This window comes from Oculina patagonica, chromosome 14, assembly GCF_052425735.1.
Source record: "Oculina patagonica isolate OP01 chromosome 14, crgOcupat, whole genome shotgun sequence".
NCBI lineage: Eukaryota > Metazoa > Cnidaria > Anthozoa > Scleractinia > Oculinidae > Oculina > Oculina patagonica.
The window spans coordinates 1,043,982-1,319,412 of NC_135771.1; the positions used below are offsets into that span (position 1 = coordinate 1,043,982).

At 38.3% G+C, this 275,431-nt stretch overlaps 17 protein-coding genes, 1 non-coding gene and 5 pseudogenes across 26 annotated transcripts in view; 14 read left to right on the plus strand and 9 right to left on the minus strand.

Annotated features, from left to right (window-relative positions):
- Positions 1–2,658, minus strand: part of LOC144639449 (uncharacterized) — a 4,100-nt gene extending 1,442 nt beyond the window's left edge. Inside the window, exons 1-2 of one of the 2 annotated variants that reach the window (XM_078498779.1) lie at positions 2,521–2,658; positions 1–1,339 (exon numbers count right to left, since the gene is read on the minus strand). The exon at positions 1–1,339 is cut by the window's left edge and continues 1,442 nt beyond it. In XM_078498779.1, the coding sequence (XP_078354905.1) occupies positions 1–1,333 (1,333 nt within the window). In that variant the 5' untranslated portion in view covers positions 1,334–1,339; positions 2,521–2,658. The remainder of the gene's footprint in view (positions 1,340–2,520) is intronic. The other variant, XM_078498780.1, reaches the window with a different exon arrangement.
- Positions 2,659–2,730: 72 nt separating this feature from the next.
- Positions 2,731–9,860, plus strand: LOC144639448 (uncharacterized). Its single transcript, XM_078498778.1, has 5 exons — positions 2,731–3,909; positions 4,921–5,018; positions 6,464–6,696; positions 7,670–8,059; positions 8,768–9,860. The coding sequence occupies exons 1-5, from the start codon at positions 2,911–2,913 to the stop codon at positions 8,932–8,934; spliced, it is 1,887 nt and encodes a 628-aa protein (XP_078354904.1). The 5' UTR covers positions 2,731–2,910; the 3' UTR covers positions 8,935–9,860.
- Positions 9,861–14,309: 4,449 nt separating this feature from the next.
- Positions 14,310–47,193, plus strand: LOC144637880 (uncharacterized; annotated as a pseudogene). Its single transcript, XR_013567813.1, has 31 exons — positions 14,310–14,611; positions 14,701–15,130; positions 19,142–19,373; positions 22,998–23,067; positions 27,982–28,111; positions 28,854–28,933; positions 29,363–29,429; positions 29,665–29,729; positions 30,093–30,137; positions 30,740–30,805; positions 30,935–31,015; positions 31,115–31,183; positions 32,185–32,361; positions 33,229–33,419; positions 35,153–35,513; positions 36,142–36,389; positions 36,940–37,063; positions 37,809–37,822; positions 37,952–38,002; positions 38,765–38,851; positions 39,138–39,194; positions 39,270–39,517; positions 39,935–40,022; positions 40,255–40,308; positions 40,512–40,581; positions 41,320–41,362; positions 41,847–41,927; positions 42,080–42,136; positions 42,785–42,854; positions 43,797–43,920; positions 44,478–47,193. The product of XR_013567813.1 is annotated as an uncharacterized LOC144637880 (transcript).
- Positions 47,194–49,072: 1,879 nt separating this feature from the next.
- Positions 49,073–57,176, plus strand: LOC144637883 (uncharacterized; annotated as a pseudogene). The gene is made up of 7 exons (XR_013567815.1): positions 49,073–49,416; positions 49,982–50,366; positions 50,984–51,022; positions 52,496–52,567; positions 53,498–53,588; positions 54,859–55,078; positions 56,069–57,176. The product of XR_013567815.1 is annotated as an uncharacterized LOC144637883 (transcript).
- Positions 57,177–57,366: 190 nt separating this feature from the next.
- Positions 57,367–73,030, plus strand: LOC144637882 (solute carrier family 4 member 11-like). Of its 2 annotated transcripts, XM_078496974.1 has the most exons (20): positions 57,367–57,441; positions 59,322–59,564; positions 59,864–59,919; positions 61,798–62,005; positions 62,313–62,397; positions 62,904–63,027; positions 64,008–64,115; positions 64,491–64,616; positions 65,021–65,105; positions 65,400–65,522; positions 65,887–66,000; positions 66,822–66,954; positions 67,143–67,216; positions 67,451–67,640; positions 68,242–68,348; positions 69,254–69,419; positions 69,842–70,015; positions 70,280–70,475; positions 71,034–71,203; positions 71,839–73,030. In XM_078496974.1, the coding sequence occupies exons 2-20, from the start codon at positions 59,444–59,446 to the stop codon at positions 71,900–71,902; spliced, it is 2,424 nt and encodes an 807-aa protein (XP_078353100.1). In that variant the 5' UTR covers positions 57,367–57,441; positions 59,322–59,443; the 3' UTR covers positions 71,903–73,030. The 2 variants fall into 2 exon arrangements, with proteins under 2 accessions (XP_078353100.1, XP_078353099.1); XM_078496973.1 differs by lacking the exon at positions 57,367–57,441 and having other exon boundaries at positions 59,059–59,564.
- On the minus strand, positions 72,762–77,272 carry LOC144637884 (RING finger protein 11-like). The gene is made up of 3 exons (XM_078496975.1): positions 77,059–77,272; positions 76,834–76,976; positions 72,762–74,780 (listed from the first exon to the last, which is right to left on the minus strand). The coding sequence occupies exons 1-3, from the start codon at positions 77,161–77,163 to the stop codon at positions 74,600–74,602; spliced, it is 429 nt and encodes a 142-aa protein (XP_078353101.1). The 5' UTR covers positions 77,164–77,272; the 3' UTR covers positions 72,762–74,599.
- Positions 77,273–77,457: 185 nt separating this feature from the next.
- Positions 77,458–107,683, plus strand: LOC144637881 (nuclear pore complex protein Nup155-like). The gene is made up of 34 exons (XM_078496972.1): positions 77,458–77,865; positions 78,996–79,133; positions 79,743–79,839; positions 80,181–80,251; positions 80,695–80,787; positions 81,422–81,582; positions 82,336–82,444; positions 83,001–83,074; positions 83,760–83,851; positions 84,531–84,631; positions 85,745–85,897; positions 87,067–87,167; positions 87,804–87,971; positions 88,228–88,338; positions 88,624–88,686; positions 89,327–89,604; positions 90,343–90,409; positions 91,088–91,212; positions 91,570–91,625; positions 92,076–92,215; positions 93,389–93,448; positions 93,884–94,015; positions 94,707–94,784; positions 95,141–95,201; positions 95,324–95,459; positions 96,003–96,153; positions 97,385–97,489; positions 98,166–98,323; positions 98,809–99,058; positions 99,648–99,768; positions 100,581–100,691; positions 101,450–101,586; positions 106,580–106,686; positions 107,199–107,683. Exons 1-34 carry the CDS (start codon positions 77,724–77,726, stop codon positions 107,338–107,340), a joined length of 4,089 nt encoding a protein of 1,362 aa, XP_078353098.1. The 5' UTR covers positions 77,458–77,723; the 3' UTR covers positions 107,341–107,683.
- A 3,049-nt stretch (positions 107,684–110,732) lies between these two features.
- LOC144638453 (uncharacterized) lies at positions 110,733–112,628 on the minus strand (annotated as a pseudogene).
- A 3,397-nt stretch (positions 112,629–116,025) lies between these two features.
- On the minus strand, positions 116,026–130,883 carry LOC144639446 (uncharacterized). Its single transcript, XM_078498774.1, has 11 exons — positions 130,618–130,883; positions 128,786–129,025; positions 127,735–128,115; positions 125,853–126,218; positions 124,882–125,115; positions 123,309–123,689; positions 122,517–122,873; positions 119,677–119,745; positions 118,952–118,978; positions 117,957–117,971; positions 116,026–117,333 (listed from the first exon to the last, which is right to left on the minus strand). The coding sequence occupies exons 1-11, from the start codon at positions 130,685–130,687 to the stop codon at positions 117,077–117,079; spliced, it is 2,397 nt and encodes a 798-aa protein (XP_078354900.1). The 5' UTR covers positions 130,688–130,883; the 3' UTR covers positions 116,026–117,076.
- Positions 130,884–132,506: 1,623 nt separating this feature from the next.
- Positions 132,507–155,801, plus strand: LOC144637731 (F-BAR domain only protein 2-like). Its single transcript, XM_078496804.1, is given in 29 exon segments — positions 132,507–132,667; positions 132,777–132,868; positions 132,964–133,038; positions 135,683–135,824; positions 135,965–136,036; positions 136,865–136,945; positions 138,079–138,103; positions 138,192–138,271; positions 138,409–138,507; positions 138,676–138,772; positions 138,899–138,991; positions 139,142–139,223; positions 139,348–139,378; positions 139,634–139,691; positions 140,003–140,053; positions 140,299–140,423; positions 140,929–140,953; positions 141,049–141,103; positions 141,513–141,724; positions 142,591–142,764; positions 143,819–143,973; positions 144,866–145,324; positions 145,326–145,342; positions 146,132–146,287; positions 147,870–147,999; positions 148,346–148,545; positions 149,229–149,293; positions 152,478–152,636; positions 153,323–155,801. Coding segments are annotated over 29 exon segments (3,060 nt in total). The 5' UTR covers positions 132,507–132,640; the 3' UTR covers positions 153,346–155,801.
- A 2,085-nt stretch (positions 155,802–157,886) lies between these two features.
- On the plus strand, positions 157,887–159,790 carry LOC144639056 (kelch-like protein 7). Its single transcript, XM_078498318.1, has 2 exons — positions 157,887–159,426; positions 159,558–159,790. The coding sequence occupies exons 1-2, from the start codon at positions 157,887–157,889 to the stop codon at positions 159,788–159,790; spliced, it is 1,773 nt and encodes a 590-aa protein (XP_078354444.1).
- A 3,512-nt stretch (positions 159,791–163,302) lies between these two features.
- Positions 163,303–165,109, minus strand: LOC144638483 (zinc finger protein 367-like). The gene has a single exon (XM_078497681.1). It carries the CDS (start codon positions 164,903–164,905, stop codon positions 163,988–163,990), a length of 918 nt encoding a protein of 305 aa, XP_078353807.1. The 5' UTR covers positions 164,906–165,109; the 3' UTR covers positions 163,303–163,987.
- Positions 165,110–167,251: 2,142 nt separating this feature from the next.
- LOC144637664 (uncharacterized) lies at positions 167,252–176,205 on the minus strand (annotated as a pseudogene). Its single transcript, XR_013567751.1, has 6 exons — positions 173,378–176,205; positions 171,390–171,468; positions 170,744–170,808; positions 169,934–170,092; positions 169,455–169,577; positions 167,252–168,475 (listed from the first exon to the last, which is right to left on the minus strand). The product of XR_013567751.1 is annotated as an uncharacterized LOC144637664 (transcript).
- A 47-nt stretch (positions 176,206–176,252) lies between these two features.
- On the plus strand, positions 176,253–180,667 carry LOC144637827 (uncharacterized). 2 transcript variants are annotated; one of them, XM_078496906.1, is made up of 7 exons: positions 176,253–176,385; positions 176,550–176,618; positions 176,984–177,200; positions 177,980–178,066; positions 179,153–179,196; positions 179,651–179,708; positions 180,252–180,667. In XM_078496906.1, the coding sequence occupies exons 1-7, from the start codon at positions 176,364–176,366 to the stop codon at positions 180,358–180,360; spliced, it is 606 nt and encodes a 201-aa protein (XP_078353032.1). In that variant the 5' UTR covers positions 176,253–176,363; the 3' UTR covers positions 180,361–180,667. The 2 variants fall into 2 exon arrangements, with proteins under 2 accessions (XP_078353032.1, XP_078353033.1); XM_078496907.1 differs by having other exon boundaries at positions 177,983–178,066.
- A 448-nt stretch (positions 180,668–181,115) lies between these two features.
- On the minus strand, positions 181,116–188,542 carry LOC144638568 (lipoamide acyltransferase component of branched-chain alpha-keto acid dehydrogenase complex, mitochondrial-like). Its single transcript, XM_078497758.1, has 13 exons — positions 188,453–188,542; positions 188,310–188,381; positions 188,155–188,203; positions 187,663–187,738; positions 187,190–187,253; positions 186,953–187,076; positions 185,894–186,126; positions 185,216–185,315; positions 184,913–185,111; positions 183,730–183,880; positions 182,941–183,132; positions 182,473–182,544; positions 181,116–181,928 (listed from the first exon to the last, which is right to left on the minus strand). The coding sequence occupies exons 1-13, from the start codon at positions 188,519–188,521 to the stop codon at positions 181,761–181,763; spliced, it is 1,569 nt and encodes a 522-aa protein (XP_078353884.1). The 5' UTR covers positions 188,522–188,542; the 3' UTR covers positions 181,116–181,760.
- On the plus strand, positions 188,519–224,985 carry LOC144638569 (spliceosome-associated protein CWC27 homolog). The gene is made up of 15 exons (XM_078497759.1): positions 188,519–188,699; positions 190,314–190,449; positions 191,476–191,517; positions 192,121–192,152; positions 192,874–193,017; positions 193,537–193,635; positions 194,661–194,761; positions 195,128–195,197; positions 196,748–196,837; positions 217,644–217,694; positions 218,840–218,967; positions 220,104–220,222; positions 222,396–222,502; positions 222,842–222,951; positions 224,136–224,985. The coding sequence occupies exons 1-15, from the start codon at positions 188,658–188,660 to the stop codon at positions 224,290–224,292; spliced, it is 1,428 nt and encodes a 475-aa protein (XP_078353885.1). The 5' UTR covers positions 188,519–188,657; the 3' UTR covers positions 224,293–224,985.
- Positions 198,762–201,389, plus strand: LOC144638565 (uncharacterized). Its single transcript, XM_078497757.1, has one exon. The coding sequence runs from the start codon at positions 198,819–198,821 to the stop codon at positions 200,964–200,966; it is 2,148 nt and encodes a 715-aa protein (XP_078353883.1). The 5' UTR covers positions 198,762–198,818; the 3' UTR covers positions 200,967–201,389.
- On the plus strand, positions 204,482–207,113 carry LOC144638564 (uncharacterized). The gene has a single exon (XM_078497756.1). The coding sequence runs from the start codon at positions 204,528–204,530 to the stop codon at positions 206,724–206,726; it is 2,199 nt and encodes a 732-aa protein (XP_078353882.1). The 5' UTR covers positions 204,482–204,527; the 3' UTR covers positions 206,727–207,113.
- LOC144638566 (uncharacterized) lies at positions 212,771–215,528 on the plus strand (annotated as a pseudogene). Its single transcript, XR_013567968.1, has 2 exons — positions 212,771–215,138; positions 215,253–215,528. The product of XR_013567968.1 is annotated as an uncharacterized LOC144638566 (transcript).
- Positions 221,921–221,991, plus strand: Trnag-gcc (transfer RNA glycine (anticodon GCC)). The gene has a single exon. It is a non-coding gene; the product is annotated as a tRNA-Gly (tRNA).
- A 4,864-nt stretch (positions 224,986–229,849) lies between the features above and the next one.
- Positions 229,850–231,050, minus strand: LOC144637893 (uncharacterized). Its single transcript, XM_078496983.1, has one exon. It carries the CDS (start codon positions 230,853–230,855, stop codon positions 230,301–230,303), a length of 555 nt encoding a protein of 184 aa, XP_078353109.1. The 5' UTR covers positions 230,856–231,050; the 3' UTR covers positions 229,850–230,300.
- Positions 231,051–255,373: 24,323 nt separating this feature from the next.
- LOC144638077 (N(6)-adenine-specific methyltransferase METTL4-like) lies at positions 255,374–261,915 on the minus strand. 2 transcript variants are annotated; one of them, XM_078497178.1, is made up of 9 exons: positions 261,698–261,915; positions 261,446–261,511; positions 260,566–260,674; positions 259,994–260,095; positions 259,521–259,685; positions 258,692–258,767; positions 256,991–257,904; positions 256,361–256,452; positions 255,375–255,857 (listed from the first exon to the last, which is right to left on the minus strand). In XM_078497178.1, the coding sequence occupies exons 1-9, from the start codon at positions 261,872–261,874 to the stop codon at positions 255,783–255,785; spliced, it is 1,776 nt and encodes a 591-aa protein (XP_078353304.1). In that variant the 5' UTR covers positions 261,875–261,915; the 3' UTR covers positions 255,375–255,782. The 2 variants fall into 2 exon arrangements, with proteins under 2 accessions (XP_078353305.1, XP_078353304.1); XM_078497179.1 differs by lacking the exon at positions 259,521–259,685 and having other exon boundaries at positions 255,374–255,857.
- A 136-nt stretch (positions 261,916–262,051) lies between these two features.
- On the plus strand, positions 262,052–270,227 carry LOC144638078 (uncharacterized). The gene is made up of 7 exons (XM_078497180.1): positions 262,052–262,156; positions 262,484–262,609; positions 263,061–263,140; positions 263,427–263,476; positions 263,684–263,758; positions 263,928–264,003; positions 270,117–270,227. Exons 1-4 carry the CDS (start codon positions 262,067–262,069, stop codon positions 263,455–263,457), a joined length of 327 nt encoding a protein of 108 aa, XP_078353306.1. The 5' UTR covers positions 262,052–262,066; the 3' UTR covers positions 263,458–263,476; positions 263,684–263,758; positions 263,928–264,003; positions 270,117–270,227.
- The last annotated feature ends 5,204 nt before the right edge of the window (positions 270,228–275,431 follow it).

Sequence of the window (275,431 nt, forward strand, 5' to 3'; positions counted from 1 at the left end):
TATTGGGGCTTGGGACTCCATTTAAATAAATAATGATGTATCCGCCTGTTGAGAACATAGGTGAAAGAATATTCCGGAAATGAACTCCATCCTGGAAAGATGCACGAGGCTTAACGTCTTGTTGAAATGCTAGGTTGCATTTGTTCCAACCCTCTCTGCCTAAAATAATCTTCATAGGGAAATCAGTCTCATTAATGAACTGAACCCAAAATGGTGACTTTAATGATAAGTACAACCATTTAAAGAAACCTCCTGGAGGGACTTGGTGCCCACCTGCCTTCACCTTCACCGACTGACGAGCTACTTTAGCTGCAGCAGCTTCCACTCGGTCCAAACCCTGCATTTCTGGCAAACCTAAGCTGCTTCTGACTGCTTCTACCAGACTTTTACCGCGCATGTTTTTGCTTAAAGCGACAATCTTCGTCAGTTTTCCACCCTCATACGGAAGCATTCCAAGAAATGTCAAGTATTTCTCATCTGACAAGAAAGAAAGTTTCTCTTGTGCATCCTCTCTTTGACAGCTGATCTTCCGATCAACAGCGTTTTCGTCTTCTTTATACGCACTCCCCAGCTCTGCAAACTTTCCTTTAGCAGCTGTGAGAAGAGCCATGAAACAACAATAAGCCTCGCAGTAGGTCACCACAGCTGTCACGAAATCTGCCACGTCAGGATCTTTTGTCAAGTTTGCTTCGTGCTTAAAAGGCAGCGGTGAATCGAATCTGTTGGCCAGCTCACCCATTAATTGAACAAAGTCATTCCATAAGTTGGGATCGTCCAGTTTCTCTCCAGGTTTCATCATCTGCAGCTGGGATTCCTGGTCTGACACACGCCGTTTAAGGCCGTCGTATTTCTGGTCTTGTAACCTTTTGTTGAAGTGAACCAGTTCATCGTGCACAGCTTTTGCCAGCTGGTCCAGCACACTTGGCTGCCTGGGTTTGCTTTTTGTGAGAATCGCACTAATAATGCTAATGAGTGTTCCAATAACAGGGCCATAAGGTTTACCAACCAGGTTTCCTGCACTCGAGATGATGTCTAAAACACCTATTATGATATCCAGGGGATCTCCACTTTCGAACTTTTCTACAGTATTTGTTGTGGCTTTGAGAACTTTGCCAACTTTTTCAACGGGTATTTGATCTGCTTTATCTTTTTCTTTTTTCTTCTGCTCTTTCACCCAGTCATTTATCTCGTCAAGTTTCCTGTCATAATCAGGTTTCTGCGAGGAGTCACGTGCATCACCTAATTTCAAACGTAAGACGTTCACCGTGTGTTCGATTGTGTAGACGTTCACCGTTGGTTCGATTGTGAAAGCATTACTTTGACTTTCAGCCATTTGTATCTAACATGTAAAAAAAGAAAACGATAAAAAAAAATCAGCCACATGAAGTTTACTGCCGGCTTGTTTTCTTTCTTAATAGGGCATTCAGTTTCATGAAATGACCTCCACGAGGCAACGTATTAAAATGATTTTTACTCTGAACTTGAATAATCAATTGAAGAAATTAAATACGCTTTATTCGATGATTTAACATATAATACGCGCAGATATTTTACGAGCAATGAGCTAAATGTCCGCTCGTATTATATGTTAAACCATGGAATAAGGGATTTATTATTCCTCTAATTTTTCCACTTTGTTTGGGCCAGTATTCTGTAAGTTTGTCCGCCCGTACTTTTGCCCTGTTCTACTTTGTAAAAACGTTGCATATTTTGCTCGTTCTTTTGCCCTAATATGGTAAAATGGCGCAATGGTGGAATAATAATGTGGAATATAAACTGAGGTGTAAGGAGTGGATCAGTTTACTTCTCAGGAGGGGGTGGGGGGGGGGGGGTGGGTTTGGGTATTTTTTACCAGTGAAAGAGAAACTGAAACTTTCACTGATTTTATATCATATTATAATTACATTAATACACTACTGCTGGGGTGACATATGTAATTTTCTTCTTTGTTCTTGCGAATTTTTCAACCCTCAATACAGAAAAACTTCATTGCGATTCATTCGACCGAGAAGCTTTGAAGAAATTTTAAACGCTGACGCGACAAAAAGTGTTTTCCGGCCTGCTTATAAATGCACTGAATTTGAAAAATATTTTTAAGTTTCAAACTCATCTACGCCTGATTTTCTGTAAAAGAGCCTTCTTATTGCCATGCCATCATGTTGTCTCATCGCATTTGTTGTACATCGTAAAAATTAAATGTTACTGTTTTCCCGATAATTTTAGATTTCCTTGCCTGAAAGCGAAAGTATAAACTTTTAATCATGTCAATTACTGCCTAGCATAGATATTGATAATAAATAATTCTTAGGCAATACGTTGTCTTCAGTCCAATCCCGATTTCTCAAACATGCAAAGAAAAACAAAAACTGTTTCGAGAAAGGGGGAGGAAGAAAATGGAAACTGACTTGATTCGAGCAGGATCGAGAGCAGGATTTGAGTTACGGGGAGGTAGTGAGGTCTTTGAGAAATTTTCGGGAAACTAATTTGGGATTCCAAGATTTCTTTCAGTTAAATACTTACCTTAGATATGGCAGATCTTATTTTTCGTCTTTAACATATACACTTACAATTCTAGTTAGTACCAGTTCAAATTTTGGAGGCCATGGAAGCCGCCGTTCTGTTTTCACCACAACTTTTACACTTCCGGGTCACTTTCTTCTCGTCCCCAGATTCACTCGAATCTTTCGGCCCGATGCTTGGACTTACACCGTGATGTAAGCAACACTGAAAAGTTCGCTTTTACCTTGGCAACGACGAACTGAACCGTGTTTTACTTCTTTCGGAGAGAACTCTGTGTGTTTCTGTGTTTTCATGTCCTTGTATTTAATAATGGATGAAAATTCAATTATTTTCTCGACTGGGGAGAGATTATTTTTGGGAAATATCCAATATGGATGAAGAAAATCCAACATGGCTGGCCTTGCACCGTTTGGACGAGACGATCAACCTTTGCTTGATGTGAAAATTGTCGGTGGAAAACGAGTTGAAATCGAAGTTGATAAATATGGAAACCCCTTGAATCAGGCAAAGAAAGCTAATGAGCCAGGAACGAACTTTCAGACTCAACAACATGGAGGAAACTCTTCAGTTTTGTCAAGTGTAAGCTCGGCAAAATCTTCTGCGGCTTCTGTTCCTCCGTGGGTAAACAGAGGTGATACACCTCCGAGAAAACTTTTAAAATCGCTGGAAAATCCTGATGATGAAAGTTATAACTCCGCGGAAGGTTTAAGGAGGTTCTCTTCTCCAAGTTCACCTGCAGTTTTGCCTCCTATCAAAAGAACTTCTGGTGTCAATGTTGAAGAAAAGACCAAATCTTTGGCCGTGAGACTAAATGCAGTTCTCTTGGGATTTGACACTTTGAGACTAAAAGATGCTTATATTAGCTTTGCAGGCTACGATTCGACTCTGTCGGGCTTTGTTGCTGCGGAGCAAATTGAGAGAGAATTTTTTAGGCTGCAAATACCAGTAAGAGGCGATCTTTTGAATGAGCTTTTGTCTGTTTTCATGTCAGCTCACAGACCAAACTGGGTGAATTATGAACAACTTTTAAAGTTTCTGAGCAACGCCGTGCAGCCAGTTGCAACAAGAGAATTTCAAATCCCACAGCTTGATTTATCATCCACCCCAGGTGACAGACTTCAGCAGAAATTGTCAAATAAATCCCCCAGGGAACACAACTTGCCATTAAAGCCAAATCAAATATCACCACGAGCTGATGGTTCGCAGAAAGGTCGACAGAGTTCGATAGCAGTGAAAAAAGCTTTTCAGGACAAGCAAGATACTGCAATTTTGTTACAAATGGAAGAAATTCTTAAGGAAGTTGATTACGCTCAGCAACACGTTCACAGTTTAAGAAGAGCTTTAGAGGAACAAGATGTGGCCAAAGCAGAATTTATATCCTCTCAGAAGGTATACAAATTTTAGGATTTTAATTTTTTATAACAAAATTTTATAAACTTTTTGTTATTGTGGTTTTCAGTTAAATGTGAACACTTAAATCTTCAACCAACAGTTTATGCTTTTTGCTGCCGTCAATCATCCTAGCGGACCTCACGGGAAACAGAAGTTCACTTCAATCAGGTCAAAAGGTCAAGTCTATTAGTTGTGATTTTTTTGTTTTTTGTTTTTCATGGTTTGTTGGCTGTTGCCATAATTATGATTGACGGCAGCGAAAACACAATCGTTAGTTGGATTTTGCATTTCAGAGTTCTCATTTCACTGAAACCGCAATAAACCAGGGCAAATCAATCACATCAGCCTGTTTAATCTGGCTTTTTATGTTGTAACGATACTTACATGTACGTCTACTTCCAAGCTCTTATTAGACAGAGCATATATAATAATAATAATAATAATAATAATAATAATAATAATAATAATAATAATAATAAAGATATTTTAGCAGGGAGCCCACGTCACAAAGAGGTGGTTTTCAGGGTGGGGCCCTGAAAACCAAAACCCATGGTAGAAGGGGTGGGGCAATATACACAGGTAACTGATATTTATCAAAAGGGAGGTGCAAGAACCTTTTTTGGGTTTAAAAATTGTGGCTGAGGAATTTATTGGCTGAAACATTTTTGGTGGAGTTATTTTTGACAGGAAGATGTAGCAATGGACTTGTTTTGGAGTTTATAAAAACTGTATCCTTCCACATTGTAATTCATTTCATTAACAAGTTGAAATCAATTCATGCAAATAACATGTCATGGCAACTTAAATGCTTAGAAAAATTGGTCTCTTTTGGGGTTGAGTTTTGGGCCACTATACTTTTTTGGGTTCTTTTCTTAAAACCTTTTGGGTTAATTTTTTTTTTTTGTTCATAAGCACCTCCCTGTCACTGATAAGGCTGAGTACCCCTCTCCCCCCTCACATGTTTCAATACCTGTTAAGGGCTGACAATGTTTCTCTTTCTTTGTTCAGTTAAAGACAATGTGTCTGCGACAACACATTCCATTTAACAACTCCTTGTTGGATATGATTATCAACAGACTTGACAGACATAACTCTGGAAAAGTGAGGTAGGTAGACTAGCAATAGCAGAATCCATTGATGAGGGTAATATTTATTCTGTTTCAAGCGTTCGTTCTGCAGATTTTATTTTTATTGTTTGGGTGGTCACTTAAGTTGCTCCTCAAGCTGAACTAGTAAAGAAAAAAACTTTTGCTCAAACTTTTAATTAGTTCTTATTGTGCTTTTATGTTACTGTATTACATAGACCCATCGACCCTATTTTTAGGTCATTTTCATGGGTTCCTGTGTTATTCAATTTTGATTTTGTCCTTGTAGATTACCTACACTGTAGGTTTAATTTAAATTGCCAGTTTGTTAGGAGTTGAAACAATAGACTTCTTTAGCTACATACAGTGTGTAAATTACCCATTTTAGGTCATGTAATACTCACCAGGGAATTGCTTCTTTGTCTATCTGGTATTTAAATCTTCATTCATTTCCGCATGAATTTGTTTGAATGTTGTTTGAAAGGGAAAGTTCTCAAGGGTAACATCACATGGACTGAAGTGAGACAACTAATAAACAAAGCTCAAGAAGTCTATTGGAACCTTTAATCCTAATGCATTTTTTTAACGACCTTTCTTTTAAAGCAAACAAAAGGAGGGATAATAAAGTATGGAATTTTAGTTTGAAGTCAACGTTTCAATTTTACAATAACAGTCAATTTTTTTGCACACCCACTGGCTAGTTTTTTTCCTTCGATAAAAGTACCTGGAGTGGACACAGATGATACCATCACACATCTGTTGTATGCCATTGCTATCCTTTAGCCTTGCAGATCCATGGCTACTTTGACATATTATGACAAAATTTATCATCAATAATGAGGTGTGCAGTACACACATTTCTCTCTATGTGCTGATTTCTTTTCTATTATACTGGTGATATTTGCCGAAGTAATGCAGTCATGAAACATGTAGTAACCAGGCCTGCAAACGGGGGGGGGGGGTTTTTTTTTTTTTGGTGTGTTGGGGGTGGGGGGGGGGTGTTTTGTTTTTTTTTTTTTTTTTTTAACAGTCCGATGAAATCCGAAGTTGTGGTCGAATTTAATTTTCCCAAAGTGTTGGGTTATTTGCTATAATTAGGGGGGGGGGGCGGGGAAAACCAAAAAAGACATGATGTCCGGACAATTTTTGATCATAAATCATAAGTGATAACTTGTAAGTGGTAAAATTCAACCTTTTGTTTTTGGTGGTGTCCGACCACAATTTTGTTTTGACCGACCAAGATGGTGTCTTAGTAGGGCATATGTCCTTTCAAGTGAAAAAAATTATTGGCAGCCCTAAGTAACCATTCTGACATATTTCTATTTTAGTATTTTTAATGAACTTTAGATTTTAAGAATTTAGTATTTTATCCTATTGTAATTTTAAATATTTTTACTTGTAAGGGCATTGAGATTTTGAATGTAATTCACTAGAAATAAATTATTATTATTATTATTTCTTCTCAGCTGGAAGGAATTCATTTCATTTGTCGAGCGAGCCTTGCCTCTGCCCCCACCAAGTGTTTCTTCAAGTCGTAATTTAAGCAGAGACGGTGGGCATGGTCTAGAAACTCCTCCTTCCAGGCCAGTGTGGGAAACAAGGCAGCCTCTTAAGGGAGTCAGCAGAGAGAAAAGACGTGGGTCCCCAGACAGTACACTGAACCAAAGGGACACATTTGAGGAACAACAAAGATATTTTGGTAAATAGAGTTTTGAATCATTTGTGTCAAAGGATTAATACAGCCATCACTATTTTTAGCTATTAAGCCAGAACTTGACCCTAGGGAGGCATGGTTGCTGGATTCCCTAATGAGTGCTTTGGGTTCATGTCCTGGCCAGGGTCTGTGTTATGTTCTTGGGCAAGGTACTTAACTCTGCATAAATGGATACAGTTTAACTTGATGCTGGCGGTAATCCTGTGACACACTAGCAACCCATCTAGGTAAAGTCTGTCTCTGAGCCATGAGGCCCATACAGCTAGAGCTTATCTCGGTTTCCGTAGCATTAAGCGACTAGGAGTATTGCTACTCCCCCCTGGATGGGATGCTAGTCCATCGCAGGGTTACCCCCCAGCAGTAAATTCGCCGGTACCCATTTATACCCCTTGGTGGAGAGAGGCACTGTGAGAGTAAAGTGTCTTGCCCAAGAACACAAGGCAGCGCCCCGGCCAGGCCTCGAACCCAGGCCGTTCGACTCAGAGTCGAGCGCGCTAACCATTAGGCCACCATGCCTCCCACATGCTGCAAGAACTTGCCCTTACCTTTTTACCCCTTGCTCTGTCTGTGATGAATAGCCAGCTAAAATTCATTTATTTCCCTATAAAGGGGCGATAGTTCCAGCTTCTTACATTGCTCTCTGACAGGTGCTGCCCAAGCACAGCTACAGGCTTCAAATCTTATAATAAGCCCTGCCATGACTTGCTGCTCAGTGCATATTTAAATTTGAATGAACCATCTTAACAAGAATTTAGTAAAAAAAAATGATGTTCTGTAGGACGGTGCAAAAATCATTAATGTGCTATTGGATTACTTTTTGGAGAGGTGGATTTACAGTGACATGCTTGTGTTACTAAGTATAAACAACTGATTCATCATAGATATGATTTTGATCCTGCTGCACTGAATTCATAGAATAAATTTATTTAAATGTTCTGGAATCTTTTCACTTTTGCAGCAAAACATGTGGACGGACAGGAGAGAGGCGATATTCACAATCGACAGCAGAAAGATCCTTATTATGGTCAAAAGTCATTAATTCCAAAACAAATTTCTGATGGGAGGGGTGAGGATGATTATGTCATGTCAAAAGAAGCCATGGAAGAGGCAAGACAACTAAAAGAAAGGCACGAAGAGTTGTTAAGGAGACAATATGAGCTGATTGAGCAAAAACGGAAGATACAGCATGAACAAGAAGAAATCAATCAGTTTATACACAAACAAAAGGAAAAGTTGTACAGCGGAGATAGAGATCACGATCCCCCGCATTACACTGAGCAGGAGAGTAAGGTTGAGAGGTTCATGAAGCTGGCAAATGCTTTGTATCTTTATGACGTGGATGGATCAGGTGGGTAACATTCTAATTGCATGGCAGTTATTTTTAGGCCCTGTCCACACCCCGGGTCCACACTGACCCAGGTAAATTGAAACGCATCTTTTTTTTTGCCTTATAGGCCAATCGCCATGATTTTTGGTCACCGAAAATGATACTTTTTAAACACACTCTCCAAAGTGGGTATCGCTTTTAAAATTTACCTGGGTTAATGTGGAAGGAAAACATTTTACACAACATTTTTAAATTTCTCTGTTTTCAAATTTACGCAGGTCAGTGTGGACGGGCCTTAGATGTCATGAAATCATAAATGTCTCTCCCCACTCCAAACTTAACTATACTTAATACAGGATGATCGAATGAACTTAAACTGAGTTTAAAATAGCATTTCTCCCTGTTATTTCATACAAATTACCGTAAATTCTGAGAAAAGGCCCGAGTCAAGTCTTATCTTTGCTCAGCGTTTTATTTTACTAATAACTGATATAGACTGATTGCATAGATGGTGCCGAATTTGATTGACAATATGTTACAAAACCTTAGCCTGGTGTTTTTGTTTCCAAGCAAAATACTTCTCTAATCAATGCAAGGCCAAGGTTTTGTAACAAATTTGGTACCATTTTTGCTATTGGTTGACAGGGTGCTGGCATCATCCCATCAAACCACAAGTGCTGTAAGCTACCAACAGCCACCTTAACAAATATTATTTGTTTTTATTTACAGGTCTTATAGAGGCTGACAATGTTCGCCGCCTGCTGAATAACTATAACCTGGTCAATCAATTGGACTTCTCAGCAGAGTTGATTGAAAACACTATAAAAAGTTGTTCGACCATAGATAACAAAGTTAGTGTAGATGATGTTATAGATGAACTCAAAGGTCACCTATAGAAAATATTTAGGTTTTGTCTTGGGTGTGGTGTGTTAATAAGAACAGTTTAGTTGTAATTTGTAATCCGAGGGCCGCTGGTTTGTCGGTTTTTACTGTTTGACGTTACCCTCTTTTAATAAAGTTGATTGATGGATGGATTGATTGAGAGGTGGTCACAAAAGTGAAACTATAAACAACCGCTTTATCCTTACAAACATGTATTCACCAGTGTAACATCAAACGATGTAGCTTTTTCAGTTTACTCCAGTTTTATAAAGTCCCCAGTGTCCTTCTGTTCACTGTCACGCAATACTTCCCTAGGAACAACGTTGTGTGATGATCAGTCAACGGTCATAAAATCTTATCAATCAATCAATCAAGCAATCAAAATCAATCAATCAGTCAGAATGCTTTATTCCTGATCCAATATTTCTAAGTATTAAACCTGGTAGAGCTTCTGCAGCCTTTCTCAATCACAAAGTCGTGTAATAGTTCTTTTATAAACTAAGCTTGCTCGGGCCAGTAATGGGAGACTATATTGATGGTGTTTGGACTTGGCTGCGCCCGATCCTCTCGATATCAAGACCTACATGTAGGGTCAACACTCTACCAGTACGGCCCTCGCATTTGGTTAATAAGAAGTATTTATCGCCTTGTCAGATATTTTTTTGGACAACGAATTTCTCAAGATGGACGTTAAATATTGTAGCAAAATCATGTGAATTCCGTTTTAGAGTCCAGAGTTTTAATCTTATTTATTGTAAATAGTTTCACTGTTTAATATCCACTTACGTCTTGTAAATAATGTAACTATCGTGAAACAAACAAAAAAGATGTTGATGTTCGAAACTCTGTAAATACAAATGTATAGCATATGTACCGAGACGAGAGAATTCAATACAATAAAATGTCTGTGAATCTCATATATGTTTTATGATTTCACACAATAAAAGAAAGTTCTTATCTTATCTTTATCTTATGTGATAAGCTTTGGAATATTTGCAAAAGTAGGAAAAGATAATTCCCCTCTTAGCCGCGCCGGAGAAGCCTGTGCACGAGAATTCAAGCGGCTCTGGGACCCATGATGTGATTGCCTGATTTTAAAAAAAGAAACAGCCAATCAAATGAACCGTTTTAAAATCCCTTTGTTATACAAGAGTCTAAAACGGTTGATTTGATTCGCCGGTTAAGAGGGACAAGCGGCTCTTCCTTCCCCTCCTTACTTATATTGTGCTATCTCGTCCTCAGGCGTCTGCCTCGCCCCCAGGTGTCCTCCTCCTTGGTGGTGCGAGGCGCGCTTTTCGTTGTGGGATTAATAGTGCGCGGTTCGCTTAGCGTTGCGTGACTCTGCGCTGCACCCATCCCTGCGCTCCTCGTTTTCTCAGCGACCGGCCGATCGGCGCCTGGGGACGAGGCAGTTCAGGCGTCCCTTCTTGATTTAGAAATGGCGCCACTTCGCGTTTCGCGGCCTAACCATGAAGCAACTGAACCACACTGTTCGTGTGAATTGAAGGTTGCCTGTTGGTAATGAATTATAGTTCTCAATTACCTTCTTCTCTCCAGTCCAGTTCTGTCCAAGGCCGCAACTAGCAAGAGACAAAACGAGGCATTTGCCTCGTCTAAATTTTAACACAAAAATACTTAGTAAAGAGAATAATCCCCAATGGAACAAGATTGATTTTGTTCAAGAAATACCTTATAAAACTGTATAAAAAAGTGTTTCTAGATTTCCAATTTTTCTGTAGGGCATGTCCGCAGAACCTCCTAGCAAGATCTGGATCAATTTAGGTTTCTGGGAAACTGCTCACCTACCCCTCCCCAAACCTAACATTTTGCCCAAAGCGATAAGTAAGGGTTAATGTTAGGTTTGGGGAGGGGTAGGTGAGCAGTTTCCCTCGTCCAAGGTCTGGTTACGGCCCTGCTGTCTTCTCCTCTCCTCTCTTCCCCATTTCTCTCGTTCTACCATGTCAGCAGTGTGCGGCTTAATGTACATTTTTCAGTACACATCATGACACCAATTTTTATCAGGCTTATCTGGCGGATATGAAATCGTGGAATGAAATGTAACTTAATTATCGCTTTATTTGTTTTGGCGCGAAAATAAAACTTTTGACGGTTGTCTGATATTTTTTGTTTATTTAGTCGATTTCTTTTTAGCTGGCAGTCACAACCAGACTTGTGGACGTTTGGTATTCGAGAAATGGATTTTTTTTTCACTTAAATGAAAATAGTTTGAATGTTTTCTTTGTTAACCTTCAATTCATTTGACTTTAATATTTCTGTTCTTTTTATGCAAACATTTAAAATTTGCATAATTTTTAAAACACACAAGAAAACACCAGCCCCCTGTGTACTGACAAAAGGAAGTATTATAAGATAATTATTGGCCCCATGGGACGGGATAAACATGCCGCGATAACACATCAACCGGTATTTCCATGCGCTGTGCAATAAGGCAGCTTATTTACCTACAGGTTATGTCTAGAGTCAAACCCTGGTAAAATAAACAGTTATGACACAAAATCCATTGAACTGGTTTTCAAGTAAACGCCTCAGTGGAAGTTGGAATAAAGTCGGCATGTGGAATGAAGAGCATCTAGCAGTGAACAACGTTCACAGTTTGACGGTAAACAGTGAATTTATAAATCGATCAAAAGTTGTATCACCCGCGAATGAACTGAAGAAGATCGAGCTCAAAAGGAGTCATTCTTGGGCCGCCTCGGTGACTGATCGTATCAGGAGACGCAAGACTCTATTGAATAAGCCAGCTAAAGGTATGTTATGTGCTGTCTTTACTAGGTAAACGTAAATGAAAAATATACAGTTGAACAATTACTGTAGTCAACCGTTCTGAAGTTCAAATCAGGGCTGTGTATTGGTTGATTAACTCATAAGAGGATTTCTCGTAAAGAAACCTCTAAAAGTTATTCAGCGTCCTAGATCTCGCCGGAACTCACCCATTTCCAAAAGTAACATTTTAGCTGACATGCTCTCGCTCAAACGAGAATAGCGGTATGACTCCTCCTCCCCTCTTTCAACAAAGGTTATGTATTGCTTAATTCTCTTTACTAATAACTTTATATTTCTTTTAATGTTAGTTTTGAGAATTTGTTAATACAGTGTAACATGTCGAGGTCTTTTTGCTGCGTTTTTTCTCGTAGCTCTTGTGGTTTTTACAGTGAACTTGACATTGATATTAAGAGAAATAACACGTTGATCAGTCTTGTGCATTTTAAAAGACAATCGACAAAAAGATTTTGCCGTCAAAGATTATTATGTCTCTGTTTCGTGTACTATTCTTTGTCCTGCTAAAGCAACATTATTTAAAAGTGGTAAATTTAAATAAAAACAAACAATATATTTCAGCACTGTACTAAGAAACAAGAGCAAACGTTACTAAACAGCCAATCAATCAATCGATCAATAAAAAAAAACAGTAGTCAATCAGTCAGTCAGTCAATCAATCAAATAGGCATTCGATCGGTCAGTCAGTCAGTCGATCGACCCCCCATCGAATGATTGATAATCTAATCGAAAGCTTTTAATCATGTTTAACACCTTTTAGCAGACGCCACATGAACAGTGCTGGTAAGACGCCATATACAGGAAGTGTGCATTATACAATGCACATACAACTCTATTATTGAACGTTATAAAGTGTGTGCCTCGCGGGATTTCGCGCGAGTGTTTTAATTCCGTCTGTTTCACGCGCGGACTCTTTGTTCGCGGATTAAGCGGATTAAGACCATGTTACTGCAAATCGTAAAGCAAAAATCACAACGAAAAAAACACGGCAAGTTATAGAGTCGGTGTCTTATACGTTCGCAATTTTTCTCCCCGCAATTGGCAGTGCGCCTATGGAAATTAAGTATTATATTTCGATCGAAGGACGCGTTCTGGCGGATTGACTAATTTTAGCAAAATTTACGTTTTTAGTTGCGATTGTCTCACCACACGCAGCAACCAGTCTCGCAACGATGTCTAAAGCAGAAGATAGTTCAACTCGCAACGTAACATTTTCTTGCATTGCAGGATGGAAAAATTTGGGCTACTCATGGACAACGCAACGTTTGTTGCATCGTAGGTTGCAAGGGAAATTGCCTTGCAAAGCACGTAGCTTGGAATGTCAGTAGCTGTCAGTGATTTATACGGGAAATGGAAAAAAAGATTGCAAACTAATAGCTAAAAGCTTGTGGGGTCGAGTGTTTAAATTTAACTCTGCTTAAGATTAAAATTACAATAAAAGTATCTAAAATTACAATTCTTTAAGCTTACCCCGCTTATTTCACTGTATTTAAAACACCCCCGTTTTTTCATGAGAAATACCCCCACTCTAAACACCGGCCCCCCTTAGGCATAAATAACGAACAGTCCCTTAGAAGGTGTAAACACCACAGTTTTTTGCTGTCAAAACAATCAACCCGGCCGCGAAAGTGCACTTCTTTTCATTTTTTTTGAAATGTTTGTTTGTTTTCTTGAGGAACTCGGCAGTTTTTCAGGTTTAATATCTATCAGTTTCCAAAGAAGGTTTAAAAATAGTTTAGTTTTTTAAACAGGTTTAAAAATAACTAAGTTTCTAAACAGATTTAAAAATGGTTTCGAAACAATCGATTTTTTTACGCAGGCATAAAATAGACTATTTTAGTTTTTGTTTTTTTTTTGCCCGGGCCCCAAATAAACTATTTTAATGCAAACATTAAATTTTGTGTCCTAACATACTTGTTTGTAACTTACTTTTTTTTTGTAAATATATATAAAGAAATAATACTAAAAAATGCTTGTTTACAAACAAAGGAATGTTTAAGGTTATTTGCAAATTAAACTAAATATTGGACGAGTTTCTGTCGAGTGATTATTTTTTGCATATTGCACTTTATACAAAGGAAATGCCTTTAATAGTTTAACTTATCAAACTCACAATATCTCCTCGCTTATCAGTACATTTTATGTTTTCACAACGAATATTTCGTCCGATTTGTGGATTTGATGTATTGTTGAAGATTACCTAAACAGGAATTGTTTAAGGAAAGGACGTCTGGTATATTTTAAAGTGTTGCCGTCGTAGAGTCTGACAGAGGCACTATATAAACATTACACAAATATTTCATTCATTTTGAAAGTTTCACCTCACATTTGTAAACGTAAAATGGTTAATTATCAGCTTGAGAGAATTTTATTTCATCATGTTCGTGAATTTATTACTCGATATGAATAAAATTTTTCGTGGTATATAAACTTTGAAACTTGTCTTTTATTTTTGGAAGGAAAACTCCCACTTCCTTTCATGTCTAAAATTTATTTCGGCCATTTACGATAATTTATGCCATTATGACCACGTGACGCAGCTTTGGGTTTCACCGCCGCTGGGCCAGCTGTCAATCAAATCTTAGCGTAATGGCATTCGCCAAACACAAATGAAGGGAAGACATGAAAAGTTTGGATCTTTGACTTATGAAAGTGTTAAATTTTGACCTCATACGGTCTTCTAAGTCCGTCAGCTTGCTTATCTGTACAATGTTACGAAAATGCAAAGTGTGAAAGCGAACGGGGCAGCATTTCTAAGGCTCTAGGATGAGCAACTCGGTAAAAGCAATATTTCCTTCGATCTCCATCAGTAAGAAGAAGGGCAAGACAGCTTCTGGAGCAACGCAGTCTTCAAATGCACAATCACTGCCTTTCCTGCGGCCTCTGACACCGGTTTGTAGCTTTAAATCTCGTGGCTTTTGTATGGTGTGATCTGGGTTATTTCAAACAGGCGATGAATTATTGTTTTTGTTGTTCTCAAGGAATCCCTTCGCAAGCAAACTCCCTCAAGTCCGAGCGAACCACTTCGAAGTTTTCCGGCGCGAGGTGCTTCGCCAGCCCCTTCACCGTCGCTGTCTCGGAGGCAAAATTCCGGCGAAACAAACCTGTCAGCGCTGGAAAATGGTTATCAACTGAGTCAATCAACTCCGGATTTGAGGCTAGGGGTTAGACATGTTCGAAGCACAAGCCAACCCACAAAACCTGTAACTTCCCACAGAGAATCGAGAGAATCGTTTTCTTCGGTGACATTCCCCGATCGCAGCAACTCGGTTAACAGCGACACTAGCTATTACGTTGAAGCAGCAGAAGCTCCAATGATAGTTCAAGAAGATATTATTGCTTTAACGTTCCATGTTCGGACGTTTTCTGAAGCTTTGAGCTCGCTGCGAAACACTTTTATAGAATGTGAAGGTAAGATTGTTTACTAAAGCACCCGTATAGTTGTGTACTTGTATAAAGTCAACTTACTTTTATTCGAATTGTTCAGCGTGTGCGCAAACTGCGAGCAGGAATAATTTTTCATAATCTTGCATGCAGCAGGCTTTGCTGAAATCAAACTTTCTCTCTGATCCAGGAAATATTTCGTGAAATTTAATCTACAATATCGTGTTGGAGCGAATTTGAGACGCAAAGTATCTCGTGCTAATTGAAATAAGGGCTATTTGAGATGATAAAACCTTTGATTGCTTTTAATCACCTTATTGAATCATGTGTGAGCATTTTTCTTTCGAAAATATAAACGCAAAAGGCAATGACAACTTGCAATCTTCATCTTCCGTTATTTCGATTTTAAAGTTGTGTACCATGTAATTAATGTCATGTAAGCTGGAATCTGGCCATTTTTATCAAAAAACTATTTCGTCATTTAAAAACTTTTCGACATCGTCATAAATTTTACTTGGTGTTTATTTCGCCTTGCAGTATGTTTCAGTCACGTTTCTTTTTACATCACGTTAACCATTGTTTCAACTGCGGTTTGTTTTGTGGTTTCTTCGCTAAAATTATAAGCGTTTGGAATCACAAAAACAAATTTAAAGTGTACATACGTTGCCCTATTAAATTCTTGCGTGTTCAGATCATCGAATGTTATTGTCACTTTTGTTGATCGCTTTGAAAATTTCTATACTGTGGTTTTTAATCGAATTCATGCTTAACACATTTTGAAATGTAGGAAGTAGATTATATTGTTTTAAAATGTATTGCATTGTTTTATTGTTCTAAAATGTACGGTTTTTCATTTCTTGTATACAGTTAACCAAATTCAATTGGTATTAATAGCAGCCCCACACACAGAGAAGCTTAAGCTCGCAACTTAAATTTTTGATTGAAATTGTTCAAGTGTCTTATGCGAATTTACGTTAAGTTTACTGATATTGGTCTGTTGTAAATTAATATATCATTTCTTATTCCGAAAAATGTATTCTGACTTTTTTCCTTTGACAGTACAGCTTAGGAATGTTTATTTTGGAGTTGTCTGTCTAAATGGCATTTAATTTGATTTGCAATACTCATTCACAGAACAAACGTGAGGATTCTGTTTTGATTGTTTACTTTTCTGTGAATGCCTCAATTACTAACTTGCCTCTCATACCAACACAAGTGTGCAGGAATTTATTGAGCACTGTTTACGAAACTTTACTGTGATTTCAGTAACATAAATCTTTAAAAATAGCTTTAAGTTTCTTTTCCCTTGAGGCATGCACACCAGGTCAAGAAATGCTCTTTTATCCTTAACCTTGAATTATCGAATAGTGTTCTAGTTCTCTGAGTTAAAAGAAAGAATCTTGATTCAACTGAACTTTAAACAAATTGCCGTGACCTTCGCATTTAATTAAAACATGCTACCAGTCATGCTTGGCATTTCTGCCTCAAATGTTTCTTGCAGCCTTGCTTTCTCTGTTATTGCATCAGCCGTGATTTTGTCTTCGCTGAATGATGTTATGGCTGTTATTACCTGAGATCATTACTTGCTTACACTGTTATGGTAGTTTTATACAACATTTCATTGGTTGTACTTTATTCCCTTAGTGGGAGTTAAGGAAGTCTGTGAGCAGAGAAACAATTTTTTTTTATAACCCCACTAATTAAAACCTTTTAACTTGAGACTGGTATGAAACATACTTGGGTCCATGTGTACTGACGTGACACTTACATTGCAAATCTTAAAATTATTTGAAATTGAGAAACATTTGGTACACATGTGAACGTTAGATAGACATATTCAGTGGAATGTGTTCGACCAGTCTGAAAGGTATTAAAAGTATTTTTCAAATTCTTGTCTTGTGTAAAATCAACCAGTAAAATTAAAAGCATAACACAGAAACTTGCAGCATTTGAAGACATCCAAGATCATGCAATATTTTGGTGACAGAAAATGTATGCACTTGTATATGTTGTGTTCAATTTCACCATTGGTATAAATATTTGGGATTTTGTTTTATATGCATTATCATATAATACCATACATCTCAACTTATAAAAGAAAGTACCAAATAGAGGCAAGGGTAAAATTTAACCACAAACAGAAGGGTGAACTTTGAAGTTGAGCGTTATTTTGTGTGATTATTTTGACTGCGCTCATCCTCTATAAGTCTGTCATAACATTAAGTGTCAATTTTCTATTTCTTTTATAAATATAACATGATCTTATAACCGTGTTTACCTAGCCTCATACAAATCACCTAACTATCCTAGCAGACTGCATAATTATAAAATATTTGAATGTTGATTATTATTACGAAAACGATAGGTGTAAGTTTTCATTAACTTCATGTAAGACAAGTATGCTCAGGCCAAGCAAAATTTGAGAGAGAGCTGAGCTGTTAGTCTAAAGAGAAAGCAGGATTTGAAGTTTCTTTCAAGCCCTGTTTTCAAGGAAGATTAATTATAAGTAACTTTCAAAATAATACTGGTATAAGTAGAAACTCAGCCATGTTCTATTGGAAATCCGCAAATCTGATCCCATTGTACTAAAAATTTTAGGTTTTGGACTGTAATCCTTTAGAGTTTCTACTTAAACGATTTGACTCACCCCTGTCTTCTATGAGCGATAGTCAACTTGACTGCACCTTTTTGACAATTCGCTCACTTGGGCTCGTAGTCCAATTGTTAATTATTATAAGAGGTTGACTAGCAATAGAGTTATTTCAGTAGAGTTATGACTTAGAGTTAGAGTTAACAATTGCCAAAATCCTGAATTCAAGATTTTGGAATTCAGGATTTTTGCTTTCCAAAATCTTGAATTCAGGATTTCGGCATTCCAAAATCTTAATTCAGGATTTTGGCGCTTACAAAATCTTGAATTCAGGATTTTGGCCCTTCCAAAATATTGAATTCAGGATTTTGGCTTTCCAACATATTGAATTCAGGATTTTGGCATTCCAAAATCTTGAATTCAGGATTTTGGCTTAACTCTAACTCCAGGCTATAACTCTATGAAGATAACTCTAACAGTAGCCGTCCCCTTATTATAATAGTACTAGCTGAATAGGTAGTATATAATAACACTATTATCACCATCTCAACTAGTGATAGCTATCTTAGATTCTTGCTTTATACTCTGTCCTCAAGATTGACCAAAATCTAATTTCTCCTCATATTTCAAGACTGTCGAGTTTGCAGGTCACAAGAGTTAAGGAAATGATCACCAATGCAAACTGAGTTGTGATACTAATGCAATTATTTGAACTGCTCTTACTATTTAACAATTAGACTACGAGCCCGAGTTTTCTATAAGCAAATAGTCAACGAGGCGCAGCCGAGTTGACTATCACTCATAGAAAACGAGGACGAGTAGTCTAATTGTTTTAGTAGAAACTCTAAATAATTGCAGTCCAAAACCTACAATATTGTGTACTTTGAAGACAAAAATCAAGAAAATTTACCGCTTAAAGAGCTACTCGGGCACGCGACTGTGTTCTATCGGCGAATAGAAAACAGTGGGAGAACCAATCAGATTCGCGGATTTCCAATAGAACACAGCTGAGTTTCTACTAAAAAATAATATAACAACAACAACAACAACTTTTATTTCGCATGGCCCTAAATTAAATTAAATTTCAATACAATAAGAATAAAAAAACTAAATAAAGTGCATGGCTGCCCAAAATAACCACCATTGGCTAATGAGATTGGGCAGCCATCCTTAGTGTTTAATATAATAATTTTTAAATGGGTCAAATGTACTTAGGATTTAGATAACAAATATAACATGTAGAGATAAGGTACTTAATAACATCAGGATTATTAGTAAGCTTGCTTAAAGAATTAAATTTTAAGCTCTTAATTTTCATTGTTTTGCTACCATATTACTGTTCCTTGCATTCATTTCTCAGACCTTTGTTGCTGGCTGTTTTTCTTTTTTCATTCAGCCTCTCTCCAGAATGTGCTAATAAAATACTTACTCCACCCAACTTTTTTCAGATAACCCTGAGGGTGAACCACCAGAAGTAAAAGCCCATGAGCGTCTTGGTGAGGTGTTGTCTGTTCTTAAGGGAGTCCTCAACAAATACCAGCCGCTGCACTCAACAGACATCCTTGCTTCAGCTGGAACACTTATAAGTAAAGTCAAGAGTCATAACTATGAGGACACGAGTAAAGCGCCTGATGAATTCTACGAGTCTATTGACCAGCTTGCCTTGGCTTTTAGTAGCAGGTGAAGTAACTCTCATAGTGCCTCTTTCCACCCAGGTGTATAAATGGGTACTGGCAAATTAATACTGGGGAGCACCTAACCCTGCAGTGGATTAGCATCCCATCCAGGGGGAGTAGTAATACACCTAGTCGCTTAATGCTACAGAAACTGGGATAAGCTCCGGCTGTATGGGCCACTTGGCTCAGACAAAGACTTTACTTTTTACATAAATTGTAGAGGGTGTGTGTACAGGGGTACACAAATCAACTAATCCGTGCAATTTTTGCCAAATCCATCAATATGCCACTATTTTAATTCAAATCCGAATCCCCATTACTCAAAATCTTTGTCTGTTGTATCTTCACTGCAACGGTAAATATTGCTTTTTTATGCCAATTTTTCAAGAAGTTTTGTTTCATTTCTTTTTTATGCATTTTGCCAATATACAGACAAAGACCACCCAAAGTGATCCTAAGTATCCATGATCCGAATTTCCTGACATGAAGTGCAGAATCTGGCTCAAATCTCTCAGCTTATCTGCAATCTGCTGCATTTTCAAAGTCTGCGAATCCCCTCAATGTATCACAAAAATCCACGATAAATATATTCATGCACTTTTCAAGGTCTAATCGGTTGATCTTGGAACTGATTTACCTCTCTCCTTGTATTGCTGCTTAGGGTTCTCAGTAGAAGGAGGCTTCAGGCAGATTTTCCACTAGGCAAAAGCAGTTGCCTGTTCTGGCAAAATAAAAAATGCACAAGGCTTTGTTTTTACAGCTTGTCTTGTGCAGCGTCTATAATGAATCTTTTAATAGCCACTTCATCATAAAACTACTGAGAACCATGCCAGAGTGTGAGGCAACTTTAGGACAGTATTGCTCCATTTTTAACTAAGAAAAGTTAAACACAGCCTTCCCCTTTTACAGGCATCTGGTTCCACCACTGGCTATTCCCCTTCAGGTTGCAAAGAAAAGGACATAAAACCCCAGGGGGGTACTCCGGCTTGTAAATGAGGGGATGATCGAATAATTTTTTTGGGTTTGAAATTTTCGATTCCGGGATTTTTTTGGGTTAGAAAATTTGGCAAGTATTTTTTTTGGGTGACTTGATTTGAATAGGTGATTTTTTTGGGTATTAAAAACGGACTAAAGTGCCTTGGCGCGGTCTTGGAGTATTTATGGTATGATGAATAAAAAAAAACAGCGAGCGTTCAATTTTTTATGATTTTCTTTGTGTTATATTATTGACCCTCCTGGCAATTTAGGAGTAATTTGACAAGGGATTTTTTGGGGGGTTATATTTTGGTCCAGGGATTTTTTGGGGTAATGTCGGAAGACTTCGGGATTTTTTTGAGTCCTGAGTTTTGCCTCCATTCGATCATCCCCGTCGTTAACAATCCGGAGTAACCCCCCTGGGCATAAAACAGCCCCAAATGTGTCTGTTAGTGGGAGATGCGGTGGCCTAATGGTTAGCACCCCCCTGGCCTCTGGATCAAGCGGCCTGGGTTTGAGCCCCGGGGGGGGGGGTACTTGGGTAAATTTTTGATGGGTACGTGCCGCTGGCCTCTCAGAACCCCTACCCCATTATAGTCATATTCTATGGCCAATTATAGACCCCATCTTAGTCACTTTTGGGTAAATTTAATTTTTACGACCCCAACTTAGTCACTTTCTGGGAGCTGTTTGTCAAATATTGAACAACAGCAATAAATACGGTAACTTTTTTTTCGGCGAATATTTCCGTTCATAAATCACAACTTGCCAGAAATTTCGTACTCACAAAATCTCGGAAAAGTGTGACCCCATTCTAGTCACCCTATAAACGAGTGCTCCAATCGGAGAGTGTAGTGTTTGAAATACATGTAGCAACTAAGATTGACACCTGTATTAAGCCGAAGCAGTTACCTTTTGACCATAAATAAATGCAACACAACATTGTCCTCCCTTGGACACGACGATAAGTTAATTTTACTGGCTTATCGCACTGCATTACTGTTGATGACAATTTAAATCATGTTTTTTTCGCAATGTAGTGATTTCAGTTTAATTTTCGTTATAATCACAATATGCGAAATTTTCGCTTATTTCCCTCCTCCAACCATTTGACTGCTTATTTCTCTGCAGTTGAATAACAATAGTTGACAAACCAGTATAAAGTGGACTTGGAAATTTTCAGCCATTTAAAGGGGCTTTGTCACGGATTTTACCAGATTTTTGAACAGCCAAAATTTATATTTGTGTCGTAGGAAACCTAGAATAATGGTAAAGTTTTATTAAAAGTTGCCATATAAAAGCACTGATACTGTTAACAAGCGTCTTTGGCTGCGGATGGCTTGGATGGAAATGGACTGCAATTTAAAATATTAAGGCTTAATTTTTCAAATTGTTTCTGCGCGTCTCCAAAAACTCAATATTTATAGCCGTAGATTGGTTTCTATCTGAAAATTAAGGTTATATCTTCCTTTAGATGTTCAAAGGTAATGTTTTTATGGGTTAAGTAGCCTACCACTAACTCCAGCACAGTTTAGACTAAAAATCTGCACAATTCCCGTGACGTAGCCCCTTTAACTCTTCCAACTGACGAAGCCAAACCTATATAACCGTTAGTTAGTTCACAGTGAAGCCACAATTTCCACGTTAAAAAACAGAAAACCGCGGTAAACGTTTTCTTTTTTCAACAGATGGAATCAGCAGTGAAAGTATTGTTTTTTGCACTGCGAAGATTTTACACGGCACTCTCTCAACGAAAGTTTCATTCATGGAAGGAAATACTTGGGAGATGTACAATTTGCGTGACAGATTGTTGATGTCCGGAAAAGGTCGCGGCCGGTCATGTTGCTTTAAATATTAATTTGGAAGCATTCACTTTTATGTTTGACAAATCAAAGAAACTTTACTTGCCAACTCGCTTTTTGACATGTTTTTGCTGTTTCTTTTCCGGCAAAAGACAAGAAATTCTTGCAGTTCGTACCTGGAAACGCGAGGATTTAAATCTTGCATATTAATAATTACATACGATCTTTTGAAAGTAGCCTGCGCCGTATATCGAGGATTTGGTGACACGTCCGGCTGCAACATGAACAACGCAGGCTATTTGAAAGCCGATCTTTTGACATGAGTGGAATGCTTGTTCCACTTCAGTGCGCAATTGTTTACAGCTAGCGTTATCTCCGTAGCACTTTTCACCTCACAAACAAACTACAGCATGAGTGTAGTTCAAACACTACACTAAAAATGCTTGAAATGGCAACCCCATTATAGTCAGTCCAGTCGTGAAAATGCGACCCCATCCAGTGGCACATCCCCATTAGCCTATTTATAGGAAGTGCCCCCCCCCCCCCCGGGATTTGAGCCCTGGCCAGGGTACTGTCTTTGTCTTTGGGCAAGACACTTAACTCTTGTATTGCCTCTCACCACCCAGGTGTATAAATGGGTACTGGCAAATTTAATGCTGGGGGTAACCCTACGATTGACTAGCATCCGATCCAGGGGAGGGGGTAGAAATGCTCCTAGTTGCTTCATGCTATAGAAACCGAGATAACCTCCCACTGTATTGGCCACTAGGCTTGACGCAGACTTAACCTAGGCATCTGTTATGGTGGGAGTTGAATGTATGTACTAACATATGTTTCTTTTTCTTTCACAGTGTTTCTGATTTCCTTATGGGGGAGCAGGATGTGCTGTCAGAGTCTATGACGAGTAAACAATATTCGCGGGTAAGAAGGCTATTCTTTGTTTAGTTTCATTTGTAATGATAGTTTTTGCTTCCATTTGGATGCCATACTTATTTGATAAAATTGCTGAGCACTATGTGACAGGACTCCGTTTAGTCAAAGTATTTTTTGTTCATTTTGTCATGACAGTCGCCAGTTAGGATATACTGGTTGCTTAAATACAATAGAGTCCAGGCTATTTCCCTAACCCTTGATTTCTTGAACCTTCAGCTATCGTGCACCAAATGTTGTTTCCTTTCCCTGAGTGGAACACTGTCAGTAATCTTACCCCTGATTTCTCAAACTTCACAATTTCTTGATCCAACTTCCCTTTAAGGTTCAAATTGAGATATCACTGTAGAGTGACTATTCTCCAAGTGATATCCTGACCTTATAACCCACTTATTATTTTTTGCGCGTGTTCATTGGATAAAACGCATCACGTGGTACAAAATCGGATGACGGGTATCAGCGAATATCCCCTGCCGTTTTGATATCCATCGCCCGATTTTGTAGGCAAGCACAAAATAAACGAATGAAGTCGTCTTATTCAATTCTGACTTTTGATGAAAACACGGAATTAAAAAATCAAGTAAACCATCAACTTACACTTTTTTCAACCAAAATTACGCCGGGTTAACTACGTAGGTTTTTTTCCTATAAATTTACTGGCTTTTACACGCATTGTAGAAATTAATCAGAGGGTTATAAAATAAATAAACCCATTTCTGGCTTGCTGGTATATTGGAGTATAATGCTCTTGGCTGAAAGATTGTCCTCAAAATATCACAGTTACCCTTGAAGCTTTGCTTCTCGCCTAACTGTTCATTTTTCGACAATCTGTCAGCCTCGGGCATTATCCTCCAATATACCAGCCGCCTGAAGGGGTTTATTTACTTAATGTACCAAAGTAATTACTGCACAGAGGCCTTCCAAGGGGTATAAGCAACAGGCAACATAACATGACCCTAAATACTGGCAGTTTAGGCCGGCACGGGAGCAGGGGTAAAACCAGACAAGGTTATGTTTGCTGTTCTTTTTGTGGTGATTGTTTTATACCTGACATTTTAGGTCACAAATTCCTTATAACTGCATAATCCTCTCAAGTGAAAGGTTATCCATATTTACCAGAAAATAATCAAAGCTGATTACTGTAATTACATGTACATGTACATGCAGGGATTCTGCTAAGAAAAATGAGCAGTTCATTAACAAGCTCAGCCAGCTTTTCAGGCTTGTGCACCTTCAATTTTTTTTATCCCAGCGATAAACTCTTTTTCAGCTAGAGAAATTACCTTACAACCAGCACTTATAGGTATATTTTAGAAGAAAAAACTACAGTGGTGATTCATGCCACCAGAGGCAGAGAGAGAGACTCTTTTCTTGTATTTTACAGCATTATTTTATTGCTTGTATGTCACACACATTATTTACATGATCTTTATATTTTTGGGGTTGGGTTGAAGTTCACCCTCCCCTGTATATCTTTTGTAATTAGGTCTGAGCTTCTTTAAGTGTCTTACACTTTTGAAATTTTTTAAGACTGAATTTTTCCTGTTGGCCTGAAATAGAGTTTACAGGGAATAAAGTGAACATTCAAAAATAGCTCCAAAATAGGGTACTGTATTAAGATTTTATGCCTGGATATGACACACCCCTGCATAAAATCCCGAGAACTACCCCCCAACTAAAATTTAGAGAGGCGGGGGCCTAGCCAATCTGTCTTGCCCACTAAAATTTTTCTTCGTAAATTGCTTGATTTAAATTATTGTCAAATAATGTTTTTGTGATTTTGTTTCAAACAAAACAACTGTAAACTGTTTTGTTTTGAAAACAAGATTTAGAAGCCATTGAATTTTGTGTGATAAGATTTATCTACAAATCTTATCTCCCAGAGATAGATTACTCTAGGCTTGTCTTTTGCATTCCAGGGAATTAAGAAATGAAATTCTATCTGGCTTTTGGTTAAATATTATTTTTAATCTTTCCTGTAAAAAAAATTGTTTTGAGCAGCTCATTTTGCAGAAATTCTATGTCTTAGTTTAAAAGATATAAAGTCAGATTTCTTTCTGGCTCTGTGATGTGTCATTTGAAAAGGGGAAAGGAACAAAGTAATTACCACATTAAAAAGACATTATATTCTTGACTACATTCTTGTCAAATTCCATTAAGAAGTGTCATACTATTGTGTTGCAAGCTGTTGTCACATATGGCCTTCAACATGACACAGAGATCAACCTCTTGTGTCAGCTGATCACTACTGAAAGGTGTAGAATTTCACGTGGTCTGTTCATAGAATTCACATTTCTTACAACCCACAAAGAATTTGCATATTTCTTGGTATTTGCAATGGCTTCTTTTGGATTATTTTTTGCACATCTGTATGGCTAGCACTGAGATTACAGGTGTGATGTGAACTGGTTAAGTCAGATGCATCAGTTATCTACAAATTGCCAATGAATTCAAGTGGAATAGAGCTGTCCAAATGGTGCTAATTTTGGGAAATTCTTTTGACATTGAGCCACATGATAGAAATACTTTAATGTCATTTCTGAGAAGAAAACCCCGTCTTCAATGTCTTTCACCTAGGACAATAAGCTACATCGTAAGTGAAAAACTTGAATTTTTTTCCTTCTTTGTATGTGGTCCGTACTGTACTCTTGATTTTAATCTTAGGAAACTCTAGAGGACATCTTTCCTTGTTTATGTGGAAACACATGCGATCTGCTGTGTACATCCTGACCTTCCTAGAATATTCCTTATTCATTTAGTTTCCTGTGGAACAAAAGCTAAAAATGGTTCATAAGTGTTAAACATAACCACTGCTTTGTATCTTTGGTGATTTGTGAACACAGAACTGTATATCTATTTTTATTTATTTTTTGTTGAAAATATTTATTGAAATAATGAAAGGTCAGTTGTAAACTTGATTGATTGCCAGCTAGTATTAATAGCTATGTAACTTGACAGAAGATAACTAGGCATAAAAGTTCTTTCAATTTTAGATGGAGATGATGTACATATAGCATGATTTTATTATTATGATATCTGACTCTTTTTTTATCTGCACAGTTTTTCTGTGTAAGGCGTTTGTTGTTGGCAAAAGCTTTCCTCAGTTGGATAGTAAATTTTTATCAAAGTAAAGCTTTATGAATGAAAATGTAGTGTTAAGATTTGCATGCCTCTTACAAGAACTTTCCGGTTAAACTACGAAGCACAGACTGTGCTGCTCATTATTCTGAAAAGGTTTTTTCCGATCTATATATCTGGCTTTATTTGAATGAGTACTACCGCATGCTTATGATCTTTGTTCCAAATTACCTCAAAAATGCACAAGGTTGAACCTACAATGTGAGCAACATTCCACAATCCTGAATCATGAACATTTTCCTAAAAATCCCTAAATGAATTTTTTCCTGAAAAGGCTCTTTTTAGAGTTGTTGCTGAGTTCCTTCTGTTTGTATCCCCTTGGACACAAGCAGTGATGAGTTGTTCTAGAATAAAATGAGGTGAACCAATGTAGTCCTGTATTCTGAAATCGCTAGTCGAGATTAAACAACAAACCTGTTAGCAGCTGTTTTACTTTACTGCATACAACTAGAACCTTGAGATCTTTCATAAAATAGTCTGACCTTGTGTTTTATGACTTTCTTTTACTCGTTCTTACAAAAGTCATGTAAATTTAAATACACACTTGTAGATTGTGTTGACAAAATGATGTCATGTGTGTCTTTCATGTTATGACTAGCGTACATGGCTGTAAAAACATTCTGAGAATCTTTGATTCATTTGATCTTTGCCTCTTGACCTTTTCTGTTCAAAATATGGTATCTATTACTCAATAGCACTTCACACTCAGGAAGCCGCTTTACCATCCAGGCCGAAGTTAGAACGACTTCGTTTTATGTTCCGTTCCTAAGCAGAGCTAAAAAAAGAAATGAATAAGTATTTGTTTATTGGGGATCCATTCAAAGATCCATTCAGGATGGCAAATGCAATTTTGTTATCAGGAATTCAGGTAATGAACGATTTGAACCTAACATTACTAGATGTGCGATAAATTGGCTATTCTTAAGCGACATTATTTTCAACATAGCAGCTGTTTTCTTCCTTCTTATTCTTCAATTTACGCTATATATTTTGTGTAGCTCATATTGATGTGTTCTTGTGGTGTTGTGGAAGGAGATCAGAGCTTGTTATTCAATGCCAAACTGAGTCGGCAATCTTGATAACTTGACAATAGTCAGACTGAATCAACAGTGCATGCGCCTGTGCATGACACATTGGGTGTTTTGACTCTTGAATAGAGTGATGACAAATTATTCAAAACAATTGGGCAGAACTTAAAGCCAGCCAGTTGAGTTATTTGTACATCAAGGACATTTCCCTTGAACAACAAAGTCAATGCTACTGATAATGAGTGAATTGTTAGAACAACAAACAATAAACCTTCACAAGCCATTGGGCATTCTGTAACATAACACAAGTTTAGCTTGTTGGGATCTGGTGCTGTTAATTACTTGCAATTTAATTTTACTCTCACTTTAAATAATTTATTAGATTTTTGTGTTTCAGGTAGACAGTTTTAAAAAAAAAAATTCTTAATTTAAAGACAGTTACATTACATACTTTCGCATCATGTCTCGTAACAGTACATTAAGCTCCAGCCTGGTGGTCCACTAGGCTCGAACATAGACTTTACCTTTTACCTACCCTATACACCAAGGTGGAGAGAGACACTAGAGTTAAGTGTCCTGCCCAAGAACAAAACCCAGCTGGCCTGGGCTTGATTCTAACTGCTTGATGGGAAGCCACCACACTAACCATTTACACACCACATCTCCGACAGGTTTTGGGTTGAGAGGTTATGCCAAATTCTGAGTTATCGTTTATTGTTTGTGTTTATTTTTATCACAGTCACTGGAAGACTTTGGGGATGAAGATGATGAAGATGTGGATGACAGAGGTTATGAGGAAGATATTGAGGATGATCAGGATTATCTTGAAGACAAGGATGACAGGAAGAATCTGGAGAAGAAAGAATCAGGTATACAGTCAACTCTCTCTAAAACGGACACCATTTTAGAGACCGGCTCCAACTGTCCATCTTAGAGAGGTGTCTGTCTTATAGTGAGTTAGTTACAGTAAAATGACTGAAAAGTGGCTAGTGACGCGACCAACACCAGGTGTCTGTCTGAAAGAGGTGTCCGTCTTATGGAGGTGTCCTTTAAGAGAAGGTTGACTGTACTTAAAACCAAAATAACCATTCCTCTATACCTTTGGTTAAAAACCCCCAATCATATTGATAATGAAGAACCCAAAATAAGTCCACATCAGCAGGGAAATGGTCAAAACTATTTTACTCACGCAGTACCCACCACTCTACAAAAAGGCAGGTGGTCTCCATTTACCCCCCACCCCACCCCTTCCCCATCTTTAAAGATGGTGTCTTGTTTGTATAGCTCCCACACTATCAGGAGTAGAAGCTAAGGAACAGATTTAAACCTCCTTGTGCCATTTCTCTAGCAATACACTCTTCATGCAAACCAAATATGAAAGTCTCGACTCAAATTTTGAGGCCAATAAATTGGTGCCAATTTTGTCTGTTTGGCTAATCAGACACTTGCACAACCCCCTACCCTACACAAGGTTGGTCCTTTTCGAGTACACTTGTTATGACTACATCCCTTATAATCATGTCAAAATCATCTTCTGCCTTTTGTACTGGATATTTTGTAAGAGAGTTTTTATTTGGACAACAAGCTAATGTATTTATTTCTGGTTTGCAGTGGACACTTCAGCAGAGAAGGCAGGTGAACTGGATAGAGCGTTAATACACCTTGAACACGGAGTCGACATTGCTATGCAGGTGAGGGGCTCAAGTAAAATACTTAAGTTAGAACCAATCGTTTTTAACATAGCTTTTTCACTCTATGGCAAATTTTTAATATAGTTATAATTATGGATTTTATATGATATATGTTTTTGAGAAACTTTTGTGCACAGATAGTCAAAGTGTGACAATGTCTCACAAACGGGCCCTATTTTGAATGAATGTGGATATATGCAAGGGAGTTTTAAGGTCCACTCCCCAAAGACTATGGCTGGTGTAGTCATCTGTGCCAGCCTCTCGGTGCAGCGTACTAGTTTCAAACAATGGACCTGTTGTCATTATCAGTGTTAAGTTTATTGTTTGATCCAGTTTCCTTTCTCTACGATCCCAACATTTGGTCAACATTGTGTAACACCCAAATTTAAATAAAATGTTGTCAAATGGAACGTTTCATTTTTTCAACAGAGAACTAAGATTTGGGCCAAGTACTCCAAAGACATTGAAACATATGTTGACAAAAGAGCACATTTAGGTGAGGACAATAATTATTTACCTAACTTACTTGAACAGAGTACAACAAATAGATTGTATCAGCAAGTACCAATTTTGGTTATGGAGGTGTTGTTATTTTAATCATAATGACTAGTAGTTATAATCCAATTTAGTCCACTTTCAGGTTGATAGTTAAATTTTGGGGTTGGTCTGCAGGTAATGTCATTTATATCAGTGATTTGTAACTTATATTTCATTTATTGTTTGTTTTCCAGAGTTGGAGTACACTAACAAACTTTCAAAGCTTGCTCAGACAACAAGGGCAGCCATCACAGAAGAGGTATCTGATAGTTAAGCTGTAGGTTTGCCGTGACTGTGCACTAATTGCTAATTAATTAATTTAAGATATTATTGATTGTTATTGTTTTCTCATGTGTTGGAGAATGCACATCTTGATTCAGTCGTATCCATCTTTTTTATTTTCATTTATAGTATTAAAAAAAAAATTCTTTTTTTCTCTTGACAAATTTTTGTTTTGAAGGTTTCCTTCAATTTGAAAGTAGTTTTGTATATTGGGAAAATTGCTTAAAATATCCCTGAACTTAAAATCTCATGTAAATTAAAAAGGTATACAAATTTGTTGAAAACTCGAATTTTCTTCAACAGGGGATAAGTGACTAGAGTTTCTTTCTTTTCTTTTTAGAATTACCTGCCATTCCAGTCAATTTTTGTGACAGCCCTGGATCAGGTAAACATAGCAGTAATTTCTTTCATTTTATTTGGAAATAATGTGTCCTACAAATACGTAAGTGTGCACAACAAAATCCCTATAAAGTATGTGTGCCTTTGCACCCATCAATAATTCTAATTAATACAAAATAACAATTCCTTTAAAGTAAATTTAGTTACTAGAAGTAACGACAACTGCCCATTTACTTGTACCTTAAGAAACAATGACATATATATTGTCCCTCATAACCATTGATTGATTGACCAATGCCCGATTTTCCCTCTATGGCGCGCCTGCAGGGAATCGTGGTAGTTGTATTCATCAAACCATGCCCGATGACTTAGCAAAGATGAATGCAACTACTGTGATTCGCTGCAGGCGCACGCCATAGAGGGAATCGTCCATTGATTTATTGATTAAAATTATGGTGAACCTCCACAATTTTGCCATATCTCGATGGAAACCCTGCCTTAAAAAAAATTACTCTTATGATATGCCTTTTAGATTGCTACTTTAATTTTCACCACATTTCATGCTGGGTATTTCTAATACTGTCAGTTAATTAAAAGTTGTAGTGTAACTTAGAAGTCCTAGGCTTAATGGAAGTGATTCTTTTACAGGATATCGACTATGCTGAGAATGCCAGCAAGACCTACTCAGCCCTGATGTCAAGCAGGTTTATGGAGGTTTGTAACTTAAGCTTTTTTTAGCAACTTGTTCTGGAACATGTCCACGATTTATGAACTTCTCTTTCTTTTAGTGGTATTTTAAGTACAAGCTTCTTGTCACTATAACGAAATTTTGTTTTCTTGTAGCCTTTAACGGCAAGAAGGAACAAGCATGAAAAAATAAGAAAGGACCATAAGGAAGCATGGGCTAAAGCCCTCAAGAAAGTGGTAAGATACTTTAAATAAAACATGATTTTATGGTTTTAAGTATCCATGCTTCCCATACATATGTACTAACAGAAACTATTCTTGTCCTACCTTTTAAAGAATGAAGCGACGACCAACCTAAAGAAGGCAAAAGCTTTGTATATCCAGAAACAGCAAGAACTGGAGAAGGTTTGTAACGAAGTTTTGTTTATTTTTTTGATGCAGTTCCGGTCGGATTGTTTTGACTTGATTGCTGGTCTTCCAGATTCAAATGGTGAATTGAGATAACAAGCCACACGTAGAATAATGGATGGTTTGAGCTTTCTATTTATTATTTCGGCATTGGGGCAAAGATTTTGTATTATAATAGTTGCCATGGTTAAGTAATGGTTAGCAGGGCTCAAGACTATTTTGCTAACTAGCAAGTGGCTAGTGACAGCTTTGATTTCACTAGCCAAAACTTATTTTCTACTAGCCACAATTTTTAAGCGTAGTTCTTCTTTTAAGGGGGGAGGGGAGGGTGAAAACAATGTCCGATAATGTTTAAACCTTTAACCGTAAAATTTTCCTTAAATTCTCACGTTTTTTTCCTTAAAAAAATGGGCTTTGTTCTTCACTATAAGAATTGTAGATGTACATGTGTTTTTGTCAACTAGAATTTTTTTAAAGCTTCACATTCTATAATGTCAACAGTTTACTTGTTAGTTATATCCTCTGAGAGACGATTTTAATAAATGCGGTTTCTTGCCACTAACGCCTGATTTTTTCACTAGCCATTTTGGCTAGTGAAAGACCAAATCCTACTAGCCAAAACTGCATTTTTACTAGCCTTTGGCTAGTTGGCTACCGATAGTCTCAAGCCCTGTGGTAAGTGCAATGTATTCTTGGGCAAGACACTTTACTCTCAAAGTTTCTCTCTCCACCAAGTTGTGTAAATGGGTGCTGGCAAATTTGATGCTGGTGATAGCCTTGTGAAGAACTAGTATCCCACCATGGGGCAGAACTCCAACAGTCACTGGCTTGTTTTGAAAACCCTGAAATACTGCTAGTCGATTCATGCAACCAACACTAGAGATCAGATAGGTACTGACCTGACAAGCCACTAGGCTTGAACAGAGACTTACCTCGCCTGTTAAATAGACACTCTGAGTATGGTTAACATTCTTGTTTCAACTTGTTTGCATTGTTAGGAAGGTGGATCCAAGAAGAAAGAAGGTGATCTTAGAAAAGCTGATGAGGCTGAGGAATACTACAAGTCGTCGGTGGCAGAGGCTAATGCCAGGCAGCAGGAGTTAGAAAAAACAAAGGCTAACATCCTGGTGGAATTACGCCAACTTGTTTACCAGTGTGATCAGACCATGAAGGCGGTAGGTTTTAAAACCTACATAATTTATATAGTAGTAGTAAAAATATCTAACTATGAATATTTATTGTATATTCATAGTAAAAATATCTAACTATGAATATACCAGTTGGGTTGGGGGGGGGGGGAGGTTGGTCTGAACCCCTGCTTCCCATACCTTTTACTCCCAGTTCCCGCCTCTTTCTTTAGTAGTTCTCGCCTCTTTGTGGTATTTCTATTGCAAACTATTACGTAATGTTGCAAAATTTTTCTCAACTTCTCCCAGTTCCGCCACCTTGAGAATTCTGCTTCCCACCTTCTCTTCTTCTGCCTCCTGTACCCCTCCCGCCCACTATCCTCCTGGACTCCTGCCCCCCCCCCCCCCCCCGGCCCTCTCTACTGACCAAACATGAGAGCAAGGAAGTAGTAGAAAGGGGGTGTGTTCTCCTCTTCCTAGGAGAACATAAGCCCAAAAGGGTCTTTACGATGTGATTTGAGCAAAATAGGAAGTCAGTTTGTGATTCACCTCAGAGCAACTGCGTGTGAAATCCGTATTCGTTGACAGAAATAAACTAGTCAATTTGCAACTTGGTAAATTTCCACTTCTAGAAACCTCCACTTTGGTGAATACTGTAGTTGTTATTTATTACAGGACAAAATGATTGAAAATCTAGCCAGTACAGTGGAACCCCGATATAACGATAGGCCAAGAGGGCAGTAAAATTATATCGTTATATCGAGGACGATATCAGGGTTCCGTCCCACAACTATGCCGGGACATAACATATTCATCGTTATATCGGGAATATTGTTATATCGAAGATCGTATATCGGGGTTCTACTGTACTCAGTTGTTAACTTTTTAAATTGTTTTTCTTTTTTGCTTTCTTAGGTCACATGTAACTATTTCCAAATGATGAATGCACTCGCCTCATGTGCCCCTGTTCAGTTCCAGACTCTTGCAGAAAGCAGTCGGAATTATGAGCCTGGAAACCAGTTCTCCGAATTTGTTCGCCTGCAGCAAGCCAACTCGCCTCAAGCTGTTGAACAAGTGTTTTATTTTGAACCTTACTTTGCAGGAAGGTGTGTGTTGTAATGATATAAGTTTGGAAAACCCTGAGTTTTATAGCCTTCTTTTCAACCTTTGCTTTAGTCGAATATGCATTCTTTCCCATGTGAAGATGCCAGAGAATGCCAGTAAAAAGAATAAATGCCAAAAGAATGCCAGTAAAATACCGTATTTATTCGATTAAGAGCCCAACCTTGAATAAGCTCCCACCTCGAATAAGCGCCCACCCTGTAGGTGGGAAAAGTTGATAAGGGCCAAGCCTCGAATAAGCGCCCACCCCCTACCTCCATCATAAAAAAAACCCTGAAGTGTTCAAGAGGAGTATTGATGATTATTGAAATTGCGATTGAAATTGACTTGAGTACTACTATATAAGAGAGTACTGCGAAGGCCGAGTTTTCCTCACTATTTAACATAAACTTTCAATGAACAGTTAAATTTTTGTTTTGGTACATCTTTACGTTTTATTATTATTCATTGTTTTGCTGGAAAAAAAAACTAACTACTTGATAAAAACGGTGAAAATTTAAGTGCCCAGCCTCGAATAAGTGCCCACCTCAAATAAGCGCCCACTCTCAAGGTCCAAAATTTAGTGAGAGCCCAGGGCGCTTAATCGAATAAATGACACCTGGCCAGGATCAAAACCGGGCCACATTGGTGAGAAGCAAGTGCTCTCACCACTGCACCATCCTCGCTCCCCAATAACTAGAGTGCATGATGAATGTAGTTTATAAAACCTTGCTCTACGCTCTTTGGTGCCAAGAAAGGCTGCAATCCTGACCTATGCCAAATCGTTTGTTTCAGTTTTCCAGATCTCGGTTGTTTAATTAAAGTGTCAACATGATTTGAATGGGGAAATTTTACAAATAGGGGGTTTCAAGGAGCATCTAACACTCATCCTCTTCGTGCTCTAGATCTGTGACACATAAATCCTCTACAAGGCCCTACCAAGCCGCTATGTCCACCCGGGGGGGGCACCCGGTACCTTGTTGGGTGGGGGTGTGCCGCTGGGAATTTGAAGCCCTTGCCCTATACCAGACCATGTTCAGCTGATTTTTGCAACCCTATACTAGACTAGACACTGAAAATCCCTACCCTATCCCAGACTTGCATTTTGTTAGAACTGTATCATTATCAGTGTTTTAATGGAAAACCACCTGTGAACAACGATGCCGCGATGATTTTATTTACGTTTAGGAAAGCCTCTTTCTCTTCCGAGTTTCTGGACTATATTCGTCATACCGTCGATCGGTTTCCCGGCAAATGCTACCCTTTTCTAGACCAAAACTCTCTGATTTCTTTACCCTATCCCAGACTAAACTGCTTGAAAACCATACCCTTCACAGCGGCACATACCTATATAGCTCATGTATGGGAGTGCCCCCCCCCCCCCCCGGGTATGTCCATAGCCTCCCATGCAGTTGTTTCTAGGGGCAATCGTGTTTCGTTTTTGCTTTGTTTCTTCACTTCTCGTTTGAGAGAATAGGGTGCAAAAAGAGACTGCTCTTTGACCTGTCACACAACGTTGGACTAGAAGTGTTGTGTGACGACTCTAATGATAATTGTAAACGATGGATTTATTTCTGATTTAATATTGTTGTTGCCGATTGTGGAAACTGAAATAGCCGTTAGCGGATACAAGAATAATTAGAGCTTAAAGAAACCCTTGAAAATGTGGAGAAACCTTTAAAAATGTAGAGAAACGTTACAAATTGGATTTATGTTGTTTTAATAATGATTATTGCAGCTCTGATAAAGGACAACAAACTCCATCACGTCACAACTCTATATTTGATTATCGGAGCGGCAAACCCATATCCCTGTGGAAGAAAATGTGAAAATGTCTCCATTTAACTCTCGCCGTCACAAGAGTCTTCAGTTGCACAATTCACAGAATGTGAACAACTCACAACAACCAATGAATGCATGGAGCCACCTTAAGGAACACAATAGTGATGCAGAGAGCACAACGAGTCGATCGCTTCCTGGATCACCTACAAACAGTCCCGGATCATCCCGCAAGCAAGCTAATATCCCGCGGGCACAGTCCCTTGAGTTGATTTCTTCTGATGATGGAGAAAACAAAGATGATGGGAGGAGTAGAAATGGTGAGATTTCAATGTTAGAAAAAAACACGTTCTTTTGTACTTTTACAGAAAGGTGTACTTTGCCATTGTAACTTGCCGAGGACTATGATTAGTTTTTTGACAGCTTTCTGACATTTACTTGCAATCTATTGTCTCTTCAGTCTTGCCTGCTTTCTATTCTCGGCTTCCAAGGCTGCCTTGGTTTGTTATAGGACAAACTTGGCATGAAAAAATTCTTCAAGTAATCAAACACTTATCTACTCCTATGATGGCTTTCTAATGGTAACAGGTAGCGGCTTTCCTTCATCTCTTTTCCGTTTCCATCTCTTCTCTTCTCTTCTCTTCTCTTTTTTCTCTTCTCTTCTCTTCTCTTCTCTTCTCTTCTCTTCTCTACTCCTCTCTTCTCCTTTCTTCTTTTCGCTTCTCTTCTCTTCTCTTTTTTCTCTTCTCTACTCCTCTCTTCTCCTTACTTCTTTTCTCTTCTCTTCTCTTCTCTTTTCTTCGCTTTTCGTCTCGTCTCGTCTCGTCTCGTCTCGTCTCTTCCCTTCTCTTTTCCTTTCCTTTACTTTCCTTTCCTTGGCTCAGCTTTCCTTTCCCTCTCATTTCACTTCCTCAAGCTAACCAAGTTTCTTGTTTTACTTAAACTAAGGACCCGTCAACACAGCCTCCAGCAGGAGAAAGCGTCCTGCCAAGAACCGATCATCAGCAGGACCTTTCCAGAATACCCGCTTGTCATCATCAGCTCAGACACACACACTGAAGAAACTCCGCTCCGCATCCAGATGTCGTGAATGTGACAGCTACGTGTACTTTAATGGCGCAGAATGTGAAGTCTGTGGTCTGACATGTCACAAGAAGTGCCTAGGACGACTAAATATCAAATGTGGAACATACAATGTAAGAACCGTATAGATCACTTGATTAATATGATTATTAGCACAAGAAATTTGGTTGTCACAGAACGCTTCTCAGCGTGACATAGTCACCTCCGTAGCTGTTATTTGGGTCGTCACGCACTTGGGGAGAAGTGTTGTGTGACTACCCAAGTAACGACTGCGTGGGAGAGTAAGTGTGACAGGCATTGCGTGACACACATTGGTGGTGTTTGTCACATAGTGTTTCTCCTTTAAGAAAGTGGCTTTGGGAATGCTTATTAGAGGAGAAGCGTTGGGTGACAGCCCAGAGGCAATGTGAACAAACAACAGCGTTATTATTAACAGCTGTTAGTAACGCATCGCACGGAAAATCTTTGAATGATAAAAACGTGACACACTTGTTAATCCAAGATCATTGGCATGTTGAACGAAGACTTAAGGTCAATTTGTCAAAATTAGACTGTGCGACAGGAAAGTCTTCTCTTGTAAGCAGTATTTCAGAATCTCCATCGCCAAATCCTTGACGTTAGGAAGGAGCAGTGTTAATCGTTCTTAATATTTTGTATTTGCAGAAGGTTCAGCGGCGCATGACAACGTTCGGTGTGGATTTCAATCGACATCTTCAAGACTTCACCACTGAAGAGGAAAACATTCCACACATCATCTCATCTTGTATTGACGAAATTGACAATCGAGGTATGAAATCAAAGCAACGTAAACCAAATTCATTGAGTAAATTAGATTGTTGCTGTAAACAATAGTGATAAAGTAGTCATTAATGGTGGTTTGCCTAGAAAGGTAGCTACAAGTCTCGATGATTCGATCTTGTGTTTGAAGACTCGAGATGCATTTTGCGGGAAATGAGAAGTGATGCTTGAGCGGTACTGTACAATCTCCTCCCCACCCAGCTACCCTTGAACACTTTTTACCTCTATAAGACTGCGAGCAGTCTCTGTTTTTGGCTTTAAAATCCGTGAAACGAACGCTGCACGCCGCTCAAACTTCGCACTCGATCGCTCGCCATTTTTACGTTCGTTTCACGGATTTTAAAGCAAAAAGAGAAACTGCTCGCAGTCTATACCCGCATTTACTCTTGGGTGCTATAATTTGGTATAATATACGGCAAAGAGATCTACCAAAAATCCTGCGATAACACTCAAAAGGGCGAAAAGAAATAAAATAATAATTTAATTGTAACAAATTTCCGTATGAGCTCGGCCCCTTCTCTTTCCCTCTGGGCCCAGTTGTTCAAAGGGTGGGTAACGCTATCCACCGAATAAATCGCTCAACAAAACATACTACGCTATCCACCAGATAGCGATTTATCCGGTGGATAGCGCTATCCACCCTTGAACAACTGGGGCCTGGTCTGTATTTTTAGAAACTAAGAAATGTTCTTATTTGAAGGAATTAACAAATTGCTCTTTTGTCAATTTTGCAGGTCTTGATGTCAAAGTAAGTACCCACGATCTCTCAGTGTAAAATTTGTGACATCCGTCTTTTTGCATTTTTCGTTTCTTTGTGTTATATTATCAGCGCCTGTAGGTATATTATCAATTGAGACTGTTCTTCTGTGACTTTCAGGGAATTTATCGTGTGTCTGGAGTGAAATCCAGAGTAGAGAAACTATGCCAGGTATGTATTTGTTAGCCTGCGTCGCAGCCGGACGTGCCAGGGTTTAGTTCGTCTGCAACGCAGGCTAGTATTTGTTTAAATCAATTGAAACACCCGTAAAAGTGTTTAGGCAAAGCGAACGAAAAGAAATGTTCCAGAAAAAGTTATCTTGTGAATAGCTTATCCGTTATCCCAACATATAGCATTGTTATATAGGTGAAATTTTTCCCTCATCAGCGCACCCTCTAGTTGGCTACTTCGAAGTCACATGACCTCTAACAATAAAACTGCTTCCCTCCAAAAATCTCTGAGCGTGTAACATCGCAAAATCTATGACGTCAGAGGGTAACAGTGTAATGTTACCCGCGAATGTTGACTGACGACCACCATTCCCCTTAGTCTTCGTTGTGTTTATAACAAATCTTTCCGCCCCGGGAAACATTAAGACTCACGAGAAACAAAATTAACTGTTTCCCTCCGGACCAATCAATATCTTACTTCTCCTTAAAATATCAATATATTGTCTAGCAAATAGGTGATGAGAATAAAGACATTCATCAACTGGAGATATTGTCTTGATGTACCACTAAATTTTCATAAATAACATTAAAAGTTAAATAAGAAGTTAAAGTTTTTTCAGTCGGAGCTTGAGATAAAAAGACTTGACTGTAAATATTGCATGAGAAGAGTCGAAAGGGAACTTTTCCCCTTTCCCCACCCAGATAGAAAAGTCGTTTTGTCAAACCGTCAGTTCATACTGATATAAGTGTTTTATTTCCTCAGTCGTTCGAGAACGGTGTATACCAAGCAGATTTGTCTGACACGCCACCCCATGTCATTGCTGCTGTTCTCAAGCTGTACCTTAGACAGGTGAGCAAGCAAAATCGTCCCTACCCCTCCCCTGTTGTCAGTGCTGGATGTAATGCTGCATCCAATCGACGCGATGTTTACCCCCTACACAGTCGTTGGCTCAAGATTGCGTGACAAGCCAAAAGAACTTCTGCGCAGGAGGCTAACGCGCGGTATTCTCGTTAGAACGCGCGGCGACCGCGAATTGCGTGTGGCGGGAAAGGGCTTCACGCGCGACTCACGCGCTTGTTCAAATTGTGCAAATTTCTCTAACAATATCGTTTCTGTTTCTATTTGTTATTTTTAGCTTCCAGAATCGCTTCTAACTGTCAAATTGTACCCGGAATTCATTAGAATAGCCAAGGTAAGGCCCATCAAATTACCCTTTTCATCTAAATTTTGTTTTTGTTATTCATTGCCTTTGATTAATTCTTTACAGGAGAGCTTCGCTCTTATAGACAACTCCACGACGTGCAAGGACGCTTCTGAAAACGAAGATATCCGAGAAGAGTACGACAAGCTTATCGGCAAACTTCGGGAAGTCATTATGCAGCTTCCGACGGCAAACCGAGTGACAGCGGCGCGTGTGATTGAGCATTTGAGACGAGTTTCAGAACACGATGAGGCGAATGCTATGCCTGGCAGTAATCTGGCGATTGTGTTTGGACCGACATTACTAAGACCAAGGTAAAATACACGTCTTTTTCTTTTGACATAACAGACACTGTAGCGCGTCCATTTCCTTTCCCATGAGAGACGTGTCTGAGATTTATAGGAGCTTTGTCACGGATTTGAACAGATTTTTGAACATTTGTGTCATAAGAAACCTAAAGATAAGAGTCCATTTCTATTAACAATTGCTTTATTAGAGCACTGAAACTGTTGAGCTGTGCATGGCCAGGGGGGGGGGGGGGGACTCTCATATGAAAGTGACGGGGATGCTCGTCTGTTTCATATAGGAGTCCCCTCCCGCAAATTAAGGTTTTATTTTTTTTTCTTTCCTTTCCTTTCCTTTCAACGTCTGTAATCAGCAAATATTTTTACATGATAAATGCTTTGTTTTGTATTTGTTTCAAACATTTGCCCTTCTTTGTCACTCTGCAGTGAAAATGAAGCGACTTCCACCTTGTCTTCTCTTGTGGATATGCCTCACCAAACTCGCTTAGTGGAACTGTTGATCGCTAGTCCCGAGGTAAGAAAAAAACTCAAATGTTTATAGCTGTCGCTAAAAGGTAGCTTTGTTCCCACGACTGAGGGAGCTACTTTAAACTACCTATAGCCTGAAGTAGCTAGAGAGGTATTTTTCTTTTGGCGACAAACTGATTGGTTAATAAGAATTGAAGAAGCTTTCAGTGTTGTACGTAAGTTTCTCAGAAAAAGCATCTGTTTTCTCTCGACTAATAGTCTTTTGTTTCGTTTTACAGGTTTTTGAACTACCGGAAATGAACGAATCAGTGTCGCGGGAAACGCCAGTGGAGGTGAGTGTCACGCAACGCATTCTCGCTTGGTTTCTGTCACGTAATCTCTCCAGAGGACCCACAATCTATCCTCTGTAGAGATTGCGAGCCGAACTTAAACAGGATCATCGTTTGTCTGCGTAGGAGTTTAGTGAATGAGTTTCTTTTATGCACCTGTCTTTGGTTCTGCTGGAACTCATGATCCTTTTATTCTTTTTTGACAGAAATTTACTCCGCCCAAGCCGCGTGACAGAGAAGGCAGTTTAGTGGCGATCCAAAGTATTCGATCTGCTGGTAATTCTTTGATATATTTTAACTAGTTTTAGGCCCAGGCAAAAACGTCGAACTTCACATGAGACGAACTAAATTGCAGTTTTGGTAGACCCAAACAGGTAAAGCTCGAACCCGTCGCACCAAATTCAGAGCAGCAAGAACGAATATTTCGAGGCTAACATACAAATTTAAAAGATCGACGTTTTTCCCACAGTTGACCTTCACACGTTCTATCATTTGAAGCAAACGGATGGAACGTATTGGTCGATCTTAATTCAGTCGGACGAACTCAACTGAGTCAAACGTTGAACTTATCATAAACTTATTTCGCTCAGTTTAGTTTCATGTGAAGTTGGACGTTTGGCCCGGGCCTTAGTGTTTGGGTTTAATTTTTGGGTGGGGTGTGCCTCTGGAAATCTGATACCCTTTCAAACAATCCCTTCCCTATCCCAGGCTCACTATTTTCCAGTAGCTGTATGAAAGATGCTGTTATAGTTGCCATAATGATGTAAGCTCTTTCTACCACTGATCAGTTTTCTGGTAAATTATACCTTGTTCTACCCAAAACTCCGTTATTTCTATATCTTGTCCCAGACTCAACTGCTTGAAAACCTTAGCCTTCACAGGACCACATACCCACATTGCTTGTTAGTTATATATGGGATTCCCTCCTCCTCCTCCTCCTCCTCTACCTCCCTCCCTCCCCTGCAATGATCCATAGAGTGTTTATTAAGCACTTCACGTTTTTTGACTCTGTAGGAAATAACGCAGACGAGAGTTATGAGGCTGGAGATGAGGCCAGGTGAGATATGATTAATGACTGAAAGTGTTTAATTTATCTTGCTTACAAGATCTTGTAAAGAATCTAAAGACTATTAATTAACGGAGAGGACTAATGAAGTGAGCAATGTTAGGAAGAGGTTGATGTGGGTCGCGCGACGAGAGAGAAAGAGTGGAAATGTTTTTAAGGTAGAAATTCCACGCGGGGTTTCGCGGTTTTGTCATGTTTCGTATGATTTTCATTCAGATTTATCTTGCAAACGTACTTGTTAAACCAAAATCAAAGTAACCACTCTGGCCAATCAGAAAGGACGCAGACAATCCAGTGAACCAATCAAAACTCGAAGCAAATTCATGTAGCCAGTACAAAACGCGGTTTTGGTTTTGGTTTTGACCTTTAACCAATCACTTAACTAAGTAATGCAAAACCAAAGCAGACTCTAATTACTTTTAATAATCAAGTTAAAATGGCTCTAATAACTCATACGTTATTTACGTACGTGTAGCCTGATCAACACACCAGACACAAACAGCACACAGCCTTTAGAAGAGTATTCTCCAGTTCCCCGCAGCCCAAGCTCGCCAGCGTAAGTACAATGCATGCGTCACACTCCTACGTAACGCAATCTCTTTTTCCTTGTGAGTGATGTAACGATGTGTTAATGCTTTGCGAAGTTAAGGTTTTCTTAATTGTAATCATTGTTTACTTTGGTCTTAGGGCTATAAACGTTGGTCTTAGGGCTATAAACGTGCCTCAAACAACTCAGACTCTACCAAAGTCACCTTCACTATCAACGTAAGTATCGACGAATAACTAACTTTGTTTGGTAAAAACGAGGTTGAATCGGTCTAACCTATAAATTTACAAAATGTGCGTTGCTAAAAGCATGCCGCCTGTGGTAAGAAACCGTAAATTTGTAAGCTAAACCGAAAAAACTACCTAAAAAAGACAGGTTTTCCACGGGACCATCTCGTGATATGTAGAACGCGTGCGCACTAACAAATTAAGTAACTACATGTATCTTTGATCATGTGTGTAATTTTATCACAAGTTTGCTTAGGGAAAGTGGTCTTTTTCTTTTTAGGGACTCGACTGATAACTCCGTATAGGCTCACCGCTCTTTGCACTGTAAAGCTTCGTGGCAAAACAAGTCAATTTTCAAATCTTTATTTATCACCTTGCACATATACATTGGCGAAGATAGAAGGAAAGTTCAGAAAGTCCAGGAAAAGTTGGCATATACCCCACGAGCTTGTTAGTAGCTCCAACATGTTTATGCACCATCCACTGAGTTTCGTAAAGTAAAACAGTGCTCCGAGCGATGATTTGCACACTTTTATGCTGATGCCTTCTTTAAAATGTCTAATCTAGGTGTCGGAAGGGGAATGGTTCATTGCCTTTTAACTTTTCTCATGAGTAATGCTGTTCTTTTTTTGTCTGTAGGAAAAGCAGCCTTGGTTTTGGATCAGAATTCTTTGAACTGCTCGCTAAGTCAAATAACAGAAGTGGCGAGGTTAGTTAACACATTTCTAGCAGCCGATCCTGTCTGGCTAACTGTAACTACATGTATAACTGTGTAGCATAGTGTTTCTCTATTCCTCCCTAGTGCTATTCCAGCACTAGGGAGCGACATGTAGAAGCATGTAGACACATGTACGCATTGCGTACCTATTGAGTAACCTACAACAGTTACATCACAAGCACAATAAAGTCGGACCTCTTTAATACGGACACCCAAAGGCCAGGGAAAAGTGTTCGTATAACGGAGGTCGAGTTAAAATGAATTTTGGTTTCTTTCGGGCCGAGCTTACTGCCCGTATTGGGGTGGTGTCCGTATTGTAGACGCGTCCGTAAGGAGAGGTTCGACGGTAGAACATCAACTGATTAATGTTTCAGTCGATCCTGTCCAGCCATCTGCTCTAGAGAACTACATGATGAAGAAGCAGTAGACACATGTACACATTGCGTACCTATTTAGTAGTTCTTCTCACAACAGTTACATAACAAGAACAGTAGCGTAGTCACTGATAGGGCGCGATCATTGGACCATTTCGGAAATTCCGGTACAAATCAAATGGAACAGAAGTTTCCGGACCTCGATTTTTCAACTCGAGGTTGTCCCACCGGATCGGACCGATCCTGTTCCACGCCATGCTCGGGCCAGTTTTCCCCCCGAGACCGAGCCTCCAGCTGCCGACACTGATAGTGTCGCGGCAGACAGCTGTGGACCGGGAGCGGAGAGCAACGTGCACACCGTGTCACGAATGGAAGAGACACCACCAAATGTTTCCGAATGTAAGGACATACTCGAGCGGAGCACGTGAGAGGAAGGAAGATGGCCAGACAGAGGGAGCCAGATGGGGGGGGAACGCGAAGGCCGTCGAGGACGTCAACCGAATTGGTCCATGGATCGCGCCCATAGTTTTCCACCCATTTGTTTCTTTTCTGTTTTCAGCAAAGTGATCGATCTCATTACAGCATTCCAGAGTTTTTATTACCTGACTCAACTCATCAAACATGTGACGTCCCTCGGGAAGACAGTGATATGGAGGATGAGTACGAGGACGATACTACCCAAGGTCAGCGGATGTCTGCCTTAATCTTCCTAACCAGCGATCAGGCGTTCTTTTTTTGGCGGCGGGAAAAAAAAGCGCCTGATCGTAGGTTATAATCCTCCAAGACAAAAGCTTATTTTGAAAACTGATTGAGCGTATGATTCTCGTGTGGGAGGTCGCTAATTAAAAAGTAATATCCCCCCCCCCCAAAAAAAAAAAAAAAAAAAAAAAAACCCCAATAGCTGGCTTCCATACGAGTCTTTTATTGAAATCGAAGTGGAATTTGGAAATGGTTGTTTTAACACTTTTCAAGCGGGAAGAGAAAACCGGAGTTCAACCCTCCAAACGAGGAGAAAGACCCAACCACATACTCGACTCACAAACCGTAAAATGTGAGTTCTAGCCTTACGCCACTTATAGGTGGTGACTAATTGGAGGGGGAAGTAGTTGAGAAAACCCCACTCAAATTCGTTAATCTAGTTCCACAGTATTTAGCATGTCATTGCACATATTCTTGCCGTTTCTTTTGTGTGAATTGTTTTATTCAGTTCCTTAAAAATTCCGTTTTTGTGTTGTTTCAGGAACCAGTGGATCTCGCACTCCGGATGACGATCTCGACGCTTCTCATTTTGGAGCACCGCGGCGGATAAATTCTCCACGTTCGTCCAACGAAAACTTGGCAGACGACGATAAAACCAACTTATCTCAGGAAAACTCGTTCTCGGTGATTTCTCGGAGTTCATCGTTGTACTCGTTTGCGCCGAGCTTCAGTTCGGATTTTCCCGACACCGATTCACTGTTGCCCGATCTTTCCGATATCGTTGGTTCGGAAAAGTCTAACACCTCGGTCGTAGGCGTCGGAATTCCCGACATGGAGACGAGGATGTTTGATAATCAGTCCGAGTTGCGGACTCGGTCGTTTTCGGGAAATACTGGGGTACATCATCGTCCTCGAACTTTGGGTTTAGTGAAGAGAAACTCTGATCTTCCTGGTCGAGTTCAGCGTGTTGATGAATTTAATACAGGATTCTATCCCATAGGAATTAAACCTTCAGCAAGTGACACGAACCTTAATAAGGACCCGTATGCTATCGAGGAGGAGGAGGTAGCATTCAGAGCACTTTCTGAAATAGCTAGTTCATCTTCTAACACTGTAACCAGTACTAAAAGCGACGAACTTGAACAAGAATGCCTCATAGAAGCAGACAATCAAACTTCTGTTCTTAGCGAAGCAGCGACTGTAATTAATATAGACACGAATGAAGTCTCCGTCCCCGCAGGGGGTAGGGTCAGTCCGATTCTTGCCTCCAGCGAGGATACAGTCAGCCCTTTACAATCTCCTACTAAAGTAAAAACAGAAGGGAAAGGATTACATTCGCCAAACAGAGAAGAACCACCGCCCGTGTCGAAGAAACCTGGCTAGATCTCCTTCTGTCGAGAAAAAAGACTTTGAATTCTCTGTGACAGCTGCAGCTGACGAACCGCCGCCCGTTCCCGAGATTCCTGTGGAGGCGGGGTCACGTGAGCTTATTATTCCGGTCATGACAGCTTTACAGGAACGGAGATCTTCAACACCAAACTGCTCCACTGCAGACGAGTCCACTGACACTAAATCACAGGAGAGAGTTGAAAGTCCAGTTGAAGTCGTTAGCGAAAAGAAGGATGTTGTTCGATGAGAAAAAATCCGAAACAAAACCGATGACTCGATCGGCTTACACTACAAGAGTATCTGTTAAAGATCGCCTTCAGCAGTACGAGCGGAATCGCTCGTCGAGCGTCGACTCCAATCGGAAAACGTCGTCGGAGTTGTTTAATCCGAGCTCGGTGGCTACTCGGAAGCAAATATTTGAGAAGAAAGAGCGAGGTGTGTACAAGCGCGTGAGTGACATGGGAACGAGTAAGCCAAGAAGTGATTCCGGAAGTGGATCGGGCTCGGCCAGCGGTAGTCCTAAGTTGTCAAGGAAACGGTTGAATGACAGTGAAAGTGGAAAGAATGAAACAGCTGCCGAGAGCCCGGTGCAAAGTAAGGTCGAAAGGAAAAAATCCTCTGAAATTGAAAAACAGGATGAAGTACCACGCCGTCGGAATAAAAAAGATAAGTCGGAAGATACCGAGCGTCCACGAAGTTTGATTCTCGACAGGCTTCGGTTAGAAACTTTGGACTCTTCAAAACCTGATCGGCAGCGAGCCGATTCTCTGAAACTTGACTTACACGACGGAGGAACTTTGTCACCAAGGGAAATCGATATTCCACTCGACAGTGAAGACTTTGATGGTAAGCACAGATCCGAGCGACCACGAAGAAGCCCGACTAATAGTCCGAGGTCTAGTCGGACTAATGTTCGTTCTCCGTTTCCCGAAGACAACAACGAGGAAGATCGTGAGCCCCAGTTTGTATAGTCGATGCTTCATCGGTGTTAAATCGATAAGCCGTCGGTGTGTGTATTTAGTTGGGAGTGGCGTCGAAAGCGTTGACAATAAACTCGATATATATTATAAAATACCTAGTAAATTAATAGAAGTCAAGTACATTTCGCGTCCCTCGCCTTAAAAAGTTACTGAAAGGAGTTTGGTTTGACATAGTAACAGGAGTATGTTTGATATAGTGACACGGCAACAGAATTTGTTTGAAGGATTTGGTTGCAACTGGACATATTTGTTGAATGAGTGCCTTTTAAGAGAGATTGGTGTGTATAAAGACGACTGTTTGAAGAAAGTTTGTATGAACGGTGAAGCCACTTTCACTTGCTTACATCAATCCTAATTTATTTTTTGACGGAATACCCTGAGGGGAAACCAACGACAATTTAACTTCCGTCACTTTTCGCATGGAATTCTTTAAATTGTACAACTATTAATCGAGAACACATTTGACCTATTACTGGAAATTTACATAACCCGCGCTTTTATTTCTTGTAAAGAAATCACGTCTTAAATGCAATCACATAGGTGCATTTCTGATAAGGAAACACCACCTAAATATAGATATATTTTTATACTTGTACATTAAATGTGATAGTTTGATAAATGAATGTTTCGTAGTATTGAATACAAAACTCTTTCTTAGAATGGAAATTTAGTAAATTGTTTTATGTCGATCTGTATATAGAACTGAACTTGAGAACGACATTTGCAGTAGTGTCATAGTCGAGAATGCTGTAATTGAGTAGTTTCCTATAGTGGCGAATTTTACATGGTATCCATAGATATATTTTTAAATGCTACCTTTAACTGTAAGTGACGATCATTCGTGCTTATTAAAGAAACAAATTAAAAGGCGAACACAATTAAATGGTATCGTGTTGGTGAGCTTTTTTTTTTGTTTTCTCCCTAGTATCACTGTAGTATTTGCCTAAAAAATTATTATTAGCTGATGAACAAACATGGAAAATTTGTCTACAGTTTTCTTTCCCCAAAGGAGTGTGGGAGGACAAAATTATTTAAATTTCAAGAGTGATCAGAATTGTTTGTGTTCATCTTTCCAAGTGGTTCTCTTAACAGGATTGATTTTAAATCATGACGCGCTAGAAACAGCTTCATGTCGACTATCGACAACAAATCAGCTGCCTGTCGGTTGTAGTTGGGGTGGTCCTCGCGGGGGTGTGTGTGGGGGGGGGTACAGCCTGTGTGCAGCATCAAATCCTTCTTCCCACTAGCTAGTGCTCGTGCGCTTTTTTTGTGAAGATATATCGTGTAACATTCACAATGATTTTCTCTAACCAAGAAAGCATTAAGAGCCGAACAAAGGTCTATACTAGTCGCTTTCTTGGTTGAAATGCAAGCCATTAGTGTAATCCTCGCGCGGGCGCAACTTTCGCTTGAACTGCAAGAACTTTCGTGCTCTATCGCGCTAGCTATGTTGGCGATAGTTGCACAGTTTTTAGAGCAAAATAAAGACCGCTGGCAGTCTAGCGTAGCAGTGAAACGAGCCAGAAACGTAGCTATTATCGTCTACGGTCGACGTTACGATTGTGTATTCTCGTTGCTTCAAATTGGTCGCTGCAATTGTGTTTGCGCTTATTTTAAAGGGCGGGGCTGGAAAGATCATAAATTTTCGGTCTTTTAGTGGGTATGACCTTCCACCTTACTTTTACAATTACCCACCCCTTTTGTTGAAGGAGAGGGAACCCTCGATCTAGGAATAAAATTTGCCATCGTCAATCATGACCTTCGGTGCGCGCTGAAAGTTTGGGTGGGGTTTGGAGTCCGTTACGTGAAATTATGTTATGTTACCAACCCTGGCATGTTTAAGACCGGACTGCAATTCTCAAGAAAAGAAAAACATAGCAATAATAATGGTTTAAAATCATATCCAATTGCAGATCATTTCACAAACCATTCCCTATTTCAGGTCAAGCGCAAAACTTGAAAGTCAACACCCCCTCCCCCCTCCCTCGAGACCCTAAGAATTAACACCTATATTAGAACCATAGGGGGAGGGGGCGTCGATTATTAGGGCAAGGAGGTGAGAGGGGGAAGTCGATTCTTAGGTCAAGGAGATAAAGAACAGAAACGAGATAAAGTGAGAAGAAAATAAACAATTGAAAGTTATTTCGACATAGAAAAAAACAGTTGAATATACAAACATAACACATTTTATACACGTTATAGTTTTTATTTTATACATTTCGATCATTAAAAAAAATAGAAATTTGCCCGATACTTTCTTTTCGCCATGGAAACCTTCAAATACGCTAACAAACGTCTTGAAACTCGTTTGTGTGGTGTGGAACCCGGGTTTGAAGTCATCGTTGTAACACACATACATTTTTAAATTGAGGTCCTTTTTACAGGGCTTTTCAGCCACAATATATTACAACAAAACAATGTAAAGGTTAAAAAATTTAAACTGAGAAATTGAAATAAGCGTATATACAATCTCTTATGATCTCATTTACCCCTAGCTTCTAGGCTAACAAAACAGCAAATTTCTCCATCATTTATCACCGCTGTTTGTGTTATATTTTTAATCAAATTTCTCCATGTATACAGGTTTAAATTATTAATTTTAAAAAATTTTTTTTTTTTTTTTTTTTTTTTTTTTTTTTTTTTTTTATTTTTTTTTTTTTTTTTTTTTTTTTTTTTTTTTTTTTTTTTTTTTTTTTTTTATTTTTTATATACAGGTTTAACTTTTACCCATAACTCCCTGCGATCTTGACCCGCCAAGTTCCCTCCAAGCATGCATCGCGCGTGCAGCGAAGCTATCGAGGAGCGAAAATTCTGCTGAGTTCCGAAGAGAGAGGTGTTTGCAGCACAATCTTCCATCATCTGTGCTTTTTCCATCGCATCCGTTTACAATGGCGGTGGAATACAGCATAGGAGTGAATAATCGCTTCGGTGCGTTAAATTTGGATGAGGATGATCCCGAAGAGTTCTTGCAAAAGCAGGAGAAAAAGGAGGAGTCGGCCAAGAAAGACAAGGCTAAGAAACAAGACAAGAAAGCTGTGAAGCAGCCTGCCAAAGATACGAAACCAGCCGTTAGCAAGAAGGACAATGTCAACGAGGAGTCGAGGAGGGAAGGTTAGTATAATATTCACGTTGTACGGTCGAATGTACAAGTTGTACTGTGACGCCATCTTCTTGTCAGATCACATGTGGAAGTCTGTCTTCTGTGTTTTCCGACTTAGCAGTTCCATTTTGTTAGTTTTTTGTATCTCGGTTCACCTGCATATAATGTTAAACTTTAGTAAAGATGCTGTGTAATTGATATAACTTTGTTGTATAGTAATTGCCACACCATTTGTCGTATTCCAGGGCGATGAAAATAAGCTTGTAATTTTCACACAGCACGCTCGTGGTACGTAAATTGCGAAATTTGCTGCGGAAAAATTGAATGGGATTTAAAATCCAAAACCACATTTCAAGCATTACTTACATTAGTGTATTTTTTCGGTCAACTGTTAGACAAGAAAATAGTCCCGAAGCGGAAGATATGAGCAACTTGCAGCACGTGTTGTTATGTTAGGCTTGTGTGGGTTCTAAATTTATAAATAATTCTAATGCAGACTTCGATTTTGTCGATTGCAGGAAGCGTTTTCTTCAAATTAAACGGTTTTTAACGCGCAGTGATTGTTTCGTTTTGCAGAGAGAACGGACAGTAGACGTGGCGGTCGCGGGAAAGGCGATGTCAGAAGGGAAAACGAGAAAAACACTCGCCTAGCAAACGGTCCAAGCGAGCGACGAGACCGAGATGAGAACGCTCCAAGGGAAAGGCGAGGTGGTGGCTTTAGAGGCGGATTTAACAGTAGAAGAGAAGGTTCCCAAGGGGACCCTGACTCCCCAGATAAGGAAGTAGGCGACAGGGAGAGAGGAGGCTTCGAAAGAGGAAGAGGGGGACGCGGATCCCGAGGAGGCTTCGGCGGAAGAGGAGGTCGTGGTGGTGGATTTGGCCCGCGTGGTGGCGGCGGTGGTGGTGGCGGAGGCTTCGGAAGGAAGCGAGAATTCGAAAGAAGAAGTGGCAGCGATCGCTCGTAAGTTGTTGTTGTTGTTTTCAGATCACCCTTCATTCTAAACACGCTTATAAATTGCTGGCTTATTTCTTCAAAAGAAGGCTTTCTAGCTGCCTTGCATTCATTTCACCAAGGTGTAAAGTTTGTACTTTAAAACATTTTTAATATTCATTTATTTATCTTGTACAAGATTTGAAACGTTGTTCACTTTTTATGCAGTGTTTTGGGGCTATTATGCTTTGGATATTGTACAAGTTACGTTTTGTAAATTAATCTGTCTACAGAGCTGTTTCTTTTGGTATTTTTACCTAGCAATTTAATTTTCCTATAGCATAATGCGTGCTGTCTGTTAAGCATGTTACAGCTGTTTTGGAAAAAAGCCAGTTTATTTTTGTTTTGATGCTTTTCAAGTTAATATTGGTAAATCTTCTTCTGCTGCAGATTTTATACTAACTTAGTAAAAAAAGATGTTTTACTGCCCATAACCCACCTGTATTAACTAAAGGACTGCACTTCTACATTTCATCTCTCTGACATAAACAATCTAACCCTTAATTGTTTATTTAGCAAAATGTTTTCCTTGATTTTGAAAACATTTCTGTTTTGTAAAAGAAATCTGTCCTCTTCTTGTGGTCTAGGGGCCCCCGACTGGACAATTCAAGTCGCGGGGATAGAAGGTTGGACAAACAATCTAATTTAAATTTCTCTTATCTAATAAATATAAATCCATTTGTGGGAAGTTAGCTTGCACTTAAATTCAAAGTGATAAGGTTGTGCACATACCAGTGGTTCTTTCTCTTCTACACTGATCTGAGATGTTTTCTCTTCTTTCTTTTAACGAAGTAGGAAAAAAAGTCACCATAGCTGTAATGAGAGAGGAAAACTCCTTCAATAATTTCCATATTTAATCCCTTTTTGACGGTGTCAACAACCACCAAGAGAAAGCTGCATGCATAATAGTAGACAGCAAATTGTGTTGACAATATTTAGACTTCAACCACTAGAGTTGTAAAAGTAACAGTAATGTTTTGGCTGTTAGATATTGAAAATTATTACTAGTTCTAAGTTTCCGAAGGGCTAGTTAAACCTTTTATTTAACTGATAGCTCTTGAATGTTACAGTTCATTTTGCTTTTTTCTAGATCTTTGGATAATAACTTGTTATTATTTGCATAATTGTGGAAAAATTGAACAGTATACAATTAATTTCAAAATAATAAAATAAAGAAATGATGGGAAATTCAAAAGACATGTAAAACTTCCCATAACAACCAAATGTGTAATTTGATTACATTAACATTTTATAATTTTTCCAATTTTGTTTACTTGTATTCAAAACTCAAACTTAACAATATACTCATCTGATGAATTACTAATGGTGTGAGATCTTATATTTCCTGATAAAACATACAAAAATTAATTCACATTGTAATTGTGACCAAACCACTGTTTTTTCCCCTAATGGTTATTTATATAATAATCCATTTTAGTTATAGTTACACTGAAATATGAATACTAATAATTTGTATTGTGTTGATTATTGCATGAGAAGCTCACCACTTGTTTCTTTATTATCTTTTGTAATTCATAGTTTTCTCAGGGTGTTTAGCGTTCCCCTTCTCAGATAAACTCACCTAAATATAAAAACTGACATAGCATTTAGGCAAGTAAAACAGATCTATAGGTGATGAAAAAGCTATATTTTATCTTGAGTTGTTTTTCGGAGGTATCTGTTGTAAGGATAGCATCTATGTCCCAAATAATCTTGGACCAAAACTATCGCTATAGCAAAGTACATAAGAAAAAGACTGACATTTGTTTTGAACACATTCTGTTAATCTTCCAGTCAAAATGATCTCATTGCCCATTAATTTGTGTAACACTAAAGCATCCCTTCTAGAAGGTTCCTGTGATATTCGATCACATTCTGATATTTTTCATTGATAGTGAACTTTTTCCTGTTGCTTTGTACTTTACCGTCCGGGACCAGTGCTTTATTTCCCTTTTTGTTATTATTTCCTACAGTGTTTCTTGTAGAAATAACCACTTCCTACTCCAAAAGTTTTGATTCTTAGTGATTAGGAGGAACTACATTGCTTGAGTTACTCAGAATACTCAATTTATGTGGGTTTACTTTTTATTTTCTTGTAGCTCGGTGAAGCCGCAAGACAAGCGTGATGGAGGTGGGCAGTATAACTGGGGAAGTCCAACAGAGGGCGTAGGGTAAGAAACACATGGGTTATACCGTAGAACGCCGGTAATTCGAATTGGATAGCTCGAACAACCTGGGCGCTAACTCGAAATACTTGCACTTCCCTAAGAGTTGGCACTCACTCTTAAGTGGGCGCTTATTTAAGGCTGGGTTAACTCTAACTAGATATCTCGACAATTCCGTTAACAAGTAGTAAGTTTTATTTCCCTTGATCAAGATTTGGGTAAATTTACACCGATAACTGAATTTTGATTCTTGCAACTCACCACAGTTGCCCATTGATTAGAACAACAAAACAGATTCAGTCTATTGGACAGCCTTTTTCCACTCTTATCCTAAGTACTTATGATCGTATTAGAGTTTCTGACGAGATAAGTTTAATTTGCACTGTACTATATACTAAGATGCCTGAAAAATTAGTAAGCCATCAATTATTAAGTTGGGAAATTAAATATTCACTCTACCTCGAGAGCTGGGCCCCGCTAACTCGAACGGTTTTCGGTTCCCTTCAGAGTTCGAGTTACCGGGGTTCTACTGTATTTTTCTTTCATAAAAACAGTGTAGGCCACAGAACAGGCATGGTAGTCCTCGCACTGCCCCACAAAACTGCCTGTTCTGCTTGCTAGAATTATCTGGACCCATCAACTGTCTTGACTTCTCTGTGATCCAGGGCAGTTTTTCCCTATGAATGTACATTGTACAAAAAATATTCAAAGCAACAAATCCTCAAAATTCTGCTAAAGTAACTGTCAAGCATTTCATCTAACTTTTCAGTGGGATGGTAAAAAAAAAAAACATTAAAAGATAGGCATACTGGCAGCCAACATTAAACCGAGGGTTTTGAAAGGATTCTGAATTAGCCTAGCAAAGGCAGCTGATTTGCCCTTTGCCTTGGCTTCATAGCACAAAGTAACAAATCTTGATATTGATTTAATTTTTAGTGAAGACACAGAAGTTTATCCCTCAACCAGAGGTGACAGATTGGGCAGAAGCTTCTCCAGACCCAGATGCTGCTAAGGAAGCCACTGAGGAGTGAGTATGACATGATTACACTCTATTTGATGCTCTCTTCACTAACTTGTATATTTGTACCGGGCTTAGTGATAGTCCTGTCCAGTCATCCACTGGCAAGAACATTTTCATGCTCTTTTGATGGGCAAGGGCTCTAGCAAGTCATTTGCAACCAAAGTTTGAGGGCTGGCTGTCCAAAAGGGCAACCTCAAATTCAATTTTTATTCAAGTCCTGTTATGTGGAGGGAGACAGCGAGGGGGGGGGGGGGGGCTTAACCTCCCACCTCCCTTTCCTTTTACCCCCATTTACCATACCTTTTACTCCCAACTCCTGCCCCTCGCTGCAGCCACTTTCTCCTATTTGTTCCATATCTATTGCAAAATATACTGACTTGTTGCAAGACTTTACTCGTTTCCTCCCGCTTCCTGCCCCTTTTCTCCCGGCTCCCACTTCCTGACACCCCATTGTTATGTTGCTAGTGATAACCAGCTCACTTGCCCCCGCTTAAATATTTCTTGCTGTCACTCAGACTCACAAGACTACTGGGGTTAACTTATAAAACTAATCTTCAAAGAATTGTAATTTTGAAAAACGTGTGTTTGGTGTGAAATTTAGCTTTTTTATTTTTTTTTATTTTTTTTGTTTTTTTTTTTTTAAAAATTTTTTAATTTTTAAAAATTTTTTTTTTTTTTTTTTTTTTTTTTTTTTTTTTTTTTTTTTTTTTTTTTTTTTTTTTTTTTTTTTTTTTTTTTTTTTTTTTTTTTTTTTAAAAAAAAAAAAAAAGAGGCTTATCAAACCTGGGTTTTTTCCTGCCCTGAGTCTATTGCCCTGGATATTGATCAACTTAACCCTAAAATGACGTATAAAATTACATCATTGTATGCCAAGGGCACTATAAGTGATGGTAATGCACTCTTAATGTACTGAAAATGATGAAGATCACTCTGGCCAGAGCTCAATCTCTTAATTTGACATCTCACCATTAGGCTGCCATCACCAGGGCTGCAAATAACAGTCGGTCATCAGACATTGGCCGACCAAATTTGCTCATGTCCGACGAAATCCGAATTTCGGTCGGACATGATGTCGGGACAATTTTTGGTTATAAATCATAAGTAACTTGTACAGAGTGGTCTTTTGTTTTTGGTTGGATGTCCAACCACAATTTTGTTTTATCCGACCAAGATGGTGTCTTAGTAGGACATATGTCCTTTCAAGTGAAAAAAGTTATTTGCAGCCCTGCATCACAAGAGTGTACAATAGCTCACTGCACTTATTTGTCATTTACAGTGCTCCTGGAGAAGATAAAGAAAATGAAGAAACCAAAGAGGAGGAGCCAGCTAAAGAAATGAGTTTAGATGAGTATAAACAGATGCAAGAAAGAGAAAAAGCAAAAGCTTCATTTGAACTTCGCAAACCTGGCGAAGGCGAGAAAAAGGGGATGTGGAAAGATACAAAAGTCCTCAAGAAAACAGAAAGCGAGGAAGATAAACAGTTTGCAGCCAGACAAGTAAGTTGATAACTTTAGTTGTATGGCCCTTGCAGCAGGCTTTTAGCCAGGTGGGAGTCCAGGAGTCCTGTAGACGGCCACTTATCACAGACATTTAATATGAATTACTGTATACAGAGGTTTTTTTCATCAATTTTTGAATTTTTTTAACCCCTTTTCCTCATAACTGCAGAAAAACACCTTGCATGCTCCTCAGGCCCTCCTATGGGGACAAAGTCAGGCCTTATAAAAATTTTGGACTCCCACTTTTTATATCCTGGCTAAAAGCCTGCCATGCAGTTCTATTGTATTCCAGGACATGCTTATTCTGTGGTCAGCACCAGGAGTAACAACCTAGGCCAGTTCCAATTTCAAAGTCTGCAATTTATACTGTTATCATTGTTCTGCACAGGCATTAGAGTTATTCTGCTCAAATCTGATTGGCAGAAAATCGAAATGAGTCTAAACTGCCCTAAGGCTGTTATTCTGACAATAAGAATTGTAACCCTGGAAAGCTACCATAGGTTATTTAAAAGAAATATCAACTGTTGTCGTTATTGTTGCGGGGTGCAGGCCCTCAATAAAACTGTTGCATAAATGAAACTTAGAATTTAGGTAATTAGTTAATGGTAGTTAAATGGTAAAAGCTTCATCACCATGAGTCAAATTTGTATTTTTTTTATTTATTTTGTTATTTCTTGAAAATAGCCCAACTTCAGACTCCAGCCAACCCACACCCCTCTCCTCCCCGCCATGAATAGGGCATGCTCACCAGTCTCCCTCTCGCTTAAGTTTTATGGACCAGCCCTCTAAAAAACCTCATTACTAGCTACACCCATACTTAGACATAGTTGCACTCTTGCTTTGACAAAGTCATTCCTTGTAAAAAGGCAGACATTGTACCTCATATTTCCCTAGCTGAGTGGCTTAAGTACCAGTGATTCCCTTTTTCAATCCGTAAGGGTGAAATTTTACTTCTCTTTATCAACATTGTTACTCGTTCCTTTTCAGATCATTGAAGAAAGAGTCAAGACATCTGGCCGTATCAAGCAAACAATTGATATCCCCGTAGCTTTCAAAGGAAATGCTGACACACGAAGAGGCCGTGGTGGTAATCGTGGTGGAAGAGGCGAAAGAGGAAGCCGTGGCGGTGGCCGAGGTGGCCGTGGTAGAGGAGGCGGCCGTGGATTCGGTGGTGGTCGTGGTGATTCTGATGAAAGTGGTGGAAACTTTGACTTAAATTCTGAGGAATTCCCCACTCTTGGTTAACAGACTTATTGTGGAAAAAAAACCCTGTGTTCCAATAAAGGACTTGAGTGCTGCATATGTTAAAGGAACCAGGGAAATCTTGCGTACATTTTGACAAATAGAGGAGACGATTTTCCATAACTCATTCAATAGTCACATCTGTGTTAACAGAGGACATGAAAAGAAGACAATATTTCTTAATAAATGAACAAGTGCTAATTAAAAAATGCACTTGACCGACAAACAGTACATATTGATGTTGCTCATGTATCATGCCTGTGGTTGCACTTGTGCATGGTACTTGAGCTGCTTATGGAGTTGCTAATTTAACAAGTCAAAAAGAAGGCAATATGATAAAATATTATTGACAAAATCATTCTTTCCCAACAACTGAGGCCATTCAATTCTGTCATGCTCCAATTTTTGTGTACTAAGTGTGAACTTGTATAGCCAGTGCGTATGTTAGTCTTTGTGTGGTGTGACATTGCAAAATTATGCAACTAAGATAAAGAAAAAAATCTTTGCTTCCGTTTCTTGTAATGAACTTCTCAGCCTGTCATATGTCAGGCTTAAAGATTATCTTCATTGCAAGTCTGATCTGTGATGTCGCAGCCAAGTGTTGTTTGCATTCCTAGTTCTTTATTTAATTGCAACTCATTTCCAGTTGTCAATAATGGTGTTTCCGTGTGGTTCTAATTATGCCAAGGTTGAAAGTACAATAATATTTTTCACAAGTTTGTTTTCTGTACAATTTGTAACTTTCCATCTGCAAATCGCAGGCCCCTTTTTATCCTCTTACATTGCTAATAATAATGGTAGAATCTCCTAGTTTGCAACTAGGGAGTAATAAAAACAAAAAAACAGGGAACAACTGCTCAAGCAGGTGTCAATTTATTGACTTTTATATAACGGTCTGACGGAAGTAGGAACGTGACGTTGGGTTTCAAATTTGCTGCAGATGATCTAATAAAGCGTCTTGTTTTCAGGTTATTGTTCCCTTATCCAAACACTCGTAAAACTTTGTTCAATAAAATAGATGAATTATAATAAAACGGGCCTTCAGTTGAGTTCATTTCCTCAATCCTAACACAGAGCGAATTTGTTGAACCGAAGTTGAATTTGAAGAATCACAAACGGTATCCTTTAGTTTTTCACTTAAACTGTTGCCGAAATACGTGAAACATTCGGGACGTTTATTTTTGAAAGGTAGCTTATTTCCCTGACAGGTTGGTTATACGTATTTGTTTAATCTACTATTTAATTGCTCCAAGTCGATCCTTTGCCGAGACGCTAGTTCTGGGATAAAGGTTGGAAAATAATGTCTAGTGTATAGTCGTCCAATTTTCTTCGTGGTACAATTTGGTATTTTACTTTGTTCAGGTCCGAGTCAGGTGTATAACGTAATAATTTGATAATAGAAAGCAAAGCAAAATACTAAATTTTACAAAGGGTAAAATTGAACCATAACATGTATCCGCGCCGCCCGCTCGATTCGAAGCCGTCGGTAGCGGGATGTCTGCCACCCTCGCCCATTTATTTTTTAGGGGAAGGGAGGGGCGCTTGTACCCAGGTTAGGCGCACGGGGGTTGAGGGCAAATGTCTCGCCGTTTTGCCAGGCCTTTAGCAGCTGTTGTTTGGGGTCGTCGCATGGGAAGAAACGTTGCGTTACACCCAAAAAACAGCTGCAAATGGGGTAGAGTAGCGTTTATCCTTTCCAATACTCCTCACGTGGAGGTGGATATAAACAATCACCAAAGCTTTATTATGCAACCCCACGACTGAAGATTCGTTTTCAGCATGACCTATTCCATCCTCGGAGACCCAGGGGCAGTTAGTGGGGGCGGGGAAAAGTCTATACGGGCGAGAAAAAAATCGGCGAAGAACTTGACTTTTCTTCGCCGATTTTTTTTTCTCGCCCGTATAGACTTTTCCCCGCCCCCACTAACTGCCCCTGGGTCTCCGAGGATGGACCTATCCCCACACTACTTCGTAGAAGGGAGGCCAATAGAGCAGCTTCTTTCAAAAGTGATACTGCACACAAAAAAATCCGATTATGGGGAAAAGAAAATACATAGCAAATAACAAAGATGGTATTTTAGCTCGGTGAGGCCCGACGGGACGAACCCAGGCCCCCAGATACCGGGGGCGCCAACCAACTGAGCCGGACGGGGGAGGGGATGGCCCGCCGCATTGTGTAGTTATAATAAAGATGGTAAATTTCAAGCTCGGTGATGGCCTCTCAGATACCCAAGGGAGGCCATGGGTTCGATCTCCGTCGGGGACTCAGAATTTTTCTTTGTCCCGTGCTCATGTCCCTGGGTCATGTTATTGTTAAACAATTTCATCTTCATTTTTACCACCGAGCTTAAAAAAATACCATCTTTATTATTTACTACACACTTGATGAATTCGACATTGCTGATCCTAGCAGTTTGCTGGACGACTCTCGTCGGGTAGCTCAGAGCGCTCAACCGGTATCTGGGAGGCCATAGGCTCGATTCCCGTCGGGGACTCAGAATTTTTTTTTGTCCCATGCTCGTATCATTGTTGAAGAATTTCATCCTTCTTAAGAAAATGCATGTAAAATTGCATATCAAAGGCGAGTACATTTTAACTAAACTGATGGAAATGATTGAAAAAATTGTAGGGAATATAGCACAGAAAATGCCTCCTCCTACCCCTCCCCTCACATCGACGTGATGGACAAATAGCCAATCAGATTGAAGCCGGTTTACAGTCATTTGGCTGTCATTTGATAACTGGCGGCAAAGACGCACGTTGTTTTACACAGTTTGTCTGTCTCGTGTTCTCTTGGGACGCAGGGAGTTAAAGCGCTTTTATTATTCAGATAATCCTTCAAAAAGTTATGAATTAAGTTATGAGACATTCATCCAGCTTTTGGGGTAATCTTCGGCGTTGTACTCGTTTGACGGACAACGTTTCCGCGAGTTTACAGCAAGCTTAGTTACGATCATATTTGCGGAAAATATGGAAGTTTCCTTCACTAAACGTTCAGATGGTGTAAAGAACGGCAAAGTAAGTTCCACGGCGGAGGGCAGTGCTGAAAGCACAGATGTTCCTGATATAAACGAAACGAATTCAAATGAAAATGAAACAGACTTAACGCCGGCAGTCCAAATGCAGATGTTAACAAATTGCGAAGATGAGAATGAGCTAGAGACGGTAGAGATCATTGCGTTGAATTCTAGTGGACAACAGCTGGGCAACGAGACAATGGCTAAATCATATTTAGTTCAAGGTAAGTCGCTTTTTATATGCCTGCAAAGCGAAATAAAAAAACCTTTGACGTATATAGACAAGGATGACCGCTAGAACTTTGTAATTTATACAACGTGGGCAACAAAAATATTTTCCAGGCTGGCTGGTGTTGCCAAGTACATGTATTGCACAATCGTGTTCTGGTAGACAAGAATCGGTACAAAAGGCCAAACAATTCAGCTAAATAATACTTCTGCAAACATGGAAATACAATGGTTGTTAATGGATAAGAAAAAAAATAGTTTTGATTTTAAAGTGAAATTTTATCCCATGATTCAGATTCACTATGTGAAGACGATGGTCCAGACACTTCTCTTATGCTGTCAAGTCACCAGGTAAAAGGAAAGATGTTTTGTATAAAGATATATTTAGATCCATTTTTTTAGATTTAGTGGCTAATTAGTTGATAACTGCAGTATCCAATGATGGTTGTATTTATTCTCCTTACTGCATGATCAACATAGCCGGGCCAAACGAGGATGAGAGTTGATGAGAGTCCAAACTCTCGCTCTCGTTTGGCATGGAACTTTCACGAACTTTCATTGACTCTCATGCGCTCGCATCAACATTGAACGTGTTATAAATTTTTAATGAGAGTCGATGAGAGTTTTCCCTCTGTAATAATGGTTAGACTTGTGTTTCACAATAAATGAAATTTAATAACTCAACGTTTACATGCGTTCATCTCCTCGACTCGACTCATAGATCAGCTTGACAATGAGCAAAGTGTTCCACCATGTTTACCTGAACACTCGACCTCATACTCGACCGTACATACAGACCTTGTGCTACAAAATATCAAAACTCATATAACTGGTTCTAAACGTGCTTACATGAAAGTGAGGCTGTTATGACACCCTCGTTGGCCAGAGTCGATAGTCGATGAGAGTTGACTAAAACTCTCATGAGAGTTAATTCTCATAAACTGTCATCCTCGTTTTGCCAGGGCTTTATAAATATGCTTCTTTTGAGAATTTGGTGAAATACCAAGCAAATATCCCAAGTTGAAAAAAAAAAAAAATTATCAGCAGTCTGCTTGATGTGTTGACAATGTAAGGGAAAATGAGATGATGTTTTGTTACCTAGTAAATAAACTTTTAGAGCATTTACACATGCTGCACAAGTCTACTAGTCAATAACAAGCAAATTTAATATTAAATTTCGCTCTTCATAGTGGGAGGAAATGCGAGGTGGCTGTATTCACAAGCTACAAACCCCTTACAAAGTTGTATAAGCCTAGGGCTCATAACCCAAATTTTATGGTATTTCTTTTATTACCCAGGCAGGCAGGTGAAGCCTGGGTTTAAATTTCGGCTTTATTATTTTTCCGTTTCCACGTTCAGTCACAAATCGCCGTCGGGGCTCTAAAGCGCATGCGTCAAGTCCCAGTCTGCGCACAATACATGAGAAGCTGTCGTTCTTGAAATCAATCAGTGCTATAATTAATAAACTTTCAGCGCTGAAATTACATACAAACGAACATGTTGTTCGCAGTAGACCCACACAAAAAGACGTTGAGCCCTCTCGGTTCTCGGAAGGGGTCGGTCCTCAAGCCTTACGGGAAATTTATTTACGAGGGAACATTTAATTTATGAGTGAACCTATCGATTGAATATCGTGTTATACCAAATGAGCTATCAAAAGCGTCATGGTATTTTTAGATCGTAAAGCAAGTGGAACCCCTGTACGAACTCTAGAATTTGTTTACGAATGTATCAAACATGACTCAACATTCGCTTTCAGCGAGTCTATAATGCGCTTGAATAATTTTAATTTTAATTATATACGTGATTTCACTCGCTCGTAGGCGGACTAATGTCGGATTTTAAGTGTGAAGTAACTGATTTCTCGAAGTGCTTGCATAACTTGAGTGTATTAAACGACGCTTGTCCACCCGAAATTAGGGTCAAGAAAATAGCTAAAGAAATGTTCCAGGTAAATCTAAGTTACATTATTGCCGGATGTTTCTTCTGGTCAGTGTAACGACTAGCTATGACTGCCTGGGTACACGCAGTCAGGCGTCTGGTTAACAATATTGTTCCACTTGATCTTCTGGTGCATGATTATAATAACGCCAGCTCCGCAATACATATCTCACTGGCTATAAGCTCAATGTACCATTCAAAATAAAATAATGATAATAATAATAATTTGCTTATTATTGTGTTGTTGTGCACTGGTAAGTTTATCTCCATTTGTTTTGTTTTTTTCAGAAACTTATTTCAAAGAACTTTAATGGAGAAATCAGAGCAGCCAAAGATGTTGAAACCTTTCTTGAGCGACCAACATTACTTCTTGCTCTACATGAGACCAGCTTACAAGGGATTGTTGATAAAATGCTGGAGAAGCTTATCTCTGTGATTGGTGATGAGGATATTGATTTTGAAGAAGCCAGGATGGCATTTTTTACACATGATTCAGGTTAGGCAAATTTCAAAATTTAAAAGTGACTTTTTATCAATTTAAAAAGTGCTGTGTTGCAGTAGCGCCGGAGCCACCAGCGGCATAGGGCACCAGGACCAGGCGGGAGCCGGCAACCCGACCGACAGGCGCCGAAACCATGAAGAGTCTCAAGCCCCGAGTAGTTACAGCATTATTCTATCTTAAGTCATTTCTTTTCAGGCATTTTGCAATAGGTTTTCTCTCTAATGGCAGCTTAAACCACCAAGGCTGTATGTTAATCAGACTTACAGTACTGATAATAGGCTGTGTTTTATTCTCTGTGTAGTTCACTGTTTGTCACAAATAATCCAAGGAACAGAAATATCTGAAGGAGGTGGCTGGGAAGAAACTCAGAATTGGCTGATTGCATTGTAAGTCCTTTTAGTTTAAACTGCCAAGCTTATAAATATGACCACCTCATTTGGCCCAAAGAAAAGCTCAGTAAAAAGCTTTCTTGATAATTTAAGAATCACTCTGTGTATGACAAATGGAAAATGATCTGAAGCACACACTCTCAGTTATCTTCTTGCTGAATTTAGTGTGGAACAGGTTACGCTGTACTTATATGGTCCTGGACATTTACTGTTAGGGCAAATAGCTGGAAATAATTTGTCATGTAATTGTTTGAAGGAACAAAAGCAAAAACAGTCACACAATCGTTTTGTGCAATCAGATTAATTTTTCAACATGTTAAAGTGACAAATCCACACACACAAAAAAAACATTGAACAGGTTAATTTTTTGGACAAATTTTGTCACAAGTTTAATGTTACCCTGATTAAAAAAAGATCTAATTACCAAGCATTTGCTAATAGACAGCTCTTACATTACAGTCATTTTATTTGATTGACATTTATTTACATTTGACTGCATGTAGAGGAGAGCTACCATCAGTACAGCAGAGCCATGTGGCCATTGCTCAATTGAAACATCCTGTTAACTTGGGAAGGACACTTGAAGAAACTCACTTGGTTGTACTGGTTCTTGCTCCTAGTAAAGCTGTAAGTACACACATCTTTAGGCTTTAGGGCAGGTTTTCATAAGCAACAGTGTTGCAGGGTCAAGCACAAGGGTATAAATATAGTAAGTAAAAGTAAGTAAAGTCTCTTCGGTGTGGCCGGCGGGTGTTTTTGGGGGGGGGGGGGAAAAAAAAACCCCCCCTCCCAAACAGTAGGATAATCATCATGCTCTTCATTGTTGTCATCATCATCATCATCATCATCATCATCATCATCAACAACAACAACAACTTGAATCCAGGGCTGAAAAATAACAGTTGGTCAAAAGACATTGGCCGACAAATTTGCTCATGTCCGACGAAATCCGAATTGTGGTCGGACAAGATGTCTGGACAATTTTTTATCATAACTTGTAAGCACGCCTTTTGTTTTTGGTGATGTCCGACCACAATTGGACCAAGATGGTGTCTTAGTAGGACATATGTCCTTTCAAGTGAAAAAAATTATTTATTTAGCCCTGTAAATCAATACTCAAAACAAAGTTTTATTAATAGGTTAATAACAAAATCAACTAAGCCAACTGCCAAAGGATCATATTTTTATTTAAAGTAACCTAATTATTACATTAGTGTAAATGAAAAAGGACCATTTCAGGTGTTCTGTTTTTAAGTTGAAAGCAATATAATGATCCCTTATGTTCTGATCCATAAGACCTGTGTCCATCCCCAAAATAATTTCCACAAGACACAAGTCCTTCTTCAGCACAGTCAGTGGCTGCTAATAACTTTTATTAGAAGGCACTCAGCCATGCATGTTATATTGGAAGTCTAAAAAATTGATTTGTTCTTCAGTTGTTTTCTATTTGCTGATAGAACACAAACTCACATGTGCATTGCTCTTAAAAGCAAAAATTAGTTTTGATTTTTGGCTTAAAAATACACAAAATTTGTTCTTAATATGTTGATCCAGAACCAACTCTCTCGTAATGAAAGCACTTCTTATTGTCTCTGACTTTCTTGCAGAAAAGTACCAAGAACTCTTTGGAGACAGGCAGAACCTTTGCAACATTGCTGTCAGACATAGAAACAAGACAATTGCTTATTGAAGTGGAAACTGAGGAACAGTTTAAGGTTGGACTGAATAAAATAGAATTACAGTGGAATCTCGATATAACGAAGGGCCAAGGGACTGGCGAAATATGTTCGCAAGAACAAGGTTTCATTATAAAAAGGTTCTTTTCCATATATTTTACTATTACTGGGGCATAGAATATCGTTCGTTATATCGAGGACTTTGCTATATAGAAGTTCGTTTAATCGAGGTTACACTGTATTAACATTGATTATAAATCATGTTATTTACAAGTCAGTGATCTGATCTTGTCATACAATTATATACATTCAAGGACCTTTGCATGAGTTCTGCATGAGCTATTGTTATCTGATGAATGGTTTAGATCAAAAATCAGCATTTTTTATAATGTTGGTGTCTTATTTTGTTCACAGAAAGTGTTGTCCGATCGCAAAGATATGCTCTCCTCCAGATCATTCACAAAAGCAAGGCACAACTCAAACAAGATGTCTTCTCTTCATCCAAGGTCTTCTTTTATCCATGGACCAGAAGATCAAAAGGTATCAGTCTTATCAAATGTTCAAGACTTTGCTTATTATAATTTACTGCACATTATTAAGTATTTCTTTTCCCTACTGTCACATTTTCAAGTTCTTGTTTTAAAAAGTTTGTTCTACTTCCGTAAAATCCTGGTTATAGGCCCCCACCCCACCCCCCACTTATAAGCCCCCTACTGGTTATAGGCCCATCTACCTGGAAACAAAAAAATTTCATCCAGTTATAATCCTCTGGATATACATGTAAGCCCCCCTCTGCTGGATGACAGTTCTAAACAGTGCTAAATGTTGCTTTATCGTGGCTTTTTAACATGAAAACATATTTTGATTAACACTGCCATGCCTCATTTCATAACGTTTTTTTCATTCCACTTATTAATAAGTATGTTTATTATCCATTTTGACAGAAATCAGAGCTCTTTTCATTTGGAAGAGGGCTTATTAGAGACTTCAGAAGAAGATGGCCACATTATTTTTCAGATTTTAAAGATGGTGAGTCGAGACAATATGTGTGCTGTAAGATAAGTCACATGCAGTCTTCACCTTGTATGTAGGGTTAATACCAGATTTATGTTACTTAAATATGCAAAATTAACAGCAAAAGCTCATTGATATAGCAGTGATTGAAAACACTGTTTTGAAAGCAGTTTCTTCAATTACAATTGAGACAAAGGGCGCTTAATGTTTTGACAAAAATGGATGTTCTCTTCACACAAGTGTTGATCATGGGAATGTTTTATAATCCATCTCTTGAATCTGAAATCCCAATGTTTTATTATCAAACAGGAATAAGAGGTCGTCATACTATTTCTAAGTTGGTCTCAACGACACTGTTTTTGTACTTTGCCTGCCTTCTACCATCTATAGCTTTTGGTGTCCTCAATAGCCGTAACACTAAAGGACAGATAGGTAAGTAAGAAAGTCTTTTGGTTTAAATTACAGTACCTAAATAGTAAAGCACAGGCATTTATGTGCTGTGGAGAGCCCGCCCGGGGGGGGGGAGAGTGGGGTAGCTTCAGATGAAAACAGCATTTTATATGCCTGGCCCCATGGCCAGTTGTTCAAAGTTTGGCTTTTTACTGACCAACTTGGATAAATTCCTAAGATTTGGATAGATCTAATGGATAGGGTAGTTTGTGATAATCTAAGCCTAAACTCTTGTCGTTTGCATGTATTTCTAACTACTGGTACAGAACATTGCATAGAACACTTTCTTCAGATCTCACTGCAAATAATATATAAACAAACTGCACTCAACACATTTTTCTTGCAGATGTACAGAAAGTAATTATATCGCAGGCTGTGGGAGGAGGGCTGTTTGCTCTCATTGGAGGACAACCCTTAATTGTCATGCTTACCACAGCTCCACTGGCACTTTATGTAAAAGGTACCTACTGTAGTCAGTGTGTTGGGGTTGTGAAGTGGATTATTTTAAAGTGCACCTAACCCCCCGAAACAATACTTTCAAAATTGATTGTACATGAGTTAGAGAGTTGAATGGTTAAATATTTCTTCATCTCAATGTTGCGTTTTTAAGTTATGAAGGTTTATTTTTCCAATATGTTAATGAGTATGACGTCTACCCAGTCTTCATTCAATATACAGATTTTGACTGGTTCACACAAGCAGTATTTAAAAAGCATTATCAAAATACTCGCAATTTCCACAATTTTTATTGTAAATTTGGTGTCTGGTAATGGCAAGTAAATAATGATATAAGCAAAACAAGTATGCTTAAACGCCTGGGTAGATGTCATACTCATTAACATATTGGAAAAATAAACCTTCATAACTTAAAAACGCAACATTGAGATGAAGAAATATTTAACCATTCAACTCTCTAACTCATGTACAATCAATTTTGAAAGTATTGTTTCAGGGGTTAGGTGCACTTTAAGTAGATATGATGAGGGTAAGCTTGTGAAAACAGATGGATTTGTTTCACGTTGCAGAAACTGACCGACAGAAATCTATTTTGCCTTTGCAAGGATCGGAGGGTTTATGTTCATTAAAATACAATAATACCACTTTTAAACTGATCAAGTTTTAAACTTAAATTGATTTAAAATATATACTTTTACAGGTATATGTAAGTTAAATTAATAGCAGATTTTCTCCCTCCATTTGTAACTGTACATCAATTTACTATCTAGAACATCTTTTTGTCACTGTAATTTAAATCTTTATTTGTTTCTCTTTTTATTTCAGTGATCTACAACATTTCCGTAGACCACGATTTGGATTTCTTTGCATTGTATTCTTGTACTGGCTTGTGGAATTCATTTTTCCTTTTCATTTATTCCACATTTGGGCTTTCCCAGATAATGAAATGGTCAACAAGGTACATAACTCTGCATATATAACTTCAGTTTTTAATAATACTTATAATATTCTGTTAAATTTAAATTTTAGTGAAGAATTGGAAGGGTCATGGTTGCTCACCACCTTTCAAATGGAGAGACAGAAAAATGGAAATTGTAAATCTCATCATATATTATATGAATCATATTAAGTGTTTTTAACTTTTAGGTCAACAGAGGAAATTTTTGCTTTGTTCATCTCTCTTGCATTTACAGTGGATGCAATAAGTAGTATCATCAAAGGTAACTAGTCATTAACGGTTGTGTTATAAGGTTTTGAAATCAAAATGCAATTAAAAAGTCTAAGATCTTAGAGCTGCAAACTTCTTACTTTGTAATATCTCTTTCATGCCATGTATCTGGGCATTCTAAGATGTTCCCATCTCCTTAGCAACTTGAAGTTTTCATTCAAGGGTGTTCTGTTGTGATTATGTGACAGCAACTGGTGTAATTTTATACTTGTCTATTTGATTGCAGAGTATTCAGATCTTCACTGCCCAGTGAGTTCTTGCTGGAATTCTTCATCTTGTGGTGTTGATCCGTCAGCTCTTAACTGCACTCAGGTCACTGATACATCAACGTGTCATAGAGAGGGAGGTCTGTCCTATGCTGTAGTAAGCTTAGGAACAGTTTGGATTGGTTTGGCACTCTACAATTTTCGTAAGAGGTTAGTGCTCCTTTTGTGCCATATTTAACAACTGCTACCTTATCGTTACTTTTTTCGCAGGAACTTAATTTCGCGCAAATTGAACAGGCATATTTCAGTCGCAGGACTTAGTTTTCGTGATTTGGCCAAAAATACGCAATAAACATAAAAAATACAATAAAAAATGTTAAAAATAAATTTTCGCAGGTCTTTAATTGTTAAAAAAAATTGCGAAAAATTAAGACCGGCGAAAATAAGTAACATTAAGGTACTCAAATTAATCAGAAGTTGGATGACTGAATTATCCAGAGGCTCCCAGAAAAAAAAAACAACAGAAGCAAATAGGCCATTTCCGATATATAAATTAAAAATTCTAACTTGGCTCTGAGGCTTGGGGGAATAAAATAAAATATATCACGTCGAGGTTCAGGGATGAATAAATCATTTCTTTTGTTTTATTCCCCCAAGCCTCGTAGCCAAGTTAGAATATTAATATATCGGAAATGGTCTATTGAGAAAGCAATAACAAAATTATACTCAAGTTCCCTGTTTGATTGAGCCTATGCAAAGCTAGAAGAAAAAGGTATTATTGTTGTTAACTAACAGTCATTTTATTTTTCAGTCCATTTCTTGATGCTGGCAAACGAGAAGCATTGGCTGATTATGCACTTGTGGTGGCTGTACTTGTCATGTCTTTTCTTGCTTCATATTTTATGAAAGACATTGAAAGTAAGTGTGGATCGAGAAAAGTGGCTGCAAACACTGTTACAAAATGTTTTTAACTACCACTAATACCGATGGGGCGGAGGCCGGCGAGACGTGTGCGGGAGCGCGTGGTGAGCCCCGGGCAGGGGGGGATCGGGTATTGATGTTATAACTGGTATTTAATATCACTTATAATATAGTGGTAATTGGCCTGAGCCAAGTATACTTAATTTTGTGTTGTGATACAAAATTGTATGATTAGGCCTTGCCAGTGTAAATCCCACAAGCCACATGACCAAAAAAGAAGTGACAGAACCTAAAATAAATTGTGATAAAATGACAAATGATTTGGCACTGTTGAGGCAACTTCCTTGTTCTAACATCAGGCCTGGGTCATCCAAATGATGGATAAAGCTCCTCGCTGGATAAATCACTATCTACTAGATAGCATAGTTTGTTTTGTCAACATTATTTTATCTACTGAATAGTGATTTATCTGGTGTAAAGCATTATCCTCCCTGTGAACTTCTGAGCCATATTGGAAGAGCCATACTGAAAGAATAGATATTTTATTGTTAATTTTATTCTAGCATCTTTTAGCGTGTAGATAAGGTATTACCTTTTTGTAAATTTATTTATTTATTTATTTATTTTTTCCTTCTTCATTTTCTTCTTCACCTCCTGCCTCGAATAGCTAGGCTAATTGCGGGTGGTGAAAAATATTGTAAATAATATTGATTGTTTAAATAAAGTTGTTGTTGTTGTTGTACGTAGCATATGATTAGTCAATTGTTGGATTTTTTATCTTAAAGCGTGTACGACCATATCGCCATGAAGCATGCACTTTAAAAGCTGTTGAATTATTAAAGAAAACTGCTCATTCAATGCATGCACATTAAATTAACTGCTTCGTTCTTACTGATTAACAGGTTACAAGTTTGAAGCAAGCAGTACATTTTCCTTCACTGTTGCACCTTTTCACAAGCTCAGTTGGGGTGCGGTGTTTGCAGGGCTTGGTCTGGGTTTCTCTCTTTCACTGCTATTTTTTATGGATCAGAACATCTCGAGTGCAATGGTTAATAACCCTGGAAACAGGTGAACATAACAAAAGATCATACTATAACAATAAACCATAAGTTATAGCCTCCATTGGTAGCAACTGCATGTAACAATAGTCATTATTTTCAAGACATTGTTGGTTTATAAAAGCTGGAGTTGGAGTTCGAAGTGCAAGGACCAATAGAAACAATTTACACTCCAGACCCAAGGGGGGAGTAGATTAAGAAGTATACTAAGTAAGGTCGTGCCTTTTAAAACAGGGCTGGCCAAATGGGCCACTAAACTTGAAGCCAGACACTACCTTACTGGAACATTTTTTTATATATTATTTTTATATATTATACATGTATTTTTGGTCTTTTAATAAGCCAGATTTATTATTCTGCACATTACTCCCCATCAAATGTCTTCAGGATTTAGCCTTGGTTCTAACTGATGATTGTTTTGAATGCTTTTAGATTAAAAAAAGGCAGTGCATACCACTGGGACTTGCTTGTTGTAGCAGCAGTGAATGCCTTTCTATCCTTGTTTGGCCTGCCTTGGGTACATGCTGCTCTGCCTCATTCACCATTCCATGTCAGGGCACTGGCAGATGTGGAAGAAAGAGTAGATAGAGGGCATGTGTTTGAAATGTAAGTATACAGGAAACTTCAATCTTTAAATAGCCTCCTACGCAGACGTTCTCTTGGCTTGTCACGCAATCTTTCCTCCCCAACGAATGTCATTCAGAAAGATTGCATGACAAACCAAAAGAAAGTCTGCGTAGGAGGAGGAGGATCAGTTGTCAGTATTTTCAGTCATCTCATCTACAACCTGAGTAGACAGGTGTTTGATATTCATCATACATGAAATGGTGAGGTCAAAGAGGAGATTGACAATAAACTTTTCTTTTTTAGCATTGTCAAAGTAAGAGAAACGAGACTGTCTGGCTTAATCTCAAGCATTCTGATTGCCTTGTCCCTGTTGATGTTGCCGACACCACTTACGCTGATTCCGACATCAGTACTTGATGGCTTGTTCCTGTTTATGGCCATGACTGCCTTGGATGGCAACCAGATGTTTGAAAGGGCGCTGTTGTTGCTCACTGAACAGGTCGGAAGTTGCTCATAAATGAACAAACAACACTTTGTTGCAATCTAATGCTGTCATCGGGTCATTTTTATAATTAATGAGGTTAAAATTTAATAGCAAAATGAATTCCAATTGTGAGTCCACTGATGCCTTACAATAGCCGACCAGCGCGGGAACAGGCAAACCATGCGCGAGACTCAGTAACCTGCAGCGGGAGCTGCGCAGGGAGAAACCACCGTGCGGGGGATAGAGGGATCGGGTATACAATATAGGGGATTCCCATTCAAATTAAGGGCTTTTAATTAGGGTCTGGAACTTCTTCTGAATGTCCGAGGGGGGGGGGGGGGGCTAAAGGGGGTATGATAAATACAAAACTGCATCGGAAAACTTAAAAAAAAAATTGCAATACTACATTGTCGTTCACAGTTTTATGCTTTTGTTTTTTTTTTGTTAGCAGTTCTTAAGATAGTTATAGATATTTATAGTTGATGTGATGTCTTAAACGATGTTATCAACTTAATAAATGTAGATGTAGATGTAGATGATAATAATTCCATTTAAAACGATACTGTCTTGCAGGCTGCATACCCTCCCAACCACTACATTCGGCATGTCCCTCAGAGGAAGATGCATTTGTACACTGCTGTACAGTTCCTGCAGCTTGGCGTCTTGTGTGGATTTGGGTTCGCCCCACTGCCATATCTCAAGATGGTGTTTCCTGTTCTGCTTATGTTCATTTTGCCAGTCAGGTAAGAACAAAATGATGTATTTTATTTTTTTCTGCCCCCTGCACCCACCCTCACCCAACTTCCACCGAAAAGGAAAAAAAGTTTGAATGTGCAGTTCCACAAAATAAACATACCCACCCAGAGAAGGGTGTTCTGGCAGGGAGGGGTAGAACCCATTTTATTGCATGTGATTGATGCACAAAAATGGCATAACATTGGATAGAGGTACAGTATGACCAATTTGAAGTTTCAAATTGGATACAGTGTACCTGTATTTGGACACCCACATGATCGTGCCCCAATTACGTGACAAATAGGTGCACACGCAACAGAACTAGATCAAAAATCAAAATTTAGAATTTTGTTATAGATACATTTCACTAATTAAAGTTATAGTCGCTGCTTGTGTGTCTAGTGGACCATATATACATTGTCAATCATCTTTGAAAGTTACATGGAACCAAGGGTTTAGCCTGCGAGAGCAGACGGCGGCTTTTTTTTGCTCGAGTTTCAGCCGAGAAAGCTGTCTTTCTTCGCAGTCTAACTAGGTTTTTACATAAATGGATCTTCTGTTCCTTTGTCCACAATTTTCTTCTTTTTTAATTGGTAATATGTGGATAAGTGTTTTAAGTTGATAATCTTGTGATCTTTTGCAGACATCTTCTGGTTCCCAAACTGATCTCGTCAAAGTACCTAGAGGCTTTAGATGCTCACTTGTAATTGATGGCTTAACATTGAAGGCATATTGCAACAAATACATGATAATAATTCAAGACAAGACAAAAACGAAAACATTCTAGTGTTCTATAACTGCATAGGCATAAAAGCTGCATTGGCATTACAGTGTTAAAGATCTGTTTGTGACAGAGCAGTGGGTGTGATTGATTGTTTGCAGGCTGCCAAAAGCCACAGCATTTTTAAAAGTTGATAAATAATTTGACATTAAACTGACTAAAGGGAATTTATGGGGGTCAGAAGAAAAGAGGTACTATTTAATATACGTAAGATTTTTGTGTGTTGATGAAGAATGACATCTATAAATTTCAAATTTTTACTAAAATTTACTGATCTCCAAGAACCTAAAAGATTGCATCTCAATTTTTATATGCAAATTTTTGTCACACAAAAATTAAGGAACAGGAGTCTTTGATTTTACTTCTATACTCCCTTATAAGAAACAATTAATGTTCCCCTCCTGGGGCATTGAAGGGAAGGCAAAAAAAAATTAATGAACGGAGACTTAGCTTCTTTGTCTGTCATTGTGACAGATATGTACACTGTAAGGCCAAGCCTTTTTTTCTCTCAGCCTACTTAATTTCAGAGCTATTTGAACGACAAGGCAATGTAAGATGATTGCCAAAGTATCTTGTTACGTTTGGTGGCAAATCATTATTTTGTGGATTTTTGATGGTTTTAGACATATGCTGCAGTAGGCTTGCTTGCCAGCCATTTTGAGTCCAGTTTTGACCACATTAGTAACCGACAAATTCTAAGGTGTGCATGGATAGATACCTGGGCACAAAATGGCTGGAAAGTAAGCCTACTGCTATAATTACGTACAAACAAACGACAAACTCTGTCATTATTTCAAATTTATTTACAAGTTTAATGTTGTATTTTACATTTTAAAATATTAACTTATTACAAGAAGTTCTCTATGTACAAAAAAATGTTGATCCTAAAATTAACCATACATGTACATGTTCAGCTATTCTACAGTTATATGCAAATCTATAAAATGTTTGGATATTTAAGTCTCAATGAAAAAGTCACTAAAAGAATTATTTAAAGATCTTGAAATTATTTACCCTTAAAAAATATTTTAGTACAGTTGCCATTAAATAAAAACAGTGAACAAAACAAGTTACATTTTGTTTGACTACAAAATGACAGCCTTTTATAATATTATCAACTTACTATGGTGAGCATTCAAGAAAATTTTTACAAGTTGCTACCAAACTGCTTTGAAAAACCAAACTTTACTGGAAGCACATATACGAGAGGTAAGAAGCACATGCATTTTAGAGAGGAAATTGTCTAGTATCTTAGTTCATAGTGTTCTCCTTATTGACTCCTTACATTAGTTTTAATGGTTTGAGAATTTGATTGACAGTACAACTGTACATCAGGAAATTAAAATATCCATGCTCTTACTGTCTGTCTGCTCAGTTGACATTGTACATTGTAAGGATGTAAATTAATTTTTGTCACACTTGGGACTGCAAGTGTTGGATTTTCAATGTAATTTGGCTTGCAATCATTTTCCTTACAATAACCTCCCTTAACTTAAAAGGTACTGCAAGGTTCTCACCGTTATGTGACAACCCTGGCAGTAACTCTTATCGACTGAGAAATGTCATATACAAACAACTGTCTGTCAAAACAGGATCTTGCACCTGCCTTCGCACAACTGCCCCAATATTAACAAATGAATACTGCAAATTACTTAACTTCAGTAAAAGGAAACCTCTAAAAAGAGGAGGCTTAACAATATTAAGGAAATTTCTGTACGAAAAGAAGTTAATCAAAATGGAGAAGATATAATTCAACTCTGAATTCTTTAAACCTCTCATCTGTCTATTTTAAAAGTTTACCTACATTGTATCATTGCACTGACCAATAGTCTGGCTTAAATATGTGGCCACAAAGAATTTGGCTTTGTCCAAAAAAAATTTCATTATGGCCAAAGTAGTGCAAAAAGTTATTTTGCAAACATTTTAAATATGTATAATCATATTGAACTGTCTTTTCAGGACTAAAACCAACAAAAGTAATGATACATCCGTTATTGTCAGTCACTGACTGAAGCCTCCATTTTGGTGTTCTTTGTTAAACTTGACTAGCAGCTTTGTGCTCAGATACAACATTTAGTATAACCTGCGTGTTAGCAAAAATCCTTACAAATTAAACAAATTTATAAATAAAATTTAATTAGAAACGTTGTTTAGCAAAGTAAATTTTTTTTGAAAAGCTGTAGTTAAGTTCAAGAAACATGATAATTTTGTCAAAAGAAGCGATATAAAGAGGAGTGCTATTCTGCTACTTTGGGACATCGACATGAAAAAAAAGTTTTATTTGCTAGTTACTATACCTTGTGTATTGATTTGTTTGATTTTTGAATTAAGAAGTGTGAAGAAGGAAATTTTTCAGAGCATATTAAAAGACAAAAGCATGAAGACAAAAACTATACAATCACCAACTTATCATCAGAAGGTGATGCTAAAATATACTCTCAAAAATATCAATTAAAACCTTAAATTATTTAAGTACTAGCCAGAATTTGTGTTGTTAAATCCTTCTGGTGGAATCCAGTCTTGTTATGCCATTAAAAGCTGCATAGAAGCCCTTGTAGTGGCCTTCCAATAGGAAAAAAATGTCTTCAATTTACTTTTTTCATATTCCTTAATTATATTGTTGTTATTCAGTTGATGCTTCATAATACGTAGATAGAAGTGCTGCTTCTACAGGCTCCATACAAGATGGACATGTGAACGATCTCACCAACCAGTCTTCAATGCAGTCTTTATGATATATATGCATACAAGGAAGAAATCGAATTGGATCTCCCATGGCAAAGTCTGTCATGCAAATAACGCACCTGTAGGGAAGATTACATTACGCAAAGTTAAAAATAAAATAATTCATGTTTGTTACATTATCAGTGTATTAGCACTACAATGATTAATGTGGAAAATGTTGTACCAAGTCTTGACCATGCCCAAGCAAATAAGTCTAAACATTGCCTCCTTTAGGCACTTCGCATTTTCCGATCTGCAATAACAAAGCGCGAGGGAACGTGGGAAGGGAAAAGAAGAGATGCAAAGCCTTCCTTTTCTCCCTTGCATGTTCATTTCTCCCAAAAGAGAGAGAGAGGTGTCTGGGTACAAGGCAGGACTAAACAAGCAATAGCAGTAACAGAGCTGGTGAACAAAAAATAAAAACTTTGCACCCTCTTTAGTGAATTAGACCTATAATCTTCATGTAGAAAACATGCTTGCTATCAAGCACACTGAGGCAAAATTACTTCTGAACAGGGAAAATAATTATTTTGAGATAACATTCTGTTTAAAGTTAATGTCTTGCATGGAGAGAATGTCTGTTTGCACCCATATGAATGCTCCCCCTCGTCCCCACCTAAAAATAGTAAGCTTCTCCAGCGACTTATTTTGAGCTTTTTTGTTTGTAGCTTCTTAAAAATGTGGTTTAAAGTGGATATTGATAACGGGTTATTAATATAAATCTTGACCACGGCGTTACAAGGATTTGGGGCCTGGCGTCTAACATACGTGTGCTAGTCATATGGGTATGACCTTATAGCTTTAATATGTAGCTGATAGTCACAAGATTCCTACAGCCAATCAGCTAGCTACTATTTGCTTAAAGACTATACAGGCCAATTTCCCGGGACAAATTGCATAGGCATAGCAATACGGGCACATCGTATCTTATAGCATATAGAGCTTTTCAAATCCAATAGTTAGCAATTTTTAAAACAATTTTTAAAACATAATATTGATCATGTTTATTAAACTGTCAGGATGTATCATCTTATGAGCCATTTTTGAAATGAACATTTACAAGTAACAGCATGCAATTAATTCCTTGGACAAGGAAAATTAGAATTACAAAAAAACGAGAAATCTTAATGAATTTCAATTCATATTTCCTTGAAACCCTATACCAATAATTGGTATTTACATTATCTGACATACCAACATGTAGGAAGATACCCAATTTATTAAAACGTCTATATTAGTGATGAATTTAAATGTCTTTTTACCTAAAATTTTATTTCACATAATTTTATGCAAATTGAATTTCAACATGTTGTGCCTAGAACGTCAATATATAGCATAAACAAGAACAACGAGTGAGTCACTTAGCTAACCACTTGAGGTTTCAATGCATTTCTGCCCAATTTTTGTCGCATTTTCCAGTAAAATAAATATAAAACGAATATAAAACTGGTAGCAAATAAGTTTAATACTTGTGGTTCGTAATTTGTTCAAATCCTGTATTTATGAGTTTGGACACCTTCAGGAACGCGTTTAGTCAATTCAAGTAGACTGAATGTTGCCATTATTACAAGGAAATATTTTTTTACCGGAAGTCACGGTTCGATAGCAAAACAATAGCACAAAGTTCTATTATAAAATCGCGTGTTTCTTTATTGCCCGTCTAGTGGAAAAAATGCACGAAATTTGAACAAAAATAAACGCCAGTCCTTCTTTTCACGTTGTCAATAGAATATAACAACAAGGATAATAACACATCTGTCTCAACAGGAGAGTCTAGGAAAAAATTGATGTTAGCCAAAAACGGGAAATCGCTTCCTCTTTTGCAAACAAAAGCGAAAGGAAAGTGACGGTCCGATCCTACAGTTCCGCAATCGATTTATCACAAAAGCATTCCGCTGTATCCAAACCAGTTATAGTTCAAGAATATTTATATATTCACAGCATGTTTTGGGTTGATAACTTGCTCCAACGTCTTGAATAAAATATTCATCGCATTTCATAACTAATTACCTACTTTGTATAATATTTTTTCTTAAACTCTACACCTTTCCTTAAATGGTATTTACAATACGTATCCCTAGGAATATCCAGTGTTGTCGCAAATTATTTGAAAACGTAAGCGCTTTTACATACTCTCTCTTTTTTCCTTTCGATCCATCGTATTTCCCGACGGGAAGATGCTGAATCAGACCTAAACGCTGGGCTAAACGAATCTGTTGTTCTTCCGATAGGAGATGAGGAGCATGTTGACTTTGAATAAAGATTGGCGCTTCCTCCTGCAATACAAAAACGCTATAAGTGACTTGAAATCATCACGAAAGTAATCAAATAAGACAATATGTGTGAAGGTTTCTCGACCTGATATGGCGGCGGTGGTTCGCCAGTTGTCGGTGAATCTGTACTTTCCTCGTCGTGTAAAAGAGAAATATCGTCTTGTCCAGAGCCTTTCAGGCAGTTTCCCATTATGGGAGAGACTGAAGCTCTACAAATCCGACGGACTGAATGCGAACACTTACTTACTCAAACTCCCGGCCAGTACTTTGTCTGAAGAAAATTATTCTCAAAACAACAAATGTCATGCTGTCGTAACGTGACGTCATTTCTACTTCTTTCGTAATCGGAAGTCCTCGGGTCATTTCGGCGTTTTCCGGTAATGAAGAAGACACGTTTCAGATTGTTATGTATTGGGCTGTGATTCAGGCTGTAGAGATATCTTTTTTTAATTTGATTTTTACAAAAATGTACTTCATGGTGCGAGAAATTCGAATTAGAGAAATGCAATCGATTCTACTAGAAGGTCGAAGTCCTCGGTAGACTCGTTTGGTTCGGAGTTTGCCTCGGAACAACTCGGGGCTCAGCTCGGGTCAACCTCGGATTTCGTACCCAGGACTATTTTCGTCGTTCTTCGGAGTATGCGCATTGTTGTGGAGCGCTCACTTCGAAAATGTGCCGCCATGTGTGAGTGTTGAGAATGACAGAAATTTGACTTTAGAGTCTATTTGAATCAGAAATCTGCCTTGAGCATGTCTGTAGCAGTAGCAGCAAGCTCTCTGAGTTTACCTGTGACTCCAGAAGCGCTGGAAAATGCCGCAAAGGAAGTTGATCGGCAACTTGCAGCCGACAGACAGTTTCCTGAGCTCTCAGAACAGATCAACGCCTCACAAAGTAAGAACTTCCTCAACTTCGTTTAATTCTTCCTGTTATGTGGAAGTATTCCTCTGCTCTGAGGTTAAATTTAAGCCCTGTATTTATAAGCTGTATAGTGGCTAGGCTTAAATCCAAGTAGAAGTTGAGTTTAAAATAGTCACTAACTTTATGTGTATTTTGTACATTTGTACTATACAGACTGTAATACTATAGTAATACACTTACTGACTGGTCCTGAGGGAAACAGTTAATTTTGTTTCCTGAGAATCTCAATGTTTCCCGAGGTGGATCCGAGGGAAACATTGTGATTCGAGAGAAACAGAGTTAACTAGTTTCCCGAGGGAGCAGTCGTTAAGTGAATTGTTATAGCACAATTAATAGAAGGATGGCGGTCACCAGTCAACATTTGTGGGTAACAGTGCCATGTTACCCTCTGATGTCATAGATTTTGCAATGTTGCCCGCTAAAAGATTTTTGGTGGGAAACAAAAAGGCATACCGTAGAATTCCGATTATAAGCCCTGGGCTTATACAACTTCGTAAGGGTTTTTGGGTGGGCTTATAAGCGGAGGGGCTTATATTCGGGAGGGCTTATAACCGGAAGGAAAAAAACGTTTCGAAAAGAGCCCAGGAGTATTGATCGAAATACGTTTTTAAGTTAAAACGCACAAAAAAGCAACATTGAGCTCAGTTCAGTACTGTCATCCGGTAGAGGGGGGCTTATATCCGGGGGGGCTTATAACCGGATGTATTTTTTTGTTTCCAGGTTGATGGGCCTATAACCGGGGGGCTTATAAGCGGGGGGGCTTATAACCGGAATTTTACGGTAACAATGAAAAACCTTTCTTCATCGGGGGGAGGGGGGTGGGTTGGTGCAGATTTCAAATGCAATGTGTGGTTCCAGAAAATATCCATACTCCCCCGGCAGAAGGGATTGGAAATTCTGGGGAGGAAGGGGGTCACAAAGACCCAAAAACCACACAATAGCCCATAAATACCAGTATCATGATTTGAACCAACCCTTATTTACCCAGTAAATACTGCCACCCTGTAATAAAACCAACTTTTTAGGCCTCTAAGTTGTTAATGGGTTCCACTGTCCATATTGAAATAAGGTAGTTAAATGGTGCAATGTTGCTCTTTCTGTAGCTCTAACAACCTTCAGTGGAATAAATGACTATGACTATCCGTCACTGTCATCGCCATCTGTTGGATTGGCTGGTATGGAACTTGTCAGTCTCCTCAAAAGGGTTCCTCTTCCTGCGGAGCTGGTGGAACAGTTTAATTGTATCCTTGTGGTTCTGTTGCTGTTTATGAAGTTCAAGTAACATAACATTATTATAATTTTTAATTTACCAGTTATATGTCAATAATGGAAAAAGTTAAAGCTATTCCAAGGCTGTGGTCAAAGAAAAATTACAAGGAGCTCATAGGTTCCAAACTATGAGATCCTGGGTGCCCAGCATAGAGCTTATATGAAAGAAATAAGATTATTTGGTCACCCAAAGACAAAAGTTAGTTGCCTGAGGCATACCCGGCACCCTTAGAGCACAGCCCTGTATTCTTAAAGGTTACATTTGATATTTCAAAATTCCAACCTGAATCTCAGGCTAACAGGGAATTGGTTTAAGTTTCTTTATATCCAAGTTTCTTGTGATTTATTTTAGTGAGAGGTTTGGTAAATAAATGTGCAAGTTTGACCTGCTAGCCCCAGACCCATGTTAAGATAATTCCGAAACATTGAATATCCAAGTCTATTGAAAGTGTCCTGTTTCTAACATAAACCAGTATATTAACAACACAAAAGTTAAATGTTTTTACAAGAATCTTGCAACTGAGTGACATAGGTTTCAGCAAGTTGTTTTCTGCATAATGTCCTTGACCTGTTTAATACAGACATGCAGTGTAACTGTATGATGGGACTTTTCCCTGAGATCAGGAGAGCATGGCTTACTATTGATAGTAATATTTATGTTTGGAATTATGAAGATGGGTAAGTAAAATTATTTTTTGTTCAGCTGAGGCCACTAGCTGTATGAACAGTATTTAACAAATCGATCACACTTTTTTGTGGTCTACATTGTTTTAGTGGAAGTGCAGCTGTGTTCTGTTGGAAATCAGCAAATCTGATTGGTTCCTCGCATAATTTGTTTTCTATTCACTGATAGAACACAATCATGTGCTCATTGCTCTTTAAAAAGGCAATTGCTGTATTCTTGATTATTTTGTGGCTTACAAGTGCATAAAATTGTAAGTTTTGGACTGCAATCCTTTAGAGAATCAAAGACAATAAGGAAAAACTATGAATGATATTATTGATCCTCTGTATTCTAGGAGTGACTCTGCTTATTTTGATGGCTTGGATGAAACCATTCTGTGTGCGGGATTAGTAAAAGCTAAGCCAGGTATGGTATGTCAGTTTCATTGAAGAAGAAGATTCATTATTTGCAGCTGATGTACATATGCGCATGCTCATTAGTTTTTCTAGTTTGAGCACTCTGGCATGGCTTAGATGATACCACAAGTGTGGGATCATTTGGGGAAGCTATACAGCTTAACCTCCATCCTAGCATCAGCACTGCACTGATGAGGCCCAGAAGGCCGAAACAGTACTGTCTGCAGTTATACGTATGTACATGTATTTATCTTTAGTGTGATAACATCTCATAATAGTGCACCAAAAAAAGAGTTCTACAAGGGACTTAAGGTGGAATCATAAATCAGCACGCATGAAAGTGGTGCATAGAAGTAAAGATTGTCCTCGGCACTGTAGATATTTTTTTTGGATGTGGATTGCTATCTGTGCTTGCAGTAACTCATTTTGCTTATTTTTTGTTTTCGTTTTCAGAAATTTTTAAAGATGATGTGAAATACATTTTATGTCTTACCACACCTATTGATATTGTACTGCTGGCTGTAACATTTACATCAAAGAAATTAGGTATGTTTTTCAATGTGATGTTTTACAATGCTCTGATTGAGAAAAAAATTTGTTATAGTGCTCAAAGAAAATTTTCAGGGAGCCCAACCATGCCAGCTAGGGTGCCCAGCTATCCAGGCTGGTTGACAAATAAATAATTATTTGAACAATTTATTAGCTAACAATTAGTTATCGATGAATATAATTAATAAATTAATTATTTGGAACTAATTAATTATAATTAATTCATCTCATGGTTTAATTACTGTAGTTAATAAATAATTAAACCATGAAAATAAATCATACAACAATGGCCGATTCCCTCTATGGCGCGCGCCTGCAGGGGATCACGGTAGTTGTATTCTAAGTCTCACACATGGCTTGATTAATACAACTACCGGTACCATGATTCCCAGCAGGTGTGCGCCAAAGAGGGAATCAGGCATTTAGGAAGCTTTTTGGTGTTGTTATATGGCATACACACTGTTAAACTACTCCTGGCTGCTTTGTGCCAACAAACAAGTTTGACTTTCCCAGAAACAAATCACTATGGTCAGAGTAAAAGCCTTGATCCTGGAACCAGCACCCCAAGCTCTCAACCATACCTCCCTTCCTTGTTGTTCGTATTTTACCATTTTGTTTTCATCTTCTCTAGGAAATCTTGGCCATGATGAGTTTGCAGAGATGCACCTTCATCCCAATCCAGTGTTCTCCATCCCATCTGATAACATTTACATGACTTGTATGACCGGGACACAGTCGGGAAGAATTTTTCTTGGTGGAAAGGATGGCTGTGTGTATGAAGTTGCTTATCAGGTTTGTACACACTAACTTGCCTGGACATTATGCAAAGGAATTTGTTATGATAGGTAGATGTGGAGTGCAAATCTATGTATGGTGTTGTATTTTTGATTGGTTCTTTTTCTTTAGATCTCTGAAGTGCATACAATCAATGTGGAAGTTATAGGCTTGAATCTCGATCTTTAAGTCCTGCCCCCCCCCCCCCCAAAAAAAAAAAAATAATAATAAATAAATAAATAATAATAATAATGTTCTAGGTACAGAGCTTGAAAAAAAAAACTTGAATTCCACCTTGTCCTTTGGAAAAGCAGCTCTCAAATTTACTCGGCTTTCATGAAAACCAGTTGTAATTGATGGAATTCCGAGTTTGAATAAAGTTTCACTTCACTTGCCCAGGACAGTTGCATGCTTGTCTTAGTTTACGTTTTGGCAGAAACTTTCCTGGTTGCTTGCCTATTGCTGGGCAAGTAACTTGCCAGCAGGAAAGTCTAGTTGTTCCAGATGACTGGACAACCTTTTTTTAAGCCACTGAAATATAGGAAAGGGAAAAACTATTAAAGAGGAGCACAAAATAAAGCTTTAACCATAACTTTAAAAACTTGGATTTTCCATGTTGTTTTTTGGCAATGGCTAGTTCACTTCAGTTCACAAATGGATATAAAGGAAATGTTTTCTGACCCTTGCTTCAAATTGAAAACGTAAAAGATGTTGCTTTCCTCTAGCTGAAAAGTATTTATTTTGCTGATTTCACACTTAAAATCTTCACAGTCAGGTGACAGTTGGTTTCCATGGAGAAACTGTCGGAAAGTGAACCATTCGTCAGGAGCTTTATCATTCCTTGTGCCGTCATTTCTGAGTACTACTTTCAGTGGTGAAGGTGAGGAAAATACAAATATTTTTTTTAATTCTGTAATTTGACTATACATGTTCTTGCTTGCTGAAGAACTGAGTTGTATAGTACAGTGCCTGATATTATTTGGTTTCCTGCGAAAAAAGACTCGCAGTCCTCTTTGTTTATTCCTTGCTAGCTGTACACTGTGTGCAGTACTATTTGTAAAGCAGTTTGCAACATTTCCAGCCAACTTGAATGATAATTGCATATTTTTATGATTGTGTTGTTCCAGAAAATATCCATACCCTTCCCACATAAGGTTTTTGGTTTGAATCCCCCCACTCCTGTGGAAATTCCAAATAAGCCCCATACTTGACTTTAAAAATTTTGGCTTGTGAGACCCCCCACCCCCTCGGAATTTCCAATTACCAGTACCTTGCTATTAAAACGTGTAACTGTTAAAAATTTCAGTAATATCAATGATTTTTCAGTGTAAAGGCAAATCTTGACCTAGATAGATACAACTGTAGAACAAATGCCCTTTTAAACCAATTTTTTAGTGATGTGAAAGGGTCAGTTTTGAGTTATTGTTCTGTTGCAGATTCCATAGTTCAGCTGGCAGTTGATAATACAAGAAACACTCTTTATTCTCGCTCTGAAAGAGGAACCATTCAGGTACATTTCTCATTTGTTCTTTGTAAGAAAAGAAAGATAACTACTTAGACTGGATAGTGTACTGATTGAAATAAAACTGTGTATCTACACTGTACAGAGCACGTCTGTCCAGGCAACTGTTAACTCATACATCTCTTGGAACTAACTCATCACTTGGAACAAAAGTCGCCGGCAATGGCGACTAAAATTAAGAAGAAGTATTGAAAGTATGAGCTTAATTTAGCGACTAAAATTTTTCACTGGCGACCAAACTTGAGCAGTCAGTAACTAAAATGGCCGCTAAGGAAAAAAATACACTTGGAGGGTTGCATCCCCATTGAATCTTGTCGTTCTTGAAACATTATATGCAAACTATTAGACAACACTCTTAATTCTTGAAATAGAGAATTGTGTCGAAGTGAAAGATTTCGTGTTTTTTGTAAAAGTAATAGTTCAATCACGTTGTTTGACAGGGTCCATACAACTCACTTATTAGTGTGTGTGTGTCACCCATTCAACTGATGTATCAAACCTCCTGATAACTCAAAGCAATAGTTGTTCCCGTTGGATAGGTTAACCCAGTGGAACACTGCAATTTTACCCCTAATTTTTCAAACTCCTCATTTCTCAAACCAATTTTCATTTCTCTTGTTCGGGTTGGAGGTTTGAGAAATCGATATTCCACTATATTGTTCATTCCTTTCAGGTTTTTGATCTTGGTGTTGATGGAAATGGAATGTCACATGTGGCATCCTTAACTCAGGACAGAATCACACACAAAGCAGAGTCTGTTGCAAGGTATTATGTGTTTACAACTTTGATTTAAATATATAGTTAGACCCCGTTAATTCGACCTCGCTTATTTTGAATTCCTTGTTTCTTCGAACTAAAACCCATTTCCCTTGGATTTGCCCTTCAGTCATTTACTATCGGCTATTTCAAACTCCCGCTTTGTTTCCCTGACAGTTAGAAAGAACGGGGTTGTACCGTGGAAGAAAAACTAAGTGTGCATCAAAATGTTTGGTGTAGCAGTATGTTGAAGCAACTGGGAGTGTCAGAGAACTTATAAGTGCTTCATGCATTTTGTGTTGCAACAATCAAATTATTGCGGCAGTTGCAAACCAATTGTCTAGTTACAGTAGGTATAACAGTCTTAAGTGTGGTGTGCAGGGTACAAAGAAAATGAATTAAAATTCCAGTTTGCCCTTTGAGAAAATTAATTAGAACCATTTTGGGCTAGCCCTAAGGCATTTTTCGGTGGCCTTACTTCATGTAAAAAGTTCAAAAATGTTACTTGCTCATTGGCAAGTGATACCGGTAGATCAAACCCACTAGCCCAACAGAAAAATACACTTGCCCTGGGATATTGAAAAGGACTTCCTTTGCACGCTTGGCCTGTAGGATTTTAAGACAGCATTTTTTTTTTAATGAAACATTAACCACTGGTTACATTTTTAAAATGTATTTTTGTTTTCAGAACAACGATTGATCACAATCAGTTCAAAACTATTGTTCATATTGCACCAATACCAAGACATGAATCAAAAACTGTTCATCTGGTTGCAGTCACTCAGTCTGGTAAGCACCCCTTGTCACATGTTGTTTAGCCTGTCCCAGGGTTGGGAATTAGCGCTTACCCACTCGCCCAGGCGTGTGTGAAAATGGTCGGGCGAGTACAATTCACGGATCACTCGCGCGGTTTGGCAAGTAAGATTTTTTCAGAATATGTCATTCAAAATTGGTGCAACTTTTTACTTTCCACTTTAAAACAATCTACACTGTCCATAAGCAACGTTTTGAAATCTCCAACAAACCTGGTTCGTAAACAGACAGAAATGGCTTCCGCTTGGTTATTGTTACATGACAGATGTACTTGTACAAAGTAATCCCCCTTGTCATAATTACACTGACTCATCCACTGAGCCACGAAACGTGGCAAGATGGCTTATTTCTGCAAATTTTACTGTACAATTTCAATACTTAGCTTGCAAAATACAGGGGCGATTGAGGGGGGGGGGAATTTTCTTTTTTTAATGGAGGAGACTGGGCAAGTGAAAACTGTTCTGGACGAGTGCAGTTTGCCAGTCACTCGCGAGTGCTCCAAAATTTTAGTTTCCAACCCTGCTGTCTTGGTAGACAATCTGTAACATCATCATCATCATTTCTCTGTTCTTCTGGTGGAGAGCTGGGCTGTAGGCCCTCTGCCTCCAGGCTATCCTTTCCTCTGCAGCCAATGCTGCCTCTGCTCAGATTCTTAATCCTTTTTCCTTTAGCCCCCTTTCCACTGTTCTTCTCCAAGTTCCACGTGGTCAATGCAGACATCAAAGATTGTTTGGCTTCAGCTGTGATTTTCTGCAGTTTTAAGGCCCTGCAATCAAGCAAACACTGTTGCAGGAATGTCCCCCTGTTCGCACACACATGAAAGCAAGAATTTTTTTTGGGGGGGGAGTGGACTTTTGACTGGAAAATTTTAAATTGGTCCCTCAAAACCTTGATTTTATCATCACAAATGCTCCCACAGTGCAGGAAATAGCATCTCAGAGAGCCTTTATTTTCAAATTTTCCACTGGGGAGAGGCCACAACTATTCCCCCTAAGTTGCTGCACCATCTAGTTCTGCCCCTGTTTCTACCTTTTCTGTATCCCTATCTGATCACAATATAACTGAAGTCCTTTTTTTATTTGACTTCAGGAGTGCGACTTTACTTCACTACAACAACTGTCAGAGCCCCATTAGACAGACCAAATAAGCTACAGCTGGTTCATGTAAGACTGCCACCAGGGTATGCACCGTCAGCAACGTCACAGAGACCTTCACAAGTACATGCAGCTTTCTACAGACAAGGTAGTTTTAAGGCTAGTTTACTTGAGCAATTTTGATGTGACAATTTTTATTTGCTTGTGTAAACAAGGAAAATTGGCCAATTTTTATGAGACAAATATATTTGATGAGAAGCTGGCGTGTTAGCTTTTATGTAACAAAAAAAAGTTATTATAAACCAAAAATCTTTGTGTAAACCAACTTGTCAGAACTACAGTGTAATATAGGAAATGATGCCAATCAACGACAAGACCAATAATATTTATGTGGCTAAATGTAATTTAGATGTGGCTAAATGTAATTTAGGCTAAGTTAACCTCGAAGCAATGCTCTCCAGCAACCTTAAGATGCACGAAGCCCGCCTGCAACCTTGGCGGTTCGCTGGGGCACTCTGTGATGCATATACGCAGTAGGCCGTTACCGCTGGCCGCTTAGAGTTCAGGGTGGCCCCAGGGCCTTCGCAGGGGCTCTTCATGACCTTTCACGCAGCGTGTTGCTCGCCATCATTCGCAAGCTCATTTCGCTAGCACTTGCTCGCAAGCTTCGCTATTTTTGCCCGGCCCACCCTCCCTCGGGTAGGTCTTAGAGCCTCGTGGTAGGTTGGTAAGTATTCCACTGAGTCCTTCAGTGTGACGGTGCCTAGGTGGGTGGTGGCCGCTTCAGGGTTACCATGGATACCTCCTTCCCTGCTGTGCATCGCCGGGCTCCACCAACCTCCAGGCACCAACGCCCAAGCTCATCTATTGTTGACGAGTTTAATGCATGGTAAATTCTGTGTTCAAGCCTACTGGCCTTTTAAGCCAGAGATTATCCCAGTTTCCATGCAATGGTATCTGCTTGAACAAGATTCCTGTATCCTTTCGGCAAAGTTGCAGCAGTGTGTTGCAGTGCTGGAAATTACTGTCGGTCGTCGGACATTGTCCGGTCAAATATGCCAAAATGTCCGGCCAATTTTGCAATATGTTCGGACATGATGTCCGAGAACTTACGTGACTGTGTCTTGGAAAATTCAATGTGTTTGATTTAAAATGCGAATTGATGTCCGACTAATTTTCTAATATGTCCGTTCAAAATAAAAGTTTTGAAGGACACATCTCCTTTTAAGTAAGAAAAAAAATTTTCAGCACTGTGTTGTGTATGCACATGTCCACTTACTTTGGCTATTCTTTAAATTTTGTGTTTGTGTATCTTAGGCATCATGTTGATGGCTGCATCTCAGACTGAAGAGATTGATGTTCTTTGGGGAGTTAGTCCTGATCCATTTCCATTCCAGTCTCCACTCAAGGAAATGCAGGTAACAACTTTATGTAGCAGTTGAATTTATTGCCAATAAATGAGCAAAGCCTGATTCTAGCAAATGGAAATGTATCCATGGCAACCCTGAGAGCAGCACCCACCAGGCACCATCACACTGATGGAATCAGCGGAAATACTTACTCGAGGCATGTGAGAGCAGAACACTGCATGTGACCAAACTCGAATATGAAGCCAAATAGATCATGATCTATAACTACTAGATTTTGTTAAAACAACTATGTTTGGCCAATTCGGTATATTGATACCTTAAAATAAATGTCATGTACAGTCATTTTATTTCACATACCTATTTGGTTGGAGGATCAGTGGCCTAATGGTTAGTGCACTTCCAGATCGAGCAGTCCAGGTTTGAGCCCTAGCTGGGGTTATTGTGTTGTGTTCTTGGGCAAGATGCTTTACTCTGGCAGTACCTCTCTCCACATAGGTACTGCCAGGTGTATAAATGGGTACAGGCAAATTAACTGCTGGTGGTAAACCTACAGGGACTAGCATCCCGTCCAGGGGGGAGTAGAAATACTCCTAGTCACTTCATTCTTCTGAAACCAGGATAATTTCCGGCCTGATGGGCCACTAAGCTTGAATGCAGACTTTACCTTATTTACCTACCTATTAGGTAACTGTCCCAATGGAAGGAAGAACATGGTCTCTGAGTGAAGTTCCTGAATTTGGGGGCAACATGATCGGCCATTGTCCTATAAACAGTGATCAATGGCTGGAGCCACCAGCAGTCGTCAGACAACATGCTTCCTGTCAGAGATCTTTTGTTGCTCTCAGTTCTCAGGTGAGATTAAGCAATCAGTCAGACAGACAGACAGACAGACAGGCAGGCCCACTGGCAGACAGGAAGGCAGTCAGACAGACAGACAGACAGACAGACAGACAGACAATCAGTCAGACAGGCAGTCAAACAGTCACTCAGACAGTCAGTAATTCAGACAGTCAAAACAAAAACAATCAAGAGAGTTAAGTTTTATTTTGCTTTGACTTCCAATGCCAATCATTTACTATTGTCATGCTGGTCTTTTTCTTATCAACAGGGAAGCTACCTGTTTACAACGTATCGCCCAGTTGAACAGCTTCGTCAGTTGCTAATACAGAGTCAGGGTTTTGATTCGGACCCTGTACAAGCTTTTTTCAAACTTTATAAGGTGAGCAAGGAAGTGCAAATTCTTTGATTAACCACATGGCATGAATTCTTGCTTCATTTACACAAGCACCTACACTTTGTATAGAATACTATGATTAAAGTTTATAATTCGCACAGCTGGTCATTTGTCATAACAATGTCATTCATGCTTTGTTTATATTTTGGTAATTGTAACCTGTCGGCCGACAGTTGACCGACAGTCTGTTAGCGGGAGCTGTTCTTCACAATTACCGATATTTTTGGTACTTTGTTTGATAAGTTATGAATTATTTCACATTTTATACAGGAAGACCAGGCATGTGCAACATGTCTTGTTTTGGCTTGCTCTGTACAGGCATCCCAACATCAGGTAAGTCTTGTGAAAAAATGGATTGGATAGTGTTGAGAGTATGGCTATTTTCAGCAATAAAATGATAAAATTTGTGTAACTTTGTCATGTAGGTTGAGTTTGTTGTGGAATCCTAATTCCTTAAACTGTAAGTTTCCCAAACCTTTCGATATCTGATACCTTGAATTATGATGATGATGATGATAAACAAATTTTTTGACAGAATTAACCTATCAGTACTAAATAGTACTTTTATCAACGTAAGACTAAGTCTGCGTTCAAGCCAAGGGGCCCATACAGCTGGCTAAGGCTCAGTCTGCATTCAAGCCCAGGGGCTCATACAGCTGGAGCTTATCCCAGTTTCTGTAGCATTTAGCAATTCTGTAGCATTAAGCATCCCCCCTGGATGGGATGCTAGTCTATTGCAGGGTTACCCCCAAGGGCTCAAACTCGGGACATTTCACTAAGGGTCAAGCATGCTAAACATTAGACCAACATGCCTCCCACACTGTTATCAAAGGGGTCCTGTAAAAATTGGGAAAAAAATTAACCAATTTGCGTTTCCATTTGAGGTTTGAAAAAATCGGGGTTATAATAGCAAGACTACATGGGTCTGTTTGCTCAGCTACAATTCATAACAAATCTTTTATATATTATTCAGGTTGCTGAGTGGGCCACAAGAGCTTTTTTCAAATATGGAGAGTCTGTGTCCCACCACCCCTCTCCTGCCAGTGTCGGAAGTCACCCTGCAGAGACCAGCGCCACCCTTGGCGGAACCTACTTAGCCTCCCCCGGCAGACCAGGGTATGGGAGTCCTGGGTTTGTGACGTCAACACCTCAGACTGGGGTTGGCATGGGGCAGGCAGTGGTACGGGCTGAGCTAACAAGTAGATCAAGTAAACATGACGGGCTGTGTCTGTACTTTGCAAGAATCCTTGAGTAAGTATTCAATATTGTATCAAATTTGGTTGATAGATATATGTAACTCACATACTGATTGAATGGCTAGGTGTTTGTATCAACACAGTTATGGCATCATGTATCATTTCTGACCTAATTGATTTTACAAAGAAATTGAAAATTGCTTCAGTATTTTTACATAACCTCATGTAATAGACTAATTGAACCTAGAGGCTTGTCAGGCTAGAGCATATCCTGGTTTTCATAGCATAGCATTTATTGCCTAGGAAAATTTCTACTTCCCCTCAGAAGTGTGCTTTAGCAGAGCCTGGGTGCTATAGCTGACTTACTTTTGTCTTTGGGCAACTTGTATAACTTTGTATGAACTCATAAAAGCTGTTAAGAGCTGAGCACCCGAGATTTCTTACATAAGAGCCTTCAGGCACCCTGCAATTGTTCTAAGAGCACAGCTTTACCCCTGGATCAAATGGTAGTCCATTGCAGGGTTACCCCTCAGCATTTATAACACCTGTGTAAGAAATGTACAGTCAGTAAGGAGAAATAATATTGAGATCTTGGGAGTGAAAGGGTTAATGTGAATTTTGGCTTATTTGCTTAGTTCTTTGCCCCTGGGTGGGAGATAGGGCCAGAAATCTGAGTCCTTGTAAAGTCTTGGAAAAAGACCTGGAAAATTGATGTGAAAAAGGTTACAAACCCTGTTTTAAAGTTGTCAGTCTTTTCTCCTTTGTAACATTGATGTTGTCTGCCATTATTCAGAACTATCTGGGATGCAAGACTGGTGTTTGAAGATTTCTTTATACCTCTTCCTCCTGAACCACAACAGGTGAGTCTTGTTATTGGAGAATAGCACTATGAAAGTTAACTGTCTTACCCAAGAACAGAATGCACTATGTTATTGTAATTGGACAGCCTAGCGATGTTTATTATAAGAGGAAGTACATGATTGTGTTTGTGCAGAAATGGTGCATTTTTATTTGTGAATTTGAAAGCATACCCACACAGTACACTGACATTGTAAAATCCATTTCAGTTATGAATGTGCTGTAAATCCTAATTCAGAATAGACTTTCCGTAAGTTTAATACAGAATAGGCATTCTGCAATTTTGAAACAAAATGGAACCAATTGATTACATCAATTTACTGTTTTGTAAAATAACCATACTGGTCAGCCTATTGTGTCGTATCTATTACTTTTAAAACTGCCAAAATACCTCTATTTGATACCAAATAACATTCAGACATCCTTAAGTACCCCAAAACTACCATTTTTAAAAAACAGGTTGAACAAGTACAATGTACCAATTTAATGCTCAGTAAAAAACAACAACAACAACAAAAACAGAAGAAAATTAATGATTTCTACCAAAATACATGTACCATTCCTGACGGAGATCATCTTCCTGCTGCTTTTATCCTTAAGTATTCACCCTCCTTGACATTTAAATAACAATTTGTTTTTGCTAATTTTAATAGTTATTATATTTTTGCTGTTTTGTTTAGCCAACTCCAGTGCTAAGGAGTGTACATAATGTAGCACAGCTTGGATGGATTTTGGAAAAATTACGACAACTTCAAACATGGTTGGAACAAAATCTGCGGTTTATGCTTCCTAACTTGGAAGGAGGGTGAGAATGGTTTTTCTTAAATATACAATGATAAGAGATGTTGTGTGCAGGTCACAAATTTTTCTGAGCATTTTACAAAAATTTCTGAGAAGCACGGAAATTTTTTGAAGACTTCTGAGGAAGATAAGAAGGTGTTTCGACTGTAGACCAACAAATTTAAGTTGATGGGTCAAACGTGGTATCAAACATACATTAAGCTTCAATATCACCACAGTAAAAAAAACCTACCTACTAGAGAGAAGAACCCTTGGAGCAAGCTACCCCTGCTCCTAAATGTTAACATCACAAAATCCAAAAAGCAATTGATAATTAAAATGAGATAAACAAAAAGTATTTTACAATTTTTTCCTTTGGCAGTTTCCCCAGAGTTCCAATGACTGGTGTTCAGACACTTCTTCAACAAACACATCAAGGTTAGTGTTATCAGAGAGTCTGCACTCAGCATAAAAAAGAAAACAAGCTTTGTTTGTATACTTGCCAAAAAAGATCAACCAAAGTGATTCAAACTTCATTTTAGTATCCACAGTCCAACATTCTGACATGAAGAGTCCAGAATCCAGGCCAAAATTCTCAGCTAACCTGTGGTGCACTGTATTTTCAACATCTGCTGATCCACTCCTTGTATTGCAAAAGCCACAATCTGTGCACTTTCTAAGGCCAAATCTGTTGATCCACAAACCTATTCACCCCCTCTAGTAATCTACAGAGTTGTCAGACCTTTAGAGCTAGAACATGAATGTAGATAAACATTGATTTTTCATTTGAAGACAGTCATGTCGCAAAATGCTAACTGTTCTTACTATGTAATTGAATCTTTTTTCTTGTGATCAATTCAGCATTATACCATTCCATTCCTGTTTTAGCATCAGCTGAAGCACTCTATGCAGAAAGAAACTTTGTGATTAATTTCAAGTCACTGATAGACCGGTCTGTTGAGACTCTGTGCTTGTGGCAAGTTCTTAACGAACACAGTATTGAGGATGTTATCCTTCATCTTGACACTGTAAGACATTTATTTTTAACTGTTATAAACCTACAATTTTTGTTCCAGAAATCACGAGTTAAATTGCAGTCCAAGGGAAACAAGTTTTGATTCAAGTTATTGAGAGATTCAAGGAATCAAGGGTTAAAGGAATTGGGATCCCATTTACCTGTACAATCTCATCTGTTAGTGAGTTTACGGGATCTCCAGAGAGAGTAAATTTAGATTGACATATAGTTAAATATGGGTGATAATTAGGTTTTAACATTAAATTTTTAATTACCTAATGAAAGTTTGCACGACAGTGCTGCAGTTTGGTGCCAAAGTATTAGACTTAAGCTAGAACTTTGCCCTGGAGTTAATTTTGTTAGTTTTGCTAGTTAACATTACAGTACGTAAACACATGATCAAAAAGTGTTCATTCCTTTGGTACACATGCATGACTGCTAGCGAAACCGCGAGTGATGTCTTGGAAAAGCTTTCAGTTCATTCCCTTCTCAGCTTTTCGTTACTTTGTTTAGAACGTTATCAACTTAATTGCTACTTTAATTGCGGGCCCAAGAGAGGCCCGCAACCCTAATCTTGACAGTGACCAGCGGATTGCGTTTTACGCGTGCGCGCCACGTTTATAAACCGAATAGAGAAGCGGAAGTTCAAAATTTTTGTTCTTCCACTAAGCACGATCGGAATGCGAAAATGTGTCAATCACGACAGTTTGTCGTTACACCGGAAAAGAAAAATCTGTGCTCCAAGAACGAATGCGAAAAATAAGTTAATCTCTCAACAGCTTGTCACATAAGATCTAAACATTCTGTCACGTGGAAGGCGTTATGTGTTGCTTATTGTCCAGAATTTTGTTATAACACTAACAACATAGCGAGTTTACCAGCTGAGAAAAATTCACATCCCGATCAGTTCACACCGCATGCTCGATTACAATTCCCAAATCGACAATCAAAAGATAACTTTGATCGGTTCGCGGCAATAAGCTTAGAATAATTGTCTTTTGTCCATTTTATCTTTTGCAGTCATTAATTTATCGGCACTGCCTACCAGTACCTTGTCTATGTGCGTCAAGGCCCGCACTTTTTAACCTGTGGTTACCACTAGTTTAGGAATCATATGTATACCTAAATTTTACTTATGGTAGGTATTCAACAGTGTTCTAACGTGATGCTTTGTGTTAAACTTTAGGTGATAAGGGATCGTTTGAGGCACATCAAATTTAGAGATCTAGTCACTACTGGAAAAGAGGTAAAGTCTTTATCCATTCAGTCAGTTCATCTGTACATGTATGCTTTGCCAAGTCTTTTACTACTGCTGCTGTGCATACTCATGGCTTGCATTCTCTTATTGTTAAAGTGCCTGTGAAATAAAAATAGTTCTTAAAATGTAAGTTTGTTTCTTTCCGATCAAAGCCTCAATTGCCACAAGGAACAGTGACAGTTCATCAAACTTAAATCATCTCTTGCAACTGGAAAGTACTTTATAAGCTTTTATATGTATTTATATAATATTTGCATTTTTGTTGTCAAGCTAATAAAAGCTTATGCACATGATCGCAAGCAAGAATAAACAGAATGAAACAGATAGTAAATGTAATGCTAATGAAGGGTGTCACAAGTTTTGCAGTCAAGTGACTTTTTTGTTTTATATATGTTACCAAACTATTTCTTTCCTTTCTTACAGATTTGCAGTGTTCTTATTTCGTCTTTAATGAATTGCTATATGGATGACAGTGCTTCTATTGACGCCATTAGTGAGAGATTGCGGGATGTCTGCCCAAGTTTATTCAGCAACGATGATGCCGTGATGACAAAGGTAAATATGTCATAACTGATCAGGAAACAGAACTTTGAATGAATGATAATGCTTCTTGTAAAGCGCATTTACAAAGCTCATTGTGCTTAACAATTACAGTTACGGAACAAGATTGGAATATGAGGCAACATTGGCAGCCCCTATCTGTCCATGTATATGATCTCGTCCCACCACCCAACCCATGGATACATGTGAATAGGCCAGACCACAACACCCGGAACTCTACCCCTTCTTTCCAGACTGTTCAGAAATGAATTTGTTTGGGTGGCTAAGGGCCCCAGGGGGGTACTCCAGGGTCCAAGTGACAGGGATGTGCGAAGGATTTTTTTGGGGGTCGAAATTTTCGATTCCGGGATTTTTTTGGGTAGGAGAATTTGGCAGGTATTTTTTGGGGTATTAAAATCAAACTAAAGTGCCTTAGCGTGGCCTTGGCAATTTAGGGGTAATTTGAATAGGGATTTTTATGGGCATTTTTTTGTCCAGGGATTTTTTTGGGTAATGTCGGAAGACTTAGGGATTTTTTTGGGTCCTGAGTTTTGCTTCCATTCGATCATCCCCGTCACTTAGATCCCGGAGTACCTCCCCCCCCCCCCCCTGGGCTAAGGGCAGTACTGTTTTAATGTGGTTCTTGAGGTATTTTAACAGCTAAAACCCTGATTTTTCTTTAAATAATTGGCAACTATTTTTGTAGGCAGGTGAACTTCTAATGTTGGCTAAAAGAAGCAGAGACAAAGTTGAACAAGAAAATATTCTCAAAGAAGCACTTCAGGTAAGCTTTGGAGTGACTTTTCCATGTAGTAATGGTAAGAAGATACTGCTATAAATGATTAAATTTTATACTTTTACTGTAACACACTTTTGATATTTGAATGGAAAAGCATGTTTAAAAGTTAGATTTTTGAGAAGTCAACAAGCATTAAGAGCTAATAAGCTACTTGTAAAACATTCAAGCCATTTCAGAACTAAGTCAAAATTTTAACCATATTTTAGAAAATTATTAAGAACTGGTGGCTTTAAAATAGAATAGCCTACCTGTACACTTGTTTACATGTGAACTAGCTGAATACCCCTGCCAACCTGCCATTCCCAAAAGACTTATCTTTGTGTGTACTGTTAATTTTTCAGTGTTATCGACAAGTGACACATCAAATCAATCTGGAACTGATATGTTCTTTGTTTGAATCAGGTGAGGTTAAGATGTCTCACAGTAGAAGTTGAGTCATTCTATTAATTAAAGAAAAAACAGGAAAGATATATTTTCTTTGCTTCACTTTAATGTAAGTTAATCCCAACGTGTTTGTTTTCAAGTGAGATTCTATGAAGGCGTGGTGGAATTATCTTTATACGCTGCCCTCAAGAGGGACCCCCAGGGGTTGGCTTTGCACTTCTACAGGAATGGTGAGCCACGTGGTGATGTACAGGGAGAAGAGGCATTTATTGCCAGGTACTATGTAAATTCTCATTTATGATCTCCATACATTTCATACTGTACTTGTTAGGAGAATTGCTTTAACTATCAAGACAACTTGTCAATGTTGATCATTTGGTTAATTCTCAGTACCTGTGTGATGGAGTATGTATTGATATTACCAGAAGGAGAAATTTAATATTGATCACCTTTGGGACTTGAAGGGTTAATGTGGAAAATTCAATTTTTGATTAACAAAGGCAAAAAGACAATCTAGTAGTTGCTGTTGTTGTTGTTTTCACTATGAAATTGAAGCCTCTTTTGTCGTTCACTAATAATTGAATAATTGACTTCAACCTCTGTGGTAAAAACTTTTGCCTTTGGGTGATTTACATAACTTTTCTATCATAAACGCTTTTAAGAGTGGGCACCCAAGATTCCTTACGTAAGAGCCCTCGGACACCCTGCAATTATACCAAGAGCACAACTTGTCTAATGAATTAAATCCCAATTATCCTTTTCTAAGTTGCCATTGAAAAATCTAACAGGAAATAAAAATAGATTGTCATTTGTTTTCAGACAACAATGCTACAAGTGCATTCTGGACAGTCTACAGCGACTTCTGGTAATGAAAACAGCTCCTTCCCAGTCTCCTGGTCGACCAACACGGCCAGGGCCTCCACCCGCCCCAGATCCCAATGCACTGACTCCACATGATGCTGAGAAACTGGTAAGCTTGGAATTGACGTTTTTAATTTCCAAGTTTCCAAACATCTATTTTCCCAGTAGTTAGCTGATTTTCATTTCTTTCAGTGCTAGTTAAGCATTAAATGGTACTCTGGACAAATATGGTTTTCTTAGTGGTCTGAATGTTTTAAAATATGTGCAGAAATTGTGACCAAAGGGATTGACTTTGTCTTTTGTTTTCATACAAGTGAACCTATCCTTACAGACACCTTGTCTCTGTTAGTCTCTCTAAGTTAGTGTAGTAAGTGTTTTTATCCTATGTTTTTAATCTGTAATTTTTACCTGAATGGAAATACTGTAATAATAATAAACTTTATTATAGTGTCAAAAGGTACACATATCAGAAAAGTCTACTAACTGGTGGACACTAAAACATTTACTTACATATTGATTATAACACTAAGAAAGAAAACCTATTATTAAGATAATACAGTAGAACCCCGGTAACTCGAACTTTGAAGGGAAACGAAAAACCGTTTGAGTTAGCGGGGTTTCGAGTTATCAGGGTCGATTGAATATTTAATTTGCCAAGTAAATAATTGATAGTTTACAGCACTTCAGTATCAGTACAGTGCAAATTAAACTTATCTCGTCAGAATAAGAGTGGAAAAAGGCTGTCAAATACGTGATCTGTTTTGTTGCTCTAATAAATGGGCAACCGTGGTGAGTTGCAAGAACCGGGATTCCAGTTATCAGGGTAAATTTGACCCAAATTTTGATCAGGGGAAAAGAAATTTAGTTCGAGTTAGCGGGGTTTTCGAGTAATATGAGTTTGAGTTAACCGAGTAAAAATGACTGAAAAGTGAGTTCAAATCCAAGGGAAATGGAAGTGTGTTCGAGTTAGCGGGGTTGTTTGAGTTATCCGAGTTCGAGTTAACGGGGTTCTACAGTATTTTACAATATCGTGTTTCAAATAAAGTATACCTACTATTGCTACTACTATAATACAGACACCTCCCTATTACAGACAGTTCATCTGGTCCAAAAGTGACCAAAATATCTTATAAACTCTACCTCCGTAATACAGACACTCTCCCCTGTCCCTGTAGTGTCCGTATTGTAGAGGTTCAACTGTAATTATTTTATGGTCTAAAAATCCATTGTTATGTGACGTTGACAAACACTTTTTGTGTCAGTAATGGGACAATAGATTTGATTTTTGTTAGGTTTGTTGGTAGTGTGTGGTTAGAGACTTGATTTTTCTGTTTTGCTAGATGGAAGAAATTTTATCATATTCACTGTCATATGGAGATGAACTGTGGCATGTTGTGTTGTATCAGTGGTTGATTGACAATGCACTTACAGACAGGCTATTGGAGGTAAGATCAGTATTATTATTAATAATCCCTTTTATCTTAAGATCCATGTATATATTGCATTTATTTATTTTTTTTAAAAGTTGCATTGAAATTTAAGTTCTAAGCAGCATGGCAGAGGCATTCGTCTTATGGTTAGTGAAGTGTTTGATTCCAAGTCAAGTAGTTCAGGTTTTGCTGGCTTGGGGCACTGTATTGCGTTGTTGGGTAAGGCACTTCATCTTGCAGTGCCTCATTCCATCTAGCCTGCATTGCTCCTTCTAGGCCCCTTGTGGCTTCACTGCTCGTTGTTGCGGCTTTGTCACTTGCTCGTGGGCATGTTTTCCCAACAAAACCACTAGCTAGTGGTACGAATCGTACGATTGGTACGATTGGTACCATCAATAATGAAAACTTTCTTGCAAGGACGCAAGCTTCTCTCCCCCTTCCCAGAAGTGAAGTTAAGTAGCAGCTAGCTGACAGCATGCAGACAGGTAACACACTCATACCACCCAGGGGGTAGTAGAAATGCTCTGTGGTCACTCCATACTACAGAAAATAGAGTTAAGCACTATCCTGTGATATCAATAAGCTCCAAAATAAGCTTGCTACTTAACTGAGCTAACCGTTAGGCCACAGTCCCTTTATGTAGGCTTGCAAAAAAGCTAAACTGTTTTTTTTTTTTTCTTTTTTTCAAAAGATCAAATCTCCACACCTGGAAGAGTTTCTCAAAAGATCATCCGCACAACAACAGCCCGGTGAACTGAAGATCTTGGACTTGCTGTGGAAATATTACGAGAAAACAAGGAACTACTCTGCGGCTGCTAGAGTTCTCTCTAAACTGTCCGAGAAAGAAAGGTATACATGTTATTAGCTGAAGGCCTGTCTTCAGGTTGTTGCCCTGAAATAAACCTCCTTTGAGATTTTTGTCAAACTTAACCTATTAGTTGTTTATCTTTCGGGAACTTAAATATTGAGATAAAAAATGCGGGTTCCCCATACTCGCTATAATACCATATGATTATATTTACTTTTTGCTTACCAAATTCCCATTTCCCTGCGATTGTTTCTTATTAAAGACTGGGAATTGGTCTATATTTATTTTTAAAGAAAGAAATTTATTGCTGAATCCAAAACTAGAAAAAAATAACGAAAGGTCGTGAAAATAGACGATTTTCCTCTCTGGCGAGCTTCAGACATGAAGAAAAAGCCGCCATTTCTTATGTGCGCCCTAATAACGCGTTCATGCGCAATTCAATACAAGGGAAAAGTCGACCTTAATTCTCAAGGAAGAGGCTGGGAACAATGGAGAATTTTATGTTGAAGTGTGTTTATATTTTCAGCCCTGAAGTGACGCTAGAATCAAGATTGGAGTATCTGGCTCGTGCTATCATGAGTGCTAAAAGTTGTAATCTGAGAACTGCTGGCAGTGGCGAGGGAGAGTTCTTACATGAACTAGAAGAAAAGCTTGAAGTAGCACGGATCCAGATGCAAGTTTATCAAGCTCTTGTAAAGTTAAATGCTTCTAATCCGTCCAGGCGTATTGAGCAGGCCTTGGCTGGTTTGAATTCCCAGCTCTTGGATGTCACTACAGTAAGAGATTATTTAATGCTCAACAAGTCATTTAACTATAGATATCAAACCTCTTGTGACGTCATCTATCCATTTTTATTCAAATTTGTAAAGATAAATTTGAAAAAGGGAGTCTTGAGGTTATTCCTATATCAGAATCCCTTAAAAATTCATTCTTACATTAAACAACATTACAAAAATTAGGAGATTTTGCTACGTTATCAGATTGTTTTGCAAAACAGAAGGGATCATTAGTGTTATTTAAGGGTTTTTATATCTAAGGATAATTTTTGCTGCAAAATGAATTGCACATTCAGAGTTGCTAAAGTTCTGTAAAAAGTAAGGCAATTTTTTCAAGGTCGAGCAAGATCAGGAAATGTTCTTACCGATCAGGATCAATTTTATTTATGAGTGTTTTTAGTGATGACCGTCTTGTTATGGTTGAAAAAACTGTTTTCTGCGAAAGAAATTAAAGCAAACTTAATGGTTAGCGCAAATTTGATGTTTTTTTTATCAGTTTTAGGGTGGTCGGTTTACTTCATGGAGATCCCTGTAATTTTTTTCACTCTTGTTAAAATTAACCTCATGGCTTTATTCTGTGTCCATTTAGCTGTATGGAGATTTTGCTGATGAGTTTGGTCTGTCTGAGTGTAAACTCGCCATTGTTCATTGTGCTGGGCATTATGATCCCACCCTGATTGAAACCCTGTGGAGAGACATCATTGAGGCTGGTGAGTATTTTTTTTTTGTGGTATGGCTGCTGAGGTGAACATAAATAACCAAAACTTCAAGTTGTCCCCCGGGGGAAGCGCAAGGATAATTCAGTGATGCTTGGGTGGAAATAAAAGGGTGAAGATGCTTGTCAAACATTGAAAGGAGGCAATTCTGGGGTTGGCTTAAGTTTTATCGTGGGATATGCTGTGGCCTAATGATTAGCATGCTGGACTCCAGATCGAACGGTCCGGGTGTTCAAGCCCTGGCCTGGGTCATTGCGTTGTGTTTTCAGGCAAAACGCTTTACTCTCATAGCACCTCTCTTCACCCAGGTGTATAAATGGGTACTGGCAAATTGATGCTGGGGGGTAACCCTGCGATGGACTAGCATCCCATTAAAAGGGGAGTAGAAGTACTCCTCGTCGCTTAATGCTACAGAAACCAGAATAAGAACCAGACTGATGGGCCATTTGGCTCTACGCAGACTCAACTTTTAGGTTTTTCTCATCCCTGAAAATACTGCACTAAAACAGACAGACAAGTCAGAGGTATAGTGGCTCAAATGATTATAAAGTAAAAAGGACAGACTTTCATGAAATGCTGTCATCTTTGAAGAAATTTTTCTTTGAATACAACTTCAACTTACACACCTGAATAAGATGACGAGCATCTCCACCCTTTTTACATGGAATCTCCCCCCTTTGGAGTTATTTGTGCACAAGAATTAAACATTTCATAATGATAACAAATTCTGTGTAGTTGCAGTTTTCAGCAGATTCTTTTGTCAGTACCTCTTAAACTGTATTCATTTCTCTCTTATTTCTCTCCAGAGCTACATGATTCACTGCAGAGTTCTCCCAGTGATCGAATGGCGGTCGTCAGTAAAAAGATCGCTTACCTTGGCAAGGTGTATGTTCACTCTGAACGATACTTTCCATTAGGTAAGTACATACAACTTATTGCGTGCACTGCTGTAACGCAGTTTGCGTGACAGTGCTGTAACGCATTTTGCGTGACAGTGCTGTAACGCAGTTTGCGTGACAGTTCTGTACGCTTTGGGTGGGGGTGGCAGTACTCTAATACGCATTGAGACATCAGTATTATCAACTAAGGGCGCTATCCATTTGTCAGAACTGGCCAGCCGGTCTGGTAGATTTGAATGTTAAATGGGCCTTTTCCACGACATTTTCCCACATATTCGGCACCATAGCAATGTATAATACTTATGTATTGACTGATTTGACAGGTTAAATGTGACTAAGAACGGAATTCTATTCTCAAATATACCGGTCTGGCCGGCCAGTTCTGCCTTATGCTATGGAAAGCGCCCTTGGTCTTCCTCTGACATAGTTCCCCTCCCTTTGCCTTATCAATGTTGTATTTGATAATCAGCCTATCTTTCTGTGAAGTTTAGCTTTGGAGGAGGGGGGTGGGGTGATGTAGCCTAACCTGCTGCACAGCAAAAAAAAACTTTTTAACATATTACTCAATGTCGGTGTGTTGTTGTGTTCAATTTCCCTGCAGAATTGTTATAATAGAAGCAAAGAATGTCGAGTTTCACTTTCACAAAGAATTATTTAAGACTTTCTCATAACTTTATTGCGCGTACCGACGATCGCAGCACAGAAGTCGCCCTAGCACAGACCTCTTTCCAATTACGGAGGCCATAGGTAAATAATTTTTTGTCCTTTTCATACAGGTGCTATTATCCTGATGCTGGAAAAGAAAAGCGCCGAGCTTGCCTGGGACCCGACCTGGGTGTTCATGACCTTGTTAGAGATTGGTATTCCATTCCCTGTGTTGCATGGCATTTACGACAGACTGTTCAAAGCTAAGGTAAAGAAAGATATTTCTTGATAGAACGAGAACTGACGAGTTTTTTAACCTTTTTATAACTATTTTTTGATAGTTGAACATAAAGTTGCTTTTGAATGATGCGTTATTTGACTGATGTTTCTAGTTTAATTACTGTTAACCCACAAGACACATAATATACATTTAAAATTTATCAACCGATATTTAATATCAGTTGTTTGTGTACTTGCATAAAGGATTCTTGGTTAGCTCATGAATCGGAGTTACATGCTCCTTGACATCACCCACTGAATAGGTGCATGTCTACACCAGAATACATGTGCAGAGAACAAAAGCTGGACTTTTCTTTTGTAGATAGAGAGGCAATCAACCAATAATTTAGACAAACATTACAACTTAGTTTTCAAAGTCTAAACATTGTAAACTAGCGGTAAAACGTGTTTGGTTTGAATGTGTGATACCAGCACCAAGGACAGGTAGAGTAAGGCGCGCACAGGGGCGTTTATTGTAGATTGGCGTTCAAGAGATCATTTAGGATAGACCTTTTCTTTTTCTTTTACCTTGCCCGCATGAGAAACAATGCAGTAATCAATAACGAGAATTGACATGTCGATTAAGAGTGTGCCCGTGAGAGAACAGGGCAGAACCAGGTAACAGGTGATACAGCTCATATCACCGATTTCGCCCAAACTTAGCATAAATGTTGGGTATGGTGAGCTATTTACTGTGACAAAACATCAGCTTAAAATATTTCATTCCCTTCAAGTTATGGCACCTTTTGCAAAAATGGCCATTTTTCACTAATTTATGCATATTTAATTAGATGACTTTGATTGACCAGTTCCACAAGAAAAAAAGACTTCTGAAAATAAAATTCACTGTACTACATTCTGTGGTTATTAGGCTTTAAGTACAATAATTCACTTCAACCGTCTGATTTGATTTCTTCTCCTCAAACGGTCTTTTGGAAGGTACACATTTCGTACTGTTGGAAATAGCCTTTAACTAGTGCCCAATATCTCCCATGAGCAACAACTTATATACATTATTCTTACATGGGTAATGAAATCCATCTCTAAACTTCACAAAAATGCCACAAAATGTCTGGGGACTTCAATATTTTATTAGTATTGAGGAACTAAACACACGTGACTTAACGATTTCTTGCTATTTCATCAAAATTCACCGAAACACAGAAGCCATTTATTTGCCTCAATTTGGCATAAAATCGGTACGAAATAGCTAATCAAGCATAAATCTATAGATAACAATCAAAATATTGGCGAAGAAAAGGCAGTTAGGACATTTTTCGGAGCGTTTTCAGAGCCGATATAATTCGGCAATGTTGTGATAGCAAATGTAAAAATAGCAGCGAAAGATTTTCTTCAAAAGCTCGCTCAATTCAACATTTAGGCACATCAAAGTTAAGAAACAAGAAAGTAATACTACATACATGCCACTTATCGACACACAGATGCTTTCTTTTGAAGAATTTGTTCTTCCTCGCTGCACTTCGATCCTTCGATCGATCTCAATTGACATGTACTGTTGCTTTGAGGCGCGATGAACTTAGCCAATACATCGTGGTTCATTCTTCGTGAAAGGTGTAAACAGGTTGTCAATAAAGTCATTCAAAGAGCTGTTCAAAGTTCACGGAAGGACACTTTTCTCAGCCAGTTTGCATGAAATAAATTTAACTGGAAAATAAACAGCCGCCATGTTGAATTTCTACCTTTGAGCCTGCAGTTTCAGTCAGCGGTACGGTCGTTCACTGGGCATCACGCGTCCATCACGCGTGACCACACGCGCGATCATTTGCTTTTCCTCTGCGAGTGTTCGTTGGATGCGTTTGTGATGAAAATGAGAATATTTTCAAATTATCGTAGGGAAAACTATTTCCTCCGCTACAGCTTGACGTGTTTACCGCAATGTGATGCTGAACAAACTCTAGGGTGCTTACCATTTGTTGGAGAGAACCGGTTGGAATTGAAAGGTTTCTTTCCAAAATTAGCAAACTAACCGAAATAGATGTCGCTTACCATTTGTAGCTCAGTTTCCTGTTATTTCTTTCCTAAGGATGGGAGACTAGAACTGGGAAACCTTACAAATGGTAAGAAAATTTCTGACGTTCCGTCAATTTCCGAAGAGATTTTCCAGAAAAAATTCTGTTCCATTTGACTTTCACCGAAACAGAGTTCTTGATTTTTATGTTCAACGGTCGGCATGCACGGCAACCAAATCAACATAATTGTTAATGTTCCAAAATGACGCTAAATGGCGGTATAAAACTGCTCCGACGTCTCGGCAATACTGCCTTTTTTGGGGTGGCACCCTGAAGAAGGTAGTATTGCCGAAACGTCGGAGCAGTTTTATACCGCCATTTAGCGCCATTTTGGAACATAAACAATTATTTTTAGCATAAAAGACGCTACACAGTTAAACAAATCAAAATGTCAACGTCTCCCAGTTACTTTCCAGACATTTGTATTTTTTATTGCTTGCTCAAATTCCCCTCCCCTGGCGGAAATAGTGATTAATACCGCGCATAACGATTACATTTTTTGACCAAATTCCCCTACCCCCGGGGTATAAATGGGAAAAAATGAATAACTCAGCAAAATTGGAGAATAACGTTTACCACGGGATAAATCACTATCCGGTTGATAGCGAGGTAGGTTTTGTAATCGTAGCAGGTGGTCTTTCTTGCGCAAGTGCTTTAGTTGGGGGAGCGTCTGTGCTGAACTGAACAAAGTATTCACGTACGAAATGCCTTTAGCGACGCAGTCTATATGGCGCAGCAAATATAAAGGTGTGAATGTAGAGAGAGAAAACAACAAAAAATAAAACGGGTTTCCCTCGCGTTGACCTCGAAGAAGACAGAAGACTACCTGTGCCGGTTGAAACATTAGCTAATAAGTTTTGCCGTCTTGCGTAGTCCTAGTCTTACAATAAATTTGTTTAGTGTTAATGCGGGGTTTAAGCTCTTTACAAAAGTCTGCATTCGCGTCTTTGTAACTCACATAGCCACTTAAATTGAGTCGGTGATGAAGAAAATTATCATTTGAAGCCGCAATTCGTCACTTGCAATGTGGGCATTCAGGAGGAAAAATTTGTCCCCATAATTGCCCTTTTCTAAAACAAAACTGCAGTAATGACGTTTATCGGTAAATGGACAGATGGAGAACTTTGTGGGATCCCGAAAAAGAGAGTGGGTACAAATTCAGTCTCCTAGCTGCCAAAGTGTAATATAATATAGACGATTTGAACAGAGGGAATAGATGTACACAGGCCAGGCTGACAACCTGACCGCCATTTCTTCGAATGTCCATATTCACCCCCTCCCCCACCTCCCAAAAAGACAGAAACAACAAAAAAAAACAATAAACATACTAGTTTTAACCTGATATAAGATGGAAAAAACTTGCTCTGATCATTTAATGGTTTCCGACATTTCAGAGCTCAATTTCAGAGCATCAAAACCGATTGCATCGCATACATTACACTGCATCCAGTGTATTTCTCATCAACTATTTATCAAAAAAATTCAAGGGAGAAGTTGAAAAAAATTCTCACTTTTACAAGAAACGCACACTACTTATAAGGCTAAGATCAAGCCCCGGTTGTTCAGAGGGTAGATAACGCCATCCGCTACTTATTCCAACGAAAACAAACATTTACGGAGGAAAAGCAAATGAACACGCGTGTGTATAGCTGTGCATAGCTGTGTTAAGCTATGTATAGGTGTGTATAGCTGTGTAGGGCAAGGCTATGTATCCCTTCTAGGAATATCCCTATATAGGATTTAGTCAAACAACTATATGATGACTACACTACGTACTTGCCCCAGTGAACGACCGTACCGCTGACTGAAACGGCAGGCTCAAAGGTAGAAATACAACATGGCGGCTGTTTATTTTCCAGTTAAATTTATTTCATTCAAACTGGCTGAGAAAAGTGTCCTTCCGTGAACTTTGAACAGCTCTTTGAATGACTTTATTGACAACCTGTTTACACCTTTCACGAAGAATGAACCACGATGTATTGGCTAAGTTCATCGCGCCTCAAAGCAACAGTACATGTCAATTGAGATCGATCGAAGGATCGAAGTGCAGCGAGGAAGAACAAATTCTTCAAAAGAAAGCATCTGTGTGTCGATAAGTGGCATGTATGTAGTATTACTTTCTTGTTTCTTAACTTTGATGTGCCTTAATGTTGAATTGAGCGAGCTTTTGAAGAAAATCTTTCGCTGCTATTTTTACATTTGCTATCACAACATTGCCGAATTATATCGGCTCTGAAAACGCTCCGAAAAATGTCCTAACTGCCTTTTCTTCGCCAATATTTTGATTGTTATCTATAGATTTATGCTTGATTAGCTATTTCGTACCGATTTTATGCCAAATTGAGGCAAATAAATGGCTTCTGTGTTTCGGTGAATTTTGATGAAATAGCAAGAAATCGTTAAGTCACGTGTGTTTAGTTCCTCAATACTAATAAAATATTGAAGTCCCCAGACATTTTGTGGCATTTTTGTGAAGTTTAGAGCTGGATTTCATTACCCATGTAAGAATAATGTATATAAGTTGTTGCTCATGGGAGATATTGGGCACTAGTTAAAGGCTATTTCCAACAGTACGAAATGTGTACCTTCCAAAAGACCGTTTGAGGAGAAGAAATCAAATCAGACGGTTGAAGTGAATTATTGTACTTAAAGCCTAATAACCACAGAATATAATGCAGTGAATTTTATTTTCATTAGTCTTTTTTTCTTGTGGAACTGGTCAATCAAAGTCAGCTAATTAAATATGCATAAATTAGTGAAAAATGGCCAGTTTTGCAAAAGGTGCCATAACTTGAAGGGAATAAAATATTTTAAGCTGATGTTTTGTCACAGTAAATAGCTCACCACACCCAGCATTTATGCTAAGTTTGGGCGAAATCGGTGATATGAGGTGTATCACCTGTTGCCTGGTCCTCTTATGGACACACTCTTAACAATTGTGCAAATTTTTAGGATCCGTGTTGGCGAACACTTAACAAGCCTCTTCACATCATTGAAGTAATTTATCACTTGTTATTGAAGTTTGTAAACACACCATCCCTTTCTCCGCCACACGAAAGGTGAGATAAGCTTTACCTCGTATCAGTTTTGCGAATTATGGCAAAGTATTAATGTTAGAACCACCTTATACAGCATAATAAACAGTACACATATGTACTGCTCAATAGCTTTCATTTGAATGGTCACATACTAGGGTTTCATTCACAGACTTCAGGCTTAGAACCACCTTGTGCAGCATAATAAATAATGAAGAGGAATTTTGAGTCCCAGACGGGAATCGAACCCAATACCGGTTGGGCGCTCTAACCAACTGAGCTACGAGGGACTCGTGGTGAGCTGGGCCATTTACTAGGTTGATATGTGACACGCGTCCTGCATACTGCTAGGATCAGCAATGTCAAATTGCTGATTTTACAGCATAATAAATAGCTTACATTTGAGTGGTCACATACTAGGGTATGATCCACAGACTTAAAAGTTAGAACCATGATAAACACTACCTCATCAGAATATTGCGGCACGCAACTTCCTTTAATTTTTATCTGTTAATTGCTGACTGTTTTTTTTTCAGACCTTCGATAACAATCTCATTGTACGACGCATGCGCGACGTACCTGGTGGAATTGCAATCCAGTTGCTCACGTGACCCAGCTGTGCAAGACACGCTGGCCAAATTCCAAGGATTGCGGGCGTCTCTTAAGCGCCTTCTGTGAAAAATATGATCTGAATGACGTCATTCGGCTTAATATTTTGTAGAATTTGGATAAGTCTTGCTGTTAGAACTAACTAAAAAGGAATACCTAACAACAAAACAAGCCAGTCTTTCTCTGAAAAATGTTGCAGCACTGAAAGCGGCTGTCAAAAGACCGTTTATAAAACTTTATACCAAACGCTAACGTGTAGTTTTTATAATGAACAGCATATTGTAAATAAAAGTTAGGAAAACTTTTTGTTCTTAGTTTCTGTGACCTTCAGTCATATTTTCAGATTCCATGATCCCCAAAGAGCTGATAGGAGAATAGTGCTAAAAAAATTAATTAAAATACCACTGTATGATAATGAAGCCCCGCGCTTAACTCGGGTTACTATAGCATGAAGCTAATCTTGTAAGCTGTTTACTCACTTCTCCGAGGGTTGAGAAGATCTGGGTACGAGATAAGCATGAAGCGCTAGGAGTATTGCTCTCATTCTCGTCCCCAAAGCCCTTTTCGTTTCTCTTAGCTGGCGGGGCCTTGGCACGAGAAACGAAGGGCTCTGGAGTTTCAGGATTTCCAGTCCTAGATTCTAGGACTTCCGGTCTTCATGTATGTAGTCGTGATTTTTCTATGAGAGTCTTCGCGTGTTTTACTTCCGTTCAAGATTCCTCTGTTTCAAACAGCCAATCAAAAAAATTCAAAGTAATTCCAAAATCCTACGCCCCCAGAGACTTCGTTTCTCGTGCCAAGGCCCCACCGGCTAAGAAAAACGAAAAGGGCTTTGGGACGAGAACCTATTGCTCTCCCCAGTCGACTGCAAGTTGCATCTTAGCATTCTGTAATGCTGCCCTGTACCAATTTATACTTCTGCATGGAGAGAGGTGCTGTGATAGTTAAGTATCTTGCAAAACAACAACACATTTCCAACGCGCTAGCCATTCTCCACTCCTTGCCTTGTTCCTGTACTGCTTTCCCCAAGGCGTGTGCCAGGGCCACATGGTCAATTTATTTCGGTGAGGTGTCCGCGACGAAAATAGAGGCTTAGGAAGTAGGCAACTCCGCCAAAGGTCTAAACCTTTGTCCATTAAGATATACTTTTCGACAGAGAAGGTAACCCTTACGTATACCTTCGATAGGTAAATGGTTTTAATGGTATCTCTTATTTTTCACTTTACTCCTTAAAAATACTTCAACAAATCGATCGTTCGGAGAGTCTGTTTGAGATATTTTGAAAGGTCTCTTTATAAATACCTTAATGACAGTTTTTCCTTCCCTTTTGGTATATTCCCAGCCCTTTATATACCCGCAGCCTGAAAAAATTACCACATGAGTCACCAGGAATTGTGTTGTCCTGAGCCGCTTTTTTTATTTCCATGTTAACACCCTTTTGAGCTTAAGCGGCTCCATAAGTTTTAGACTTCTGGATGCAGATTTCTTTTGTCAGTTTGATACAATGCTGGGCACCGACTTTCCTTTGCATGACTGTTGCCCAAATGCTCATTAAAAAATTGCGCCGATATTCGCTTTGATTGTCTAACTCCTTTTGAAGCTCGAGCAGCTGGGATCTCAAGGCCACGTGTGGGGCAAAGAAGCTAAAGTACAAAAGTATTTGAGAACATGAGAGAAATTTAAAAACTAAACATGAACCGCAGGCGAGTCACTGCATGTTTTGCTGCAGTATAATACATGACCTTGGCTTCTTTGGGATCCTGATGATACGGGTTTCAGCGATAAAACAAAGCGTGTTATGTTTTATTTAACAAGCCAAGGCCATATATTGTACTGTCATAAAACACTCTGGTTATCTGAGAGGTCATTTCCCAAGCAATTAGAGTGTGCACAGGATGCGATCTATTATAAAGTCAAATATTTCGAAAAACTGCTCAGATAGCGTTACTTATCTTGAGTGTTATTGAAACTTATGAAAAGTAGGCCCTTCCACGTTTTTTTTTTTTTTCAACTTTTGACATGGACTCCTAGGTGGCAATAATCCATCGACACCGCTAGAAACAGGGGCACCCATCGAGAATATAGTTCAAAACCACTTAAAGATAGCACCGTTTAACGTATTTTAGTATTTAAACGGTAGATATAGGCATATTTTTATCCCCTAAATTTTTTTATCTGTTCGGATTTCCTAGCTGAAAGTCTAGTGATCCAAAAGTCATAGGGATCAAAACTTACTTTTTCGAAAAAATTCCAGACAGAGAAAGGCTCCCGAAAATTCTAGGTGACCTTTTTAGAGTAAAAATCCTTTAAAAATGAACAATTATACCATTTTTTAGATATTCGAAAATCCTAGGAAAGGCAGGCAAGCAAAAAATTTACAATGAATGTTCCGAAAGTTCTAGATCTCAAATCGTCTTCCGAACAGACATTTTAACGAAATATTCCGCTGGGTGCCCCTGTAGAAAGAGCGCGTTGAATTCAGTAAACTTGCCAAGTTTTAGAGTGACGCTCAAAACGTAAGCAAAGTTGTATAATGTTACGGACGTTTGTATTGTAAGGGGGAGGGGGGAGGTAAGTTTGTGCCTCCACCATACAAATGTCTGTAAAATTTCGCCACACTTTGCGGAGCTATATCTTCACTCCTTTTTTTTATAATCACTCTCAGACTTGGCAAGTTTACTTATTGCAAGGCGCCCTTTTCAGCGGTGTCAATGAATTTTCGCTCACTGGTCCGTGTCAAAAGTTGAAAAAAAAAACGTGGAAGGAAAAGGCCACCCACTTCTCTAACAGTTTTAGTCAATAAGTGCTCTCTATGTAGGTGATAAACAAGAAAAAGGCCGAGTAATAAGTGCCAAAATTTCAAAAGTTTTGGAATTTAATAGCCCTTCATAAGTGGTAAAAAGTCGAGTTTGTCGATTACTTGCATGTAGACACCTACTTGGTTTTCTGTTTAGGCAAATGCGTATGAATAATTTTCTCACACAGCTGCCTACTTGCCTTCATTTTAAGTTAAATGTCCCAAAAGATTGCCCCCTACTTTGGTGATCGGTTATACCTCGTAATCTTATGCAAACCCGCATTGTTATGTATTGCAGAGGCCCTTTATCGCAGTTTCAGCCCTTTTTGATTAATTCAAAACGCACGCTCAATATTCTCGCCCACTTGCATAGAAGGACTTGCCAAAAAATCCTTGCGTGGGTTCTAAATTTTGGTACTTCAGAATAGATAAACATCTTAGTCTTCCTTAACACTCCCAGCCTTCCGGCTCGCCGATAAAGACTCTTTGTAATTGCTTTTATCTTTTATTCGCCAAGTTTTGCGTTATTTTATTTAACTTTATTTCACAAAGCTAATTTTCCGACGTCGCTATATATTTTCTCGGTTTCGACCAAATAAAATCATACAAGGAACTTATTTTTGGTTAAAAATAAAAGGTCGCGTTTTAATTTAATCAGCCTCCCTCAAGCTAAACAATAATTTATTCTGGAAGTTAAATTAAAATTCAGATCATGTTTTCCTTTTACCAATAGTTCTTTTCGTAGGTAAGTTCTATTTTTACAGCGCCGGAAATTCTGTCAAAATCTTCTCATTGTTCATTAAAACAAATGAATGAATTCATATTTTTATTAGTGTTTCTTTTTACAACCTCAGTTTCGTTGTCGGATCCTTTGGCGTAATCTCGGTCAACATTTTAACGGCGACAAGAAATGAAATTTAAATTACAATCGTCTATAGAATTGCCTTGCTCTTCCCCTTAAGCTACAAATGGTTCCTCACGGGCGCTTTTCGTTCCCAGTTAGTTTTCTCGATTTGATCTCAAGGTTTTTTTTCGTCACTCGCACCATGCCGAGAAGTCGCTGTAAAACATCGATCGTGCGGAGATTCTACTGATATGTCAAAATGTGCAAATCACCTGCTCCTTCGTAAACTCATGCAGTTGATCTTGTCTTCGCTGCAATCTGAGCGAATTCACGACATACTCATTAAATTTTGCCTCATTTCGTACAAACTTGAACCATATTCAGGCCCAATGGTTTTTTCTAGAACTTCGCAAATAGCATTTCGTCGTCCCTTGTCGCACGTAACCAAGCGAACCTTGGTTTCCGTCTTTCCATCCGTTACCAAGGAACCACAAGAAGCTTCGTATGTTTGTAAACGCAAATATTCTGCACTTGGTATACACGGTGAGCTATTAGATCGAGCCTTCACGGCTTCAATGTTCGGTTCCACGGAAAGTCTTCGAGCTTGTGCGTTGTATTCACTTATTCCTAAACTTCTGTATAATTCTCCTGTTTTAGCCAGTTTGCTATGTTCCTCGCGTGATAGTTCTGCGCCATTAGAGAAACCCTTATTCGTCTCAAACTGTCGTGAAATTAGGTAATTGCTAGTTTTTTCTGCGTTAATCGCATCAGCCTGTGTTGATTCGAGTACTTTCGTAGTTTTACTATCTAGTTCTTTAGCATTTTGCTGATAAAAAGTTTTCTTTATGCCAGCTTTTGCTAACGACATGTCATCAAATGAAGGCTGCTGCGTTCTCCGTCGTTCTTTCTGCCGCTTATCTGCGTTTGATTGCATTTTTAGGCAGTCAGTCATCTCTTCTGTGACATGAATCGTCTCCTTAACTTGCCCATCAGTGCCCAGCGAAGCCGTGCGATCGTGCGGCGTGCGCGAACGTCGTTGATCTTCCAGCGGGGATTGCTCTGCGCTCGAAGTGTTTTTCCAAAGCGCTTCCTCATTCTTCCTTGAACATGATCTCGGTTTCCTCGTAGCCGGTCTTGCTTTGCTCGTCAATTGGTCAATTGGTGGGAGTTTTGTCGTGTTTTTATTCATAAGCTACCAGTTGCTTTCTCTCCTCCTATCATTTGTGTCTTTCCAATCGGAGGCAGAATTCTATTCGCCGTTGTTGATTTTGGAATTGCGCGCGTTTCTGCGCGCAAAGTTGAAAACCCTTGAGACAGTGGAGCGCTGGACAGCGTTTTCGATCTTGCGCTTGTTTGCGTACCTCCAGGAACTAACGATGCAGCTCCTTTCCAAGTATTTTGTCCAAATTTGACGTCGCGGTGCTCCGCAGAGAATTCTTGACACCGAGAATCAGCGACTGGCGATCTCGAGTTGTCTGAATTGTCACTGCCTCGACGTCTTATCTCCTCAGCGTCTCTATCGTCCAAGTAACGAAAAATATGCGTAAAAATCATTCTGCAACGTGATCTGTGCTTTATGTCGCTTGGTATCAAGCCATAAAACTCGTATCGACCTTTAACAAATCTCCATATCGGCACGGGAAGTAATCGCGAGCACGCGTTTGCAGCAAAACTTCTTTCCAGCACAGCTGTGCTCGGTACTGCGTAAGACGAGTATCGGTTTTCTTTTTTCTTGTAAATCCACTGAACAGAACCTTTTTCATTCGTGGACGCTGAATGGCTGTTTGCTGTTAATGTCAATAACAATGCCGATCAATTATTGATTGAAAAACCCAACTCTGTCAAAACTGAAATACTGAATATGTATGTCGTTTTACAAACGAAATAAGACTCAGAGGCGTGTCAAAAATTAAATTGCCTTTGCTCCAAGTTAAAGATTTTTTAAATTTTATTTCTCGCCTTTTAAATGTCTCATCGTAGATAACAGTTTAGTTTTCGTAGCTCATTTTGTTCGCGCGCGCATTTAGCAGCTGGAGTCAATATGATTACTGCAGGTGGATTTTCAGAGCAAACTTTTAATGCCTTGCTAAGCTTTCCCTTCAGTTTTCGTGTTATTATCGTACATTTTACACATCAACGGGCGAAAAAAGTAAATTCGAAACGGTTCTCAGTGCTTTTTACTAACACCTAAATCTTGGCGACTGATCGCCAGTTTATTATCGCGCGTAGTTCAAAACTTATCACTTGTGAGTGTGTAATTCGTGCGTGAGAAACGTGATCTCGATGTTTGTGTCATGTTTGCATCACGGGGGTGGGGGTCGCGGTATGTTTAATCTGCGTGGTTCAACATCCAAATTTTTTTAGCAGGAAAAATCTAGACCAAAAATTGTAATGCTTTTTCCATGGTCAACCGACATCTGCTTTGTTTGTCCTTTTGTTTGCGTGTGTATTTAAACAGCGCCTGTCAAATTATTTATTACAGCAAGAAAAACTTTTGCGTATAATGTCTGTTTTCCTTTCTTTTTTCAGTGCTAATTTTTCTTCCCTTTTTTTTCTCTGTTAAATTTTCACAGTTTCTCACTGTATGTTTTTTACAGCGCTTCACTTCAAATAGTACTTGGTAAATATGTCAATTGATTTACAAGCCAAGATGAACCTGTTTGGGAAATTTGCATTGATGTGAAATTATCATTACGCAAAGATAATTTTGGCAAATATAATAATATGCGTTTTACCCAGTACAAAGGTATTTCTTTGCTAAATGTTAACACAGCACATACATTTTGTTAATTCACTTGTGCACACAGTCCAGTGTACGTAAGCTGGGCCTGGTTTATTGCTGTGTAGGAAATTTTAAAGGCTACCACTAAGTATAAAAGGCTAAATTATAATATTTCAACATGGCATTGTTAAAGTCGGTGCGATTTAAAATCGAAGTAGGCCAAGACTTGCGCACCATCGCGTTTTAACTGTCAGATATAAACATTAACAGCTTCCTGCTCCCACTCGGTCAATATGGAACTTATCTGCAGGGTAAATCAGGAAAAATATTGGTACGACTTCCTTTCTTCTTGTTTTTGCCAAAACAGTTTATTTCGTGCAATTGGCGAGTGGAAAAACATTGGATCTCACGTAACTCTTCCCACGATATCAATTATAAGCCAAAAGAAAAAAAAAACAATTGTTGTAGCAGTCTGTTTGTTTTAATATTGATGCATAGATGACGTCATTAATATACTCTTTAAACCAGGAGCAAAACCTTGACACACGAAATAGAAACGAGGCCAATATTTTTCACGAGTTGACGTCATTTGTGTATCTAAATATAGTTTAACAGAGCGACGGCATCATGCAATGGCATAGACTTTCTTACAGTCGTTCGCTTCTCGTTTCCGGTTTGGTTTGGTTCGGTTTGGTTTGGTTTATTTTTGCTCCGCGCTCAAGGTCTCGCGCTTCGCGCTCTGTGGGCTCGACTTGTAAGCAAGTCATGCAATGGCAGTAAAATACGGAACAAAGGGTTTTTGAAGTTTTCAAAGATGGTTGAAACTTTTAAGCAACATTTGTAAAATCGCACACGATAACGTAATTTAAAGGGTCGCAAAAATGTAAATTTAGGATAATTTTAAATATTTATTAGATTATTTCAGTTGTTTTTGTCGACTCATTCCCACAGTTGGTGACTTGCGGAAAATGTCACTGACAACGTAAAAGTAATTTGCCGTATTTTCTCAATTAAATACCCCCGACGTCAGCCTAGTCCCTAGGCGTTCTCCTCCTATCTCGGGCGAGCGCGAGGCCCACGTAAGGGCCTGGGAACGGGTTGGCGTGACGTCACGAAATTTCGCGCCAAATCGAGAAGCGGGAAGGGAACGCCTGGGTACTAGGCTGCCCCGACGTTAATTTTAAACTTGGCCTGATGGATCCGCGTTATTAAAAGCCGGCGAATCGGGACCCGGCGTTTATTAACGGAGTGAAACTTTCTGACACTTTTCAAGTCGATTTATTATTACCCATCCTCCGATACTGGCCTAGGGCCAGTCTGTCAAGGCGGAACTATTTTCCCCCTTGTCCCGCCCCGACAAACAGTCCTTGGGTCTCTGAAGATGATTATCATGCACAGTTGTTACAGTATTACATACGGCATGTTGCAATCAAGATTTGTGGCAAACAGAATCGAAACAGTATATGAACAGCAACTTGAGAACAAGTAAATGTTACGGATACAAAGTGTTAAGTTCATAAATGGCAACGCCTGGACCTCGAACAAACGACGGGACCTCGATCAAACGCCCCCGGTCTTTATTTAAAAAAATTCGCAGTTTTGACTCGGCGTTTAAACGAGGCCGGTGTTTAATCGGGGTCCAGCGTTTAATCGAGAAAATACAGTACCTAAATTTAAACTAATTGGTGACGTAAGTCCATTGAAAACGCGCAAACAGACTGTATTAACGCATAAAATCAAATTTTATATCATCACTAAAACTTGACGTTGTTTGAAGCGCGGGAATGTTGGCCTGTTCCAGGCGTTCGGTTAGTTGGAGAGCAGCGCCCTCGCCATTTTCCAACTCGCTGTTCTTTTCGCCGCTAGATGCCGTTTATCGCGCTGCTACTCAACGAACCTAACGCCTGGAACTAGGAAAGGTTTACCACGCGGTCGGCGAGGTCTTTAAGGATGTCCATTTTGAACACAATAAACAAAATAGCCGCAACTATTGGAAGTTTGTATTTAGCTACGCCGTTAGGAGCCTCTTACAGCCAGATAAGCCAGTTTATTCGTTATTTTGCTGCAGTTTTGCCAGCTATTCCAGGATTGTCTTCTACATTACGCTTATTTATGCTCGCAGCTCACGATCGTCGCACTACTTTAAGAGTCAGCGAGAAACTCTAACTGCACCTTTGTCAATCTCCTTGATTTGACTTACCCTGTCCCCGGAAGATTCATTTAGGAGAGCCAAAACGGGAGCACAGGGATAAATGGTCAGGAAACTTTACAGTCCCATAACGCCAAGCGAAGTGCGCACTATCAATCCCATATAACGAAAAGCGCACCGCGCACGACGAAGGAGAAGAACGGCTGGGGACGAGGCAGAAGTTGCAATGAAACAACACTTGACGAGTTAATCTGTTTATTTTATTTTTACTCCTTTGACGTTATTTTTTTAGATAAAATTAACTTCGGAATCTATAGGTAGAAAAATTATTGTAGCTTACAAGAAATTTTGATAGAAAAATTATGATGTTTAATTTAGGAAAGTAGCGGTAACAAGTCTACTTGGGGTTAGGCCAAGCCTAAGCAAGTTATAAAAGACTCCTAATTATTGTTATTTCAAATTAAACAACTACGGGTGCTCTTGTTCTTTCTCCAGGGTTATTGGCGAAGTGGCAAGGACACCTTGGATTATTGTGACGAGAAAAGTAGCTCTGATTAAATCATGCACGGATAAACGAAAAGATTAAAGAGAGCCTAACTGTTAGCCAGATCAGACACTACTTTCTTTTGCGAGATTGTGTGGACTCCCAGGGAAGGCGCGCTGCCCTTTTTTGTTTTCCCTCGTTTTTTGCTCCAGCAAAGGAGAGTATAATCACAGGTTTTCTATCAGTATAGCAACAAGGAAGGACTTAGCAATTATTCCTCACAACAGTTATTGCATAGTTCTGGAAAATTAAGTTTCAAAGTTGGTGAGATTTGCACGATGCAAACGAAATTCTATTCAACACTATTTTTTCCGTAAAATTCAGCCAGCTTACATGTAATTGTACAAGCTTGTAAAAATTTAAGCTGGGTGAGATTAACGTGAAGCAAAAAAAGTACTGTTCAAAACAAGCATCTAGTCAGTCAGCTTAATTTACGGTCAAGACGTTTCAACGTGGTTCGAGAAGCGGTTCTAATGTTGTGCTATCCAGGGCCGTCAGCCGAGCTCCGAACAATTGCTGTTGTTGCAAATCTTCCGTGAAACATCCAAAGACTTCTCGATTCTTATTGGCAAGCCAAATAGCGCGGCTACAACTTACGTCATGTTACTTAGCAACAACCCAAGAATCGCGGGCTCAACTATTCCAAGGCTGCCCTAAGTTAAAGTTCGTCTTGCTTGTTCGTCCACTGTGCCTCACCTGACTGTTTTGCCATTTTTAAAAAAATCTAGCTTATTAAATTTAACAAGTAGTTAAGATGAAGGGAAAATATCTTGTAATTCCTCAGTAGAGTCGTCTTCGTGTGTGTCGAGGTCACGGTAAGTGTAATTATCGTTGCTAACTGATGATACCAGCTTACTCTGGCTCTGACTCAGAGTCCTCTTTACTCTTTGCTCCATTCTTTTGCGTCTTATGCAGTATACAGAGACCATTGCTAACACAATTACAACTGCAAGCACTACAGGAACTATAATGCCGATAGGTGGAGACTTTGCACCTGTTTGCTTTCCTTGGGAAAAAAAAGGAAAACAGTCGGTTATGGTTGACTTTCGAAGGAGCTAATTTACTGGCTTATGCGTTTGTAGAAATCAATTTGACAGTTGGACTACGAGACTTAGTTGTCTTTAATTTGGGTAAATAGTCAAAAAGACGTAGTTTGACTAAACAGGCTGTATGTTATGAAAACATTTTTTCACCTTCTGTTTTTACTCAGAATTAATTTATTAGTTATTCGACTCTCAAAACGTAAGAACATCTCATTAGACAATATAGTTCCATTGGCAATTCCGGGCGCTAAAAATGCCTTAAATATGGTGTGTAAATTCTTAAACACTGTTCCACATTTTCTGGTGTACATGTTTCATCAATCAATCAATCAATCTTTATTTAACGTGGCAGCACGCTTAGCGAAGAGCAGTTGCAGGGCGCCACGAAATAAAAAACAAAATAGAAAAAAACTTCTGGAAGTGAACAAATAAATAAGTATAATTAAAAATAACTACAAATTACAATATGCTAACTAAGAAAAAAATAAAAATTAAAATTAAAAAAAATAATAAAAAGATTGTTACAATTGTTTGTGTACGCGTTGCGTGCCTAGGGTAGTTTCGACAAACAAAGAAAATAACTTACCTTGTGTGGGTGTACCTGTTTGGAAAAACAAAATATGGATAAATTATTTTATAATTATGTTGAAGCCAAAACAATGGTTTAGCTTCTGTGATCAACATCTTAAGTTAAGAACTTGCCCACGAGCAGCCTCACGCTTGGCGAACGACGACGGGGAGGAGTCTGGGGCGGATGCGCTAAATCGCTTTCCGACTCGTGTGATCCCCGAACGTAAGGCTGATCGTGGGATAGCTAAGAACTCAAAGACCAAAGTATTTTTGTGTTGATTTTTTTAAGGTCTGCTTGGCGTACGAATACTCTTTCAATGTGCTCTAATCGATCAGAAGAAAGGTGGCCTTTCGTTAGCCAAGTGCAAAACTAAACCAATGGCAGTTTCGCCGAGTTTGGTTTTAGTTTTCCATTTTACTAGTTTATTCTCTGTTTTAGCTAACCAAAAAATGTTTTTATTGCACTGTAAAATCTCAGAACGGTGTCAGGGCCACTGTCTCGCCACTCGTGGCGATCATCTATCGGCCTTTTATTTAGTAATCTTACCGACGACGCAAGAAAAATCTCTCCTAGTACTTCAACAGGTGATAACTACATTTTACGTCGTAGTTTAAGAGTTTCTGACTGTTTCCTTTAACTGGGACAAAGCAAATGTTTCTCCATTAGCTCACTTGTATACATCTTATCTTAGTATTACTAAAACAGTGTGGAAGCGTTGCTGACCGCTCTTAGTGGCTACTCAGATCGGAATATCCTTTCTTTAGCTGAAAAACTCGCTCGTAATTTTATTTTTATACCACTAGCCATTTCCACTAGGCCAGAAGATTGAATGGCAGTAACGCACACCTGATAAATCGCTATCCAGTAAATATGTTAACAAAACATACTACACCATCGACTGTACAGTGATTTATCCAGCGGGAAGCGTTATCCACCCTTTGAACAACTGAGCCGCCCAGTAGTACATCAGAACCAGTAATGAACACACTAAAAGCAAATTGTCGTCTCACCTGTTTGATTTGCAGTTGATGTATTTTCTTAATGAAAAAAAAAGAAAAAGAATATATTTTAATTATTAAAAAGGAACTTGATGACGACATCTGTTTTAATTTTATTCTTGTGTATCTACTTTGCTTGCGAGCTCAAGACAAAACAAAAATGTCAGATTTCATTTAATTATAAAATTGTGACCGCATATAACAAACAAAGATTATCTCTGGGCATTATAGCGTAACAAGTTTGGATACAAACTGACCTAAACATGATTTCATTTGACACAACAAGTTGCAAGTCCCAGAGTCACTGTATGTAGGCAGCGTGACGTAGCTACATTGCTCCACCTCCCCCCCCCTCCCCCCCCCCCCCACTAACATATACATCCCTCAGAGCCTGTTTTCTGTAATCTCCTAAACGGACGCGGTCCGTGTAAGACTCGCGAAGATAGAGAACTTAAGGCTGTATGTTTCTTTCTATTTATTGTACAACAAACCAAACGTTTTACTATATAGAATTTCGACGGAGCACCTATGTCCATATTCGCGTTCAAATACTTCTTCAACAAACAGTTTCCTAGATGCTATGTCTTAATAAGGGATCATTTTAAGCCAGGCTCATTTATACAGGCGATGTTTGGGAGCAATTTTTGTTGCGATTTCAACTGCAACGCTTCAGTAATCTCTTCACATATGATATCAACTTATTATGACGCGAAAGGAGAACAATCTTTAGTTCCTACCTGTCGTTGGTTGAGGTTTTTGAGTAGGAATGGTTATCGGATGTTTGGGCACAGAGCTGTCTTTGTACGCTACAAAGAATAATTGAAAACATGGAGATTTTAAAAGATCTATAAATTGAAAATTCTGTGTTTGTTAACAAGATATAAATTTAACACTCCAGGAGAATGTCCACTTTTGGAAATGTGGAAAACAATAGCGTGACGTAACAACATGGCGGTTGTCAATTCTTCCCGAGTGGACTCCACTAGAATTTTATATTTGCCTTTTTTCAAGTTTTTCCGTGGTGCGTTTCCTGCCAGATTGTAACACAACACAAAGAAAGCATTGAAGAAGCGTTATGCGTGACAATTGTGTAAAATCACGGCGGATTGTGCGCGGAGGTTAGAATTTACTTTCGATGCGTATGTTTGTTTTGGTTGTCTTTCGGGTCGTTTCTTCAGCTTTAATCCAGTGTATCTCTTGTGAAAAAATTTTCTGAGCCTTGAAAAAATTCAGGGATGTTCTATAGTTATTCTAGTTGCTCTGTACGAAATCTGAGCGATGGGCCGCAATTTGGGTGGATGGGCCGCGATTTTTGCTGGAAGCCATCGTCTACGCAAAGTGACTGCTTACAACTGATCTGTTTGGGCTTCTTTTCGTTCGCTTCAGTCGATGACTTGATGGATAATTGACGTCCAAGAACATCTTAAATATATCCAGGATCGCCACAGATTATCTACTGGACGTGTTTAAAGACACAACAAGGTCAACAAGGACAACAGGATGCTGGCTTTGTTTTCTTTCTGGTTTCTTTGGACCGAAGGTCGACGCGCGGCTGAAAAGCGCAAAAGTACATTGAAATGTATTAAAAGGAAGGGTATCTGGCAAAAGAAACCAAGCACGGACTCGCCTGAAGCGAAGAAAATTATTTTCTCGATTAGATCATTCAATTTCTTGATAACCTGGAGTTAGAAAAACATGGAAGGAATGAGAACCCTAGCGAGCTGCGTGTTTGCGCCGTGCCAGGGAAGGCCAAGAAGCTCGAAGGAGACAGTCAATGTATGTTCGCTCATTTCAGTGTAGTCAACTTAATTTTAACCAGCTAGGAGTTCTGACGGTCTTGTTATGTTTATAAGGAGCTCCAAATGCCATGATGTTTTCAAATGATTGAGCTAGCCTTCGAGTTGAGGTCATCGGTCTAAATTATTGATTTCCTGGCCAGCTATTGTGCGAAGCAGAGTTTGACACCTTTTGACGCCTATTTTGTTGATGAAATATATGTTAGAAAGGTTTGTTGTGACTCATTTTTATTGCAAGATAAAACTCAGTACAGCTCACTTTATGTTTTCACTACATGACCAGCAGATTATGAGCTGCGCGAAGGATTTTTCTTTTCTAATATTTTTATTGTGTTGCCAAGCCAGGCTGTTTGATTTGCAGCAATGTAATATGCCTGTGTCGCTTCCTGCGACGCGTGTTATATTTTCTTGACTCAGTTGCGCCAAATATTCATGTGGCTTCTAGGAAGCTATTTACTTTTTCGTTTAATTCGTAGAAAACAAGTTAGTTTAACGGCTTATGCAAACCTTCGACTATCAATTTGTTAGACCGGTCAGTTCTGGCACGATACCAACTGTAAATGTTTTCATGTCAGTTCGCGACATCGCATTTAATTTTTGAATTCGAGACGCCGCCAAGCTAATGCCCGGGATAATTGTGAGAGTATCTTATCTGAAAATTGGAGTTCATAGCTCCTGTTAATTTACCAAACCAAGTGCTTAGTGTGTCACTGATATGTACATAGCGCGGACGGAAAACGTTCGTTTCTGCTTTACTCACTCTCGGCCAAGAGAGATAAACAGCATATTTTTTTCTTTCTGCAAGCCGTGAATAAAGTTAGGCCCAAGATGCTTAAATCCTTGCATGATGTGGCGTAAACTGCGAGAGTATCTTATTTTAAAAGCGGAGTTCATAGCTCAGTTATTTTAATTTACCACTGAAAACCAAGTGCATAGTGTGGGCATAGCGCGCAAAACAAGAGCATTAAAATGCAAGCGCTCGTCTCTGCTTTATTTATTCCTGTCCAAGAGAGGTCAATGGCATATTTTCTTCTTTCTCTAAGCTGTGAATTTCCGCTTAGTTAATAGAACGAAGCTTGTTTCATTCGAATTCGAGTTCCGTACACTTCGCTGTTCTAGATTTCGATCGCCACGGACAGAGCAGGAATATTTTATGTCAACAGACCTCGCATCATGTGACTCCAAATTCGAGCAATGATTGGATAACTGTTTGTTTTGATCTGCGGATCAAAACATTTCCAAAAGTGGACATTCGTCTGAACTGTTTAAGGCAAGCAAGCCGCGGCAATTGCACGATCTTCACGGTGAGCGCACCAATTTAAGCTATTGGGGGAAAGAAACCTAAAAAAAAAATTAACATCTTCAACTGGATTCGAAAAGTTACTTCTGCGAATGCCGGTGCGACGCTCTAACAACTGAGCTATGAAGCCACACATTTGCTCATTTGCATTAAAAAACGCGCCTTGCTCTGAAAAACGAATACTTTCTGAAAAATAAAAAGATATTCTTAATATTTATTGAAACACATACATTTTTGATAACATTTAATTACATTGCCATGCATCTGACTCGTCCCCAGTCGTCTCTCAGTCTCGCCTATTAATATTATCGTGAGGAGCGCGGGGAGCCCGAGGGGTGATGGGTGATTCCCTCTGTTTTCAGTTTGACCCAGTTTCCCTGGACACAGGAGAGACAGAAAAGACGACTGGGGACGAGTCAGGCCTTGCATTGCATGACATAACTTTAAAGATATCATTAATGATACTTCTCTTCTAACTTACGCTGATTGAGGAAAAGTCCTCTAAAGCCTTTTGATTGGCCTCGTGAGTCAGATTTGAAGACAACATACACCACAGGGCTTTTGGATGCCACGCCCTTGGCAGGAGGGAGACTATCTCCGTTGAATTCCGCAAGGAGAGGTGCTTTCTCGTCCCATCCACTGTAGATTCTCACCTTATCTCCGTCTTTACCCTTTTGTAAGTGAAACTCTGGGAATTTTATTAGAATCTGCTCAGTTTGAGGTGTTTTCTTCTGTACCAGGAAGCGCCACGAGCAGAACTGCGAGTTTGGGTAGCCATCACTGAGGTAGTTTGGTGACATGAACTCCTGGGATTTCTCACTGATGGTGAAGTGACAGGCTGCTCGAGAGACAAAACAAAGAATTGTGTTCTTAAAAGAGCCAACCAATTTTCTCTTCCCATTTCTAAAGTTTATCGTTTAAACTGTGCGTGGTATCTCTTTATAGGCGCAGCGTAACCAAACGTTTATTGAGCTTTAAAATAAGTTGAAAAATCGTTCAGTGACGTTTCCAGTGCTCTGACCAAACATAAAAAAGCAGATTTTTTCAAGCCAGTCGGGATCATTGTCAGGAGCAAAAGGAAAGCTAATCGTGAGCTCAAAAACGCATGTTTTCCCGCACTTGACGCTGATTGCATGCTTTCCCGCTCTTTACACCAGTTGCACATTTTCCCGCGCTTGGTACTGCTATGATTTCTGATTGGTTCATTACTTTTTTAAGCGCTCGCTCTGATTGGCCAGGCGCTGGATGGTGTGTTTTTTGTCGCTGTGCTTACCTTCATAGTAACAGTACATGATCGTAATGTTGGCCTTTCCTTGTTCGAATGGATGAGTTCCATTCATGGAATCTTTGTTCTTTGTGTCTTCATTGTCATGTCGTATATACTCCTTAGTTGCAAGGGCTCCCTTCACGCGCTGACACTCTGAAGTGTTATACGCCATCAGGTAAAAAGGACTCATCACGGGGAGGGAGATAGGCTCCAATTTGTCACCATCTGTTCGACAGCAGTAGTATATTTTTGTATCTTTGTCGTATACGCCGTCAGGAATTGTCCCTCCTACCTTGTTTATGTTTTTGTGGTCTTCGTCGTCGAAGAAGATATATCCCTCGGTAAGGCCTTTTGGGCATTTGTCTTGTTTGTAGATGCAATATTGACCTAAGACAAACAATTTAAAACAAACTTATTATATGATAGTGCCATACTTTGCCCCAAAACGTTTTCATGTAAATGTACAATTAAGCCTTATCAAAGGCACATCCACGCTAAAATTGGAGAAAAAATTGCGGGACAAAAAAAAGTGCTTATCCAAGTAATTTTCCTGTTAAATCAACGTTTTGAGTAATCTTTAGGAAGAAGTTTAAAAAGTTAACATCTCCAAGACAACAAGATACAGAATAGGATATCTGTTTTCGCAACATTCTTGCGAAAATCGGTGCGTCAGGTTTTCGGATGGAGGCTCGCTTACGAAAATATGTCTGTATGGAGGTAGACGGGGTCTGATAAGCCTCAAAGGAAGCGTGTTTGTCTGTGCAGAAACTCATAAGAATAATGCAAACAGGCTTCTTTATGCTTTCCTTACGTGGCATAAGAATAAGCACAAGTGTTTTGGGGCTATAGGCGCCCAGTCCTTATTCGCGAATCAAACTGAGGTACCAGTCATACCAGCATCTTTGCAGCACGAGTCGCATCCGGGTTACTCTTGATGCAGTGATTTGACACAATCTTTACCCGATTTTTCTGTTTGCTCGTGGGATATATTCAAGCTCTATGAAACGCCACTCAAAAGTATTTTCAAGTGTGAACAACCTCTAAAAATAGTAATCTTCGCCAGGTCTATGGGAAGGTCTATGAGAACGCCAGGTCTATGAGAACGCCAGGTCTAGGAGAACGTAATTGAGAATTTAAGGGACTTTGTCACGGGGAACTCGCAGTGTTTTGGTCTAAACTGTTCTGAAATAAGTGGTAGGCAACTTTTTCCATGAAAAACATTGTCTTTGAACGTTAACGGAAGATTTAATCTTTATTTGGGGATAGAAATAAAAAAAACTCTCGTTTTTTTAATGCGCGCGGAAACAACTTGAAAACGTTGGCTTACGTTTCCAAATTTAATCCTTTTCCATCCGTGCCATCCGCATCCAAACGCGCTTTTAAACAGTTTAAGTGCTCTAAAATAGCAATTGTTTAAAAATGGACCATTATTTTTTAGGTTTCCTACGACAAACATATAAATTGGGTTGTTCAAAAATCCGTTAAAATTCGTGACATAGTCCCTTCAAAACGGCTTCAAAATTAAACCAAACGCCCTTGCTTTTCTTACGATTGCAAGAACTGTGAATGACGTGTTCACCTTTCGGCCACTCCGCTCCCTTTTTCTGTGTGGTCATGCAGAAACTCTTGTTCATGTCATTTTTATTGACCACAGTGTCCATGTGAAAGCTCTTGGATATCCTGTTATCTGGATTAGTGTCTTCAGTGTCCTGGTATCTCCAACCGGTTTTCCACTCAGGTGCGTTCGACATAGGACAGCCAAGCATTGGACGAGGCAGACCGTATGAACCTTTCGGCCACTGAGGACCCGTCACTGAAATACATGGTCATCAAACAGATTACAAGAAGATTGTAAAACTTAGAAAGCGTAATGGTATATTTGAGAAGGCATTAGTGGATTCTAAATTTTTATTGCTTTAACAATTTAGGGGATCAAGTGACCTCGGACGTAATTCCCGCCTTGAAGAATTTATGAGCCCGCGGTTTTCAGCAAGGATGTTGCTAAGCAATATGACGTTACACTCCTGACGGCTCGTGCAGTTTCCAGAAAGCTGATTGGGCAATTCAACTAGGAAAATGTACGATTGCTTTCACCAATAAATTAGCAAAATTGATCTTTGTAACGGTGGCAATTTCAACGAGCAAAGGTTTTCTTCCGCGTGAGGGCTTTAAAATTTTGAAGATACCCATCCATATAAGGGAGAAGTCAAATGCTGACTGCGGCCAACGCAGGCGCAACATTACCTTAATTCAGCTCCGAATTAACGAATGAGTCATTGTCTAACAACAACTGTTATTGCCACAAATGCAACGTGTCTAACACTGCTTGTTGAAGAATTACCTTTAGTAAATGAAGTTATTTTGGTGACGGTTTTCTTTCAGAGCGATAGAACGGGAACGTGAGTTGACGACGGCGCGCGCATTAAAAAAAGCCCATATTTGGGTGTTTTTATGCGCGTGCCGTCGTCAACTGACGTTCCCGTTCTCTTGCTAAATCAGTCTATAGACTTGGCGTTATCGCCGACCGAGGCCATACGACAGTTATCTTACCTTTACTACTAGTAAGTTTAAAGGTTCCGCGGAATCCTTTGGAGCGTTGTCTCGAAGGATCGGGTGCCATTGATATAAACTCCAAGGAAACAACATTTTTCCGTGACTCATAACCTTCAGCCTCGGGAGGTGTGTTCTTGTCAATGGTACCCAAGGAAGCTCCATTGTTCCAGTCATTGTGAATAGCAATTTTATCACCCCCCTCGAGTTTTGCTTCAAGAAAAGCAATGTGCAGCTTCTTATTTTCTGGAGCAACAAATCGCCACACGCACTTCTGAGCAAACGGGAATCCTTTACCGAAAAACTCCGGCGAAATGAACTCTCTTACAGTTTCATTGTTGTCCAAACTGTAGGTGTAGAGGCAACCTAAGAACGTAGAAAAGTAGAAGAATAATCCTCTTATTTACCTTGATAGCAGACATGGCAGAAGTAGACCAGATAAGAAAGGTTTCTTGAGGAGGAGGGATGGTACTCAACAAATTTTATATTGCGAGGCTCCTCCCCGAGACGCAAACCCTTACCATTTTATAGACCATTTTTAACAAAAAGGTAACCCTTTCATATGCATTCTCTAGAAAATGGTTTTTAACAGTAGTAGGCATCTGTTAGACAAAGTCCGCAGATTAAACGCGCTGTAAAGGTTGTTGCTGGTTGATAGCAGTGATTGCTGTGGCTTTACAATTCTGCCACAGGTTCAACTTGAGATAGGGCCGTAATTCAGGCAGGTGCACTGTGCCTCGTTTTGGGTTTAATACGGAAATCTCGCAACTGGTCTTCCTTTTCGCTCCTTTCCGTCTCTGCTGAAAGATAGATGTTCTGTTCTCCAACTGAAAGAGCTCTACGCATCTCCGCAAGTCAGTTCTCCCTGACGGCATGTACTAAAACCCGAAACAACGAAACGAAACTACCGAAACGGCCGAAACGAGCGAAACCACCGAAAGGAGCGAAACGAAACGCAATCACCGAAACAAGCAAAACCCATTACAATTATTAAAAGCTAACCGTAAACAGGCTAACCGGAGTGCATGGTAGGCTAACCTAAGTGAAAAGTAGGCTAACCTCGACCGCGGTCAAACGACAGAAATATGCAAAAAACAAGAAAAGTACTTAAAAGATAAGGTTTTAATTTTCACAGTACAAAGATTGGTACATAACCTGTATCCTGACAATTTACTAAGTTTTTTGGAGCTTTACTAAAAAATTCTACGTGTTAGAAAATAGCGACATGCTGACTTGTCGGCGCCATTTTGTCAAAGCACTTTGGTTCGGATGCGGAACAATTAAAAAGTAAAAACACTCATTCATCTGACGAAATGGGAATTTTTTTACACTCAGCATCTATTTTATCAATCCTTGCTCATACTAACACTTTAATATCAACGAAATTTGCCGGAATAGAAAGAAAAGCTGTCTGAGGCGTTTGACCACGGTGAATGGCTAACCGAAGTGTGTAGTAGGCTAACCGGAGTGTATAGTAGGCTAAACGGAGTGTATAGTACGGTAAGTGGCGAAAATCTTGAAGTTTTGCTTGTTTCGGTGATTTTGTTTCGTTTCGGTCGTTTCGGCGGTTTCGGTGGTTTCGTTTCGTTGTTTCGGGTTTTAGTACACATGCCCTCCCTGACACTAGCTATTCTTTCCCACATCCTCGCGTTCAAGCCCAGAGAATTTCATGTCCATTATTCGCACATCCTTACATTGCTATTGAATAACGCATTGATTGCATTGAATAACGCGTCCCTTGTCAGTCTATACAGACAGAAAGTGTGCACTTCTACACCCCGTCCCTAACTTTTCGCTAGCCGTTTTTCGCACTTCATCCCAACTAACCGAACGCCTGGAACAGCCTACACTGTATAGTGAACCTATAGATAACAAAACTTACTTTTATAATAACAGTAAGAGATATTGTGATTACTGATTCCTCCTCCGTAGGGATAACTCCCACCTAGCTTGTCCTTGTTGCCAGAGTCTTCAGTGTCAAATCGAATGTATTCCTCAGTAGCGATCGCGCCCTCCACTCGCTGGCACTCGGACGAGTTTTTAGCTTTGAGGTAAAAAGGGCTTATAAGGGGGAAGGGGACAGGTGTAAATTTGTCACCATCCGTCCTACAGCAGTAGTAGATCAGAGTGTCCTCGTTGTATATGCCATCAGGTAGTGTCCCTCGTTTCTTGTTGACATTCTTGTCTTTTTCATCATCCCAATGTATGTAGCCTTCTTGGAATCCCTTGGGACAGACGCCTTTCTTGTAGATACAATACTGGCCTAATAAAATAATCAAAAAAGTCAACTTACAATTCTTCTCAATACCTGCCCCATACCCTTTTTTTTATTACCGGTAGCGAGAGCAACTTATGTTTGGTGATCATTTTCTAAGCTTTTGTAACCACTAACTCTGTTGTAACTTATATGCTAGGATTATCGAAAGACGTTTGGTGTTATCTCTTGAGAGTTAACGGGTTGGCATTCTTTTTCGTCTCCACCAACATCCGGTTGTTCCTAAAAGCTTTTTTAAACAACTCCACAAAAATGAGTTAACGAGCCTGACAGAGTCAGTGTGAACACTGACTGGAACTTGACGGCCTTCAAGAAAAGCCTACCGTCTGACCAAGCCCAAAGCAAACGATGCTAACTTTGACTTTTTTTAATCTAGTTTTATCCATAGCATTTAAGCTCTACTTTTAATTTGTATAGTATTTATTTTATTTTAACACTCACTAGAATCTTCAGTATTGAAGGAGGTGTGTTACCAGGAAGAAGAAGAATAGAAAAGACTCGTTGCGTGGTTTTGTAACGCCGACGCGTACCCATAAGCTACCATTTCTCTGTCGTACCACCCTTCCGAAGCTAAATCTTGCCACTCATATCTTACCTTCACCTGGAGTGAGTGACTACAATATATTCACAGTGAAAATGGTTTACGTTTGTTACTAACCTTGTGGCCACTCGACAGTCGATCTTTTAATGTCTTTAGTCTTTATGCAGAAAGTTCTGTTAATATCTGCGTCAACTATCGCATCTAGATGAAAACTCGGAGATTTGACATTTCCTGGATTGTTATCCTCAGTATCTTCAAACCTCCATCCTGTTTCCCATACGGAGTTTGTTGATAAAGGACATCCGACTTTTGGTTTGGGTAAACCATATGTTCCTGCGGGCCACGTCAGTGGTACGGCTAGGATAAGGAAGAAAAATGACAACATTTGATTCATTTGCAGGGCGGATCAAGGGGGAGGGTGCAGCGGTGTGCACCCCCCCCCCCTGAGATGACCTGCGGCTTTCTAATACAACCCTGGTATTCTGCAAAAAAAGCCTCCCCACTTTGTTGACTAACATTCCGGGACATCTCTCCCGAACTTGGGTTCTGTTACTTTTCTTAATTATATTACAGATTGGACTTCATGCGTGCTCTGATTAAATGAAAACCATGCTGTAACAGTTCTCAGTATACACCCGGGGCCCCCCCGGGAGTATACATGGCTTGAACGTCGTATATGTTTTAAGCGAAAAAGTGGACTATTGACAAGTCGAAATAAACAAAAAGGTGAATATATCTGCACGCAAATTGATTCATTTATTCATTTCCACATATTTCCACGCAATATTTTTCACTTTTTAGTGTAAATGAACTCAATGTAACAGTTACTTCAACTTGAAAATGAAGCTAGGATGACATCGAAATTTTTCGCTTATGATTTGTTCTTCAAGGAATATTAATTTAATTCGCTCCGTTGATCAGTTCTTAACCAAAATGCAGAACATCATTGAGATTGACAAGGACATAATCATTTGTAAATTTTCCTGCAAGTTTTGACAGGGCTTCACAGACAAATGTATGGACGCCGCGGATTCAGACGCTATTGCATACCGTCTAGCGAAGCTAAATCCCTCGAACGTTCGTGTTCTTGAAATCTTATTTCGAAATTCATAAATTTTAGAGAATTCAGATTTTACTGAAATTAGTTGACATCGATGAGAAAGATCTGCTAACACTGTATTTCGCGCTATATTTGCACCTTCGGCAATGTCGTGATAAAGCCCTGAAAATGTCTATTATGATTTAATATCGCATTTCTAATCATCGCGTGACTCGTGTGTCTTTAACGTGACATAAAGACAGCGTGCTTTCTTTTACTAAAAGAGTTTTGGCGCAGCATAACTAAACAAACGTAACTTGTTTTTCAAAAGCCGTCTTAATCATAATACAATATGCGTATTAAAATCGATACTGGTTTAACAATATTCCTAAGACAGAACTTTGTTGCTTCGATAAACCAAGATAAGACCAGATATTGACAATCTTAGGCGAAGTAGCGACCTAACTCCTAAATTAGTACGGAAATGATTAACAAAAGTCACCGTAAACATCTAGATCTCTATAACTGTATTTAAATTTGTTTTTTAAACGGTCTAACCGCTTATTAGCATTTGCCATCACGTTCGCTTCATTGGATATTCTCGCTTTTCGTGATATCAGACCAAACGGCGGCCATCGTTACGAGCAGGACACAAATACATAAAGAACAAAGCTTATCTGACCGTGTGATACCGCTAAACAGTAAATAATAGTGTTTGATAATAAGTTAATTGCTAGTAATCAACAACGCTGAAATTTTTGTAGGATTTCTGTTGCAGTTTCGACACGTCAGCGAATGACTGAACCAGACAGCCTTGCAGCTGCATAAGCACTGTAGAATTTAGTAAAATGCATCGAATTATAACATGTCCTCTGCGACGGCGTTTTCAACGTGTCTTTGATGCACTTACCTTCGCTATATCTCAAGGAGAGCCAGAGGCATGCGATAAAATAGCCAATGTTTGGGTTTATGCGCGCCATTTTGAGTATAAAGCGTGTACCCAGTGAAGCATAGACTCTGGGTTGTTAGTGATTGACTTGCGGTTGCTCCTAATCGACCCTTGAGCCAGACACATGCACGTATAGTATGTCAAAAGCGGAAAAAACAAAAACGCGCATAAATTTTAAAAGGAACGACTGGTATGTTCTTCCCTTTCATTTCTCTGTTTTTCAGTTTTTCCCGACGAGATACGGAGATTCCCCTGAATGTCTCAGAGAGTGCCGAAAATCCGAAAATGGTTACGATAATTCTCACTATTAAATTAATGGGAGGAATTTACAAATTCCGTCACGTTCAGTTTTATGTTAATTATATTGAAAGCCTGTCCCAATATTCTCGCCATCTTTAAAATAACATCTTGTGTTTTCTTGTTATTTGTTGATTACTGTTCTACAAACCATTATTATAAGGTCTCCTGTGATTTCGATTTGTTTTACATGTAAGCTTCTGCCTGGTATTTCAACTTGATCTGTTATACTAACTCGATCCAGTCCTGCGCGATGTTATTCTTACTGAGTAAGATTTCTGGTTCCAAATTTGCAGATATCATAACTTTCGTTGCAGCTATTTCGCAAGTCTTAAAACAGTCGAGCTTTTAAGCAATTGATTCTCTTGTTGTTGTTGTTGTTGGTGGTGGTGTTTAGTCCCGAAAGACCATAGAGAGTACAGCAGTCAAATCGACTACAAAATGTCCATCGTTCAACGAGGTCACAACATCCGGGATCATGGGAATTTCGGCCTGTTTGCCACAAAGCAAAAAGTACAAAAAGTCATTATAAAACAGATTGAACTCAAAATGAAAGGGTCACAAACTAATACACCTCAAAGTGATAGGTAAGTACTTTTATTTTTGATGCAGTGTAAATACTTGGAACTGAGCCATTGAGAGTAGTAATGAACAGAGAGACATTTACAGGATGGGATATTTCTAAAAAACGGCGAGAAAGTTGAAGAAAAAGTTTCCAGAAACTTTTAAGATGAAGGATTTAGAAGCAGATGATGAAACGTAGAGACTCGCTCGCCTCCTTGTTCACTGGCCATGGCTCATATAACCTCTTTGGCGAGGATAAAGAACTTCTGACGAATAGCGAAGATAATGAAACTCGAGTTTTTACGCCGAAAGAGTCGGATACTCGTCCATCATTCGTTGTGAGGAAAGGCGATTCTTCTAGTAGCTTGAGCACTCTGTCAGATGATGAATTACGAGTGACACCAGAGACCAGGCACAAGAAAAGCAACTTGGTTAACAAAAAGGAAGGAAGCAGAGAACGACTCAATTTATCACTAAGCGATCTTTTTTCACGAGTTGGAAAACCAAAGACTCCAACAAGCCGTCATGAATTGCCAATCACAAAGCAACAAAAAAGCAAAGTATTTGATAAAATATCCCAGGTAAGCTTAAAATGATTTCTGATTAGTTTATTCCACTAGCATTTTGGTCGTTTTCTGTAAAAAAAAAGATCCTCAGATTTATTAGAAAACTTTAATTACCGGTACTAAAACAATTTCCCAGAGCGTGTTTTTGAAACAGTTGACAACAACACTCAGAGAGAACTTATCTTATAAGCTTATTTCAGACTTTTTATTCATACCGTTTTCGAGTTATTTCGTGTTATTTTTATCTTCAGTGGAAACGATAAGATAACTCAAATATCCGTTTACTAATACTTCCGTGTAAACACCAAGGAATTTTTCATAATGAAAATTTTAATTTTCGCTCAAAAAGTGTCAAAAACCTTCAAAGCTTCACAGAGTGACCTCAGCCCAGGCTCCAAGCGGCCAGTCGCGGCGGCGAGGAAACTAGAAATCCGCTGTTTTCGGTGAAGGCTTCCGTTTCGCCGCCAAGCTGCCATGTTGATGTTCATTACACACTTTTTCGTAACCTAATGATATATCTAAGGATTGGCAACCTGATTGTGGACTTGAGATAGAATATGGTGCTTTTCGAGGACCATTTCTGGGTGTGTTTATCATTTAAAACATGTTTTTTCCAGCGCATCATTTCATGTCGCTGCCTGACATCCGGAGTGGTATGCTACAGTAATTTCTTTCTTCTTTTACCGCTCCTAGGGGGAGAAAAATGCCGGATTCGACGTGCTTTATCACAACATGAAATATGGCAACAACGCAAGCTGTAAGCTCGTCGAATTTGTGCGCGAAAGGTGAGGGAAATATTTGCTAAACTATCGTTCGTGAGTAGACTGCGGTTCGCTGTTTAATTTCAAGATTAGAAAGTATCTTCCACCTTCGATTTCAGATCTGCCGTGGAGGAAGTTTACGCGAAATCACTTCTCAAATTAGCGAAATCTGCAACTCCTGTCACACAGCTAGGGTAAGGAAGTGGAGGTTGTCCTTGTTAATTTTGTACGTATTATGTTAAAATTTATGTGGTTTTAAATTATGGTCGTTTAATGCTTTTAGAAGCTTTAAATTCTTTCCGATTTAAGCTTACAGTCCTCGCTTACAAATTGTCATACAACTACTAACTTCCCCGTTCTCGAGAATTCTTTGAAAGGAAGGCAATTTTTAGCCTAAATTTTTTACTTACTACCGAGATTGTATCATTATAGAAACCAGAAATAAATTAAATTTGAATGTTTGTCAAAATAACCACAACGAAACTTTGTGCGACGTGAGAATTTATTCTTGTCGATCATTAAATTTGTGCGGATGTGGGTTTTTATTTGTGTACTTTGATCACTTTAGCTGCGGATTTCAACCCAAATTCAAGAACGTTACTATTTTCCAGTGATGATATTGTTTAATATTTGGTCGGACTTTGTGGTATGGTCGTGGATTAACTTTGGCAAGTCTTATCGCTGGCAAAAGGTTTTAATTCCTAAACTGTTTTGATTGAGTCGCAATGTTTTGTCATTTCATGGTTTTAATAACCCAGTTGCATTTCAAGACTCCCGCTGGGAAATCTAGTGTTAAATAAAATACGATATTTTTCACCTCAATATTTAGGTATATCAAGTGAAAAAAAACCTTCAGATTAAATTTCAAATTGTTGAGCTTGTGTCAATGTTATTTTTTGGTCTCAATATCAAAACAATGTTGTGGACGTTATCATAATAACATGTTATGTTATTTTTTTTTGCAGTAGACATTCCATTGTAAAGAAAACATATCTTTGCTGTTTTTGTAGAACATTTATATTTTGTAATGACTTCCATTATTTTCCAAAATTATGCGACAAAGTGGTGTCAATAATTTAAAACTTTAACACACTTACATAATACTCTACAAAACAATAAGATTAGAAATTCATAAATTTATGGATTTATATAACTTGGGCTGAACATAGCTAGACCTGCAGTCAGCGTCATTTAACTGGTCCTCCCTATATCTGCAACATGTAACAGTGTAAATTAGTTTCTTTAATTTGTGGTCCTGTTGTGGGCGTACTGTATCTGCAGGATATGGTGAATAATAGATCAATAAATAACTTAACAATAACTAGGAGAAGTTTTATGCGCTCATTGGTGGAAAGTTAAAAATGATGTAACCTGTAATGCGAAGTAAGGCAAATATAGGAAAGGCAAGTTGTGAAACGTCAGCTGAAACATTTAGGATAAAATTTCCCACACACGTGTGTGCGATTTCATACTGATTTTCCCCCTAATTAACCATTAAATTTTCTGTGTTATTATAATTGACTGCATTATCCATGGTCTACACTCTTATAGATGATAGAAATGACATCATAAAATATCCAAAGCTTTACAGTGAAACCACTCGCCTAATCGCATGTAGTTCCACTTGAGTTTTGAACATTTTATGATGTCATTTCTATGGTCTATACGAGTGTAGACAAAAGAAAAATGTGGGTGATTTGTTAAATGCTTGAGCTCAATGGATCGCAAAATGTCTTTTGTCCTGAATGGGATGCTTGTTCAGTGCCCTTTCATTACTAAGCATGTAACTCTACTGGTCCTCTAGTGTAGTAGTTGTTATTGTTTTTGGGGCTAGGGACACATTGCTCCTGTTTTTTTCGACGTTTTTGCTTGTTTACAAGCTTAAATGGTAGAATAGGGGTTATGTGGCCACGATTTGGAACCACATATTTGTAAACTCTCAAGGGACTTTTTTAATTTCTCAAGGGACTGTTTTAATTTCTCAAGGGATTACTTTCCGCTGTGGGTGATCACTTGCGATCTTGTGGAAAAAACGTGACTTGTCACATTTACAAACGTTATATAACAATTTTAAAAGTGACATGTCAGCTCTCTTATCTCAACGCACGTGTGTCTGAAAGGCGATCTATAAAAAGCGTCGCACAAACAATGGATTGCGTAACTAAAACACGAATAAATAATCACTAGCACTTACATCGTTTAAAAATACATTTCCTCCGCAAAGATAGGAAATTGTTAAACTAAACTACAAAGAAACTGTAATGATAAGTTCGAAGAACAATGCACAGGATAAACCTTCGACTCATACTTCATGCAAAAACGTCGATATCTCGAAGAGACTTTGATTGTTCAATTGTCACCTCAAAGCTACATTCATGTGAGACCTTGCGGGAGCCGCTACCCAACTTCAATTGAAAGCTGTTTTATATAGCTACCAGCCTTACATGAAAGCCAAGTTGAGTTTCATCCCGGGATGAAAAAAATTTCGTTTTACATGAGCGTGTTCATCCTGGGATGCTGGGACGTAAGTCGTCCCGCCCGAGTTGAATTCATCTCGCCCGTGCTTACATTAATTAATATTTCATCCCGGAAAGGCTGTTTACATGACGTTTCTCGTCACGTTTCATCCCGGTGTTTTATCCCGGGATGAAATCGTCCCGGGATGAGTTCATCCCTGGGACGAAATCATGTATCATCATGTAAACAGCAACAAGAAAATGACCAGACACCGAGATGAATTCATCCCGGGATGAAAACTCTCATGTAAAGAGGCCCTTAGATTACTGAGCAAATGGAGACACTTGTACTGATATCACTGATGTCTTGTTTATTTTACAGCACATTTGAGCCACTCTGGGGTGTTTTGCGTGTTGCTACTGAGAAGCTTGCAAATGCACATATGCACGTTGTGGGAAGATTTCAAGAGCTTATCAAGGAACTGAAGGAATATGGCGATAAACAGAAAGAAAGACACAAACAGGTATAATAAGCAATTTCATTTGTGTTCGGCAAAAATTAATTTAAACTTAAATGCCATGGCATACTTTTTATTAAAGTTAAAGAGTCACTTTGCATAACTCTCTTTTCTAAACTTTCTACATTGTTTCTGTGTGCTTTTAGGCTAAAGAAGAATTCAGCAGCACAGCAGACATCGTACAGACCATACAGACCATGACAGCTAACCTAGTCAAGGTAATTACTGTGTACTCTGTTGACAGATGAAATTGTCTACACTGAAATGATGGAATCCTACATGTACTAATATCAACACTGCAGTCAGGTTTAGGAGTCTTTTAAGAGGGAATCCCTTCTGTTTATTAGTCCTCCCAGATAAAGGGTACTAAATACAGATACAATTGAAACTTATTACGGACACCTCTATAAGACGAATACCTCCTATTAAGGATTATTTACTTGGTTTGAAAGAGTCCAAAATTCATATAAACTCTAGCTCTGTAATACAGACACCTTCATAATACAGCTGCGGGGATGTTGCAAAGGGCCGGTTGCTGGCTTATTTAACCAGCTGAAAAAGAACTTGAATCTGTCTGAAATTTCACATGAAAACAAAGAGTTAGGTAAACTGTTAGAGCTGCTAAGGCCAGAAAAGCCAGCTGGGCTTGATGATGAAATGGCTAAAAGTTTTCTTAGCCATATTCCTGTAGACACTCTTTCCTGTCCCTTCAATGCTGTATGTATTAAAGAGATTATTGTTATTGTGGACAGTGGTTTTGGTAAGTTTGGTGATACAGACACTTTTTGCGGTCCTTATGGTGTCCATATTAGCACAGGGTTCAGCTGTATTCCACATTCTGTACCCCAACCAAAGCATGCAAGGACAAGGTGGTCTATGTAGCATGACTCACTACTCCGAGAGACAGTACTTAGAATAAAAGTTAGTTTCCCTGGGCCACCCATCTCTTTACAGACAGCCATGGCAAGTGGACTGGTGTGGGTTCCGAACGCAGTCTGAAAAATATAGTTTAAGAGTTTTTAAATTCCTTTTCTCTTTGTGTAAAGTCAAAGGAAACTTACTATGCAAGATGTCAAGAGCTTGAAAAATTCAGGAAGGATGGATCTAGTGCCAAGGAAATTGAAAGGGTTAGTTCTGCAGATCAGGGATTTTACATTGATAATAATCCTGGGATAACAAGCTGTACAAAGTTTTATTAGCTCTGTTTCTAGAACTGTGATTTTTTTTGCTGAATTTTGTTGAAAACATATTTGTCAGAATTTGCTTTTTAATCCTTCCACTCTCGAAGTAAATCTTCAAGTAAATTAATTTGGTCCTAATGTTGAATATTTTTTGTGAGTGAAAGTCAAACCCTAGCATGTTATCATGCAAATTAGAATTATTAAGCATTACTGTATACCTTAACTAATTTGTTAATGAAATTGGGGGTTTTGAGTTAGGTTTGAAGTTTGGTACTTATCACATGGGGAAGTAGTTTATCTTTTTCCACATATTCAACCCTCTGATAATACCTTTTTAGCCAATCAAAATGCCCATTTAAATTGGCATTACCACAATAAAGCAAGTGCTATTTGCCTTTTGTTAATTGTATTTTACGATTTGTAGTACCTTATTCTCACTTAATTTCGCGAGTACTAAATTTCGCGATTTTCGCGATTTTTTCAAAATCGCGAAATTTAATACTCGCGAAATATAGGACACGCGAAGTTTAAAATCGTGAAATTTAATATCGTACTGATAATTTAAAAAAAAAATTAAAATCGATGTGTTTTATCATGGTTATTCTAACATGTCTGAGCTTCATGTTTAGTGTTTTTTGTTTAATTTTGTCCATTAGTTATCTCCCACCCTTTCAGTCGCACTGTTCGAACTGTTCTCTGCCGCCAAGTTCCTCAAAATCTCGCTCTTGCAGTCGTAGAGGAACCTATTAGGGATTTAGACTGTTGAATACCTTATATTTTGTTCTGTGTATATTGTTTTGTTTACTGTTTTTAACATGTTTTTTACGATGACTTTCATATAAATTATGTTGTTACAGTTTTGAGGTCAAAGCTTCATATTGAAGAATAGATAAAAATCGCGAAATTTAATACACTCCAATTGCACCTTCCTCTCAAAATCGCGAAATTAAGTACTCGCGAAATATGGCTCTTGAATTTTCGCGAAATTAAGTACTCGCGAAATTTAGTGAGAATAAGGTAATAGTGTACTAATGATTTTGCTAATGTGGTTTTCTTTCTTTTTTTCATTATAATCACAGGCTGAATTGAAAATGAAGAAAGCAGGTACTAGTGTACAATTCATTATGATGCATAATGATTCATTGTTGGCAAATATATTTCTAATGATTGTGCTTTTGACTGCGTTTTTCAGCGGAAGATTACAAACATCTTGTCGAAAAGAGGGAAATTATCAGAAATGACTTTCACGACAGAATGGTTGATACATCCAAGGTTTGTTTGTTCTGTTAAAACAGTATCCCCAAGTTAATGGTTTTCTTTGTTTTTCACTGCATGACTGCTTGTATTGATAATAAACTGCTGTATCATGAGGTAAATGTTTAAGCTGTTCTCAATCTTGTGTTCCTCAGAAATTCCAGAAGATGGATGAAGAACATTTGAAAGTAATAGTCAGCTACCTTGAGCAATATATCGAGTCTCAGAAGTCAGGCCAAGTTCTTGTAGAGCAGGTATGTTGTATTTGCATTTTCAGGCATTTCAAGTGACCATTTTCATTTATATACCTCCCCCACAGAAGGGATTTTTCCTAAAAGATTTTTCAAAAGATTTTGAAACCTCTGAGGCTCACTAAGTGATTAAAGATTGATAGTTAAACCTCTATCTTTGCTGTACCATAGGTTTACACAGAGTTTCTCGGACAAGTGAAAGCACTTACAGTACATCATCTGTTGGATCAGTTTGTAAGGAGCAAGGGGACTGGGAAAGCCATTCCAGGTATTACAAAACAATAATTTATTATGTGGTCCAGTTTTATTCTTTTATATAGCTGCAGACTCCACATACTTTGCATGACTTCTGTAACATAACAATTAATTGTGCTTTATTTTTTGTTTTCTACAGATGTAATTACATTTGAAGAGTATACAGGGCAAGCCGAGGGTGCTTTAACAAATAACCACTCCCCTAGCTTAAATTCTGTCAAGCATCCATCAGGTATTCATATACAACTCTATTATACCGTTGTTATCCGCACTAACAGGCTTGAAAAAAGTTGAATTGCTGAGGACTGTTTGGACTAGCAGTACTCGAATTTTGTCTGCCCCCACAGGGTGTTACCTAAACATAATGTTGTATGTATCGCAGGGTTTCCAATTACATTGAAGAGAATAGAAAAGAAGAAAAAGAAGAAGAAATCTAAGAAGGAAAAAGCTCAAAATGGTCCAGCGTAAGTTGTGTTATTCAAGGAACAATTTACCGGTAGTCCTTTCCTTTGAAGTTACTTCTACCTTACTGCATAGAGTATTAACTTTAAGTTTAAATCTTCTGACAAAATGTTTGTTTTTCATCAGTGACTCACCATCAAGCGAAGGAGGGGATCCAGTAAGTGACACTGGCATTAATATTTGGGCCTTAATTCTCCTTGATAAATACTACACATTTCTGTTATTGTATGTCCCAAGAATCTGGGGATAGATCAAGCTTTTGATTGATCATTTTGTTTATTCCCTTCACTTGTTGTTTGACATTGTACTGATATTTGTAAGGGGAAATGAAATGTCTGTCACTCTCGAGGTATTAAATTTACTTAAGCCTCATGTTTGTACATTATCGTAAATTCTTATTTTCATTTTACAGTCATCATCATTTGAAGTTGATGAAGAAGGATACAGAATAAGACCACCTGATTCAGAAAGTATCCTTGTTTACAGAATTTATAAAAATATAACAAAACTCCTGACCATTCCATTGTAATATTGAAAGACTCACTGTAATGTAATACATTATGTATTCTAGTCACAGGCCTACCACCTTTCATGCACATAACCATAAATCACCAGTCCTGCATACATTTCCACAGGCTAACCACTTTTTCTATGGATTACAACTGTGACTGGCTTTTGTGACAAGGCAGCTGCAGCTGTTGTTTCACTTTGACAGGTTATGTTTTTGAGTTTTACAGACTGAGTTGTTTCACAGGTAATTTTTTCCTTAACAATGAATTAGGTACCAAGTCAGGAGGAAACAGTTCTTCATCAGATTCAGATTCAGATGACGGTACGTCATTTATAATGGCTATTAAGTGTGTGCACCACTCAGGGTTTAAAAAGAGCCTGGTCAGGTCATCTGGGACAAGTATGATCTTCCTGCCAATGAAGACACATTTATGCTTTCTTTCCTGATGGCCGGGGGTCCAACTAACTCATAAAAAAGTAAACTAAGAAAAGCGTACAACTGCAAGGGCAAGCTAAATTTGTATTTGCAATATTATCTCTAACTTTTTAATGATCCTTTCTTTAAAGATGAGCCGCGCAAGTTGCAAGTTGTTATAAACCCAGTGGAAGCTGATAAAGTTCCACAAACAGCTTCAGTTGATGAAATAAAGAAAATTACTGGAACACTCAGTCTTTCTTCACCATCCACAATGGTGAGTTGCCAGCTTTAATTTAAACATTATTCTCGTTTATAATTATGACACGGAATTGACGTGTAGATTACATTACCCTGTTTGTTTATAGATGCGTTTTGTAAATGCTTAATCACCAAGTGCACAATTGCAGTATTTAAAGATGCCTTTGCTTAGATTCAGGGCATTTTGAAAGAGATACGCAAGCCAGGAAGTCTTGGCAAATTTTCGACCCTCCACAATCTTTTCCCATAATATCATATCCACCCCAGACAATTAGAATTAGAATGGTATGCTATTATTTATTGCAAATTATGATAGAAAACACTATCTAGCCGTTGTCTTCACTGTTATCTTCCTCCCAGGAAATATGGTTTAAAATATCAATAGTGCGTAAGACAATAATAAGTACAAGCTACAAAATATCGTGTTATCAAGTTAATCTTACTGTTGTCAGTAATAGTTTGCCAGGTTATTACAATGCTGTTATTACTGTTGAATGATTGTTTCTCTTGTTTTCCTTCAGAGAAAAAATCTTAGTTCATCTTCTGGTAAGTTAAGAAAGTTTGGTTAAATGTAGATGCTTTCATTATTGGAAGTGTTTTGTTGGCTTTCTGAGTGTAATGTAAACTTTTTCTGTTTCCAGGTGAAGGTTTGAGGAACAGGTCAAAATCTGCAAGCCATTCATCAACTATCAAACTGTAAGAATTATATTAAATTATTGTCCTCTTCATACACGTTTACAGGGTTAAATACATGTTATTGGAGAGAAATTTCATAGAAGGTACACAATGTAGGTAAAATATTAAATAACAACAAAATATTTTCCCAGTATTAGCTCTTACTTAAAACTATATAAGCCATTTTCAGGGGTTTTGAAGTAGGAAGGCACCAAAGGGAGAGTAGGAGGGCAGAAAAACACAGTGAGGTGAACTTCCTTATATTCAATTTGAAAGTAACCAGGTACTGACTCTTGAGTATCCTGGTACTGGTACTCGGGGCCCACCTCCTAATGACAAGCCTGCATTCTTAAAGGAACTGTGTCACCAATTCAAGGTAAAATTTTCTGTTGCACTTACTATAATTAATTTGTGCTGTTTTTTGTTGTAGGTCACGTTCAAGTGATGATTTGTTAGACATAGATTTTAGTCAAACAAGCTTTGCTTCCAGCACTGATTCCATGACGTCTGGATCACAGCGAAATTCCCTTCAGCTGTCACAGAACAGTGGTGCATCAAGCATAGCTGATGCTGAACTTAAGACACAAAGCTCTGGAGATTTGAGAGCATCAGCCCCAGCTTTGCCGCCTTCTTCAAGTTTAGGTATTTACTCCTTATGATATATTTGTTTTTTTATAAAAAAAATTTTAATTGTTTTTTAGTTTTAGATGTATAGTTTCCAACTTGGTCTGCACCAGCTGTGGCACATGGGACTGGTCAGTCACACAAGATGCTTCAGCAAAAGGCACTGACTTTTTTGCAATGTACAGTCTACTCACCCTTACTTTCACAACAATAAAAACGATAGAGTTTTTCTGTTGAGGAAATATCAGCTGAAAATTGCCTCACGATGTAGTCACTTGTTACGTGAATCCTGACATTTTGACTGCATAGTGCTAGTCTTCATCAGGCAATAAGGTTGACTGATTATGCATTTCATAAAGCACATTAGGATTTTTGGTCTTAAATTCATTGCATTGTACAAATGGGCACTGGCAAGTTAATGCTGGGGGGGGTGGGGGGGGGGTCCTGTGGTGAACAGGCATCCTATCCAGGGGGAGTAGAATGATTGTACACTTTTCTCTTAATGGTACAGAATTATTAGCACCAGCATGATTTTTTTTTTGTTTTTTTTGTTTTTTTTGTTTGTTTGTGCATACTTGTATTTGTGAGAGATTGCTTACTCTCGGCTACACAGATGTTAACTTGAATAATTGCAGGTCAAGGAGCAGTTTCTCTTTAGTGGTCTCCATACATTTCTTATGAAATCAGTAGGGAGAATTTGATTATATATTTTTTTTTTTTTTTTTTTTTTTGCAATTAAAATTTTATTTAGAAACATACATTACAATCTCTTCTTACTGATTGTGCTAAAATACTTACAGTAACACCAGCATGATGGTCAAGTGCTAATGAAGTCTTAAAAATGTTTATTTCACGTACATGTATGATCACATTCAACACACTAGATTCCAATGAAAACACAGAACCAGAGTATTGTGATATTCCACCAGTTTTGCCTGCTAAAAAGGGAAGTACACTGCATAAAGAAGAATCTTCAGACTCCCCTCCTCCTTTACCTGCCAAGAAAGGAGCAGTTGCTGCTGCCACTACATTTGTAGATGACTTCTCTTTAGCTGGAGGTCAGTTCTAGTTACATTTTAAGATGGTTTCCGCACAATTTTCGAGCAATACAGGCAAATATAAAGTTACCAAAAAGACCTCTTAGCATGGTAACAGTTTTAGTACAGCTAACAAAAACCTGCAAAAAATTTAGCACTCAAGCTGACCCCGCGAGAGAAAAATGGATTTGAAGTTGTCTTTTTTTCAGTTAAAACGGACGTCTTGCGCCAGTTCAAAACAAAATGGCGCGCGTTTAATACATTTTTTCGAGGTTTGACTTTAATTTTCTCGAGAATGCTTTAGAATTAATTTTAATTGCGGGGTCACTAAGACAAATGAATTTCGATGAGATCTTTTAAATAGTATACAAAATGTTGCCGTGCAATGAGTAGATTTTTGGTACTTAATTTTCGCACTCATTGCTCGAACTTTCAGCGGAATCCGTCTTAATCATTTTTGAATTTGCGGTGTACGGTGTAAATGATATTACTGGTAATGATTACTCAGTGTTGGTTGCATCTAAGTGTGAACATGTAATGTAAAAACGTGATCTAATTGTTTATCAAACTTTGCATTGTTTGTCTTCAAACTTCTAAGCTTCATCAAAGAAACAGACAATGTTTGCATGTGGGACTATAACTTTATTCATCAACTTATAACTTGAACTGTTGCACATACACGTACAAACATTATCTGTTGTTTGATCAAACATCATCCTTATCATACAACCTTTGAAATCCAAACAATTCTTTTTCTCTAAAGAGAAAAAACTGCCTTCACGCGTCGCTGCTGAAAGTGATGTTTTAGTCCGCTAGTTATTCTATCTTAAGTAACTATCTTTCCACTTGGTGTCTAGTGCAACGAATGAGAATTACTTTACCTATTTTATTTTTATTTGTCCATCGCTTTATCATTTTGGTATACTAGGCAGCTATAAGACATGGTTATCTCAAATAAAACATCACCTGAAAACAAACTCTTACAAGAAAAATAATGCAAAGAATAGCTGAAAGGATGTTTATTCTGATCTTGGTGCTAAAAGGTTTATTAATCAAGTGGAATTTTTCCTGACAGTGCCTGAGACAATGTCCAGTGAAACAGGGATCATGTTCCAAGCGGCACCAAGTGATAGTAGTAACTCTGTACTACTCCTTAAACCACCTCCTCCAGGCTCAGAGATTCCGCGTTCTGCATCTGTTAGTAGTGCTTTGCCAAGACCAAGGCCACAGGTAGACAGATCTGCAAAGAGAAATACGCAAAAAGTTTTATTTAAGAAATAGATTGGTGGGATTACATGTACGTAGTTTCTTAAGAAACCGTGGGAACATGGACAAGTAAAAAAGCTATATAAAGTTACATCAGATACCGTTAGAGGAAACTGTCACATGAAGCCAGACATTGAGTCAATCAGCAGTCAATTAGCTAAATGTTGTCTTGTTTTGAATAATATACTTGACTGTTAAAAAGAGGCTTGTGGAAGAGTCTTTTGGAAGTGGGAGGTGTGGTGGCCTGATTGAGTGGTCGGTGTTTGAACCCTAGCTGGGCTCATTATGAGGTGTTCTTGGGCAAGACTGTTTATTAAACGGGTTCCTGCAAATATAATGATGGGGGTAACACTGTGATTGACTAGCATCCAGGGGGGTGGGAGGAATAGAAATATTCCTAGTCACTTCATGTTATGGAAGCGAGAATAAGCTCCAGCTCGATGGGCCACTAGGCCTGAAGCTAGACATTACCCTTGTGGAGGAGTCTACGTCTAAAGCAGGGTTGTCAGTGGGTTTTTGAGTAGCAGTTTCCATCCAAAAAGTAGGGGGCTACGAAACACTCAGAACTTGGTAACACACACTCAGAACTGACCTACTAATATTGCAAGTAGCCTGCGCAGTATTTGGAATAGCCGGTGAAATGCACCAGTTGCCGGCTTATTTTGACAATCCTGCTAAAGAATGAAAAATATTATGAGTTTTATTACTTAGCTTTTGCGAGAATCACTTGACTTGATTTGACTGTAAATTTACTTATCTCATTCTGTTGCCTATCTTGTTGGACCTTGTGAACGTTTTTTACATATTTTTGCTCCCGCTTCAATAAGCATCTTTCTATTCTTTCCTTTTTTTTCAGCCACCACGGACTTCTGGATCGTTATTGTTCGTTCCTGGCCAAACAACCAAACCACCGTCGACATCATCATCAACAACGTCATATTCAGCTGAACTATTTAGCTGCTTGGCTGACTTTACACCAACAACCTTCACATCAACAACTGTCACTACAGATACATCATTAGGCAAAACACCATCAAATGAAAACAGTTCTGTTACTAAGCCACCTGTTGTTAATTATATGGGCTCAACGCCAAGCGCTGGCGCACAGACCCTTGCAAGGGCAACAACGACGTCAGCCCTTGGAGGCTCACAAGAGAATGTAGCGGCTCTGGTGCGATCAAAAACTGTAGGAGGACTTCCCACCATGTCGAGCGTGGTGTTTGCTAAAGGGGCAGCTGGTACTGTCCTGGGCAGAAAGGATGATGGTCTTCCAATTGCAGTTGCGTTTATTGAGTCTGTCAATGCGTTTTTTAGGGGGGAGTGATCAGAGCAAGTAAGGAGTTCACTTGCTTCACTTTGTTTTTCAGCATGCAATGAAATTGAATTTTCCACCTTTGAGCAAGGTGTAGCCAGGATGTGCTAGCCTGGAAGTCATTTTTACTAGCCCCCTCCTCCCAAAAAAATTCTCATTAGCACCATGCTTATGATCCTTCACTTGCCTCTTGAGCAAGTAATGGATTAAGTTCACTAGCTCAACCGCAAAATTCACTAGCCCCATGGTAGCAGGCACTAACTTCTTTGCGTACTGTTTTTATAATTCAGGTTTTCAAATTTAAGTACAGCGTATAATGGACCAGTGAAGATTAGAAAATGTGAATTGGTGGCTCCTTACACAAGCAAAGTCAAAACTTCACTCAGTTATTACAGTTCTTATGTTTACAATGACACCCAATGTGGTGTGTGAACTTTCAAATGACAGCCCTCAGAAGTACCTTCATTTAGTGTTTTTTACTTCTTCTCAGGGGCGGATTTAGAGGGGAGTGAGGGGCCACGCCTTCTTTTTTCTTCTGAAGCCTTAATTTTTTGTCACAAATGCGTCCAGAATGCTGTAGGCAACATCTCAATGATCTTGAATTTTTCATTTGGGTGGAGGGGGGGGGGGGGGGGGGGGCTTCTGCTCTTGCTACAGTTTCCTCTCCTCCTCTGGATCTGCCCCTGATTTTTTTCTGTTTTCTCTGTGTGTTTTAATTTAATATCATTTTAATTAGTTCATAAGTTGAGTACCCTTGGGAGTAAAAAATAACAAAATAAAGCATGATTGAATTTTCATGTTTGTTTTTAGATGTATGGTGAAAGTTACAGGTGATATAACAGTGTCATTTCCTGCCAGTGTACTGCCGCTCATTTATGATGTAGAAAATGCTCCTATGCTTAGCTTCCTTGTACGTGGGACATCATGTCTAGAGCAAATATTACCAAACAAGGCACTGATTAACAGGTGTGCTCTGCATTAGTTGTTCAGAGATCCAATTATTTACCAAATGTGTTACAATGGACTAGTGAAACAATGTGGTACACAATACGTACAGTGGAATCTGGTCACCAACGAAGTATGAAAAGGGTGGCTGTATAAAAGAGTTTCTGTTACAGAAAAGGACTGATGTAGCTTTTCAGGGCTTTAAATAGGGTGCAGAGGGTGTGCACCCCCCTTCCCACCGAGATGATGTGGGGCTTCCTAATACAGAGAAGAAAAATCAGTTCCTAAGACAAATCATGGATCTGCCCCTGCTTTTGTTCAGCTGAAATAAAGAGGCTGTAATTAAGGATAGTTGTATTAACGGAGGGGGGGGGGGGTATTTATTGCTCTAAATTGTAATAAAATAAGAAGAATCTGTTCTAAGCTGGATATGGAAGAGTAGTATTGAGCAATAACCATCCATTAAATAATTGACCTTAAGGACGGTGCCTACTAATAACAAAGTATTTTTGCCCGGCCGATGACTATACAAGAAATGTAGATGTTACCAAGGGCTACTAAAATTCAAAAAGAAAATTGGGGGTAGCCACGCAAATTTTTGAGATAATTAGGTTTGAAATCTGGAGAAAAGTGCTGACGTGGCATTTTAAAATAAAGTAAAACTAAATACAATTTCCTTGCAAATTTCATTTGAAATTGGTTTTTCATGAACAAAATCAACATTAAATATAACAATCTTTACAATAACTAACAAATAATGTCTTCGGAACTGCGTTATCCGCGTTTTTATTAACAAAATAATTGCGTTTGAGTCATTTTTGACATTAGCAGCTTTCACTTGCACGGCCAGAAAATCGGCCTAAATTTTTTTTTTACTTAATGAAAAATTAAACATGTGCTCTATAGACTTACCACTTACATTTTATAAAATAAAAAGTGGGGGTCACCACGCGTTTTTAAAAGTTATACCAGTTGTTTTCAGGTTCTATGAAATCGCTTTTGGAGTTTGTTACATTTTTCCTATCCCCTCCCTAGCGAGTTGAATATTTGCATCTCGCGCGTGCACTACGCCATTTGTCACGGTTAGCAGTTTGCGGGTAACGTTTTAGCGCTTAGCGATTTGTTTTTAACTGTTATTGTGAGCCATTTTCAGTGGTTAGCGGTAAATGGTTACTTATATGTTGCTTTTCCGCTCTTCCTGGCTTAGGATATGTCCATAAACTGGCTTTCTTCGCAGAAAAAACTTTCTTGATTTTTAGTCGCGCGCTTGTTCGCGTAGTTGAATTCGTCATTTTGCGCGAGCAAATTAATTAAATGCGCGCGCGCCCAGTGTGATCGATGCATTGCGTGATGCGCAGAACAAGTGCGCAGTAGCAATAGGAGGCACCGTCCTTAAAACAGTGTACCTCAAGTCGTTTCGTTCACCTCAAGTTGTTTTCGTTTAAAGAAATACTTCCTTTTTGAGAAAATTGTAACCCGCTATAATTTAAGGGAAAATTAACAGTTAATAGTCATGGAAGTTCATGTTTATAAAGTTAACATACTTCCTGTTTGTATGGCAGTTATCATGGAGAAGTAAAACGTTTCTTTGTCTTGTTTTTAGCAAAGGACAGCTTAGTGGTGGTGATGGTGTTAGTTATGATTTCAATATGGCTTCACTGGCTGATCACCTGAAAAAACAATCTGAACAAGGAGGGAGTACTTATTACAATATTGATATCATCAAATACGAGGTATGGACAAAGACATAGCTCTTCCCTTTTATAGCCCTTGCACTTTTTTAACCTGTTCTGGTTGCAAAAACTGAGATGGCGATAAGAGTGCATGCGTTTTCCAAGTATGAGAAGAGCAGCCAAACGAAGGCTAACTCGCATTATTCCAATTATTCTTATTCAGATTGATCACAAACGAAAATGCTCTTATTGATTGATAGCAGGAGGAAACTTGTCCTTTACATAATAATACAGTTGTAATAGTATGTTGTGTTTATCAAATCAGTGATTGAGAAAGATAGGCAACTGACCCTTGTTTGATTTGCCACTGTTTTAATCTTTTGGTTACCCAACATACAATTTTTAGGTTAAGACAAATGGCTTCTCTACAACTCCACTACAGCTCTGTAGTTACTGGAAATGCGATGAGGAAGCAACAGATCTCAGAGTGGACTATCGTTACAATCCTTCTTGTATGTCGGCTCCTTGTTCAATTAGCAATTTGTCTGTGCTGGTGCCAATGAATGGTGGTGTCAGTATTATGCAATCAAAACCGTCAGCTACTTGGTAAGTATCAGGTCATCACAAAGTGCGAGGTAGTGAGGAGTGTGATCAATTCCAGTTAGCCTATGATATCTAGCACTTGGTTGGCCTAAATAACACTCTGGTATTATTTGGAGTAGGAATTTCTGCCTTGCATGCCTGGCATGCCTTGCTGCCTTGCCTTGCATGCCTCGCTGCTGGCCTCGCACGCCTCACACACTTTGCTGCCTCACACATTTGTAAGTCTCTACTGTTCAGCATCATTTTATTAATGTACGTGATGGGAGCAGGGGTGGTGCAGTGGTGAGAGGACTCGCCCCTTACCAGTGTAGTTTGTGTTCTAATCCTGGATGTGGTGTCATAGATAGATAGATTACCTTTATTAAACACGATAAATATTTAAGCTTATAGCTTGTGGGGTTGTGTGGGAAAATAAAAATAAATATTTCTTAAGTTTACTCAATGTTTACATGTTTCTACAATTTACAGTTATTTACACTTGCCAAAATTTGTGCTGTATATGTGGGTTGTGTTTGATGTCGATCCTCATGTTTGCTATGAGGGTTTTTTTCTAGGTTCGCCATTAATTTGATCTGGTTCGATCTGGATCAGTGTCTCAAGGTGCTTTGCTAGAAGCTTGACACTCCAATGTAGTTTTCTATGTGGACACCTTCCAACCAACTAAAATGAACTTAAATTTATTTTAGGTCTGCTGAACATCAAAGAGCATTATGGAAACTCCAAGAAGTTTCAAGTTCAGCCGATAGTCAAGGTGATTAACGTTTTATGATATTCAGAATATCAACAATCATCAGTACACCAAATATTAAAGGTTATTTGTTTCAAGAGCATATCTTGCAGACTTACGGTAGGTGATATAAACTTGGGATCTTGCAGTGTCAGCTCAAACGGACACAGCTCAGCGGACGCACAGGTCCGCGGCGTCAAGCTCTGCGGCAGTAACAAGCAAAGAAAGCGGCAGGAGATGCGCTTAATTTTCCAACTTGGCACCTGCCATTTGCGCGGCCTCAACTTAGAATTCCGTTTCTATTGAGGTTCTCGCGCGCGCGCGCGCGTGCTAGAGACATGACTTTAAATACATACTCTCGTGGCGTATTTTCAACGGTCGTTTCATTTACGACCAATTCACCACTGATGAAGGGCTAAGCCCGAAACGTTTGGTTTATAATGAACTTTTTGGCACTTACAATACACTTTTTTTCGCAATATTGACAGTAAGAAGTGCCACACAGCGAACAAAGATTTATTCTTTAAAACTAGTATCTGCCCATAATGTGCTGTGTATGTGATGTGCAATTATGCACTGAATCACTAGAATCTTACATATTATCCTTCAAACTTCTATGTGTACACCATTTTTATAAAATTACAGATAATGCTATACATTTCATCATTCTTGGCAGTAAATATGTCATTGTATACAAGGTAGACAGGTGTCTCACATGGGACTTCATGTCCAGTTACAGTGTACAATCACGGACCCGAAAGAAAAATTCTTGCACAAGAAAAGTAGAAAGATGTTAATGTTGGTTAAAGTATTCTTACAAATACCAATGCTGAAAAAAATACTTACTGAGAGGTAATAGGCCATTTCCGAGTTACCCTTTGCCACTGTTTTAAATTGAGTCTATGTGCGAAACCGTAACTCGGAAATGGCCTATTGCCCAACACTGCCCCCTCCTTGAAAATTGAATGGTCCATTCCTTAGTATGATAGGTTTGTAATCATATATATGTTGTGTAAAAAAACGGTTTTTGTAAAAAAGCTGCTTTTTTACATAAAAAAGCAGCTTTCTTACAAATATAAAATTGTAAAAAAGCAGCCTTTTTACAAGAATATATATTTGTAAAAAAGCTGCTTTTTTATGTAAAAAAGCAGCTTTTTTACAGTTATATAATTGTAAAAAAGCTGCCTTTTTACAAGAATATATATTTGTAAAAAAGCTGCTTTTTTATGTAAAAAAGCAGCTTTTTTACAGTTATATAATTGTAAAAAAGCAGCTTTTTTACAGGAATATATATTTGTAAAAAAATTGCTTTTTTATGTAAAAAAGCAGCTTTTTTACAAGAATATAATTGTAAAAAAGCTGCTTTTTTACAAAAATATATATTTGTTAAAAGCTGCTTTTTTACAAGAAATATCTTTGTAAAAAAGTTGCTTTTTTACAGAAAAACGGACAAGATGCTGCATAGAGTACCTTTAGAGAATTTGAGTTGAGAATTAGGGTATGCCAAAACCCATATACCAAAGCGCAACTGTCTTAAAGCCTCAGTCGAACACTGAGTCACAACGTTAATATTATGCGAAACGTGTAGCATTTCTAGATCTGTTTAGTTGCCTTGTTGCTACACTTTTTGAAGTGTTCGTGATAATAAAGCGATCTTGCATTCCCGGTATATCAAGCCTGTTTCATTTCGATCAAGATATTGATTTTCGTTCGCTAAAAAAACGAGGGACTGAAACAGGCTAATATGTTTCGACATGTGAATGTTTACGCAAGGGTCATGCAGAGGTCACGAAAACTAAATCATTTGGTGAAATCAGGATATTCACTTTTTAAAATTAGCTCTATTTAAAATACATTCATACGAATCTCGTGCTTCGGTGATGCGAAAATTAAGAACGGAAGCGGTTTATTATTTGAGGCCAGCTGCTTCATCAAAACTAAACAGTCATCATTCCGGCGGCCTTCGATCGGCGAGTTGAAATATAAATCTGTTTAAAACAACAAACGTCTGCTTTTAGGCTAAGAGTTAGAATATAATACGAAGAACTTGCTCCAGTGTTTATCGATTTAAATTTATTTCAAACAAACGAAAAAACCTAACCGTTTTAATTAGTCTTTGCTGAGCTACATGTATAGCAGACAGACTTTTTTCTTGCAAACCTAATTTTGTAAAGAAACCGGCCATACACATGTTCACACATTAAAATACAGAATGACACTGCCAAATAATTCAAGCCTTTTAAGCGTACAGAAAGATTCAGAACACTTGCTTTAATTGAAAGAAAGCTATAGCCTTCGAATCATTTTTTTTACAAATATATAAGTGTAAAAATGCAGCTTTTTTACAAAATATATAATTGTAAGAAAACCGCTTTTTTACAATGCCGTTTTTTTACGCCACATATATATGTATATTTTTTAATTCCTCGCGAAGCGAGGCCGAAGGCCGAGCATAGCGGGGTGTATAATTTTGTCCCTCAAGGGGCTCAGGCGGGATGAAATCTCGTGTGGAGTTTACGGTCATATATATATATATATATTTGTGAGCTTGGTGTCTGGCGGAAATGACGTCACACGGCCGCCGCGCGCTGGTGGCCTAATGGTGTGAGCGTCGAACTTCAAATCAGATCTTTGGGACTGAGGGCGGGGGTTCGAATCCGGCTAAGGTTTTTTTTTTTTCTTTTTTTTTTCTTTTTTTTGTGGGTTCGAATCCTGACTCCTGAGCCTTTCATTTTTATCGTTTTTCTTTTCGGATTAAAATAACACTGATTTCCACATAATACTCCCTCAACGCCTATTCAGGCTATAAACCTTTCATGGCCATCAGGGGCGCGCGGGCGGAGGGTTCGAATCCTCCTGCCATTCGTTCTTCTTTTTTTAATTCCCTGAAATAAATGTCATAAATGCGAATATCCAATAATTTGTTGATGATTTTGAAAATAGCCTGCGCTTCCCAACGCTTTATACCTCTTTACGAACCAGAAAGAGCCGCCATTTTCAAAGCGGAGTAGATCCTGGGAACGAGGGTGTCGCGGCCATGTCCGTTACTAGGCAACAATAACAAATCACCGGTTAAAACCGGTTATCACTCCTTATTTATAACAACCCCCCTCCCTCCCCAACCCAGAGCTTCGCGAGGCCCTGCGAGTCACGTATTACTAGTATTAGAATGCACTTATTTAATTTGTCATCTTGGTTTTTTTGTTAGGTACCTTGAGAGCAAGATTTGATTTAACAGAAGGCCCAAGTACTCCATCACGGATTGCTGTTCAATTCACATGTAATGGAGCAACCATTTCTAAACTGAATTTTGAGCTTAAAAGTCAAGAATACAAACTATCTCTTGTTAAAAAGAGATTTACTACTGGTAAGACCTATTTGTAGATTTAAAATGTGCAAGAATAAAATATTTTTTGAGTTTGATCCTGATAGATAGATACTGTCTTTCTTAAAAACAAAAGAACAGGTTTGTTTGTCAAAAACAAGCCATGGTATATTACAATTCCTGAGCTTTGATTGGTTAACAGGCCATGGTATAATTATGAGCTCATATACCATGGACCACAAAAGTAGTAGGGGTGCAAGAACAGCCAGGGAGCTACCAGCACATGTATTGTAGATGAGTACCAGTGAATCGTTAGGATGGTCTGATTAAAACATGATGTTTTTTGAGCTATAAGCTTGGGTCATGTAATGTTTAATAAATGAGCAGCAGTGTTTTATCAAGTTTAAAACACGAGGCGCAGCCGAGTGTTTTAGACTTGATAAAACACGAACTGCGAATTTATTGAACGGCTTAAAAATCTTTTGATGTAGATCAACTCATTCTTGCAATAATATTTAGATTTGGGGTTATTTTGGGCTAGAAAATTGGACGTAAAGTTTAGCCGTGTCTTTATCAGATATAAAGACACTCATTAAACATTAATTTATTTTGTATTTCCGTTATGAATTATTAATGAGTTTTTTAAGTGTGCATGAAAAATAGATACTAATAATGAATGTTCTGCTATATAAAGCTACATATGACTGTGTTTTGTTTTCTCATTGCAGGTAAATACATTGCAGAAAGCTAGTGGAAGCTAGTATTAAAAAACCCCTTATATTTTAATGATTTACAGAAACAACAAATTTAACACATGTCAATCAAGTAAAATGGAAAATGTAAATGAATGAAAGGAAATGAAGAGCGAAATGTTATAAAAAGGAATATAAGTAAGGATATGGAATCAAGAAAAAAGTGATTGAACTTTCAATATATAGTTTATATCTAGCTTCCACATTTATTATATACATTTTAAAAATATCGTTTGTACTTAGTTTTCAGGGTACAAAAAGTAATTTGTTTATTCAAGGTGTAGACAGAATATTGCAATGGAAATCGTTATCATGTTACTCAATGTGATGTTTTTAATTTGCAATACTGCTCAATGCATTCACAACACATTCAGCTTACTACTTCCCCCTTGCCCACATCTTGTCTCCAAGAAAATCAGGTAGTAAATAGTATTTTCTGCACAATAACAAAATCAAATCTGATTCAATCAGGACAGTTTGTGGTGTACGCAGCTTGCTCAGAATGAGACAGAAAGCTGGCTTGTGTATCTAACAAATAAGTGCCCAACAACTCTTGTATTCAATGATCTATTCAACTTTCATGGTAAATAACATTGTTATGTTAAAGCAAATAATTATAGTACATATAATTAGTTGTTATTAATGTTCATGAAGCAACAGAACAGTCCACATACTTCTGTGGTTATTGCTGGGAAGTATTCAAAATGATCAGGCTCTGATTTGGAAGCCAAATCATAATGCTAGTTTTATGTTCTGTAATTTTTTTAACAAGATCATTGTTGGAGTTTACTTTTAAAAACCTTTTGAAATTTTTGGTTATAAATTGATGAGGTTTATTGGAATAACAGTTTTAAAATAGTTATTTCGGACTGTCACTATATCTTGGTTATTTTGTAGAACTGCATAGCCATTTGATTAGCTTCATACCAGCAGGTTGGGTTTTGCCAAAAATGCAGAACACTTTGGGGAAAGCATTTCAGGTGCAAACGCGAATGATCTTGTTGTTGTCATACACAGCTGTCCTTGTCTGACATTGTTATAGCCACCCCCCTCCCCCCCCCCCCCAGTAAGCCCACCCACTTACCAAAAAGAGACATTGAGCAAATAGTATAAGCACAGGGCTTCTTTTATTTTATGTTAAACATGTTAAAAATCCCTTAGTAAGACCTGACCAAACAGAACACATCATATTGGCCATTTCTGAGTACCCCTACATAAAGCTTCTATGTAAAAAAAACCTTTGTAAAAATAAAAAAAGGTCAGAAACCTATAACATGGAATTAGTGTATTATTAGATTCTAATGAAATCAGTACATATGTAAGATGTCTGTATACATACTACTTTATCAGACACCTGATAGAGGGTAGCTTGTAAGGCAATTCTGTGCTGAAAGTTTTGCCCAGAGGAAAAAAAAACAGAGATGGAACCTTCCCTTCTCAGTTTCGTTTGTCCTTTGATGTCCAAAGATCTCACAGACTTGCAAAGGAAATGACTGCACATGGGCTGGATGGTGTATAGTCTTCATAACCACACAAAACAGAAGTCTACAGCAACACAATTCATTGGTTAACAGCAGCAAGTAATGATTTACCGGTAGTTCTTTTTTTTTCACTTACCTCTGCATGTAGATAAAGTGAACTTTATATAATATACAAATTAATCACCAGTAACATGTTTATGTTGGTTTTTGTTGTTGATGTGTTATAAATACTTTTTGGCTGATTTTTCGTCTTGATTGCAACTAAGGGTTGTTGGGTCCTTTGCGCAAGCTGGTCTACGCAATCAAACTGTAAGCACTGATAGCAAGTGTAAACCTAACAGAGAATACAGATGTCTATTTCTAACCCGTACAATCAAAATGTATGAGATTTGAGCCCAAAAATTATTTGCAGCTGACAGCACCACAGGCTTCCCATCCTCTGATTTTTCTGCATTGTGTAAATAATCATATGCTAAGAAGTGAGCCGAAAACCAATTAAGTCCTAGAACTGCTCTCCTACGTTTTAAATAGCCCAGAAAACCACAAAAACAAACTAAACAATAGGAAACTATTTTAATGTCATTTTGTTGAAGGATAGACAGCAAAAAGTGAAGAAATTTAAATAATTTTCTTTGTAACCTGTGACACCACAAACAGCAAATGGTAAGCCTGTGGTAGTACTTGTCTGGTTACTACCTGCGGTAAGAAAATCGTGACTTGACTGTCAACCAACTAGCATGGAATTTAAGGCTGAAATTTCAGATGCTTAATATGACAGTGAATGGAAATGAGAACGCCATAATTGTCTGTATTCTCATGTTTCTGATCTTAAAGAACTTGTTTTTATTAGTTTTTTTTTAATTAAATAGAAAATTTTGTTACAATTAGATTCCATTTATTGTAAAGCACTGTAAGTAAGTAATGCATAAGGTTGCTGGAGGCTATAATTTTGCATTAAAATTAAACAACACTGATTTCTTTTAATGTGTGTTGCTTGTAATAATTTGAAATATAATGGCTTTTCTTTCTAATCAAAACTACAGCATATAACAAAATTTTCGAACAAAATTCTCGAACGTGATTGGTTATCAACAGCCCGATTTGAGCACTAATAGGACACTGTACGCGTCATGCCTGTGTAATTGGGCAGTACGCGTCATTTTGCGCGCGCTGTTGTTGTGCATTTCGTGGAGTAGACTGTTATGTTTTTCAATATTTATAAAGGAGTTTAACCATTAACCGAAGATAAGTTTAATTTGTTTCTCAAATTTTGTCATAGTTTTGATTAATTGGTAACTGGACTTCGTGTCATCCAATTCTGTCTGTAATCATACTCGTGATTAAACAAATCGGACTCCCGCTTCGCGGTCGTCCGATTTTGTTAATCCCTCGTATGATAACAGACAGAATTGGACTCCACTCAGTCCTATTACCATTATTAATAACCTAAATATTCAAGTAAAATCAAAGGAGGCTGTCAATGCCAGTTTTCTAACTGCAAGTTTCATAGCATGGGATGTAGGCCATATTTATGCCCATTTGTTGTCCCTTAACTTATAAAACTGCAGTTAGGGTGGCCTAAAGGGTTGCACATAGGACTCCAGATAAAGTAGACTACGAGCAGTCCCTATTTTTTCGCAGAGTCCGTCGAGCTTGAAGCGAAATTTTTTTTCGAAGAGTCCGTCGAGATTTTTCTTTCGCTTCTCGCTTCGCCCCGCCTCCTCCCCCGGCGCGTAATTTTTTTTCGCTTCAAGCTAAGAACCTTCCTGAAAACCACATATGTGAATGAAAGTTTCCTAAGAAAAGATTATTATTACCCAACTCAACCCACACATAAAACAGGGGCGAAGGATGGGACTGACTATTCTGCACTCAGTTCATGTGTGGGATTCCACTCCGGGCCATATTGGTGTTAGGTGAGTGCTCTCACCGCTGTACTATCCCCGCTTTCCCTGTTTGTCCATTTTCCCAGTTGACTAACATTTTATTAGGAGGTGTATTGCTATTGTTTATTTTGCTGCAATGCAGAACATGCAGTTTTTCTTGATTGTGATCACATTGCCGCAATTTAGCCGCTAAATGCGTGCGCGAAATTCAGTGTAATGTCAATCTTTAGGCCACAGTGCCTTGCGCTTTTGCGAGCCATCCAGAAGTGAGAACTCTGCTGAAAAAATACTCCTAATACAGATTTTTTCATACTTACGATTAACTTGAATTACATGTAAACAAAAAGAAAAACAGAGAATTAATAAACCCGAACGTATACCTACCAACTCTCACGATTCTACCGTGAGTCTCAAAACTTTTTATCTTTTCTCACGAAAAGACTCTCAATCTCACAGTTTTTTGGCAAAATCAGTGAAATGAAATATTACTGTGTTGAATGCAAAATGGAACATTAAATATGGGAATGCTAGTGCCGTAAAGACAGACTAATAAAGCAGAACTCTGATAGACTAATAAAGTACAACACTGCACTATTGCACTTTGTACCATGCTAACACTAACCACAACCCTAACCCTAAGTGTGTTTTGTACTTCTGTTTGCTGTTTTCTGCCTTAATCTTTGCAGGTTATTAATCTTGATCGGAAAAAAAGGAATCTCACTTCTTTTGAAAAAACCTCCCAATTTTTTTTAATATAGGTCTCCAGAGGTTGGCAGGTCTGCAGTTGAAAACTAAACTATTTAAAACTGAAAATACAACAATTGAAAAAAATGCTAACAAGAACTAATTTTCAAACTTAACATACGACACTTTTAAATACGGAGTTTAAGACAAACAATAGTGCTAATGAGGTTACGAGATTAACAATAAGCGATTGCATAATGCGACACCAAGGAACTAACCTGAGAAAATACATAATAATAAACTAAGTCCAACAAAAAAACTTAAAACTGGACAATAAAATATGATGAGAATTAATGACTCATTAAGAGCAAAAAACGAGATCCCGAAAAAATTAACGATCGCCCGGGCTACATCTGCATTTTTAGGAAAACAAAGGAATGTCATGATTAAATTAAAGTTGCTGCCGTCGGCCATTTCAGATCATTTGAGATGGAGTCCCTGACGCAGCAACTAAACGAAATGAGAGAAAATGACATCCTGTGTGACACAACTATACGAGCACATGGAGAAGACTTCCCTGCTCATAAATGCGTGCTATCAGCTGCAAGCCAGTACTTTCGAGCTTTGTATACAAGTCAAATGAAGCAAACTGAAAGCAATGTTGTGGATTTGCAGGAAGCAAAATCACCAACGATTAGCGATGTTTTGCAATTTATCTATACTGGTAAAGTGAGCATCGATTTATCCAACGCACGTGACTTGGTGGTAATCGCCGACTTTTTAATCATACCAAGTTTGAAATCGAAAGCGGCACTTATCCTGGAGAGTTCAGTCAAAGTTTCCAATTGCTTGGCTTTGGAGTCATTCGCTACTCTTTATAACTGTGAAGCGCTTAAACAAGTTGCTGTTACTTGTAAATTTGAAAATTTCGTTGCCGTTGCGAAATCAGCCGATTTCAAAGGTCTTGATTTAGAGAGAGTTAAAGAACTGATCAGCAGTGACGATATAAATGTTTCAAAAGAACATGAAGTGTACGAAGCAGTGATTGATTGGGTAAAGCACGATTTACCATCAAGAGAGTGTTTTCTTGCAGAACTATTGAAATGTGTTAGACTATCCTCAATTTCAGAGGACAACCTAAGAAAAATTCTCGATGAAGAGTTGATCACTAACAATTCAAATTGCACAAGGATGGTAAACAATACGTTGGATTTCCTTCTGTTTCCAGATCGTTATCAAGACTTGCCACTCAATCCCCGTTTGTCTTTAGAGGAGGATGTGGTGGTGCTCACTGGTGGAGTATCCACTAAGCTCAACCAGGACACCCAGTGTTTTGTGCCTTCTACTAGGACATGGGTGTCCTTACCCACGATGCCTTGCTGTTGTCCTTTGGGTGATGCGGCAGTATGCGACGGACTGTTGTACATGTTCGGTGAGGCTAATGAGGAAGACATTGAAAATGACTTGGAATGGCAATCGGAACCAAAAATGTGCTGTTTCAATCCAAAGCAAAATAAATGGACTTGTCATGATGTAACAAAAAATCGACACGAGTTTTCACTCACATGTTTCGATAATGAACTGTATATGATTGGTGGAAATGATATCCATCACACCTGTTCAGGTGTTGAAATATACAACCCGGGTCTTAATGAATGGAGGCAAGCAGCATCAATGGCAACTGGCCGTGCTGGTCACAGTACAGTTGTTCTACAAGATCATATTTATGTGATGGGGGGTGAAAATAGAAATGATGCGAATATTTGTCTAAATAGCGTGGAGTGCTATAATCCTTTATCGGACCAATGGGTTAATGTTTCAAATATGTGTAAAACCCGAATGTTTGCTGCCGCTGCGACAGTGTATGATAAGATTGTTGTTGTGGGGGGATATGCTGACTTCACATACTCAAATATTGAACCAACCTGCGAGGTCTTTGACCGAACTTTAAATGAGTGGAGCCTGGTGGCTAGCCCTGCTGTACCACGGGCCGCGTGCAGAGCAGTTAGTGTGAATGGAATGGTATACCAACAGGATCTGCCAGGCGTCCGCTCCCCGTCCGCATCAGGCCCAGAACGCCAAGCGAACCGTGCACGTCAGTCCCACAACACCAAGCGAACCGTGCACGACCAAGGACGAGGACGCCTGGGGACGAGGCAGTATTTGGAGGACTAGAAAACGAGGAATTAGAAACAACTGAAGTGGAAGAGGTCGAGTGCTTTGATTTAAGAAACAGTAATTGGTGTAAAGTTTCAAATACTAATCGACCATATGCATACCATCAAGCATGTGTTCTCAAAATTCCAAAAAGGTATGCGGTTACTGAAGGACAACAGCCTGACGCCTCGCTGCCTCCAAGTGCTTACCCTCGCACATGTTGTCAGATTTTGTAAGACTCTGATAAACTCTTTATAGCACAATTAACTTGTTACTTACTCACTTGTTTACTCGCTCAGCCTAACAGAATGATTTGCAACAGTACTGTTATTGTTGTTAATATTATATTACCGTATTTACTCGAATAAGCGCTGTGGCGCTTAAATTTTTCGCGCCTCAAGTGCGGCCCTTATTCGAGGGCGGCGCTTATTTGAGGGCATCGCTTTGTTATGGACGTCACAAACAATCTAATCTAGATAAAACGTCTACAGTAACTTTGATTCAGTATTCGTCTCTTACGAAAAAGTTGTTGCGTTTGTTGTCCCGACAAAGGATAATGTCAACATACCGTATTAAATTAAGCTAAGCTTACATAAGCTTATTGTTAGAATTTTGGATAGAAAAAGAATAATAGGTAAATGGTAAAACATTATAACTTTGAACTGTGAAACATCGCTTTTTGATGAAAATGAATTTCCAAGGCTGTTCTAGCAAGACTACTGTAAAGTGATATAGTAAATGAGAACCAGAAAGGGTTTCTGTGAGAACTTAACTATGAATTGTAACAGATCTATCAGGGTCTGAGTCGTGATCCCGCATTCCCACTGCATTTTTAAGAAAATCACGCATCCCGCATTTTTTAAAATACCTATCCCGAATACCGTTTTTTTCCCCATCCCGCCAAAAAAATCAAACGGAAGATTAATTTCAGCAAAAGCTGAATATGTAATATGTGGACTGGCGCTTTCGATTGATATTTTGAACTCACGCGTGAAAAAAAACCCCGAACTTTTTATACCTTTAATAGTATGATGACAGAGCACTAAAGACGTGCACAGGAACAGTGCTCGCCCGCTGGTTGATTCGGGTTCGCTGATTTCCCGACAGAAAGGTTAAAAATCCTGCATCCCGTGCCTAAATTTCGGTTTTCCCACTTCCCAGAGAGCAGTCAAATCCCGAATCCCGCTCAAGCCAGCAACCTCAACTTGAGGGGGTTTGACGTCAAGGATGATTTGGGGACCTTGTCCAGTCTCTGGCCTATCCACTGGGGACTCCACTGGTGCCCAGCTGGCGAGTAGCCATCAAAAGCTGGGGGGAGGGGAGGGTGTCACTTTTGACTGCTGGGCCTAGCTACGGTTCTGGCCTCTTTGAGCAAGTTTGTGTGAATTTTGAATGCCCTGTGCAGTCCTTGAATATTTGGAATGACACCGGTTGAGGGTTTCCTGTATAGAAGGCACCCTCTGGCAGCTGAGGGCTCGTGACGTAACAACCTTCTAGCCTGGGGGGAGGACAAGGGACTTGTTGTGGCCCAGGATGTTTTGGGTGGTGGGCACCAGCTCTGGAAAATCGATCAGATGTATAAAAGGGCGCTGGGGAGGGTGTACTTTTGCATTGAAAGTAAACAATATTGATTTTATATTAATGTGTGTTGCTTGTATTAAAAATGCCTTTTCTATCTTATAACCAAAATATTCAAGTGAAATCTAAGGAATCAATATATGTCTGAAGAGACTGTCAATGCCAGTTTTCTAACCCCAAGTTTCATAGCATGGGATGTAGGCCATATTTTATGTGTTACCCCTTCACTTATTGAAGTGCAGTAAGGGTGACCTAATGGGTTGCACATTGGATCCAGAGTGGTCTGGGTTCAGTACTTGGGGGGGGGGGGGTCACTGTATTGTGTTCTTGAGCAAGACACTTCACTCTCCTGCACATCCAGAAGTATGAATGGGTACTGGCAAGCTTAGGGGTGGATCCAGGATTTTTCTCTTTTTTTCATTTTCTTTTTTATTTCAATGTTTATTTATCCAGGAGAGTCTGGTTTAGCTTGCATGACTGACTTTTTTTTCAGAATACCAGTTGTATAACAAAGTGGCAGGTCATCTGGGGGAGTGAGTGCACACTCCCCATAGGGCGTGGCATAAAAATACCAGCTATGTCGCCACTGTTTTTGGCTGCAATTTTTATGAATAGATCACTTTTTAAGTAATGCCCTTGTAAGATGTGATAGCGACAGGTCGGTCAAAAAGTTGTTAAAATTAAATTTAACACTTAAAGATAAATCGGTATCAAAAATGTTTCTAATCAAATGTTTCAGATCATCATTTATCATTTTTAAAGCATGTACGTGACCGGTCAAAATGACCAGCAAACCGAAACTTTGTCCGGACAAATTGTCATTTTGACCAGACATTGTCCGTGACCGTCCGTTATTTTGAGCCCTGGGTTGGCAGAGAAAAACATGGAGCAAGGACCAGAACCACCAACAAGCTCAACACACATAAGATGCTGGGTCTGGGATTCAAACTTGGGCAAAAATGGAGAGATGTTAGTGCTCTCACTTCTGCGCCATCCCATGCTGCCCCTATTTGCCCTTTCTACCAGTTCACTTCAAGTGGGACAATAATATTTTTTTAATGTAGAGTATAGCAAAGAATTCATATATAATATACCGGTATGTACTGCAGATGAAATGCAAAATTAAAAAAAAAAACGACCTTCGCAGTGAATTTGGGATTAAAAAAATTTCAAAGAAAAAAGCCTGGAAACATATTTCTGGCATAAATGGCCTGGCTTCGAAAAATACAAAATTAATAAATGGGACTTGAACCCATGACAATACTGATGTGATGATCTACCAACTGAGCTATAAAGCCAGTCTCTTCTGTAAACTTGTGCACCTGTGTAAAGTTTTTTCTCGCGTTATTTAATACTCATGATTTGATTTTGACGTCTTTAGCTGATTAAAATCTCATTTTTTACATGATTTGACTGATATCTTCTTGTAATGCACCTATCAATGTTAAGCCTGAGGGGGGGGGGGGTCGGGCTAACCACGGAATTTTGATCGTGAGGTCGGTCCCCAGGGTAGGGATTTTGATCGTACCTGATGGCCCCAGGGTAGGGATTTTGGTCATGTATGACCCCCTGCAACAAGGTTTGAAGGACATCTGACCACCTTTCATTGCTCCCGGGTGGGGATTTTGACCAATTATTTTGTCCCGGGGGTGGGGAATTTGACTTTTTTTTTATAGAAAATGTCAAAATTCCCACCCCTTGCCCGACCCCCCCCCCTCGGGCTTAACATTGATAGGTGCATAACATCAACAACCACAACAATTGCTCACAAGACACTGGTTAGGGAGGGTGTTTGCCCCAAGTTCCTTGTCTAAATTTTAAAATGTCCTTTGTCACAGCTCTACAACCACTTGGAGAATGAGATGGAAAGGTAGTTGCCCAGGAAATGTTTTTTTGGGCTGTGATTATTAATGTCCTGTCCCAACGTTTTGGGCAATATTGAAATTTATCTTGGTAGGACCTGATTGGGTTGGGTAGTCTCGCATGAAATCTTGCAATCAAGAAAACATAAAGAACAACAGACACAATGTCCATAGCCCTCCAAAACACGAGGCTAACAGGCACTACTACTGGCCTCTGCTACACAAAGGAATGTTGTCAAGCAGAATGAAAAAAAAAAAAAAAAAACAGCAATATTTATATATCTTTAATTTATTTATCATTTATAAATACAAAGTCTCTAAATACTTCTGAAAGGGATTTCAATACTGTTTTTATAAAACTTAAAAAACAAAAAGAATTATTAAAAAATAATAAAAATTCCTTGAAATAAAATTTGTCAAGAATTATTTTACCTTAAATGAAAGAAAAAGAATCACACAATGAAAGCTAAACAAACTCAAGTTTTCAACTTCAAGTGCTAATAATTTAGTGAATATGTGATGTGAATAACTAATGAATATTTTTTTTTTCTACAAGAATATGTTACAAATCGTTTTTACAATGAGCTTAACTATACTTCACTCAGATTTAAAACTACAAGACTCTTTTTCTATATACAACTAATCTCTTGTTGGGAAGGATATGAAAAGTACAATCATGATAAACTCTTAGTACCATCTGACAATAAATACAACTAAGCTAATTTGCATAAAAAGTTAATTATTTTTATGACGGTTACAAAATAAACCAAACTTTTTTCTCAAAAATATCTTCAGGACACAAAAGTGAAACCAAGTTCGTACAAAACCAAACACAAAGTCAAATTAAACGCTACAAAACGCAAGAAACATCTCTATTACCAAAAACTCGCAAAATGGATACAATAATATTGTGGTAGACATTTAAATTTTGCCCGCCAAAAAGTTGTTTACAAGAAGCGAAATGTACACCCTACATCGAAGTCACAGTCAGATTTAATTACAGTTTAACTGAGCATCGGCAAGTTCAACAAGAGCCATAGCTCCATACCATCTTTCCTTTGCCTCAGCCATTCGCTTCCTAGCTTCAACTCTCGACTTCTTTCGCTCGACCACTTGCTGTCGAGCGATTTCCTTCTCAAGCTTTCGCTTTAGCACCTTCTCTTCAAGCTTCGTTGGGTTTCTTTCGTCTTTGTCCAGCTCGTAGTTCGCTAACCACTGTAATACAGCCGCTTTGTACTCGTTTGGCTCTGAATTTTCATTTCTCAGGATTTCTTTCAGTGGGATCTCGGTGTAGATGCGTTTGAGGCTTGCGTATGGATGAATACTGCAATGGCGATTGGCGTGGGTGAACCGAGTTGTGCAACCTTCTGCTGTGCAAGCGAATGGTTTTTCGCCGGTGTGTAGCCGTTGATGAGTCTTCAGCTGGCCACTTTGGACGAAGGCTTTTCCACAGTTTGGGAAGTCGCAAACATAGGGCCTTTCTCCGCTGTGTGTTCTCTTGTGAGCTTGCAAAGACTTTTCGCGCGGGAAAACCCGATTGCACACATCACATCGGATTGAAGAGTAAGAACTTTGGCCTTCCTTCATCAAAATGTTTACGACATCGGCTCTTGGTCGTCCTCTCGGCGGAATAACATTCGGTGATGTCGAGGAGTAGCATAAAGGCGTTCCGTTTGGTGTAGTTGGGGTTTGTGGAGGAGAAGGCGGCGTGAACTTGTTCGTCGGTGTTGTCGGAGGAGACCAGACGATGACAGAGGTTCTTTGGTTCTGTTGCGATTTGAATTGTTCTGAAACATCTTCAAGCCTCGGAACAGGTCGAATCATCTGCTTGCTCATTGGAAAGAGCTTAGGGCCCGGCTGAGGGAAGTAGATACCGCTTTTTTGAAGGGAAATCGTCAGGAAGTCGGCCATTTTTAAACAGCGCAGCTCGTGTCTCCGGCGGTTTAAACCGATCAAATGAATTTCCCGCCTTTCGATAATGTATTTATAACTCAACTGGTGGCTGAATAAATTGAAAAGGCCGCGTTGCCCGCCAAATTATTTTTTCCGATTTCTCGGTGCACTCGTTAAAAATATCGAAAGAGTAAAGCTTCTCTCTTAAGTAAATCAAGTTGCAGAAATGTTATTCTAAACAAAAGTGAGTTTTTGCACTCTTTTTTAGCTCTCTAACAAGTTTTTTCGCGTACGTGACGTCACCATATTTACATTACATCGTGGCCGTAGAGCGTTTTTAATTCAACATTATTTACATATCAATTGTTTGATCCATTTAAGCACAAATGTATACACGTGGCATACTTTTCTCTCTTTGAAAACAAAGAAAGAATTGACATCAAACGACACAAAGACTAAGCAATTGGGGCTTTCGAAAGTGCGGACCCAACACTCTTTAGACTCCACGCCATTGAAAGAAACGCTGTTTGAACCCTCCAAGCCAGAATTTCCATTTGATATTATGCCATGTGCTTAAAGACTTCAAGCATGACCACAGAGTGATTTAACTTGATCCGCAGTTAAAGGTTATCTAAAAAATAATAAACAAGTTCTAGGTTTACATAAAAACAATACTAATTAACGAGACACGCTTCTTTTGGCGCCAAAATTCATCGAACCGTTATCCACATTGTTCCACCTCAGTTAACTTTCTATTCATCGGTCATTCTACCAGACCATAAATTATGCCATCTAGAAAGTAAAAATCCGATCATTGGGAATGAACAAAAGGAATCTGCGAAGCAAAGTATTTATCATAAATGACAGACGAGCGAGACAAATGTTGACTTTGTCTAATGTTAAGACTTTTATTCGATTTTATATATTTTATGTTGTGGTTTTTGTTCCGACCAGATCAATAAATCTTTATTCTATTCAGTTTGAGAGAAAGATAATTTTGAAAGTTTTTAGTTGCCATCTAGAAAGTAAAAATCCGATCATTGGGAATGAACAAAAGGAATCTGCGAAGCAAAGTATTTATCATAAATGACAGACGAGCGAGACAAATGTTGACTTTGTCTAATGTTAAGACTTTTATTCGATTTTATATATTTTATGTTGTGGTTTTTGTTCCGACCAGATCAATAAATCTTTATTCTATTCAGTTTGAGAGAAAGATAATTTTGAAAGTTTTTAGTTATATAACATTCAATAACTAGTTATTGAATGTTATTATAAATCGCATCAATAGTGATGCACGTAGGTAACGCGTCACACACCTCCACACCGAAACATCATGCACTCAAGTCACGCGTCACGTAAAAGGCACCCTTCTTTCGGCCCTTTCTTTGAATCTACATTTCGCTCTATTTCACCTGTCACAGAAATCGCATGGAAATAGCCAAAATAAATAATGATATAATATGTAATAAAAATGCTTTGGCTTTAGAGTTGCGTGACAACGCCTTTTATAAATGTTTTCTGCCAGAAACTTTTTGCCTGAGCATCTTTACAGACAGCTAGTCACCGTATTTCCACCAAGGTTTTTTTCCTCCCCCACCCTAGCCTGCGCCATCCAAGCGCTCTCCGGAAATCTCCGGAAAGCCTGTTTGCAGGCTATCCCCACCCTGCCATCCAATTTAGCTTCATACTTTCTTTTAAAATATTTCGCTTTTGAGACATCTATTCCTTCAGAATTTCTAGTGACCTTCCATAGGGTGGGTATGGCTATTATCTGGAACAACACAAGACAGTAGAAAGTTATTTAGCACTCTGAATGCTAATTTAAATTTTGGGAATTCAAGGGTACTAACTGAAGGCACATTGCTTTTCGCATAGTTAGTAGAGTGGTTTCAATCAAAGAGTTGTAGGGCAGGGAAATGAACGTTTTTATTTTCTTGTTGGGTAGTATCAAGGCTAGTCTCCCTTGCAGCCGTTTTTAGTGTCATCACACAATGCTGCTCCCCACAAAGGAACGTTGCGTGACAACACTAAAAAGGGCTATGAGGGAAACTATATGTAGGCTTGCCCTTTTTCACCAGCCAAAGTTCCATAATTTTTGCATCTGAGTGAGGTCAATTACACAGTACAACTACAAGGGGCATTCTAGAAAGAGACAGGAAAGAAATCTGGAACAATTTTGCCTTTTCCCATTTGTCCATCATAAAAGGTGATTGATCTCACTCTGAACACGATCAGCTAAATCCTATACACTTTCCCAACTGGATAAATGGTGACAGGGTACAAGTCAGTTTTAGTGCATTGAGCCCTGGGCTGAAGGAAAGATTAAAAATAAATAAAATAAAAAAACAAACAAACTTAAGATGGCCAGACATATTTTAATACCAGGAAGTTGACGGACTAACTATATACACACTGCCTAATAGATACACACTTATAACTAAAAAGTACCATAAATGCAGTATTTAGGAGCAGTTTTTTTAAAAAATAATGCACCATGATTGCTAGTTCAAATAATGGTCCTTAAAAAGTGGCTTGGACCCCTGTTGGGAGCAAGTGCAATTAAAGCAATAATTTCCCTAAGCCTGTCAGCCTAATTAGATGATACAGCCAGCACAATCTATCAACAAAATGTAACTAACAAAATAGAAAACTAAATAAAAATGAATCGCCTAGCTGATCACATCAAGTACTTTCCCCTTAATTGGACAGTATGTTGTCAAGCAAATACCTGACAAGAGCAAAGAAAATACCAACTAAGAAATATTGTCTGAAAACCAAATTCAGCAATGAAAGAGTTTATCAACATATCTTTTGCTTACGAAATAACATTTTACATCAGTTTGCACACAATGAAGGATGTTTCTAACAACTTTCCATCACATTGGCTATAAATAAGTTAAAATGTCCACTAAAAATATTAATGATATAGTAAAAAAGCACAGAGCATGACTTTGTGACATTTTTGTGTGAAAAAATTCACAAGTAAAAATGATATAATAGTTTGAAAATAGGCTACAGATGATACTAGCATTGACTTGCTGAAATTCATTCAGGAATTTGACCAAACAAAGTCTAAGATGTTGGGTGGGGCACAATCACCATGGTAACAAATCTCAGACAGAAAATCAAATCAGTTACTATGGCAACCTCATAACCTACACCACCGTTACTGCAATTGGTCAGACAAAAAAAACTGTCAGAAACTTGAAAAAAAAGTTTCAAGAAATCAAAGTTCAGGAGTAGAAATTGTTTTGTGACAACCTTATGGCACCAGAGTCACTATCGGTATCTCTGATGCCACACTTGCCTGCAAATACAGTGGAATCACAATTTCTCAAATCTCCAAGAAAAATGAAAATTGTTCAGATCTACTATGAGTTGTGAAAGTTCAAGACATCTTGCCTTTTGCTTTGTTTCCACATCATTGCTGAAACCTCAATTTAAACAGATTTTTGCCCAGGTTTGTACATGCCAATAGCTGTATAAAAATGGGAAATATGTTTTTACAGTTTTATATTTATAGCTGATGATGTTGGTTCACCCCAAGCCAGGCATCAAATAAGCAAGATTATCCAGCACTTCAGCCTGTTGAAATAAAGACAAAACAGATGTATGTCAGGCATCTTATCACTAGCCTTAAGTTCCCAATCTCAAAAGATTAATTCTCCTTACCGAGTTCTATATTACTTCTTCTATTTCAATTCTAAGATTATCAATACAATATCTCCAGTTGATGATTGTCTATATTCTCATGACCTGTCTGCTCGGCAATGTATTGATGTTGTAAGGAGAAGTTCCCAGTTAAACTTTTAAAAATTCCACTTTCTTTGGAAACAACAGAAGGAAATGACGGCACCCTACCGTTCTGACTATTTAGTCATAATGCCTCTCTCTACCTAAGAATACAAGTGGGATTAAAGCTGATTTCCAGTCTGTACTGCGCAGACTTGGGGTTTGTTTTCGTTTTTGTTCTGAATTCGTTGAAACGTTACACTTTGGTCACAGCATACATGAAGTTTTTTAGTCCGCCATTACAGTTCGTTTCGTTCAAGAATTTCTTATGAGCTGAAACGTCGGTTTGAAATAGCGTCAAGGTTCTTCTACTGGTTATTATTGTTTTACAAGGATAACTGGCCTTAATAATGACGAAAAAGGTAAGTTTGTCGTGGAATTTTTAGTTTTGCTTGTAAACATTCCTCGGCATGTGAGGCTCACATAAACATTACAGCCGAGATTGCGCAGTACAGACGAATTCATCTTTAAGAATTTCTGAAGCAGCCTGACAATATGTTGAGCGATACAACTGCAGGGGGGGGGGGGTAAGTTGGTGGTTGGGGGTAGGGGTATTGACACTCTTTATGGAAAACAGGAATATTTAAGCACCATTACTGTCAGGTTCCTGTAAACAGTAGTTTTTATGGTGCTAAGTTTATGGCCCTATTCTCCCAGAGAGAGCTAGGATTCAGATGATGTCAGGTTCCAGTCATCTGAAAACAGGATCAAACATGTACATGTACATACATCTGCCCCACATTTCAATAAAGAGAGCATGATTCAATGTTACCTGGGTTTTTCTAGAGCAGCCATTCATTTCTGGTATTTGTGATGTTAGAAACAGTAAAGGGGATATGGCACACATGGCGGTGTCTAATAACACAGACAAACTGCCGTGGACTTCACCTGGGTCCTAAAAGAGAAATGCAGACAACAGCATAACATATAGTCATGTAGATTAACAACAAGGCACAATAATAATTTTTTATTATTGTACCGGTAACTTAAATCAACTAGGCCCTGGATCAACAAATTCAAATCTTCGCTTCCACATCATTCCAGCAGGCATGATCCCCTGCGAGGCTATTGAATTTTATTACCGGTATTACCAGTTTGGGCAAGTTCATTCATGTCCTCAGTGCTGCTTGTTTCTCATGCCCCAGGCTCTGCAAGCTAAGATGGACAAGCAGCTCTGGGGACAAGAACGGAGCAAATTTGCAATTTTTTCACACCTTCCCACTGGCCTAAACTCGACTGGTTTCTACTGACCTGTACTCGCAGACAGGCTCCAACAGTGCACAGGGACTCCCCCAGGAGTTGCAAGTGTGCTGCTAAGTCAATAGGTTCAGCCTCTTTAGATGTAGTCGCAGGTTTAGGGCTAGTGAGTCCAAGAGATTTCTTGACTTCCTCTGCCTTGTGCCGCCAATACTACAAAATAAAGAAAAGATGGAAAATTATTCAGAGCCATGCTCAAGCAGAGCCCGGCTGGCAGAGAAGACTTACTTTAATTTGTCTTTGGGTGACTTGTATAAGTTTTCTATCATGAAAGCTTTTAAGAGCTGGGCACCCAAGTTTCCTTACATTAGAGCCTTAGCATCCTGAACTCTGCAATATTATTCAAGGGTACAGCTTTGTTATTCTTACAGTCAAAATACTCAACGCGTGCCGCCTAATAGACAGCAAGGCTATTGCGTGTTGAGGGCTTTTTTTTTCTCAACCATGCCAGATATTTTTCCCAAAGCAGACTTCTTCTTTTTCTTCTTATCTATAAGTGTAAATGTATCTTAGTAAACTGTGACCACGCACTTAGCTTCAAGACAGCTGGTTTCCAGGCATGCAAGAGAAAACAATAATTTCAAATAAACAAAAGAGGATTATTTCAAAAGGGATGAAGGCAGACCAGATGGCTAGTAACAAATTCCAGGAAATGAACTCAAAAATGACCAAAAATAAATCCACCTGGTGTCAGGGCATGAACACCATCCTTAACCGCTTGGCCATGTTATACCTCCATAGGTTCAAATGTGTGTCTCTGTCGGAAAAGTAATAAAATAAATAAATAAATTATGCATTTCCCACCTCCTTGTCCTTGTCACTGAGGTTGTTCCAAGCAATGCCAACTTTCTTGCTGATTTCAGTAAACTCTAAAAGAAAAAAAACTTTGATTAACTTCACTTATTGCTGAACTCTCATTCACAAGAAGATGCAACAGTACATACTACAGTACCAGAAACCCATAAGGGTTGAAACGTGTAACGCACATGCACAGCGATTGAATATTCATTTTGCTAAGTACCATATTTGGAAACACGAAGGATTTATACGCGAATGCTTTATACACGTAATGACACACGCAACATAATTGTTGGTTTCGCGATAAGTTGCTTAAATTTCGACGTTACCGCCGTAAATTCCTTACAAAACTAAAGAAATACATTAAGTGTATCGAAGCGAAGTTCTCCAGACTACTTCAAGAAGATGAAATAGGAGAATTTAACCAAATTTAACTTAAATCAACCAAGCTTGTTCAAAAAACAAGATAACGCCATCGCGCGCGAGCTTGCGCGCGCTGTGAATTTAATCCAAATATAGTAATTTTGATCGGTTAAATGCTTCTCGTGATTTTCCAAATATGGTACTTAGTGTAAACGAATGTGCAAACGCTTTGTACAATGCGAATCATAGGGAGTTACACGTTTCAACCCTTATGGGTTTCTGACAGTACCTAATCCAGGGTTTTCTTCCACAATTTTCTTCCTGTGTTGCTTGCAAAACAGCAAATAAGATGTGACTGTTTTAGGTTTCTGAAGGGATACAAAAAAGCAGGAATAAGTGTTATTCAAATAAGTTTAAGTTACATCTCCTTTGCAGCCCGGGGAGGTGGGACTCCCATTAAAGGGACAGGGATGCTCGTCGTTAATTTTGTATAAATGAACCCCTAAAAGAGACCAATCTGGGCGTGACTCAAAGCTATTTTAGACCCCTAAAAGATACCAAAATTCTAGGGAGAAAAAGAACTTATATTTGTATATTTCTTCGTGTGCAACCCTAAACGAGACCCTGACGGCTCAAAATATTGTCATTTTCTTGCATTTTCTCCAGAACATCCTAAGCGAGACCCAAAGTCCGAAATTTATACCCCTAAGCGAGACGACAAGCATCCCCGTCACTCTCATATGGGAGTCCCCCCCGGGCTTTGCAGCCATTATTTTGTTTTTCAGACAATGCTCTCCTTTACTTATGGCTGCTGAAATCTAGGGGTATCAATTGGGGAGCATTTGCGAGCAGAGCATTTTTCTTTGCGAGCACAAGCATTGACAAAACTTGGCCTTGTGAGCAACAAGCACTTTTCAAAAAGCCGCTTCCATTCAAAGCCGAGCAGGCGAGCACTTGTTAAGATATGCGACCACGAGCAAACTGGCACCCACTAAAATTTTGCGAGCATTCAGGGCAGAAGCCTACTTTTGCAAGCACCGCAAAATTTTGATGGACCATTCATGACCTCTAAATCTGATTTGGGTTCTCTGCAGCTTAAGCCAATCACAATTTTGCTCACACCAATTATTCATTTGAAGAATAAAATACTGATTGAACCGAACATAAAATGAAATTTCTATATATGAACTCATCAGTTCAAGGTGTAAAACCCCCTTGATTTTCAGCTTGCCCTTCATATAAGCAGCTAAAATTTGGCTTGCTCAGGCAGTTGCATACAGGTACTTGTCTAGGTTTTCTAATAATAATAATAATAATAATAATAATAATAATAATAATAATAATAATAATAATAATAATAATAATAATAATAAATGAATATTTTTAACAGGATTAACCCATCAGACTTGAGAGTATGTTATCTTAGGGTGTAAGAAAAAAATTTAATCAAAGGCTCTAGAGAAATCTGAATGTATATATAAACTGATAGCCCAGAATAGCCAAAATAAATTTTAAATGTCTGCTGACAGACAACATTTTTTAATTGTCTATGAAATCTTAACATATGTCACAGTTGAGTAGTAATCTAGCTGTAAGTGATAATAACCCCATAGAAACTAACCATCAGTAGTCCACGAGGCCCAGCTAAGCAGAGAGAAAATAAGTAAAATAATTAATGCGAGAGAGAAATGTAAAGAGAGACTAAGATGCGCGAGGAAAAAAATAGATTTTTCCACCAAACTCAGCAAAGGAGCCAGAAAGACGGGTGAGAAGAAAAAATAGAGCCAAAAGGAAAGAAAAAAGAGCTGCAAAGTCCCCGTCAGGCGCGAGAGGAAATAAAGGGGAGAAGCACGGGAAAAAAAAAAAGAAGGGAGAAAAGAGGAGTAGTGCACCCCCAGGAACGAGGAAAAAAAGAGAGAAAAGGAAAAGGAACAGGGAAGCAAGTTGAGCGCGAGGTAAGAAAAGAAACAGAAAAAAGGTAAAAAAAAAAAAAGTAAAAGAAAAAAAAGAAAAAAGAAGCAGAGGACAGCGACGGATGTTAAAAGGAGGCCCTAAAAACGAAAAACTCCGACGGCCAAACTCTAGCTTCATTTTCAGCAGTTTTCAATATGCTTTACTTAAATTACCAGATGACTATGTCTGGACCCTTGTCCATCAGGCAAATGAGCATGAAAAATTACTTCCTTGGATGGAAAAATTACTGTAATCCAGACATTTTTTGAGCCTAATCACCTTGTTATTGTTTGAAACACATGATCGGTATTGAATGTAACATACCTGTGGTGACTTGCTACTTTTTGATGGAGTTGAACTGCCCTTTGCCTTTTTAATTTCCGTTGCTGGAGTTGTTTTCTTCTTCTGTTCACTTGAAGTTGAAGCTGTTGGTTTTGAGATCTTCTTTTTCTTCACATCTTCAGCCTTGTTACATGTACCTGTAGGAATCTTATCGCCTGAAGTTGAAGCTGTCGGTTTTGAGATCTTCTTTTCTTCTTCTTCAGCCTTGTTACATGTACCTGTAGGAATCTTATCGCCTGAAATTGAAGCTGTCGGTTTTGAGATCTTCTTTTTCTTCAAATCTTCAGCCTTATTGCCAGTAGGAATCTTATCGCCTGAAGTTGAAGCTGTCGGTTTTGAGATCTTCTTTTTCTTTAAATCTTTAGCCTTTTTGCCTGTAGGAATCTTATCTTTTTTTATCACCAATTTAACGTGTTCACTTTCAGATTGCGATGAAGGTAATAACTGTTCTCCACCAGAAAAAATTGCCTTTTTTGGCTTCTTTTTCTTTTTTTCACTTTCCTTTGAGTGTTTTTCGCTGGATTCAAGTTCTGCACTGTTATTCTGTTCTGGGTTACTACTTGCCTTTTCTAGATCAGTGTTTGAGAGGCCTTTGAATTTGATGGAAATTTTCTTCTTTTTGGCAACAGCTTTTTTATTTCTGTCAGGTTCTGAACTATTATCAGGCAATTTAGATACAGATTTCTTGTGGTGTGATTTCTTTGGCGAGCCATCTTCACGACTTCCTGAAGAGTGTTTATGCTTATGGTGATGGTGGTGGTGATGATGATGACGATGTTTCTTGTGTTTTGTTGAATCTTCTGATTGAGGAAGTTGCAATTTTAAGATAATATGCTCATGCTCTTCAGTTTTGCCATCAGAATCACTTGAGATTTTCTTTGACTTGTTAACTACCTTGTCCTTTTCCTTGCTAACTTTTTGCTGAGTGTCTTTGCTTAGCTTTCCTTTCTTTTTTGTTTTCAATACACTGGATGTTGCAGAGCTATCAATAACACCCATGGCGATGTCACTTAGAGAGAATCCTTTTGAATTCTCTGAACACTCTTGTTTTACAACACTTTCACCAAGTGATTGGTTTTGCTTTGTAGATGATTCATTTGCAGGTTTCTTTTTACTTGAGCTCTTTGGTTTGGTTGCCCTCGGAGTGACAACAGTTTTATAATCAGTTCTAAGCTCAGTAGGTTCAACTTTTACTTTCACGTTGGATTCACCAACATTTGAAATCTGAGTATCTTCTGAAGTATTGACTTTCTTTTTCACAGGTTTACCCTTTCTTTTATTTAACCTTCCTTTTTCCTGATCATCTTTTGAACCTTCTGACTGACTTCTCCCTGCTGTTGATTTGCATGATCCTGGAGTAATTACAGCGGCTGTTGCACTGATATCTCTACTTCCCTGTGACTCTTCCACTTTGATTACTAGACCATCTGACTTTTCACTTTTATGGCTTGAAGGCTGTTTTAGTTCCTTCTTGGATGATTTCTGCTGCTTACTTAACTGCTGAACACTGTTACTTTTTCTTCTATTGGGTTCCTTGGTGACTGGGGATTTTTGTTGCTCAATTAGATTCTTTAACACAAATGTATCTTCCTCGTATGCCGTTTTGGACAAGTCACTCCCTTCCTCAATTTTGTCAGAACCTTCACCACCCTCAAGCAGTGAGAAAGTTCTCTTTGGCTTATGACCTCGTGATGACACTCTGACTTTTGGCGAAGGTTCATCAGTTGTTATTGGTGTGTTCTTTGAAGAATCAGAATCGCTTCCTTCTGTTGCTGCTGACAGTCTTCTCTTGGTACCCTGAAGTTTTGGAGTTCTTGTTTTGGAAGAAGTTAACTCTTCCCTTGTATCCTCTTTCTCGAGTAATGGAAAACTCTTTTTTGGTACATGGGCCCTTGAAGAGGACCTCGCTTTGGGAGAACTTAAATCTAAAGACTCATTCTCCACACCTGGGGAGCCAGATACCTCAGATTTCTGCTCTTCAGTTTCCTCTTGTTCAAGCAGAGAAAAGATCCTTTTAGGGACAGGAGTCCTTGATGACGTCCTAACCTTTGGCGAGGGCTCATCTGGAGTTTCTCTCTTGATCCGTGTGTTAGAAGTGCCTTTTTCTTTTGAAGTCCTCTGCATGGCCCCTGTGCTCCTTGGTGTTGTTTCTGCACCTAGCTGACCAGCAGCATCTGATTTTCTCTTTACAGAATTACTTTGTGCAACTCTTTTGCTATGACTACCTTGCTCTTTTCTACTTGTTGTCTGCCCCTCACGTTCTAATTCATCCCTTCCTTGGTTGAAAACACCCGCCTCTGTTTTGAGCTCCTCAAGAAAACTTTGATAACTCCGTCTTGTTTCCCTTTTGTGGCCTTCATCGTAAACACCAGCCGGATTTGACTTTCTTTTGTTTTCTGGCGATCAAAGCGTCGTTTTTGGGTGTAATCCGTTTAGAGTTAGTAGAAGATTGATCTACTGACTGAATTAAATCGGAATCACCTGGTTTTGAACTTGAAGCTGCCTCAGGTGTTCTTCCAATAACAGCAGTTTCTTCATCATCGAACACTTTTGGCTTAGGAGTCCTTGACGATCTTCTTATCCCGGTATCAGCATCATGTTGTGGACTTTCAACTATTCCTTCCTGTGATTTCGATCGCTTTTTATGTGGGACAAGAGAAGGCGAGAAGTCATTATCCCCATCTGCTTCTCTTCTACGTTTACTTGGTTTTCGATGCGACATTTGATCAATCAGTAATTGCTCACTTTAGTGAGGTAAAATGGAGCGTAAACACAAACAAAGACAACACAAAGATCAAACCGCCATGTTGTTGTCCCTATGGTGAGTGGGGTCTAAGTGCTAGTCAGTTCCAGTCCCTCTCGTCTAAACATCATGGCGGCGTTTTGAACCAAACAGAACGAATCGTGCTCACGTTTTAACAACTTCTTTCTTGTATAAACAACGAAACGATTCTTGTTAAATTCAATTATGAGTTCTTCAGATATAAAAGGTAGGTACAAAATTTACAAAACTACCTTTTGAAATGGCCTTCAGCTCTTCTATATTGCTTCTTGATGTCACATGTCTGACTGGAGACTAGAGAGTCTAGAGTTGACTGAGTTTACGTCAAATTTTGAACATTCCGAGTTTAACAGATGCCTTTTGTAAATCCAGATTTAATAGGGAGACTGACAAACCAGAATACAGAAAGCCAAAGAACGGGATGCAAGAAATGTGGCTACAGTAAGTTTAAATTATTAAAGTTAAAGTCATTGTACTTATGCCTGACCACTGAGCTAAGGTGTTGAAGATAGTCAGGTTATTGGGAGCAAACACCCGCTAACTTGGACCGCAAGCACACTGTCTTTAATTTCAAGGATCAGAAAAGTGTATTGCATTACATGAAAACTTGTGAGTTGTAAAGCTGAGCCCCTGTGAAAGTGCATTTGTCAGTCAAGGACAGGCTTGCAGCATTGATCAAACTGTAATTTTTTTCACGTTGTATGTACATGTATTAATCTTCATTCTAATTTCTGGGCACAAAATAAAGATTGTTGTAATGTTTCTTTATAATTCTTACTGGGGCACTTGGCTGTTCATTTCATTAGGTGGACACCTGACTTTTCAGTGCCGTAACTTTGTTCGTGTTGATCCTAAGAAGGATGTTGTTGTTGACGTAAGCAGTACGTCAAGTGAAGACGACAGTGACAAGGAAATCAGTGTCAGCTCAACGTCGACACCATCCTCATCTGACTCAGATGCAAAAGCAAAGAAAACAAAGACTCAGAAAAGAAAAACAATGAAAGAAAGACAGAGATCTTCTCGGTAAGATACTGCAGACATTGCACTCACTCACTCACTCGACCTCTTTGTCCCGTCGGGGACATAAGGCCGCAATAATACTTCGCCACCCAACCTTGTCCTGAGCTTTGGCTTGCGCGTCACCCTATGATAGACCCATCTCTTCCAGCTCTTCCAGCAGACATTGCACTGCTGCAGCAATGCTTTATTTTTTAATCTTCAAATTTGTGAAGGGTGTTATGACTGTTTGTTAACAGTCTATCTAACTCACGAGAAGCCATGTAAAGCCAAACAACATAAACTAGAGGGCCATTCCTTTTTTCTGATACTTTCCCCTATGACGAGATCAGTCAAAATTTTCCTCTTAAACAAAAAAAACAAAACAATAAAAGTGCCAACAGAAATCCTTATCCCCTCCCCCCCCTTTCAGAAACTACCAAACTTACACCTGCATGCCAATGTTTTCTCCTCCTTAGAAGGAATCAAAGTTACCGTTACTATAGCTCGAGTTAGGAAAAATTTTTAGCAGGGGGGGGGGAGGGGGTTGTACTGGTGCCCTGGTTTGAATCATGCACACATCTTTTATGCATAATTTATTTGTCAAGTACACAAGTGAATTTTAAGCTCATTCTTGTATGGTTTATCACACGTTTATTTTCAGCACCATTTTAGCTTGTATTTTATATTCAAACATTATTTTGGGTTTTATATTTTCAGAGAATCTTGTCTTGTATAGTGTATAGATTATAGTCTTTTGTCAATGTTACTCAATCATATTGATTGATTTTGATTATTTATTTTAGAAGATCTCAGTCACTAGAAAGGACTTTGAAAGAAAGAGATGTCCCACGAAAAAGAGCTGCATCATATTCACCACCTGTTTCAAAAAAGTATGCCTTCTACTCATGTTCAAAAAATAAATTCTCCTTTGTTATCACCATACATTTCTTTCAATGCTAGTTCTGAGAATTTGGCAAAATGTAATCTACAGCTTATAAGTTGGTTAGTTTCTCAAACTCCAGGTCAACACCTCTAGATAGGTTTGAGTCTGGTTTAGACCATGAGCAACACCTCTTTTTTCATAATCTGTCAAGCATGAAGCAAAGTAGACACCAGAATGCACAAAAGTACAACTAGTGAACAAAAACTGTTATAATTGTAACTTAAGAAATAATTCTTTAGATGCATGCAGTATTGTTTATAGTGGAGATCTTTTTTCCTTTGTCTGTGGCAATTTATATTTAATAGTTCATTTTACAGTTGCCTGTCAAGTAACCTGGCCTTTGAATGGTAGTGAGGCTGAGGGTGACCTTGCATTGATACAAACCTCCCTGCTTTATCATGTAAATGCAAACTAATAAGCATCAAAACAACATGATTTACAAAACAAAAGCAGTGAGGTCTGTATCAAAACAAGGTCACCTCCAGCCTCACTTCCATTCAAAGGCCAGGTCACTAAGCAGACAACTGTAAAATGGTCTATTATAAGGCTCAGTGTAGTCCTTTCAGGGGCTTAAAAGGAACTGCTATCAACAGGAGCCCTGAGCACTAAATTAAAAATACTAGATTTAAAATTACATATAAAACATTAACAAATTATGTATACCATAAAAACTATTTACAATGTGATTATGAAAGTAATGTAATGTATAAAAAGCTATCTTGAATCTAGAATCGTCATCAGAATGTATTGTACCAGTATTTAGTTTTATTTGATTGGCTTTTGACTTTCAGCTCTGGATCATAACATTTTGCTTTAATACCCGATTCCCTCTATAGCGCGCGCTGCAGGGAATCACGGTAGTATCATCAAACCATGCGCAAGACTCAGCAACGATGCACGTTGCTGAGTCTCGCGCATGGTTTGAGAATACAACTACCGTGATTCCCTGCAGGCGCGCGCTATAGAGGGAATCAGGTATTATTCTTATTTATTGGAATTATGATGATCATCAAAGCTTGTTGTCATTTTGCAGGGCAAAGAGGCATCATTCATCATCAACAGATGAAAGTGACCAGAGTAAGGAACAACAAATTCTGTACTTGGATCATGGTTACATTAACTGTTAATTTTTTGGAAAGAAGTTAAAGTGTCACATTTTTGCCTGGAATTGTTCCTTTAATATTCATCTGCAACCTTAAAAACTGATAAGATATTTTTAATTTTATTAAATTAGATAACTATTGATGTCTTGCTTTCAAGGTAGCCTGCGTAACAGGTGCTGTAGTTTTGAGCGGGTGTGTGGGAAACACGAAAGGCATAAGGGGGCCACCATAGTTTTGAGCGCGTATGGGAAATTTTCCTCGTGCAGCCTTTTCGCAATCACGCACTCTTTTAAAGTGCAAGGCTAAATAAGCCAGCTGGGTGTACATAGATGCCTGCTACGCATTTTCGGCTATTCTCAAGGCAACTTAATCAACAACTTGTAATAATTATAATGATGACAAACAAACATTCATTGTCATTGTTTTAGGTGATGATGACTCTGACAATCACAGAGGAAAGAGAAAAAAGACAAAGAAACATCCAAAGTTAGTACACATTGAATACAAACAAATTACAGGTGTACTCTAAATAGCTATTAATATTAGGATGAAAAGCCATGCAGCCATAGCTGATTTGATTCAGATCCTCTCTTTAAATTTGGTAACATTGCTTTTTAAGAGCATAGATTTTAAAGACCAGAAATTTCCAAAAAAAGAACCCTTAGTAGGGCCAGAGAACCAAAAACGAATTTAACCCATAATAAAATAATTATAAACTGCCAGCCACATTGGTGAGAGGGGACACAGATGAGGCAATCAATAGTTCTTTTAACCTGCCATCTGACCTCTTTAAAGTTTGCAAGCCCCAATAAATAATAATGTGATCGTGGCTATGAAGGTAAATCGGGCCTAAAAAAACTTCAAATCCAGACAGCAATCAGTGATGTGCTCTTGGCTGGAGGATCTTGTTGACATGTGTTGGAAACTGGACTTTAGAATGGCATCTGATTGCAACTAATCAAGTTTCACTATGGCACAATGTTCAAGAAAGTAATTTAAAAATAAAATTAATGTAATTTTTGTATGCAGGAAAGAAAATTCAAGGAGTAAAAGCAGCAAGAAGCACAAACACAAAGAAAAGAGGAAAAGAAGAAAGAAGAAAAGTAAAAAACAGGATTCTTCTTCAGAATCTGAGTAATAACATCCATTGGGCAACTGTACAGTTTGTACTTTTATCAACACATTTTACAAAATACCAAAAGATGAAGGAAGAAAGCCAGGAAAACAAGCAAAGTTTAATTGTGGGATGATTGTGCAAAGGCTCTCTTTTTTCCCCTCCCCTTCCATGCCTTCCTGTTGACTAACCCTGCATGTCTTGGTATCATTTCTGGGCATTCATTTTTCAATGCTCACATTAGGATACAATAATTTATAAATCCCATACTATGACAAAGATTGAAACACGTTAAAAGCTTGTTCCCATTTTTTATTTTGCAACTTTTGAAGATTTTTTGGATCAATTTAGGTTTCTGGAAACTGCTCACCTACCCCTCCCCAAACCTAACATTAACCCTACTTATCGCTTGGGCAAAATGTTAGGTTTGGGGAGGGGAGGTGAGCAGTTTCCCAGAAACCTAAATTGATCCGATTTTTTACCCTTCCACATGTAAGTTCTAATTTAGTTTATAATTTTACATTATCCAACACTACCCAAGAAGCACCAGTTACTTGGTTTTATGTACGAAAATAATTTTGAATTTATTGAATTCTTACAGACATATGTTGTAAAAATGAATACCAGACTGACAAAAAAGTGATTCTTTAAATAAGTACTTTCACAAAGTTTTCTTTGTGGGCATAAATTGGTTTTAGCATAATACTTTATTTAACACACTTTTAAACCGATTGTATGCTGAACAATTCCTTTGTAAAGCTTAAATACCAAAATTTTAATGTATGAAAATGTAACCCTTCTTAGTCTATGTTATGTTCTACATTGTAGCTAGTTTTATATTTTCTAACACCTTTAAGAACACAGTCACTGTATTTAAATGAAAATAAAGAAAACATTCTTCTAATACTTTGTCTGGTGACTATCATCAGATTGGACAGAATGACTGACAGTTTATTATTCCACAAAGAAATCGCTAAGACATCAAGAATAAAAAAAATTAAATCTGAGTTTTTTGATTTGATTAAAAAGTTTTTAAGTTCAGCTTTCTCCAAAGCTTGGTTTAGCTTTGAGAACAGGGTATTTGTAGATTTGACATTAACCTTAATGTTAGTCACTTCAGGTGACCATGCATTTCTGATAGCTATACATATGTGTACAGGCAAACTGCAATAGTCAACACTGTAGGTACAGTACTTGGTTTTTTACTTCATATTTTTGAAGACCAAGAGTAAAGAAAAACCAATGCAGTCACCTCATTGTATTTTTATCTCAGTTCTTCATCAAATTTTCGGTGCAGTTTCTCGTTTGACTACCAATACAAAGTGTAATTCATTGCATCCAATTGTTGATGTGGTGACATACTGTATGTCTGACACAATTTTGATGTTCCTAAATATTGTAGCTTCAAGTTACAGCATAGAATGCTATCTCAAATCCATTAGCATTGACGCAGGGTTCTCCAGGTATGATTTCCACAGATTAGAGAATCTGGCCATTGTAGCTCCTTCTATAACACGATGATCAGCTGACCAGCTCACATTGACTATGTGTGCCTTGTAAACATTGTCATTCTCATCAAACTTGGGGACTTCCTGTCAAAATGCGATAAACAACCATGTAAGCAAAGAAAAACTTGTTCAATGTCATTTCAGCTTGCCTTTATTGTACTAAGTGCTGCTTTTAAAAGCAGCTGTAAAAGTACTCATAAAGGCTTTTATTATTGAGCCACGGGAGCAAGGGGAGCCCTTTTGGAAAATCTCTGTTGGAACCACATTTTGTATTTATTTTCTCGGCATATGAACATATGTTTGCTAAGGGCCTAGTCAGCCCTCATCAGCTCCAAGGATAAATAAATTTTATTGATTGATTGATTGATAGATATTACCCGGTAATCATCCAATCAATGAATAGTGTAAGCACACAAGAGTACTTGGAAGCTTTTCAAGCTATAGGGTGAGATATTTTTGTTTTTTTTTTTTTTTTTTTTTGGGGGGGGGGGGGGGGGTCCGCATCATGGTGCAATAAGTTTCTGAGCAACTTTGGGATGATATCTCAGATACCAGAATCTGGTTTTGACTGTTACATGTACCAATCGATACTTGTTTCCCTAACTGTATGCAGTAAACATACACAAACCTGTATTCTTCCGATAGCACCAATAGCTACCTCGGGTGGCATGATCACTGGCTTGGCATATGTCCCTCCAATCTGGGAATAAGAATCGGGATATTACAAAATTAATATTCCAGCTTACGTATAAGCAACATCTTGCTGCACTCTGGTAAAAATGAACTCTACAACAGAACTGAGAATAATACAGCTGAAAACGAGAGAATTAACTCTAAAATATGTTTTAAAGTGGTGTAAAGTAACCTAGGAATTTCCTTCAAGTGTTAGCCTGGCCTAGAAAGAAAGTCCGGTAACAAACAAGGCAAAGAAAAAAATTCTCTGTCCTCACTGCAATTCAAACCCACGACCTCCAGATTAGATCACTGTTCCTCCACCTACTCCTGTCTAGCGTCACAGCTCCCTCAGTAGAGTTAACAGTTATCTAATCCCTGTGTGCCTTTGCATTACAGTATGAAAGACACCTGGTTCACTTACCGATCCAATGTTTGATAAGGTAAATGTGCCTCCTGTAAGATCATCAGGTGATAATTTGCCAGTGAGTCCAAGCTGGTGGAGTCTGTTAAGATCCACGGCAATATCAAATACTGACTTGTTCTGAACATTTTTAACATTTGGTACTAATAAGCCTTGTTGTGTATCCATGGCAACACCAATGTTGTGAGAACCCTGCAAAAAAAGCACAAAAGTGATTGTACAGTGTTTCTAAACTTGGCTTGACTTGCTGATATAACGTACTGCAAGAATAACAAATATATTCTGGTTGGCTGTTTGTTATGGTATTGGAGATACTGGTGCAAGGATGTAACAATATCCCTGTCTGATGGTTTGAGGTATAAGTCCACCAGGAATGCAACATCTAAGGACTTTATAAGAAATGATTTTAAGGTGCATTTGCTTTTGATTTGAGAATGCCCATCTTTGTACTCCTGTAAAACAGGAGGAGGTGTTCATCTATTGGCCTTATTTCTTGAAACCAAAAAGCGCTTGGAATTTATCATACTGGAGTATAATCATAGACTGGCTAAAACATAGTCTGATTGAAGCATCCATTTGCTGATCAAGACTCTGGTTTAATGCGTAGTTCCAAAGAGTTTAATTTGTCATTTTATGCTACCCTTAGCTCAACTCAGACTTTCCCACCTGTTTATAATAAAAAAAAAACAACAGAACTGAAAACACTGTAACCATAAAAGATGACGTGTTTGGGCTGGGGTGGGGCGGGGGGGGGGGGAAATACCTACATTTTTCCCTCCTTCAACATACCTTAAAAGTGATGTTCTCGCACTCTGGGTCCACTGAACTGTTCAATATTGGAAAGTGTAACAGAGCCATGGATGCTGCTTTTATGAACATTGGCATAAAAGATAGCTTCACTCCTCTGGACAGAAATGATTCCTTGCTGTGATTTCTCAGCCTACACAAACACACACACACACACACACACACACACACACCAAAAAAAAAAAACAGTTTGAAACTATATTCCACTGTAAGCATAATGGTCTGTGTACAACTCCCTTGAGGTCTTTACTATTAACACAGACCAGTGTTATTGGCATCAAGAATAAGACAAGAATCTAGGAGGGTCCTTAAAGGGGGGGGGGGGTTAACCTGAAATCATACCCTCCCTCCCTACTACTGCTGCGGGGGAAGGAGGGCTACAGTCGAAAAAAAAACCAGATTTTTTTAGTCAAAAACTAATGGAGTAACAAGACTCCGGAAGTAGCAAGACGAGTCACGTACTGCGAGGAACACGAAGAAAGAACCAAGAGAAAAAGGGAGCCAAAAGATTTTTACAACAGAAGCCCACTCCGCGCTACGGAAAAGGGACGGCACACTGAATTGTTCGCAGCGCCCCCCCACTAAAAGCTTTCCAAGGCGAAGAAATACAGGCTGTACATAGTACATCCGACGCCGCTGAAACCACAGCGCCCACGAGTGTTTGACAGTTCCACACATAGTTTTTTTTGGGGGCGGCTGGCGGCGGAAATATGTATCAGGCGCTTTTCCCTCTCGCTTTCGTAAAAAGAAAAAAGAATGCCTGATCGCAGGTTAGGGGGGGTATGAAATCCCATTTCCCAGCCTATTGCTTTCCCAATTTTTCAAATCCAAGTCCCTGCAGGTCTATTGTTTATTTGTTTGTGATTTTCAGTCTCAGTGACCCAAATCCCATTTTCCAGTGAAAATTTGCCCAAACCCCAGTTCCCATTTAATACCCATCAAAGCTGTGCTTTTAGAATAATTGCAGGGTGCCCGAAGGTTCTTCTGTAAGAAATCTTGGGTGCCCAGCTCTTAAAAGCTTTCATGATAGAAAAGTTTTACAGGTCGCCCAAAGACAAAAGTAAGTTGCCTGAGGCACCCGGGCTGATTTGTTCCAATATTCTACACCTGAGATGTCTGGGCATGGCACACGAGAAAAAATCTTTAAGCACTGAATATTCCATACCTTACAAGCTCATTTAGAATTATTTCATCCTTGTACCCAAAATGAGGGATTGCAAGTGATGCAGTCATCGCTTTAGCCATAGCTCTCCTGATTCCTTTGATTGGTTCTGTTCTGTCTTCAAGCATGACTTCAGGTCTTCTGATCGGGGTGGGTGGGACGGTAGGGGCTGCTGCTGGTGCTTCTACTGTGGGGGGAGGGGCTGTGAAGACATAGGAAAAGGAATTCAAAAACAATTTTAAAAAGAAAACAATTTTAAGTAGCAAATAGCATTTACTTGATTTGGTAAACAAAGTTAGTAATAACCTGGAGTGGTTTTGGTTTTCATTCCTTCAATATATTGCATGATATCTTCTTTTAGAATTCTTCCTTCTTTACCAGTTCCAGGAACATCAGACAGTGTAATCTGCAGAAAGAAGAACGCAATGAAAACGTTTTTAATTAATAATTATGATGTCCATTCTGATTGGTTATATAGTCATTTACAAAAGGCTTTGAAAATGTGTGATGATACTGTGGTGTAACAGCTCTAACGGTCCTCTTGTGCAGCAGTTGCTACTATTATATAAAAAAAAAAATTTTGGGGGGTGGGGGATGGGTATTATTTCTGTTGTTTGTTTCATTATTCTCTTGGAGGGTTGCACACCATTCACGTGTGCCCTTAGAATAGCTGTTACCCAACCTTACACAAACAGTATCATTTAATTTGCCTTAATTTTTTCCCTTCAGCTTCATGGCCAGATACAATCACCAGAGAAAGTTGTACAGAAATTCAAGAGTACTAATTACAAGCATGTACATCTTCACCTGCAGTTCAAATCCTCTAAAACAGTCTTTTCCCTTGACATTTGGCTATGTAAAAATGCATGTAGTTTTTATTTCTTTAGTGGAAACAGTAGGGCTCACTATCGGTAGTTACTGATTAAACTAGTTACTGATTAAAACAACATTTTGTTTACAACATTTGCAATTTATTCTCCTTACATTATGTTCCATTGCAATCTTGCGCACTGCAGGTGTTGCTAGAACTTTGCCATCGCTGCTAGGATCTTTTTCAGTGGTCTGAGGGGGAGAGGATGGTGAAGCTGTTGATTGAGCTGCTGATGAGTGAGGGGAGGGGGGTGGGGGTGGAAGTGGTTCGTCTATAGCATGTGTTGGTTTGGGTTTTTGTTGTGCAGCCATGACGTCTTCAGCAGGACTTGGTCCTGTATCAACATCTGACAAATACAAAATCAAAGTCTTGTGTCAGTTAACCCTGAAATCAACTTTGTACTAAGCTAGAAATTATTCAGAAATGTTGGCTTTTATAGAGCAAGTAAAACTAGAGAGCACTTGAAGCAAGGAGGACAGCCAGGAACAAACTCAACACAAATGAGGCCAGGTCATGGATTTAAACCTGAAGCAAATCTGTCGGCATTAAGAATGAGTCAGTACAATCCCTACTGCTTTATAGGAGGGTAGCAAAGGGGGGTTCATGATACCGTTTCACGTACAAATTTTAACCAAATTCACGCGTCACATATACTTGAAACAGCAGAATTCATGAATCATATGTCTTTTCTAGCTATTTTCATGCATCATGGTCTACTTTTTGCCCTATTTTTGCGTGTCACGGTCTAATTTTTGCCCTTTTCATGTGTCACTTATAAAGCCTTTGCTACCCTCTTATAGGGGCCGTTTGTTAGTGTCTGATTTGGATTTAAAGTACCTTATTATAGCAAATTTTAACACAAATTTTTGAAATTCGCGTTCATGTTATTGATGTTAACTTTTTTACTATAAGGATTTAACCAGAACATTTCTTAAATTCGCGTTAATTTTATTACGTGTAATTTCACAAACTAGGTAAATTTTGTTCGCGTTGTAAAAATGCTTCCTTATATTCCTATAAGGTATTTCATTTAAAGTTGTTAACGTCGGGAGTGGTTACCCAGCCTCCCGAGCCAGGGGCTCATGTTAAAAACGCACAACTATTTACAATAAAATAAGGTAGAAGAATCAAAATTCTGTTAAAAGTACATGGGATGTAAAATATGAACTTACTGGCATCAGCATGTGTATCTACTTCTATGTCCACAAGAGCTTGTCCAACTTTGGCAGTGTCGTCCACTTCATAATAGAGTTTTCTAATGGTACCATCAAACCGGCTTGTTATTGTTACTGATGCCTGAAATATTTACAAACACATGAGTTAATAATTCAGCAAATGAACTCGAAGCTAACAGGATTCTGATGCATGTAGTCATGGCAACAATCCCTGGACTGTTATGTTACACTGACCTTGTCACTCTGTACTTCACAAATGCTGTCAAACTGACTCACATGGTCACCTGGCTTCACAAACCTGACAAGAAAATGCCAATTATTACATCTCTTTTTAGCTGAACCTTACAGTACAATCCTAATTTTCATTGTTTGTTCCAGAAAATATCCACTGGATACCCCTCACAGGGAAATGTTTTTGGCTTGGATCCCCAACCCCTCTGGAAATTTCAGTTAGCCCCATACTTTCCTTTATAGGTTTTGGCTTTTGAGGTCTCCCACCCCCTTGGAATTTCCAATTACCTTCCACATGTGGGAAATTTATCAATCAGAAAATTTTTTCATTTAAAACACTAGGGTATTTGTTTTCTTGGCACGTTGCCTTGGTGATCATAGTTAGACACAATGTCATAAGTTATTAGCAATGAGAGTGCTTCCAGCCACATATCAAACATTGACATATCTGTGAGTAAATTATAGTGTTTTCCTACCATTCTTTAATTTGAACTTCTGCAATTCCTTCTCCAATGTCAGACAGTTTGAAAGGAAGAATTTCTCCATTCAGACCTTGATAAAACAAAAAGTAAATAACTTAGTTATAAAAAATAAAGGAAAATCATACTTTACAGAAGCAAGACTACTAAAAATTGATGTTAAGCCTTGTTTATTCTTCAAACATATTCCAATTACATGTAGCACATTTAGGAATGCTCAATTCTGGATGTTTTTAAAAATCTGCGAAATGTTTTCCTTCATTAATGCTTGTCCTCTACACACCCCTGACACACCCCCAGAATACCTTATAATTAGACCGGAAGTTCGCCAAAATCATTTGATGTTAGCATGTTTTTTTATAGCAACTATGAAAGATAATACAGGTACATAAATTAAAAGCAAATAATTCACTAACACGAGCTGTTTTTTTTATGCGATCGGCCGGGTGAACACTAAGGTACAGAGCGCTCGCGCCGGCGATTTTTTACCTGGTGTTGTTTGCAGAAATCGCAAACTCCCTTTTTGTTTTACGAACTCCTGTAAATTAAGAAAAGAAGAGGAAGAGTTAAGGTACTGAGAAAATAACAAGGAAAGCAAAGGATCGATCCGAAAAAGGTAATACCTACAAGGTTACTCAACCAACCTTGTTAAAATTTCCATTTTTGATGGACAAACACGAACAAATTGGACGATTTCTCGTGACGATCTGTCGGTTCTGAAAACAAAAACATTTATTACACGAAGAAAAATTATAGACACATACTCTCTTGCAAGAGATGTCCTCACCTGTTGGCAAAGAAGGCGCAGATTTCTCCTAAAAGCCAAATTTCGTAACATGGAGAACCGGGACGCCATCTTGAAATCTATCCACGTGTAAGCACTTGTGCGCCTGCGTAATAAAGGAAAACCGCTGTCTTGTTTGTTGGTTCTTCGATTTCTGCAGGATTTTCTGCAGGATTGTCTCGACAAATAAATAAAACATTTTACAAACATGAGCAATATATACATCCAGGAGCCTCCGACAAATGGAAAGGTAGGATATTATTACACTTTGACAAAAGAGAAACCAAGGAAGACTGCCTCTGTTAGCAGCTATAAGCCTCACTGTTTATGCATGTTGTATTTTATGGCTTACAAAAGCGTGGCGTGAGATTAAAAAGAGACCTAGAAAAACTAAATATTCAGCTTTTTTTTTTACTATAACAACACCCTATGATTTATTGAAGTGATAATTTCTTTGAATGCATCTTTAATAACACTGGTCTGCTAAAGTGTTTATCTTAAAATCAGCTGACGCTGTTGAAACTGTTAATTCTCCTTACTCATTGTCATACATTTCTTATGTTGTTAGTTCTGGGAATTTGAAGGTACATCAAGACAGTATTTCCTGGGTGATGAACACTTGAATGAGTTATCTGAGAGCATGCATGAAAAACTGCGATATATCTAATGCATTTTAGCATAAACCAGCTGCCATCTATTGGCATTTAGCATAACCACACTGACCTACTATTGGTAATCGCGCAATCTGATTGGCTACACAGGTGCCTACTATTGATCCGTAGAAGGCTCCGGAGCGCGCGCTTATTTTCGCTGAATTTTATCAATCAAAACATTCAATAAATCAACTCTAGCTATATTTTGTGTTTAATAGATCGGTCAGTGGGTTATGCTAACACTAGACGGCAGCCGAGGTTCTACCGGCTGATAGTTGGCGAGGGGCGAAGCCCCGAGCAATATCAAAAGCCGGTAGAAACCGAGAGCGAGTACAATCTGATTGGCTACACAGGTACCGTCTATTCGATAGATGGCACCTGTGTAGCCAATCAGTTTGTATGGAGCATGTGCTCAGTTTTTTGCTGAATTTTTAGATCAAAACTTCAATAAATCATTTCTAGCGATATTCTGTGTTTAACAGATCAGCCACTAGGTTATGCAAAAACAATTAGACGGCTCGTGCTCAGTTTTCTATTGGGGTTTCACCCTTCCCCAACTATCAGCCAATAGAAACCTAGAGCTTGCCGTCTAATGAAATGTTCAAAGAATTGCATATGCTATTATTGGTCAGTTCAAGTTTATTTTTTATCATATCGTTCCATAAAGTATGCAGCTTACATAACGTACATGCTTTATTGAGTTATAATGCTTGTGGCTTATATCATGAACTTGAGCATGTGTTATTTCTTTAAAATTTTATAAAATAAATAAAAAAACTTGCTCTTCAGGCATTGTTAAGTTATACATTAAACACTTGGCAATTTTTAAGAACACTCAAGAAGTGTGTGAAGCACTTGGATGTACAGTTGAATCCTGATAACTCGAACCTTCAAGGGAAATCCAAAAAGGTTCGAGATCTTGGGAGTTGAAGTTATCGAGGGTAAATTAGTAAGAAAATGACCTGAAGGGGAATCGAAAAAGGTTCAAGTTAGCGGGAGTTCGAGTTACTGAGGGTTCGAGTTAACGGGATTCAACTGTACCTTGTGCTTCTCGATCGATACACTTTTCTTGTGTTTTTAAAAATTCCCTCGTGCCTAATATAGAACTCAACAATCGCACACTTAGACATGTTTTTTGTTTCTTTAACATATGATGTTTAGTGGGTAAATAAATGGCTTGTTTGATGTGATTTTATTGGTATTTACCACAGGTTCTTCTTATCACAACATGTGGCGAAATTGATATTGAGTTGTGGTCAAAAGAAGCTCCTAAAGCCTGCAGAAATTTTGTTCAGCTTTGTTTAGAGGGATACTATAATGACACTATTTTCCACAGAATTGTCAAAGGTAGGCAGTTACAATTTACTGCAATTTGTATTTGAAAAACTGTTTTCTTTAATTGGTCTTTGCATTTTTAGCAGCCCTTGCCACCTGATATGTGTATTAGACATACTGCAAAGCTAACATTATCAGTACTTTTGGGTATGAATACCTAAAGGATGATCACTAAAGATCCTTGTCTAGTAGTAAGCTTGGCCATCTTGGCCTTCTGCAAGCTACTAAGCTCTTAAAACAATCTTGTATCAATAAAGTTACTGCTTTCCGATGCCCAAATAGGACCCACTGTCACTGAAAAAAAAAGATACAAACTAAAGAAAAGAGTGATATTAGTATTAGTACCATGCTGCCCCTGACCAGTGGTAGATCCAAACTTTCCGTTAAGTGGGGGGCCCGATCATCCAGACTCTGAAATAAGAGGGAGGGGGAGGGAGGCTCTCAAAAATAATTTTTGGTCCTACAGGCCACTATTTGGCCTAAAAATAAGGTGGGGGCTCTGCCTCCCCCCCCCCCATCCCCCTCCCTTAGATCTGCCTCTGCAGACCAGCTCCTTGGTACATACATTGAGTCAAACATGAGCCACAAAAACTGCAACAGTCTTGGCGTTCTTAAATGGCTGCAAATGTATGACTGCCCTGTGGTTTAACTTGGGAATCATTTTCATCATTTCTATTGGCTTGCTCTGTGGGATGAGGCGCGGTGGCTGAATGGTAACTGTGCTGGACTCTGGATTGAGCAGTCCGGGTTTGAACCCTGGCCGGGGTCATTGTGTTGTGTTCTTGGGCAAGCAACTTTACTCTCATAGTGCCTCTCTCCAACCAGGTGTATAAATGGGTACCGGCAAACTCATGCTGGTGGACAAACTTACCCTGCCATGGACTATCATCCCATCCAGGGGGGAATAGAAATACTCCTAGTCCCTTTATGCTACATAAATGGGGATAAGCTCTGGCCTGTATTGGCCACTAGGCTAGACACACACTTTTTTATTGGCTTGCCTCGAACTTGACATTTTTTTTGTTGATTTGTTATCAGGTTTTTGTGTTCAAGGAGGTGACCCAACAGGGACAGGCGTGGGTAAGTTTTTCTGGTCAGTTTTTAATTGCAAATACAGGACTGGTCTGGTCTGAAATGTCAGCCATCCTCTCTGGTCTTTAGCGCCATGGGCAATTAGCACATTTCACACTATAGAAATACTTAATTACAGCCTAGCTCACCAGACATCTGCCGGAATCCCTGTAGAGTTTCTTTCATAGTATCAAATTGTGGTATCAATTTCTTGACAAATTTCATCAATTTATTGTAAGAAGAGTTGTCAAAAAATTCTCACAGGCAACAAAATAATTTTAATGTACCTTTTCAGTGGGTACCGGTACTCATTATTTTTTTTTGGTATTTTTTTTTTTTTTTAGAAATTACAATGACAATAATACAAACAAGAACCTAATTACAATACTACAGACACAAGCGAATTACAATATTAAACAAGCCTTGCACAACGTGACTACTAGTTACTCATTAGTAAGATTTCATTGTCATAAGTAACCAGCTCCAGTTATAACCACTTTTTAAATCCCCAAGTTAGTTGTTTATGTTGTAGCATACACATCTGTATGAGCATACAGATGGGAGGATTTGTCTAGATAAATTAGTAAAATAATTTATTCCCTCTTAATTCAGGTGGAGAATCCATTTATGGGCAGCCTTTCAAGGTGATGTCATAAAATAATGTCAGTGACATTATTCATGCAACATGCTGTTTTTCTTTTGTGAACAGTGTCAGTAAAAATTTAATACAAAATGCTTACTAGTATATCTGGGAAAAAATGCCAGCAAAAATTAAAAAACCTACATTGTGTTAATATTACGTTGAGAATTTATACATAACTTAGTCACAGTGCCTCTTTTCACCCAGGAGCTTAATATTAAAATGAATATTTTGATGAGTGGTCAATCATTATGGCAACTTGCATAAGTGAAAATAAATGAAGAAGTGTTATGGAGTCAAATATCCAGAAAAAAAAAGATTTTCTGAGCTCCCCCAACAAGAGTCCAACTTACGACCTTCCTGATATTGGTAACACATAAGAACATAGTTAATGATCTTGCTCACCATGAGTCTTCCAAATCTCAGTGGTTATAGCATTAAACTGGTTCGGAAGGTCATGGGTTTGACTCCCATTGGGGGGCTTAGAAAATCCTTTTTTTGGGGTATCCAACTTAAGAATGCTTCTTCATTTGTAAATGGCTATTGTGAATGTCAGTAGCAAATTGCATGTTTTACCTAACAAAATGCTAGGTTAACCTTGGATTAATATTTCATTCAGGGGTAGCAGTACTCCCAATCCCTTCATTTAGCTGCCAAGGTAGCTACTACAGTACTAGTATTTGTCAGATTGCAGCCAGTCTTTACTTTTTATTGTTTTTTTACAGGATGAATTTCACCAGAGGCTCCGTTTTGTGCGCAGAGGACTGGTTGCCATGGCTAATGCTGGTCCTAATGATAATCAGAGTCAGTTCTTTTTTACTCTTGGAGCGACACCTGAGCTGAACGGGAAGCACACCATTTTTGGCAAGGTATAATGTAACCATGCCGTCCAATTGTAGTCCCTTGACAGTAAGGTCACATGTTGGCCAACAGGTGGAGGTGACTGTCCACTAATGTGTTGGCTGATGCATTGCAGGCCAACACACAGGGGTTTCATTAAGTTTTGAAGTAGGAAGGCACCAAAGGGAGAGTAGGCGGGTGGAAAAGAACACAATGAAGCAAACTTTCTTCTAATGAGAACCCTGCAACACATTGATGGGATTGAATTTGTTACTTATTACCCTTGATGAACAGAAACTATTTGTTGATGATTGATAGTTAGGTCATCACAAGGATCATGAAGGCCGTGAGGTTACCTGTCATTTACTGGTCTGCATTCTGTAAGTCATCTGTTGGTAGATTGTTTGCCGACATAATTTTGGCCAAAAATTGAAAGAGGGGAGGTATTCATTTTAACCTGCTGCACAGTGCATATGTACCCACACAGTTGCTCACACGCATGTTTTTACAATTATGCATTAAATATTTGTTTGTTTATTTGTTACTAGATTGCAGGGGACACAATATATAACATGCTTAAAATGGAGGATTGTGAAGTTGATAGAGATGACAGACCTCTCTTTCCACCAAAAATCAAAAGAACAGAGGTGTGATAAATTTTAATTTCATTTTAAACTGTGAGCTTCTTGAATCAATTTCTCAACCTTTTTCTCAATACTATTGATCATCTGTTTTTTGTCTCCTGTAAAGCTGTTGAAACTACATGTACATTGTTGTCTATTTAGTGATACATTTAGAGACAAAAAGCAATAATGATATCGCAATGTTATCTTGACCAGTGAAATACAACGCCACCAAGTTGGTTAAAGTACTTAGAGTTTTACCTAGAAGCCCTCAGCTGTGAGTTGAAAGTAGATGATCTATACTGATTGCAGTACGGATTAACCTCTCTTTACAGACACCTTAACTGGTCCCCCAAAAACCTGGATAAAGGGTGGATAATGCAATCCACTGGATAAATAACTATCGGGTGCATAGCATTATCCACCCTATGAACAACTAGGGCCGGAATTGATATGAATTTCTACTGTTATACAGACACCTCCATAATACAGACACTCAGCTTTACCTCTTAAAGAAGTTAGACTGTACTTAACTTCTATTACCGTATTTACTCGACTTAGCGCTGCCCCCGAATAAGCGCTGCATTTGGGACAAAAAAGTTAATAAGCGTCACCCCCAAATAAGCGCCGCAGTCCCGATGCGGCGCTTATTTTATTTAAGAATTCTATATAATTAAAATAGCACTACAAAGCAACTCTAAAACAGCCTTCAGTTGGAAATTCCTTTTGATCAAAAAGCGATGTTTCGCAGTTCAAAGCTATTATGTTTTATCTCTCGCCCGTTATTTTTTCTATCCAAGATTCTAACAATTATATACAGTTCTGTTAACATTAAACTTCCATAAGAGACGAATACTGACAATCAAAAGACCATTCTTTTAGTCACTGTAGATGTTTTGTCTAGATTACATTGTTTGTAGCCTCCAATTTTAAATAAGCGCCGCCCTTGAATAAGCGCCGCACTTGAGGCGCGAAAAAATTTAATAAGCGCTGCGGCACTTATTCAAGTAAATATGGTATGTGTACATTGTTTATTATTTTTTTGTCAGGTTTTATTTAATCCCTTCGACGACATTGTTCCAAGGCTGAAAAAGGAAGAAATGAAAGCAAAACCTCAAGAAGAAAAAAAGAAAAAAGTCAAGGGAACAAAGTGAGTTGAATTTATTCCTTGGTTGCTGCCTTTACAGAAACATGTGCAAATGGTGAGGTATTCTAGTCTTCTCAGATAAGGACGATAAAGCTTAGGCCCCGTCTCCTGCATCTTCAGTGTTACAGTCAGCAGGGGATGTACAATGTAAAAGAACCCACTCATTTATTGTAAAGAGTAGGGCATGGAGTTCCCGGTGTTGTGATCTGGTGTTTGCCCACTGTGCTGTGTACTGTGAAATCTGAGGGTAAACAAAGTGATGATGATCTGATGATGATGATGATGATGATGATGATGATGTGACCATTTGTGTAAAAGCCCCATAATGAAATTATCAACTTGTTGAACACCTATTTTTTTTGTTAACAGAAACTTCAGCTTGTTGTCTTTTGGTGAGGAGGCAGAAGAAGATGAATCAACGGTGGCTTCAGTTGCAAAGGTTAGATGTTCTTAACTCTCCTTACTATTTTTACACATTTTTAATGGTTAGTTTTGAGATTTTAATTGAAGACCGGCAGGAAAGAACGGCCACTGGACTTTCTGGCTAAATCAAACATTATCAAAACAGCTCCAAATTGCGCATGCAGGTTTGTTTACGTGTGCGTTTGTTTACACTGTCCTTTGTTTCATTTCACTAGTCTTTCGTTCGTTTTCGAAAAATTACACATGCAAAAAAAGGCATTTTGCAAGCTTACATTCTCCCAGTCAGCCAGCAGTCTGAGTTTTTCCAACGCATCGCGTGTACATCTTTCCCTGCAGGGTTTTCTAAGCGTCTACGTCTAGCTCGACTCGCTGCTGTGTTTCTTGTTGATTTGAGTAGAGCATTGGATACTGCATTGTGGATACTGCATTGTGACGTAAGATCACATGTTAGAGGCGGAAGAGTTTGAATTGAGCGAAATGGCGCTTTTGAAAGTAAAAAGAAGAAGTTTATAGTTTTAGCTCAAGTGTGGCTGCCAGGTGGTTGAAGGACATCATTAAGTCTGAATAGCCGTAAGTTAACAGCATCGCTCGAAGAACTGAGTGATGTTTCTGCCTTTGTTTTGTACAACAGCGCTGTTTAGTGCTTCGGAAAAAACGTTGCACAAACCAAGGTAGTTTTGAGCCTGGCCGCGTAGAAAGCCTAAAACAAGAGGTTTCTTGCCGGGAACTCTGTTAACGCGAGTTTTGCAGGGTCCGCTCGGGTGCTGCCACGACAAAGTTGCCGAGAAGTGACCTGGTTTTAGACTTTAAAAAATTATTTATAGGTTTGGCAGGGGACCTTCCCGCGCAAAATTGTTTTCTGTGCCTCATTAAATATTCTTTAATTCACTTTCACCTCAAATTACAGCTAACGGTAACAGATTAGCAGCTAACCGCAAGCAGACTGCAGTGAAAGCTAGCCGCTTAAAATGCTAACGCTAACCCTAACCCTTAACCTTGGGTTTAGCTTTTTTACCCTAAATTGGAAATGAAACCCTAGTGACGTCAGACCCTAACCCTAACCCTTGGGGTTTAGGCGGTTAAACTTTTTTCGCTAGGGTTAAGCTTAGGGGTTAGGGCTAGGCCTGTAATCCCAAAACTTTAGCTGGTTTCATTGTTTTGTGGAACAAAAGGTTTCCTTTGTTTATTGTTTGTAAAAGAAAAGTCAAAAAGACGTCTCGCCAGCAAAAACCTTGTCTTTTTGCATGTGTAATTTTTCAAAAACAAACGAAAGACCAGCCAAATGAAACAAAGGGCAGTGTTAAGCACACGTAAACAAACCTGCATGCGCAATTTGGAGCTGTTTTGATAATGTTTGATTTAGCCAAAAAGTCCAGTGGCCGTTGTTTCCCGCCGGTCTTCAATTGTTCATCAAGACAATATTGTCTCAGCCTAATTGATTATCCTCTTTATTCTCATCACCTATATACTTGATTAACTATTGGTGTTGTAATGAGAAATACATTGCTGATCAGAACTGAGAATCAAAGTAGCTGCTATCATACCTAACAGTTTTCTGATTTTTAGACAATGAAAATGAAAAGCAGTCATGACGTGCTGAAGGATCCAAAACTGAGCTCACAGCCAGTTGTTGAGTCTACAACTGCCACAGTGAAGGTAACATAATTAATATTCTGTCTACTCATAAGGTGAGGTAAGGTAAAGTCTTAATTTCACGAGGGTGAACACTTACTTGAGCACTGAAAGGAGCTAACAAACCTGTGGCCCTCTAAATCACAATAATTATTGACATTAAGAATTCCAGAAGTTGTAATACTGTAAGTACATCTTGAAGAGTGCAAGGAGGGATACCTAATTAAAGCTTGGGGGTGGGGGGAGGGGTCAAGACAAAAGACTGCATGTCATACCTTGTCTGACTGATCCCACATCTCCATATTTAACCCACATTGAGGTCAAAGTCTCTAATGTTGCCATGGTTCCCAAATATTAAGCCCTTAAATATATCAATGGCTAATATTGCTTAAATTGCTCTGAAAAAGGCAAAGTGTTTCTAGGGGACAAATATGTGATGAAACACACCCCTACTAGGTGATGAGTGATCAACCACACTTTTAAGAGATCTGTTACTTGACTTTTTTCTTTAAAATACTCTCTGAAAATACATTCACGATACACACGTTCTTGCTGGACATTATACAAAGTGTCAGTTTGACAAAGCACTTGGAATAAAGTGTTACTGAAGTAATAATGCTGATAGTTGTGAACAATAATCACTGAATGTGGATCATTTTTAGAAGTATCTCTGACCAGTAAATATATCTTGGTGTTGCCTAGTGGTATTGTCTTACCTGGTACTTTGCCCAGAGTCTCAGGACCTGTACATGTACATTGACTTAATTTGCAATAAATGTGTCCACCCTGGAAAGAATATTATTGCTACTGCAAGTATGACTCCACAGTAATACTATCAGTACCCTCTACCAATAGTATTCTTGGAAAAGATTGCAGGAAAGGTGGTTGTGTGATATAAAAGCCCCAAGTTTGTAGCGAACTTCTGGAATTTCAAACGAAATTCGGAAACTGTTTGTCAAAAGTTTTGAGAAATGCACTGTAATAAGTCTACTGTATATAAAAAGCGGTAGACAATGCTATGAGACCACCCACGCAGTTTGAAGAGACAGTCTGAGCATCCCGAATATCCTGGCATTTATTTTAAGTCCATACGATATGATACGAGGGGAAATGCACTAAGTCTGTTTTTTTTTTAAATTAGCCACGAAAGACAAAATCGGTGCAAGCACTCAGTTATCAATATTGTTTTTACCCGTATCAGTTAATGACTACTTTGACTTAGTTCCTAGCTCTCCTCTGGGATAAAAGGGCAATGGTATCACAAAAAAGGGAAGCTTCGATTTTTGAGAAGGAATCAGTGACTCATAAAATCGGATAATAATATTTTGATTCCTAAAATTTTCTGAGGTTTGTTAGTTCAGCTAGCGTATCCGAAAAGATATGCTTTCTTAATGTTTAAAAATAAAGTGCTTTAAATCGCACATAAAAGCACATCTATATCGTAAAAACGGTGTTCCTTCACCTATAGTATAATTGTCTCATTGGGTGCCCCCGCTGACAAACTCATGCACGCTTGCACTTTCCTCTCAGTTTCTTTTGCTTTTCTATCTTTGTGTCTTACTTGTGAAAATGAAATTAGACACTTTTGTCGCCCATCAAGTCCTGTTTTCTACAGTGCGGTTTGCTAACATGCAAAAAAAGTTTGAAAATGATAATACCCGGTACATTTAGAATTCCATATTTTGTTCACTTTTATATCTTGGGTTTCTTCGACAAAAAAAAACGCGCGTACGATAGATTGAGCAACCTTACGAAATACAGACCCAAACTTAGTGGAAAAAGTTGAATAATAAATCCCTTATTCGATGGTATTCCGAAAATTCTGATTATTCGGTTCCGGTTCCGAGTTCCGAATTCCGAGATTCCTACTTTTCCAGCCTGTACTTTAATGTGCGGTTACCAAGCTATTGCACCATGATAAACATTCATAATGCCTGCTTGTACTCTGTTACGAATTTGTTGGAGGAAGGGGCTTATCATTTAGTTGGTTTGTGAGGTTTAAAACATGCACAACGGTGATGTACTTGGCGATGAGGGAAGAAAGGCTTTGAACGCTTGTGTTAAGGTCAAGATTTTTGGGAAACCAGAAACACGCAGATATGACAGGAAAGCAGCGCTAGAGCGATTGGAAGGTTGTTATGCACATTGGTATGGATTATTTGGTACTCATGTATATAGCTGGTACGACAGAAGAAGAGATTTCCATCAGCTCTTGCTTCCCACGACATGTAAAGAAAATGGGAATGCTGTAACGACGAAAACTTACAACATTGTTGATATTCACGATGCACTTGTTAATTTTGATGAAAGGAGACTTGTTGACAAATACTCAAAAGAACGACCGGGGTCTGATGAACTGAGAGACTTGATTGACAAACGAAGGGAAGATGTTGAAAGAGAACTTGAAGAAGCCACTGCTGATCCAGAAGGACGACGCAGATATTCCTGGCTTGTTGCACAGCGAAGAGTGAGGGATTGCTTTGCTGGACTCTTTCCAGAGGATCGGTGGACACTTTCCGATGAAGTTGTGCGTGAAAAGCGACAAGGCTGGGATTACCAATATGAAGAGTGGAATCAGGTTAATGAATCTTACAACATTACTGACATCCATGATGCTGTTCTCCATTGGGATGAAGTACGGGAGAGAGCTGAGACACAAAGATCTGCTTTAGAAAAAGAATGTGCTGAGGCTTCTGCTGCTACTCAGTGTGCTACTGCAGATACACCTCAGAAATATACCCGTCATCAAGCAGAGGAGCGCGTAAAGAATTGTCTTCCAATTGGACCCACAGACCGCATTCCTGTCAAAATGATGGATAAAAATAAGATGTTAGCAATAAACCAGAGTAACAATATTTTTGACATTTGCAAAGCAGTTATTCAATTTGATGTGGAAAAGTACTTAAAAAAATATCCAGACGAAGGGCCTGGATCTGATGAATTGAAAAAGGTGATTGATGAAAACAGGGCAAACTTGAAAGAAGACTATCAGAAAGCCACATGTGATACAGATAGTAAACCAATTCTGCATGAATATTCCTGGAAAGAGGCAGAGCACAGAGTGAGAAACTGCTTTGCAGGTACCTTTCTTGGGGATACAGAAATATTTCCCAACACAAACAAAAATGAACAGTCTTATGACATTTTTGATATAAAACAAGCAGTTAAATATTTTGATACAAAAACATTTTGTGATGCATGCAAGTATAAAAGTGAAGGAACACCACAGTATGGTGAAAGTAAGCAAAAGGTTGATGAACAAAGGGCTAGCATACAACAAGAGTATGAGTTAGCCACCACCAATGTTGAAATTGAGCATGGCTCAGGGTTTATAGTTAATGATCATTTTATAATTACAAATAGGCATGTAATTGAAACCTATTTGAATGAGACTGAGGGTCATGAAATCTACATTTCCAATGAAGCCATTGGTGAACTGGCCTGTAAGGTCATTCGCTATGATGCAGGGAAAGATTTGGCATTACTTTGTTGTCCAGATCTTAATTTAGAGCAAAGTGGAATTTGTCCATTGAAGTTGTCCCACCAGGCATTATTACCAGGCATGTCAATTTTTTCTTTTGGTTATCCCATGAGCCATACAGGAGAAACAGCTCTCTTTGTGAGTGGCAATGTCTCTGGTTCCAAGAAAACCTTAGCAGGTCATTCAATGGCTGTTTTAAATTGTGCTCTCAACTCTGGCAACTCAGGTGGCCCAGTACTGTGTTGGGTCAAGGGTCAATTAAGGGTGGTTGGTGTTGCAACACAGAAGCATTTCAAAGAGATTCTTTCATTTGAGGAGAGGGAAACTATTGAACACATACGGGAAGCATTGCAAACCCATGCCATTCCTGATGTGCCAGAGTATGTTGTAAAATCCCGCTCATTTACAGATCATTACTCATTTTATTTACATCATCAGACTCCAATGTTTCTCCTGACATTAAAACTGTATGATGCATTAGAAACACACTCTCAGTTCAATTTAAGTAATGCCTTGCCAGGGCATTTGGTGGCTGACTTCATCAAAGACTCTGTCAGTAAATATACTGGAGAGTATAAGGAAGAGTTGGCTGCGGTAATTGAATTGTCAAAGGATTGTGTTAACATTTTGCCATCTGGTCATGTCTCTGCTTCTCAGTGTTGTATTCAATAAGCATTTTATACCTGCCGATTAAGCTCTTTTGTTTTATTTGCTCTGAAATACTTGTCGTTTTAAGAGCTAAAAGACACGTTGAAACGGCGTTAATGTTTCTTTTAACTAAGTGTGCCTTGAATTAAGCAGATTAATCCAAGGTACACATAAATCAATAGGTGATTTATATATGTTTTTCCATTTTTAACTGCTATTTAAGAGTATTTTTAGATTAGAAGTCACCATTAATATTTTAATAGTTGATAATATCCGCTTTACAATGATCAGTTTTTCAGCTTGTCATACAATCAGATAACTTTGTTATTTTAAAGGATTAGTTATTCTAAATCTAAAATAAAATTAAGTTTATAAAGTTTGTAACTGTTTCAAAAAAACTGCATCAACCTTGTGTATGTAAAAGTAATTACAGGTATTACAGAAAGCAATAAATAAATTAAAACACAATCAATAGCTGAATTACTCTATCTAGGAAGGCTTATTACCGGTATGCATGTGTCTTGGTGAATATGGGAAATAAGACACTTATTGTAAATTGTCAGATGATGACCATCACTGCAATGTTATGTATCCAAAAGACTTAAACAGATGTATTATTTGTTGGACGCATGCATAATATGTCTGGATAAATGTAGAGTGAATGAGGCTTTATGTTTTCAGTTAACTAACTTTGTTTTGGGGGGGATTTAGTTTTTGTTTTTTTAGATACAGCCTGTTTTAAATTTGACGTAATTTTGACATGTATCCCTAAAACTTTAGAAAGATACTCCATTTAAGATTACAACCCTACTCACTTGAGTTTTTATCTCTGGTTAAAAGTATTTTAAAAACATTGATTTTTACTCATATTGATTATCATATATAATCAGAAACAAAAGGAAATAATCAAACTGATTTGAAAAAATTTAAACCAGTGATAACTAGGCCTTTCTCGATTATGCTAGTAAAACTGGCATTTAATGCTACTAGAAATTCTCGCATAAAGCCAAAAAAATGCTAAAATAATGCCTGATTTCCATAAAAAATGCCACTTGAATTCCAAAAAATGCTTTGTTTTATTTCAAACAAAACGTACAAACTCTCACATTGTATGCTCATATCAACAACAGGTGATACTTAATAATTGTTTGTTTATAAAAAAATAAAAAAATTAAATAAAAATATCTATTTTTAAAAAATAAAAATAAAAAATTAAAAAACACACACAAGTAACACAACACAAGTACACAAGTAACACAGCGCACAAACAGTCGAAACAGACAGAAAACAATCAAATTATGTAATCAAAATTGTGAAACTTTAGGATTATTTATCGTTCTGAGTGCTGAAAATCTGGATCACAGTCATGAAAAGTGACAGAAAATGCTAGCAATCCTTTTTTTGAAGAAAAAACGAAAAAAATGCTCGTTTTCCCAAAAAATGCCGAAAAAAATGCTAGCATAATCGAGAAAGGCCTAGTGATAACTCGAACTGTTAAACCACAACACACTTATTACAGTGCGGCTACTGTAACCGGGGTCACCCAGACAAAGTTAGCTTCAGCCAATGAAATGTCGAGTACAGAACAAAGAAATTTCAACTTCTTCGTTCGCCACGAAAACAGATCGATACAAACTTTGGCCGTATGGCGGCTCTGAATTTTCAATTAATTTCAAATGCATTTGGAAGGTAAATATTAGCGATGTTTATGTAAGAGAAGTTCGAAACTGTGTAAAAACGGGGAAAGAAACGACCGTATCGTCTGTGTCAATGGTGCGTGGCGGAGTTTGCTCGTGACAATTTCAAGTTTTCTCTACGGCATCAACTGGAGTTTTGGTAGCTGTACCATTTGGAAAATAAATACACGTGATGCTAGCGAAGGAAGACATTCTGTGCTGTATAACGTACCAGTGAAAGTGGCGATGCCAACATTTTTTTGTCGTTTGAGTAAATAAAAATAAAATTTCAATTTGTTCACTCGTGAAGCTTATGTTTTTGCGTGTTTATTCAAGCTAGCTGAATTGCCGAAACTTTCGGATGGTGGAACTCAACGATCGGACATCGCAGAAAACTTAATTTATCACCGTCTGGTAATGTGCTTCGTTGTTTGCAAATACGCCACGCACTCTGCCTAACCTATGACCGTCGCTTTGAAATTGTCACGAGCGAACTCCGCCACGCACCATTGACACAGACGATACGGTCTCGAATACGGTCGTTTCTTTCTCCGTTTTTTACATAAACATCGCTAATATTTACCATCCAAATGTTGCTGTCACAACCACTCAAGTTCAAAACGGATGCAATTGAAATTAATTGAAAATTCAGAGCCGCCATACGGCCAAAGTTTGTATCGATCTGTTTTCGTGGCGAACGAAGAAGTTGAAATTTCTTTGTTCAGTACTCGACATTTCATTTGCTGAAGCTAAAAATGTAAAAATCTTTTGTTTCAGTTCTGCTTTGTGATTGGTTAACTTTGTCTGGGTGACCCCGGTTACAGTAGCCGCACTGTAGATGTCTCTGCTTAGTCTTATTTTTAAAAAAATGTGCACATAAAGGGAGGCTTGAAGCATATTTCTTTTCCCAATGGCCCTTCAAGCATTGTGTTCGTACCAAGTTCTTCATGCCTTGTGCTTGTTACAGTGTAAAATGCACGGCATCTGATTGTTATTTCCCCTTAGACATGCAATGCACGTTTGCCGGGGGGGGTGCATGATCTCACTTGGAATTGACTGATACATAAATGCAAAATAATGCCTTTTGTGACAACGTACCACCCAGGGGTTAAACATTTTACACAAATACTGATGCAACATTGGGTTCTCATCTGGGTATAAACTGACAAAGGTACATGGTATGTTCCATGCTATAGAAACCTCAGGACATTTCACTTGTGATTGATATTGAATGTGTGCGTACTGAAACAAGAAAATGCGAACAATCAGTGTGCCTGTTAGCCTGCGAGAGCAGACGCATTCCCGGCCGTCGGGAATGCGTCTGCTCTCGCAGGCTATGTGCCTGTGGGATATTAATGTTTTATAGGGTAGAGCGCATTTGTTGGATCTACTAGTAACTCTTCAGAACTAAACGACTCAGGAGATCAGGCACCAGATAGCCAACAGCAAGGAGCTGAAGAAACAACAAAACTAAGTTATTTGTAAGAAAAGTGGAAAGCAGCATCGCAAAAAAATTTTCATTAAAAACTTCTGGAAAAAATGTGTGTTCCTCCCCTTGAATTCCCCTAGAATAGCTCATAAAGAGGTATGGCCCTCCCCTTTGCTGCTCACTTTCGCTGATGTCCCTCCGGAGCTCCCCTTTGAGGCCCCAGCCCTGAGCTCCCCACCCTCCCCCCTCCTACCTACTACTATTCCCAGGCCTCTCTATAAAAGTGAGTCATTTATCGTGTGGTTACCAAGCTATTGGACCAAACTCACAAAAGTAAACGGGTGTCGGTCTGTAGTGTGTTTCGTCCTTGATAATCTCAGCTCAATTTTATCAGCGACGTACTTCTACTCTGTTACAAACTGATTTGAAAACTTGTCAAAGGAAAGTTAACTTATCGTTGAACTTAGTGAACTTTTAAGCATGCACAACAGTGATGTACTTGGCGATGAGGGAAGAAAAGCTCTGAACGCTTGTGTAAAGGTCAAGATTTACGGAAAACCAGAAAAACGAATATATGACTGCGATAAAGCGCTGGAGCAATTGCGGGGATGTTACGCCGATCTATCCTCCCCATGGTTGTTCTCGGATCACCCCACGCTTCCCGAAGGTCTTCCACGTCTTGATTTCACGAAGCCGGCGAAAACTTTTGACATAGTTGATATTCACGATGCACTTGTTAGGTGTGACGAAAAAAGCTATGTTGACAAATACCCAAGAGAAGGACCCGAGTCTGATAAAATGAGACACTTGATTGACAAAAGAAGAGCTGATGTTGAAAGAGAGTACGAGGAAGCCACTGCTGACCCAGAAGGACGATGCAGATATTCCTGGGTTGTTGCACAGCGAAGAGTGAGGGATTGCTTTGCTGGAATTTTTCCGGGGGATGGGCTTGGTTTAATTCCCATAGGGACGTATAATGAACCTTATAGTGTTATTGACATTCATGATGAGGTTGTTCGTTTGGATGAATGGAGCTTTGTGAAAGGGTACCTAACAATAAGGCCAGCTAGAAATCTTGGAGAGGAAGAGTCAGAAGAAAGAGGGAGAAGCCGCTTCTGTGGCCCCTTCAGTAGAGAGAAAGAGTTGAAAGAGATAGAGGAACGAAGAGCTGGTATTGAAAAAGAGTTTGAAGAAGCCAAAGGCACTCCTGGTGTAATTCAGAAATATTCCCGAAGTGAAGCAGAACTGCGCGTGAAGGGTTGTTATTATGGATTTTTTCCACCTGAAGCAGTTATTCTTCCTGTCAAAATGGATGAAAGTGGGATGCTAAAATCCACTCAGGATTATGATATTTTTGACATTCGCAAAGCAGTTCATTATTTTGATGGAAAAAAGGTGCTTGACAAATATCCTGATGAAGGGCCTGGATCTGATGAATTGAAGAAGTTAATTGATGAACACCGGGATAATTTGAATAAAGAGTATCAGAAAGCCACATGTGATACAGGTAGTAAATCCAGGCTACAAGAATATTCCATGTGTGAAGCTGAGCGCAGAGTGAGAGATTCTTTTGCTGGTACCCGTCTGTCTGATACAGATATATTTCCCACAAAGAAAGATCAAAATGGGATACCCAAGATTTACCAAACGTATGACATTTTTGACATTAAAAAGGCTCTTGAATATTTTGATGCTAAAAAGCTTTGTAAAAAATACCCTGAAAAAGGGCCTGAATATGATGAAATCAAACAATCAGTTGATGAACAAAGGGCTGCTATTAAAAGAGAGTATGCCATAGCCACAACTGATACTGAAATTGAGCATGGTTCAGGGTTTATAGTTCATGATCATTTCATAATTACCAATAGGCATGTGATTGAAACCTGTTTAAATGAGCCAGAGAGTCATGAAATTCGCATTTCCAATGCAGCCATTGGTGAACTGGCCTGTAAGGTCATTCGCTATGATGCAGGGAAAGATTTAGCATTACTTTATTGTCCAGATCTTAATTTAGAGCAAAGTGGAATTTGTCCATTGAAGTTTTCCAGCCAGTCATTATTACCTGGCGTGTCAATTTTTTCTTTTGGTTATCCCATGAGCCATACAGGAGAAACAGCCCTCTTTGTGAGTGGCAATGTCTCTGGTTCCAAGAAAACCTTAGCAGGTCATTCAATGGTTGTTTTAAATTGCTCTCTCAACTCTGGCAACTCAGGTGGCCCAGTACTGTGTTGGGTCAAGGGTCAATTAAGGGTAGTTGGTGTTGCAACACAGAAGCATTTCAAAGAGATTCTTACATTAGAGGAGAGGGAAACTGTTGAAAAAATACGGGAATCATTGCAAACCCATGCCATACCTGATGTGCCAGATAACCTTGTAAAACGCCCACTGTCAGGTAATATATTTCTGAATTATGATTCCTATTTAGAACTGCACCCAGGTTGTCAGACTTCAATGTCCTTACTGACATTAAAACTGTATGATGCATTAGAAACACACTCTCAGTTCAATTTAAGTAATGCCTTGCCAGGACATTTAGTCATTGAGTTTATCAAAGACTCTGTCAGTAAATATACTGTAGAGTATAAGGAAGAGTTGGCTGAGATAATTAAGTTGTCTGAAGATCAAGTAAACATTTTGCCATCTGGTCATGTCTCTGCCTCTCAGTGTTGTATTCAATAAGCATTTAAATTATACCTACTGATTCAGCTCTCTTGTTTTATTTGCTCTGAAATACTTGTCCCTTCAAAAGCTTAAAGACATGTCCAAACTGTGTTAATGATTCTTAACTTGGTGTGCCTTCAACTAAGCAGGTGAATACCAGGGACACATAAATTAATAGGCGTTTTATTTATGTATTTCAAGTTTTTTAAATTAGAAGCTACCATAAATATTTAGTTAATAATATCAGCTTTACAATAGTCTGTTTTTCAGCTTGTCATGCAATCAGATAACTTAGTTATTGTAAAGGATTAGTTATTCTAAATCTGAAAATAAAATTAAGTTTATAACGTTTGTAACTGTTTCAAAAGAACTGTATCAACCTTGTGTATGTAAAAGTAATTACAGGTACAGAAAGCAATTAAATTAAAACACGAAACACAATTGATGGCTGAATTAATTCAACTAGGAAGACTTATTATACATGTGTCTTGGTCATTATGGGAAATAAGACACCTACCCCAGTATTTGAAATTGTCAGATGATGGCCTTCACTGCAACTTTATGTATTCAAAAGACTAAAACCGATTTATTATTTGTTTGACACATGCATAATATGTCTGGATGAATGCAGAGTGAACAGGCTTTACATAATTTATCTCATGGAAATTAACTGGCGTTGTTTTTTCCGTTTTTTTTTTTAGATATGGCCTGTTTAAAATTTGACGTAATTTTGACATGTGTATCCCTAAAACTTTAGAAAGATACTCCATTTAAGATTACAACCCTACTCACTTGAGTTTTTAATTTATCTCTGCTTGAAGATATTCAAACAAGATTGATTTTTACTCATATTGATTATCATATATAATCAGAATCAAAAGGAAATGATCAAACTGATTTGAAACAATTTAAACAAGTGATAACTCTAACTGTTAATTAACCACAACATACCCACTAAATGTCTCCCCTTAGTCTTATTTTGAGAAAAATGTGCGCATACATAAAGGGTGGCTTGAAGCATCTTTCTTTTCCCAATGGCCCCTCAAGCATCGTGTTTGTACCAAGTTGTTCATGCCTTGTGCTTGTTAAAATGCACAGCATCTGATTGCTATTTCACCTCAGAACTCACCTCAAGATGCATGCAATGCATCCAGTCTTGTAGGAGAAGGTACGTTTTTTCTTGGGGGAGGGGGAGGGCTTGGGAATTTTGGTAGTTTTTTTCCAAAAACAGTGTTGGCCAAACTCCAGACCCCTCCCCCCCCCCACCCCACCTTTGGGTGACTGACCGAAGTGTGACCCACCTCTCGCTACATGGTAATTGTTTCATGCCATAGAAACCTTAGCCTCCCACGCAGTCCTTCTTAGGGGCGTGAAACACGATCGCCCCTAAGAACGACTGCGTGGGAGGCTATAGAAACCTCAGAACAATTTGCTTGTGAAGGCAAAATATTTGAAAAATGAGTATATACTAGTTATGCAACGCTTTCGAGTGGTATACTATGGAATATCCCTCGAGTCACTTGTATTTTCTCGGTATACACACGAGCCTTTAGGCGAGTGTGTATACCAAGAAAATACAAGTGACAAGTGGGATATTCCATAGTATACCACGAGAAAGTGTTGTGTAACTATTTTATACCATGCCATAGAAAAAACGCTTACTAAATTTCGTCGAGAATACAATCGCAGCGCACGATGGGAAGGTTGGGTTGAATACCGTCGAATATACAACGGCTTTCCTGTATTCTGATTGGCTGTATTTTCTATGGCATGGTATAAAAGTGTGTATAGCTATACCGCAACTGTCTTTCCGTCAGATAGTTTTTTTTTTCGGGAAATTCTCAAACTTAACATCCTGCGAACAGAGTTCTTTATCAAAACATTCATCGGGAAGCCGGAATCGGCGTTTAGTTTTGTCAATGATAATGCTTTGGCTCGATTTTACATTTATGATATATTTACTACTTCAATTTCTTTGATTGAATCTCTTCAGTGTTAATTTAATATGCTGAACTTTTCTGTAAATACGGTTCATTTTATTTATTTCGAACTAATTAACAAACAGCATTTTACACTCTTGCTAACCCGTCGATCGACTCAACGGCATTGAAATTAAATGGCGCGCGTATACAGACAAAGATTTTGTGATACAATCTTTCTAGGTTTCTTTTAAAAACAGATAAAGTGGGGAAAAAAATAAAAACGTTATTCACCAGCCTAGGTCGGTCCGTATTGGGAAAAACTGTGCCCTCGGTCTTGGAACCGCCCTCGGCCTGCGGCCTCGGGCGGAATCCAAGACCTCGGGCACAGTTTTTCCCAATACGGACCTCCCGGCTGGTGAATAACCTATATATCATATGACCCGTACGGACCCGTACGGACCCGCGCGCAATTTCATTGGAAAACCATATGAAAAAAAGTCCCCGTACGCCTCGCTCTAGCAGGGCCGGAAAAAGCCGTACGGCCCTACTAGAAAAGCGTACGGCCCCGCTACTGCCGAAATTGGAACCAGTTGATTCCACAGCTTTGAATTCAGATGAGCAATAGCTAAGATTTTTCTAAAAAGCAAACTGATGTCCAACATTTTTATTAAAACTTAACTATCTAGAAAACTGTGTAGTTTGCAGGCGCAAAAATTAAAACAAAACGTGTTTAAACTCGGCAAATGATGAAGAAATACTCCGGACAACAACAATAAAATCGAAATAAAAGCCGTAAAAAAATAATAATAATCGGACAAAGACGTATCCTGGTTTGTAGTCATGATAAACATTGAAGAAAAAATGCAAATGCGAAGTAAACATAAATTTCTCTTTTCTCAGGCTGCGGAAATTTTAAATCACGACAAACAAAATGCGAGTACCTGTTTGCAACTAACCTGATCAATGACACAGTTTTACGCTTGTTTTCACGAAGCATTTTAAGCACAATTTGGACATCAACTAATATAACTCAACATCGTCGATGAACTAACGATTGCAAGGACTAAGCAGCAACAGCAGACTTTCATGAATCTACGACCTGTGGTAAACAAACCAATTTGAAGCCGAAGGGACACGAAGCGAAGCAAAATCCTGCTAGTAAAATCCCTTTCCAAGTCTTCATGTAGTTGATAGATTATGATCTAGTGTTGTTTTTAACATCCAAAATCCTTCTTGGAGGAAAATTAATTAATCCTCTCGTTCAAACCAATTGTGAATTTCGGCAGAAGAAACGTCGCCGAAACGTCGTGCAAACTCTTTGTTGTAGTCTTTCGTTTCCTTTGAAATTTCTACTAACTGCATTCCTGTACGAGGAATCTAGTCGGATTTAAGGTGGCTCGACCCAGTTTTTTTCTAGCGATACCTATCAACTTTGAAACCCTGATACTAAAAGGGATTGATGTCAATGACAAAACTACTATATCACATGCATTATACATAGACTGAACTTCAATATGATATAAATTTTTTGGCGATCAGAATGAATATCACGTGACAATGACGTCACATAGGGTTTTTCTCTGAATCGAATTTGAGGCGGTAACCGCATTTTCGCACGAGATCCTCCACGCTACGTATACCTTGGGTGCTTGCCTTCATCTCAGTGGAGTTTCATCGAAATCTACAAGAGGAATTTTGAAATATCTTGGAATTTCTTTTTAGATGGTATTATGCGTAAAATAAAGTCAAGACTTCATATAAAGAATTTGCTTCTTTTTTATGTTTAATGAGAGGATTTAGCCCCCATTCCTTTTAGAAATGTCCCATATACTACATCCAAACCTTTAGACGAAACTAGACTTGCGCGATTTCGAAAAATATGAAAATATCTTAATCGGAGTAGAGTTCAATGTTTAGCTCTTTTTACCATTTTTACGGCTACTTTTGCAAAAAAGCTATTATTTCAAAAACCCGTCGATGAATTTTTTCCAAAAATTTTCAGGGTGAAAAATGATCAGTACACCACACAATCCCTAAATTTCATGCTCATTGAAAATTTCTAAGGTTGTCTAAACTAAAAGCAAAATTGAGTAAACATTGAAGCGATGTCGAAGTTTTGAATAATTTTGTGCTCTGGGATTTCCTATTGTTTCGATTTAAACACAACATCGAATTCCTGTGCCCCACGCGTGTAATGACCACGCTTGGCTACCTTCCGAAAGCTTTCCGAAATCTTTCCGAAATATGGAACAATGGAAAAGAAATTGTCACGCATTAGCTTTTCTTGTTGGGTCGACGTCTTGGCTGAGATAAAAGTTAAAAATGCAAAGAACAAGAACTGCAAAACACAAAAAGGCCGCAGTACTGAGTGCTACTATAAACGGAGAATTCCATTCTATTAAACAAGCATCATTAAATCTTTCACCTGTGCGATGTAGTCCCAAGATAACAGCCACTTTTCGACTTACACTGACCAGCGTTGCGCGAAACATGTGTACCCAGTCCAAAGCTTTATTTTATGTGTGGTTGAAAGCGTTCAGGAAGAGTTTAAGATTAGGTTTTTTTCTCGTATTGAAGTGCTGCCACTTCTTTTAGTTGAACTTAGAAATGCAACAAGTAAACAATCTTTTTTAATAAATACTGGACGCCAGATTCAGCTTGCTTATAATACGTGAAGTCTATTTTCTGTCCGTTTTACTCTTTTAAATGACCGAGGAGGCATAAAAAAATAACCGGCTTTGAGTTTGGTGTTGTGTGACTGCTCTCTTCAGTTGGAAATGTATTCTTCATCCATTATTGTTTACTTGAACTCGATAAGAATATTACCATATTCCGAACCATTTCGGAAAGCTTTAGGAGGGTAGCCAAGCGTGGTCATTACACGCGTGGTGCACAGGAATTCGATGTTGTGTTTAAATCGAAACAATAGGAAATCCCAGAGCACAAAATTATTCAAAACTTCGACATCGCTTCAATGTTTACTCAATTTTGCTTTTAGTTTAGACAACCTTAGAAATTTTCAATGAGAAATTTAGGGATTGTGTGGTGTACTGATCATTTTTCACCCTGAAAATTTTTGGAAAAAATTCATCGACGGGTTTTTGAAATAATAGCTTTTTTGCTAAAGTAGGCGGAAAATTTGAAAATAGAGGTGAACATTGAGCTTCACTATGATTCATATATTTCATATATTTCGAAATCGCGCAAGTCTACTTTCTTCTAAAGGTTTGGATGTAGTATATGGGACATTTCTAAAAGGAATGGGGGCTAAATCCTCTCATTAAACATAAAAAAGAAGCAAATTCTTTATATGAAGTCTTGACTTTATTTTACGCATAAATTATACCATCTAAAAAGAAATTCCAAGATATTTCAAAATTCCTCTTGTAGATTTCGATGAAACTCCACTGAGATGAAGGCAAGCACCCAAGGTATACGTAGCGTGGAGGATCTCGAGAGAAAATGCGGTTACCGCCTAAAATTTGATTCAGAGCAAAACCCTGTGTGACGTCATTGTCACGTGATATTCATTCCGATCGCCAAACAATTTATATCATATTGAAGTTCAGTCTATGTGTAATGCATGTGATATAGTAGTTTTGTCATTGACATCAATCCCTTTAAGTATCAGGGTTTCAAAGTTGATAGGTATCGCTAGAAAAAAACTGGGTCGAGCCACCTTAAATCTCCTTGGATTGGAGCTTAACTCGGATTGGAGCTTAACTCGGCGATTTGGTTGACAATTTTGAAGTTTTAAAACTTTGCACGCACATCGCAGTTCAAATGCACTTTACTGGCTTCCCAAACAAATTATACGAGCTACCATTGGCTTTTCAAACAAAAAGAAAAAACAATAAAAAAATTCAGTGGTCATATGATAAAATGCTTATTGACTGAGTTAGGTCGGGCCGGACGGGAAAATATTTGGCTCTCGGTCAGGACGCAAGGACCTCGCTGCGCTCGGTCCGTACGTCCTGACCTCGAGCCAAATATTTTCCCGTCCGGCCCTCCCACTCAGTCAATAAGTACATATTGTTTTTCCGGTTCACTCCACCGGCATGGAATTCACCACTGTCCCCAGGCCTTTCTGTGAAGGTGAGCCATTTATCGTGTGGTTACCAAGCTATTGCACCATTCCGAAGAAGACGGAAGTAACAAACATTTACATTGTACGATTTCTAGTTGTTTTCGTCCGTGGTAATCTCAGCTCACGTTTATCAGCGACGTATTTCTCTTTTTTTGGGTTGTTGTTGAACTTGGTGAACACTGAAACATGCACAACGGTGATGTACTTGGCGATGAGGGAAGAAAAGCTCTGAACGCTTGTGTAAAGGTCAGGATTTACGGAAAACCAGAAACACGCAAATATGACGGGAAAGCAGCGCTGGAACGATTGTGGGGTTGTTATGGTGGTAGTTATCGAAGCGGGCAATGGTTGAACATTAATCACATCTTGCTTCCCTCTCTTTTTGATAAAAATGGAGATTACATTATGAAGGAGACGTTACGACATTGTTGATATTCATAAAGCACTTGATGATTGTGATAAAAGGAGCTATGTTGACAAATACCCAAGGGAAGGACCGGGTTCTGATAAACTTAGAGACTTGATTGACAAACGAAGAGCTGATGTTGAAAGAGAGCTTGAGGAAGCCACTGCTGATCCTGAAAGACGACGCAGATATTCCTGGGTTGTTGCACAGCGAAGAGTGAGGGATTGCTTCGCTGGAAACTTTGCAGAGGATCGATGGACACTTTCAGGCAAGGCCGCAAATCAACCGTACAGTATTATTGACATTCACAAAGCTTTTGTTGAATGGGATAAAGAAAGGGAACGGGCTGATGAACAAAGAGTTTCTTTACTCGAAGAATATGCTGAAGCTGCTAGTGCGTCTGCAGATTCAAATAAACTTTGTAAATATTACCAAGGTGATGCAATAATCCACCTGAAGGAATGTTTTTACCACATTCCAGTTGGTTGGTTAAAGGGTGATTTAGCACCTAAAACTGGGATGCCAAAAACAGCGGAAACAACTCCAAGTTATGACATTTTTGACATTCACAAAGCACTTCTTCAATTTAATGGAAGAAAATTGCTTGAAAAATATCCAGAAGAAGGACCAGGATCTGATGAATTGAAGAAGTTAATTGATGAACACAGAGGTAATTTGGAAGAAGAATTTCAGAAAGCCACATGTGACACAGATGACAAACCAAGTCTGCGTGAATATTCTCGGAGTGAGGCAGAGCGCCGAGTGAGAGATTGCTTTGCAGGTACCTTTTTATCAGGCTTTCCTGCAGGGGATACAGAAATATTTCACATGGTGACTAAAGATGAAAGTGACCAGACTTATGACATTTTTGACATTAAAAATGCAATTGAAAGTTTTGATGCTAAAACATTTGTTGATGCATTTAAGTATCAAAGTGAAGGAACACCAAAGTTTGGTGAAAGTAAGCAAAAGGTTGACGAACAAAGGGCTAGCATACAACAAGAATATGAGATAGCCACCACCAATGTTGAAATTGAGCATGGCTCAGGGTTTATAGTTCATGATCATTTTATAATTACCAATTGGCATGTGATTGACACCTATTTAAATGAGTCAAAGAGTCATGAAATCCGCATTTCCAATGAAGCCATTGGTGAACTGGCCTGCAAGGTTGTTCACTATGATGCCGGGAAAGATTTGGCATTGCTTTATTGTCCAGATCTTAATTTAGAGCAAAGTGGAATTTGTCCATTGCAGTTGTCCAGCCAGTCATTATTACCAGGCATGTCAATTTTTTCTTTTGGTTATCCCATGAGCCATACAGGAGAAACAGCTCTCTTTGTGAGTGGCAATGTCTCTGGTTCCAAGAAAAAATATGGAGGTCCGTCAGTGGCTGTTTTAAATTGCGCTCTAAACTCTGGCAACTCAGGTGGCCCAGTACTGTGTTGGGTCAAGGGTCAATTAAGGGTGGTCGGTGTTGCAACACAGAAGCATATCAAAGATATTCTAACATTAGAGGAGATGAAAACTATTGAGCGCATACGGAAGTCATTGCAAACCCATGCCATTCCTGATGTACCAGAGCATGTTGGAAAACGCTACTGCTCATTTACGGATCATTACTTAGACCGCCGCAATTGTCAGACACCAATGTTTCTCCTGACATTAAAACTGTTTGATGCGTTAGAAACACACTCTCAGTTTAATTTAAGTAATGCCTTGCCAGGGCATTTAGTTGTCGAGTTTATTGAAAACAGCATCAGTAAAAATACTGGAGAGTGTAAAGAAGAGTTGGCAGAGATTGTTAAATTGTCCGAAGATCCTGTTAACAATTTTTGCCATCTGTTCATAATTAATATTTTTGTATTCAGTGAACATTAAACCCTGCAGACTTGAGACATGCTTCATTAACTTTGTTTAACTAAAAAAATTAAGCAAATAAATTTTCATTTCAATTGTTGGATCAATCAACTTATTCAATGTATTTTGTAGATGTATTTGCAATTCAACACACTGTATTGTTTTAGATATTGTCTGTCAACTCTCTCGGCCCTTGCGGCCCTCCTGCCCGGGTTTGTCCCGTCCCTCCTTTTTTTTTAAACCCCGGGCGGGCCCCCCCGGGGCCGAAGCTAAAGGGCTTTAATTAATGATATAATTGGACAGGGCATCATAATCAAACCTGTTGTTTAATGTCCAGTGGAAATAGGTTGTAATTTATTTGTATATGACTGTGTATAAAGTTGCTTTTCAAGCTATCAATTATGTAACAAAAACTTGTCTGCGATATTTGATTTGCCATGATGTTACATCCTTTTTTATGGTTTTGCTACCTGACATTGTTCATTGTTTTGAAGCGAGTTTAGTCATTAATATTTGATTGTAATCATTTATCAAAAATTCATTATTACATTAAATGAACTGCTGTAACATACCAGTAAAGAAATAAAATAGTTTTTAGTGGCATATTTGCAGTTTGTTTTTGAAATCAATTTTAGTGATCCACCTTGCTTGGACACAATAAATAAATTTAATTCCTAACAATATTATTATTAACATGACTGCATTATTTTCCATGGTTTAGGCCAATCATAGCTGCATACACATGACTGCACATGAGCCAGTCACCAAAATTTACCAATGAAACAAATAAAAGTTGTGTCTTATCATGACCCTAGTGTTGGAAATGTAAAATGGACCCCAGTGTGTCACCTTTTGAATTTGATTATAGGAGACTTTGAAACAAATCAAAGTTTTACTTCAATAAAATATGACTGTCTGAAAAGAAATTTCAAGAGATTCATTGTTAGTTTTATAAGTACAACAGATGTCAAGAGATCTTGCAGACAGTCTACAGTGTCAGTATCGTCTGACTAAATCAACTGTTTGTAAAATGACTTGCTGCACCCCTAGCTAGTGGCAAAGTTGCTGTGGTCAGTTGCTGTAGATTATTCAGATGCTAATTTGCACTTAAAAAGAAATAAATTAGTCAACAAAAGCAAAGGAAATTGCTACTCTCTCCTGGATAGGATGCTAGTCCACTGCAGGGTTATCACCCAACATTAAATTTTCCAGTAACCTTTTATGGGTGGAGAGGCACTGAGAGTAAGATGTCTTATCCAAGAACACCCCTACCCCCAACAACCTCCATCTGCCAGGGCTCAAACCCACGGTCAGATTGCTTGATCTGTAGTCTAGGGCTCTAACCATTAGACCACCACACCCCTTGCAGTGTTTCCAATGATATTAAGTATTTTGTTGTCATTCAATTATTATTCCTCTGCCATGGTCATAGGGAGACTATCTCATGCATACCACAGTGTTCTACTGGAAACGCTGTTATTGCTGTTATCTCAGGAATCAATGTTAAAATAATGATAATGATAATGTATTTATATAGCGCATTTTTCATATGTATATGTTCAAATGCGCTGTACACACTGTAATTTTACTACACAATTGTAAAGGCCAGACCACAACACCGGAAGCTTCGTGCCCTACTCTTTGCGAATAGTGTGTGGGTTCTTTAACGTCCCCTGTTATAAGACTGAAGATACAGGAGACGGGACCTACGGTTTATCGTCCTTTTCCGAGAAGACTAGAATGTCTAACCATTTGCAGATGAAATTACAAAGGCAGCACATTCTCCTCAGTTATTTTAAGACCCTGAGTGTTGGTCCGGTCTGGGGTTCGAACCCACGACCTCCCGCACAGCAGTCAGGCGCTCTACCAACTGAGCTAACCAGGCGGCAGTTATCTGCTGAACATGAGATAAGGCAGCAGTCATGAAATGACAGTTGCCACAAATTATCCAAAACATGAAAAAAAAATCAGTTGACAGTAAAGTGATATCAATTCCTTAATAAAATTTCAGACAGAAACCTTAAAATAGTGAACTGCTGCATTGTTTAAGGGAGGTCGCTTATAGAGGTGGTTGCTCTATAGAGATTATATTTACAGTATTATACTGACAATATTTTCAGGACTTTGGCAACTGGCTGCATAATAGGGGGTGGCCGCTTAATAGGTCTTGAACTGTATTAGCTTTGTTGAAAAACAATATTATTATGCTTAAAGCGGGGGAACCTTTTCCATACTTGTGCTTTGATTCCAAAAAATTGTTATTCTCCCTAATTACCACATGCTCTTTCCATTTTCAAGAAGCTATATAGCTTAAGAGCTGCAATAACCTACAAGCAGGCTTATGTTTGGGTCATATACACAATGGCAAAGCCACAAAAAAGAATCGGTGACTTGTTCTTGCTACCCCGTCACTTTCACATGCGATCAAAGTGTGAGCTAGGCTCCATTTCTGCCACTTTCTAGCCCAGTCTTTGTTCCTTCCCTTTTTTGCTCTTTTCTGTACAGCGGCTAAGTGTGAGCCTGCTTGCAGGCTAGAACTGCATCACCTGGAGTAACAAAAAAAAGTCTGTACACATGTATGGAGTGAGTAGCCTTCATGACTCCCAATCAGTCCAAAACGACTGCAATTAAACCAAATGTATTTGTTTACATCTGTTCAGGGCAAGACGAAATCAAAGACTGTAGACTCAGATGATGACAGTGATGAGGAGGTTAGTTCTATAGAAGGGAGAGCAACCTTGTTTCCAGGGTCTCTAATGCCCATACCCCCCTCCCCCTGCTCCATCTGGGGGGCAGGGGGAGAGAGAGAGAGACCCTGGGAACGAGGTTGAGGGAAGGGTATCTGTGGTGTTCAACTTAAACATCATTACTTACATTACCCTCTAGCAACTTACAGTACAGTTGCCTTTGGGCCGTCTGATAAATCAGGTTGCAATCCATTGTCCTTTACTGTCTTAAAATAGATGGTACAAATTTAACCATTTGCAAAGAACCTATGACTTTCTCCATGGAGGTTATTCTTTATGAAACCTTGTTGAAAGTGGTGCGAGCACCAAAGGCATGAAAAATTTCCTGGGGGTATTCTCCCCTGGGAAATTTTGAAAAATCAAGTTGTTTAAGTCCACCTTCCCTACATTCTGAGAGTCATTTTAACCGTCACTCCCCGATTAGGTGGACCTCAGTTTGTGGCCCATGGGCCACAAAGGTCCTGGCCAAGGTCCACTACAGCCCTGCACTAACAAGTTCAATAGTTCTTGCTTATCATAAAATGAGAATGGCACCAAGTGACAGAAGTCATGATTTTATTGCAATAACAATGGGAGTGGCACAGGGCATAAGACAAATATTAGACACTTTCAGGTCATTTTGTCTGTCTTGATATGAACAGTGTTATCAGTAGCAAAAACATTAAACTTGTGTAAGATGACAAAACAAATTCCCAAGCATTTACTCCTTGGCATGGCCTACATAATTTGGAGCATGGGATAACCCCCCCCCCCCCCCAGGTGGAGGGGATTTTGGAAAATTTAAATTGAACCTCTGAAGGAGACTAATCTGGAGGTGGTTTAAGCATTTTTTTACCCTAATAGAAACCCTTTTGCATGCCTGATTGGTCAACACACTATGTTTTTTCTAGTTATTTTATTTTTTTATCTTTGTGTGCAGCTCAAGCCTTGTTGGCTAGAATTTATAGGAATTCTATCTTGAACACTCTCAGTCAAGTTAAAATCCTCAAGTTATTTTAAATTTACTCTAGATGATATTGATGAGCATCCCTGCCCCTTTCATGTGGCAGTGCCCCCTCTCCTTAGCACTGGCCGAGCATTACTGACCCATGTACTGTGCTTTTTTGTAGAATAGCGATGAACAGGATTTTGACTCACAGATGCGAGAAAAAGTGCGAAATAAACTAAAGAAAAGAAAAGCAGTCGAAGATGTTGATAATGAAGATGAAACAACAACAAAAGAACGATCTGAAATTAGGTTAGTTAACAACAGCAACTACAATCTGTAATATGAAGCCATACCCAGGCTAAGGACATAACTTACCTGTCACCATAGAAAAAAACGATTTTAAATGTTTGCATCTAAAAGTCCTTCTTCAAAAAAACAGCAGTGGTCCTTTCTTTGACGGGGGTGGGGATGTCTGTAATCTGCATGAGAGTGAGATGTCTGGGCCTATGAGAGGGAACCATTAGATTAGCACCAACAGTTGCCAGCACACTAATAAGATGTCCCTTACATCTCAATGTGCCAAGTGGCACAAAAGGTCTTAAGGTAGTAGCCTGCAAGGAAGACAAATTTCTCCTTGCTGTTTCTTGCCACCAAAAAGAGTCAGAAAAACTGCCTGCTTTCTCAGGCTGTAAAAAGGAATGACCCCTACTCCTGTCTATGTCTGGTCAGCATCTCATTGTTGGTGCAGCTTCAACAGTTCAGCGTCATGTCATTTTGGTAACCCTCCAGATGTCCAGTGAACTGCATGTAGTTTCAATCCCTATTGCCATCTATTAAAATGGTACTTGTACTGGTCGCCAACAAGAGCCGAAAAAAACCGTCTGCATTGTCAGGCTTAGCCTGCGTGGCCGGCGTTCAAAGGGGAAGGAGAAGGGGAGTTCAAGCGCGAAGCACGAAGGCTATGTCAGGCTGTAAACTGAGGAAAGACTTCTGGTCCTGTGTATCTTTGGTCGGCATCTCAGTGTTGGTGCAGCTTCAACAGTACAGCGTCATATCATTTTGGTCACCCTCTCTTCCTCATCCTTTCAGGAATCCAGTGAACTGCCATGTAAGGATGATTCCTCATGCCATGTATCAAAATGGTAGACTCTTGCATTGTACCGTATTTTCCACTCCCCCCTCCCCCACCCACCCCCCAATCCACTCGATTTAGCCCCATGCTTTGGTTCCCTCTCTAGTATTCACTCATTTGTGGTCAGTCTGAGCATCCATCCAGTGAAACGCTTTGTAAACTGTGCTAATTTATTTGTCTGCAAGATATTCAAGAGAATTCACAAGGCTTAGAGTCCTTCTTTGTGATAAGGTGCTCCTTTATTTGATAGCACATGTCTTTTAACTATGATAAAGCCTGGCTGACACAGTAACGTTTTTTTCTTCCTCGTTAGTAAACAGCAGGGAGACTCTCAATCCAAGATCCCTGCTGCACGGGCTGAGTACAAACGTCTTAAGCGAGAGCTGATGGAGACTAAAATAAAGAAAGATGAAAAAGAGAAGCCATCCAAAGGTAAAAACCATGTGTGAATTGATCACTGAACACAGATTTGATTGCCTTGATTATCCTGTAGATAGGTGGTCTTTCGGCCGTTTCTCCTCTCCGCATTTGGGTTGTGCGTTGTCCGTCCAAATAACAGCTGAGTAGTAGACTACTTACTGTAGGTGAAGCCCAGCGAGTATAAGGCCATGTTACACGAAGGCAACTTGCAACGCAACGATGACGACTAAAAAACATTTGCAAGTTGCAGAGGAACTTGAAACGCGCCCGCTGAATAATTAAAATCTCAGCGGTAACCACTCCCGTAGACTTGCTCTGATTGGCTGACTCCAACACAATTGCGTTGCAGGTTGCGCTTGATATGTTACACGCAGCAACTTGTGTCGCAACGTTGCGAAAAGTAGAGGATAGTTCAATTTTTTCTGCAACTTACAACGCAACATTTTGTTGCATTGGAAGTTGCAAAAATGGGGTGTTACATGTGCAATTTTTTTCGCAACTTGAAGAGTTGCATTACAAGTTAATAAAAAAAATATATATATATATTTTTTGTGGTTTTTTTTTTTGGGTGTTTTTGGGTGAATAAAAAAGAAGAAAAAAATTTTTTTTAATAAAAATAAAAATAAAAACCGAGGGGAATTTTGGGGGAACGGGCAACAAAAAAAAAAGAAAAAAACCCCCGTAACATGCATGGCCTTTAATAACGAGCGACTAGTACAAAACGCGCGAGTAGCGTGTGACTCACTTGCGATTCGCCGACTTTACTGAATATCCCGCCAAATCACCCGTTCTGCAGGCTAGGGGTTGATGCTGTAAAATGACGCTTATTCTAGATTATTAATATACCGGTACTTTTAAAGCGTTATTCCTGGTTGGAGTACATTAGAGGATTTTGAGTTGTACATCAGGCTATTTAACAAGGCAAGGACTTACATCACTGGTGGAACACTGGTGCAACATTTTTGTGAAAGAAAAAGCATAGTTGGGCGAAAAGATTTTGTTTTATATTGCGCTAGTAAAGGGATAGACTGAACAGAGCCAGGAGGTGTCGTCCTATATCACTAAGTTGCAATTTTACAGTAAAACGCACCGTTGCTGTTTTAATAGTGGAGATTTGCGGTTCATTTTTCGCATCCATCTTTATGTTGGTTAAGATGACCAGAACTCGAAACAAAACGAAGTGAAGAAAATGTAAAATAAAATCGCTTTTAAAGCTGGAGTTGTTCATATAAATGGCTAAGCTGTATCCGAAAATGTACGTTTTAGCAACAGGTTTCTTTTTCTGTTTTAATCTCAATTAAGACTTTCTTTTGTTATATCGTTTCTTTCCGGTGAATCCTTGAACAGCCTTGTAAACGAAATTAATTTTTTCGGTTTTCAACTGTTTTATTTAATCAGGCTCTTTTTGTTTACTTTATCATTGGTGGTTTTACAATTAACTCAGTTATCAAAATCGAACACCGTAACTACCACAGAAAGTGTCCTCGGGGGGGTGTTCTGATATGTGGTTGCGTTCCAGGGAAAAGATGAAAAGGGCTTTTAGTATCTAGTAAATAACGAAAGGTGTCCGTAATTTCCGTAATGAAAAGTGCGGGCTTATCAGCGTTTCCGATTACCAAAATAACGAGGCTCTCACTATAACGATCAAAGGTTTTGACGTGTCTCACAGAAACATTGCCACTGTTATTTAATCACAAGTATTATGTGTGAGCACTGGTGGTTCAGTGGTAGAATTCTCGCCTGCCACGCGGGAGGCCCGGGTTCGATTCCCGGCCAGTGCACATAATTTTTTTTCTATTTTTTTTTTCTTTTATTATTTCTTTACTGTTTTTTTTTTTGCCGAGATCAGCGCGGTACAAAAATAGCAATTTAAAAGTGTTCGACTTTCGGGTTTGCAACTTTGGTGCATACAGGCTAATATGCAAATCAGAGGAAAAACAAATAAAAAATAAACAAACCAAAAAAAGCTAAGAACTACGTATTGAACATTTTGACAATTTACGTAGGTTAACTGGTGTATTGATGGGCGTGTGAGGTGATAACCTGCGATCAAGTTAATTTTTACTCTGCTTTTACATGAAGAAATTTGCCTGATTGCAGGCCGTGAATATGATAGAAGTGGAAAAAAAAAACGTTTCAATATATGTGGACTTTATTTCATTTTTTTGATTTTTTTTTTTGTCAGAGTCAAAGGAATCCGACATCCTGGCAGCATTTCACGCTGAACAAAAGTCTTATCTTGAGAAGAAGAAAGCGGCTCAAAAGAGAAAAGGCGAAGGAAGAGATGAACAGGTAGACAGTGACTCTTTCTTGGCACGCAATGCTTTCTGTAGAACCCCTTGTGACCGTCACACAACGCTTGCAATAGCTTGTGACTGGCTTGTTTGTAAAAATACAAACCATAAAAAGAAGGAAATACACCGAAAACTGAACACTTTTTTGTATGCAACTTTATGCATGTACCCTATCTTTTGCGTCATTTTTATAGTGACGGAATTTACTCTAAACTGATTTGTGCTGGGTTTTTTTTTAAGTTTTTGTTTCTTTTTTTATAGGTCTTGTTTGTACTTTTGTCAGATAAATTGCAGTCAAGTGTCGCATTTGCTCATAACTACATGTTTCCTCTTGTAGACCCTGGCGCTTTTAGCGTCGTTTAAAACCAAACTAAGTCAGTTTGAAGAAGAACAAGAAGAGAAAGAAGATAACGAACCAGAAAACGAAGATGATGATGACACAGGATGGTAAGAACAACCACTACTGTGAAACAAATTGACAGGCTTTGTCACGACATTTTAAACCCTTATGCACAGAATAATTACTTAAGCTTTGAAATTTAAGGAATCACCAAAATGGCAGAAAAACACCCAAGAAGTAACAATAAACTGAAAATAATCAAGGGTGGTTTAGACTAAGGAAGATTATGACGGATTATGAACTAGAAACTCGAAAATGGAAATTGTAGTCTTGAGAAAAAACTGTTGCTGGTGACAGAGTGAAAGTCATCCTTAGAATTAGTGGCGGATCCAGAAAGGAAGCCAAAAATATAGGTGGCATTTTCTTACTCCAATCAGACTGGGGGGTTAATAATAATAATAATAATAATAATAATAATAATAATAATAATAATAATAATAATAATAATAATAATAATAATAATAATAAAAGGGGATGGGGTAGGAGAATATTTATCTTTCTTGTGCAGCTTTTTTGGGGGTTGAAAAAAAAATCCGGGGGGCGGGGGGAAAAAAAAAAAAAAAAAAAAAAAAAAAAAAAAAAAAAAAAAAAAAAAAAAAAAAAAAAAAAAAAAAATGGGAAAAAACCAAACAAAAAAAAAAAAAAAAAAAAAAAAAAAAAAAAAAAAAAAAAAAAAAAAAAAAAAAAAAAAAAAAAAAAAAAAAAAAAAAAAAAAAAAAAAAAGAAAAAAAAAAAAAAAAAAAAAAAAAAAAAAAAAAAACTAAAGATCGGGGGTTATATAAATCAGGGGTAAGGAGAGTGCCGCCTCCCCTGTCCCTCCCCCTAAAGATCGACCACTAACTGTCAATCCACAAACAGTTTTTTTTTCCTGAGGTTGCAAGCCATGTTCCAATTGGTCAGTTTTGTAGTTATGTGATTGGTTCGTTATGTCTCAAAGTGATCGGTTAGCTACATCCTCGGAGACCCAGGGGCAGTAAGTGGGGCGAAACGAAGGAATAAACCGGGCAGAAATCGTAGCGACGAAAGTTTTCAAGAACGGCACTTGAAAACGTTCGTCGCTACGATTTCTGCCCGGTTTATTCCTTCGTTTCGCCCCACTTACTGCCCCTGGGTCTCCGAGGATAAGGATGGGTTAGCTACTTTCAAGAAATAGTAGGTAGGTAGGTAGGTAGGTAAAACTTTATTTACTGTTTGTCTTCCTGTAACTGTGATGTGTCTTTGTTTATTTCAGGATGTTTCACTCGCTGCAGTGTGAAACGCAAGAAAAACGTGCCAGAGATGTCTACATTGAAAACGAAGACACATTTGAAATATTTGATCCACGAAACCCCATCAACAAAAGACGAAGAGAAGCAAGCAAAAAGACCATGAAAGACAAACGAAGATAACAACAACAGACAGACCTGGAAGATTTGTAAGTAAAGCAGTCAAGGGAACAAGCGCTGTTTTTCGTAAATCCTCTTGAAAATACCCGAAGACTTGCCGAGTCCTGTAAGCCAATGAGAAAACTCCACGAACACTCCCGAGTATACCGCAAGCTATGACGTCAACTTATGGTCATAAGGATACGTCATTTTTGCCTAGCAACGGGATTGCGATCGTAAAAGGCCCTTGTTCCTCAGAGTCAGTGAAGAGTATCTTTGATTGTGCATTAGGAGTGATATTCAGCCCCTTGATGGATTGGCGCGCTACAACTTTCCAGAACAGTTGTTCTGTTTTGGTAAACTTGGAGGGTAAAGGGAGGGGAATTCTGGAGTAGAGAAACGACTAACTTTTGGCCTGAACTATTTGAGTTGATGCTATATGTTCATTTTGCTTGACATTGAAAATATGGCGGTGACGCCAGGACGCCAAGGGAACCTTGAATAATTATTCTGCGGAGAAGACGAAAGACCCGCATAAAACATTTCGAGGCCTTTATTAACTCTACTGCTTGAAGGATAACCTAAACGCCATACTATCTTTGTTTCTCTTGTGAAACGATTCAAGCGTCAATTAAAACTCGTGTCAGTTGTCGTAACTTGAAACTTGATTGCCTCATAAAGCGAGCATAGGTTATATATATTACGATAGAGCTTAAGTTCAAGCTGAGATCTAAAGAGATCAGGATAAACTGTGTATTTCCACTCTATTACATAGTTGAACAGGAGTGCTATCATTTTTATTTGTAAGTCCTGTAACTTCTGAGAAAACTTATTTTTACTCGGGCTTGAATTCGCTGACAACAAGAATGTTCTGCACTTGTATTTAAGTCTTTTGAGCTCGGCAGAAGTTAGAACCACCTCACTTGTACAGCATAATAAATATTACCACAAGCAAGTGACTCTGAAACAGTTTTTGTTCCAGTGACGATCATGACACTTTACAATCTAGATACTTGATCTCTTTGTCTTTTAAATCCCAAGGTCAAACTAGCTATTCTCCTAACCGATTACTATAACTTTTGTTTGATTTTGTTTATGAGAGTTTGGTGTTACATCAGAACAATATCTCCTCGTTAATGATTTTTTTTATTCTCCTCACCTGTCTGCTTGATAATATATTGATATTGTAAGGAGAGTTTACATGTAGATCAGCACCACCCTTGTCCAAGATGAAATATCCAAATCCATGCCGGTATTGTCTTCAGTTGTCACGTTCTGCCTTAGTCTACTTCGCAACCGGCTGGTCACGCAACGCACCCTGGGAGAGGAAGCGTTGCGTGACGAGCCCAACGCCTGTGAAAGAGACTACATTTTGCTAAGTAAAACAGATTGTACTAACATGAGTCAACTCAGTCTTGTAAAATAATATAAATATTTATTAAGAAAGTACAAAGAAGCGCTCTAAATACTTAAACCGCTCAAACCCGACATAACTCCAGGATTCTTATCTTTTAATGTGGTAAGGGAAATAAACCATGTATTGCACATATTCAAACACTTTAACACATGATCACACATTGCGGCATTGAAAAAGTACCTGGTATATTCTAAAAAAGCTTTTGATTCGTTCGAAAGCTTTTTTTATTGCTGAAAGCCTTACAGAAAGCGATAGTATTTTGAAATTCGGTGTCTTTTTGTTAAGGTTGGTTTTGAGAGCGTTATTGATTAATTTTTAGCCCACACACATACACCTCGAAAAGAAAGATGTAAAACCAATTACTTTAAACTGACAAATTGATCCATACTTTGAAGTAATTGCCGATTATTGCGCTAATGAGAAATACTTTTGCGGTGACGGCATTAAAAGTGATACCTCCAGAGATAAGGAAAAAAACCTCAGTAAAATCGCTCGGTGTGTAAACTGCTCCACGCCGAAAACTACCTGACCCCATTCACACAAAGCCCAATCGCGTTTAAGGGCTGTCTAGTTAAGCACAGTTTAAAATTGTTTTCTTCATTTAAGCTGCTAACTGATGTTTGTCGACTTAGAATTTAGCACACTGAAAGCACAAGTTAGAGCTTAGTTGAACCCTGTGTAAAATTCACTCTTTCAGTTTTCTGTTGCTTATTTTGATTTTGTTATGTCTTGCTGGTGTGAATGATGTAGTATAGTACAATGAACAGTTTTCCATTCATAGAACAGCAACGCACCGGACCAAGTTGCCAAACCAGTAAAATACAGTAAACTCCTATATAAACCAAGAGTCAAGGGACTGGAAAATATGTTTTTTTACAACAAGGGTTCGTTGTACCGTGATTCTGTTCCAATATGTTTACTGTTAAACGCTTTGGACACACTGAAAATATTGTTCGTAATACCTGAGACTTACAGTTCTTTTGCCGTGTATCGGTAACATCGTGTATGTTTAGCTAAGCCTTCTGTGGCAATATGGTGGACGCCGTATACTCTTCTTCTTTCACGTAACTCACCTCCTTCAATAGTGAAGATTCTCATGGGCATTCACATTATTTTGTAATTATTCAACACGACACGGAGAACACTGTTAATAATAGCTCAAATTTATTCATATTGTTTTTTTCTCTCATGCTACTCTAAATCGTTTAAATTGTTTCGCGTTTCTGTGGAACTGAGTGAATTTCCTTATTTCTTGACATTGCGCGCTGCCACGTGTTTCAAACAAGAGGACTCGCGTGACACGCGCAGAGCGCACGCGATGTAAAGCGACTGTATTTACAAGTCTTATTTAATTGTCTTTTCTTTTCTTTTCTTCAGTTTTGTTTTGTTTTGTACTGATCAGCTGGTAATTTGTCTGCGCGTGGTTTGGCAACATCTACTTCTTTGACACAATTGCCACTGTAGTTTCCGCATTTTGCCCACGAACAAAAACAACCTGAGGAAATAACAGGGTTGACTTCCGTCCCTCCAAACTTGTAGACATCAAGACAGAAACATTTCGCGTGGGTTAGTTTCCTTTTGGACTGAGGACAACTATCAAAGAAACAAGGTCATTTTAGCAAAGGAAGTAGCAGAGAATAGATGTCTAGAACTGAGACAATTATGACGAAAATTAGAAAGGAAACACAGACTTGAACAAATGACAAAAAAAAATGTAACAATAGCAAACAAGTCGCGTGCTTGAAAAGAAATGATAGTTGATAAAACAAAAACAGACTTTTGTGCGCGCTTGGCACATAATTACCTCTCTTTCTGTGTTTTATTGACTAAGTAAATTTACTAACAATGTCTATTCAATATATATCCCTTACACGCAAACGTGTGGTCGTGAAAAGGTGATAAAATGGCGATTTCTTTTTTCTCTGTTCGGCTTATTTTTGCGAAACAATGAAGCAGGCAAAAAGCTTGCCCAAAACAGCTGTTTTTGATGTCTGTCCCGTTCGGCCGCGCTCAAAAACGATTCGCTTCTTTTAATCCTTTATAATAGCAGTAATTTCCGTTGGTTATCTTTTATTTTAACTGAGTGAGGAGATAAACACCAAATAACTTTTGGTGTTTGTTGTTTTAAAGGACCGGAACAAGAATGAGTAGGCTTGTAAGGGGGAGGGCAAATTCCGCTAAAAATCTGAAAAGAATATCTTTCTAACTTTGTGCCGGTAGAAAACCTCTCACATTCATGTTTTCGCTTATCATTCCAGGGAAAAGGGTCGGATTGCTTGGAAGGTTTGCGGATCTCCTTGCTTTGATATCTGTATAAAGCCAGTTAGACTTTAATAGCTGTGTCACGCAGTTAATTGATGAGAACAGTAAAACCGGTATTGTTTTGGTATTAACCAGCACTGATATGCTGAAATATCATAGTAGGCATTCACTTTTACTTTGAAATTATTAATATACTTTACGCATCTAACTGAAAGAGGGTTACACTTTTTGGTAAAAACGCACCTCGCATTCTCAAGTGTTTAGAAGCTGTCAAAAATGAAATTTTTTTTAAAAAATCAAAGTGAAAAGATAGGTTGCTTTTGATTGCCAATTGTAGCTATTTTTATTTTTGACCTAGAAGTGTACGAGTTTATCTCAAAAATCTTTTCTCGCCGGCATTGGAATTTTTTTTGCAAAGGATCATTACTAGAGACGGATGATAACAAGTAAAAAGTTCGTTTGTGGATTCATTTTTTAGTACAGTTTGCTTTTTTGTTGACAGAAGAAAATACAGTGAAAAAGGTCATTATGGGAGATTCCTGGTAGATAACCGTTGCGTACTGTTTGAACTAATTTAAGATCAAAACGAGTTGATTTTTGTTCTGTAATCATTTCCAGCTGTGTTAATGGCCAGTAATGCTGTTCATTTATCAACGTTTTACTTCATTGTCAACACCATGTTCTTCATCCGCCACACGAGTCAAATTCAAGCACGCACAGCCTCGCCTCAGGCGCTAGGCTCACATGTGTTAATAATTCACTCTTGTTTGTTTGCATTAGACATTCGGAAAGGTTTTGAAATTCCACTCTTTTGTTATTGTAAAGTTATTAGTGGGAATTTAACACCACGCTAAAGGTTAATCGCTGCTATTTCCGTCTCCTTTACGGTCGATAGGTGTTGTTGTGTGTTTCTTTTTTCGCATCGTGAAATTTCATTTGTAAAATCCTCCTTATTTCCTTCCTAAAGCCTTCCTTTTTATTTTGTGAAGAATGAAAACACGACACGTTGATTGTTTGTGTTGAAGCTATTGTATGTTTTGAATATTCCCTGACTTGGATATTTTTAGTTGCATATTTTTCAAAATAGAAGTAAAAGCTATTTGTCCAAGATCATTGCAACCTAATTGTTAGCGAATGACTGATGGTAAAAGATAATTCTTTGCATTTTATAACTCCAAACCAAAGTCGATACGGTCTTTTACAGACCTCTTGTGCAAATATCTCGTGATGTTTACCCAGACGAGAATGTATATACAAAGACACTTTAGACAGACAAAATTGCAACTGATCCAATTTTTCAAGATGAAAAGTTTGCTAATAAATTCAAAATCTCGGTAGGGGACAGTTTTGGTACAAAAAAATTAGGTGTGGACAAATGAAAAATGTTGGACAATTTCCCAGGAAGAGGCAATTTAGATGCAAGCGTTGTAAGTTTTATCAACAACAGCTAAGCTACACAGCCTATATATCGATCATCTTTGATGCTGTTTTTACTATAAAGCATTGCCGTGCTTGAGCGACCTTGCTGTCAAAATGATCTTTTTCTCTCTCAGAGATGTCGTCTCTGATCCGTCATTAATTCAGTGTTACCATGCTTATCAGCTTTGCAATCTCCGAATTAGACAGAAACATTACACTTGAATGAAGTAGGTTGATGTTTTCAATCGTAGCCGATCCCCCATCGGCACGAAAACAGATAATACAGTATTCTTTGTCTGTGATCTCGGTTCGTATTTTCCTCCGGAGTTTGTAAGCCCTGTTTGTTCAATCCGTTAGCTGTTATGCGGATACGCGCGCGTTCGAGTTGCGTGTGAAAATTTGATTAACACCTCTGTTCAATCAAAATTTGCGCTATTTATTTACACAATTTCCGAAAATGAATAAAACAGGAGCGGAAATTTAGACTGATGATAACACAAAATGACAAGATCTTGATCAGAGAAAAGTGTTTATTAATTAGACTGCTCACTTTCTTTAGATGGCAAATCTCTGGACAGATAAACATAATAGAGTTAAAGAGTTCAACATCGCCGAGTATTACACATAACTTCTCAAGAGACAGTTTAGTCCTTAAATAAACAAACCAGGAAAAAACACCATGGAAGCAACCCTCTTTACACAAGTTAAGCATAACAGTAAACACGATTATACAGAACAGCTTTACGACAATAACTACACTACTATTTACAATTCCAGTTTGCAAAACTTCTTGATCTCGTTGGGTCGCAGTATTGCATGTCATTTCTACTTCATTTGACATCATACTGATATCATTTAGTATCGGACCGCGATATTAACACGGGAAATGTGAAATGTCTGTTCGTGGTATAAATTTAGGTGTCTTCTAACAGGTCTAAGGCGAGTCAAATATCGACCCGGAGTTTACTGATTCAGGTTTATTAATGTGCATTTCGTCCATAGATGGGAGAGAAAAGTTCGTGTGTCCTTCGCATGTTAATTTTTCTATTTCATGTCTTTCCTCTTTGAGGTTTGAATCAGACACATCTTTGCGTGGATCTTGACTCTGCGACTCAGTCTTGTCGTCCATGTCTTGAAGCAAATTGTCCAGAAATCCGATGTACTTCATGGCTAGTCTAAGAATCTCGTTTTTTGAAAGTTTCCTCTCTGGTGGGTAAGTTGGAAGCAGTTTTCTAAGCTCACCAAACGCCAGGTTTACATGTTGTTGTCGCCATCTCTCTCTGCTGTTTGTGTAGAGTCGTTTCATATACGATTGACAGTGGTTTTGATACGACAGCGTAACCCTTCTGCGTCCTGCTGGGTAATACAGTGCTTGTGGCGATGGTGTAGGGCTTAAACTTGTTTCTGATCCGCTTGAACTGCAGGCTGATCCTACAGGGGAGTGTGTGTAAGACTCGAGTGATGTTCCTTCAAACTGCTGATACGCCATGACTTTAACTGTCCCCTCTCACTGCGCCAACCACTTTTATACACACACACGCGGGATCGTCTGATCAATTAACCTGGCTTTTGTCAAACGTGTTTTTGGTCTGCCTTCAATTTACTGATCGGCGTAATTGCTTTTTCATTTATAATAGCTCAGAGATAACCTTGTGAACCGCGCGCTACCCCAGAACGTTCGGTGTAAGCAAAGCGGTGCGGCCTGCGCTCGTGTCGTGTTTCATTTCCCATGCCAGGAAATTGACCTTTCAAAGGATTTCTCATCTCGTGTACCGTGACACCTCGATTGACCAATCAGCGCGCGGATAACTCACTTGTGTTCGACGGTGTCAAATTGTTTTTAAGACGGTAGTTAGTAGGACATTTAGAGAGTAGAGTCTTTGTTGTGTGGTCCTAATGATGTGTCCTGTCTGAATGCTCAATAAAACAGATATTCCTTTTCGAGGCGTGAAAGGAATTTCGTCGGGAACAAAATCACTTTAGTTGGCCGCGGGTAATGTTACAGCATTTAGTGCTTTAACGTCATACCTACAGCCCGCCCTCGTGTTTTTTTTTTTTTGCAATAATCAAAACCAGAACGAAATGACTCGCTCTATTTACAACAAGCGATCTAGAACGTCGTGTCTTTTGATCGTGTTTGTCTATAAAGGAAGCTAACTTTACTCAACATAGCGTGTTGTTTTAGTTCTTAAGTGTTAATTAGGTGTGTAGTTTGTACAAAGGAAGGATTTTCACAAAATTCGTGAGATTATTCTCGCCATTTGAAGAGATTTTCATGCTGGAACCAGCAGGACTCAAGTGCTTTTGCTTGATTCGTGGCGGGATGTTACATATCACAGCCATGACATACATAAACCACTCTTAAAATCTTAAATGGCGAATTCCTGTGGCGCAACAAAAGAGCGCTTTACAAATAACGCCAATTCCTTGAAAGGAGTGTCAGGGCAGAGTCTGTGACGTAACAAACACTCTTATTTACACTCGTGTTCATTGTTTAAACAGCGCACGATACTAAAAAACACGTTGAAAAATTTAGCAACGAATATCTTAAATTTTGATGTATAAATTGGTTATTATACCGATAGAAAACCATTGCACGATTAGCTATTGAGTTATTGGTGTTGATTTGCGTTTTAATTCCTAATGGTGTGTTTTGCTAAAAATATCCGGAAATATTATTAGAATTTAGCGATTTGTGGTATCCGAGCCTTCTCATGCCTGCGGTGTTTGTAATTAGCTTTTGGTTTTGAGTCTGGAATTTTTGAAAGCTTAGCTGTGTCAGAAATGCTTTATCCTTTTAATCACTAAGAATGATCAAATTCGTATTTCTCCTTGCAATACCAATAAATTAATAAGCAGATAGTTGAGGAGAATATAGACAATCATCAACTAAGAAGATATTGGTCCTGATATGACACTAAATTCTCATAAATAACAAAAAAGAAATTTAAGGAATTAGCAATGAGAATTAACGTTTTGGTCAGATAACTTACTGCTGAGTTATCCACGTATTTCACGTTCTGAGAACTCAGGAATAAATAAATCTCATTATTTTATCTTTCCGACACTCGTATTCGATACCTTCTTTTCTTTACGTAAACCAATTGTAAAGTTTTATCCTAGACATTTCCGCGACATGATAAATTAGCTTTTAAAATGTCGGAAACTTCACGTCCTTCACCGATGGATTAATACTCGGGTGAAGTATTTCACCGTTCAAGCTTTTAACCTTGATCTGCTTTGTGGTTTTAAAGTTCATTGTAGTAAATATATCATCTAATTTTGGCTCGTGGTTACTGGATTAGCTTGAACACAATGTTTTTTAAGTTATAAAGTTTCTCGCCAGAGTCATGGCATGGCAGGTCTGTTTCATTGCGTGTAATTGAAGCTTTTGAAAGACTCACATACCACACACAATGAGATCTGCAAATCATTTTTCAATCCTCATTATTCTAAGGGAAATTGCTAAATTAGCATAAGGGCGCGCCACTATTGTAAACTGAAGTGTTTTTCAGTCACTCCACTAATGTGAGACTAGAATAAATCATTTTCTTCCTAATTATGTGACAACTTTGTCTGTTCAAAGCCGAACTTAAAAAAAGAACGAAAAAAAAAATTCTAAAAAAGTTGCCTTTCAGCTCAGTTCACAACTGGGGGTGTTTGATCTGAGTAAACCTGAGAAAAGGAGGTCGACATGGGAATGTAAACATTATAATCTTTGAGTCAAAATTCCGTTATCTAAAACTCTTTTTCTTTGTAAGCTGTTTCTATTTGGGGAAAAATCTTATAAAATTGGCCCAGTGATGTTTTTTTCGGTTAAAATCTCGTTTTAGTAAGCTATCTTTGTAACCTAGAAACACACTGCTCTTTAATTTAGTTAAAGGGACCGTGTCACGGATTTTAGCCAAACTTAGGATAGGAAATGACCTTTAAATTGTTTAAATATATAAAATAACCTCTTAAAAAAGTGAAGAAATATATAAATAACACAAAAAATAAAAAAGAGGGAGGAGGAAAAAAGGTGGATATAAATTTTTGAAATTTAAGTTTTATAATTAATTAATAAAAAAAAAACCCTTAACTGTCTAAAATATTCTTTTTATTATTGCCGCGCTGATTATTATACGATTGTTCGATTTTTTTTTCGGCGACGGATGTAAAAACAGGTGGACAATTTAAACCCGCGGTTTTCAAAAGACTTGCCATTGGGATAAAAGAAAGAAATCTAAGTAACATTGGGAGAAAATTTCAAATACTCATTACGATGAAGTTTTAGGTTACATTGCCCTCACAGATGTGTTTTAAATTGACATTCCAATTTATTCAGAACAATTAAATTGTCTAATCTTTTCAAGAAAAAAAGTTCAATGATAAATTAAAAATAACAATTTTACTTCTGTGTTTTTTTCTTTATCTACGAAAATGGATACATGACGAGACAATAAAATTTGTATTTTTTGTTGCCGCTGTTAGATTAATTAACTGTCTCAGTGTTGGCTCGAGCACCAAATTTGTTGAATAAAAAAAAGTAACACCTTAATTTCTAGCCTGCCTTAATTCTAGCACTGCACGCGTAAGTGTTCGCGTGTGCATGTGTGTGTTCGCGTGCGAGCGTGTTTCTTTCAATCAAAGCAGAGTTTCAGTATCTTCAGTTTCTTTTGAGATCTGGCGCGTGTAAAATAAATGAGATGTTCACAAAATTGAAACAATGTAGCTCGAATGACGCACTAGGCGTAACTTTAATAACTGATGTGTGTTATGTGAAACATGTGTTGTCGCATGATGACGATCCACTGACGGTCTGGAAAGTAGAAATGTAAAAATTGTGAATACAGCTCTGCACATGTGACATTGTTTCATCTGCCTGTTATAAAGATTTCTAGGCCTCGATATTGAGCTTAGCCATGTCTAACATAGTAAAATTGAAGTCTGCTTTACTCAAGATTATGTTGTTCGCCTTTAAAAGGTGCCGTGAGGCGTTCTCGTGAATTCATAAGGACCCTTTTCCATTTTACAGATTGAAATAATAATTCTCCATACAAGTAACCGATTTCTTTTATTGCTAATTCTGAAAAATAAGTCGTTTATTAAGAAGAAGATGTTGAGGATTTGGCAAAATGGAATTTAAAAAACCCCTCATCTTCAAATTCATTTTGTAGCTTTAAACCATGTTGCTGATCTTGCTCGTTACCTTAGTTATTTGACAATTAAAGTATGCGCCTGAGTTTTCTATGAGCGAATAGATAATGAAGGAGAGTAGTCTAATTGTTTTAGTAAAAACTCGTAAAGGATTGCAGTCCAATACTTACAATTGTATGTACCTTTAAGCCAAAAATAAAAAAAAAGACTTAACCCTTTAAAGAGCAAAGCGCGTGCGATCGTTTTCTGTCAGAGAATAGAACACAATGGGCGAACCATTCAGATTCGCGGATTTCAAATAGAATACGACTGCGTTTCTACTACTAAAACCTGTTATAAAAAAGAGAGCTTTTTCCTATTTATCTAATAACCCTCAAGCTGTCATTTCGTTGCCAGATGTCATTCCCTTATAATTTATAAACGCTCTTAGCCAGTATTGAGCCGACCACACCCATCGGTCGCGAACCGCCTTCTAAGTTTCGTCTGATTCATGTTAATTTACAGTTCATACTGCTGACATGACAATTCACTCTAGAATGCTTGATATTTCCAAGGCGTAGGTTTCGCCCATGAAAGTGATATTACAAATTAGATCACGGCGTGCTTTTTGACACGGACGTCTCTCGCGTTTTTTGTTAGCTCTATTTGTTCAGTTGGCTTTTTACAAAGCGTGGAGGAGTTAAATTCGGGACCACCGAAAAATCCATCTAGTGGCGGGGAGGAGGATTTGAACCTGGGACCTCCGGATTACAAGTCTAGCCCAGCCCCCAACCCACCCAACAACTTGTCTATGCTGGTATGGATCAAAACAATCAACGGTTGTTCAAATCTACCCAGGAACCAACATTGTCATCACTTTTCAGTGACGTGGACACGTACATGTACAATTTGAATGACGCATTTTAGACACGCCCATGTTGTTTAGGAGCTACCTGATATCTGAAAAATAAGCAACTGAAGGTGTGTTATTTTGTGTTAACCGGGGAGTAAGTTGGTTCGGTCTCGTAATGTACTTGTTTTTTGTTGTTTTTTCACTGTAAAAAAATTGAATTCAAATTGATCTGCATGTTGAAACTTCAATCTTTGCAGTTGCTACAGTATTTGTTTAGAAAACAACTGTCGCCAAATTGTTTGGCGTTTATAACTTGAGTACTCCCACCTCGTTCGAATACACTGCGGCCTGCGGGAAAAAGGACAATATTCTGTTGTCAGAAATAAGAACAAGACAGGACAGAAATTATTTAACGTACAACATTGTGTGGAATTTTTGTGTGAAACATTGCAGATAACAATACCTTAACCCAAACCATAGGGTACAATCCGTGACGCACGCATGGTTGTTGCACGCAATTTTAATTTTGCGCAACATGTCCAGGACTTCAGTCTCCATAGCAACCCTTACATGGGTCGTCACGCAATGCTGTTCCTTGGCAAAGTATTGCGCGACGACTTAAACAACGGTTGCTGTGGAGACAACAAATAACTGCGACTGCACGAGTGGCAAAATTGGGCGGTACAGGATATTACTATCACTGGCTTGGTTTACAACACCGTCTTCCAATGTGACCTGCTTTTTCAATTAGAAACTAATTCTGTGTGATGATTTTTTTCTGCGGTGATTTGTGAGGTTTTAACACTATAAATGCTACTTCCTGTCCCAGAAATATCATTGAACCACCCATTACCTTACGATGATGGAGCTAAAACATCGAACATCAAGAACTTCAACAACCTTTCTGTGAAAGTAATTCTCATATCCTCGTGTCTACACCCGGTGAAAGCGCGCGCATCTTGAGAGCTATTTTAAGCAATTCAGTGGCTACTTGCCAAACCATTTTTGGGGGAGAAACCTCCCAATTAGGCTCGATTTCCAGCCGCTTTTCGGGAAAATGAGCCCGCGCTCATCCCCCTCTCGGGGAGGAACAAAGACCGGACTCGAGGAGGCGGCGGAAATCGAGCCTACCTCCCAATGTAAGTAAAGAGGTTTTCTGTTGCCTAGGAAATACTATGGCGTTGTGGCAAAGTCTGCGGAAAGAATCGCTCAACCTTGATTTAAAAACCGACAGCATTTTCTAAATTGCCGCGGCTACGTCAAATTTAATCAGGTGTTTTGTGATTTTTTTTTTTTTTTTTTTTTTTTTTTTTGGTAAAATTATGGCTTTTAAGCTGGACGAATTGCAGCAAGCAACAGTGTCAAATGATCACGACTGGACAAGATGGAAAATAATACAAATCGGTTTTTTTACGTCGACAAATTGGCCTGCATTATCCTTTTCCCATACATACATTATACATACATAACCTTTATCTGAAACTCGGATTTACAGGGCTGCACAGTAACCCTTTCAGTGCTTTAAATGCATGTTTATTCTATAAGGGAACCCTCATTTGGCTCATTACGTTCATTTGACTCCAGAATGGAAATTTTTAACCTTTATTAGATTTACTAAATTGTTGGCATCATTTCGGTTTTTTTTTTACCCCTTTCTAGAAACGTATACAGCGACCCTAGATTTAACAATTTCACGAATTCTCTTCACCTAGACGCTTGGTAATAAGTTGCTGATAATTCCGGGGACTAGTGTTAATCCATCACAGTCAGTAAAAGTTTGCACTTAAAATTCCTTGCAAGCTTGCTGTCGCTCATTCCATCATTTCAGTTTTATAAAACAAAGAACTTTCTAGCTCAAAGCTCTCTTGTTCAAGCAAACTTTGGCGGGAGGTTCAAGGTTAAAACAATTTTTTTTACAAAAAAAGCTGAAAGTTTTCACAATGTTTGAAATAATAAACGAAAGCTTCTAGTGTTAGTCAGTGATTTTCCGAGATATGTTTACTGATGTGTCTGGGCTCCTGTGTGTGCTTAGTTTCATTAAGGGAGAAGCAGAAAAAACTGCTTGCAAATCTGTTTTTACATTTACGATTCTCCGACTTGTTAATCGCCATTCCAAGCATTCTTAAATCTTTGAATTAATGAAAGATACGACTAAATAATGAAATGATTAAAAACGTAGAGAGGTTCTTGGTAAGAAGGCTGATAAATGCAATCTTAGACGCTCGAATTTTTTTTCTTATTTTTGTCACAGACTGACCAGCACATGTTAAGTGTTTTGGTTAGAGTGAACCATTTTCATATATTTTTTTAAAATCATGATGACATGTTTTTGATCCATTAAACTAACTGATAATCTTTTTGTTAATTACATTTGCAAACAAAAGACACTTAAAATTTCTGTTGTGTCGTGCGGAGATTATAAAGGGGTATGATTTTGCGACTTCTGATGGAAATTTATGCCAATGAAAACCGTTTCACTACACCTTTCTCGTTCGATTTAGTATTGTTTTTATTGCAAATGTTGCTGAAAATCAGTTCAGGTAACGGAAATGCAGTCAATTTTTCAACAGTTGTAATCTTTTAATTCGTTTGTGTCATCAAGAATTGAGGTACATATAAAAAAAGATGTCAGTGTTTGTACTTATACTAAACGAGCGAAATGGTTCCCATGTTATTTACAACATTCTGAACATTAGCAATACATTTTCAGTTTAAAAGTTTATTGAAGATATCCCTACAATTTCAGTAAGGTATACTTCACTTTACATGTTTATAGTTAGCTTCTGGATTGAAATAAGATTTCGGTTTGTTCTGCAACATGGCGACAGTAAGATAGAATTTGTTTGTAGCTTTTCACATGAAGTTTCTATAGTTATAACAAAGTTTTATTTCCAATATTCTGATGTCTATTGTTTTCGATGTTTTTTTGGTTTCGAAGTGGTGGAACTAAAAATGTAGAGTTTTACACATTCTTGCGAGTTATGTTGTTTCTTTAGACACGATTTTCTCAAACTGTTTATGAGCTCGTTTCACCAAAGCAGCAGTTAGATCTTGTTATAAAAGAGCAACTTCCATTCTCGGACAAACTTTCTCCATCTCTGCTTAATTCACGACATAGTGAATTCATTTCCTCGGTGCTATTGTTTTCCCCATTTTCCTGTAATCCATCCATTTCTTTCAAAACACTGTCCAAAAATCGAATATACCTGATGCTGCTCCTCAGAATTTCCACCTTGGAGAGTTTTTTGTCAGGGGGGTAGGTAGGAAGGAGTTTTCTCAGTTCAGAAAACGCCATGTTTACATTTTGTTGCCGCCATCGCTCCCTCTTGCTCGTAACGAACATATTCCTTTCAACGCCAAGGGTTCTTGTAGCGAGGATATGGTTTTCGATGTCAGGAATCAGCGGAATATCCAAGCTTGGTACAGGGGCGACAAGATACCGCGGAATGGCACCCGTGACTTTCAAGTTGTGTTTCTTTGGGATTTTCTTGACAGCAGTGTTGTGGTCCATCGCTACCGAGGTTTAGTTGTCTGATCCGTTTCTCTGTGTGATTGTCTGTGATATAATCACTGTCCTTTAATCCAATTAAAGTTCTCAAGCTCTTATAATAATAACAATTTAACACCAGTTAATTGATTGAGCACGCGTGCGGTCCGGCAGAACTGGAGCAAAAATCAAACTTGAAGCGAAAATAACAATCACAATATCGCTGATTTTTAGTATTTTAACTGCGTTTAACGTGAAACAACTGCAGCTGAACTATTCACAAAATCACGAGAAACCTGATTTGATCTCGCCTGTTTTTTCCGTTTGGAAAAAGGAAGAATAAAACGAGCTTGCTCTGAGATAAAATCTGCCGGTAGCCGCTCATATTGAGCTGAGTTATTCAAGAGATTTTAACTACTGTAGTCCATTATGTGTTTGTCCACATGTCCTTTAGCAAATATCTTTTATGACTTGAAAATGGAAAATGTGTCAGACGTATCTATATGCACCTTCTTATAAGCGGTAAAAAGAAACTCTTACTTCCAATTTAAAACGCTATCTTTTGCAGTAATCCCTGGCCATAAATTTCAAGCTTCATTACATTTTGACATAAAGATTTTGTCATTAGAAGATTTTCCCTCGCTTTGTTTACATTTGGTCTCTAATATCCTCCTAAAGACGACAACTAGGTCTATGTGAGAAATTCTTACTCTCTGTTCCGTTGGTAACTCGTAAAATATAGTCGGTATAGGCATGTATGATTTGTGCACATCAAATTCTGCCTTAAGTTTTAGCTCGGATCAGTTCATTGAAGGTTTCGGTATAACGAACATTGTTTTATCCCAAAGACATATAATTATAATTCCATGTTACATCAAAAAGACCGATGTACTTCATAAGCCGAATTGATGTACAAAACACTTATAGATACAACAAATTGCGTCCATCTCTGATCACGGCAGCTGGATGTTCAAGTTTGCAAAAATCGTAGAAGAAATATTGCTAATTTATTTTAAGACTTGTAGAGGATTTTCCAAAACAATATTTTACATAAACATTTATGTTTTTGCACTTAAGACGCAGTTTACACTCGAAATTCACTTTTGTATTTAAGATAATAATTCTTCAGAGCTAGCAAGATGATATATTAAAAACTGATCAAGCATGATGATCCGGTGTATTTAAGAACACATAACGTTTTGCACGATCACTCTGTGGTATTTGGCAATCCTATAAATCGAAACGTATGTTAAAATGTATCTTTATCACTTAACATCTACGTTTAAAAAAATTAAAGATGCAGAGAACGTTTTGATTGGTTAATAAAATCGTCATAGCTAGCTATGCAGCCATTTTTCTGTAAAAATAATCCACTTATTTGTACTGCGTGATGACATTAACCGTGTGTGATATTGGAATAAATTCATAAAGCAAATAAAAGCCAGTTATAAAGCTCTTTTTGTAAAGGCCTAACCTCCTTAAGGTGGCTCGATCGGATTTGACGATATCCTTTCAACTTTGAGCAACTTGTACGCCACCGTAAACAATCCGACTGAAAATCGATCAGTACAGCTGTACTAAAGAAAGATGAAAGTTTCGAATGAGATATTAGTTTCATCGAAATCGAAGTAACCATAGCAACATAATGACGTCACCACCCATTTTACACGAGAGCGATTTTCTTATAATAGAGGGATAATTCCCCCGGACCACCGGAACACCCGACAGCCCCCCCCCCCCCCCCCCCCCGAAACAGTCCACACAGGTAGTTAGCTACTTTTATTTACGTTAATTTTCTGACAAATTACCTGAAAATTGTTAATTGAAGACTTTCTCGTGAAACGTCATCGCTTCTGCATGCATTGCGTGCCGTTTATTGTAATTCATCATGACACGAGAATGAAGTACCTGATCATGTTAGGAAAACAAATTGATAGAGATCCAAATTCTCCCAACGCAAATTATACAAAATGAGCGGCAGACAGTGAGGAGAATTCTGATGTCTATCAGCTTGTGGACCGATACTATATACACTGATGTGGTTCCAAATCTATAGTGACGTCATTGGGCATGTAAAAATATCTTAGAAGTCAGGAAAAGCTTAAATAAAAATAAATGCTTTAGTTTTTCTCAAACAGAATAAATGGATAATAAAAATCACGAACAGCAATGAGACCAATATATTCTTATCGAGTTAGCACAGAAATATCCGAAAATCACACAGGTCAATGTATCTGACTCAGCAAAGTATTACTTATGTCAATTTTACAAATTAGGAATTGCATTATAGTCTTTCGAACCCTCCCCTCCCCTCCCCTGCGTTTCCTCCCCACCCTTACCCACTCAGTCGTTTCTCCGTCTTATGCAAAAGAGATGGGTTACAGCTTAGCCGTACAGAATGTGGCAACTTACGGGGTATACACCTTGGAATAACTTGGATTATTGACTACCAAAATGACATATATAAAAATAAGACGGTGTCAAGTAGTTATTGACTTAGAGGGCGATACTGAACTGATTCTCACGCAATTTCACCATCAAGCGAACGAGTTATTGTCTGGCGCGACATCTGTTGTTACAGGTAGAAACTTATAAAAAGTGTCAAACTTGTTAAACGATTGTTTTCTTAGCGAAGGTCATAAAGCAATAGAACATGTTCACGAATCAAGTGGAGAAAAGAGAAAAGTTAACCCAGCATTGGTTTAAACTGATAAACGCACAATCGTTTGACAACAATTTTGATAAAAGCTACCTTTTAATTAAATTTTATGTTTACTTTGGACAAGAGAACCTTTTAAAAAACGTAGATAAACAATGTATTTTTGTAGCTGGCTTAATACCACTACTGGAAATCCGTGTAAAGGGCGTGGAGAGTGGACAAATACGCTTTATTTTTCGTTATAAGATTGGTTCAAAGTCTTACGTTCTCCAGTGATCTAAGTAGAAACTTTGATTTCCGATTTAATATTTTAAGGAATAAAGCAAATACGTTCTCTATTGGTCACACGGTTTTAATTTTCTGCCCTTGACTAACATGATCTAAGATCAGCTCTCCTGATTGTGGATGAACCAGATCAAACTCACGAATTTATTGTTATAAGATACTGATATTTTGCGGTTTTAGTAAAAAAAATTGCCATCATTTGTTTTCTTATTCTATCTCGACAAGAATTTATTTTGTATTTACCCAAAAAAAGTGAAGAACGCAAAGCATTCGACAACGAGTTGAAATAAAATCCAGGTGATAACTTAGCTTATGGACCCCTCTTATTTACCGACTACTTATTTACTCGAGACGCGGACACACAGGCGACATAACGAAGGAAATACCGCAAGATCACAGAGATGCGACCGGTAGATAAGTCTAATACTTTAATACTGTATGAGGTAAATATGGAAAAAACATGTAAAATGATGCAGTGGAATTAACAATTGAAGAATTTAATGAGCTTGTTTAAAAGGTTATCTCTAATTAGGAAAAGAGATATATATAGTTACTGGAACTTGTAAAGTTCCTCAGTTGAGCTGAGTGTCAAAAGGGGGGATAGATATAAAACTGTGTTTATAGACCGAATACCCAGTTCGAGGGAAACATTAACGATTAATTTGGGTCTGAAAAAAGCGTGTTTTCACTAACATCTTAAGTATATGTTCTTCAGAAACTGTTTCCAAAGTAAACATTACATTTTAAGATAAAAATCACGATTACTGCAGTCATTTTTTCCGAAAAAACCTCAAAATAATAGTTTTCTAATGTGGAAAAACACCAAAGAGATGAAAATAAACCATAAAAGAACAAGGATGGTTAAGACTAGGGAAGATTGACACGGATTACGATCGATGAATTTGAAGTCGCTTCATCCATGACCTATATATAGAAGCTCCTTTATACGTAAATCACCTTTTAGTAAAAGGAACCTCAAAATAATAGTTTACTAAGATAGAAAAACAGCAAAGAAGTGTTAATAAACCAAAAAGGAACAAGGATGGTTAAAACAGAAGAAGATTGAGATGGATTATGAAAAAAAAAAAACTTGAAAATTTTAGGCTCAAGTTTCCAGATGCGGCCATCGTGACATCTCTTCTTTAGATCGAGTAACCTGCGTAGGCGGTCTTTGTGGAACTGCGAGCACAGAGTGACTCAAACAAGATACGACTTTTGTCGACCTTAGTGTGGTTGTGACACTAATAGACCGACCGGTAAATAAGATGTTATGATCGGGTTCATTCGAGAAATAATCTAACAGAAATCATGCGCATGATTCATCATTATCGATCAACTAAGAATAAAACTTAAGAGGGTCCTGCTCTTAGAATCGCCTGTACATATGCAAGATAAATAAAATCGATTTTCTCAAACTTTGTCAGGATAAAGGCTTTTACTAACTTGTTTCAAAAATGTATCTTTGAGATTGTTTCGATTTTTATTTTTTTCGTCGAGACGACTCTTCGGATTTGGCCGCTCGAAGCGCCAAATTCGGCTCTAAATTACCACTTTTTTCGAAGGCGAGCATAAAAAATTATGATCCGTAGCAGCAAAGGCTGGTACATAGTATTAAAATATCATCTTTCAACAGTTATTTAACGCTCTCAGATCCGAATAAAATTTAAATCTGAATTTTTATCAAATTTTTAAAATTATACGCTTCGGCCATGTTGCATCACGCTTAAATTTAGGTCAACTTCGTGAGCCAAAAAGCCAATCTGGTACATGGATTAGGCTGTCGAAACTATTTTTCTGATTAAAGGTATCACTTCATCTTCGAATTTATCCAAAAACTAGCCTGGGTAAATAAAACGGAAAAAATCGAGAGCGGCTTGAAAACTTGAAACTTGAGCTAATTACTTGACATTTTGACCTTTCATGTTGCGATTGTTATCGCACAGATTGATCTAGAAAGTTCGACTTCAGGTCTTATTCCCCGTCAAATAGTATTTTTAGTCTCCCAAATAAACGAGCGAAATCATTTTTTATATTTTACAGTAAAAATAAGCCTCAAATGAACATTCTTAGCACGTTTATTTTGAGTTACAAATTCTAAAAATTACATCTGGCGGTTTGGCGAGGTCCGACAATGCACGCAATGAAAATCTCAGTTTATAAATCACCACCGAGATAAATCTTCCTTAAAAATCGAAGAATAGATAGTAAACTAAATTAATTACACATTTTCCTACCTTTATCGAGCCTATTTTGACGAGAAGTGGTAACGTAAATGCGTCCATTCTACAAATTCATAAACTGTCGGCGAATGTTCTCAAGTTACATATTAACCACAGACACAGGGTACCCAAGCACCCCTTGAAGACTGGGGAGGTGGGGGACGGGTTTTGTACAATGTGTAAAGAAAAACGACTCAAAAAAAAAAAAAAAACGCTAAATTTAAAGGCTATAAAGCAAGTTATAGTGGAAATTTTGCTTTAACAATAAAAAACCCTTTGCTTTCGGTCACTTTTCTTGTCCCCAGTTCTTTACTCTGAAAAGGTGCGACACAGGATAATATTTATAATGATAATCATCCTTAGTTTAGTTTTCCTTTTTTCTTTCCACCTGACACGATTGTGTTATCTTTGCCTTCAATAAATTAATTCGCATCTTGGGCAAATAGATACCTAACAAACTGTAGGAAAAATACCTCCGTAAATGCATTTTTTCTCTTTAACATGATAGATATCCTGAAATCAAGGAAGCATGTTTGTCCTCTTGTAATTTCAAACACGCATTTATTTGTCTTGTCTTTTGAAGGCAGTAACTGATTATTCTTACTTTCACTAACATCAGAAGCACAACCTTTTTTAGTACTGGAAATTTTTCATGCTTCGTTCAATAAAATATTTTTTTCGCCTTACACACAGAGGCCTGGGGACAAGTCAGTTTCACATCCACTTACAACAGTCACAAGCGAGGGCAAGCTCACTTAAAACAGCAATGTACTCTGCTTTACGCTTGGAATTAAATCCCTCTGTAGAAATGTCAAAATAAATGCACACTGTATTGAGCATTGCAATATTGAGTTGCTTCAGCCGCTTTTCCCTGTACATGGCACAAATATCAAGGTTGTCATACACGATTGGTTAGCAACTGCACTTGTTCAAGTATAGCTTGCCGTGTGTCGTCCATCATCTGCTCTTCTTCTGCTGCTCTGATGTCTTCCTCCAGAAGATCCAGCTGACCATGACGCAATTTCGCCCCATTCTTGAGAAAAACCCCTGTATTTGCTGCGCGCTTGAGGTAGTCATCACTCTTAAAACGCTTCGTGCCATCCATATTTCTTGCAAATCGCATGTCGCGTGCTACGACGTTGCGATCCTGTTTTTGGCTTGTTGCTTGCCCAAGGTTAAATTTTTCTTCTAGGTAACTCTTCTGGGCGTCGTTGAAACGGGAAGCCTTTTTAGTTGTCTTTAAGGCCCAGCCTTCGGGTAACGGGCTTGCACTTTCAAAGGTGTGGCCTTGATCAGGGGTTGCCGACACTGCCTCACTCGTGCCGTCAGCTAAAAGGGCGTGGTACTTTTTCATTGCAATTTCATAAAGTGTTTCTTTTTCAGCTACCGTCTTACACTGTCCAAACAAAAGGTGTTTTTCTAGACTTGAGTGTCGCTGATACATCTTTACGCAACCTTCATTGGGGCACCCAAGGAGCTCGCACGAGGACTCGTCTTTCTCGACTGCTGGTCTGCTCATCATAGTTTTCCCGCACCTTAATTGACTTTTCTTGAGAAACACTCACAAAGTCTCCAGACGAAAATTGTCCAACAAAAGAACAATTTTGCAAGTAATTTGGAACTGCAAGAAACAGACATATCGTCGTAAAGGATTCCATACAACAGTGGGAATACATGCGTCTAATTTGAGTAACTGAATCATATAAACTCTTGGTTTTAGGCCATCGTAACTTGATTAAAAATATAACACAAACAGCGGTGATAAAAATTATCACCGCATTATGAAAAACATTTTTCATAATGTTTATCACTGCTGTTTGTTGTTATATTTTTAATTGAGTAACTGAGTCAAGTGAACCAGTGATTTTTTAATATAATCACGATGGAAAAATTGCGAGCGTTTAGTTTGCGTTGAAAGTTGTATGTTGACAAACTTTTTCAAACTCAGGATTCATTATAGAAAATAAGGTTAAGGTAAAGTCTGTGTCCGAGCCAAGTGGCCCGTAAATAGCCGGAGCTTACCCCGGTTTCTGTTACATTAAGCGACTAGGAGTATTGCTACCCCCCCCTGGATGGGATGCTAGTCCATTGCGGGGTTACCCCCAGCAGTAAATTTGTTGTTACCCATTTATACACCTGGGTGGAGAGATGTACCTTGTGGAGAGAGCACAACGCAGCACCCCTGCCAGGGCTCGAACCCGAGCCGTTCGACTCAGAGGCGAGCGCGCTAACCATTAGGCCACTGCGCCTCTCAGTTAAAGAAAATACTCTCTAAATATTAATTTATTTTCTCCAACTGACCTGAAATCTCGTTTCTGAGATGATATAAGGCATGCATGTTAATTACTTTATATCTTGCTAAAACAATCAATCAATCATTTACCGGTATAGTCAGGCAAAAAGTGCTGATAAATGGGTTTAAACTCAGGAACTATATCAGCTATTAAAAATGTTGTCATTCAGCCAGCAATTTGAAAGTTTTCAGAGTTATCAGAGTTCCCCAAACACCATGTTGTGAATATTACAGCCATATGTTAGATAACTATTCTAGCCATCGGAATTTAATAACAAATTGAAACCGTTTCTTTTGGGCATTACAAGAATAAAAAAATAAAACACCAAAAATCTTGAATTACTGGTACGCCGTGCAAGCTATACGTACCTTCAATTTGGCTTTGATCGATTAGTCTCCCGTGTCCGACTTCAAAAGCTCTCCAGACAGTTACTCCTTGCTCGCTATACTAAAAGTTATTCAGGCAACTTACTTTGATATACTACGGCTTTTTTTCCATTCAAAGTCACACCCCCACCCAACAGACCCGCTTCGCAGGATGTTTTAAAAAAATTCTGTCATTTCTGGATACGAGATAAAAAGCGGGAAATTTAGTGTTAATGAGATCCCGCTACGACCAGCGTGACAAACCAGACAACGTAGTTTATGTAACATACGTAGTTTTGGGATGCGCATTTGGAAAACGCTCGTTTTCTAAATGCGCATTCAAAAACTTCATAGCCCCGTTCTTCGCAGGCTACTGTACAGACAACTGTAAAACACCAAATGCGTAAAGATTTTCTGAATTTTTACCAGCCTCGTTTCCAGTGCCTCTCTCTTTTTCCTCCCTTGGGAACAGGGTTGATTGTTTTTTTTTGTTTGTTTTTTTTGCGTGACGATCATGCAGAATGTGTGACACAGTACCGGGATTTTGTAATCAGATTGTGCATAGCGACCTTAACTAGACAAGGCCTGATATTAAATGTATCTTCTTTTTAAAACTAAGCTGTTCATAATTGGAATACGCAAATAAAGTCAGCGATCACACAAACAATTTGACCAATAATTTTAAAATACAAAACATATACTAAGCTGCTAACCTGCTCGAGAGAGTACGAGTTTCGCCTCACAATCTAATAGAGAGTCTCCAATAACACGGTAGGTACCCAGGTGGCCTTGGATACTTTTCTTGCAACTTCCCACAACGACACATTTAACATTAGCCGGATTAGTGGCACTGGATCCCGGGGGAGGGGGGGCTACTCAAAAACGTTTTGTACGGGAAGGCTCCGCTCCGAGGTCCAACCCCTTACCCTTTTATAGACCATTTTGACAGAAAAGACACCCCTTTCGTATACCTTTTACTGATAAAGGTACCCTTTTAATATACCTAAAAGACATGGCATAGGCCTGAAACAGGAAGTCTGGATGTCATTTTTATGCAGCGTTTCATAAATTTAAATGATTCAGCCTTAACGTGCGTCTGTTCGAAATAATTTAATTGAAGGCCCTTTTAAAAACCCAAATGACCGATATCCCTACCCTTTCATATACCTACACTTGTGAAATCCCTACCCTTTTATATACCTGAAGCATGAAAAAGGTACCCCTTTCGGGCGGAGCCTCCCCGTATAGGCCATTATAGGGAGTGACCACCCCCCCCCCCCCCTCCGGGCTGGATCCGCACGCTCCTCGAACAAGTGTGGCAAAACCACATGAAGCCATTGATCGTGAATTAAAGCACAATTCAACTAGTTTTCCAGCTAGGTATTTCGCAACCCAAAGTGTGCACAACACAGTTGGAAGTTAATTTTAAAAACAAGACAACAACAGCAATATCGTTTGTTCCCACAAACACGTGTACCGCAATATCGGGAAATTTGATACCAGGAAGTAGCGAACCGCTGTCACACATCCGGGTGACAAGAAAATATGTAACTTGCAAACGAACGCTTTGTACAAGCAACGGCAGCAACACCATTTTTCGTCAAAATACGCTCGATTGAGGTAAGAAAACATGTTATTTAATTAGTGTACTATCCATTCTTCGAGTTTTACGAAAGATTTTTATCGGTTGTGATTTATAAACTGATATTTTCGTTGCGTGCATTGTCCGATGTCGCCAAACGGCGAGGTAATTCAAAATAAACTTGTGCTAAAGATTCTCATTTGAGGCTTGATTTTGACTCTGAAACATAATGAATGAATTCTCTCGGCTATTTGGGAGACTAAAAATACTATTTGACAGGGGATAAGACCCAAAGTCGAACTTTTCTAGATCAATGCGTACGATAACAATCGCAACATGAAAGGTCAAACCGCCAAGTAATTAGCTCAAGTGTCATGTTTTCAAGCCGCTCTCGATTTTTTCCGTTTTATTTACCTAATCTAGTTTTTGGATTAAATCGAAGATGAAGTGATACCTTTATTCAGAAAAATAGTTTTGACAGCCTAATCCATGTACCAGATTGACTTTTTGGCTCACGAAGTTGACCTAAATTTAAGCGTGATGCAACATGGCCGAAGCGTATAATTTTGAAAATTTGATTAAAATTCAGATTTAAATTTTATTCGGATCTGAGAGCGTTAAATAACTGTTGAAAGATGATATTTTAATACTATGTACCAGCCTTTGCTGCTACGGATCATAATTTTTTATGCTCGCCTTCGAAAAAAAGTGGTAATTTAGAGCCGAATTTGGCGCTTCGAGCGGCCAAATCCGAAGAGTCGTCTCGACGAAAAAAATAAAAATCGAAACAATCTCAAAGATACATTTTTGAAACAAGTTAGTAAAAGCCTTTATCCTGACAAAGTTTGAGAAAATCGATTTTATTTATCTTGCATATGTACAGGCGATTCTAAGAGCAGGACCCTCTTAAGACTTTGTTCAAGAGCAACTAAAACCAGAAAGCAAACAACATAACCATCTTTGTAAACAAATGCATAAAGCGCTGCTAGGTCGCTGCGGCGACGCATCAATTTTCGCACACAATTTTCAGAAGATCTAATGGTTTAATTTTTTTAAACAATACTCAATCAAAATGCCCGGTGTGTGTGTGTGTGTGTGTGTGTGTGTGTGTGTGTGGGGGGGGGGGGGGGGGGGGGGGATAAAAGGGCAAGGATAGAAATGGTTGCAAGCTGTACAAACCAGGTTTTCTAGTTTGACTCTGTTTGCTTTAAGCTTTTTAGAAACTTCCAGCAGAAATTGCCTTACAATATTAATTTCTTACTACTTCTAGTGTTCATTAAAAGTTTCTTATTTCGTAAATAAGTAACAAAGGGAACCAACTTAGCCAAACTTGTTCGCACGATAGCTATTTTAGTGTTTGTGGCAAAGTGCAGCTATTTAGGTCGGTGAGCCGCTCAAGGTCGTAAACCACGTGGGAAAAGTCTCCTAAAAGCAATAACAATAATTGTGAACAATCATATCCGTGATTTTACCAAAATGATCCGTAATTAATTTGGATGGCATTTCTATTTCTATCTGAATCTTGCGGATAACTTGTTTTGACGAAAAGCAGCGAGAAACAAACAAATCCAATAAACAGAAATTCCATTTGATTAAGAGTTCTTTAACAGCATATTGTCTTATTCCAGTGAAATGCCAGCTGTTTGGGAACTGTTCCTAAATGAAGATCTATCATAACATGAAACTAATTTTAGAAACTGCGAACTGCACGCCAGTGTATTCAATCAAATCGTTTTTGATTACGAGATGATGGTTTTCCTCACCTTTGTCAGATTTAACACGAGAAAATGTGGCGAACATATTGAAAATACTGAGACGCTTTGCTGCTTTAGAGGGTCCACAATAGGGTTAGTGGGAAGGTGGGATTTGAGAACCCCAATGTGGACCCTCGCTTTACTCCACTGCTTACTTGTAGGTGGAAAACTCATCATAAATTGAAATGCTTAAAGGGACTATGTCACGGGGTTTTCGCAGATTTGATGTCTAAACTGTTCTAAAACAAGTGGTAGGCAACATCACCCATAAAAAACATTATCTTTGAACATTTTACTGAACTGAAGATATGACCTTTATTTGGAGATAGAAATAAAACGTTGGCTATAAATATCGATTTTTTTCAAGGCGCGTGGAAACAACTTGAAAAAGTTGGCTAACATTTTCAAATTGCAATCCATTTCCATCCAAGCCATCCGCAGCCAAACGCACTTTTAAACAGTTTTGGTGCTATAAAATAGCAATTGGTAATAAAAATGGACCGTATTTTGAACTTTTCTACGACACCAATACAAATTTTGGCTGTTCAAAAATCTTGTTGGGAGGAGGACAAATTCGAGTGGTAAGTAGTGAGAATTAACAATCAAATCTTTAATTAAAAGAGGAGCCGATTGCTTTAAAGGTAAATTCGAAGATAATCTCTTGATCATGAAAATAACCCCGTACATTAAGTTTTATTTACTCTCTGAACTGAAAACATGATGTCATCTCTGTAAAAGGCACTGCAATGTTGAATCACTATATGTAATATTTGTTGACTTCAGCATCCAGATATATTTCTTGTCTGTAACGTGGACAGTAGCGCCTGTATAGGATTTGCTACGTCAACATGACGTGGCAGAAGATTCTAGTTTAATAGCAAGGACGAACTGACATACACGAGATAGATAAGCTACAGATTGGTTAAATTACTTGATCTGTATGATCTATTGCCAATTTCAGTTTACCGATCCAAACTGCTACTGATTCCTTAACTGCTGCGATCTGCATTTGTCAAAAAGGCAAAGGCAAAGGCACTGGTATTTGAATTGAGTTACCTTGCTGAGGTTCTAAAAGAGCGTGCCTGCAGCATGTCTGGTGTTAGTGTCCTGTGGCACTATCTTGTTGTAAGCGACCTGTGCTCCCCAGGCCATGACCAAGTGTGTCCTGAAGAAGCCGAATGAATTTATCTTTTAAAACCGTCTAGGAATCGTTCTTTGCAGCGATCGCTTTTTTGTACGCTCAAAACTAAGAAGGAAATGACAGAAGCCAACCTTTCATGTAAGAAAACGATATATAAAATTTTAATATTTCATCAACTGGTTTTGTTAAGTTGCGTTATTAACACATACCCCCCTTTATTATGGACCGGAATTACTTATGTAATTCATACTTAATTCTTAGGAATACAAACCACTAAGTCAAATAGGTTTTTGTCGCAATCTTAGACAGAAAAGCCCTTAAAACCATTAATTTTACAGATTTCAAGGACGATTAAACTTCCATATTTTAGACACGAATTTCCGGAACATGCACGCGTCACAATGAAATCAGTACATTTATGGACTTGTTCAACGGTCAATAAGCTTCTGCAAATAGTTTTCATAAGCGAATAACAAACTTCCCTTAATTAGCCGGGATTATTAAAGACAGTAAGCTAATTACAAGTTCTTTATCTGATGGTATTTCGTAAATCCTTTTGGTAATTATAGTCGATTAGTCAAATGTTTGCATGGCTGAAGTTCAAGTATGTTAATCCATTTTGTACTTCAAATATTTAAAGTAGTTTGTTTAAAGAACGGCCGCGGGTCGGCGAGCTCGTCAAACAGAAATAATTGCTCTTTTCAGGCTTATAAGGTTAAGTCAACAAAAAAGGAACTCGATAATGAGTCAGTTCAATTTTAATAGTCGACCGCAAACTAAACATTGTATTCATTCCTTTTCCTGCCCTCCTAAAAACACATTGGAAAATTTTATTGTTCTCCTTTGCAACTGTTTCTTTTTTTTACGCTAAAGATGTAAACATTTCACTCTAAAACAACGATTTGAATGCTTTCTGCTGCTTTTATATCAGGATTAAGAGAAAGAATGCCATCTGCAGCCTTTCTGCGCGAGGGAGTTGAGTAATTAATTCCCATCTCAAAGGTTTTAGATCTTACTGATATGACTGTGTTTTGACATCGGATTGGCTCAAAATGACTATATTTCGATATTTATCAAAACAAGGCGAGATATCAGTTTGACAAATAGCGAAACTTATCTCAAGGGCTTGTTATTTCCAGTAAACTAAGTCAGGGGAAACTCGTGTAGCGCGTCAGTCTGACATCAGTTTTATCGCCCGGGCACGAGATATACGAATAGCACGACTGTGAGTTCAAACTGCTAACCACCGATATACGCAGACTGGTAAGTCGCTTTTGAGGGAAGATATCCCCCATATAAGTCTTTGAGGAGTTATCTTGCAAAAGATCATCTTATATACGGATCACGCAACAGGACAAATTATGTCTTGGAGGAACGGTACATCAAACTGCACGCGAGCTCGCAAACCAATGATTTCACCGTATTACTACAGCAATTCATCCATTCCTGTAGGATATTTTGGCACCACAATAAGAAGAAGGCCCGTAAGTTTTGGATTTGAAACTCCATTCCAGAGCCGAAGGAATTTTACCAACAGTCGCGAGCGCTGGAGACAACATCACGTCAATATGGCGTTTGGTGAACTGAGAAAACTTCTACCTACCTACCCCCCGGACAAAAAACTCTCCAAACACGAGATTCTCAGGCTATCTATGAAATACATAACGTTTTTAAGCAGTGTGTTAAAAGGCATGGACTCAAACGAGGCTGAAATTTGCTCAGATTGTGTTATGGATTCGTCCAAGTGTTCTCCCAGTTCAAGCTCTGCTACTTCTGGTAGCGAAGGAGTGTTATCAGCTAAATTAGATTTAGAACATGTCAGCGTTGATTCCTTAACATCCGAGATACGACTTGGAGAAGATGGCGAATAAATTCCAGAAGTTTTGTGCGAAAAATGTTACATTTGTTACAGTCTGCAAGTAAAACACTGCAGTGGAGTTAGAATTTGGACGTGAAATGCAAACTTTGCAGGAACGTGCGAGCTTGCTCGCATATGGAAACAGCAACACTACCATTATAAGAAACAGGCGAGCTAACACGCGCAAGCTAACAAGACCATACACCCGCTAAAGACATAAAATGTCTAGTTTACTACAGCCTGAACATATCATTGAAAGAAAAACAAACTAACACGAAACCGGAACAACAAAGAAGAAGCATCTTGTTGCGATATAGTTCATTTGTAAAAGAACTTTTGTTTGATATCAAAAACACTCGCTTTTAATTGAACAAGAACCTAATAAAATCTGTTAAGTTCGTTTCTCTTCCGGAATCATTCAGTTTACAAAAACATGTGCATTACAGCTATATTTCCGATCGATTACCTAGATCATTTGAGATCTTGGAATCTTTTTTCGTTATCAAACTATAAAGATTTCTTATCATAGATTAAATTCTCTCGACCTGACTGAAGGACGTTGAAAAGTTCACAACAGTTGCGCAGTTAAGGTGATCAATTTTACGCGAGTTTGAAAGTGTAAAAAAGGTGGTGCTTTTTAAAGGGTAGCATTAAGAGGGAGCAGTTGTAAAAGCTTACTAAACTGTAGACGATAGAGAAAGAAAAAGGCGACAAAGGCGGGAATCATTTCTGGCAAATACAGAGGCTAAATGCCAAGATTCCCTTACCGATAACCTCAGGTTCAAGAATGTCCAAAATGAACATTACTTATTAAGCAGATCCATTCCTCCGTAAACATCTAAAAGACATCATGTTGTTGTGCATTATGACAAATGAAATCAACAAGAACACCACAAAAGTTGATTTTAATGCGTACGAGCTGTAAAAATGAAAAGTTGGTGAACATTGGCGAAGCTCTCGCTTCTTAAATTTCACAATGTCGCAAAACGCCCTTTAACAGTTTTTAATTACCTAAATATTTATTAATGGCACTTGTCAACAGTTTTAATTAAGAGATATGCGAGCAGATTCGCTATTTTACTCATTCCAGATTTTCAAGGAAAGGAAATAAACACGGTCATTCTTTTCTCTAACTTATACCAGATTTGCAAACTACAAACGCAAAGGACTGCCCTTTTGTGGTAGTAAATTATGCAAGCTGTGTTGCAGGCGTTTTGTGTCGTGAGGGAATTTCAGTGATTGCGCCCCCAAAACCGTCTCCATTGCACTACAGACTAAAATTATCTGGCTATCTAACATTTTAGAAGACCTAGACTTTAAACACGGGAGGTCTTTTTGTCTAATTGTGATATGAAATGCTTGAAATCGATGCCATTAAAGTGTTTTTCAACCCATTTGTTTCAGTCAATGTCCAGCTCGCGAAGTTTAGAAGTTAATCAAAAATAATTCTATGACTGTTTTTTCTGGGACTAAATTTTAAGGGTTTTTAATGCACAAACTGCTGCTTATCAGCAGTGGGGAATTTAACAGGTTAGCTCGTTTATTTCTAATTTTACAAGGTCAAAAGGTTTAATACAATCTGGTTTAATGCCGGGATAAACTGACGTGTTTCTACACTGTAACAGAAGCTTGTTTTGTAGGCTAAAAAAAATTCCACAGGTCTGTTCTGTTAAATGACATACGGCTTCCTGTCCAAGGACTCCAAGAGTACAAACGTCAACAATGACCAACATGTAAATTCTCTTATCAGTATCAATAGATTGTTAAGCAGACAAATGAGAGGAATTAAGAAAATCATCGACGGGGGGATAATATATCAAGTGCAAAATGCGCCCCACATCTGTAATGGGTTTACTAAATACAGTGTCTGCAGAGGAATTGAATGCCTTAAATTTCGTTACATTTGATTTTTGTGTGTTTTTTTCTAAGAACATATTTGGCAGAGGACTAAACTCGATGGTGCTGTGCTATAGGAAGTGTGCAAGACGAGGTTTTTGTCCGTACAAAGACTCAAAATCCACTGGTATGCTACTGCATGTTTTACATCAAATCCACTAGACATTCCTCATATGCATGATGCAAAAATGATATTGGAAGGGACTTTTGAAAGTCTACATGGCTCATATTTTTCCAGTTAACTCTTTTGCCAGTTATTTTGCTGATATCTATTTTAGCTTTATTGTATACATACAATAACATGTATATCTTTTTTAGTGCTGATGTAACTTTTTTGTATTGTAAAGCACCATGAGCCATGAATATGGTGCTATACAAATCGTTTATCATCATCATCATCATCATTATTAGAAATTAGAAGATTGTGAATACTCCAGCAAGTGAATTCAGTTAGCATCAGTCGAGCACTGTTTATTTCAAGCCATGGTTCCTTCCTTGTCAAAATGATTATTTAATCTGAATGGGCATTTGTTTTGATTGACCAAATTGGATTTTAATGGTCAGCATTACATATAAAGTAAGCTTGGTAAAGATCAAAGGAAAATACTGAAAACAACAGGAAGATTGAATCGTTATTAATGTTTCCAGTTGCCATTTCTTACGTGACATAATTTCCACTTTGATGAGTGATGTGGAAAACATACCTGAATAAAATGCAAACAACCAAACACTTGATTTAAAATCAAAATGAAATTTATTGTCATGAGTTTTCCTGCAGTCACTGACTTGCACAGCAAAAGAAAATCTTGAAACTAATCTGTAGTTACCCTGAATTTCAGACATCCCTCTCTAGTTGCGTACTCCCGACCAGAGAGGGATGTCTGAAATTCAGGCTAATCTGTAAGTTAAGTTACGTTTTCCTTCGGTTCCTGTTTTGGCAGCAAGTGGTCAAAGTACTCCATACTCTGGAACCTCAACACCTGATAAGAAATAAATAAACATACAAACAACAATAAATGAATAAAAAAATAAATAATTATTTATTGAGGGACAATCTACCAGAACTTCATCCTCGGAGATCCAGGGGCAGTTAGTGGGGGGTGAGGGAAACGCGAGACAGCGGAAAAAACGTTAGGCATAGAAAAGTTTAAGCGATTGAAAGGTTCCCATGGGGAAAGAGACTTACCAGGCCAGTTCCAAACAGTTCCCTGAATACTGCCTCCTGATTAGGTAGAAAAGTTCTTTGTATTCCCTTCAAAGGTTTTGCGAAATGTCAGTCCAAAACAGCCCTGTTAGCCCTTCTAATGACCACTCCTGTGACATAGTAGTTAGCCCTGTTCACTACTGTCGTCCTGTAGAAGGGGGCTTATATCCAGGGGGATTATAAGCGGGGGGGGGGGGAAGCTTATAACTGGAATTTTAAGGTATATGGGGGAACACCCAGAAATAGGGAGTAAAATTGCAATGAAAATTGTATCCTTACCTCATTTCCCCAGCTGGTCCAGTGTGGTGTGAGATTCCGAGCAAACATCTCAAGACATAATGAATCATGTGACACATATTGGGAGAGAATTTCTGGATAAAAGTAATTAATAAAAACTAGCGTGAGTGTGCAATGTTTCAAAATCAGCTACTTATGCGGGTCTTCACAAAGAGCGAGGCAGCAAGGTGTGCGAAATAGCACTTTTGTTAGCCTAAATAGCACTCCGGTTAGGAGAATCAATTTGTTGCAAAAATTAATGGTGAAGAGATTTTAGGGAAGGATCAATGAAGCCTGAATTTGAGACATCTTGTCTGGTCACTTACTGTCATCCAAGAAAAATGTCTGCATCAAAAATCTGTTAAGAAAAATGCAGTCCAGTGAGGTCATGACACTTTTGCTGTTATTCATGCAGAAAAGATTTTGTGAAGGCTATCAGTTTGTAAGAGAAAGATCACTTGAATAAAGGATTTTAGGGTTCTTGGTGGTATTAAGTGACCAGAGAAGATATCTCAGATTCAGGCTAGGATTAGCACTAAGGACGACAAGGTTCTCGGAGTAGGGGATCTGAGAAGACCTTTTAAATTCAGGCCACCCATAAGATCAGTGTGAAGGGTTACAGTCTTAACTCACCATTCAAAGGAGGCTTCCTGGAATGGAGCTTGCAAGGAACACTACATATGATCTGATGATAAGGTAATGAATCACAATATTTTGGTGTCTCGTTCCTTCTTAAAGGCTCTGAATGTTTGCTAATATTGTTCATATTGCATTTAGTGTCCATGTCTGAGTCAGTTTCACAGAGCCGTTTGCTTTGATGCAGTTCCATAACTGCTTCCACAGCCTGTTCGTTTTGCGCGACAACATCACTCAAAGATTCCATGTCATCTGACAGATCCACTTTATTTTTATAACAGAGTTTATGGCAATTTAAACAGTATTTCTGAGGACTTTGAGCAGGTACAGTATACGAGAATTTATTGAGTTGTCCATCACTGCATTCCACGCGATTCAAATCAGTTTTTGGTTTAGAAGTTGGTAATGATGACCACTCCTGTGATATAAGAGTAGTTATATTTTTGTTGCAGATGCAACAGATTTTCCTGATGTCATCATCAACATCATTGTCATTATCACCATCACATTTTTTGATCTTCTTTCTTTTCTGTTGTGGGGCAAAAACTTCTGATTTATTATTTTCATTACAAGTAGATTCAATCTTTTCCTTGGAACAATCATTGCCTTTGGTTATACTCAAATAAGATGTCCCTGGACCATCCATCTTTGCTGTAAATCGTCCTAGCAACAGCGGCTCATAAGGTTTCTTATGCGGTGAATCTAAATCAGTCACCAGCTCTCCTTTTCTTGTAACCTTGACCCAGTACCACTCTGCCACTAGCTCAATTGACCAATGAGGAAAGAGCTCTGTCTTTGTAAACCTTAAGTACTTCTGTTTATTAGTAACCCAGATCCCTACCAAAGCTCCTTGGGCAAGAAGATGGGGGACTGGGAGAGATTTAATCTGCCACAGTGACATGAAGGAATACCTTGAAAAGGAAAACAAGGCACAAAAATAACATTTTTGTTAACATTGAAGATACATGTAAATGATTTGAGGGAAAAAATTAGCTTAAGGTCATGATGGTGAATGTTCTTAATTGAATGTACCAAATTAATTGTTGATTGACAGCTTTTTCTTGACCATAGCTGTGGTCAACCCATCTTACACTACACATCAGCTTCTGTATTGTTTTTATAGCATTGTGTCAGCAGGCCCTACAATGGTATATTTTAACTTTCTTAATAATTTTATGTCAGTCCTAATTGCTGGTTACCTGTGGCATAAATGTTTCCCATCATACTCAAAACCCTAGAAAAAGTAGCTAGAATGCTCACTGTAACAGACAGTATGACACTTTTAAACTCTCTGCATATGTTTGGGTTGCAACCTCCCCCATTTCAATGCTGCACCCTTTGTGGATATCTGTCTATTAATAATTTTGTTGGAATTTTACAGTATGATAAGGAGAGGGGGAAGAGTGAGGTAAAGTAAATATCTTGCTAACACTTGTATACAATTGTAGGTGGAGAGAGAGAGAGAGACAGTATAAGAGTAAAGTGTATTTTTTGTCTTGCCCAATGAAAGTAAACAAGAACACTGGCCAAGATTGAACCCTCCTTGTCTGCATCAAAATATCACGGTTAATTAAACTACTGCCTCTCTCGTGATTTTTTGATAAGAAATAAAAGGTATAAACTCCGGCAATGAGGGCACGAGGAGAGCTTAGTGTTTTACACAGACTGTAATTCCTACTTAATGAAAGAGATTCTTACTTTGAGGCACGTCTTGCAGACTTGTTGAACCAGGGAGGATCCAACACTAACAGGTCATAAAGACCGTTTTGCTGGGCTGTGGGTGTTTCAAATAAAAATTTGCAGTCAGTATTTATAATCTTATGCAAGAAAAACTTGAGACGGGTATATTCAGATGTTACACAGGCTGCTTGTTTGAAAACATCAAAGCAGAGATTCATCCAATCACAGTAACCTTAATAGTGGAGGGGACAGCAGAGTGGGAACCCCGGGATGAAAGGGGGTGAGATCGCTAGAGGAGAAGAATGAAGAGAGGGTGGAAAGCAGGATTCCCAAGGTGACAGGGACTGAGGGAAACTATGGGAAATATTTTTTACAAAAAATAGCACATAGGAGTTATAAACCACTAAGAAAAGGCGAGGACTGGGGGTAAAAGCTACAGGAAGCAAGTTCAGACCTAGGGCCGTAACCAGACCTTTGCCATAGACAAGGAGCTACATGTACGAGGCAAGATCGTGCTAGTGGGTTCTGGGTGCATGCCCTCCAGAAAAGTTTGAAATCTAGAAGCTATGAATCTCTTTCAGAGACATTCTTCATGAGGTATTTTTTGAGAAAAAATAATCTTGTTCAACTAGGAATTATTTTCCTAACAAAAGATATTTTGTTTTTAATTCTGGGTAAAAAATTAGACCAGGCAAGTGCTCCATCTTGCCTCTTGCTAGTTCCGGCCCTGTCAGACCCCCTGTTACCCCTCCCTTTGTATGGCTAAACTAGACTTGGCTTAATAATTTAAGGAACTACCAGTAAGTGTGAACGACATTGACCAGACCAAAAGATTATGCAGACATACCAAAACTAACAAGGGGTTTTAAGTTGCTTGCATCCGACATCAAAAAGCTACAATTTGCACTTAAAATGTACTTGTCTTCAGAGATATGGAGCACTGTTGGTTTGTCACATGGGTAGGAAATCATTCGTTCCATTAAATCTTTTTTATTTGCAGCAACATTTTCACCTGAGAGAAGCAAAAAATCATTATTGTTAATTCTTGTTCTTGGAAACATCCCAGAGCTATTCAGCAATAATCTTCAGTTCTTTTCAAACCAAATTTTATTTTAACTGCAAAACTAGCTGACATCATCTGTAAGAGAATCAAAAAATCAAACATTTTCAGTGAAAGGGGTGGGGGGGGGCTTTTATTTGGGCTTTGTAAATTTGAGATTTGTGGGGGGTTGGACCTTATTTTTAGGAGGGCTTTCAGTTGTTTTGTGTACTCTACTATAAATTTCAGTGAAAACATTGCTCAACACATTTATTTGTAACCTTTGATGACAAGAGGTTCCAAACTATGGTTGGATTCCTGTCTGGTACAACTTGATACATCAGATAATAATCCAGCAAAATCTTTACTGTTCTCTGGTAAAGCTAGAAGAAAGTGATCAGAATGTGGTTAATATTAATTAAGACTTGATTCATCAGGTTATGTCTAATATGTAAACGACATCCATGTTTTTTTAGTACTAACATTCTGTGAGGTCTATATTTAAGGGGTGTCGAATGGTAAATGTGAGACTTTGGGAGACAGCGAGACTGATATATTTTCTGTGAGCCTGAGACCTTTTAAGCCTTGCAAAAGAAATCGAGACTCGGAGAAGAGGGCAAAGAAAAATTTGAGATGACGAGACTCCTGAAATTTGGCTAAAATTTTGCGAGGCACACATTTCTGCTTGTTTACCTGATGCTGTAGTGTTTTTTGAAAGGACCATTCACCACCCCTTATTTTTTATGAAAATTATATTTCTTTTTAATCTTTTGGTTTATAACATAGGTAATTGCAATGCTTTCCCCTCTTTGCTCTGGATTTGAGTAAATTCAGTAAATTTCTGCTTGTTTACCTGATGCTGTAGTGTTTTGTTGAACAGGTTCATTTCCAGATAGAAAATAACTTTTTTCTACCCCAATCTGAATAAGCCTCGCTACTCCTGTTGCAATTGTTTCTCGCACCTAAATTTTAAAGAAATTAATTAGAGCAAAAAATGGCTGTATGGGGCAATGATAGGAGATTGTTCTCGATAGGGATGTATGCTTGAGACAGATGTCTAACAAAATTCCAAGAAATTACTGATTTATTGAGGGAAAGACTCACAAAAAAAGAGACAAGATAACAAGCGGTATTTTTTACATACCGTGGCGGATCTAGGGGAGGGGCCCAGGAGGAACGGGCCCCCACCTTATTTTCAGGCCAAACCAAGGCCTGCAGGGCTGAGAAAAATTATTTTCGAGAGCGAGCCCCCATCTTTTTTTTAGAGTCAGTGGATGATCAGGCCCCCCACTTACCTGAAGGTCTGGATCCGCCACTGTAACATAACATAATACTCTATTCAGAAAGATTGACAATGCCTGTAACATAATCAAGGCTGTGACACTGATCTCTCTTTGTCCCAATACTTCAGTCTCAGGGCCTCTTTACGTGAGAGTTTTCGTCCGGGAATGAATTCATCTCGGTGTCTGGTCATTTTCTTGTTGCTGTCTACATGATTTCGTCCCAGGATCAGGATGAACTCATCCCGGGACGATTTCATCCCTTTCCTAAGCACCGGATGAAACGTGAAGAAAAACGCCATGTAAACAGTCTTTCCGAGATGAAACTCATCTCGGCTCTCGTGTAAAGAGGCCCTCAAATGGTTTCAAAGGTAAACAACGTCAAGTAATCAACGTGCCAGCATCAACGATTCTCGCGTTACATGCATGATCAGCTGTTGGAAACTTATTTACCTTTTGATGGTGAAAAGCAGCTTCTAATTCCTCCTCAGTACGACTCACTTGAGCAGATTTCTTCCGCTGCGTACAAATGAAAATGTTTATTCCAAATCACCATGGGTTTCTGAAATCACCGATCGACGACCTTTAAATCAACGCTACATTAATCATGGTACGTCAAGCTTTATCACATGTTTTTATACTAACAATTCCTAGTGTTTGAAATCTCCATCAACGGAAAAAAAAATTCCTTTATCACAAGCTTACCTTTCGCTTTCTGGAACCCTTTGTGTCAGAGCTGTTTTCAGTGGAAGATCGAAAGTACGGCTCATAAAGTGCGAAGAAACTTTCTTTACAAGACAACGACAACGATGAAACTGTTTCAGAAATACTTTTCTTGTGATCGACAAGAAATCCGTTTTCACAACGGCCAATTACAGCCATTTTTACACGCAAAGTTTTGACCAAAACAGTGAAATCTCTTGGGCGAATGCAAAAATATTCCAGGCAACTGTTTTCAAAAAGGACTGAAACCTGGGTACTAGGATGGTATTCTGGGGAGGGGAGGGGAGGAAGGCAGAGGGCCAGAAATAAAGAAGACCCAGAAAAGAAGTCCATAGACTACATTCAAACAAAATGTTTTTGGAAAGTTTGCTAACTATTCTTCTTATTTCTAGGTTAGTCCAGCTGAAAGAAGATTCCAAAATAAATTTGAAAGAAAATAAGGTAGGTAATAGATTGAAAAATATCAGGAGCCATAATCGGGGATTATGGCTCCTGAAAATATACAATTTTTCAAGTTCTGGTTCTACCTACAAACTGCGGAGTATTATGAGAAATTAATAACAATTTATTGCTATTTTGATGGGGGTACAGCGGAGACCAAAGAGTTATTTTTGGAGAAATAAATAAAATTCAGTAAGACTAGCGATGAGTCGGGCGGACAAGCTGTTGATATGATTGGTTCAGTATTAAATTATTCAAAGGGGAGGTCAGCCGAATTAAAGATTATCATAAAATTAATTATACATTCATGTCTGCATCTCACCTCAGTTCACTGTGCCATGTGGCCACGGACTTGTTCGTCTTCACTTCCTCAAGCAGAATTTCAGCTTCTTTGGGCCGTTCCTGTCTACAGAGTTGCTTCCAAATGACGAGAAAGTTATTATCAAGACTAAGGTACGCTTGACATTCGTTTCAAACCGGGAACATACCGAAATATTCAACGTTTTGCAGAACGGGGCTGTGTTCACTTGAAACAAGGCCATGAATCACTGCTTAATGCCGTTCTTTTCTTTACCAGACGAAGTTCTTGAATTTTTTTTTAAGTTGTTATTTTTTGTGGTTACGCAAAACGTTTGTTTTAAAAAGTTTTGTCAAAGTAGTTTGAGAAACATGTTGAATATTTTTGTTTTATATTTTGCTCGTGTTCCTTGACTTCAGCTTCAGTGTTCTTTGAACTTTTAAACAGTTAATCGTTTCCAACATGCCTTTGAGTCCGTCACGTCCGTGCTTTCTGCTCAAGCCTCGATAACGAACAATATTTAGTTTTTCAGTTTCTAGAGTAAACGTTTTAATTATCCTATAGCAAAATCTTTGTCACTAAATCCAGTTTTCTTTGTTTTAACAGTTTCCGAAGAATGCCTCGTGCTCGACTCTACGGAGCAATGGAAGTTCACTACTTTGCTGGAGTCCCTCGCATTTTAAATGGTAAGTAAGAATTTCTATCCGGCTTACTTGTTTTACCTTTTTAAAAGTCCGTCCTTTAGATTTTTTTCTTTTCAAGAGTAAAGATTATTGCACCCGGCGAAGTTAGTTTACAATGCATTTATTTATTTTTCCCTCGCATTTTAAATGGTATGTACGAATTTCTATCCGGCTTACTTGTTTTACCTCTTAAAAGTCCGTTCTTTAGGTTCAATTCTTTTCAAGAGTAAAGAATATTGCACTCGGAGACGTATTAATGTATTAATGGCGTATTTTTTTCAATCTACAGGATTGCGAAGAAGATAGCACGTGGGATATAACAAGAAAAACTGTCTTAATGTAAGTGGTACTGACTTTGCATTTCGTTGTTGTTATTGTTGCTTTAGCTTTGTCAGACTTTCCAAAGTCTCAAACTCTAAAAACAAGCCAGTTTTGTGCTGACATAAGAAAAGAACATTATATGTAACAAGTTTAGCCTAAATCTGGCACTTTTTTGGTCGTTCAGAATATTTTTTAATGCATTGTCGGTGTTTTTATATATTGCAGGATTGGGATCGAGGATTTCAATAAGACTGGCGGTGACAAATACGTGCAAATAACTAAGAGAGCTCCAGCTAAATTGTAAGTAAAACTGACCTTGCACTGTGCTATTTTTAAAATTAGTTGACAAGTTAAAAATTATGAACTTAAGAAACTCTGAACAAAGGTCTCCTTCCGTACTTCTATATCAATAACGCGAAACGACATATTTGTCAATGCAAGGGTTAATCAAATGTACATTTTCATTCAGTTTCCAGGATCGCAAGGATGAATAGAACGACTGGGAATAGAAGACGGGCAGAGCAAGCAATGGAACTCGACAAAATGTGAGTACCTCATTTTGTTGGTTTATAAGGGATTTAAGGCAAACAGCGACAGCGGTAGTAGTTTTAACGAGAAGTGCAGCGGCTCTGCAAGTGCATGTTACAAATGGGGACATTTCTTAGCCGTCCTTTCTGGGTTTTTTTTTGGCAATTTGTAATGTGAAGTGGGGAGGGACAAACTAATTGTCGTGATATTCCAAAATTACAATATTTATTAAAATATCACTGTTTTTATACGTTGTCGCTATCGCAGTCGTTGTTGCTTAAAATCCATGGTTTGGTTGTTCCAAGCACGATTAAAGCTATCTGGAATGAAAATCGTTTTATTGGCGTGAACTTTTTTTTTTGTAAAAATTGGAGATCAGTCAAATCAAAAGATAAAAAAAGAAACAACAACAGAAAACGCCCTTGAAACCTAGTAAACAAAATTCAAAGTTGACATGTATCTTGCCTTGAACAACCTAGTCCATATTTGTAACAAAATAAATCTTGAAACAGTTCATTCAAGAAACTTAAAAGAGCCTGGAAACGTGTTCTTGAAGCTTACAAACCATGAGAAAAAAATTTAGGGTGTTTTTTTTTCTTTTCTTCGGGGGTGGGGTGGGGTGGGAAGAGCAGTGTATAGAGATCTTTTCATGGTCAGTATTCTCGAGTTATTTTTATCAGTCTCATTTAAAGATGCTTGGTTCAATTTGCTAAAAATACTGAACTGCTCTTTTATTACGGGGAATTTTTCTTGTTTTGTTTGGTCAGGTTTCGTTCAGGTTTTATTAGTTCCAGGCCCCTTTAATTTCTAAAGTGATCTGCAATTTTGTTTCCCAAATGGACCTTTGAATTTTTTGGACTGAAAATGCGCGGTGACCGCAAAAAAAAGGCGAACTGGAAAAGCAAGTTAAACTAGCAAACATGTATTTGAATAAAACAATCGATCGATCAAACTTTTGTTTCTTGCAAGTGTTAAAAGGGAACTTTTATAAAGAAAAATGGAACTTTTTTAACTAACAATGGAATTTTTTAGCTCAAAAGACATGTAGGACTATTTTTTTTGGACCACAAATAGTACGTTTTCAACCTGAAATTAACTATTTACGAAATTATTAACTCAAAGATAAAATCTTCACCAAATGATACGAACTTTTTCAAATTCAAAATAAAAAGGTTTTCAACTCCAAAAGATAAATTAAAATTTACTTTATTCAACTCAAAAAGGAAACTTTTTAAACTCATAAGAAAACCTTCTTGGGTCAACATGCATGGAACTTCTGTTATTAACCGTAGAAGACGTTTAACCGAAAACGATCTTTATCAAGTTAAAACATAACTTTATAAAGTAAAACGGATCCTTTTTAACCAAACAGAAAAATGCTTAGAGGAATTCTAGTTAAAAAAAATTCTCAACTTGAAATGGAGCGTTTATTGTATTGTTTGAATAAAGCAATCGATCGATTAATAAAGTTTTTATTTTTTGCTAATGGTGACTATTAATATTTGTCAAGTCATTGAAATTATTTCAAATTATTTTCCATGATCCAGACTTGCAGCAATTAAAGCAATGTTGAACGTTTTCAACTGAAAATTCATCCATTCTAACTCAAAAGAGTAATTTGACTTAAAAATGGCATTCTTCCACCATGAGCAAAACTACATTTGAACTTTTGTAACGCAACAAGCAGGTTTTTGAGCTCAAAATGGAAATAATTGAACCAAAAAAATACTCCCATGTAAAAACAGAACCTATTCAATTTTTTTAAAAAAAACATCGGATCTTCTTTCAAATCAAAATAGATTTTTTAAGCAAAAAAGAGAACTTTTTCAACTTTGTTACGCAAATGAACTTTTTATTCTCAAAAGACTACTTTTTCAACTAAACATCGAATTTTTTTAATTTACAATGGGACCTTTTCATTCAACAGGGACTTTTTTTAAAGAAAAATGAAATTCTTGTAGCTCAAAATAGGAAAATTGAAGTGAAAAGAGATTTGTTGGACCTCAAATAGCACTGTACTTATACTCGAAAGTAGCTATTTATGAAATTATTAACTTAAAATAGAACCTTTTCCAAATGGTTATGAACTTTTTCAAACTCAAAAAGGTTTTTAACTCCAAAAGATAACTTTTCAAATAAATAAAGGAATTATCTCAAATTGAAATGAACTTTCTTCAGCTCAGGAGAATTTAAAAAAACTCAAAAGATATCCTTTGAAGGTAACATGAAACATTTTCAATTATTCGTAGATTTAACCAAAATAGAACTTTTTCTAGTAAAAATGGATTTCACTTAATCATACTTCGTAACGCCAAAATTAAACACAGTTTTCAAAACGTGAATTTGATGACAAATGTAATACATTGTGTATTATATCGGATTTGTGTGTAAATTATTTTAGAGAGAGGCTAAAAGTAAAACAATTAAAACGACGTCCATTCAAATTCGTTACATTACGATTTCGTTTGAATTTTTGATTGCTTTTCAGGTCTAGCTAACAAGAAATTGTTGATTTAGTGAGAATCTTAACGAAAACGGCAAATTTTGGGACTAGGATTGAACGTTTTTGGTTTATTTTAATCCAGTTGATGATTTCTACGTCAAATGATGGAAAGCATTTGTTCACTCAAGTTTCTGATGTTAGATTGTCAAAATAATTTTAGCTCATGCATGTTCGATGCCCTTTTGCTGTGTACCTTTTGGGTGAAAAAGGAACCATTGAAAAATTTCGTCGTGTTTATTTAAATTGCACCAATGGTGCGTTTGTTTGGGAAAATCCAAAATTGGATCATTGATCTCAGATCACACGGATACTTTACACGGTAAACACATTGTGCACAGAACATAAAATATCAGCACAAATTTTTTTTTCCAAGCGAATGTATCCTAACTAAAATCATTTCAGCATGCAAAATCTTTCACAAAAATCACACGTAGAAATAGTTCTTCTTTATCCTCAAGCACAATGTGACGAGAACGCATCTGAAAGCGAAGAATGTTTGCGAAATGATGAATGCAAACTTCACTCGTGGCAATTTCAAAAGGATTCAACTTCCGTAGGCACACGGTGGCTGTTCTAGAAAACCTGCATCCAATTTAAAACGACACTCCATACTGATCAAGCTAACGTTTCCTTTTATCGTAAATTAGTTTTGTATTTTTATCGAAATAAGCACTTGAAAACTTACCGTATGGTAGTGTTTACAATGAGCGAACCTGTATATTCATAGCAAAGACCACTGTGCCAATGTTCTTTTTTCGAATCCTTTCCCAAGAAATGTTCGAATCAGGGGAGGTCACAAATTCTAAAAATCCGGATTTAGCTATGATCTGATGTATCCGCTCAGAGTGTGGATTCTTCAGATCATTGATCCGAGATTAATCCATTTTCAGGAAACGCAAAATCCAAAGAAACGCAATCCAAAACGCAAAGAAACGCAAAAACAGTTTTTGGATACAAGAATCCGGATCTGGATTTTCCCAAAAAAACACACCCCAAGTGTTCCAATTTGAAAAGCATAGACAAACATGTCATTTGTTACTCAGTAACTGGCCCTTCCAGTTAATAGGGCTCTAAGAAACGCTAACTTGATTTGACGGGAAATTTGCCATTGACAGCCGATTTTCGTGTTTTAAAATTAAAAATGAATTGAGACCTTTTGGGGAGATAAATCGTTCAAACAAAATTCTTCCGCATGACTGTTTTCCAGATTACAGAGTTGTTCGAGTTTCATTCATGTCTTATTTTTCTTATTTATAGCGTTTTTTCAACTTCAAGAAAAAAGTGCCAGTTTTCACAAAGACTTTAATTTTAAAACAATTTGAAAAACTTTTAACTGTTTTAGTTTTTTAACAGTTCGGGTCCTCCTAGAACTTCCTTTTTCAAGATGCGATTTTACTTGATTGAGTTAAAAGACAGTTTTTTATCGAGCAGCAGATTTTTACTATTAAAATAGATGTTGATATTTTCTTGTTAATGTCAGTTCGATTTTCCAATTTGTAGCTAAAAAACGATGTATTTTGTTCAGCGTTTGAATTTTTCACTAAAAATGCGACAACGAATGTTCCAGCTGGCAGTGATTTCAAATGATTTCTCCTCAGACTATAAATATCAAACTGAACATATAGGTCATAAGTATTCAAGAACTCTTCACCAAAGGGAAATGACTGAATTAATCAAAATATCATAACATGCATGATAAGAAATATTTGGAGTTTACTTAGGAGAGATTGGACCTTGAGATTTATAAACAGTAATACCAATATCAATCCAAAACATTTAGTCGAGAATCGAAGAATTGATCAACAAGGGAAAATTGTCTTGATAAAAACCAAAATCTCATAACTTGTATGATAATATATGTATTTAGATTACTTAGGAGAGTTTGTACCTTGAGATTTGTAAGGACGTTGACAAGTAATACCAATATCAATCCGAGCATAAAGGCTATGAGAATCGAAGAACTTGTAAAGGTTGGTTCCTCATATGATCGCCCCGATCGTCTCTGTCGCTTCTGTCGTTTGCAAAGTCTGCGGTGATTGGAGCAAGCAAACTTTTTGAAGCGACAGAAACGATCGGGACGATCATATGAGAACCAGACTTTAAATCTATGGAGACTACTTAGGAGAGTTTGTTTTTTGAGATTTGTAAACACTAAAACCAGTAGCAATCCGAACATATAGACTATGACAATCGAGGAACTTGTCCTGATATAAACCAAAATCTCATAACTTGTTTTGTAATAAATCTATGGAGATTACTTAGGAGAGTTCGTACCTTGAGTTTTATAAACGGTAACGATGTTCCGTGGGGTTTGATAGTTTTTCTACATCCATGCAGCTACAATCAAATGTTATGCTTTTTTAACCAGTTTTTGTTTACATTCAAACGCTCTGGAACTTCCTACATTTATATATTCGCCACGCGAAACATCATTGTTTTCAGTCCAAAAAGATGTAAAGGTCCATAACACTTGAGAACAGACAGAGCACTCCAATAGCATTCTCGTCAGTTTGTTGCAAAAAATTTCCGATTGTGTTGTTGATAAATTGAAAACAAAACTATATCATGAAATGTGAATGCGGTGGTCATTTGATTTACATTAATTATGTGTTTGCGGTCGGAAATTGAAACGTTATAACATAAGTATCAGTTTAAATCATTTTCGCAAACGTCTGAGAAAACTTTTTTGAGTGCTTTGCTCTGTTTCATAAATCTAGTTTGGTTTCAAAAGGGTCGAGTAATTCGGATTGCAAGAAATGACAACTCCAATAAATGATCTTTCTAAGGAAAAGAATATTTTTTCCGTGATTCGGGAGACCAGAAAAATTACGGTTAAATTGTTTAATAATGTACCAAAATGTTACTAAAAAAAGGAGAGCATCGGAAAAATTCGCAAAGACGGGAGAATTCTCAGGACAAATTTCGTGTTTTAAAGAGCGTTCATAGGAGTTGTTAATCTCTTTTTTGACAACACTGTGGCCTCGCGGTGTGGTGCGTGCTTTTTGTCGTTTACGGTTTCTCCTTTGCAATCGATGTCTTTAAGTTTTTGTTAGCAACTTCCTCTGAGGGGCTCGAGTTCCGCCTATCCAATTTTTTTTCCTTTTTAATTTTAAAGAAGCAAAAATCTGTCTTATTTAGTAGCCCAGAGATGTAAATCTTTTTTTCTGGTAAAAGATTTTTCTTTTGCTCGAAAAAAATCAACGTCTCTGGGCTACTAAAATTTTGCAGGATTTTTTGCTGCTTTAAAATTAAAAAAGGAAAAAGAATTGGGTCGACGGGGCCTCGAGCCCCTGTCCTTGGAAATTGTTAATAAACAACTTAAAGAAATCGACGGCACGGGGGGAATATAGGCCGTCGACGCCAAAGAGCGCGCGTTATACCGCGAGGCCACAGTGGCGTTGAGAAAATTTCGGTCAATTTTTAATAGAAATAGCTTCGGTGCTATTGTTTAACGAAATTATGCAAGCATTACTCATTAGTATTCAAAATTGATTATTCATTTATACACAAGGGAACAAAAAAAAGCGTGCACACAGAATTACCATATAGTTTTTATTTCACGTATTGAAAACTGTTTTGTGTACGTTGTTACACTTCTGTATCTTACAAGTTTTTATTTTATTGCAGGATGGAAGCGAAAAAGAACAGAGAAGAACATGAAGACAACTTGCCTTGAATTTAATAAAAGTTTTAAAACAAATTGTCTCTTTCGCAGCTTTTTTTAAACGCGTAAGAAGAAACAAGTTGTTATTTTGGTCCTGCATAGGTTGTTACACGTTGTACCAAGTTGTTTGTTCTCTTCAGATACTTTCTTGAAAGACAATTGAAAACTTTCTTCAGATTCTAACTAGAATAACACTTGAACTTTTCTTCAGTTACTACAGTGCTGACTCTTAGGAACTTGTCTTCACTTACTTACTGCAGTGATCACACTTAGGAACTTCTCTTTAGATACTTACTACAGTGATCACACTTAGGAACTTTTCTTTAGTTACTTACTACAGTGATGACACTTAGGAACTTTTCTTCAGTTACTTACTGCAGTGATGACACTTAGAAACTTCTCTTTAGATACTTACTACAGTGATCACACTTAGGAACTTTTCTTTAGTTACTTACTGCAGTGATGACACTTAGGAACTTTTCTTTAGTTACTTACTGCAGTGATGACACTTAGAAACTTCTCTTTAGATACTTACTGCAGTGATGACACTTGGGAACTTCTCTTCACTTACTTACTGCAGTGATGACACTTAGGAACTTCTCTTCAGTTACTTACTGCAGTGATGACACTTAGGAACTTCTCTTCAGTTACTTACTGCAGTGATGACACTTAGGAACTTCTCTTCAGTTACTTACTGCAGTGATGACACTTAGGAACTTCTCTTCAGTTACTTACTGCAGTGATGACACTTAGGAACTTCTCTTCAGTTACTTACTGCAGTGATGACACTTAGGAACTTCTCTTTAGATACTTACTGCAGTGATGACACTTAGGAACTTCTCTTTAGATACTTACTGCAGTGATGACACTTAGGAACTTCTCTTTAGATACTTACTGCAGTGATGACACTTAGGAACTTCTCTTCAGTTACTTACTGCAGTGATGACACTTAGGAACTTCTCTTCAGTTACTTACTGCAGTGATGACACTTAGAAACTTCTCTTTAGTTACTTACTGCAGTGATGACACTTAGGAACTTCTCTTCAGTTACTTACTGCAGTGATGACACTTAGGAACTTCTCTTTAGATACTTACTGCAGTGATGACACTTAGGAACTTCTCTTCAGTTACTTACTGCAGTGACGACACTTAGGAACTTCTCTTCAGATACTTACTGCAGTGATGACACTTAGGAACTTCTCTTCAGTTACTTACTGCAGTGATGACACTTAGAAACTTCTCTTCAGATACTTACTGCAGTGATGACACTTAGGAACTTCTCTTCACTTACTTACTGCAGTGATGACACTTAGGAACTTCTCTTTAGTTACTTACTGCAGTGATGACACTTAGGAACTTCTCTTCAGTTACTTACTGCAGTGATGACACTTAGGAACTTCTCTTCACTTACTGCAGTGATGACACTTAGGAACTTCTCTTCACTTACTTACTGCAGTGATGACACTTAGGAACTTCTCTTCAGTTACTTACTGCAGTGATGACACTTAGGAACTTCTCTTCACTTACTTACTGCAGTGATGACACTTAGGAACTTCTCTTCACTTACTTACTGCAGTGATGACACTTAGGAACTTCTCTTCACTTACTTACTACAGTGATGACACTTAACTTTTCTTCACATGCTTACTAAAATGAAAAACAAAAATTTTTATTTCAGGTAGAAGAAAACAGATTCATATCAAATCACTTAACAATAATAAACATAAAATTTGCAATCAACTTTAACCTGTGTTTCATTTAACAATGAAAGAGTAATACTCCATACATTTACTTTTAATGACAGCTATGAGAATTTGGTACTATATCAAAGCAAAACCATTAGATAGTTTTTGATTTGAAAACATAACTAAAAAATGTTAAATTCTAGTACTTTTTATCTTTTACTCAACCAGAAAAGATTCGATTACTTAATACTTCTTTCTCTTCGACAGTGACGCTCTTCTGATACTTCTTTGTATTCCTAAAATGTAGAGAAAAACATATTCAGTTTAAAATGAAAGACTTTCTCATTTACTTCTTGTATTTTATTCGATTAATATACCACTTTTAAGGCATAATTATGACCAGATCCAAAGTTTGAAATCTGTCCTGATTTATTTTAGATCATAAATACAGTCAACTCACTCTACAGCAGACATTTGCCAGACCACAATTTGGTAAACGTAATAGACAAAAAAAAAACCCTTATAACGGGGGTTATTCAGTAATTCTTATTCGCCGGGACTTCAACTCGTGTCCGCAAGGTAGGAGTTGACTATATTACCCTAAGCCTTGTGCTGGAATAAGTTTACATCACTTTGCAAAATCCTTTTCAGTCTAAGAATACTTACATTTTCTATTGAGTGACAAATTCCAGCCTGGCCTTGACGTGTGATCAGCATCGGGGGGGGGAAACAGAAACAGCATAAGAATAATATATAACAAGATATTCCTACATAGTAAATGTTTTCGAGAAAAAAAATCATCCAAAGTTTCCCCCTTTAGTTTAGCGAAGATAGAAAAAACTGTGCTTTATATGCACAAGGAAATGAATCGTGAAACCAAGGCAAACCTCCTCTAGCAACACACACGAAAACTTTGACTTAACAAAATGAGCGGAAACTAAGACAGGACACTAGACTGTAAAGTGAATTAATAACAATTGGGATTCTTGTGGTACTTACAGTGTATCCTTATTTGTGTGAAATTATGATGACCTTTCATAGCTTCTTTGAATTGGCGTAGTACTGAAATTGAAAACCGAAAACTTAAAAACGATACTACATGAAGCCCAAAATTTAAAATTGATTTTCGTCGTGAATTTAAAACATATATTGTGAGGTACTCTAGTCTTTGCCAATCGATCGCATAGGTGAAACATGTAATGCTTCGAAGAATATTTAACTTTACCCCCTTTACCCTTTCAATTTCCAACCTCGTTCCCAGGGTCTCTCTAATATTTTGACCATGCACACTCATAACTTCACTGCTTCCTTGAACTAATTTTGTGTTCTTTAATCGGTTCAACTACTACTTGAAGTATTCGCTTTTTTTAGACAATTATATGAAATACCGTGTCTTAATAACAGAGAAGAATACTTATATTTTCTATGGAGTGTATATTTGCCTCTTACCTTGTGTTGTGGTAAGTGTTGGGATACGCAGAAGACCTCCAGTACTGAAAAGAAACATGCAAACAAACCCTTGGTTAAGACAAATCGTAATTTGTATATTAACTGATCTTATTTTATTATATATTAGTATTATATAAGGTAACTTTAATTTAATTGTAATGCTTTATTTCTTCGCTTAGTGTTTTTTTTTTTATAATTTTCTAGGTTGTTATTTTTTACATTTTTTTTTTCTCGGAGATATTAGCTAACTAGCTACTCTGTAAATCTGAGATAAAATAAAGTTAATGTATGTTCACTCAGTGTCGGTTTTCCATTTGCTCTTGACAAATTCTGAACAAATAATAAAAGACATTCAAACTACAAAAGAGAATTTAAATAACACTAAATTAGTGCACACGTCAGGGAAACCTAAAAAAGTCGTAAGAAAAAAACTTGACTTTATCTTTAATAACGATAACTTGTTTCCCCATTGTCGGCAAAATGTTGTTCACTGATATTCCTATTAGGTGAATGTTGTAAAGAGAATACCACCCCCCCCCCCCCCCCCCCCCCCCAGTGGTATGTGGAAGAATAATCTGGCTCGGATGTAGAGGGTAACCTCATCCCGCGTATGACACATATAGATTGATTGATTGTCATTATCCATAACTCGCGCTCTTCATTTGCATGAAAAGAAAAGTTCCATTTCAACTTAAACCTTATGCGGCTAAGTACATTTAATTTTCACAGTTTTTCCTCCAATGAAACAAGTTCTCTTATTAAAATAATAAAAGACAGTAGTAGTGGTAAATTCAACTAAATCTAAAATAAGTTAGACTACGTGGCTACAAGACAAGAACATAAGGCAGTTAATTCTTACCAAGGATCAGAGAATGAAGAAATTCACGGCTTGCTTCATGATCAGTTTTCGGGAATCTTTGCTTTTATTTGCATAACAGCGTCTATAGGGAGAAGATGTATAAATTATAGAAATATAAAAATGATGAACAATCTGCCTCGTAAGAATCAGAAAACAAAATAAAACCATTTTGTAAGAAATTTGACATGTTATTTTAGCCACTATACCGTATTTACTGATAGGGCGCGGCTTTTATTTTTTCCCGGGGGGCTAGGTTTTAAACTCTTCTCACTAACCGGCTTCGGGGAAGTCAGTTCAATGACCGAAATATAACAAGGGAACAATTTATTTAGATTATAAAAATAATTAATTTAAATTCCGTTAAGCCCCCACCCCGAAAATAATTAACTGAATCTCGCGCGCAAAAATCCCTCCGGTACCGTAAATGATCTAATAAACGCCTCCCCTGAAGTGTAAAGTTTATTTTAGACACCCCCTCTTATAAACGCCCCGTGTCTATAATGACGCCCCCTCAAAGAATACGTAAGAATAACCTCAAAAACCAAGGAAATGCTCCATATAGTAAAATCACGCAATATATTTAGTTTCTTGTCTGACTTGGATATCGGATAGCCCGACAACGCCAACATGGTTGAACTCGATGACGATAAAAAAATTCGATATCGAACTATGAACGACATCTCTAGGCTTTGCATTAGCGCAGATTAGATTAGTCTCCTACTCACCAACTCAGTTTTCTATCTTACTCCGCTAGCAAACTACGCATCCTATTTGTTTTGTGAACAGTTAAAGTGAAATAAACGCCTCTCTCTAATAAACGCCTCATATCTATTAAACGTCTCCCCTAGGACCCCGAAAATTTAATAGACGCCCGGGAGTTTATTAGATCATTTACGGTAAACCTCTTCCACAGATCTCGGCTATAGCCTAATAATTTTTTAAGCTTAAAATTTTTCCGATAAGGTTCCGAAAATAATCCCGCCCAAAAATAGTTTAACAAGTCCATGACGTATCGAAATGTAACGGCAGCATGAAAATTCTAGAAAAAGAATTGAAACTGCCTGGCTGGCGGTTGAGAATGGAATTGAAGAATACCGTAAAATTCCGGTTATAAGCCCCCCGGTTATAGGCCCATCTACCTGTAAACAAAAAAATACATCCGGATATAAGCCCCCCTCTGCCGGATGACAGTACTGAGCATGGCTAAATGTTGCTTTATTGTGCGTTTTTAACTTAAAAACGTATTTCGATCAACACTCCCGTGGCTCGTTTCGAAACGTTTTTT

Excerpts from the sequence above, each read along its gene's own strand:
- LOC144639448 (XM_078498778.1), top strand. The coding sequence starts at position 2,911 with ATGGCTGGCCTTGCACCGTTTGGACGAGACGATCAACCTTTGCTTGAT. Across the intron at positions 3,910-4,920 it reads AATTTATATCCTCTCAGAAG|TTAAAGACAATGTGTCTGCG; the intron begins GTATACAAATTT and ends TTCTTTGTTCAG. Across the intron at positions 8,060-8,767 it reads TTATGACGTGGATGGATCAG|GTCTTATAGAGGCTGACAAT; the intron begins GTGGGTAACATT and ends TTTTATTTACAG.
- LOC144637882 (XM_078496973.1), top strand. The coding sequence starts at position 59,294 with ATGGAAGTTTCCTTCACTAAACGTTCAGATGGTGTAAAGAACGGCAAA. Across the intron at positions 66,001-66,821 it reads ACTGGCACTTTATGTAAAAG|TGATCTACAACATTTCCGTA; the intron begins GTACCTACTGTA and ends TTTTTATTTCAG. Across the intron at positions 67,641-68,241 it reads CTCTACAATTTTCGTAAGAG|TCCATTTCTTGATGCTGGCA; the intron begins GTTAGTGCTCCT and ends TTTATTTTTCAG.
- LOC144637884 (XM_078496975.1), bottom strand. The coding sequence starts at position 77,163 with ATGGGAAACTGCCTGAAAGGCTCTGGACAAGACGATATTTCTCTTTTA. Across the intron at positions 76,977-77,058 it reads AACCACCGCCGCCATATCAG|GAGGAAGCGCCAATCTTTAT; the intron begins GTCGAGAAACCT and ends TTTGTATTGCAG. Across the intron at positions 74,781-76,833 it reads TCGAAAGGAAAAAAGAGAGA|GTGCGTTATTTGCATGACAG; the intron begins GTATGTAAAAGC and ends TCTTCCCTACAG.
- LOC144637881 (XM_078496972.1), top strand. The coding sequence starts at position 77,724 with ATGTCTGTAGCAGTAGCAGCAAGCTCTCTGAGTTTACCTGTGACTCCA. Across the intron at positions 77,866-78,995 it reads ACAGATCAACGCCTCACAAA|CTCTAACAACCTTCAGTGGA; the intron begins GTAAGAACTTCC and ends CTCTTTCTGTAG. Across the intron at positions 106,687-107,198 it reads CTTTCTCCGCCACACGAAAG|ACCTTCGATAACAATCTCAT; the intron begins GTGAGATAAGCT and ends TTTTTTTTTCAG.
- LOC144639446 (XM_078498774.1), bottom strand. The coding sequence starts at position 130,687 with ATGGCGCGCATAAACCCAAACATTGGCTATTTTATCGCATGCCTCTGG. Across the intron at positions 129,026-130,617 it reads CTCCTTGAGATATAGCGAAG|CCGTACCACTGACGTGGCCC; the intron begins GTAAGTGCATCA and ends TCCTTATCCTAG. Across the intron at positions 119,746-122,516 it reads AGGACTTTTCCTCAATCAGC|CGTACAAAGACAGCTCTGTG; the intron begins GTAAGTTAGAAG and ends TATTCTTTGTAG.
- LOC144639056 (XM_078498318.1), top strand. The coding sequence starts at position 157,887 with ATGGAGTCCCTGACGCAGCAACTAAACGAAATGAGAGAAAATGACATC. Across the intron at positions 159,427-159,557 it reads TGTGAATGGAATGGTATACC|TATTTGGAGGACTAGAAAAC; the intron begins AACAGGATCTGC and ends GGGACGAGGCAG.
- LOC144638483 (XM_078497681.1), bottom strand. The coding sequence starts at position 164,905 with ATGGCCGACTTCCTGACGATTTCCCTTCAAAAAAGCGGTATCTACTTC.
- LOC144637827 (XM_078496906.1), top strand. The coding sequence starts at position 176,364 with ATGAGTTCTTCAGATATAAAAG. Across the intron at positions 176,386-176,549 it reads GAGTTCTTCAGATATAAAAG|ATTTAATAGGGAGACTGACA; the intron begins GTAGGTACAAAA and ends TTGTAAATCCAG. Across the intron at positions 179,709-180,251 it reads AAGACAAAGAAACATCCAAA|GAAAGAAAATTCAAGGAGTA; the intron begins GTTAGTACACAT and ends TTTTGTATGCAG.
- LOC144638568 (XM_078497758.1), bottom strand. The coding sequence starts at position 188,521 with ATGGCGTCCCGGTTCTCCATGTTACGAAATTTGGCTTTTAGGAGAAAT. Across the intron at positions 187,739-188,154 it reads ATTTCTGCAAACAACACCAG|GTCTGAATGGAGAAATTCTT; the intron begins GTAAAAAATCGC and ends TGTTTTATCAAG. Across the intron at positions 183,881-184,912 it reads ATTCTAAATGAGCTTGTAAG|GCTGAGAAATCACAGCAAGG; the intron begins GTATGGAATATT and ends GTGTTTGTGTAG.
- LOC144638569 (XM_078497759.1), top strand. The coding sequence starts at position 188,658 with ATGAGCAATATATACATCCAGGAGCCTCCGACAAATGGAAAG. Across the intron at positions 196,838-217,643 it reads CTACAACTGCCACAGTGAAG|GGCAAGACGAAATCAAAGAC; the intron begins GTAACATAATTA and ends ACATCTGTTCAG. Across the intron at positions 220,223-222,395 it reads AAAAGAGAAGCCATCCAAAG|AGTCAAAGGAATCCGACATC; the intron begins GTAAAAACCATG and ends TTTTTTTGTCAG.
- LOC144638565 (XM_078497757.1), top strand. The coding sequence starts at position 198,819 with ATGCACAACGGTGATGTACTTGGCGATGAGGGAAGAAAGGCTTTGAAC.
- LOC144638564 (XM_078497756.1), top strand. The coding sequence starts at position 204,528 with ATGCACAACAGTGATGTACTTGGCGATGAGGGAAGAAAAGCTCTGAAC.
- LOC144637893 (XM_078496983.1), bottom strand. The coding sequence starts at position 230,855 with ATGGCGTATCAGCAGTTTGAAGGAACATCACTCGAGTCTTACACACAC.
- LOC144638077 (XM_078497178.1), bottom strand. The coding sequence starts at position 261,874 with ATGGCTGTAATTGGCCGTTGTGAAAACGGATTTCTTGTCGATCACAAG. Across the intron at positions 260,096-260,565 it reads ACAAAACACTACAGCATCAG|CTTTACCAGAGAACAGTAAA; the intron begins GTAAACAAGCAG and ends ACTTTCTTCTAG. Across the intron at positions 259,686-259,993 it reads GGAACCTCTTGTCATCAAAG|GTGAAAATGTTGCTGCAAAT; the intron begins GTTACAAATAAA and ends TGCTTCTCTCAG.
- LOC144638078 (XM_078497180.1), top strand. The coding sequence starts at position 262,067 with ATGTTTTTGGAAAGTTTGCTAACTATTCTTCTTATTTCTAGGTTAGTC. Across the intron at positions 262,610-263,060 it reads AAGTTATTATCAAGACTAAG|TTTCCGAAGAATGCCTCGTG; the intron begins GTACGCTTGACA and ends TTGTTTTAACAG. Across the intron at positions 263,141-263,426 it reads AGTCCCTCGCATTTTAAATG|GATTGCGAAGAAGATAGCAC; the intron begins GTAAGTAAGAAT and ends TTCAATCTACAG.